Genomic DNA, 220,385 nt, shown 5'->3' on the forward strand with positions numbered 1-220,385 from the left:
TCAGTATATAAATGCGCTGAAGACTTTGGCTTAATCTTTCAAAAAGCCCTCCTAGGTTGGAATGGGTTGTTCTGTTGTTTCACTGGCATGCAATTGAAAAAGACTATTTCTAAGGTTCGGGCTCCTTTTGATATATTCATTTGGGAAAATCTTTGAAACCCAATTTATTGGGCACAAGTTTGGAGTTCAACAGTATATTAAATAACAGTAGCAAAGTGCTTGTATTTTTAAGCATCTAGAGTTGGCATAAAGTGTTCAGACATTAAGAGGAAGGGAAGATTGTTTTGTGCCAATGGTTGTTTGAGTTTGACAAGCAAATGACTTTCTCATTTTGTCACAAGATTTCAGTTGTCATTACTTTTAGAGTTTATATTATTTTTTTAGATTCTATGATTAAAAATCCTATTTGATTTCTTGCTTGGCTACTCTCATTCTATTCCCTTTAATACAGGTATTAAATTGTCTCTTAAATTTTAGTTTCCAAGCCAACTAACTTCCTTGAGTTCTTAATATTTTCACTTTTTTTCTTTAGACAACTTGTTTCAATTTAAAATTTTAAAATAATTCCTTTGTCTCAAAATCATTGAGTCTGAGTCATCGTCACTGGAAATTGATGGTTTACTTTTTAGCTCTGGGCATTGTAAAAAGGGATTTCTCTTCTTTGAACTAGATGGTACTTTATTTAAAAGTAGGCTAGGTATTTGAAATGATAAAATGAGTTTTTTTTATTTACCTACCAAGGTCATCCTTTTTACTGATGACTGGAGATCAAGCAGTTGTTTTTCAACCACCATCATCAGATTATGGAATTGATAAAACCATGTATGTGGGTGTATATGATGACACATCAACTATTACAGACACACGGAAATAAGCTCCATCTGTAAACCATTCAAAAAAGGAAGTATCTAAAGGGTCAAAGAAAAGGGGCAGATATCCTTAAATACACCCTTCCTCATCATACACTTATTAATCAACATAAAATTCAGATAAGTAGGAACCAGCACCACATCAATAGGAACAGTAAAACAATAAAAAACCCATTTAGAAATAATCAAACAATACAGATAGTTCTTAACTTACAACAGTTCTTTTAGTGACCATTCAAAGTTACAATGGAACTGAAAAAAGTGACTTATGAACACTTTTCACATTTATGACTCTTGCAGAATCCCTGTGGTCACATGATAAAAATTTAGATGCTTGGCAACTGACTTGTATTTATGACAATTACAGTGTCCCGGGGTCATGTGATCACCTTTGCAACCTAACAAGCAAAGTCAATGGGGAAACCAGCTTCACTTAACAACCATGTTACTAACTTAACAACTGCAATTGTTCACTTAACCATTGTGTCAAGAAAGGTTGTAAAATGGGGTAAAACTCACTTAACAAATGTTTCACTTAGCAACAGAAATTTTGGCCTCAGTTGTGGTCATAAGTCAAGGACTATCTGTACATCAATTATGTTAATTTCCCAGGTCCACCTTGTCATACCAGTCAGGTAGAATTGCTTGGAAAAAGCTGAAAAGATCACTACTTTACATTCCATTATTGGGGGGGGAGGGAACCTTGCTATGAGAATAATGTGAACTTTTAAAATTATATGCCTGAAAGTTGAGTATAAATATAAGATGGGGAATACCTCATTGTCACTTCTGCAAAGATAGTAAAGCAGAAAAGAATTAAATTCCACTGTGATATAATCACATGGATATATATATTAAAGATACACATGGCAGTAATGCAAAAAATATTAATAGAAAAATGATTCTTTTAAGGAATGAACCATAAAAAGCTTATCAATAGCAATAAATATAATTCCCAAAATAGCAAAAAGAGGAATCTTTACAGTGCTTAGTTAAGGGATATCAAACTTTGACACTCCTTACATATCTGAGCCAGTATTTTATTAGAATATATGTTTCTAGTACAACGATAAGAATTTTGGTTCATACCTACCGGCAAAGTACACAAAATGTGTTCATCCAAAATAAGAACAAACTTGAAATAGGTACACACATCCAAGAATCTGATCATCTGCTTTTCAGTTCTAACCACAAATGTGTGATAAGATGAGGAGGTATTTCTTCTGGTTCAGATAAAGGGAAGGAGTGTGTGGATTACATATGTTGTGTGCAGAAGAGGACTAACTGGTGACATGGAGTAGAATAAACAAATGTGAAACTACTAATATTTTGACAACAACATTGCCTGCATACACTGTCTTCCTACAGAAAACAAGGTGTTAAGAATATTGGCTAATACTGTGCTCAAATCTGGCTAATTTTCATCCCTTCAATAAGCTTTTGTTGTTAGGATGCGTTCTCCATTTCATTGGAGTTTTGCGTTTGTTTGCCCTTCCATTACATGTCTATCTATTACCTAGCAGCTTCCCTGGTTGCCCCTCTCCTTGATTAAAAAATCAGCCCCAAAGGAGGAATTTATTTTTCAATTTCAACCCTCCAGTCCAAGGCATTCCAAACAAACAGTTGTTCAATCTTTCCTTGAAAACCTCCAATGATGAACCACCCGTAACTCTAGGAGGCAAACTGTTCCATTGATTAATCTTTCTTACTGTCAGGAAATACCTTCTTATTTCCAGGTCAAATCTCCCCCTGAAGAGCTTCCACCTATTGCTTCTTGTTTTGCCCTTAAGTCATTGGTGAAATCCAGGTTTTTTTTACTACTAGTTCTGTGGGCATGGCTTGGTGGATGTGGCATGGCTTGGTTGACGTGGCAGGGAAAGGATACTGCAAAATCTCCATTCCTACCCCACTCTGGGCCAGCCAGAGGTGGTATTTGCCGGTTCTCTGAACTACTCAAAATTTCTGCTACCAGTTCTTCAGAACCTGCTGGATTTCACCCCTGCCTTAAGTGCTATAGAGAATAAATTGAGGCCTTCTTCCCTGTGACAGCCCTTCAAGTATTGGAAAATGTAAAGAATTAGCTGATCAAATCTAGTGTATCAGTCGATTATTATTTTTATACAGTAGTTTTATAATATTATATAACTGCATTTTAACTTTTTTTTACTTCCAAGTTTCCAAGCTGGCAATTCCAAGTCTCATCCCACAAGGGAGTCGTATCTATTGTAGGTTATCACTAGCCACTTCTATACATATAAACTGTTTATCTTTCCATGCCTACATTACATTATTTGTTTAGAGCCTGTTCTGATTATTGTTTTCTGGATTCATTCTTTAATTTCTTTTTTTAATGCAACTAGTTCATAAATGACTTTCATGATTGAATAAGACCAGTTTTTCAAGAAAATAATTTTGCTGCAAAAAAATGCCAAAATTCATCTATAAATCTAAATTCATTTAACGTTTTAAAGGACTTAATTAACTACAAAATTCAGAAATAATGTTCTGCTTTATTAGATTTTATCTTTGGTTTCATTCAATTTCTGTTAATTTAGATAGATAGTTGCACTGAGCCATCTACTAGGCAACTTATGTAATGGGTCAAAAGTGTACCTCAGTAATTCCTTCCAGAAATTTTTGACATATTTTCAAGATTGGGTTTTTAATTATTCTCAATTGAAAGATTCTGGTGGCCATGAAGAGCTCATAATGAAATTTGTATCAAGAAGATGGGGATAAAGAATAGTGAAGACAGCTTTATGTAACAGTGTTGTAGAAATATTAAGGCACCTAAGGAATACCAAAGATGTCATAAGCAGTAAAACTATAAGCAGTAGTGCTTAAAGCAGTGATGGCTAACCCTTTTGCCATCATGTGTCAAAAGTGTGGGGGGGTCATGCATGCACATACTCACACACATAATTCTATGTGCCCCACCCCTGCGCATGCGCATGTGACACCACCACACCATGCTCCCCCCCTCCCGCTTTTGGCACACGATGGCACTGTGGGCCCGATAGGCCCATTTTTTTGCTTTCCCCAGGCTCCAGAGCCTTTCTAGGAGCCTTGGGAGGACGAAAACGGCCTTTCCCACCCCCCCACCCCCAGAGGCCAGAAATGGCCCATTTGCCAATTTCCAGTGGGACTGGAAGGCCCAGTTTTTGCTCTCCCCAGGCTCCAGAGCCATTCTAGGAGCCCGGGGAGGGTGAAAACAGCCTTCCACACCCCACCCCCGGAGGCTCTCCGGAGGCCGAAAATGGCCTATTTGCCAACTTCCGGTGGGATTCATTTTTATTGTTTAATTAACCATTTATTGTTATTCATTAAATTTTTAAGGCTGCCTAATTCTGGGCAGTCTCTGGGCAGCTTACAATATATCAAATGCATGAAGTTAAAAAAACACATATACAGTAAATCATACAACTGCCAGGTTTATAAAAAGGCTCCCCCAACATTCAGAAAAAATAACAGAGCTAGATCTTAAGGACTTCTAAAACACGAGGAGAATGGGAGCCATATATATCTCCGGGGGGGGGGGATACTGTTTCAAAGGGCAGGGTCTGCCACAAGAGCCCAGAAGATATCAACAATTAATTCATGTCTATGGAGAGTCTCAGTCATCCAGGTTATAGTTGTCCCAAAGGTGATTTTTCAAGAGGCAGCTGGGCTTTCTTTTTTTCTTTGAAGACCTTTCGCTTCAAGAAGAAAAACAAGGAAGTCCAGTTGCTTCTTGAAAAAGCACCTCTGGAACAATTATTAATTTAGTTGGAGTGCACTTCTCTGTCTGAGTGCACTGGTTGGGAAGAAACAACTAAACTGACAATCCCTCATATAGCTACGTTCTATGCCAAGAAGAGCTTTAAAGATAATGATCAGCCTCTTGAATTGCACCTGAAAGCCACCTGGTAACCAATGCAACTCACATTAACAGCCATACCACATGGGCATAACAAATATTATGTGACATTGCATTTTGAACCAGCTGTAGCTTTCGAATGATCTTTAAGGGCAAGCCCATGTGGAACTTGTTCCATTAGATCAATTGTGAAATGAATAAGGTGTGACCTCCTCGTCACAGAAAGGAACTCCTGGTTGAGCAAAGGACACATTAGTGTATAAGATAAACTTATGCAAATGCCTTCCTGGCTACAGCTGCCACCTCCTGTTAATAGGTCTGCCTTCCTTGACCCTATGCAAAGTAGCTTTTTCCCGAAGCTGTTCTTCCTGGATTCTGTAAAGGCTTTTGGGGCCGCCTTGAGAAGCATGTGCATGATTTGGGGATGGGACTCTGTGATTTGGAGAATGGCATACACAGCCTTCTCACAAGGCTTGGAAGGTCTCGGAAGCTTTCCAAAGCATCATAAGAACATAGTGTGCAAATTAGACAATGGCTATGGTACTGGGGTGGCTGGCCACAGTGTGGAGCTTGAGGTTGTACTCACTGGTGGTGGTGGGGCAACTGAAGTAAAAGCACGGGGTGATGGCTGCAGAGATTGCTAAAGGCCTCAAGACTCTACTTCTGTCCCAATATTGCTGGCATTGCCATTGCTGCCAAAAAACGCCATTGTGCAGGGCAGCCAGAACAGAAGAGATGGTTACAGAGGTTCTGGGCTGGAAGGGACCAATTTGGGAATGGTTTAAATTAGGACAGGTCCTTGCCTGTGTCCTCTCTCAGGATATGCAGCAACAAACACAGAGAGAGGTGGTTGCAAAACGTACTGGGAAGGTTGTGAAGCAAAGAATTTATCCTCCATTGAAAAAAATGTGCTTAGAATTTATCATATCATTAAACCAAGCTATAATAAAACATGTGGAGAAGGTAGATTTTTTTAAAACCACAATTTGAAACCATGGTGAGCAGTCATCGAGTAGTCATCTAATTCATGAAACCACGGTCAGCAGGCATCTCAAGTAATCTCAAACCAAAATGAGAAATTATTTTATTTTTATTTATTTATTTTATTTGATTTTTATACCGCCCTTCTCCCGAAGGACTCAGGGCGGTGTACAGGCATAATAAAACCGACAATACAATATACAAGTTTAAAATACGATTTAAAAAACTTATTTAAATTAGCCCAGTGATTAAAATTTACCATACTAAAAAACCCCGTTTAAAATTAATAAATTTAACATTAAAATCCCAATTTAAGCCAGCCCCGCGCGGATAAAAAGATGGGTCTTGAGTTCGCGACGAAATGTCCGAAGGTCAGGTATTTGGCGTAAACCCGGGGGAAGCTCGTTCCAGAGTGTGGGAGCCCCCACAGAGGAGGCCCTTCCCCTGGGGGCCGCCAGCCGACATTGTTTGGCGGACGGCACCCTGAGAAGTCCCTCTCTATGGGAGCGTACGGGTCTGTGGGAGGCGTGTGGTAACAGCAGGCGGTCCCGTAAGTACCCAGGTCCTAAGCCATGGAGCGCTTTAAAGGTCATAACCAACACCTTAAAGTGCACCCGGAAGGCCACAGGCAGCCAGTGCAGGCTGCGCAGGAGCGGTGTTACATGAGAGCTACGCGTAGCTCCCTCTATAACCCGCGCAGCTGCATTCTGGACTAACTGAAGCCTCCGAGCGCACTTCAAGGGGAGCCCCATGTAGAGAGCATTACAGTAATCCAAGCGAGAGGTAACGAGCGCATGAGTGACTGTGCATAAGGCATCCCGATCAAGGAAGGGGCGCAACTGCCGAACCAGGCGAACCTGGTGGAAGGCCCTCCTGGAGACGGCTGTCAAATGATCTTCAAACGACAGCCGATCATCCAGGAGGACACCCAAGTTGCGCACCCTATCCTTTGGGGCCAGTAACTCGCCTCCAACAGCCAGCCGCGGCTGCAGCTGACTGAACCGGGGTGCCGGCATCCACAGCCACTCCGTCTTGGAGGGATTAAGCTTGAGCCTGTTTCTCCCCATCCAGACCCGTACAGCCTCCAAACACCGGGACAGCACTTCAACAACTTCATTGGGGTGGTCCGGGGTGGAAAAGTACAGCTGGGTGTCGTCAGCGTACTGCTGGTATCTCACCCCGAAACCACTGATGATCTCACCCAACGGCTTCATATAGATGTTGAACAGCAGGGGCGAGAGAATCGACCCCTGCGGGACCCCACAAGTGAGGCCCCTCGCGGTCGACCTCTGCCCCCCTGTCAACACCGTCTGCGACCGGTCGGAGAGATAGGAGGAGAGCCACCGATATACGGTGCCTCCCACTCCCAATCCCCCCAACCAGCGCAGCAGGATACCATGGTCGATGGTATCGAACGCCGCTGAGAGGTCTAATAGGACCAGGGCAGAGGAACATCCCCTGTCCCTGTCCCTCCAGAGATCATCCACCAATGCGACCAAAGCTGTCTCCGTGCTGTATCCGGGTCGGAAGCTGGACTGGAACGGGTCTAGATAGACATCTTCATCCAGGTGTTGGGGCAGCTGTCGCGCCACGGCACTCTCTACAACCTTCGCAACAAAACGAAGGTTGGAGACTGGACGATAATTACCCAAAATAGCTGGGTCCAAAGAGGGCTTCTTAAGGAGGGGTCTCACCACCGCCTCTTTCAAGGCGGCAGGGAAAACCCCGTCCAACAAGGAAGCGTTGATAATCCTCTGGAGCCAGCCTCGTGTCACCGCCTGAGTGGCCAGTACCAGCCAGGAAGGGCACGGGTCCAGTAAACATGTCGTGCCGTGAAGCCTCCCCAACAACCTGTCCACGTCCTCGGGAGCCACAGGGTCAAACTCATCCCAAATGTGCTCAACAAGACGTGCCTCCTCTCCCTCGCTTGGATCATCCCAAATTCGGTCCAGACCGTCCCTCAGCTGAACAATTTTATCGTATAGATAACCACTAAACTCCTCGGCTCGTCCCTGCAAAGGGTCATCCCGCACCTCCTGATGTAGGAGAGAGCGGGTCACCCGAAACAGGGCGGCCGGGCGGTTATCTGCCGACGCAATGAGGGTGGAGGCGTAGGAGCGCCTCGCTTCCCTCATTGCCACTAGGTAGGTCCTAGTATAGGTCCTAACTAGTGTCCGATCAGCTTCGGAGCGACTGGACCTCCAGGTGCTCTCTAGGCGTCTTCTCCGGCGTTTCATCTCCCTCAGCCCCTCGGAGAACCAAGGGGCCGGACGAGATCTACGCCGGGTCAGAGGCCGCAAAGGCACGACACGGTCCAGGGCCCCGGCCTGCTCCCAGGCCACGACCAGTTCCTCAGTCGTGCCGTGGGCCAGATCCTCAGGGAATGGCCCAAGCTCCGTCTGGAACCTCTCCGGGTCCATCAGGCGCCTGGGACGGAACCACCGTATAGGTTCCGTCTCCCTGCGGTGGTGAATGGCGGTTCGGAAGTCTAGGCGAAGGAGCAAATGATCCGACCATGACATTGGTTCTGTTACTAAATCATCTAATACCAGATCATTTAACCACTGTCCAGAGATATAAATCAGATCCAGCATGCCTCCCCCCGTGTGCGTAGGGCCATCATTTACTCGAATCAGGTCCAAGGCCGTCATGGAAGCCTGGAACTCCCGAGCTGCTGTCGATGACAAGCCGGCTGATGGCAAGTTGAAATCCCCCATGACTATAAGTCTGGGGGTCTCAACTGCCACAGCGGCAAGTACCTCCAACAGCTCAGGCAGGGCTGTGGTCACGCAGCAAGGAGCCAGGTACGCGATCAACAAGCCCAACTGATTCCTATGGCCCCACCGCACATAGAGGGATTCACAGCCGGCAATCTGAGAAACAGTGGCCTCCCTCGGCTCTAGATCTTCCTTAATGACAACCGCCACCCCCCCACCCCTACCTTGGGCCCTCGGCTGATGAAATGCTCGGAAGCCTGGAGGGCACATCTCAACAAGGGGGACCCCCCCCTCAGGGCCCAACCAGGTCTCCGTAATGCCCATGAGGTCCGCGGACCCCCCCTGAATAAGATAACAAATCAGGGGAGCCTTATTAACCACGGACCGGGCATTACATAACATCAGCCGAAGATCCAAGCCAATAGACAAGTCCACCTTCTCATCTCCTGACATAAATCTGGCTAGAGAAGGAGCTTTGGTCTGTTTTACTCTTCTTCTTTCTTCTATGAGAAAGAGGTGATTTAGAACTAAAGAGCCCGAGGGAATAATTAATGTAATGTAATGTAATTAATGTAATGTAATGTAAAGGTGGCTCAGTGGCTAAGTCGCTGAGCTTGTCAATCGAAAGGTCAGCAGTTCAGCAGTTCAAATCCCTAGTGCCGCATAATGGGGTGAGCTCCTGTTACTTGTCCTAGCTTCTGCCAACCTAGCAGTTCGAAAGCACATAAAAAATGCAAATTGAAAAATAGGGACCACCTTTGGTGGGAAGGTAACAGCGTTCTGTGTGCCACTGGTGTTTAGTCATGCCGGTCACATGACCATGGAGATGTCTTCAGACAGCACTGGCTCTTCAGCTTTGAAACGGAGATGAGCACCGCCCCCTAGAGTCGGGAATGACTAGCACATATGTGCGAGGAGAACCTTTAATGTAATGGAATGGAATAGAATAGAATTTTTATTGGCCAAGTGTGATTGGACACACAAGGAATTTGTCTTAGGTGCATATGCTCTCAGAGTACATAAAAGAAAAGATAGGTTCATCAAGAATTCTAAGGTACAACACTTAATGATAGTCATAGGGTACAAATAAGCAATCAGGAAACAATATCAATATACGTTGTAAGGATACAAGCAAAAAAGTTACAGTCATACAGTCATAAGTGGAAGGAGATGGGTGATGGAAACGATGAGAAGATTAATAGTAGTGCAGATTTACCAAATAGTTTGATAGTGTTGAGGGAATTATTTGTTTAGCAGAGTGATGGCGTTCGGGAAGAAACTGTTCTGGTTGTTCTGGTATGCAGTGCTCTGTAGCATCGTTTTGAGGGTAGGAGTTGAAACAGTTTATGTCCAGGATGTGAGGGGTCTGTAAATATTTTCACAATCCTTTTTTTGACTCATACAGTATACAAGTCCTCAATGGAAGGCAGGTTAGTAGCCATTGCTTTTTCTGCAGTTCTAATTATCCTTGAAGTCTGTGTCTGTCTTGTTGGGTTGCAGAATCAAACCAGACAGTTATAAAGGTACAGATGACGGACTCAATAATTCCTCTGTAGAACTGTATCAGCAGCTCCTTGGGCGCAGAAAGAACATTCTTTGTTGTGCTTTTTTGATGGCGTTTTTGATGTTAGCTGTCCATTTTAGATCTTCTGATATGGTAGAACGTAAAAATTTGAAGGTCTCTACTGTTGATACTGTGTTGTCTAGTATTGTAAGAGGTGGAAATATGGAAAGGTTTCTCCTAAAGTCTACCACCATTTCTACGGTTTTGAGTGTGTTCAGTTCCAGATTGTTCCGATCACCCCACAAGGTTAGTTGTTCAACTTCCCATCTGTATGCGGATTCATCATTGTCTCGAATGAGACCGATCACTGTTGTGTCATATGTGAACTTCAGTAGTTTTAACAGATGGGTCATTAGAGATGCAGTTATTGATATACAGAGAGAAGAGAAGTGGGGAGAGCACACAGCCTTGGGGGCCCCCTGTGCTAATTGTACAGGTATCTGATGTGATCCTGCTTAGCTTCACCTGCTGCTTCCTGTTTGTTAGGAAGCTTGTGATCCACTTACAAGTCTGTTCAGGTACCTGTACCTGGTTTAGCTTAGTCAGAAGAGTGGCTGGGATGATGGTATGAATGCTGAACTAAAGTCTACAAAAAGGACCCTTGCATAGGTCTTTGGAGACTCAAGATGTTGTAGGATGTAGTGCAGAGCCATATTAACAGCATCATCTGTTGATCTATTTGCTCGGTACGCAAATTGCAAGGGGTCTAACAGCAGATCCGTGATGTTTTTCAAGTGGGACAGTACTAACCTTTCAAAGGTTTTCATGTTAGAGCAACTGGTCTGTAGTCATTCAGTTCCTTGATGGTGGGCTTCTTCAGCACTGGGATGATAGTAGAGCATTTGAAGCAAGAAGGAACATAGCACATCTCTAGTAATTTATTGAAGATATGGGTGAAGATGGGGGCCAATTGGTCAGCACAGACTTTTAAGCAAGAAGAAGTTATCTCATCTGGGCCTGGAGCTTAATGTAATGTATATAGCTACTTATACCTAATATATATGCACCAAGACAAATTCCTTGTGTGTCCAATCACACTTGGCCAATAAAAATTCTATTCTATTCTATTCTATTCTATTCTATTCTATTCTATTCTATTCTATTCTATTCTACCTATCTCAAACCAGTAGTTTTGGACAGTGAACAATCATACAAACAATTAAAACAGTTAAAACAAAAACCAAAATTAAATATAAGTCGATGCCAAAGGAATCAGTTAGTTTCCTTCTATCCTGCTTCTTCTGCTTTTTATTCTGAGTGGCCCATTATTCATCAGCCTTTCAACATTTTTTCTATAAAGGAAAAAAAACCGGTAAGTTATCAGCTGTATCATCTGGCTTACGGTAAGGTTGTTGTGTAAACACATCTAAAGATTCTGTAATTTTTCCTGGTATGTGTATGTACATGTTTTGAAAGGAGTGGAATTTAGAGAACAAATTTAACCTTTGTTTGGAATTGTTCAGATTTGTCCCTGTGTGGCCTCCTTCATGTGGGAAACCTTAAGAGTAAAACAAGCTAAGGATTTTTTTTTTAGTATTATCTCTTGCTACATAATTAGTGGCTTTTTCATGTGGAGTGTGGTTGTTTTTCTTTGCTGGAATTTGGGTTCTGACAGTGTCTAACTGCCCCACTCTAGGTTAAGATCTCTTTAATGCTGATATTAAAATTGAACACATTAATAAAGCATATAATTTAAAAATAGTATTCACCTAGCTTTTCAAGAGTTATCTGACAAACAGCCCCCAGTATTATCCTTTGCTGCAGAAGTCGCCATTATGAGTAATTGCTCATAACAAAGGCTTGAAAATTATTTTACCTACAGGAGAAATAGTTATTGATCATAATAGTAAGAGTAATGCATTATTCTGTTTGCAACTCAGTTATTGTTTCTAGCCAACCTGGAAGATATATATCAAGTAAACAACTGTTTTGAAAAGTAAAATATTTCATAAGCCTTATATTAAGATAGAGTTTGTGAAGATAGGTTTCATTCCAAAATGAAAATACATTTCATGACCCGAAGCAGCCTTCTCTCCAGATGAGATTGGGGGAATTGTGTTGCAATACTAACACATCTGGAAGGGATCATTTGTAGGAAAATTAGCCAAAAAGGGAACTCTTCAACAGCTGTACCATACTGCACTAAGCAAAAAATGGAAGGGATGAGTGGGAGGAGAATGATAATGAAAAGAAATCTTTGATAAAAAGGTGTTTTAACTTTCTTGCTGGTGCTCCCTTGATGATACTAAAAAGGAAGACAGTTACTCAATTTTTCCTCAGGAACAAAGAGGCATTAATAGCATTGTGACTGAAGAAACGATAAAGTAAAATCTCCATTAAGCTAAACTTGAACTCCTGGTAACTTCATAGACAACTCTACGTTCCTGGGGTCATGGGATCAGAAAGCTAGCTTTGTATGTCTCAGAACAAGAGACCACTTTTAATTTTATTTTTTTCTAGCTTCTGCACAAGCCAGAATCCCAGTGACATGTTGCTTGATACTCATAAACAGTCATAAGAAAGGCAGAAAGCAATGGGTACAATGCTTGATAAGTAAGCTGTATGCACAACCCGTTGAGCTATTATTTTTCTAAAAATGGCTCTGTGGGTTTCACCAGAGGCTCTAGGAGTCTGCAGCCTTAAACATATATATATTTGTGTGTGTGTGTGTGTGTGTGTGTGTGTGTGTGTGTCTTGGCATTTTCGGGTCTTTTCCCGTGTAAGGTTGAGAGTATCTTGGCAACATTTCGATATACTCTCAACGTTACATGGGAAAAGACCCGAAAATGCCAAGACCTACATACCTATACCCATGAAAACCTACGAAAACATACATACATACATACATACATGCTAGACCAATTCTCGATTACAGCTCATCTGTCTGGAACCCACACTTCATTTCAGACATTAATACAATTGAGCGTGTCCAGAAATATTTTACAAGAGTTCTCCACTCCTCTGATCACAACAAAATACCTTATGCCACCAGACTTGAAATCCTGGGTTTAGAAAATTTAGAACTCCACCGCCTTCAACATGACCTGAGTTTAACTCATAGAATCATCTGTTACAATGTCCTTCCTGTTGAAGACTACTTCAGCTTCAACCACAACAATACACAAGCACACAATAGATTTAAAGTGAACTGCTTCAATTTTGATTGTAGAAAATATGACTTCAATAACAGAATTGTTAATACCTGGAATGCACTACCTGACTCCGTGGTCTCATCCCAAAATCCCCAAAGCTTTAACCAAAGACTATCTACTGTTGACCTCACCCCATTCCTAAGAGGTCTATAAGGGGCGTGCATAAGCGCACCAGCGTGCCTACCATTCCTGTCCTAATGTTCCCTTTGGTTGTATTCAATTTGTATGGTTATTTCATGCTTATACTTATATATATTGTTGTGTTTGACAAAATAAATAAATAAATATATAAAATCACTCCCACCCAGTCATATGACCCCCCAGCCACACCTACCCAGGTTTTGTGGCTCCCAGTGTCTTCTGTGTGAAATGGGTTTCTCTCTCTCTCCCTCCCTCCCTCCCTCTCATTTCTGTTTTTCTCTCTTTGTCCTCTCCCTCTCTCTTTTGCTTTCTTTCTTTTCTTTCTCTCCCCTCACTCTCTCATATGTTTCCCTCTCTTTTCCCTCTCTCTCATTCTCTCCCTCCAGCTCTCTCTCATTTCTCTCTCCCTCTCTCTTTCTCTCAATTGTTTCTCTCCCTTTTTCCTCTCTTTCATTCTCTCCCTCCATCATTTTCTCATTTCTCTCTCTCTTTCTATTTTTCCTCCCCTCTGTTTGTCTCTGTGTCTTTCAATCTTTATTGGAAAGCGGAGGCTGGGCTGGGCGAGCTCTACTTGGGGCTCTTCATTACTCCTTTTCTTTCTTCTTGACAACTTTTTGGAAATCCGGACTGGCTGAGAAACAAGCATGGGCCACAGCGGCAGCTTTGCCGATGATGACTCTCCTCCTCCTCCTCATGCGAACCCCTGGCTAGCTGTTGCAGGGCCTGGAGGGCACGCATGAGCGGGTATACCCTACTCAAGCGAGTGGAGCAGCGCCACCAGTGACGTTGATTGAAAAGCGTCCTCTGGGTGGCTTTAAATCTCACATGGGGGACTTTCACTGCCTTGATGCTTTTCAATCAACTCCACTGGAGGAGTAAAGAAGCTCAGGGAAAAGGGGGCTGGCCCCGCCAAACCTCGCATGCCCAACCTGGGGATCAGGCTCAGAGAAAGCCGGAGTAGCCTCACCAAAGATGGTCACCTATCAGCTGGTCATCCCGCCTGGTCCACACACCTTCACTGCACTTTGGCCGAGCCCACTGAGAAGGGTATCGCTGTTCATGCGCACACTCCCAGCTCCACAACAGCTGCTCAGGGGGACGCATAAGAAGGAAGAGGAGGGTTGTCTTTGGCAAAGCCGCTGTGGCAGCTCATACTCCTCAGCTGTGGACCTGTTCCCCTTTCCATCATACCCTCCTCCCGGATCTCATTCCCACCCTGCCAGTTCTCATGTTAATGAGATTGGCATCGGCCATGGCCAGGTTAGGCCGGTGACTCAGGGTAGAGAGCAGGTCGCATGATCAAGTCATCAGGAATCCACAGTAGAGGGGTCAAAGAGCCGCATGCGCCTCAGGAGCTGTGGGTTGCTGACACCTGCACCAGACTCTTAAAGGGATCCGTGGCATAGAAACATTAAGAAAACCTGGCTTATCATAATAAACTGACAAATTTATTATATTCAGTGAACCAGATGTTAGCTTAGTGTGTTGTATTAATCAGAAAAATGATTCAATGAGATTAAAATACTGTTCACTTCACTGAACCAAGAAACTAGAAGAAGAATATTGCTTTGTTTTTGAGTTTTACAGTATTTCCATCATGCCAGTTTCCCTGGTTGTATATGAGAATATTTAATCCATAACTCTATAATTAGGACCTTTTTGATTTCAAGTTTGTATCCTAAAGATGTGAACATATTCAGGTTCTACAATCTAAAATGCAGTATGCAGTACATTAGTGCTCTAGAGATATGAACAATGTATTTGTCTTAATTACAAAGCAAGCATTCCAATATATGATACCCATATTTCCAACATTTCATTCTTTTTTAACTTTGAAGTAACCAACAGGATTTAATCCTGGTTTATCCATTAGTTGAGAAACTCTTATATACACTCTTGTAAAGAAATAAAGAACACGAAAGGATGGTGCGTATTCTGCTGGTCTTAATTCTGGAAATCATTTTGACCATTCAAAATGACTATTTGCATATACAAGTGGTGACCAGTAAAATATTCAGGAGCTGTATATGCAAATCATACTTAGAATTGATTCTGAGACCAATGGAGCTTATTTTCAGAAGCGTAGATACAAGATTATGCTATATGAATTTAGCTAAGAATACCCTACTGAAATTTTATGGGATCCAACTTTGATAGAGATATATAGGATTGTCCTGTTAAACACATAGGCCCTCAACAACTGTGACCTCAAGGCCAGTTATTTCCTGGCAGATATTATTGACCATTTGAAATGGCTGCATTTGCCTTGGATGTTGATTCCAGCATTAGCTGCCAGGAAATTCTTTTCCTATGGGTCACCCTGCCTTTAGCAAACAATATGGAGAAAAGAGACTCAATCTGGAAATACTAAGCCATCATCTATTTTCTAATGCAAAGTTGTTCTTTTTCTAAAATCCTGGCAACAGGTCCCCTTGAGCACTAGCACATGGGCAGGCAGGCAGTTATAAACATCAGATTCACTGGATGTTTGTTGGCTATGTCATTAGGATTGGCACTGAGTATGGATTCTAAGTTACAACAGCTGGCCTGGCTGTCATCACCAAGGGACTACATACTGCCTGAGAATTAGTGTGAATAAGGCTATTAGATCAGCTACAGTTTGAAAACTGATTTCTCTAGATATGTGCCGATTCTGAAATGCAGATGTGTGTTAAATCATTATATAACATGTTTACTATATATTTAATTGCTTAAACAGCATTGCTATCTACGCATCATTTCAGGCACCTGAAATTAACAAATCCACTTAGAAAAAATTAGTTCTTCTATAAATGTGTAAATTTTATGGCCACTATTTGCAAACAAGTCTCTTTATTGCAATAGTTCTGGATTGTTCTGGATTGCAAACAAGTATCTTTATTGCAATAGTTTTGGATTGTAAAACAGCTTTACAGTTAAAGTAAGGTGCTAAGTTCGGGCAATGAAGAGGCAGGAGACGATACAAGTGACAACAGCTCTTTGGTTTATTGTGATCCCAGCAAAAGCCAACAGGCAAAAACCCCTCTTTAAATAGTATTTTGGCTGAGGCATCAGCCAATCAGCAACGTGCATTTTCCCGCCCAAATTTCCTTCCTAAAATTCAAATACATTACATAAGGCATGAATAATAACTTCATTTACACTTCTAAGTACTTTAGGGGGGGCAGTTCCCCAATATACAGATAAAGGGAACTTGAATCTAGCTCAGTGTTTGAAATTAGTTAAATTTATTTCACTGTTTTGCTTCTGGATCATTCAGTGTTTGAAACACCACTATTAGCCCTTTGAATTAACCTAGGGACTAAATAAAATACTACTTTGGATTAAGTAAAAATTTCTGAACCATTTTCAAAAGGAGCAGAACTGATAAAACTTTTAATATAGTAGTTGATGTCATCTGGACCTCCAGTGACAATGTAAAGGTTTCCCTGTCAGTTGTGTCTAATTTAGGGCATGGTGCTGATCTCTGTTTCTTGGCTGAGAGAGCCAGTGTGGTCCAAAGACAATTTCTGTGGTCATATATGGCCAGCATGGCTATATGCCAAAGATGCATAGAATGTTGTTGACTTCCCTCCAAAGTGACACCTATTAATCAACTTGCATTTGCATGTTTTCGAACTGCTACATGTGCAGGAGCTGGGGCAAGTAATGGGAACTCACCCCATTGCGTAGAGCTCAGATCTCAAACCCAGGCCATCAAATCTCCAGTTGACAAGCTCAATTTCTTTAACCATCAATCATACTTAGCCATCACGCCCTCTCCAGTGATGATGATGAAAACCCAAATTAAGCCCTTAATAGAGAATGCAATGCCCTCCAGGGAAGGTTTATTTCCATTTAGATAACCAAATTTATTACCCGAGTTAGCTTAATAGTGTGATAGGAAGTGATATAATGCAGTGCAATCAGACTGAGGAAAGCTACATAGAACTACAGCTATCATATCTCTAACACTAAAATTATCATATATCTGTAGTCCCTTGACAAGCTTCACAAATGTACCTACCCCATCTTGTGGCAAACTGTAATACTGCTTCTTAAAAATTAGGGTCCAAAGAAACATTAGCATTGTGTTATACACAGCTTGTAGAAAGGAAAATAGTTAATTGCTATTTATACTTGACTGATACTATATAATAGTAGTATTATAATTAATGGGCAATCTGGCACATTCATTCCCACTCTCATTATTTCCTTATAGACATACATTATTTATGTTTATATGTCACATTTATATTTCCCTGCAATTGTATAGACATTTAGAAGCATACAACATGAGAAACATTAATAACTAAAATATAAAAATCTATATTCAAAAATGGGCCAACCTACATCTTGGATAGAATCTGGTGAATCTAGATGCTGCTTTTGAACAGAATATGGTCCTACATCTAGAAGGATGAAATAGTATGTTTCTTTTTTTTATTAGTAATAAAAAATAGTGAATTTTCAGGTTTCAATGTAAGTGATGCTAAGTAATATCTTTCAACTGTATAATCATTTGATTCCATCATCCAACCAGAAAGTAAGTAAAACTAAACTATCTGTACTCACATCTTTATGTCTCAAATCTCAAATTCAATGCAAATAGTGGAGTTGACCTGGGCATGAAATAACTTGATTTTGATAGCTTTGGCTATGGACGACATTTTTAGACAACACTACCCCTTGAAATTATATTTCAATTACTTAACAATAAAATGTGTTTAGTCTATAAATTCTTGTAAACATTTAAACAATAATGATCCAGCTATTTAATATATTGAATATATCCTTTGGGACAGCCCTATGAATGTCTATTTTAGCATATGGGGGGGGGGCAATTTAAGATTTTTGTTATTTGTTTTAAATTGCATTATTTTTGTAGTTGTTGTTCTGAAATTGTGAGATAATACTGAATAATTTATTTTTATATCTTTTCTATGTACACACACACACACACACACACACTTAAGATTATTAAGGCCCAGAAGCTAATGTTGGCTGATTGATTGATTTATTGAGGAGGGAGTGTAAAAATTATGACAATTCATTAATATCTATATCCTCAATTCTGTTTTTTTGTGAATGGCAGTATGAAAAATGTGGTGTCCATGATTTTTAGATTCAATTGTCTCAGATTTTTACAGAGAGGATGGGTGATCCTCCGGTAAAAAATAGATCAAATTCAAGAACTGTGTTTGATTTTATCTCTATGGGCATGAATAGAGCCTTTTTTCTTTGCTTATTTGTTTGCTTATTTGTTTATTTGTTGTTCCTGTTGCCCAGTCATGTGTCCCACACACACACACACCTGCTTTCTCTTTCTGCCATTGTTATCTTAGCCCCAAAATTTATCATTATCCAGGCATACATTAAGCACAATTGTTATTTCTTCCTTTTCATTCTATACGGAAGAAAAAAATAAAGGTGGGTGGCAATTCCAAACCTGACTCAAAAGCTAAGCAAATTCTGCTAGTCTTATTTGGGTAGGAGATCATTAAGAATATCAAGGTTGTATATTAATTTGAGGAGTAAATTTTTTTTCTGAAAACAGGCAGTAGCAAATCATTTCTTGCAAATTTTCATGCAAAGAAAATTGCATGAATGTAATCTCCATGGAATCCCCAGCAATGGAGCTCAACTCAAGGGCAACATTACATTTACTGTAGTTGACAAGTTGACATTAGGGTATAGAATCATTTTATGCAAATGTTGACAATGATTAGTTGTAGCAGCTGTCCAATTCCTTTTAATCTTTTCAACCTATTTCAACTACCCATATTTGCTTGACATTGTAATTATATAAGTAAGGGCTTTCATGATTGAATATGTCTAAAATATCAATTATGTTTTTTTCAGCAGAATTTCTTGAATACTGCTTAACCTGTTATCCTTGAGGAGCAATGGAGAAGCTTTTATGAAACTGATCAGAAGCAGCCTTGGGCTATATTGTTAGATAAATCTAACAATATAGATGCCGTTGGCATCCCTCGCCAAAATGGTCAGCTGAAAGAATTGCAATTTATTAGTACACTACTAGGGTTTAGTAAAGTCATCTCAAATAAAGCAATGTGTTCTGCAAATACTTATCCAAGGATTATACTGAACTGGAAATAGGGGAAAGTGAGGCATATAAAGTAAGAAAGTAAGGCAAATAGACAGATTTAATTTTATGGTTAATAGTGCTAAGGAAATCTTCAGAACACTAAAAAATGATGGGAAGAGTTCAAGAATTAAATAGGGACTGGATTAGTATAAACATTTTCTCTTATTTCTGTTTAAATATACTTCAGGAGTTCAGGAAAATTCTTTGTTTTCATTTTCTTTTGTTCACTTCCCCCCTTAACATGTATTGGTATAAAATTGATGAACTGCAAAATGCTGTTTTCATCATTCACTTTTCCATCACTATAATTCAGAACTGATAGTTCTGAGGAAGTGCTGGGTAAAATGATGCAGTGAAAAATTCTGACATTTCCTTTTGATATCTTTGAGCTCATGTCAGTCATAACAATTTCAAGATTATCCCACTTTCGTTTTGCAGTTTCATTAGCACATTGGTGGTAAGCTTTACCTGGTTTCTATATTGGCCAGTCAATCAATCTGATGATCCTCCTCCCCAGCCTTCCATTCCTTCATCCATGGAAGCAGAAAGCCAGCAATATTGAGCAGAATACCTGAAAGGAGTGAGCAGAGAATCTGCTTTCCTTTTTCCTTCTTTCCGACAATCCTTTCCAGATTGCCATTTAACCACTGCTATTAGCAACAAATGTCAACTATCAGTTGTCTGGTTGAACAAACAGTCTTTGGCTGTCAGAAAAATTAATTGCTCAATGCTGTCTGGTATGTAAAACATGCCCTTTGCTGGGCTAGAGGTAAAGGTTGGGAATGGCAAAAGCACAATTATATCACACAGACCTCAGAACTATTACATGGGAATCAAAAGCCAAGTATGAAGGTTAGTCTGCATGGTCAGGTTGCCCCAGGACAAGCACTGGGGCCATTATTGATTGATTGATTGGTGGCTCAGACTGTTAAAACAGTCTGTTATTAACACAGCTGCCTGCAATTACTGCAGGTTCAAGTCCCACCAGGCCCAAGGTTGACTCAGCCTTCCATCCTTTATAAGGTAGGTAAAATGAGGACCCAGATTGTTGGGGGCAATAAGTTGACTTTGTATATAATATACAAATGGATGAAGACTATTGCTTAACATAGTGTAAGCCGCCCTGAGTCTTCGGAGAAGGGCGGGGTATAAATGCAAAAAAAAAAAAATATTGCCGCCTATTCGTCCATGGAGATTCAAGGTGGCTTACAGAATATAAGACCACATTTAAAACAATAAAAACTAACAAAAAGAATCAAATAAATTAATATAGCACATTATAACAAAATCACCCCCTAACTCCCAACCCCTGCCCTGATGACAGCAGATCAGACAAGCCATTTAATGGGCTTGTTGCAGATGGAACTCTGGGTTCCCCAAATCTGCTGGCAGAACCAGGTCTTCAGCACCTTCTAGAAGAGTATTAGATTGGGGCCATTCTAATCTACGGGGGAATGTTCCAGAGAGAGGGAGCAACCACAGAGAAGGCCCGTCTTCTTGGTCCCACCAGGTATATCTCCCTTGGGGATGGGACCCGCAACATTCCCTGCCTCCCAGCTCTGATGGGTCAGGTAGATGTGTCCGGCAAAAGATGGTCCCTCAGATAACCTGGTCCCAAGCCATGAAGGGTTTTAAAGGTGACAACCAGCACCTTGAATTGCACCCAGAAGCAAATCGGCAACCAATGTAGATCCCGCAGGAGAGGTGATACATGTATGTACACACTGGGGTCTGCACAAAACCATGTGGGATACTGCATTTTGCACCAAATGGAGCTTCCGGATGCTCTTCAAGGGCAGCCCCATGTAGAGTATATTGCAATAGTGAAGATGGGAAGTAACTAGGGCATGAGTAGGGACTGTTGGTCCAGGAAAGGGCGTAACTGGTGCAAAGGCCCTCCTGGCCACGACTGCCACCTGTTCTTTGAGCAGGAGTCATGAGTCCAGAAAAACCCCTTACGCACAGGATCTGTTTGGGGCAGTGCCTTCCCATCCAAGACCAAAGGTGGGAATTCTCCCTGAACCAACGAACCCGAAAGCCAGAGCCACTAGGTAAGGGTTTAGTTTCACTAGCCATTTCTCAAAGGCAGGGATGCATTATATCCTTTGCTCATACTTAGCTTACTGGGAAGAGACCTACCAAAATCTTTTCCAGCTATATATCAAAAGTTATGTTGTCAAATTCCAGGTACAAGATATATAATTCAAATGAATGTTATCTTCTGAAAATTTTAGTTTTTGCTGCACAGTTTTGTTTATATGATCCACTATTTTCTCCCAAAATTTAGCAAACATAGCACGTTGTAAAAACATGTTTTAAAGAAGCATTGTCCTTATATCTCCAACAAAATGTTGTCCTAGACCTAGACAATCATTTTCTATGTATAATGTAACTGAGTTCAATACATTCAATATTCTATTTTTTGTTGTATAAGTCATAGGCATTGGCACTCTTGCATACAAGTTAAAATGTTCTCCCATTCTCTAGAAATATTATTAACAGACTACCTTGAAAGTGAGCTATCTCTATGACCATATTTCTTTCCAAATAAGTATGTTTTGTTTCAAAACTTCAGACATTATCAATGAAAAATGACAACCTATTTCTCTAGCTATATACTGTAACTAAGACTCAGTTGGAGTCCATTTATCCTATAATGAATAAGATTGGTCAGATACCTTAGCCTAATTCACTATTAAAGGAAGTGTCTCCTGAAACTTAGAAGCAACTGTGTAATCAGAGTGAGATCTCTGGTTAATTTAAATGTTTATTGAGGTGTTTTGTTCAACATCTTTCTTATTAAGTAGCTCTATCATGGTTACTCAAGAATGGGTGTTGAAAAGATACATTCAATATGTGCATTAAGAGATTCAATTCTTTCTAAATTTCCAAAATAATTATATTTCAATCAATCAATCAAAATAGAGCTGGAAGGGACCTTGGAGGTCTTCTAGTCCAACCCCCTGCTCAAGCAGGAGACCCTACCATTTCATTTAATTATAGCCTTTCAATAAGGTACATCAAATATCTTGCTATTTAACCTAAAATAATTGCTTTTATTGATACCTCCTGCATGGAAACTTTTCAGTATTAATTAGTGTTCTGGCATCAATTTCTTCAGCATTTTGGAACATGTTATTTTGTTCAGAGATGGAAAATTGTTTTCAGCCTTTTAATAGTCTCAAATAAACATTTACTGAAATCCCCATGTCTGAAATTTAGCATCCCCCCACCCACTTGAAAAGCACATATGTGGAATATGTGTGAACGTTCTGTTATTGCTGGACAATCATCTCTCAAATAGTATGTAGTTTCTCTGGTTTCCCATGCTTAAATGTTCTCCAAGAGAAAGAAATCATAAGAGAATTCCATGCTTGCAGCTATTTCGGAAAAAGTCTCTCCACAGAAACTGCAGAATGAATTAGAGTCTTGTCATCAAGGTACAAACACTAATACTTGCTATCGGCTTCAACAATAAAGTCAAAAACAAATTTTAAAGAAATTCTAATGGATCCTGAAAATAACACTTTTAGTATATATCACTAAAAGGCTAAGTAAGAATTGCATATTTACGAAGAAGTCATATACCTCACTTAGTAATGAAATGAATCTGTGCACATTTAAATGCTAATATGGATGGAAGCTTGTTCCAACAAGGTCAGTTACAAATCAAATGGATAATATCATTTTACAAGCACCTCTAAACAATATACACATATCTAAATGGCAAGCAGAGCTGCTAATGTGTGTCCATGGACTAAAATCAATTTAGCTTATGGATACCGTACTCACCGGTTAGAAAAATAGTGTTTGACTCTTAATAAACTCTGATCAGAATTAGTATTATACAAGGATTGAAATATAGCTAGCATCACATTTATGTGTTCATGCTGCAATGGTTGCATTAGAAAATATATCTTGCAATGCTGCTGAGACTTTTAAAATTAATTTATGGCAAACCATAAAAACACAAGGAAATTCAAAGAGAACTTTTAGAAGATGTCTGAAAAATCCCATAGTTAAGGGATTTTAAGCTGGCATGCAGAATTTTAAAAATGGTAACTAATTTCTGCTATTCACAACACAGAAATTCCAAGTATCTTTATACTAATTGTGAAAATACTTTGAATGAAATAGTGAGGCTGCTTAACTAAAGCAGTCACATTGAGTCATTTGAAATGATAGGTGAGGAATATCTGATTGCAGTAATTCCACCAGAATTCCACAGGGTGCTTTTGAGCTTCCCACAAGCCTGTAGTTGGCCACAGTATAAAACAGGATGTAATTTTAGGTCTTTACTCCCAATATCACCTCTTGCAACCATCTTACATTTTCAGTTTTTGCTTAACACCTAATCGGTGCACAGTATCTTCATTCTAATATGAAATTGTAATCATAATTTGCATTAATTCAATTTTCTAGAATAAAAATAATCTCTTGATAATAATAATACATTATTCAGTGTGATATGTACTACACGTATCTCAGCTTTCTTCAAGTGACTTTGTGAATTCATCAGACAGGCCACCAAGTAAACAGGGAAATAGGCAGGCTGCCATTCAATGCCTGCACATGTTCCCTTATTGGTTCATTCAGAACATGAAGAGAACATTGATTGCACCTTTCTGCATTAGGCCAAAGATGCATTTTTTAATATCAATATTTAGTAGTGCATTTTAATGTGCATTTTGAATAAATATGCTATCCTTCACATTTAATATTACTGTTTTTTTCCCTAACTTATTAGCTTTCTTTGTGCTGGCAATTGATACTCTAAAGCAGGGGGGTCAAACTCATGTCAACATGTCATCATCACGTGACGTATCCGGACTTTTTCCCCCTTCGCTAAACCGGGGGTGGGCATGACCAGCACATGATGCATCCGGCCCACAGGCCGTGAGTTTGACACCCTTGCTCTAAAGCTCTGTTTCTCAAGCCTGGCAACTTTGAAATCTATAGACTTCAACTCACAGAATTCTTCAGCTAACCATGAATTGAAGTCCACACATTTGGACAGTGGTCATTTTTTGTTCCTCTTAACCTACTCCGAAGAAAGATGAAACAAGGATGACGACAAAGAGGATTGAGCTTTGGGAACAGGCTTCATTTGATGCCTTGCAACTCAGCTGTGAAAGTCTGGAACAGAGATGGATCTAATCCCTAGACCAGACTTCCCCTTGCCCACATTGTAATATGTCTACTTAATTACTAGCAGGTAGGAAGGGTAACCTGACATTTGCAGGGTAACATTTTTAAAACCAGGTGTCTATTTAATTATCTTTGAAAAGAAGCATTGCTTGATTTTTATTTGTTTGGTTTATTCTTTCAAATTATTTTAATGGAAAAATGTTTTGATTGTTGTAGTATAGTACTTGAATTATGAAGGCACTAGTAGCACATCCAGATCTTTTCAAAACATCTTGTTGCATCCTACTGGCATTTCTTTTGTGCACATCTCTATTTGCCTAGGGTCAATAGTTACTGTGCAAGCTCAGGAAAAGATAAAGCTTCTTGCTCCTATCCTCTCTGGAGCACCTTTTTGGCTTTGGATATGTAGCACAGCATAGCCGTATTCTTTCAATACTTCTTTTTCTGCTCTAGAAAAAGTTAATAAAATGAACTTTTCCCCACTGCACTTAACAGTATATATTATTGCAATTTGTGCCACAAGAGAGTTCTTTGATTTATGAGCTTTCTGTCTTTGTGATAAAAGTTTCAACAAGTTCATAGAAAACTACAAATTAGCATATTAAAGCAGAACACTATTTGCTATGTGCTCTGTTGAGTAGGCAATTATAAATGTACCAACTAAACAGTAGAAACCATGATGGCCAGCATTTTGTATGCAGCATGAAGATCTTTGATCCCTGTTGGTTATAGACATCTGGATATTAACATTTCTATTATGCCGGTAGCTGCAATGTTAAAACAAAATCACACTTGCAAAGTCATATTTTTCATTATTCCCTTCAGGAACACTTCATTAACACAACTTTGTCTAATTAGACTATATACCAGGGGACTAAATCCTGTTCTGCTCAGTACATTTGCCCAGAAGAAATTGTAGTTTCAATCTGTCACAGGTTTCATGCTGGCATCTCCTGGGGTTTTAAAAAATACAGCCATTTAAAACCTGGTCTGTTCTATATGCCCAAAAGCCTCTCAGCAGTGCTAAAATCGAGTCTAATTAACCTCCTGCTAAACCTAAAATGTCAGGAAGGAATACCACCAAATTTGAAAGTTGGAATAAAAAAATAGCTTAGACAGGCATGGAATTAATTATTCAAGATTTAAGTATGTATTCATAACACCTAGCACAATGTTTATCTTTTACATTAATATGTTTTCTGTCATTACCAAATCTTGCAAATATATTGTCAGGCAAAAATAGAAAGTCTAATGCCATGTGTGTTTCCTTGGAAGTAGAACTGAACTCATAGAACTGAATAGGACAAGTGCTTAGGAAAATCTCTCAGTATTGTTCCTAAAGAAGTTTGCTCATTACTGTTCAAAACTGATCATACTGTGCTTCTGTAAATACTTTTATACTTAATGTTTCTAGTGTCATCTTGGAAATCCTAGGAAACCTCAGACTAATCAGCATGGCATGAATACATAGTAAAATCCTAGAAAAGATAATCAAGTAGTGGTTTAGAAAAAAGCAGTGTGTTTATTAGAAGCCAGTTTGGAATGGTTAAAAACAGGTTATGTCTGACAAATCGTATTGCCTTTTTTGACAATGTTAGACATGTGCATCTAGGGAATACTGTGGTTATAGTGTATTTAGATTTCAAATACTAGTTACCCACATTTAAATAAAGGTTAACAGCGTGTTTTCTCTTATTTTTCCCATAATCATAGGAATTAGACAAGGATGTCTAAAATTAGGTTACCCCATTCATTTAAGGAATATCAATTCCATATTTGCACCAAATCTATTAAATATTTAGTGCAATGGGATGTGCACCTGAAGAAGCAGTGGAGGAGATTTTTGACATTACAGAGCTTTTCCAGAAATAGATTTGGATTATGAGACTGCACTATCTTGAACTGGATGGTGGGGTGGGTGGAGAGATACAGGATAGCCACACCCTAGAATCTCTCAGGATAAATCTAGTAAGTTAGAACATTATAGCTTTAGTTTGGGAAAATTCTGTACTATAGATATAAGCAAGTAAAGAATTGAATGCAACTGGATTTCACTGTGTTGCTTCTAGATTGGGCTTGACATATAGTTATGTCTATGCCAAAGATATAACTCAGTTAGCAAAATGTAATATAAATAAAACAGAGAGAGATTTCTTCAGATATGGGTAGATGAGAATCACTAAATGTCATCCTCTGAGGAAAGGTGGGTGCTCTCAAAATGAATATTATTCCCAGAATAATTTATATGCTGAGAGCAATTCCCATTTATATTTCTGGAAAATATTTTCAGAAAATAGATCCTTTGTTTAGAAAATTTCTATGGGGTTCTTTGATTCTGAAAATATCATTACAGGAAGTGTAATTTACTAGAACCAAGGAAAAAATTCCTAACAGTGGAACAATAAACCCAGTGGAACAGCTTGCCTTCAGAAGTGATTGGTGTTCCATCATTGGAGACTTTCAAGAAGAGGTTGGACAGCGATTTGTCCAGAATGGTATAGGGCCGTAATGGCGAATCTATGGCACATGTGCCAGAAGTGGCATGCAGAGCCATTTCTCTGGGCACGCAGAGCCATCGCCCATTACTGTTCTGGGTTCTGACATGCCATCCAGCTAGTCGTCACGCACACTGGATCACCAGAAACCAAAAGAGCAGTTGTCCCATGCACATGTGCATGCCAGAAAGATGATCTTCCGGTTTCCAGAGTGCGCATGCGCATGTACATGCTGGCCACCTGGTCGTCTGGTTTTTGGCACGCAGGCACATGCAAAGAAGATGGCGGGCGAGCAGGGGGAGGTGATTCTCCTCCAGAATCCCAGCCACAAGCAGCAGGGTGAGAACCGTTGCGTAACCCCAGGCAAGCAGGAGGGGCATCTCTGCTTGTTCTTGGTGGCAGGTGAGGGGGGGCAGCGATTCTCCTCCAGAATCCCAGCCACAAGCAGCAGGGTGAGAACCGCTGCACAGTCCAGGAAAATAGCAGGGGCATTGCTGCTTGTTCTCAGTGGCGGGGGAGGGGGTGGTTCTTACAACAAATAAATAAAAATGATACATTGATATTCATGCAGATAGTATGGATCTGATCATAAGGTTGATAAAATGCTCCAGGAATATGTTATGAAGTTTCCAAATTCAGACAGATCAAAATCTAGACCATAACATGCTGGACATCACCAAAGTTGAAGTTTAACTCATAGATTTGACAATGATAATAGAGTAGCTCAAAAAGAACTGGAAAAGATTTTAAAATATCATGATTAACAACTGAAATAAAAAAGATTTGAAATAAACTGGCAAATGCCTTCCCCATAATTATTAAGTGTGGATGATAACAATGGGATTGTCCAAACAGATGGAAAAAATTGAATTATTTGACTGAATTGAATTATTTAGCTTATTAAAAACAGTGTTTTTAGAATCAGACATATATTGTGGTACTGTGGTGAGCCACAGTACCATGGTGGCTCAGTGGTTAGTGGTGGCGCAGTGGTTAGAATGCAGTACTGCAGGCTACTTCTGCTGACTACCAGCAGTTTGGCAGTTCGAGTCTCACCAGCTCAAGGTTGACTTAGCCTGCCAGTCTTCCGAGATCAGTAAAATGAGGACCCAGATTGTTGGGAGCAATATGCTGACTCTGTAAACCACTTAGAGAGGGCTGTAAAGCACTGTGAAGCAGTACATAAATCCAAGTGCCATTGCTACTATTTTGATAATTCTTCCCTTTGGGATAAAACTTAAATTGATCTAAATTACCAGCTTTTGCTGAGTTTTCATCAGAAAAAAAAATAAACAATAACAATAACAATAATAGTAATGTTGCTCATAGTTCCATTCTCCCTTTTAAGTAAATACAATAAAAACATTTTAGACATATCTAACTCATTTTCAGTATCAAATGTTTTTATTTAAGAGACAGATGCAGACAATTACTGCCTCTTGCATAAATATTTTATGTATGTGTAAAGTCTGTAACTGTAAAAAATTAGCAAGAAAAATCTAAGATGTTTATTAAAGAAGTAACCGTAGTTGTAGGAAATATTTAGCAAAGAGGAATGATTTACTTACAATATGCAAACAATTATCTATAGGATATGTAGTTCAGTTTTTTTTCATTTGTCCTTCTAGCTTTTGACAAATGAAGTCTATTTTTATAGCAGCTATCTCCAACCATTTTTGACTTGTGGGCACATCCGGAATGTTGTGTATATTTTATGGACATTCTGACTAAAAGGTTGTCATTGCAGATCACAAAACACTCACATACCAGATAACAAAGTCCTTGGCTGCAGTTACACCAATTTAATTTTCTACGCAATGTTCTTTGGATTTATGTGGAACCCAGAAACACTGTTGGTTTAATTCAACAAAGCAAAACTTGCTTTGCTTTGCTGCATGCCAGTTTCCAATTTATCTTTTAAAATTAAAATAATCTAAAAAACAAAATAAGATTAGGTAAGGCTTGAATCTTGATGAGGATCAAGAAATACATTGGCAAACCCACTATTGCCTCAGTGTTTAAAATTTCCCAGTATTCTACAATATTACATGTATTCGTGTTTCACCCAGTAGTTAACTGACCCAAGAGGAAGTGTGTGACACTATAATTAATCAATTGAGAACCAGGATAAGGTTTAACCCCAAACAATCATTGGTTTATTTTAGTAAACTATTCTTACTGATGGCTATCATAACATAGTAAAAACGGGGAGCTCTCCAAATCTTATACTTTACTTAATTTCAGAGAAGCACCATGAAGATAAATCTAGGCACATAATATATATAAACAAGACATGTCTTTAGAACTTCTGGCCCTTTTTCAATTTCTGATCAAGCTTTTGTGCTCCAAATTAGGTAGAAAAATATTCTAGATGACCCTTTAGGATCCTTATGTTCATTGACCTTAAGTTGCTTTTATCTTTGATTCTCTATGAATTGTTATGGTGAATTGTTATTGTCATCCCCACTAGGCAGACTAAACCAGAAACCCAACTCTGTAAGAAGACCAGAGCAATACTTTATTTAGAAAGGCTATAATAACATAATCTTGCATGTTTCATTGTGCTATTCCTCCCTTCCTTATTTTTTTTTATATTTTAGTAAATTAGGGAGGCATTTGCTTGAGCCACTTTTGAATATTATCTTAATTTCTAGCACTTAGTGTAATTAAATTTGCCTACATAACGGTTCTTACATATTTCTGTAATAGTTATCCCCTTACTTCTCTACACTGATTGACACTTACTGGGCTCATGATGATACTTGATGCAAGTTAAATATGATGCCAAATGGAGGGTCTCATATTTGTAATCTCCATACAAAAGTTTTTATCAAGAATATATCCTTGCTCATATTTTAGTTTCTGTATCAATGGACTTATGCAAGTCCTATATAGGTGAAAATTTTAGGATTCTTTTAAAACATCATTTAAATTTCATGCTGCTTTATTTAACAACAAAGCTCTACTCTCTTTATCACAAGTAGGCTTTTAAAGGTTCTGCCAGCTCCCAAATTTTCTCTAAAGTCTGGAATACATTCTTAAGATAGATAATATACCTCCCAAATGACTTAGAATGTATACTTCACAAGGTGAACTTCTCACATTTACTATTTATGTTATGTCAAGTTTGGATGCTTGAGGCACCAGGTTTGAGCAAGACTTATCTGCAAAGTTAAAGACTCTCCTGTGGGAAGCCTACTTCTCCTTGTTTCTTCTGCCTAGAAGGAACTGTGCTGAGAGTTGATCTTTAAAAACTTATAGAAGTAATAAAGGTGGCCAAACAACTTTCATATGCAGGAGCATTTTTGGAATAAATTATTGTCCAAAGTTAAGAAGATTCCTTTTCTGGAACAAGAGGTTTGCATGCCAAACCATTTTCTCAGATCAACAGATAGCTGATTATATCTTAACGGGCTTCTCAGAGATTTATTTATGTCCTTTCCGTCTAGTGAAGTTTTTATTGGAGTTAAGTTCAATTTGCTAAGACACTAACATAGAGATGTTGTAGTGTGTTACCAATTACTGACCACTGGGTTTAATGTTACAAGAGAGGAGTGACATTCTTCTAACTCTTTTTTTTGTCAGTATGGTTTATTTTTCCCCTCTTTATTAGAAGTGTCCTTTATGTTATGGTTGCTAGTGTTGTTGTGCACTGTAGCAAGAAATACTTTTAAAAGATCGTTTACTTTCTATTTTTGAAGATAGTTATTATATGAGCTGTTAGCAAATGCTGCTTAAGTTGGGTTCTCAACTGATGATAAGCTTTATTTATTGTGCCATAGGTTCCAAATGATTTTTTTCAGTGCTAACTTTGTTAGTGCTTTCCTCAGAGAGTGATGGACATTAATAAGGAAAGTATATATATCCCTGGTTATTATTTTTTAAATTTATGAATCTCAGAAAGGAGAAACAGCATTCTGAAACCTTGTCAATTTCAGACTGTCAAATAGACTTCCCAGTTGCCTTTTAAGGAGTAAAAATATGTCATTTCTTCTTATGTGCTCTCAATTCAAGTGTAAATATTTACAGTAGAGTCTTATATTTACTTTGGGAGGAAGGGTTTTTCTAATGGCTTTTGATTACTATTGCTGTTTCTTGATACATGTTTTGGTGTGTATTCTATTGTGGTCCTTGTATCCAAATGCAAATAAATATATCTTTTGGGAGCTAGTATGGTATATGATTAGTCCTGGTGTTATATTCCTGCCTCTTGTGCTATTTCTTTAAGGGAACAAGCTGGCAAGGTAGGAAGCAGGCTAAAGAGAACTGCTATGTTAAGTGCCTCCAGTATCATTAAAGGTACCATCAAGTGCGTCCAGTACCATCAAGGGTATTCAAGCTCCTATTTCATTGTAAAGGCAGAAATTAAAACCCTGGAGCAGGGACACATCAGATTTTTATGTTCTGCATTGGACAAATTTTCTATATTCACACAACTTCAGAATCTGATCTGCCCTTCAATTGATTTTTCTCACAAATGATTAAATGTCCATAAAGAAATAAATGTGTTCTGCCTGGATTGTAAAGAATAATTAATGCCTTTATTTACAGAACAGAATGAATTTTTAAATAGCTTAATACTTTTAGTTGATTTGAGAGTTCCAATCCATTATTAGTTATGCAGAAATTTAATTTGCTACTCAAATTAAAGCAATAACAAATTAAACTTCTCTCAGCAACAGATTTTTTAAAAAATTGTTAAAATTCCTAACACAGCTTTCAGTTTATCTGAAACAATGCTACCATCTAGTGACAAAGCAAATAAATTCCAATTTGTGATTTTGTATTCTGTAGCTGACTTTCCCAATTTTACCAGAAGTGCAGGGTATCATGTTGACCCATTAGAAAAAAAATAAAAATAAAAAGATCAATAGTATACAATCAATCTTGATTGTAGATAATGCCTGGAATGCACTACCTGACTCTGTGGTCTCTTCTCAAAATCCCCAAAGCTTTAACCAAAGACTATCTACTATTGACCTCACCCCATTCCTAAGAGGTCTGTAAGGGGCGTGCATAAGAGCACCAGCGTGCCTACCGTTTCTATCCTAATGTTCCCCTTGATTGTATCCAATTTGTATGGTTATTTCACGCTTATACTTTATATACCGTTGTGTTTGACAAAATAAATAAATAAAATAAAAATAAATAAATAAATAAAGTATAATTATTATTATCAGGCTCGGTTACAAGGAGGCAGGTAAGCGAACAATGATTTTAGTTCATGAAAATTTTTTAATAAGACTATGGTCATTAAAGGGGCTAGGAACAAAAGGATAGTGATTATACAAATTGTAAAAAAATCCTGCAAATGGTAAAAAATGTAACATTTCCTTTTTCCTGGTAGAAAAAGATATTGTCACCTAAAAGAGACAACCAAAATGGAACATTAAAAAAACTCATCAAGCTGAACTCAGACATTTGAGAAAATAGCTCTACTCTCAAGTATTTAATTTCAGATTATTAAAAGAACTGACCAATATACAATATATACACTCTAGGGACAAGGCTATACTTAGCTTCTGATTCCCACATTAGAACCACAGTAGTCTTGCCTATCTTCAATGTATAGATAGATCTTGAAAATAAGAAATGTGCAGTAATTTAAAAGCCTCTGTTCTTTAAAATAATTTTCAGATCACGATAAATTATGATAGTGGAATTGGTGTACAATTATCTTCAAATATATACTGTATTTTTTATTTCCATAAACATAAAATGCAGGAATTTTAAAATATCTACAGCCATTGGCCATGATGACTGGGATACAGAATTTATAATCTATGATATAAAATCTACAACTCTACTTCCTATTATTTAGAGTGATATTATGATGTTCCCCTCTAAAGAAATCTGCATATCAAATGGGAAAGACTACCCTTTTAAGTGTAAGAGTAAAATCAAATTTATCAGAAAGAAGTGAGAGAGTACAGTGCTTAAAAACGATTAAGGGCTGCATTGGGAACAATTGGCTGAAACTGAACCCTGACAAGATGGAATGGCTCTAGATTTGGAGTTCTTTGATCTATGGAGAATTGCCACATTTCATCTGGATGGATTGGCACTGCCCCAGGCAGACCGTATATGTAATCTGGGAGTTGTCCTAAACTCACAACTCCTGCTCAAGGAACAGGTGGCAGTCGTGGCCAGGAGGCCTTTTGCATAACTACAACTTGGGTACCAGCTATGCTCTTTTCTGGACCAACAATCCCTACTCAGTCATCTACAGCCTAGTTAACCCCTGTCTTGACTATTGTGAAGCGCTCTACATAGGGCTGCCCTTAAAAAAATATCCATAAGCTTTGATTGGTTCAAAATGCAGCAGCCTGCATGGTTTTATGCAGGCCCAAATGTGTACATATCTTTTCTCCTGCGGGAGCTGCATTGCTGAGTTGCTTCCAGATCCAATTCTAGGTGCTAGGTGTCACCTTCAAAGACCTACATGGCTTGGAAATAGGTTACTTGAAAGAGCGTATTTTCCTGGTGACATCTACCAGGGTGGGGAAGCAGGGAATGCAATGGGTCCACTCTCCTCTAAGGAGGTCCATCTAGCAGGACCAAAAAGAAGGATCCATGATGGGTCCCTCCATGCAGAACATAATCCAAACAGAGGTAAGATTGGCCCCCACTTTGACAATTTTTCACAAGGCCCTGAAGAACTGGTTGTGTCAACAAGCCTGGGGATCCCAGAACAGGATGTACCCCATCAAATGGCTTGTTTGTTGTTGCCAGGGCAGGGTGTTGTTGTTTTTATATTCTGATTTTTTGTTGTTGTAAGCCACACAGGCTCATTGAGAGCAAGTTGGGTGGCCATATAAATTTGTTTAAATAAATAAATTATAACATAAAGGTGTTGAGCGGAGGAGGGAAAAAATAATCTGGGGTCAATTATTATCAGTTTATGGTTTGGCTAATACATGTGAATTTAGATGTAGTAGACACTATACCTTGGCCAATGGATCTCAATGGAAGGTGATACAAAAAAGGAAATTGAATGGCGTGTTAAATGTGATTGGCAGGCATTTGGCAAGTTAAGCATAATTTTCGAGAACCACCTCCCCCTGTGCCTAAAGAGAAAAAATTTCTATCGTTGTGTGCTACCAGTTCTACCTATGCCAGTGAAACATTGGCACTAATCCAGGGGTGAAATCCAGCAGGTTCTGGAGAACTGGTAGCAGAACTTTTTAATAGTTCGGAGCACCCGTAAATATCATCAGCCTGGCCCTAGAGTTGGGCTGGCCCTAGAGTTGGGTGGGAATGGAGATTTTGCAATATCCTTCCTCCAGGAATGGGGATGGAATGGGGATTTTGCAGTATCCTTCCCCTGGAGTGGGGTGGGAATGGAGATTTTGCAGTATCCTTCCCCTGCCATACCCACCAAGCCATACCACACCATGCCCACAGAACCAGTAGTAAAAAAAAATTGGATTTCACCACTGCACTAACCTCACAATTAATACAAAAGCTACAAGTGGCTCAAAAAGCCATGGCAAGTTGCATACTTCATATCATAGGACAAGATAGAAAGACCTGCACATGGATTAGAGAACAAACGAAAGTATACGATGCCATCAAAAGTAAAAGAATTAAAATGGAAATGGGCTGGTCACAAACCAAGAACAACTGATGGTAACTGGAGTAAGGCAGTCATAGAATGGATCTACTTGATAAAAGTGGCCACAAAACAGACATAAAACAAGATGGAGTGATGACATCAGCAAATATTGCAGACTCAGCTGGTAAAGAAAAACTCAAGACTGTATTGGTTGAAAATATGTGGAAGAGGCCTTCATCCTGCAGTGGATAGACCATGCCTAGAATGATGATGATGTGAATTTAACTAATATTAGAATCCCAATGTATTTTATTGCATTAGTTTCTGTTTCTTTTATGGTTAAATGTTCCCTTTCCAAACTTTGTTTTTATTCCATTTATGGCATTTTAAAACTTTTTTTCATTTACCATTAACAGTATTTGAAAAGTGCTATTTTTTACATAAAGTTGACGCAATATTTTTGTAGTAGCCTTGCCAAGATTCATTTTTTTTCTCCTAATCATCACTGTTAAAATATGTGAAGAACTGGAGGACTCTGAACAAATGTTAGTTTTTACATTTGAGTATCTTAGAATTCAGTTTTTATAGCTGTCTGAAAACATTTAAAATTTAATTAACAATGCTTTCCCTGATTACAAGGAACAAATCATTGGTATTTCTTTGAATGCTGATATGCAAACAATAACCTTTCTAGAATTAAATCCAAGAGGGGAAAAAAAAGAATGTCAGTAACATTCAAAAGCATTACGAAAATAATTATGAGGGCTGAGAAAATGTTCCCATTTCCAGAGAGCGCATATTTTGTAGCTACTAAGGTAGTGTTAGGGTTAGGATCTTTATCTCATTTGAATTGGGAGAGAGGCGAAATTAACAAGGGAAGACACTCTCGCATCTTGTCACCGCTTCCTTATTCTGTCAATGAAAATACAAATAAAATAAAATAAAATACATCCTAATGTTCTATTCCAAAATTCTGCAACGCATTGAAGTCTGTTTTAAACGAATAATTAAAATACTGCCGCCTTCCCTTTCTTTTTAATTCGATTTAATATGACTTGGGCGAAGGCAGAAAGGGAAACCTTTAAGAATGACTCCTTTCTAGCCCCCACCCCCACCCCCGCAGAGCCGGCGTTTTTCGGGCGTTTAAACTTCAGCACGTGCCCCCATCACGTGGGGGAGATTCTAAGCGGAACCGGAAGTGAGGGCTTCCATGGAGTCCCTGGTTTGTTGTGGTTATATTTAGAACGCTAATTTGGGGCGGATCAGGGAGGCGGAAGTCTTGGCCATTTCCTTCCACGTCCCGGAAGCTGAGGCGTTGTGTTTGCCGGCCCCGGCGAGAGTAAAGGAACGGGCGCTGGGAGCCATGTCGTGAGACTCGCTGAGCTGCGCTGAACGCCGCTCAGAAAAGGCCCTGCCGAGCAGGGGTGGCGGTGGCTCGGCTTCCTATATGGGCCATATTATTTCGAGGAAAGGCACTAGTCAGAAGGCGGAGAAAAATCACCTCCGCGCCCCCCTGAGGGGGAAGGTCCCTCCGCCGCCACGGACCCGGACCTGCTTCCTCCGGGGGCCCTGCATGCTGTGTTTCCTGGTCCACAGCGCCAGCCCACCCGCCGCGAAGGAGCAGCAGTCGCCCGCCTTCCTCTGCACGGCTGCGAAGCCCCCCGGCGACCGCCACGCTCGACGCCTCCTGCGCTGGCCTCCCGCGTCGGTTTGGAGAGAGCGAGGTCGCCGCTGCCGCCGTTTCCTCTTCTCCAGCCTGCTCATTTCGACGCCGCCGCCGCCGCCGCCAGCGCGCCGGGGCTTCTTCGGGTCTGCGCTGGAGAGCAGCGAGGCTCCCGTGGAGATGGTCTGCAAGCGCAAAGGGATCGGGCTGCGCGCCTATCCGCCGCGGAAACAGCCCCGGTGCGCTATCCTCCGGGGAAATGCGGCGGGTACCGGCGCCCCTTCGCCGCCCTCGACCGATCCCGCCGAATGCCAACAGGTGCTCTTGCCCGAGCAGCACCTCTGCCCTCTGCCCCGCGCCGTAGACGTTGCCAGGGAAGCTTCGCCTAAAGACTCCGTCGCCGAGGATGGGAAGGAGATAATCCCGAGCAGCTCTCCTTCGCACCTGCCGGAGCTCGATGGGAGAGAGAAGCCCGAGTCGGGCGAACCTTACTGTGAAGAACCCCCCGAAAACCCGGAGGACTGTTGCCAAGACTCGCAGCCACCCTTGCTGGATATTAACCAGCTGCCTCCCTCCATCCTTCTCAAGGTGGGTTTGGTGGGCATGGACTGTGTCAAGGGTGGTGCTGTCACATATGATACGCAGACTTCCAAGGTATGCTGTGGTTATCTTGTTGTTGTTTTCTTTTAAAAAGAGATAAGTTTTCTTCCTTCCTCCTGATCTTCAAGAACTGCGCTTCCCGGATATCTTAGATACCTGTGTTGTATCTAAAAGGTGGGTTTGGTGGACATGGACTGTCAAGAGTGTGCTATGATACACAGACGTCCAATGTGTGCTGTTATCTTGTTTTTTCCTTAAAGAAAAAAAAAACCCTGTCATTTAAGTGTCCTTCCTTTCTCCTGATCTTCAAGAACTGCTCTTCACCGATGTCTTAGAAACCTGTGGGTTGCATTCTGCTTTGGCTATCTCGCTCCTACTTGTTTCTCATTCAGACATGTGTTGAAAACAATTGACAGCAGGGTTGCAAATCTCTCATTAGATTGCTTTGCCATAGAGATGGGGATGAAGACTTTGTGTTCAGGTCTGTGCCCTTTTGTAATCCATTTTAAAGCATTGAGCTACAGGTTTATTGAAAGCAGTGCTGACAGGGAGTCTTAACTGAAGTTGAATCCCTCTTGAGAGGATGATGAATGCTTTTAGGAGATAATTTTTATATTTTCATAAGGTAATACTCAGTTATTCAGAACTGTTCAGTTTGATGTGGAAAATTCCTCTTCCTGCTCTATTTATAAACAAAAATATATATCAATAAATAAATAAATGTATTCCATATGAACAAGTGATATTTAAAATTAATTATTTGCTATAGCTTTGATAATTGCAGCTTTCATTTCTGTTATACCGGAATTGCAGGAAGAAGTAAGTCTGAAATTGGAAGCTGCTCACCTGCTTCTTACATTGAAGGATTTTATTTGGCTTCTTTTTAATTTTAACCTGATAGTCCTGGACTTTTAATACCAGATGATTCACAGATATCATTTCCCAAAACATAAGCCTATTTTTTGGCATTTATAATATATATTTGAAAGTTTTAGATTATTTTATTTTGGCGCTCTGCTACCTTGAGAATGGTCTGAGAAGAATCAAGCAGGATAAAGTATTATGTAAAATGCATAGGTGGCATTCAGAAACTGTATACCAAAATGACATACATCTCTCTTTACATGGAAACCAGGGAGTATTGTAAAGATCCAATCTAAGGACCCTTATGTGGTCAGTACCTAGTGGTGAAATATAATTTTTTTGATATTTTATAAAACTGCTTTATTTGTTTCCTTATCCCACATTATTGCAGTTACTTCAGTTCTTCTTGAAATAGATGAACAAAACGCCCTTAAATGACCTTACAAAGAATTCTGCCTAAACTTGTAACTATCTATAACAGAATTTATGATAACTTATTTAATAGAGATATGTGTTCCAATCTTTTAAAACAGCAACTTGTTAACAGTTATTAGCCAAATGTATCTAACAAATGTCATATATTCAAGTTAGTTCAGGTTAAATGCTTGTTACTGTGGGTAACTTGCAGTGAAATAGTTAAAACAATATTCCAAGAAATAGGCTACCAAAGTAATAGTTGTACATTCTAAACATTTCTTCACTGACAGTTTATTTTTACTTATTTTTATTTGCATAGCACTACATTATCCTTTTGGGGACACGGTGGTTCAGTGGCTAAGATGCTGAGCTTGTAGATTAGAAGGTCGGCAGTTCAGCAGTTCGAATCCCTAGCGTCGCGTAACAGGGTGAGCTCCCGTTACTTGTCCCAGCTTCTGCCAACCTAGCAGTTCGAAAGCACATAAAAATGCAAGTAGAAAAATAGGGACCACTTTGGTAGGAAGGTAACAGCGCTCCGTGTGTCTTCGGCGTTGAGTCATGCCGGCCACATGAACATGGAGACGTCTTCAGATAGTGCTGGCTCTTCAGCTTAGAAACAGAAATGAACACTGCTCTAGAGCTGGAAACGATTAGCACGCATGTGCGGGGGAACCTTTACCTTTACATTATCCTTTAACGATGGCAGAAAATAAAGACATTGGCTTTACTTTGAACTGTACTACAGGTAGTCCTTGACTTACAACAGTTCATTTAGGACTGACTTTCAACAGCTGCCAAAAAAACAATTCTAGGCTGCATTAACAGAGGGATAGAATCAAAATCACATGAAGTGTTAATACCACTTTATAATGCCTTGGTAAGGCCATACTTGGAATACTGCATCCAGTTTTGGTCACCACAATGTAAAAAAGATGTTGAGACTCTAGACCAAGGGTGTCAAACTCGCAACGACATGACGTCAAGTGACGTATCACAGCTTTTCCCCCTTCGCTAAAATAAGGGTGGGCACACCAGCGCATGATGGATTCAGCCTGCAGGCCACGAGTTTGAGACCCTTACTCTAGACAGATTGCAGAGATGAGCAACAAAGATGATTAAGGGACTGGACACTAAAACATATAAAGAACAATTGCTGGAATTGGGTATGTTTAGTTTAATGAAAAGGAAGACTAGGGGATGACATGATAGCAGTGTTCCAATATCTCAGGGGTTGCCGCAAAGAAGAGGGAGTCAAACTATTCTCCAAAGCACCTGAAGGCAGGAGAAGAAGCAAGGGATGGAAACTAATCAAAGAGAGAAGCAACCTAGAACTAAGGAGAAATTTTCTGACAGAACAATTAATCACGGGAACAACTTGCCTCCGGAAGGTGTATATGCTCTAACACTGGAATTTGTTTAGGAAAAATTGGATAACTATTTGTTTGAAATGGTACAGAGTTGAATAGAGGGTTGGACTAGAAGACCTTCAAGGTTCCTTCCAACTCTGTCATTCTATTCTGTTCCATTTAGTGACAATTCAAAGTTACAATGGCATTGAAAAAAGTGACTTATGACTGTTTTTCACATGACCATTGTAGCATCCCTGAGGTTATGTGATCAGAATTTGGACACTTGGCAATGATTTATGTTTATCTCGATTGCAGGTCATGTGATCACCTTTCTGACGACAAAGTCAATGAGAAAGTCAGATTCACTTAACTCTGTCACTAACTTAACAATTGCAAGGATTCATTTAACAACTGGGGCAAGAAGGATTGTGAAATGGAGCAAAATTCTCATAACAAATGTCTGAACAACAGAAATTTTGGGCTCAATTGTACTCATAAGTCAAGGACTACCTGTATTTAAGTCTACTGTGTTGTTTCAACACTAGGTGTTTGTACCCATTTTTTACTCATATGAAGCTCAAACGATGCATTATCTATAAGGCTTTGCAAACATAGACATTTCCCATTAATTTTTGTTCTCTTTTCCAGCAAGGCTGTGTATTTTGGCTCTTAATGGAAATCGTGTGGAATCTGTATTTGCAAAAATGGGGGAGAAAGCAAATCAAATACTTGTGGATTTTTTCAAGCATCCTGATAGACAAATCCTATTGTAACTTAACATTATTTCTGTTGTACCACTCCATCTCAGATTTTCATGCACTGCAAAGAAACTTTCTCTTTCCATTTAATAATGTAATTGCTATAGATACAATTTTTATCTATAATCCTCAACCCCCCCCCCTTTAGCCTAATGGCTTAAAGACAGAAGCTTGCAACTATTATAAAAAAATTGATGGCCTAATAAACATATTGAATGTGTGCAAGTTTTAATTTTTAATGATTTTTCATAGCCAGATAGCAACCATTGGAGTGGATGTTGCATATTAATGAGTAGCTATGAAAGATGTACAGCTAGGATTAATTTTTTCTTTGAAAAAGATGATGCTTGCATTGAAAAACTGTTAAAATACTACCATTGGCATGTTGTTAAAGGGAACTTTGGAGGCATATGACTTTCTTTTTTTATTTTCATAGATATTTTCCAATTTATCCTTGAATGAGCGATGTCTTTCAGCATCATTGGTTTGTAAATACTGGCGTGACCTCTGTTTAGATTTCCAGTTTTGGAAACAATTGGACCTCAGTAGTCGTCAGCAGGTATGGAGTAGGCAATATTAAAATATGAATGTCTTTTTCTTCAGATAAAAAGTGGTGCTTGAAAGATGAACATATGAAACATATGCTATGTCAGATAATTGTAAACAATTTGAGTATCAAATACAATTTATAGTTATGTTCGTATGTAAAACTAAGCACAGGTTAATTATGCTATGTGCTATAGTATGTACTTTGAGAAAACTGTGAGCCACTAGCAGCAAATTTTACAGATGCTGCTCTTTAGGCAACATTCCAACCATTAGGATTGTATGTAAAATTCAAATAGATGTTTAGCTTGAATGAAAATGTGAGTGAAGCCATATGGTCCTGTCACTTCTAAAAGTGAACAAATATTTTATTTATTAGATTTTTGACTCTTGTTTTCCTTTGCTGACTTTGTAACATTTTCTCAGTGGTTTGTGACACTTGGAAAAGCAAAAAGAGGTTTTTGCACATGCATAACAGTTGCACTCTTCTATCCTTTTCACATTTTCCTGGAGAAAGTTGGGAGTCTCCTACAAGCCACTTTCTGAAACACAAGAACTGGAGATGCATGTTACTGGAAAAGATTTAGAGGACACTGTCTTCATTCTTAGCAATATTCATCAGTGCCAGAATCTTTTTAGTGGTTTTCAAAGGTGCTAATTTTTTACAAGTAGCTATAGTAAGAAACACACCGAAGCTTCAAAGAGACATGAAGTATTTTGCTACTGAGACAAAATATGTGGAGTCCTTGGTACTCTCTAATCTTGGTGGTTTGCTTGTAGATGTTTCATTACCTGATTAGATAATATCAGTGATGATTAATTGGGTAATGAAACATCTGAAAGTACAATCAAGCTCAGAGGATGCTGACTGCACAGTTCATCCCTGAGCTACGTATATTCTCTTCCGTTGGATACATAATATGTTGCCCCTTTCCTGAAAAGGTAGCCATGTCATGCACATAGTGCAAAATAATCTTTGCACAAGTCTTTGCTGTAGTTGGATGTCACTTCTATTTTTGTGTGTGTGTTTGTTTTGTTTGATAGCAGTACAGAAGTACAGCGGCTCAATTGGGGATAAAGGGATTGTCCATGATTGCAGGGATATCTGCTTTAATATAAACTCATTGTTTATAAATTGAGCATCCAGTCCAATAATTTATTACATAATTTATATATTATGGTGTTTCAAATTGCTCCAGGTAGTGATTGAAGATATTGGAAAAACAAATGGAGCAATGGAGTCATTGCTGCATGAACAGTTCTGGTATTTGTTAGACAGGTATCTCTGTTCAAGCCAAAACATAAAGAGCCATGGCATGGTTTTATATTATGGTCGAGATTTTCTATAGACATAGTCTGCTGAACCACAATATGGCTTAACATCGATAAAATAGCTGAATGATAATGATGTAAATAAAATGTTTTATGCAATCCAGATACCTAAGATCATTCTTTGTGATTTTTCTCTAAAGTGTATTGGGACAACATGAACTTTTTCTATTGTTCAGACAAACAATTAGATCCTGGTTACTTGAATGTTAGAATAGCACAAGGAATTGTTCTAGTGCAAAACTATTATTTCTTAATGCAAATACTAGATTTAGAAGTATTCAGTCTTTGAAATCTGTGTTGAGAACTAGAATTTTTGAGGGGTTCGTGAATGTTAGACATAGATTATAGGTAGTTGGAAATGTTTCTAAGTAGAATGTTACATAATAGCCATTTTAATTCTCCATGTCAAAACTAAGAATAGCAAACTAATAATATAGAATCTTGCTGTAAAAGGATTAAATACAGCTTATCTAAAAACTGCCTTTTCCTACATAATAGAGGAATTTATAGTGAAGTACCAACTATCTAAACTGAGCAGTCTGTTCTAAAGTCAGAAATTATATATTGACATTATCACGTGGTTTTGTTTGTATAATTTTGATAAAGAAAAATGTAATGTTATATATTGGCTATTATTTAACAGGTCACTGATGAATTACTGGAAAGAATTGCATCACGAAGCCAGAATATAACTGAAATCAACATTTCTGATTGTCGTAATGTGACAGACACTGGTGTATGTATGCTAGCATCTAAGTGTCATGGACTTCTAAAATATACTGCCTATAGGTGTAAACAGCTGTCTGATACATCACTGTCTGCTGTTGCCTCACAATGTCCTCAGCTTCAGAAAGTTCATGTTGGCAACCAAGATCGTCTTACTGATGAAGGACTTAAGCAGGTAAGCCTTTTCATACTAGTTAAATTCCGTTGTATGTGCCTTTAAATAATTCTAAATATATTGTATTTAGAATTCAGCCATTGACTGTTTTATATAGGACCATCAAAGTTCTATTAAACTTTGTATATATTTAATGTAATTAATTTAGTGCTTTCATGCTATTTTTTTTAAATACGTCATTTTGGAAACTTGAAATAAATTGTTGAAATAAATTTCTTGCAGGTTCTCGCAGTATTCTGAATATTGAATAAATATAACTTTTCTGCCCCCTGCATCATGAATGATTACATAATTTTTAATATACATAGTATGATTTATATCAAGGATACTTGTTCCAGAAGGCATTCTGAAAGTAAATTTACTGTACTAGATAAGGCAGAGTGTGAGACACTGCTGTGGACAATTGTTTTAAAGTTTGTAGATAAACTATAAAATTCTGTAACTAATTTTATTTCTTTAATATGAAAGTCTGTCATTCTTCCTGGTTGCACTATATATTGGAATAGGTAAACAATACTATTAGTAATAGTTTTCAGAGCTGTGTTCATCTCAATTTAAAAGTTTATGGAAAACCTTTTCAATTGCTAAATTCAAATGTATTTCCAATTACAACATAAATGACCCAAATCTAGACGAATGGTCTTGAATTATTCAGGTATGTAAGTCAGATGTTTTCAAGATAAATTTAATTTGGGAATTAATTTATATTTTACACAATATTTCAATTTTTATAACTTTCTACTGTTTTAAAACAAATATATAAGCAAATTAGAGAGTTTTTTTTGGGCAGAATCATTCATCAAGATTTTATTTACATAAATTATAATTAACTATTGAGAAAGTTAGAAATTATTTTAATTTAAATTAATTAAAATAAATGCCCAGAACCTGGTAGAGATTCTGCATAATGGAGTGGAAGGATAAAATCCTAGGGCTTGGAAATTATACTTAAATTAATGCAGCCTAAAAATTGTGTTTATTCATTTTGCTGCCATATCACATCTTATTTCCTCCAATTACTAATCAGTTATAATTCCAAGATATTCACAGCGTGCCAGATACGTTCCATGATACATCTGTGCTTTTGATTTTAGCAATAGCACTAACAATAGCAGTTAGACTTATACACTGCCCAATAGTGCTTTAGAGCAGTATCTGGATGGTTTCGGCATATTGCCTCCAACAATCTGGGTCCTTCCACCTTGGAAGGATGGAAGTCTGAGTCAACCTTGAGCCTGTCAGGATTAAATTAGGCTGTGGGCAGAATTAGCCTGCTATACTGCATTCTAATCACTGGCACCAATTTTATTCTTAAGAGCATAATTTTGCATTTTTATCTATTTATTTATTTATTTATTTTATTATTATTTATTTATTAATCAAATTTCTAGACCGCCCTTCTCCCGAAGGACTCAGGGCGGTGTACAGCCATATTAAAATACATAAATAGACAATGAATTTAAAATAATTTTAAAATGAAATATTTAACCGGCCAATTGAACTAAAAATAACAAAACCAATTAAAATCAGTATAAAGTTTAAAATTTAAAATTTAAAAGCTAAAAAATCTAATCCAGTCCTGCGCACCTGAATAAGTGTGTTTTAAGTTCACGACGGAAGGTTCTAAGGTCCGAGAGTTGGCGAAGTCCTGGGGGGAGCTCGTTCCAGAGGGCGGGAGCCCCAGAAGGCCCTTCCTGGGTGTCGCCAGGCGACACTGCCTAGCTGGCGGCACCCTGAGAGTCCCTCTCTGTGAGGCGCGGGTCGGTGAGAGGTATTCGGTAGCAGAAGGCGGTCCCGTAAATAGCCCGGCCCTATGCCATGGGCGCTTTAAAGGTGATCACCAACACCTTGAGCGCACCGGAAACCACAGGTAGCCAGTGCAGTCTGCGCAGGATAGGTGTCACCGGGAGCCACGAGGCTCCTTCTATCACCAGCGCAGCCGCATTCTGGACTAACTGCAGTCTCGGATGCCCTTCAAGGGAGCCCATGTAGAAACATTGCAGTAATCTAGGCGAGGCGTCACGAGGCGTGGTGACCGTGCATAGGGCATCCCGGTCTAGAAAGGCGCAACTGGCGCACCAGGCGAACCTGGTAAAAAGCTCTCCTGGAGACGGCCGCCAAATGATCTTCAAAGGACAGCCGTTCATCCAGGAGGACGCCCAAGTTGCGCACCCTCTCCATTGGGGCCAATGACTCGCCCCCAACAGTCAACCGCGGCTGCAGCTGACTGTACCGGGATGCCGGCATCCACAGCCACTCTGTCTTGGAGGGATTGAGCCTGAGCCTGTTTCTCCCCATCCAGACCCGTACGGCTTCCAGACACCGGGACAGCACTTCGATAGCTTCATTGGGGTGGCCTGGTGTGGAAAAGTACAGCTGGGTGTCATCAGCGTACAGCTGGTACCTCACACCGAAGCCACTGATGATCTCACCCAGCGGCTTCATATAGATGTTGAACACATTCTATTAAATTCAAATCAATATAAGAGATATGAGTGGGGCAAAGAGCCATGGAAAGATAGATGCTTGGCATCACAAGACAAGATAGAAAGACCTGCATATGGATTAGAGAACAATGAAAAGTGTCCAATATCATCAAGAGAATAAAAGAATGGAAATGGAAATGGGCTGGTCACATAGCAAGAAGAACTAATGGCAGGTGGACTAAGGCAGTTATAGAATGGATTCTACTTGATAAAAAACATCCACAAAATAGACCTAAAACAAGATGGATCGATGACATCAGCAAGTATTGCAAGCCCAATTGGCAAAAGAAAGTATTTGTTGGAAACATGCAGAAGCCTTTACTCTGTGGTGGATAGACAATGGCTAGAATTATGAGAATAATGATGAAGATCTATTAAATAGCAGTTTCATCCCATTTTTAAAAAATCTTATCATGGTTATATTGTGGGAGGAGGAAGCTGTGTTGGAATATGTTTAATTCCTTAAGTTATTTGTAAAAATAAAGACAGGGTACAAATAAATGATCAAATGAGATAAGATTAATTGATAACATTTGGTCTTGTCAATTCCATACTGATTTCTGGTATTTATAAATCAATCAATTTGCAGTAGAATATTTCAAGTATTTATTTAACTCACATTGGTTGATCTGTAATTCTGCCCAAACATGCTTTTGAAAATAGTGACATCATTTGTCCAGTTCTAGTCATATGGCACTTTTAACACTTCACTGGGGTCCATAGTTTCTGAAAAGTAACAGATTTGAGCAGACTATCAGTATTTTCCTTCCCATCATGCAAGAGGCATTGTATTTGGAAATTTAATCTCATTCACATAAAATGAGTATTCTCTGACCATGTTTCTTTCAAACACAGTCTTCAAACTGCTATTTCATCCTGCTCTTTATAATTTCCCTGTCTTTTGGGAGAAGACAGCGACAAGATACAAGTTGAATAGCTTTAGCTTTGTTTTGTGATTTGCTACCATTTTACTAGTGTAAAATGGGAATTATTTTGAGTGAACTGAATAAAATGACTCTTAGTATGAAAACAAAATTTACATTTCAAATTTCCCTTTTCCTAAAAGCACCCAGAGTAATGCATCATATTATAATAGAAGTTGTCTGTGTACACGTACAGCTTTTTCTGAATAGAAAATGCATTTGAGCTCTGCAGTATTCGTTAAATTTAGGCTTGCAGTAAGCTACATGTTATATTTCTTACATGCCTTCAATATTCCCAACTTTCATTTCACTGCTTGGTTGCCTTAATGCTATTATTTAACTCACTGATGACGTATCTCTACCTTATGAAAGGTAACTGCATTCAGTTCTGGATGCATGTATAAATAGGCTTTTGAAATTTAACCTACTAAATCCTAAAACACTGAAATTGTACTGGTTGAAAAATTTACTTCTATGGAGAGTAATATATAGTTAGTTTTGAATGGAATTCTATTTTATCTGAAGGAATAAAATACACAGTAATTTATTTCTATCGAGGTAATATTTTTGCCAGTTCCAGTTGTAAAAAACGTATTATTATTAACTTAGGAAGAAACATTACTATTTACCTTCTAGAAAGGTTAATGCAAAAACGTTAGCACTGTGAATTCTTAATGGAAGCTGAAACATCTGTATATGCAACATTAGTATTATATTTATAGTTTTATATACTGTATTGTGCTGATTATCAGTAAGTTGGTAGAACTGATGGCTTTATCAAATGGCTTTAAATGTTGTATGAAGAACTTATTATTAGGAATTAAGATTTGCTTCAGACAACATTCTTGAGAGTAATCTCGAAGACAATTTCTAAAGATATTAAATGTATAGTAAATCTAATAAGCCCGTCTCTTTTATGATTGTAGAAAATCAGAGGTACATAATTACTGTGAACTGCTGAAACACTGCAGTGAATACTGCAATAGAAGATAATGTTTTGAGACCAATATGCTGTTAAAACATTGCTAAAATCTCATTATCTAACCATTTAATGTGCATAAGCATATAGGCAAAACATAGAGGTTGCTAACTGCCTGTTATATTTTCAATGGAATTCTTTTTCTTGCTGGATGTTTCCTATCTTTATAAATTGTTTTGGTAGTTCTATGGTAATAAGTAGAATACAAATGGTTTCAAGTATGTTATTAATGCAGATTTTAACTTCATTTATAGTTGGGCTCAGAATGCAAAGAATTGAAAGACATTCACTTTGGGCAATGTTACAAGATCTCAGATGAAGGAATGACTATTATAGCTAAAGGTTGCCTGAAGTTACGGAGAATATACATGCAGGAAAACAAATTAGTAAGTATTTTCTGCTATAACTTTAAATTGAAATTGTCCATACATTCTTTCGGTGTTCTCACCCCAACCTATACAAGGATTTGTAAGTTATATTAGGTTGATTCTCAATAAATTCTTTGGCTAGAAGATTCTGAAAATATCAGTGGATTGTGTCAGCAGTAATTTCTTGCAGGAACTTATTCCACCAGTAAAGGAATTTGAAATATCTCCCTTTTGAAAAATGATCCAATAGTTTGCTATATTCTCCGATTTTCCTCCCCAAATTTCCATATTGCAGTGTAGTGAAGTAAACTTGTAAACATGTTCTGTTATTTAGAACTTTTTTTAGGATAGCAAGATGTTGTGTTGGTCATTATATTTAAATTTTTAAGTAGAGTTTAAAATAAGGCTTTTACTCTTCTAGTTTTGTTACAACTCTTTTCAGAAAAGCCTAGCCTGGTTCTCTTCTCATGTGATTGACCTGTTAACACAACTGTAAAAATAAGATGTATTGAAAATCTGTAATGGGTTTCTTATTCTGATGTGAAATTTTGTAAATAGACCCCTAAATAGTACTGCTATGGAAAAATAGTACTGCTTTTCCTTCCAATGTACAGGTAAAATTGAATATGCTTTCATGAGAAATTGAGGTTGACAAGGGAAAATGCATTTTGTATTTGTGAGTTAATGAACAAGTTAAATGAAAAATATATGTAAAAGGAGAAAAAAGATTGATCCTGGAATTCTATTGTAAATTCTAAATTGTATTTACTTCTGAGTGTTTATCATAGTAAACTAATATAAAGTACATAGTAGATGCTGTAGAGAATTGGGTGGCTTAATTAGCTTTGAACTTGCCATGTTGGAGAGACTGCCCTATTCTATTAAACCATTTTGTTTCTAAAAATTAAATATCACTGTAACTATGAAAATGCAGGCTTTGTTCCATTAATGAGCTACACTAGTGCACTTCTTAAAGTCATATTGATTAGTTCAGTTTTTAGTGGATGGAGGAACAAACTTTCAGATTTCGATTGTAGAATTCATACTATCTTTACAAATAATCCTGTTTTCTGCATTCCCAGGACATTTTGGAGAGCTGCTGCATGTCAATATACTGGCATAATACCAGTATATATCATAATACCAAATTAGATGGACAGATAATATAACCATATAACAAACTTTTGTACATGCTCTGTCTCATTGAATGTAATGTGGAAAGGAGCCAACAAAAATGTGCCATATGTTTTGTTTGTCTACCCAACCTTCATCAAAATAAGATAGAAATAACAAAGTAGAACTACTGAAAGTACATGTTTAGGAGTAACATTTCAAAGTGTCTGTAAGGAGATTGGCAATGACTAAGGTTAAGAACTATGAAAAAATACGAGATTGAAAAAATACAGAAAAAGTAGAAAAAGAAAGATTATATAAAGGAGAAAGAAAAAGTGAGGAATAGCAAAAAGAAAAATGATATCTAAAGTTATTTCCAGTCTTCATTGCAGCACTTACATAACAATTATCATCTCCACCTTCTCATATTGCATATCATAGTTCTCTTCTTCTGATAAACAAATCTCTTTAATCTATAAATCCCATGAAGGGATTAGCATAGTAACCTAGACATGTGGTTGCATTCTAAACATTTAAGGCATTATATTCAAGCTTCATAAATTCAGAATGGTAAAAACAATAGATTTGTTTTAATATTTAAACTCAAAGCTTTTACTTATATTCATACACTATGGAAGAAATACTAGTCCCAGGAGACATGCCTTCTCTGCCGCAGCACGGTTATAGAACATTCTTCCCTCTGAAATTAGACTAGCTACATCCCTTTGGTATTCCAAAATCGCCTCAAGTCTTGGCGATGTTGTCAGGCTTCCAGGGAGCGAGGACCTGCTAAGTTGACTCCATTGTTGAAACACTACATTGCTTTTCCTCCCTGTCCTGAATTATATTTCTGCTTTAATGATATTCAGTAATGCGGTTGTAATACTGTATTTATTAAATATTATGTTCTCATCTCACTGATTTAGTGAGCCAGGATGACTTACAACATAATCAAAAGTAAAAAAAGGTAATACAGGACAATTAAAATTAGGTCAGTTTAATAGAAAAGTTAAACGAAAGAAAGCAAATATACATGTCCCAGGATAATGTTGCAGGAACCAATCTGGGTCAGTCACTGGGACCAGAGGTTTAATCTTCCGATTAAAGTCACATGCAATTAGGCACCACATAAATACTACATATAGAATAGCCCAAAGCATACATTCTGGTAGAGAGAAATTACCCGAGGATGGGCACAAATCTGAAAGCTCGGAAGATAAACCTCTAATTCCAATGACTGATCCAGATTAGATCCTGTGGAAAAGTTAAAAACCAAGATGATGGCAATCTGCAGGTGGGTATTTTCTCTATCCCATTAGACATCCCAATGTAGCTGGCCGCTGTTGGGGCCGTAGGAAGGTGGCAGAGCCAAAATTTAAAACTTTTTCTGTGGGGTGGACCTCATCAACAGTGGAAAAGTTAGTAAGGTCCCACACAGGAGAAAAAGCTCTTTTCCTGGATCCTGCCAGTTAAAATTCTTTGGCAGATGGTATCCAAAGTAGGCTTTTTTAATGAGTGAGTTGGGCTAATCCCATCAGGATTAGATGGCTCCTTAGATATCTTTTTTGTTTTTATTTATTCTTACTGATATTTATTAGTTGCCCAGAGTCACCTTTGGTGAGATGGGTAGCTGTATCAATTTGACAAATAGATGAAGGGATGAATGAATGAATGATGCATGGATGGATGGATAGATAGATTGATTCATTGCCATTTTAATTGCCTATCACTTAACCAGTTCTATTTTTTTGTGGGAATTGTTTTCTGCAACAAGAATTTTAATTTCATTGAAAAACCAAACTTGGAAATTATCCTATATGAACCAGATTTGTATGTAAAATATAAGTATCCATATTTCATAATTGAACATTTAATCAGAAACTCATTACCTTGACAAGTATAAAAAGCATAGCTATTGTATATGAAGTTTGTTTCTGGTAGTTTGTTCTCTTGCACTGAAATTATGCTTATGCTAATAGATAATAAATAGAATAGAATAGAATAGAATAGAATAGAATAGAATAGAATAGAATAGAATAGAATTTTTATTGGCCAAGTGTGATTGGACACACAAGGGATTTGTCTTGGTGAATATGCTCTCAGTGTACATAAGGAGAATGATTGGACTAAATAAACCATCATATAATTTGAGTGGGCAGTCCATGAGATCCCAGAAGTGTTTAGCTATAATTTGTCTGCCCTCGGAGATTTCTGAAATAATGTTAAAGCTGCCATTTTAAAATACAGTAATTTTTCACCTCCATAAAGACACCAAGTGTCTTTTAAGTATCTATAGCAGGGGTCCTCAAAGTACAGCCTGCAGGCAGGATATGGCCCATGGGGGACCACAAGGCTGCCTCGCCCACATCGCCCCACCGGCCCCCACCCACCTTCTGGAAGCCGAAGAGGCCAAAAATGAGACATGCGGAGGCCTCCGGAGGCCAAAAATAGACCTGTTTTTGGGCGGCAGAGCAGTATTCCCCAGCCTCCAGAGAGAGAGAGAGAGAGAGAGAGAGAGAGAGAGAGAGAGAGAGAGAGAGACAAATAAGTCCCTCACACAAACCCCAAGTCAGCCACATCCCTACACTAACCTACTTTCCACCCCCAGGAGTGTAACAAATTAAAGTGTAATTTGTGTATATTGTTTAATAGACTGCTAAATTGGCCACGCCCACCCAATCACATGACCACCTAGCCACGCCCACCCAGCCGGTCCGGCCCACCAACAGTCTGAGGGAACTTGAACTGTGGCCCCCTGTTTAAAAAGTTTGAAGACACCTGATCTATAGTATTCCCACTTTAACTAAAGTGCCACCAGATAAATAAAGCAACATCTTTTGAAATTTTTAGGCCCATGTCTTTGTGTTTCTTAAGAACTGACACCTACAAGTATCTCTAGCTCCTTACATAACTAATCAAAATTGAAATAAATCAATATCAAGCCATAACAAAGAAGTTATGCTTTATTGAAAAATAAACTTAGAAATCTTCCTCTCAACTCATCTCCAAGAAAGGGAAGACAAAGTGTTTGAACCATGAGGCTTATTCTCATGACAGCATACCTTGGATTATTACATCTGAAGTAAACCATTGCATAATGGCTATGGACAACATTAGCTATGTTGTCATTTCTGTTTCTGATTCAAGGAAAGTCATTGCATTTCTGGTTCAGTATTTCCTACTATGTTGACAAGGAATTGTAATGCTGTCCTAAGTCTGATTATTGTTTTACGTATTACAGATGCCTCAATGTTTTTTTTTATCACCTTGTGAGATTGGTATGCTTTCTGGAGTTTATCATTCTTCACATTGAAGTAGTTGCTGTTGCATACTGTTTTCATATGACATTTACTTTTTCATTTTCATGCTATGCTTGTAGCATAGAAAAGCATGGGCAATTAAAATACAATGCTTAGTGAACACATTTCATGAAGACACTAAGGTGTTTCAGCTGAATATTGTTAAGGTATCATGGTCTGAAAGCATGTCTAGCTACACGGAAGGTATCCGGCATTGGCAATGATATATCCAGTTGTTTTGGGCCTTAAAAAAATTCTACTTCTGCAATATCTCCCAGCTGAGTCACTGTGCAATTTAGCTTTGGAGGAGTGCTGAGTAGTCTCAGACGATTAAAAAAAAAAAGATGATCTAAGCGTAGAAAGTTTCTGAGGAGTTGGATTTTCATTCTTTTTCTCCCAAGAGTAGCAATAAAAACAATTATACTAATACGAAAATATTAAAAGTTTATTTAAATGTTGCATATGGCTGCCCAACTCACTTTTATGGGGAAAAACTATTGTTTACATGATATTGATTCTTGCATGATATTGATCTTTTTAGATATAGACATATCCCATTTTTCCATTGTTTCACTACTAAGTGCTTTCTGCACTTTATTTCTTGACTACTGATTCCTTTATATTGATAGTCCTAAAAGGTCTATCCTCTCAATATCTCCATTGTCAGTTTTAAGGTTAATTGCTGTAGCAGTATCATTTGCTTCACTATTCTGCTTGTATTCCACCATTATATTTACTCTTACCCTCTTTATATATAATCTTAATAATAAATGCTCCTTGACACTTTTTAGAGCTTGCATATCATTAGCATTTTCAGCTATCAAACAGTGTAGTTGTTGATCAGCATACCACAAATTAATAATGTTTCTTCCTCCAATTTCAAAGCCATGTTTGTTTGTTTATTTAAAACATTTATTAGGCCACCCATATTCTAACCAACTGAAAGGGTCCCAGTGCTTATTTGTCTTCTAATTCATTTTATCTTGGTATATATTAAGCATGTTGAACAAATAAGGAGAAAGTATACAGTCTCGCCTCAATCCTTTGACAATGTGAAGTTTGTTTCACCACGTTTTGTCTATATTGTGTGTTCTTGTCTGTGTATAGTTTAACATGAGGACAATGGGGTGTTCTAGGATTCCCATTTTCTTAAGAACATTCGTTATAGAAGAATCCTGTAATTCCAACCATGTGTGAATCCTAAAATCCACACGTACTTGGAAAAAAATGATAAAAAAGCATATAGACTTTAAACCAGAGGTTTTTTTATTGGGGATTATACCTGAAACATATAATAGAAATTTGAGATATATGATTGTGAATGTAGTAACAGCGGCTAGAATTGTGTTTGCTAAAAATCGGAAAAATGAGAAAATACCAACACAGGATGAAGTTATCAAGAAAATAATGGAATGTGCTGAAATGAGTAAACTGACATTTGAAATTAGAGAACAGGAAGATAAACAATATTATAAGATATGGGACTTATTTTATCAATGGCTAGACAAAAAAACATGGTAATGAAGCTTGGTAGAGGTTTTTATAATACAAAAATTGTAGAAATATACAAAATACAACGTATATATTATTATGGGATTGATTCAGGATGATGAAATGAATGATACAATATAAGTTAACTTAAATTTTAGAACATTTTGTATGAAGTGAAGGAAGAAATAGCCATAGTTAAGTAAATGATCAATGAGTATAAAAATATTTGGGTATATACTAGATTGATAAAATATGAAATTAGGTAAACTACTGTTCAAACTATGAATATGGTGAAAATGCACAAAAGATTTGTAACCAACCGACACACTGTTTGTATCTGTAATTGAAGATGGTGTTACGTTTTTATGTATGTATTCTAAAAATTAACAAAAAAACAAAAAAAAATCCTGTAATGGAAATAATGAGGAAAATGTAGTATGGTGTAGGAAACAGAAATTAATTCAAATATGGGTTTTACACTTTTGTCTAGGTTTAACATGAGGACAATGAGATGTTCTAGGAGTCTCATTTTCCCAAGGACATTCCCTACCTTAACATGTATTAATTTCTTTTTGGTATTCTTTTGCTTTCTCAAATATCAAGTGTGCATCTGCAAAAATGTATCTTATTTTTCAGCTTATCTAAAAACTCTTGAATATCTGACATAAGTATTTCTTAGGTTTTTGTAAGTAGGAAATATCTTTGCTAGTACGGGTATCCTCAACTTACAATAGTTCATTTAGTGACTGTTCAAAGTTACAGCAGCACTGAAAAAAATGACCATTTTTCACAGTTACAACCTTTGAAGCATCCCCATGACCATATGATCAAAGTTCAGATGGTTGGCAACTGGCTCATACTTATACCCAGGTCATGGGATCCCCTTTTGCAACCTTCTCACAAACAAAGTCATCAGGGAAGCTAAATTCACTTAACAACCAGGTTACTAACTTATCAGCTGTAGAAATTCACTTAACAACTGTGGCACGAAAGGTCATAAAATGGGGCAAAACTCACTTAACAAATGTCTCACTTAACAGAAATGTTGGGCTCAGTTGTGGTTGTAAGTTGAGGACTATCTATGTATTGGATGTTAATCTCTCTTGTTTACTGCTTATTGTCTCTTCTGACAGCTCTGAAATCTTCGTTAAGTTCCTTTTAGAGATCTTTCTCAGAGGACTTTTCTTTTTTAATTTGGCTTCTCCTCTGTTTTTGGTAATTTGCACCATTTGTTCTAAGATCCAGTTTGCTTTCTTTGATTTCTTGGTCAGTGGAGTGTTTTTTCACATTCATCTTTGACATCTTTGATTTATTTTCTCATTGCTTCTAGATCCTTATCAGCACGGTTCTTGATTTGAAAGCAATTCCTGATATTCTCCTTGTAAATGACGGTTATACGCTCAAGGTTATATTGCGAAATTTGATTGTCTTTGTATTTCCACTTAAGCTTAGCTTTCAACTCTCACATGTGAAATTTGCCATCTGTTCTAGAATTAGCCCCTTGGCCATATCTTTGTTGTTATTGAGCTCTTCCACTTCCTTGTGCTAATAATATAATCCTTTTGATTTCTGAAATGTATTTGAATATAAGTAGCTCAGGTTGGTAGTTGGTCTGTTGGTCTGAGCTCCGAGCTTGGCAATAGGCACCCCGCTACACAACAACAACAACAAATCACAACCCATCATCTCACAAGAAATCAGGCCACTTCTCAGTAACAACAACCAGCCATTCAAACAGACCGAAACCAGACCATGACTCAGCAGTATCCGGACAAGCAAACACTAATTTACATCACACAGACGGTGGTACTTAAAACCAAAGAACATACCTTGGTAACAACAGCCAGCTATGTCAGACCATGACTTAAACAAACAACATCCACACTAATTTGCATCACATAAAAAGGTATTTAAAGAACAGTGCTCTGACAGATGTGCACATTCAAAGCGCATTGACGATGTCTCCTCTAATGGTAACAAAATGTTTGCAACCAATTGCCGAGCTCAGAGCTCAGACCAACAGCCCAATTTGATTTCTCTCTGTTCTGTCTAATAAAGCCCATTGTTTTGGTTATTTGAAGAATGTGTTAGAAATGAAGAAATAATTGGCTGGTAGAACCTGATAAGTCATTTTTCCCTTCATTTATGTTTCCTTGGCCATGCTATATTTTCTTCATTATTTCCAACCTTGATGTTACAAGGTTCCATCATAAACAGCATATTTCGCTCAGGCGTTCTGTTAATTTCAGATTGAACCTTCTGATAAAATATGTCAATTTTCTCTTCTGCAGTAGTTGGCATAAGATGGAGGATCGTAATGGTAAATGATTGTAATGGTAAATGATATCAATTAGACTTCACATTGTATCCAAATACTATATTTGCTGTATCTTTCTATTTATGAAAGTAGCAGCATTCTTTCTTTATTTTCCATGTGTGGAATACCAAATAGTATAATCTTAAGTGTTTGGTTTGTTTCCATTCGCTGCTGCTTTAGATGATGGTTTGTAAACAATTCATTTAAACTTTCACTATGTGGAGTTTTCCAATGTACATTTTATTTCCCTTAAGCCCCATATTCCCACAGTAATTCTGGTGTGACCCCTTTGGGTTTTCTTTTCATGTGTGGTAACATCAACCAGAAGATATCTCACAGACTGAGCCACATTTTCTTGTCAAATGCGAGATTTAGCATTGCTTTCTCCTCCTCTATATGAAATGATGCCTTTGCCATTGACACTCTTATGATCATCTGCCTCCAGCATTTTCCTGTGTGGCGACTGACCTATAAAGATACCTACTTGTTTTAGTTATGCAGTTGGGATGGCATTCAAATAGTAAGTGTGTGTAAAAAATGAGTTTTACTCATTTTACACATACACACACACTCACACACACTGAGATAGCATAGTAGAAGATGCAGGAGGGATGTGTTGTTGGATCAAAATACCTAGGTTTCCTATTAAATCAACTACCTGTTTGACCATTTTTTATTGCAGGTGGATTGTGTTTCTACATATGTGAGAATATACAAACAAGCCAGTTGCACTGTACATTGTAATATATTATTATGCATGCAATTTGTAAAGCAATCTTCATCTATTTCAGTGTTTCTGTTAAACCCTGAAGTAACTGATATTCCATGATAGCTATTTTTAGAATGATGATTTTGCTTGAATGCATTATTTCCTCTTTTAAAATTCTTTTCATTCTTTAAGTAAATTTCTTTACCAGTAAATTTCTCAGAAGAAATACTATGAACGCACACATAAAGTTCCTTAAAATGCTGTGGGTGAGGTATTATCTGCAAATAAATAGGAAAAAATAATTTCACTTGACCTTTAGGTGGCAGTATGACTTTAGAGATGCTTATATATGCCTTTATGTCCTTGGTGGATAATGGAAATGCCAGAAATGGTAGATTTTGATTAGATTGTGTTATTATGTGGCCATAATTTACAGAGTATAGCATATATTTTTATTTTACCTTATATACTAGTTTAATAGTCTTAGTTATAACAATAAAACTATGTGGCTGAAAAATTACATCTTTTTAATATATAACTAATATTGAACTAACACTATTCGATGCATATCAGTTTAACCTTTGGAGTAAAAAACTTCAATAATCAGGTACAATTTTATTTATGTCAGACATTTAAAATAGTACTTTTATATTAAAGAACTTAAAGTGGATAGTTTCAGGTTTCCAATTATAACCAGTTTGCAATTGGAATTACAACTATAGTGTACATTTATAATTAACTTTTCTTTCTATGAATTGATTTGCCTCCTATCATGTTAAAACACTATTCTACAATAGCAGTTATAGTATATTTCAGAGATTTGAGATTAAATTCAACTGCACCTATATAAATTCTCTCCATTTTTTGTAAAGCACACAATAAAGGTTGTTACTTTGAATTATTTAGATTCTGTTGGAAATATGTACTGGCTAAACTAGCTTTGACTAGTTCAGTAATGATAGTGAGGGAATTGTGAATTTAAGATAACTAATAGCGTGATATTATACATTATATATGAATATATATAATATATATTATATATATGAATATACAAACAACATTTACATAGGTAAATTTAATAAAAATTAGAATAAATCACAGTAATATTCTCATCCAAAGTTCCCAAGTGAAATCATGTGTGAATGGTTTTATTAGTATGTACCATAAATGTTTGAAATCTTGCTAATTTATCTTTGTAAGGATTGCTAGTTAACTACCGTTATTACATAAACTTATATACTGTTTTCCATGATTACGAGAACTTAAAATTACAAAACCAAATATGAAGAATACAAATACTAATACTAAAATATTTAAAAGTATTTAAAATCCAAGTAAAGATAGAAAGCTCATTTTTACAAAGCAGCTAGTAAACGAAAAATAAATGCTCAAATATTAGTTGATTCTATTTGTTTCATAGAAGTTATACTTTAGCAAGTTTAGGAAAAAAATACTTCTGAAAAGATGAAGTGTTCCAGATGTAAGAGAACTAGGTATAGGTTCTTTTATGATCAATATCATAAAAATTTGACTTTTCGGTTCCCATCTGCTAAAATTGTATCACGTCACTATCATTTTGTATATGTTTGCCGTTCATTTTCAGGCAAAATATTCTTTGGGCTTGGGAAAAATTTTTTCACTAATCTCTAGGTGTACCATATCCATAGTGCAATGAATTTTTTTTTTTTTTGGTAATATTACAGGTAGTCCTTGTTTAGCAACTACTTCGCACAGCAACATTTTGCAGTTAAAATAGTGATGAAAAGTAACTTTGTCATTAATCCTCACATTTATGACCGATGCAGTCTATAAAACAAAAGAAAGCTGAAGTAAGCACAGTTGTGATTTCACTTAGTACCATTTCACTAATAACTGAGTTGCTAATGCAATTATGGTCACTAAAAGATGATCCTCCTTAATACCTTCTTTGTGCAGGGAGAAATTATTTGGTGGCTTGGATGGCAGAGGTTTATGTAGGAGAGCCATTCTCAAATGGACCCCAAGTTTCAGCAACAAGATACTAGGATTTTGGAAAACAAACATAACTTAGTTTTTAAAAAACAAGCATAATTTTTAAGCATGGCTCTCTCATACCTGAAAATTAATTCAGGAGTTGCTGCATAGTAACAGGTTGAGAAAGACTACTCTGGGTATAGGAGATTGAGATCAAATATTTGATGTTTAAAATATTAACAGTTCATTCTGAATATCTGATTGGAACACTGTTTCAAATTTGAAATGGGTTGTTCTGTCTTATAGAAAGATATTTTAATAACAAATTTGATTTTATTGGAAGAGTTGCATCTTAAAACAAATTTTGAGCTCAAAACACTTCTAGTGAGATTGGAACATTTATTGTAAGGTCAGAATTTTATGAATTAATAAATTATGTAAGAATAGAATAGAATAGAATTCTTTATTGGCCAAGTGTGATTGGACACATAAGGAATTTGTCTTAGGTGTATGTGCTCTCAGTGTACATAAGGAGAATGATTGGACTAGAATGGAGTCACTGGTTCAGATTCATTCTTAACTACTGAAAGAGGTTGGTTTCTAAGGTCCAAGTTAATTTTGAGAAATTTATAGTAATATCTGGACCTCTGGTTTGACAAGCCATCTCACTGGGGAAAATAGAAGTGCATATATTTGCGTTGTTAACATACATGTAACTAAATAAGAGTATCTTGCTCATAAGAGTATGAGCAAGTTACTTGCTCATATGAACATTTTAATAGTAGGAAACAAGTAAGTAGGAAACATATGAGCACAAGTAAGTTTTGAAGTAATATAAAATACTTAGGTGAAGTATTTCAGAAATACTAAATATTTTGGTATCCAGCTCTTTTGTATAATTTAATTTTTGTATAATTCAACATTGTATTCCAAGTATAACACCTGCTGTGCTTTATCACACTGTCATTTTTTTTAACGTGGATTTTTGAACTTTTTATGTTTGAGTTCTGGCAATGGCTTTTATATTTGTCAACTGTATTTACATCTGTGACACTTTTCTCACATTTTATGCATATGTTATTCTGTCAAAATTCACTATTTTTTCTCTTGTAATGCACACACAATAGCTTGCTTATATCTTGTGTTCATTGTTGATCTTGTATACTTTGTATTTCTTCTTTATGTGTTAAGTTATACAAATCACATATACTGTGTGATATGTTAATGAGTTTAGAGATGAATAGCATATAGTTATTCATCAGTTTTCAGCCTGACTGTTGAGAAACAGCTGGGGATTTGGCTAAGGCTTTGTATAGCTTAATGTGTAGATATTAAGACTAAATGAAAAAGATACTTTTACTTGATCTGTTTTTTTAATTTCATATTTCATTGAAATGATTTCATATAATTTACTTTCTACATATAATAGTAGCTGCCTTGCAAGTGTTTGCCTTGCAAGTGTTTTGCAGTTGTACATTTTTTATCAATTTTAGTATGCGTTTTGATAAAGAATTCAGACATTTTTCTGAAAGTGTTGGCATATTTTATATTCTTATGATATTTCAAATGTTTACTATTTTATGCTAGTAAATTAAATGCATATTTGAATTAGTTTTTAAAAGCTTAAAATATTTTCCTCCTGTAATGCTTCATGGTGATATTTTGTTTAAAATAATTCTATGCACCCAAATAAAGGACAGTTGAACATAGATCTAATTCTTACATATATTAAAGCTGGGATATTTTTTTTAATGTTGCTTAAATGAGCTGTGTTTATCTTGTTCAATCCTAAACCATACTGTTATGTGTGAATTCACAAATCATGTTTCTCCAAAAGAAAGCAATAAGGTGTAGCATGATGAGACCATTAGCCAATGCAGATAAAAGCCATTATTGGTGCCTTATGTTTGCCAACCATATTATGGCTTAATTATTGGCATATTTACTCAGGAATGCTATTTGAAATAATATCTGTACTTTTATGTTTTCTCCATGAAGTTAAAATAAACTATTGAATAGTTTAAAAAGTGGTATATAAAAAGTAGTATATAATACTTTTAAAACTTATTCCATCTCTGAAAATTACAGCAGTTTCGGGGAATATTAGAATCTCTATGTTTATTAAATGAAATGTGAGATGCTTTTTTCAATGTAATTTAATTTTTTTCTTGTAGTCAAAGTGCAAAGGTTATCTTTTTCCTTAATTGCTCTTAATGCAATATTTGCAGCAGTGAAAAGAGAACCTTTGTTATTTATTTATAGGAGATAAGAATCTAAAGAATATAAGTAGTTTTTTATTTGATTTGATCTGCCCAAATTTTGTTACATCTAATTTTAATTTTTTAAACTGTTATCAGCGATTAATATTTTACTTTTTGTTATGTTTGTCTGAAAGCAAAGTGATGAGTTGAAGTACAAATTTGAGCATCAAAACAGGAGGTTTAAATGGTTTTATTCATTAAAATATATTTTATTTACTTGTAATTAAAAAGTACATGTGTTAAATCTGGATTTTTATTTAATGATGTTCTTAAATCAATCTTTTCAGTCAACTTTGCCAGCTGGTTTCCAGTGCCCTGTTTGAAATCTTTTTAAAAAGCTCTGTTCAGGATATTCACTATCTGAAAGATTTAAACAGTCTTTCCATAACAGCATTTGTAGACTGTGTTTCATAGTAACTACCATAACATTCACAGCGTTTAAGAGGACAGAGAAGCTGACATGAAAAGATAGTAATTCATGAAGACTTGGCTTCACAGTGTGTGTATAATCCTTCATGCTCTCAATGGTACCATAACCCCTGTGCCCACCAGAACAAAAGAAACTGAATTGGAAATTGTGGGAGCTGGGGAATGTTCCATTGCCAGTGCAACGCATGGCCCATAGGCCTTGTCAGGACTTAGTTTGAGGTCCTTTATTCTTTCTGACAGATGTGAGGTAAGTTCTATGAGGTGGAAGTCATTACTCGAGTGAGGGCAATGTCAGATCAAAAGTAACCAGTGATCAAACAAGGTAAAGGGTCTGTGGAAAATAGGCTTGCTTTCTGGCTTTGACACCTGCCTGATCAGGGGTGAAAATGTGTCTCGTGTGTCAGGTGAAGTAGATTTTCTTTGATGTACAGTGAATGGGAAAAGATGGAAAGTGAATTGGAGACAGGAAGATTCTGATTTCCTTTTTCTTCTGCAGCTATTAAGTCTGCTTTTGTTACATGATTCTGATATTGGCTGTGCTTTTGTTGTAAGGTTTGTGAATAACCCCTCAATAAATTGTGAGATGTTCATGCTTGGGCAGCATACCTAAAGTGCTTTGGAAATGCTAACTAAAATTATACACACTCTTCTTATTGTTGCTGAAAATAAGGTATATAAACTTTTAAGAAAATAATAATTGATATCTTTGTGCTATGGGGAAGGGACAGTGTTGTGGAATTAACGTGTAAAACTACATTTTGGGGAAATCTTAGGCAAGTTTGTGTTAGAGGTTATGCTTTACATCTAAGTAATCATGCAAAATATTATACTGTAAAATACATGAAAGTCACTAAAGCCAGAAAATTTAGTGAATTAAAAACCCTATAATCTGATGGAAATATTTTCTGATGCAAATTTTAATGGAAAAATCCAGTAAACTAACTTTTCTATCTGGTCCTTTCCCTACTATTCTCCAGAAATTAGGAATTGGAAAACCATATATACAACTTTTCATTCGGGCAAGGAAATTTAAATAAAGGATCCATTTATATGTGATTCTTCTTCCTAATTTACAGGAATTATTTTCTTTCCATTGAGCTGTTATGCTACTCCCTATTCTACTCCCATTCAGATTGTAAGTGAATGGTTTTCTAGCCCTCTATTGGCCAGTAGACCTTAAGGGAAAGGAAAATCAGTTTCCACTTTCTCCTATTAAAGGACAAGAAGTTTGGTCCAATCCCACATTTTAGGATAATAAGCCAAATATCTCATCTTTTTATGTCATTAGTGCATTTTATTGCATAAGCTTATTCTGTTGGAAATAAACATTTAGGTGTTTGAAGATAAGTATCATCTTTAATTGGGCTTAGGAGCAAAAAAAGCTCCTTCAGTGCAATGTTGTTCACCTTGTTATTACCAATTAAAGTCCTTCTGTTCCTGCTTTGCCATCACTTTAGTTTCTGGGTTTCCTTTATAAGCAGTTCCAAATTTAAGGTATTCTAATTATCTAATCAGGAGCTTATTAAGACATGAAATATTGTTGGCAGGGTATTCCTATTCAGAAATAGTTGTAACTAGTGAACCAGCTGGTAAAAGAACTTCAGGTGATAAAGCAGAATCAAAGAATACTAGCATGCTATGAGCCAGTGTTATAAAAGTACTGACATTATAATTGAAAAGAATCTGTATTTTAAATATATTTTACACTTCTTTCCTGTGTTCTGTGTTACACAGGCATAACACAGGAGTAAAAATGGTGATCCAGTAATATTGCCAACTTTTCCTTATTGTTGTAGAATCCTGCTGCTTTATTTTAAGGGTCATCTTGACAAGAAGGATCTGTTTTTGTGAGTAGATATCTTTACCATTCACCTACCTGTAGCTTTTCCTTGACACTATCCCCGAAGGGAAGAACTTGGAAGATTTCTAAACAATCAATTGCATACAAACCCAAGGCGATTGCTATAAATCACTATAAGATAACATAATAAAAATGACATAATAGAGAAATGTGATGCTTTTAATTGGATTTTAATTGTAAGCAGAGTATAAATGCAATCACTATTTTACATAATGATGGTAGTTTCCAAGCAACTAAGAATGAAAAGCTATGATATACAGAGGTAGAGGCTAATAAATATTCATGGCTATCAGAGATGCTTAAGGAGAAAGTAATGCAGATGTTCTTTGTTCAATTTAGCCGTCTTTAAGAATCCCACAAAATTAATTTTTGAAAGTAACAAATGCAACAAAAATGCTTCACTCCCTTTTCTCTAATTTTCCTGTATTGTCAGAGAAGATTTAAGGTGGGGAACAACACTCAGATGTTCTTACACTATCCTTATGGATCTTTCCTGTCAGCATAAGGAGGTGAGAAGCTGAGAGAAAGGACCCCATGGTCTTCAGAATCAAAATACTTCTGTCTGCAAGAGAATAAAAAACAATAATTGCTTGCTTATTTGTCTAAGGGAACTAGGTTAATAATTAGGTTAGGGAGGAGTTCCTGCATCTGGAGTGCTTATGTTACCTAGTGTTGTAGAAACACTATAGAGACCTTGAAGAGACATTAGCATTACTGTGTAATATCAGCATGATATACTATTTCTATCCAAAGTAGAAGAAAACAACAGTTTTTTTTAAAAAAATGCATGAATACAACAACATATGATGAACTGATAGTCATCATTAGTTAATTGTCCTAAAAAGAAAATGCTACTGTGAAAAAAGCAGCAATCTAGAATGATTTTTCAGTTTGGATCATTGCTTCAGAAGGCATCAAATCAACAATATGTTTCCAAAGAATTTATCTTATGTAATTTTTGTGACACATTTTTCCTCAGAAATAATATTTCCAATATGAGAAACCTTATTTTATTGTAGTGCTTGTAATAGCTTTATTACTTTTATAGTTAGGGAAATTAACTTGGATCTATTACACTCAAATTAGCACTGTGACTATGTTCAATATTGTAGTATAATAGGGGACTGAAGCAATTGCAGTATTACAGTACTTGTCTAATTTCTTGTTATGGCACTGTTCATAATAAGATATGTGGATATGAGCGGCCTAATTTCTAGTGTAAAGGAAAAGTTAACTCTTTTAAAAAATTAAGTAATTAAGAATTACCTAGCAGTTAAAACTCACTTTTACAACAATAATGAATAGCATATAGTTTTGTTGGCAGTTATTGAAGTACATAGGAAAACTGCTAGAATGTATACAGTACTGTAGCCCATGGTGAAAGAAACATATCTTACACAAAATAGTGAAAGAAAATTATGAAAATATTCAGTTTTCTACTGAAGTACTACCCTGTTTTCCCCAAAATGAGACATCCCCTGATAATTAACCCAATCGAGCTTTTGAGCACATGGCAATAAGATCAAGCACTTATTTCAGGGTTCAAAAAAATATAAGACAGGGCCTTATTTTCAGGGAAACATGGTATGTTTTCATCTCACTTTAGAAGGCCTTGTTATTTAAGTATAAACGTTTGGATCTGTTTCAAGAATGTTTATGTGTTTCAGAAGTGATTGTTGCTGCTTTTTTGGTAAGCTACAGCTTTTTTCACTACCCAATTAGGTAATACACCATTCTTTCATGAGATTTAGTATTTTAGTGACTTCATATTCATGTAGGGAATTTGAAAATGAAAAAGCTTAAAAAAAGAAAACATAAATAAATATAAAAGTAATTTAGGATAACAAGGATAACCAAGATTTCTTATATAGAGATAGAAGTTTACAAAAATAATTGTTTACACAAATAATTGTGACAAACATATTACCTATATAGTATGCCAAGTGACTAAGAAAATACAATATTGAGCAAATATTTCTCATTAATAAAGCCAAACGTGAAATCTAAAATAAAATAAAACAGGATTTTTCACTATGTTCAGTGAAATAGGCTTGCCGTAATAATCTTTTGTCTTCATTTCCATATTCTATAAAACCTAAAAATGATTATATTCCAGAAATTGAAAACCATTATTTGTTGTATTTTATTTACAGTTATATTTGATATATACAATACTCTCAATTATTATTAGTAAATGATGTGTTTAGCTTATACATTTTTCAACTTTTTAATTACAGATAAGAATAGCACAGAGACAGTTGCTTCACTTTAGCACTTTTCAGAGTATTTTATTCAAGTTTTAAACTAATTGTCTTCAGTATTATTTTATTTTAAGGAGCTTTTGATAGATTTAGTTTTAACTGAAAGGAATGAAGCTCCTTGACTCTTCTCTGTTGCCATAATTGTACTGGTGCACAGTAGAAAACTCTTGCTGAATTTATTTTATCTTGCAGAATCAAAGTAGCTGCAATATGGAGAAGTAATGTCAGAGCACACAACGGAAAGAGGAGAATATCAGTTTAAAGTTCACTCATAGCTACTCACTGGTGAAGAGAGGAGACAGATTCAGTAAAAAGTAGATATGTCAGTAAATTGAGAAAATAGATTGTGATGTGTTTGTGTAAGACAGCAGTTAGGGCACAGCTGATTTCCTGAAGACTGTAAATCATCTTCAGCATTCTATTGTTTTGCCCTTAAAATGCAGTTTTCCATTCCCAAGAGAATGTAAGATGGACATTTAATATATTTAAAAAATTATACCGAAGAAGGGTGCTGCTTCTATTTTAGTTTTACTTTTTCATTAAAAAACATAGTTTCTCATATGGTGTTGGTGTTTTTAGATATGCAAGCTCCTATAATATGAAATAATTTGTCCTGTTTTAATAAATAAATAATTAATACTTAATTCCAATAAATAAGCGTAACTTATGTTTTATAACAAAAAATAGAAAACCATATAGAAAATATTGTCAAACAGATCTACAAATGGTCAAATTGTATTAAAATGTTATTGAACAGTTTAATTTTAGAATTATTTTTTTTTTAGTACACTGGCATTATATGTTTTCTCTTGCCATGACAGATTTTTGTTTCTTATAGAAACAGTATTATACAAGAAAAAGTATTTTGTTAGAATAAATTACAGAGTTATGTCTGGAGTTCCAAATTTCAAGTATATTTATGTGCTTTCAGTTGTAATTATATTAATGGTTCAGAATAATAGTCTCAGCTTCATATTTGAATAAAGGCGATAACTTTAAATTATGTTTAAAGTTGATTTTTCTGCCTTAATACATTTCCCAGGAAAATGAAGACATTAAGAAATATGCTCTTTTTTCTATTGTGTTAACAGAATCGGAGGATTGTAGGAAGCCTTGGTTAGCATTATGCGAAATTATTTTTACAGAAAACAAACTTAATGTTCTTGTCATTAATATTATTGATAGATAATATTTTAATATTTTGATACATAGTTTTAAAAAAAATTAGCAATGTCGTAGGATTTTTGTGCCTAAGACTTTGGAGGTGTATGCGGCATACAATATAGGTTTTTTTGTGTGTTTATTCAAAGTAAAATGTTTGTTTTATTCTCCATTTTTCTAATCCTGGCAGTATATGTCAGCCTTTTATTACAAAAATTATAAATGGATAGACATCTCGATGGAACATCCAACATTTAATGTATATACTACATAATATCAAACATTTGCTGAAATGTTGAAAGGTTTTATTTCATATGTTGAAATAACATAGGTTTGAAATATGTTTATTTCAGATGTTAAAAAATTCACTTCTGGTGAAGATATTGTTTATGATATATATAATGTTTAAAAATGAATATAGATTTTTTTTAGACTATTTCCTTACAATATTGCGATAAAAGGAAAAGTTATTGTACAACTCAAAGAAATAGCATGGTAGTAAGGAAGATAGAACCGATTATAATTTTTCTCCTGATATTAATTTACACCTTGTTCCATTTCAGATATAGCATAGCGATAATAAATTTTTTTTATTAGGCTCTCTATATTTTCATTCCATTGACTTATTTTTGTTTAAATATAAAGCAATTGGTATCTAGTGAAACTAGTTTAGTGTTTCCTTCACGTATTTTAATAAGCAGTCTATTTTATCATAGCAATTTTATAGTGCTATTGTAATTTTAAAATTAACAATAATTAATGATGATCACTATACATGATTATTTTTTTTCATTTTTTCCCGTAATGAAAACAAAAAACAGACAGCACACTTTCTTTAAATTAATTTTTTTAAAGTAGCATCAAAATAATTGTCTGATGAATTTATATTTTATTACTAGAATGCCACTTAGAGGACTTTTGGAATCTTGGAGTTGAAACCCAGAGATCCTAGCATTTAAACATTAGCTACATATATTCTTCATTTAGGAGATTACTAATGGCTATTTAAGAACTTTTGTATATGATGATGATGATGATGATGATATATTTTTGAATTCCTGGCTATGCCTTTCTGTTTATTTTGTGGCTTTCGCTTGACATTGTTCAAAATTTGTGCAATTTTGTGTTCTTGAGAGAAATGTCTCTCTTGGTACTAAATCATATTCAACTATTTTTAAAAAATCTTGAGACATTTCAGAGTTAAGTGAGCAAATACCTAAACCACATTTCATTCTGCATATAGTTCTGCATGTTGCAAAACTCAGACAATTTTGATATGTAGTTGCATCTTCTGGGACAAAACCTTGACTATTTTATGGGCTTTAGCTAAGCATGTTGGCATTGCTTCCAACAATAATTTATAGTTTTATCAGCTAGAACTTTTTCTATCAAAATATGACTATGTTTGTTATAAAATAGAACAAATTTCTAATTCTATCACTGTGCATAAAATAAATTGTATGTGCTCAGAAACTGCATTTTTATATGAAGTTTCTCAATCTGTTTAATCTTTTACATAAGAACACAGAAGATTTTCCTGGATACGAAGATTTCAAGTAGCTACTACAATAAAGCTGTCCTACTTTATGCTTTCCATTCTCTAGTAAATGATATAGAGTGTGGTAGATACACATTACACACCCACATGCACATTCTGGGTAAGTTGGTAAAAATAGTTTCTGTATGCACGCAGTTGGGCAGCAGTACAACTTATTTCTTATAGTTTTTTAATAGTTTTAATTAACTTTTTTCTGTTCAATAAAATTTCATCACAAGAAAACTTGTCTTCAAAGTATAAAAAATTATGCTGTTACATGTCCTCATAGTTAATAGTTTTGTGCTTGCAAATATGTCTGCATGCGTGCACATATTTATACTTATGTCAGTGTACAGGCACAGACAACAGGTTGGATTGGATGTAGGTGAATATTCTAATACATACAGAAAGATTAAATACTAACAGAAGTGGAATTCCTCAAGTCATCTTCCTATTGTTGTCAACAATCTATCCTAGGATTTGTAGCCTGTGATCTCCACCTGTGGAGGAAAGGCTTTCTGTTGGGGCTTAGAAACTACAGTGACACAAGAGGAAGGGAGAATTCAACCACTTAGTGCATTTATTTTTGTTCAAATATATATAATTATTACTACAGTAATCATTATTTCTAAAGTAAATGCTGTCTAAACAATATGCTAGTTTATTTACTCTTAGATGGTTTAGTCTTCATTAGATTTTTAATTAATTTTAAATTTATGGATAATTGTAAACATCAGGTTTATTAATGTTTGTTTATATTTAATGCTAAATTGTAGGTGTCTTAATGCTGTAAGTAGTTTTGAATGGTTCATAGAAAATAAGAATTTTAATAGATAAAATAAACAGAAAACTGCTAAAAGTAAATATGGACACTTTCAAATACTAATGAACAGTTCATACATTTAAAAAAGTATTACTAGTTATAATAATGTAAATAATGGCACTTTGCATAATATATTGAGTGTTACATCAAAACTACTATAAAATATTGTTAAAAATCAATTATAGGTTTTCAAAAATTTTCCAGTAGGGAAAGTAAAGCTAAGAAAAACAATATTTGTCTATATCTAGTGTCTTTAATTAACTACTGTGTTTCTCCAAAAATAAGACCCTGTCTTATATTTTTTTGAACCCTTAAATAATTTGAACCCTTAAATAAGCGCTTGGCCTTATTGCCATGCGCTGAAAAGCCCGATTGGGCTCATTATCAGGGGATGTCTTATTTTGGGGGAAAATAAGTAGTAGGGTAGTAGATGCCACTTTATTCTGATGTTAATTTAAAATATAGGTTCTTAATATTTTTGTGCCATGGACCTCTTAAAGCGTCTAGTGAAATCTATGAAACTGTCTCAGAAAAATGTGTTCAAATGGATAAAACAAAATAGTGAAAAGTTCTATATATTCTATTCAAATTCATCCCATCCCTGCGAAATCCTAACCCTAACCCTAACCCTATCAATGATAGGTTAAGAAGATTGTCTATCAGGTTAAGAAGCTCTTATTTAGAGTTTGTGAATTTATTTAAAATGTTTATAAACTATTATCCCTGTAGATTTTGGGCAACATAAACTATTTTATGCCTGATATGTTATAATACATAAAAGCAAAACAATTTTAACATAAATTCAAAACATTTTTGTATGGTTTTCTTAACATGACAACGCCAATAAAACAGGTTTGTACTATCAATTTTAATCAGTATTTTTTTCAAGAGGGATTTATAACTAGTTAGCCAACTCCATTCTCCATCTTGCCTACCTGCTTGAGTATAAGACAGCAGAGAAAGCAACAGGGAAATAATGAACCAAAAGCTTGAGTTATTCTCTACTCAAAAGCATTATGAAATAGGGGATCTCTACTGTGTATGTAAAACCTTTTGCTTCTGGCAAAGCCTCTCTCATTATATGTGTAGACATGTCAGCTAACTATATAATCATGGTACTTCCATTTTCTCCCCTAGCTTCCTACTTAGGTTTAAGAAAGGGTTAATTATGGTGACTGATTTTCTTCCTCTAAAATTGGCGGTTGTTTTCTTCCAGGTACCCTTTTTTTTCAATAGTCTTTGGACTCCTACTCATCACTACTTCTAAGAATTTCATCCTGAGCTCACCTGGAAACTACAAATCTTCAACAGCCTATGCTTAGAGTCATCTTGGTTTGCCATCCATTCCACCTCCATAAACTCTCTTTGTTTCCCCAAATTTCTTCTTTCCACAAGTCCCTTTTCTAATATTCTACCTCCTTACTGGGTCAGAGTAGCCTTTCTGTCATCTGTGGGAAATTCTGTTCATGAAACTTCTAAAAGAACTTTGTTCTATCTCCTATGCTTGGGTTGCACTTCTCAGCTAACAAAAATGAGGTATCTGGATGTCTGAATTTCTCTGTGACAAACTCCCAGAGAGAAATGGACTCCTACATGCTGTAGCAAACTGATTTTTTTTTATTTGAATGTAGAAGTAATGTAAAAAGTTAGTGATATCCACTGTGGCCTTTTAATCTAAATTTTCTACAGAGAAGTACAAACACTTTTATCAGCAGCAACAGCTGATAAAATAAGTGCCTTATCTTTGCCAGACTTTTTAATACTTCCACTGCAAAAGAGAACTTTAGTTTTGATTGAATCCTAGTCCTTTTTTTCCTTTAGAAGTTTTTTTAATCTCTTTTTGAAGTTCTTTTGTTGAAAGAAGACAATTTTCAGATCAGCAGTGGAGTGTTTGCACAGATGTTCTAACAACATCTAACATAATTGTTTTAAAGTTAGGGTTATGTTCCTCATGCTTTCATACAGAGGTACCTCATTAAAAAGTCACTGTTGGCAAGATATAAGGATGAAAGCAGGCAAAATCAGAAATGATGTAGTGATTTCATTTTGGTTTGCAATCTTTTTGATGCAGATTTCTAATTCAGAAATTTGATCCTATTACATAGGATTTCTCAGAACTGCATGCAAATGAAGCATCAGAACTCACTTGCTGATTCAGTTCAGAAGCTCATTTGATAATCCTTGACTTTAAATACTGCTATATGTAATCACAATGTTTGATTCACTTGTTCTATTTCCTTAGTTCCTTTTAGGTTGCAAAATATAGCCTTTACTTTAAACATTTTAAAAAGAGGAATAACAGTTGTGTACATGTCAGGCTGCGAACTTTCTCACCATACTAATACAACTATATATCATTTTAAAAGATGTTCTTTCTGAATATAAATGCTTATGTGAATGTCATTTTTTTGTCTAAGATATAAATTATTAATTTTCCAATATTCTTTTTTTTTTCATTTTACTTGCATGAACATCTCTACAAGTAAATGCATGAAGTATATGATAAACGAGGGCTATTTGGGTACCATTTACAGATATTTTACCAAATTAATTTAATAACGTCTGATGTCCATCTGTACTTTGAGCTGATTTGAGTGAAATTTAAACTTTTTTATTTTTTACATTAAACAAATATCTCTGTATTGCCGATTAGGTAGTTAATGCCTTCTAAGTATTGACATACTACTTTTTAAAGTAGTAACATGTTTACTATTTTATTATATCTTGAAGCAGCTGTAATTCTATGTGAATCTCTTACCTCTATTTTAAATGTTTCTAACACTATTGAATAATTATTTCCTTTCTTTCATTAAGCTTCTGGTAATATATTTCTTAGCCCCTTCCCTACTTTTTTGCTCCTAATTCTGCCAGTTTGAATGCCACAGCTCATAAACAGGGAATTCTAGCCATTCACTGGAAATTAAAAAATAATTTTTCTCTATATAAGTATTTTTATATATTTAGGTACAATTATGGTATTCATATTTTTGTGAGTTTGGGGAATATATATATCTTGGGATTCTACCAAGGGCTTTAAATTGTAGCATCAAACACTTGAATTCTCAATCTGCATGGCAACATGTTATTTTTAAGTCAGCAAGTGATGAATTAAATTAGAAAATAACCATTAGAGAATATTTCATATTTTGAACATATTGTATGGTTTGACTATGTAAGCAAAACTAGAACTTAGAATACTTAAAACAAGTATGAACTTTTTAATATAACTACACAGAGTGTTTGTGTTAACTGAGGCATTCACTTTACAGGTATTGTGTCCCTCAACTCCATGGTGAATAAATCATATACCTTGCCTGCAAGTCTCTGCAGATCATTTTGAACACAGGGCTGCCAGCCACCTGCAATTTAATTTTAAAACAATTTTTCTACCATCTCAAAAGTTAGCAGGTTTCCATATAATTGTACTCTAAGGGAACTTTACATATTATGCTTTTCAAGCAGTATTTTAACAATCTATAATAAACAATATTTGGCACAAAAGCAATATAATAATTTAAATAAGAGGTTATATTATGTATCTTCATAATGTGTAACAAGGTAATATAAGAATATATAATTGAATGCAACATACTGACTTTTTAATTATTATTAATTTAATGTTAAAACTAGTTTAGATATATCACTGCCTTTCTGATATTGCATTAATCATGTCAGCCAAAATTATCCAATATATTTAAAAAATTTCTGATGAATAAAATTAAGGCATCATCATTGTCATCTGAACAAAGAAAATTTGTTTTAAATGACTGCATTTCCTTATTTACATTTGAGGGAAGATATTATAATGTTGGCTGATATCTGAAGGACACAATCAGGGATTTTATTGCTTTAAGCAATGCACGAATGTCTTTTAAACACGTCCTCCTTCCAGGTTGTGCAAATGTGTGACTGCTATGAAGTGGCAAAGTACATATTTTCTTTTTTAATGTAAATAATAATTTTGAAACTTGCTGAAATCCTATGACATTGCCAAAATCATGCAAAATTTGGGGTGATTGACAAGGCATATGAGTCATTGCAAAAACAACAGGAAGCGGAACCCCAGGGCTAAAACACATCCAAGATTCTTTTTCAACTTGCAGATCTTGACTTGTAGGACTGCATCATTAACCATGAATTAGATAAGGTTTATTTGAGGATGACTTCCCTAAAAAGTTTGAAGTAGAACATTGTATAAGCAAGGTATCACATAATCTCTTTGAAGAAACTGCCAATTTACTTTTGGAACATAGCAGGATGGTTTGCCTGTTTTAAAGATCATCTGTTTTTCAAGTATCTATTTGATTTTCATCTTCTTCTGCAAGTGACTTGACTATTAACCATTGTAGACATCTCAGAAAAGACATCTGAAGGGGGTATAGCTATTCTAATTAGCAATGAGTAAAAAAAAATTGCATATCCCTTCTGCCCTTGGAATTCTTGGTAGAAACTTCTTTGCTATATCTCAAAGAGATGCAAATTATTATGTTTAATATCTATGCCTCTCCATTTAGAATGCAGACCACAGTGTTCTGGAAATAACATGGCTGGTCTTTGGTTTAAAGTTACCAGACCCCTGTCATGGTCAGATCCGGAGCTCCTACGCTCTGGAACGAACTTCCCCCTGGATTACGTCAAGTGCCTGATCTTCGGACCTTTCGCCGTGAGCTGAAAACACACTTTTTATTCAAGCGGGACTGGCCTAATATTTTTAAATTTTCAACTGGGGTTTTATCATCATTTTAGGGTTTGAAATTTGAAATTTGAAATTTTTAATATTGGCCATTTTTTTCTAATTTGCTCGGTTTTAAATTGTTGTTTTAATTGTATATTTTTTATATTTTTTATCTTTTGGTTGTACACCGCCCTGAGTCCCTCGGGAGAAGGGCGGTATAAAAATTTAATAAATAAATAAATAAATAAATTCTCTCCTTTAGCTGGACTTTCAAACCGTTGACCCCCGCCGCAGGGAGATGGAACCGATTCATTGGTTCCGTCCCAGGCGCCTGATGGACCCTGAGAGGTTCCAGATGGAGCTTGGGCCATTCCCTGAGGATTTAGCCCACGACTCGGCTGGGGATCTAGTCGTCGCCTGGGATCGGGCGGCGGCTGGTGATCTAGATCGAGTTGTGCCTTTGCGGCCTCTGACTCAGTGCCGATCTCGATTAGCCCCTTGGTATTCCGAGGGGCTGAGGGAGATGAAGCGCCGGAGAAGATACCTAGAGAGTATCTGGAGGGCCAGCCACTCCGAATCTGACCGGACACTAGTTAGGTCTCATATTCGGACCTATCTAGTGGCGATGAGGGTGGCAAAACGGGAATATTTTTCCACTCTCATTGCACCAGCAGATAACCGCCCAGCCGCCCTGTTTAGGGTGACCCGCTCGCTCCTTCACCAGGGAGCGGTGGAGGATCCCTTACAGGGTCGAGCTGAGGAGTTTGGACAGTATCTGTTTGATAAAATCGCTTAGATTCGGGAAGGGTTGGACACAGATTGGGTATATCTGGGCGGGATGGGAGAGGCAGGTCTTGGGGTTACTATCTGGGATGAATTTGATGTGGACAGGATACTGGGGGGACTGAATGCGACCACATGTTTACTGGACCCGTGTCCCTCCTGGCTGGTACTGGCCACCCGGGAGGTGACACGAGGCTGGCTCCAGGGAATTGTGAATGCTTCTTTGATGGAGGGTGTCTTCCCTACCGCCTTGAAACAGGCGGTGGTGCGGCCCTTCCTCAAGAAGCCTTCCCTGGATCCAGCTATTTTAGCAAATTACTGTCCTGTCTCCAACCTTTGTTTTGTGGCAAAGGTTGTTGAGAGTATGGTTGCACGACAGTTGCCCCAGTACCTGGATGAAACTGTCTATCTAGATCCGTTCCAGTCTGGTTTCCGGCCTGATTACAGCATGGAAACAGCCTTGGTCACGTTGGTTGATGATCTCTGGAGGGCTCAGGACAGAGGTTGTTCCTCTGTCCTGGTCCTGTTAGATCTCTCAGCGGCTTTCGATACCATTGACCATGGTATCCTGCTGCGCTGGCTCGGGGGACTTGGAGTGGGAGGCACCGTTCATCGGTGGTTCTCCTCCTACCTCTCCGACCGGTCGCAGACGGTGTTGATAGGAGGGCAGAGATCGGCCCCGAGGCGCCTCTTATGTGGGGTACCGCAAGGGTCAGTTCTCTCTCCTCTTCTGTTCAACATTTACATGAAGCCGCTGGGTGAGATCATCCGTGGTTTTGGGGTGAGTTGTCATCTATACGCTGACGATAGTCAGCTGTATATCTCCACCCCTAACCACCCCAACGAGGCTGTTGAAGTGATGTCCCAGTGCCTGGAGGCCGTACGGGTCTGGATGGGGAGAAACAGACTCAGACTCAATCCCACCAAGACCGAGTGGCTGTGGATGCCAGTGGCCCAGTACAGTCAGCTAATTCCATCGCTGACTGTCGGGGGCGAGTTGTTGGCTCCCACGAAAAGGGCTCGCAATCTGGGGATCCTCCTGGATGCACGGCTGTCTTTAGAAGAACATATGACGGCCGTCGCCAGGGGAGCTTTTTATCAGGTTCGCCTGATATGCCAGTTGCGCCCCTTTCTGGATCGGGCTTCCTTATGCACAGTCACTCATGCCCTTGTTACAACCCGCCTGGACTACTGCAACGCTCTCTACATGAGGCTCCCCTTGAAGGGTACCCGGAGGCTTCAACTGATCCAGAATGCAGCTGCACGGGTGATAGAGGGAGCACCTCGTGGCTCCCGTGTGACACCGCTCCTGCGCAGTCTGCACTGGCTCCCAGTGATCTTCCGGGTCCAATTCAAGGTGCTTGTTATCACCTTCAAAGCGCTCCATGGCTTAGGATCGGGGTATTTACGGGACCACCTACTGCCACCAGTAGCCTCACACCGACCAGTGCACTCTCACAGAGAGGGCCTCAGGATACCTTCAGCCAAACAATGTTGGCTGGCAACCTCCGGGAAAGGGCCTTTTCTGTGGGGGCTCCCGCCCTCTGGAACGAGCTGCCTCTGGGGCTTCGTCAACTCCCCGACCTCCGGACCTTTCGCCACGAGCTGAAGATGCTGTTGTTTCAACGTGCAGGACTAGCTTGAACATAGTTTTAAACCGGGGTTTTGAATTAGGGGTTTTAAATGGGGTTTTAATTGTATTTAAAAAATGTTAGGCCATTAATCGAATCAGTTTTTTATATAGTTTTTAATTTGTATTATATGTATTTTGTCTTTTATTGGCTGTGAACCGCCCTGAGTCCTTTGGGAGAAGGGCGGTATACAAATATAATAAATAAATAAATAAATAAAATAAAGAAGCTGCTCTTTCTTTGGATTCATGTATATTAAATGGCTCCCTTGCTGCACGGCTGAATATAACTTCTGGGAAAAGGTCAGACAATCACTGTTGTCTATGTATTCCCATAACACAACATCTTTACTGTTCAATTTGGAGGTGAAGCCATGCTTGAAAAATGACTACTTTCCACTAATGACATTGAGTAAAATGCCAACCAGATCTACCAAATAGTATTACTCCTGAATAATATTTCCCATGGGTCAAAAGTGCACACATTGGGCAGTTTAAAATGCTCTGCTGATTGGAAGACCTCTATACACTTTCAAATTTCTCCATTCTAATGTGGTCTAGGAAATGGATTAGATGACCCAGTGTCCCCAGCTCCATGCGAGGCTATGAGCGTAAATTCCTACAACTCCCAATGCTCTATTATCAAGATACCTACAGAGTTCCTGCAGATATTATATGATCCTGTGTGTTTCCTTGTGAGAAGCTGCTTTCTGGAGCTAAAGTGGGTAATCTCGTCATTGTTTGGAGAAGCTCTGTTCTGCCACCTGGCTGCCAATTTTGCCTCAATACATCCCAATGCTTAGAAACTTAGAAACTAGACAATCATGTTTTCCACCCAGAAATCCCACTGGATTGTTTTGCTCTATTTTCTTCCTCTCCACCCACTAACTATTCTGTATATGGCCTCCTCCTATCTTGATATCCTGAGCTGCAGAGATCTTCAAAAAATAACTGAAGAGAAGTAGATGGGAAGCAGGCCCAAGTCCTGCAGAGAGTCTGAGGAGTGGGAAAAAGAGCACAGGTTTTCTCAAGAGGTGCAGGAGGCCTGGGCAGGTGGACCTAAGTCTTTGTTAGACCTCCCAGGGCCTCTCCCACTCTTTGAGGCACCTTACGCTCTGTTAACCCTAACCTGTGAGGTTATTTAATGATTGCTTCTGTTATTAGAGGTAATTGTTATGCTCAATAATAGTTTTATTATAACATACATGTAGATCACCTAGAGTCCAGATGCAATGAAATAAAATAAATGAACAGACCACTTAACTATAGTTTATATTGAGTGGGGGCGTGGCCCATGTCACGGCAGGACGGCAGTCCCCGGGGCTGTGGAGGAAACGCCGATATCCCAGCCGTTTGGGGGTTCTTTATGGACCATAGCTGTCTTGTAGAGACAGCGAAGAAGGGAGGCACGGATCGGCGTGAACAAGAAAGTGGCAAATTCCCTGGAGCGCTGACATTAGCCTTCGACTCAATGGCACAGAAAGACAGCCATTAGAACTGTCAAAAGCTGCGGTGGCCACACAAAGAGATTTGAGCAGGAGCGGTGATTAAATGGAGTATTAGTACCGGGTGAGTGATTGGCCAACTCATAGGTAAGAAGAAAATTTATTAAAGATTAAAAGGAGTTTTCAACTTGAAATTAGCGGCTAATTGGCATGTGGAAATATAAAGAGAAGAAAGCAAAAAGCAAAGCGGAACTTTGTGATTAAAGCTCCAAAAAGGAAACTTTCCATCTGAATTTAAAACTGGCTCTGGAAGAAACCAAAAATAATAAAAGGAAAAAAAATTGAAGGAAAACATCGTTCGCTAACAAAAGGATTGAGACAGGAAGTAATTAACTTTGTGGATTAATAAGTGACATTTTGTTGTTGAAATATTTGTGAATTGGAGAGAGACATCTGCTGGAGGAAAAAAAGTATCGCATCATTTAGACCAATGTGGGAAAGTCAGAAAGAGGCTTTGTTTATACAGCTGCAGCGAGATTGTAAAAAAAGAGAGTGGAATCGACAAAGACTTCAATTGGAATAGCTTAAAGGAACATTTGAATTGGACATTTTCAGAAACAAAGAAGAAAAGAAGAAAAGGGATATTATTATATGGACTCGAATTTGGATTATATATAAGTCAAAGTAACAAATTTGAAAATTCTTTCTCCTTAAATTGAGAACATGGAGAGTTGGGAGGATGAGTATGAGGAATTAAGGGACACCTAGGGAAAAAAAAAACATTTGAATTGGCTTCCATTTGGAAATAGAAAAAAAGGGGGAGAGAGAGACAATATTTTGGACTTGAATTTGGACTGTATGTAAGTTAAGATAAATAAATCTAAAAAGTTTTTCTCCTCATATCGAAAACATGAAGAATTGGGAAGAATTATGAGAGATGGTTCAAATGGTGCGAGAGTCTATTAATGGGAACAAACAAGCAGAATTATGGCTTAAAAATAAAAAAAAAATGACGAGAAAATTATGAGGAAACAAGAACAAAAATATAATGTTAAAAAAGAAATGAGTGACGATAATATAGATGATCATATTGGGATTGATAGTGAAAAAATAAAAATAGAGAGAGGGAAAGATATTTAAAAAAAGAAAGGGAAAAAAAAGATTGAGGGGAAAAAATAAAAGAATGAAAAGAATAGATGATTACACTGGGATTAGCAGTGACAGAATAAAGAGAAGAGGAGGAAATAGAGAAACATTGAGGGGGGAAATTAAAAGAGTAAAAGTCAGAGAAAGGTGGAAAAGAGGATGCAAGAAAGGGAGAAAGAAGAAGATGAAAGAACGGGAGAAAGGGAGAAAAATATTAAGAGATGAGATCTGGGAGAGACTGAAAAAATGGTAAAAAGGAGAAAAATGAATAGTAGAAAATAAAATAAAATGGTAGAAACTTATTTTTTTCTTTCTGAAATAATGTAAATTAGAAGAAATATATGGATTATTGTAAAAAGGTAGTAAAAAAGGTTGAAATGAATGAAGGAAATTAAAAAAAAGAGAAGGAGGAGAAGTAAATTAAATGTGGAATATATATTGGGATATGTGTTTTCTTTTTCTGTTTGTGACTGAGAATGCATGGGATGAGAGAGAATTAAAGTTGATGGTAAGGAAATAAATTTTAAACATATAAAAGAATGGAAAATCCAGCAGATGAAATGTGAAAGATAGCATGGTTTATAAGTGAAAATGATTGAAATTAAGATGTAAAAGGGAATAAAATTGAAATGTTAGTAAATGATGTATACTATTGGAAGAAAATAATAAGTATTAAATTGTGAACAAAAACATTAAGAAAATAAGAGGTGGAAAGTTGCATTAATTGATTGTATCTGGAATAAATGGAATAAGATGAAGACAATGTTAATAACTAAAATATAGGAGAGGAGGGTTGAGAAATATGCATAATAAATGAGAAAATCGGGGTTGTCAGGACACCAGAAATATTGAAAATAAATACAGCAATGGAGAGAGATAAGAAGAAGGAGAGAGCTGGAAAGGGAGAAGGAGGAGAGAAAGAAGAAAGGGAAAAGGAGAGGAGGAAAGGTAGGGGAAATAAGAGTAGGAGAGAAGGTTAGATAGGGAGGAAGTAGGGTGGAGGAGGAGAAAGGAAGGGGAAGTAGAGAAGGAGTAGGAGAGGAGAGAAGAAAGGAGGTAGGAAGAAAGGAGGGAGGGAAAAGAGTGAGAGGAGAAGAAAGGACTGCTGTGAAAAGGAAATGGAAGAAAGACAACCCCGAATATATTTGAATATATTAGGATAAAAATTGAAGTAGTTAAAAAAACAAAGAATGAAAGGGAATGAATATGAATAAAAATGGAGAAATTAGAACTTGAGGGCGAAATAAAATGTGACTTAATAAAATGAGCAAGGAAATATTAGGAAATGAATAAAAAAAGAATATTTTGGCAAAAACTGTAAATAAGTAAAATATATTTGAATATATTGAATTGTATAAGATATGATATGGCCAATACTCTGTTCATAAATTATGTATGTGTGTAGGGGGAAAACTAAAAAATTAGTAAAAACTTGTTCTAAAAAAACCCAAAAAACTATAGTTTATATCATTTGAGACATTTCTGGATTTATTTCTTGCTATGATTGAAGGCTGTTACCAATGGACAGATGCTTGGAAATGTTGGAGAATTTATAGGCAAATTTTTATCTGTATATAAAAATATTTTAGCTGTATATTTGTTTCTTAGAATTGAGCTGTATCATTGGGTATACATATGAAAGAACAAAAATAATTTTAAATCATATAAAGTAATATGCACTCTTAATTTCAACTTGCATGCTCATTGTTAGAAAGCACATTTGCACATAGCTTTATTTTACGTCAAAGATAGCAATGCTTTTTATTTTTTAAAACAATTATCTAGTTCTCCACTTAAAATTCATCTGATTGTTGCCTGGCAAAAAGAAATTTTGCTTGAACAGAAAATTAGAAACAACTGCTTAAATATGCAACTTCTAGAAAGCAATGAAACTGTTATTTTGTGAAGTCACCAGCTGCCTATATCAAGATAACAAGTAAATATTTTCAAATGCCAAAGACTGGAAAGATAGTGAAACCAGTAGAATAAAAAGTTTGTAGCCAAATTTTAAAAGAATTACTCCAGCCTTAAGCCCAATAGTCTCAATCCTTGCAGAGAGTTACCAATTTTCTTTCATAACAGTCTCCCTTCATTAAAAAAATTTGAAGTTTTAAAAATTACATTGTCAGTTGGAAGTTTCCAAATTACATTTAGGAGATAAAAAGATGATACATTGGAAATCTAGTAAATCCCCTGGTATTTTACTTGAGAGTACAGAGTTAAAATATCCATTGCTATATGAGGTACTTGGGCTGTGAAAATACATTAATTTTTTATATTAAAGTTGTGAGAAATGCTGACATGGAGACTGCAAGTGCTGACTTAGGAGACTTTTAGACTATTTTTCTTTACTGAAGGAACTAATATTTACAGTTTATAGCTTTATTTCTGGCTAGTCCGGAAAAAATTACCCCAAGACCCCCAATTGTACAAAACTATATTTGATATTAGTAGGAGGCTATGAAAAGCTGAAATTTCTACCATGTTTAATTAGGAAAATATACAATATTATTGTATTAATATTGTAAGCCATCCAAGTAGCTTACCTTATATAGCCGTGATCAATGGTGGGATTCAAATAATTTAACAACCTGTTCCTTGCCCTAATGATTTCTTCCAACAACCAGTTCACCAAATTGCTGAGAAAGTTAACAACCGGTTCTCCCGAAGTGGTACGAACTGGCTGAATCCCACTACTCGCTGTGATGGCGAATCTATGGCACAGGTGCCAGAGATGGCACGCAGGGCCCTCTCTGTTAGCAGGCGTGCCATTGCCAGCTTTTCTGTTTTTTGGCGCACACTTGCGTGCCAGCCAGGTGGTCTTCGCTGGCACCGGAACACTTGCTGCTGGTCAATACTGAAGATAGTATTTTGGGATAATTGTGATATAACTGAAAAAAGATGGGCAATTAAGTAAATACAATTTTATTTTATTTTTCAATATGTATTGAAAGTGAAAAGTCTAGATTAATTTATCCTATGATCCAGTTGTTCATTTTCTTGACTATCCGCATCATTTTCAAGAATCCCATCTAATACCAAAGTTCAAAAAGTATCAATACTGTTTTTTTCTTCATTTTCAAAATCCAATTTCCATTTCTATAGAATATCATAGGGAAAACTTCTCTACCCAGTGACGATCTTTATAGGTATGAAAACTTTGTGTCATTAAATATCTCTTTGAAGAACTTCAATACTATCCACCAAGTGAATAAAGGAAGTTTTGAATCCTGCCTGACTGTTGCAGCTGTTCCCCCCAGGCCTCTACTTCAGTCCTATCTCTTCTGTTGCCACTCACAAATAATGCCTTGCACTGTTCTTCAAGGCATATGAACGTTGGGGAACGGTATAGTTGCCCTACCACACATAAAGCTCCTGAGAATTTACCATGCACTGCATTTCTTCAGATGTTTTTCTTCTGTTGTGCAGAGACCTATGCAACTGGTCCAAGGCAGCTCCCAGACAAAGTCCAAGGCTTTATTTCCTGAAGCGTGTTTGTGTGGGGCTTCTGCAGCTTTTGGGATCTCTTCAAGAGTTTGCCCGGAGCCTCTGAAGGTTTCTCAAGTCATGCAGGGCTTTCAAAGCCTTCTTAAGTTTGGAAACCTAACATGATTTGGAAAGGCTTGGAAGCCCAGCACAATTGAAGTGCTAGAATTGTGATTATTAAGCAAAGCAGTAATATGGGTGCCTTGACATGTGTTCACAATGACTTATTATCAAATTGTGGACCCAACTGTGGTTAAAAGCCAAGGACTATCTATATTGGGATTCTGGGTTGTGTGTCAATTCTGAGTCATCTCCAAAGGTAACCATGGGTACAGCACAATACAGTAGTCCAATCAGATGGTGATCAGAGCTTCATTATAAATACCAGGGCATCCTGCTCTATGTAGAATCATAATTCTCATTACTACTTTTGGAGATGTAAATACTGAAGAACTGCTGGCATAATGTGTTTACTGAGTACTAGCAACATTGTCTTGTAATCAATTACTCTGAACCTGATGTGTCCCTCCGTTAATCACAATTGCAGCCATTAATTTTGCAGCATCTCCAGTTAGTCATAGGGTGATAATGTATAACAATTGCAAACTGCTAGATTATGTTTCATGAATAATTCATGTATATGTAAAAAGCATGGGACAGAATACTGAACCAGTGAGACCCCTTCCACTGGAATTTCCATGGACTCATGTGCTCCCCTCACATGACCACTGATTATAACAGCAACTCCAGCTCAAAATTTTTTAAGGGAGTCCAGAATGATACCATGGTCATAATAACGAATACTGAGAAATTAAAAGAACAAGAGAGTCATACTCCCCTGAGGTCCTAACAAAAATAATCTACCAGACTAACAAACACTAAATACTAAAATCCTGGCTGACAATTAGAATATATTGTTTTTTTCTAAAAATGACACATTAGACATTAAAAACATTTTCAAAAAAGGATTAGGTTCAGAAAAGGCTTGACAAAGGAGAGGTTGTACAACTGTCTCTTTCAGAGCAGGCAGAAACATTAATAATTTCCCTGATCCAGCTATTTACACTGTGCCTGCTCACCCAAAGGAGCAAGGAATTGCATGGATCAAGCTGTAGAGAATCTTCTATACTTTCACCAACTCAAAAGAATCCCTAATTTTATACAAGATACTACCAAAAGAGTTTACCACCAAAGATACATCCAAAAGCGAGCAAATTCATCTAGTTTGTCTGCAAGAGCTTTGACTGCTTAAAGGTAAATGCCAAAGGCGCACGGAATGCTGTTACCTTCCCACCAAAGGTGGTCCCTATTTTTCTACTTGCATTTTTTACGTGCTTTCAAACTGCTAGGTTGGCAGAAGCTGGGCCAAGTAACGGAAGCTCACCCTGTTACGCAGCACTAGGGATTCGAACTGCTGAACTGCCAACCTTTCAATCGACAAGCTCAGTGTCTTAGCCACTGAGCCATCGCATCCCTATTTTGACTGCTTATCCTTTCTCAAAATTAACTGTGAAGATGTATGTGTATTGCCTTCAGTATATTTTGGATTCTAAAAAAATTGAATGTTTAGGTATTTTAAGGGTGTTCTAGTGTTCTGCCAGCTTTGAAAGAGACTAGTAATTTCTGGTTACTAGTTTAGGCTTTAATAAAATTGGAGAATTGATTTTTATTTTATTATCCTTACAAGTACAACCAATTTTTCTATTTTGATTCTGTGTATTTTACTGATATTTATTGGAAAGGAAATTTTTTTAATCTTATTCTTCGTTACCCAAATGTCTTTAAGGTCCATTTTTAATGATGTTATAGTAAAAAAAAAAGACCCTGCAAACCATCAAGCATTTCTTTAGAATGTTTTCTTGAACTTTGATTATTTAAGAATTCAGAATACTGTAAACTTTTTTCTCTTTATTTAGGTAACTGATCAGTCTGTTAAAGCATTTGCTGAACATTGTCCTGAGTTGCAGTATGTTGGATTTATGGGCTGTTCTGTTACATCTAAAGGGGTGATACATCTTACCAATGTAAGTATATTAACTAGGTTATTTACTGATATTTCTAAACAGGCAAACTCTTGCTAGATGCATTAACATTGATTAAATTACATATTAAGGAATAGGGATCAGTTTTGTGATGGATGGAAGCTCTTGCAAGAATGCTTAAAACCATGGTGGATGGCTATAATTCAAACAAAGAACACATATACGCTATAGAATCCTTCCCATAGCAAGATCTTGGAAGCAAATTTCTTTTCATAGCCTTTTCTATTTAGTACTGAAGCTTGTTTTATTCATGGCTTTTTCAAATAAACATATTCCTTCTTTAGAGCTCCCTTTCCTTGTCAATTCACATCAGCTTAGACAATAATAATAGTAATATATATGTGTATATATATGTATATGTATATATATGTGTGTGTGTATATATGTTTATATATGTGTGTATACACACACACACACACGATAAATCTCACCTAACATCAAAAACGTCATCAAAAAAGCTCAACAAATAATGTTTTTTCTGTGCAAACTCAGAAAGCTCAAAATGCCCAAAGAGCTGCTGATCCAGTTCTACAGAGGAATTATTGAGTCTGTCATCTGCACCTCTATAACTGTCTGGTTTGGCTCTGCAACCAAACAAGACAAACTTCAACGGATAATTAGAACTGCAGAAAAAACAATCGTTACCAACCTGCCTTCCATTGAGAATCTGTATACTGCACAAGTCAAAAAGAGGGCTGTGAAAATATCTACAGACCCCTGACATCCTGGTCATAAATTGTTTCAACTTCTATCTTCAAAAAGAAGCTATAGGGCACTGCACACCAAAACAACTAGACAAAAGGACAGTTTTTTCCTGAATGCCATCACTGCTTAACAACTAATTCCCACAACACTGTCAAATAATTTACTAAGACTGTATTACTATTATTCTTCTCTTCCTTACTAGTATCTATTTCTTCCCACTTATTATAACCATGTTGCTTATATCTTTCAATTATATTGTTTCCTAGTACAATTTGATAGCTTATTAGTGACCTTGGCTATCACTAAGTGTTGTATCTTTTTATTCTAGATGAATGTATTTTATTCTTCTTATATACACTAAGAGCATATACACCGAAGACAAATTCCTTGTGTGTCCAATCCCACTTGGCCAATAAAGAATTCTATTCTATATTAAATTTATATGCTGATTCCCAGCAGAGACATCAGCGTATTATGTTGTTAGTGAGGTATGTTCATTACAAGTAGTCTTCAACTTACAACTCTAATGGAGTCTGGAATTTCCATTCTAAGCTAAAATGGTCATAAGCCAAAGTGCTCACGTCGCCAGATTCAATTTTAGGATTTTTTTTGTGCCAGTCTTTAAGTAAATGCCATAGTCATTAAGCAGATGCCAGGGTCATTTATGTAATCCTATGGTTGTTTTTTGGCTAGAAAAATGTAAAGTTGAGCCAATTGCCAGGCACCCAAAATGCGATCATGTGACTGTGGGATGTGTGCAGCTGTGGGAAACCAAAACTGGGTCATTAGTAGCTTTGGGGGGGGGTTGTTGCATCATAACTTTGACCAGCATAAGTGACTGGTTTTAAGTCAAGGCCTACTTGTGATTAATGTTTGTAATGAATCAGATCTACCACTTTCATTCTTTTACATCTGTCTGTGGATTACTGTTAAACCTTTTGCTTTGCTTTTTCCCCTTCTATCAACTTTAAAAGAAATAATTTGATATAATTAGGAAACTTCACCTCAAGATCTAGGTTTTTCATCCATAATTTTTAATGAATGTTTCTGATACTTATCTTTGCAGGGTTTCATTGTTTACCTCCCTTCATTATGAGAACTTTCTCTTTGTTCCCATTCTCTTCTTTTTCAGCCCAGTATAATTCTTATAGGGTTAAAATGAGGAAGAATGTCATCCTGAGCTCCAGACAAAAGGTGAAATATAAATGTAATTAGTGAATAAATCTTGTTTCCACTAATACAGAGCAGAGATAATACCAGTTGTAATTTCCCTGATTCACTTTTTATTTTGAGTAGTTACATTATATTGGCCATTTGCTAATCCTCTAATACAGAGGCTAATGTTAAAAGATGTATTACAAGAGGAACATTTTCATTTCTGTCTTCTTTAAGAACAGATGAAAAATGTTGTACTTTCTTTTTGGTTGATCAGTTTGGAGCTTAAGATATGTCACCAGTTTGCCTCAGCTCTTCAGAATTGCTTCCTAAACCATCCACTAAGGCATAGGATCTGTTATGTATTTTCTATTATATCAGAAAAGGAAGTGTTAGCCCTTGTATAGTATTATAATTTCATAATGTTGTAGGCTTTATTCTATAACTGCATTTTTTTCTACACACTTCTGACCATTTTTGCAACAGGGAAGGGGTCAGAGATCTCCTCTTTTACCATCACTCAGTGCCACAAACCAAACAGTAACAAGTTAACAGAAAAATAATGAATTTCTAATCAGCTGCTTCTATGATCAAATGAGGAACAGAGGGTGGCATTGGGTGAGGGAATGGCTCTAGCAGTGTCAGTCAACAGAGAGAGTTAATCCAATACAGGAAGAACAGAACACTGTTTATGAACAGAAAGTGGAAAACAAACTGGCAATGCTTTAGGTTGCTGCTATACAAACAAAGATCAGCCCTTGTCTGTAATCATTTATAAGTAGAAGGTAAGAAAAATCAGGCTGTGTAGGAGTAGAACTATCCCGTATTTTGCTAAAAATAAAAACCTTTCAGTTCATGTTCAGCTTGGTCATCAAAATAAACTTAAAATTAGAACTTTCCTGTTCAAAATTCCGACAACTCTGACAAGGGAAGCATAGTATAAAATTATTCAGAATAATAAATGAGCTTTATTACATCATTATATTACCTTTTAAGCTAGTGCAATATTATAATTTTATGGGGGCCAAATGAGCAGTTTTAATCTTGGTGTTTAGCTCCATTTTTACTTGTTTCCATGAACTAGTTCTTTGGGTTTTGCTAATAATGTGATTTTGAAACGTGAATATTGATTATAGCCGTAATGGCGAACCTATGGCATGCATGCCACAGGTGGCACACGGAGCCATATCTGTGGGCATGCAAATGTTATTCTAGCTCAGCTCCAGCGCGCATGCGCGTGCCGGCCAGCTAATTTTCAGGCCTTCTGGGCCCATCAAAAGTTGGGAAATGGGCTGTTTCTGGCCTTTGGAGGCCTCTGGGGGGGGAAAGGCCGTTTTCGCATTCCCTACACTCCTAGAAAGCCTCTGGAGCCTGGGGAGAGTGAAAAACGGGCCTTCTGGTTCCACTGGAAGTCAGGAAATGGTCTGTTTCCAACCTCCATGGGGTGAGGAGGGCTGTTTTCTCTCTCCCCAGGCTCCAAGAAAGCTTCTGGGGAGGGAAAAAAATGGGCCCACCGGGCCCACTGTGTCATTACGTGCCAAAAGCAGGGGGCAGGGCACATTGAATTATGGGTGTAGGCACGCGTGCGACTCCCCCCCCCCCGTGCCCCCCGTGCTTTTGATATGCTACAGCAAAAATGTTAGCCATCACTAGACTAGCATAGCAGTACTAGGCAACCTGAATGAATAATACTAAAAGTCCTAGATAGAATTTAAATTATACGGACAAGGTTGTAAGTGAAAAGTAGGCAAAGCTGAATCAAAGGCAGAGCATCATTTACTAGAATTGAAGTGTCCATCTCTTATAAAAGTGGTAAAATCTTTATATTCTATTAATAGGCATAGACAATTAAGAGTTGAAACAATCTATAAATTAAATATGGTTCCAATAGGTAGCTCAGAACTGAACTGCAAGTCCTTAGTGGTCTTCGAAAGCATGATTAAACATATTAACTTTCAAATTCATTTCTATTCAACAAAATTTAAATAACTTTAATGTATTTTAAAACCAATGAAAGTATTTTGTTGTTCTGGGAATATTATATTATATATAATATTCCCAGAACAACAGTTATATTATATTCTTCATGCCTAATTTGATTATGTTTGTTTTTTTTTAAATTTGAATTTATATCCCGCCCTTCTCCGAAGACTCAGGGCGGCTTACAATGTGTTAAGCAATAGTCTTCATCCATTTGTATATTATATACAAAGTCAACTTAATTGCCCCCAACAATCTGGGTCCTCATTTTACCTACCTTATAAAGGATGGAAGGCTGAGTCAACCTTGGGCCTGGTGGGACTTGAACTTGCAGTAATTGCAAGCAGTAATTGCAATTTATTTAGTTCAGATATTTAAAAGGACATCATTTCACCAAAATAATCTGTCAATAGCTGCCTTTTAAATTTTTTATAGGTTTATGCTTATAAATATTAGTATCTATTTTATTTCTTTATTTATTTTTCACATTTTTGAACTGCCCATCTCTGTCAGACAGGTCAAGGTACAAAAAAGGTTACAATATAAAAACAACATACAAGAATTGAAAAATTTAGAATTTAAAAGGAGGCAAAGTTGATTGAACTACATTAAAAGTTAGTCAAAGCACAAAGGGCAAAAGTTCAGGGCATCAATGAACCCCATGGCTGCATTACCTTTCTTGACTTCCCACAGAAGTCTGTAGAGCCATGTTTAACTCCTTTTCAGAAGGCCATGGGAGTTGAGACCTATTTCGTCTCCAGAGGGAGAATATTCCACAGAGCACTAATGATGACAGAGAAGGTTTTCTTTCTAGACCCTGCCAAACAAAAGTCTGTAAAAGTCTATAACATACTTTCACTGCCTGATTGGGTGGAATGGATTGATGTATTAGGATGAAGATGGTTCTGTAGGTAGCCAGGCCCCATGCTATGTAGCTCTATTGTTTTCTCTTGAAAGTTATTTATTTTTCCAAGCATCAAGATCTCCTCTAGTGATTCTTTGCTTCACATTGTATATCCAAAATATCTGAGGTTTAGATTACTTATTAGCATCACAGTTCAAAGACATAATTTTTTCTTCATTCAGCCTTTTTGATCGTCTACCCTTTTTATACTGCAAGTGGGAAAACTGACCTTGACTTTACATAATCATAGTTTTTTTAAAAAATTGGAATAGCAGATTGGCCTTTGATTCTCTTCTTTTGCCTTCAAAAAGAATTTCCTTAATTCTTCCGCTTTCAGATAAAGTGGCATCATCACCATAACTGAGGTTGTTGATGTTTTTCTCAGCAATTTTAATTCTAATTTCTATTACTTCTAATTTATTGTTAGAAGTTTGACATTTCCTCCCATTGAAAATCCATGCTATATCAGAGATTTTCCACAGACTCAACCTTTCATCCTTGAGAGATAAATACGGAAAAAAATATTGTTTTAAAAAATCAAGATGTTATACAATAGTGGCCAAAATTGTGGAAACCTTTTGGGAAAAGTGTATTTTGGAGCTTTAATGGCTAATAACACCACTTTTTTTTTTTGGAGTTTCAAGATAATCATATTCCACTGCTGGAATAGCCTGGGAATAGCCCATACCTTAACCCAATTGAAAATCTTTGGAGCCGACTAAAGAAACTTGTTAGTCAGAAGCGACCCAGTAATAAAACCTAGTTAATAGAAGCAACATTCAATCTTGGTTTCACATTATAACAGCTGCAGAACTAAAATACTTGGTTCACTCCATGGGAAGACATTGTATGGCCGTAATTCATGCTAAAGGTTACCCAACTAAGTATTAACTAACGTGATAATTTTTGTATATCTCGTTTTTTCTATGGTAATATTTGTATATCTCATTTTTTTATGTGTTTCACTTTTCTTCTTTATACTGGAACTGCTATTCTAATAGCAAATCTTTCATAAAAGTCATTGCATTACAGTCTTGATTAAATTATCTTTCCATTGATATATAATTTTATGGTATTACTAAAAAAAGTGGTGTTATTAGCTAGTTTTAGAAAATACACTTTTCCCAAAAGATTTCTACAAGTTTGGCCACTACTGTGTAATTAGTGATTGTTCTACTGTTACTATAGAGTATAACATATTATACCATATATTCTTAGAGTCGGGAATGACTAGCATATATCTGCGATGGGAACTTTTATCTTTATACTGTTAATATTTGCATATTTGCAATTCAGCCATAATTATTGGCAGACAAGAACTTTAGAATTGTTTACAATACAAGTACAAAATAATTTTATCTTTGGTTGGAATGACATTTCTTGAACTTGGAATTATTCTCAAAAAAAGATAAAAATATAATGGGAGGCAGAACATTGCATATAAGTATATGAATAATTAAGTATGTTTATGTTTTACTTTCTGTTTTATTTATCTTAATAGCTAAGAAACCTTTCCAGCTTGGATTTACGTCATATCACAGAACTGGATAATGAAACTGTGATGGAGATAGTAAAAAAATGCAGAAACCTTGCCTCTCTCAATCTGTGTCTGAATTGGATCATAAATGACAGGTAAGTAACTTTTTTATAGAAAAGCAAAGTGAATCCACAATATTAATTATTACTAATAATTGATAATTTACAGAAGATAGAGATAATTGAACAATATGTAGTTTTCAACTTACGACTTGTTCAGTGATTGTTCACAATTACAATGGGGCTGAAAAAGACAGTGACTAAAGCTATGTTTGGGAACTGTTTTACTGCTTGAAGGCCTCCGTTTTATACACAGCAACTAGGAGAAAAAACAGCTGGGCAAGCTATGTGTTTCTGGGATTGCTTGCTGCCTACAAGGTGTAATGCAGGGCAGCCCAAAGGACATAGATGAGGGGTGGGGGGACATACATAGGTTAGGAAGCAGTTGGAGACAGTCTTTTATCTTACTGAGGTTTGGAGATGGGAGGGATGAATCCCATAATGGCTTGGATTTGAGGGGGTACTTGTTAATGACCCACAATTCTCAGTTAACAATTGCAATGAGAAGTGTTGGTCCAGTCCAGGGGTGAAATGCTCCCAGTTCGGACCAGATTGGCTGAACTGGTAGCAATGGCGGCAGGTGATTTGGAGAACTGGTAGCAAAAATCCTCCGCCCCCCCATGCCCAGCTAAGGTGCGCAATCATCAGAGGTTTTTTTTTTAATACTTTTAAAAGCATTTTTTCTTTGGCCGAAAAAATGCTTTTAAAAGTAAAAAAAAGGCTCTGATGATCGCGCAGCTCAGATGGGATCATCAGAACCCTTTAAAAGCATTTTTTCTACAACCTCTTCAGGCGAAGAGATTGTAGAAAAAATGCTTTAAAAGGCTCCTCTGGCGATCCCAGCTGAGTTGCCTGATCATCAGAGGCTTTTAAAAGCATTCTTTACAACCTCTTCAGCCGAAGAGATTGTAGAAAAAATGCTTTTAAAAGTAAAAAAAAAAAAAGTTGGCCATGCCCACCCAGTCACATTACCTCCCTCACCAAGCCACGCTCACAGAATTGGTAGTAACAAATTTTACATTTCACCCCAGTCCAGTCATGTGATGTTTCATGACAGCAGCAATTTATGACAGATATTATAATCCAAATTTTCATAGGTTGAGGTCTACCTATAAAAGATTATTGAAGGATTTCTTAGTTTAGTGTGGCTATTTTAAGTATATTTTAGGGTTTTTTTTAAATTACATGCTTGCCTAAAATATAATGTATATATACTGTAGTATATATTCTACATTTATGTGTTCAATATGCCCACTTTTAAAAAAGAGATTCTTTTCCATTTATTTACTTATTTTACCAAATTAAAAAATAAAAAGTAATGTATCTTTTCCCTTGACATATTTTGCAAACATTTTTTATATTCAATGCTAAGTATAATTATTGTGGTAAACACACATATACTAGAAAGAAATTTTCAGCTATTTCTTTTTTCATAAATTGTTTTTCCATTCATAGAGGCAACTAATTATATGGAAAAGTATGTTATTAGAAGCTTCAGGAAGAAGTGAGAATAGAACATTACTATCTCACTCCTTCCTCTAGTATTAGTGAATTTTCCCAACACTCGTATTAAGATTCAATATTGTTGAAATTGAAGTTTTGAGGTGATAAACATATATGTCATATTTGCATGCCAAAAGGAATACATTATATTTTTCCTTTTGCACAGAGAGAGCAATTTGTGGATATTACAGGGAAAAGAAGAATATTTTAGAAAAAAAATATAATTATATATTCTGGTGAGGAAACTAACCAGGTTGTGAGAACATAAAGCTAAAAACAGTGCAGAAAAGAGCATATATTTTGTACTTGGTAAGTGAAGGGAAGACATCTACTTTAAGGGCCAATACCAATTGTAAGGGGTATCTTCAAATACAGTTTTCTTTTCTGGAACTACAACTTGATAAATAATACTAATTATTCTGTAACTATATTTGAGCGTCATATTAGATTTTAGTCTGAACCTAGTAAGTTTAACAACCTTGAGCTCTTTGCTAAAGAAAAAAAGATTCTCTGGTGGCTCAACAGACTAATTAAGTCTGTTATTAACACAGCTGCTTGCAATTACAAGTCCCACCAGGCCCAGGTTGACTCAGCCTTCCATCCTTTATAAGATAGGTAAAATGAGGACCCAGATTGTTGGGGGCAATAAAAGTTGACTTTGTATATAATATACAAGGGATGAAGACTATTGCTTAACACGGTGTAAGCCGCCCTGAGTCTTCGGAGAAGGGCGGGATATAAATTCAAATAAATAAAAAATAAATTAAATAAATAAATAAAAAATAATACCATACTAAAAACAAATTTTAATTGGATTGAATAAAATGGAATAAACATCAGAGTAAAAGTGCGCAGTGCTCTATAGTAGGTCTTTGCAGAGACCTTCTAGTTTCAAAGCCCCAAATATGGACACCTGTGTACTATCATTTGGAATCACTTTAAAATAGTTGCATCTTGGGGAAGTTGCAGGGGTGCTTTCTTTGGCTTAGACGTGATTTTGGAAAAACTTGCATTTGGTTAAAGGTATTCTGATAGGTATTACTGGTAGTCGTTGCTTAACAACCGGTTGAAATTAAGTTGGTCTCAAAAACATTAGTTATGACCTGCCCTCAAAGTTACGACTGCCACACATATACACACACACGTGATCTCAGTTCAAGCATTTATTATTGCAAACCACCTAGAATAGCCCCATGGCGAGATAAGTGGTAATAAATTTAACATTAATTAATTAATTAATTAATTAAACAATTAATTAAATAAATAAATTTAACAAATAAAAATAAATAAATAAATGTTTTTACCATTTTTCATCAGAAAATGCCAAAAAAAAATCCCATTGGATGTGCTGGATTCGTTCAACAACCATGTGGTTTGCTTAATGACCATGTGATTTATTTAATGACCATTGCTTGATGACCATCATAAAAATGGTTGTAAAATTGAGTCAGGTCACATGATGACCACAATGAATTATGATAAAAATTTCAAGCTCAGTCAAACTTATTACATACATATGTAGTCATACATATGTAGAGGACTATCTGTACATGAATGTCCTTTCTTGTATCCTGAGTTACATATTGCCCTTTGAATCAGAATGATGGTACTGCATATTAAAAGTGCATTTGTAGTAGCTTGCAGAAATATTTTTAAAAGGTCAGTAATTCAAGATACAAAAGTAGAAGATTAAGAATTTATATTTAGTCTGAGAATATTCAAACATAAATAAAACAAGGAACAATTTTTTATTTGATCTGCTGAAAATTAGCAAGAACAGTGGGATTAGCCTATTGAATATTGGATAGAAAAATGTCTAATTATAATTGTAATGGCCTAGGAGACCATGAAATCCTTCCTCTCTGGGAGTTTTAATGCACAGGTAACATTGTTGCTTAGTAACTTGTTTTAAGATTAACAGAAGACTGGCTATATTTTTTCCTCTTTGATTCTATATGACCACTTTCTAAAAGATGTTTTGTTAGCTCAAATTATGAAAATAAAATGGTAAAAGATTTTTCTGCTTTAAAGTAGAAAATTGCCTTGACTTAAGTATGTTGGTTTAGCAATTTTCTGGTTTTGACATGGCCCTTGTTACCCATGATTTATTATACAGTTTTGTACATACAGTTCAGACCTTGTTATTTGCAATGAAGGTTTTCATATATCCAAAGGCCCTTACCTTGTTTTTTATTACCTTATGGATGCACAGTGCAATAACACTGATCCATCTGAGATACAAATATCTGTACTTACAGTGAAATTTCTGTAGTTTTGTCTCTTTGTGAAGCACTAAAGTTACAAATAGACCAAGAGTTTATATCCATTATCTATGAAATTAGAATTTATGATGCAGTATAATTATCCGGGTAATTAGAAACATATGGCTTTCAAAGGTATTAAACAGGTTCATGAATTATAATATTAAAGCATTATACTGATTCACTGGGTAATAATAACAAGGTATTAAAATGGCTCGTGAAAAGAAACATGGAATATGCATTTTGGCAACAGAGCTTAGGCATCAGAATAGAGTAACATTGTACAGAAGTGGATCACAAGGAATTGTTTTGAAGATCAAACATGGCCTTGGTGACATTTGTTTTAAATGAGCTGAGGTAGCGCAGTGGTTAGAGTGCAGTACTGCAGGCTACTTCAGTTAACTGCTAGTTGTAGTTCGGCAGTTCAAGTCTCACCGGCTCAAGGTTCACTCAACCTTCCATCTTCCGAGGTGGGTAAAATGAGGACCCAGATTGTTGGGGGCAATATGCTGACTCTTTAAACCATTTAGAGAGGGCTGTAAAGCACTGTGAAGTGATATATTAGTCTAAGTGCTATTGCTATTAAATTTCTTGGGATTTTAGATAAGGAATCAAGAAAGACAAAAGGGTTCCAGATTTAGTAGAGTTCCAAACAAAAATTCAAAGGAAAATTCTGCCTGCTATACGTACATTAACTTTATGTTGACGCTCATTATATGAGAGTATAATAAACTCATTTGAAGTTTATTGACTTTAATTATTGTAGGGATAATTATAGGAAACAAATGTTTGGTTGAAGTTTCCAGTGGGAATGGTGTAATTAATGAGAGGAAACAAAACTATGCAATGCTTTGTAGCCATTAACAAGTGTAGCATTATGCTATATCAAAACAACAAACAAATTACACTATGGGTTACTGTGATATATGAAATATTGATTTATTCAGAATGAAGTGCTGGATAATCTAGATCAAGTTACTAATACTGTATAAACCAACTCAAAAGGTACTTCATGAAGCACCCTTAGCACAACTTAGAGAAGTTGCTTCTCTGAGTCTCAAAGCATACATGTTTATTAAGCATACGTTTACTGGCCTCTTTATTTTTTAACATTTGTATTAACTCCACAGTCAAGTACTTGTTCAATGTGGCTTTCATTCACTTGTATTATTTTATATAAATGATCTTGTGATTCTGTTAGAGACACCAATCACCCCCAGGGAAACACTGAAGATTTTTTTCTCAGTACTGTATTGATAGCCATCTTCTGATTAAATACAGAAGAAAAACATTGGTCATATTTTCTGAAAACTGAGTAATTGGAACTTGAGCATGCTAAGTGCTTTATGTTTCATATCTTGCGCAAAAAATGATTCCAAGCTGCACTTTTCCCTCTACAAAACAAGACTTTTTCCCCCTACAGGCGTCAAACAATTTAAGGCTAAGTTATGCTAAGTTAAGGTTCAACTTTTAAAATTGAGCTTACCGACAATTATATATTTTTTTATTAATTAATCTCTGTGCCACCTGACTCCCAGCGATTCTAGATGGCTTACAAAATGTTTAAACTAAAATAAAAAGTAGAAAAGGGGGTTTCAGTCATGCTTGCCATAGGCTTGGGTGAATTATATTCACATGTAGAAATGGTGCATTTTCAATTCCTGCATTTTAGTATGTTCCTAACACTGCCTTGTATCTGAATGGTGGGTTTGTCCCAGGCGGAGATGTTTGTTTGACTTAACTTTTGCCCAGGGATTTCACTCTTAAAAACAATTCTAGATCAATTTCACTTGGCTTGAAATATGATTCTGATTAAATAAGCTACTTGTCAATGTCTGAGATAGCGCACCGCTCAAAGCGGCCACAGTGCACCGTTTTGGAGTTGCCACACATGCATAGGGGGAGGTGGATGCATGGGACCGCAGATGGGTGCCGGGTGATGGGACTCATGCTGGGAGAGGAGCCAGGAAGGCAAGCCAGCTGCGGTTGGTTCAGAAACCATCCAGGCCTGAAGAGTATTTGCTGGAGCCAGCTAGAAATCAACTGGACTCAAGGAGTGTTTGCTGGAGCAAACACCATGTGCCAGAAAAGTACTTGCTGGAGCCGGCCAGGAGCAACCAGGAACAGAAGGGTAGAGTGTGCTGAGTCCATATAGCCAGCTGGCTAGCAGAAGCCAAAAATGCTGTCTAGAAACCCTTTTGCTCTATTGTTCACCATGTGCCAAGCTGAGATTCCATAAAGAGACCTGTTCTACTCACAGTGTGGCCTCTTCCTTTGCTGGTTTGGTTTGGAACTGTGACACTACTGACCTATGGCCTAGAATCTTTGCTGTTTTTGGTTCTCAATAAAGTTAGGATGCTTTTTAAAAATAATAAACTAGACAACCCTTGGTTCAACATTTCAGAGATATTTCATTACCAGATTCCTCAATGCCTTGAACAATGGCAGAGCTGCTAATGTACTGCTTTCACTGGAAAAGCTCTTAAATTCAGGGAGATATTCAGATATATTTGTCTTGAAAGTAAGTTCATGCTGAACTGTGCAATATGGTCAAACATTGGCATTTGATCATAGGAAATGTTTTATCGTATTTTGTATTTATGCTTTATGATCATTTTTATGTTGCTCTGTTCAGAACACAATTATATGAATGATTTTATACATAGGTATGAGACTATGTAATTCCTATAATAAAGTGATAAAATATTTAATAGGTGATTTTTTTTTCATTCTCATCCTAAATTCATCTATAACTAGATTGGCTTTTAAATGTTAAAGATTTAAACTTGTTCTAACATAACAGCAAATAACTTTGCTTCAATGTTCTGTACATTTTTTATAACACAGCATTTTATTGCATGCTGCGGTATAATTTTTAAATAGCTGCTGACCTCTAAAGGGTTCTAAGCTGTTTTATGTGTGTTTGCATTTTGCTGTTGTGACTCTTAAGTAATTCTCCTTAATAAAAGTGCTATTCATAAGACTTCATCTTTCTTTAAGAAGCTTTGTTTTAAAACATCTGTGACTTCAAGGCAAATGTTGGAAAGTGAAAATTAATTTATTTTTATCGAGAGCTAAAACATGTCCATGCTAGAAAGCTTTGAATTATTTTTAATAGGTGAGGAGTACTAGTTTTTCATCAGGATGAGCAAACATGTTTCACAGATGTTGAGCAATAAGCATCCTTAATGTAGTTATTTGAAAAAAATTTACTAAGGCAGCCATACTTATACTGGCTGTATTTTTTCTAAATATTAAGAAAGAATATGCATAATTGGGGTAAAGAAATAGCAAAAATTTACTGAATTACATCTAAAGACAATGGAAAATGTGAATTTGATATTGACTTCAGAATACAGTAGTGATGACAAATGTTCGTACATTCTCTTTTGTTTTCTCTCGGAATTGTGGTTGCATTTTTGGCACAGTGTAAAATTGCTGTAAGAATTTCATAGGATTCCTTCAGTTATTTGGTAAACAGTTCATAGTTAATCCATGGCAGATGTGCTAATATTTGATTGTGTAAGCAATTTGGGGTTGAGATCAGCATGATATGGTTTGTAGGTATGTTTGCTTTATTCTTCTAAAGCAAAGCAGTGGTTATATGCAAGAATGCTTGCATATGGCAAAATAATGAAAATAAAACAGTTGTCAGTGTTCCAGAAAATCCCCAACACCAAGTTAAAAACTCTGAAGGAAGCATTTTTCAAAGTTCTATTTACTAGAATAGATAAACTGGCACATCTGGGAAAATCTGAATCTGAGAGGTCCGAGTTAATTAAAATTAAAATCCCCAAAACCATCCCCTCACTCTCAGTCGATCACATGCTCCAATTGCCATCCGTCCCATCTCAAGACAGCACTCCGATTACTCCTTCTCCAGATGCAGGATTGGCCTGACTTTGACCAACAGGAAGAATGCTATTATATCTAAAGACAATCTCTCTACTAAATTCCCCCTCCTACTTTCCCCACACATGAGAAGGTGGCAGCATGGAAACTTCCAGCCTTATATGGCTTCCAAAGCTGACAATACCATGTTTCCCGGAAAATAGGACATGTGCCAAAAATAAGGCCAAGCCTGATTCTTGGGGTGGGCATAAATATACGCCCTCCCCCGAAAATAAGCCCTAGTAAAGGGGTGGATGTGGCCAGCACAGAAGGTGTCGTGTCCTACTCCTCTGCTGATGGCCGGGTCGGGGAAGTCCGTATCAGGCGTGCCTCTGCAGCTCTGCCAAAGTCCTAGCAAAGTTCTCAAGGCAGGCAGGAGACCAGGAAGTGACTTCAGCAATCCAAGGTAGACTTTGCCTGACTCAGAGAATGCCAGAAAGCAGATCCTTTATATAGGCCATGGGGTGTGGCTCCATGACTCAGCACTTATCCAGGCCTGCCCCTCCCTTCCTTTTGCTGACACCACCTAACAATTCTCCTGAAGCGAGGATCTCTCCAGGCTCCAGCTGTTGGTAATTCACATTCCTCAGGCTCACATGCTGTGGGGGAGGGGGAGGGGTCTAGTTGCTCCATTTGCCTGGGCATGGAGCCAGGGCTGGGGGCTGGAGGCATGTCAGGCCCTTCGTCTTGTTCGGCCTGTCTGGGCATGGTACCAGGGCTGGGGCCTGGAGGCATGCCAGGACATTCCTCAGCGTTTGGCAGGAGATAAGAGGGACCCGGCTGCGGGGAAAGCGAGCGAGACACAACAGGAGGCAGCCCTTCCCTTCCTCGTCACCTCCTGGAGGTTCAGGTCCATAATTTCTGCCCACTGATCATCTGAGCTAGCGAGGGCTGTGCAATTCGGCCCAGATCTCCAGAGCACCTCCCCAGCTGCTGGCCTCCTACCCTTTTTTCTGCCAATCATTCTTTTCTTGGGATTGCAGCACAGACACACATCCCAAAAATGCTCCTTCCAAAGCCTTTGGCCTTGTAATTCTGGAAGGGGCATCTGTGCTGCTATCCCAAAGAAAGAACGGTGTGTGTGTTTGTGTATGTGAGAGAGAAAGGGAGAGGTCCGATCCAATCTCAGAGAGTTATCCAGGGCTGGCAGCAACGTTCTCTCCGCCTTCCCCCACACACACATAGAGGTCCCTCACCCCCCACCCCAAACCTCCCAATCAGCTACATCCCTTGACTAACCTGCTTTCCAGCTCCGTTCTCCACCATCACATGCAGGACAAGAAAAGTAGTCTGTGGGATTATGGTAAAAACACCTTCCAACTTCATGAGATTTTTTTCTTCATGAGGTTGGAATGTCTGAACTACTGGTATTTTTCCAACAGACTACTTTTCTTGTGCTGAACGTGCAGCAGAGAACGGAGCTAGAAAGCAGGTTAGTAAAGGCATGTTGCAGGTAATTCTTGTTACTGTGAGAGGCTGCACGTTGCTTCTGGGCAGTGTGCAGTGTTGCATCTTCTGTAACATTGACAAATGCAGGCCAGGGATGTGTGGGGAGGGGGCCACCCATTAGAGCCCTGAAGGCAGAACCAGGGGTATAGGGCTCCTGGTCTGCGCCATTTGTTGGCGAGGCTGTTTGGAGATTAGCTGTGTCCAAAGGCCATTTGGTAAAGGAGCCTCAAAGCCTGAAGTTGCATTTAAAAAACCTGAACTGGGAGGCAAGGGGCCTGACAAAAGTAGAACCCATGCTTTAAAGACCAAGCAAGGACTTCTTTAGGTTTGTATATATACAGCCTAAAAGTTGGAGAAATAGTGCCACATTGTAACTGCTGTGACATTTCTCCAAAGCAATGACTGGCCAGAAAAGGGCACGTCCTCCCTAAGCAAATGGGTGCGCTGCAGGAGCCTCAGTCCAGGGAGGCAGCGACCGAAAGCGGCGAGGCTGTGGGCAGTTTCGGCTCAATTCTGTGAGCGAATTTGTGCGTGCTTCTTGGCCAGTTTATCTCGAGGGGCTGGGAGGCTGGGCAATTGGAGCACTTGGAGAGGGATGGCTGAAGGGGAGCGCAGGTGGGCTAGGGGAAGCGCTACGCTGGGCCTTTAAGTGGGGCGGGCCTTCAGAGAGGAGGAGGGGGAAGATGCCACTCCGTCTGCCAAGGACAGCTTTCCTGCTTGGAAGTGGGGGGCAGGGAGTGCCCGGTGTCCAGCGACCAGGAAAGGCTCGCACTCGGGAAGCCCCAGCCAGCTGTGCAATGTAGGTTCAGCCGCCCCTGCACTTCCACCCAGTGCTTCACTCATAGCAGGTGATGGCCACCGCCCTCACCGCCCGGCATCTCGTCTACCCGATATTCCTGGGAAGGAAAGGCTTGGTCCTCTTACCCGGTTCCCCTCCAGCGTTTCTATTTTTCTCCTGCCGGGCATGGCAGGGCTTCTGTCCCTTGCTTCTCCCCATCCCCATCACTCCCCACCTGCCACCCCCAAATTGTGCCCCAAAATAATAAGACCCTGCCGAAAATAAGACCAAGCCCCTATTTCGGGGTTCAAAAAAATATAAGACAGGGTCTTACTTTCAGGGAAACACGGTAGTAATAAAATAAATATTAATTTATTAGTTTCTTGATTGCTTTATTAATATTAATTTATTAGTTTCTTGATTGCTTGAATTAAAAATTACCTAATGTTTCAAATTGAGAACAATGTAACTACCTTCTTCCAAAATGAAATACCAGAAATAGCATTGCTTGTATTCCTGCATGAATGAAAAACAAACACTATTGCTTTCATGCTTCAAACTGGGAAAACATCTCTTAAACATAGAATAGAATAGAATAGAATATTTTAATTTGTATACCGCCCTTCTCCCGAAGGACTCAGGGCGGTGAACAGGCAGATAAAATACAAACACATACAATAGTAAAAACACCCTTAAAAAACTGATTTAACTTTGCCCAAATAATTAAAATAACATAAACCCCCATAAAATTACAGAAATTTAAATTCTAAAAAACCCTCAAAAATCAATTTAAAATTTAAAGATAAAAATCAGGCTAGTCCAGCCATACGAAATAAATAGGTTTTAAGTTCGCGGCGAAAGGTCCTAAGGTCTGGTAGTTGTCGAAGTCCGGGGGGAAGTTCGTTCCACAGGGTCGGAGCCCCCACAGAGAAGGCCCTCCCCCTGGGGGCCGCCAGTCGACACTGTTTGGCTGACGGCACCCTGAGGAGTCCCTCTCTGTGGGAGCGCACCGGGTGATGGGAGATCAAGGCCGGCAGTAGACGGTCCCGTAGGTAACCCGGTCCTAAGCCATGGAGCGCTTTAAAGGTGGTAACCAATACCTTGAAGCGCACCCGGAAAACAACAGGTAGCCAGTGCAGTCTGCGCAAGATAGGTGTTACGTGGGAGCTCCGAACCGCTCCCTCAATAACCCGCGCAGCCGCATTCTGGACTAGCTGAAGTCTCCGGGTGCTCTTCAAGGGGAGCCCCATGTAGAGAGCATTGCAGTAGGCGAGCAGGCGAGAGGTAACGAGAGCATGAGTGACAGTGCATAAGGCATCCCGGTCCAGGAAGGGACGCAACTGGCGGATCAGGCAAACCTGATAAAAAGCTCTCCTGGAGACGGTCGCCAAATGATCTTCAAAGGACAACCGACCATCCAGGAGCACGCCCAAGTTGCGAACCTTCTCCATCGGGGCCAATGACTCATCCCCGACAGACAGCCGCATCTGCAGCTGACTGTACCGAGATGCCGGCATCCACAGCCACTCCGTCTTGGAGGGATTAAGTTTGAGCCTGTTCCTCCCCATCCAGACCCGTACGGCTTCCAAACACCGGGACAGCACTTCGACAGCTTCACTGGGGTGGCCCGGGGTGGAAAAGTACAGCTGGGTGTCATCAGCGTACAGTTGGTATCTCACCCCGAAGCCATTGATGATCTCACCCAGCGGCTTCATATAGATATTGAACAGGAGGGGTGAGAGAATCGACCCCTGTGGCACCCCACACATGAGGCACCTTGGAGTTGATCTCTGCCCCCCTGTCAACACCGTCTGCGTCCGGTCAGAGAGGTAGGAGGAGAACCACCGATAAACGGTGCCTCCCACTCCCAACCCCTCCAACCGGCGCAGCAGGATACCATGGTCGATGGTATCAAAAGCCGCTGAGAGGTCTAATAGGACCAGGGCAGAGGAGTAACCCTTGTCCCTGGCCCTCCAGAGATCATCCACCAGTGCGACCAAAGCTGTCTCCGTACTGTATCCGGGCCGGAAGCCGGACTGGAACGGGTCTAGATAGACAGCTTCATCCAGGTGCTGGGGTAGCTGACATGCCACCACACTCTCTACAACCTTCGCCGTGAAGCGAAGATTGGAGACTGGCCGGTAATTCCCTAAAACAGCTGGGTCCAGGGAAGGCTTCTTGAGGAGGGGTCTCACCACCGCCTCTTTCAAGGCAGCGGGAAAGATCCCCTCCCGCAATGAAGCATTTGTAATCCCCCGGAGCCAGCCTCGTGTCACCTCCTGAGTAGCCAGTACTAACCAGGAGGGGCACGGATCCAGTAAACATGTAGTGGCATTCAGCCTACCCAGCAACCTGTCCATGTCCTCGGGAGTCACCGGATCAAAGTCATCCCAAACCACCTCAACAAGACGGGTCTCGGAACCCTCGCCTGGATCTACCCAATTTTGATCCAATCCGTCCCGAAGCTGAACGATTTTATCATATAGATAACCGTTAAACTCCTCGGCATGCCCTTGTAGGGGGTCCTCCCGCCCCTCCTGATGAAGGAGAGAGCGGGTAACCCGAAACAGGGCGGCCGGGCGGTTATCTGCCGATGCAATGAGGGAGGAAACGTAGGAACGTTTCGCATCCCTCAGTGCCACTAGGTAGGTCCTACTATAGGACCTAACTAGTGTCCGGTCAGCCCCAGAATGGCTGGATCTCCAGATACTCTCTAGGCGTCTTCTCCGGCGCTTCATCTCCCTCAGCTCCTTTGTCCTAAGGCATATCTTCAGTATCATGCTACTTAAAGGACAATAGTTACTTCCTAGTTCCAAAAGAGGATGTAACTTTATAGTAGTAAGAGCTTTATTTTTTTCTAAGCAGTCAAAACTTGTTCAGTTCTGCTTCCAGTTTGCATCAGGACTTCCTAACTCTGTTGTTGATTCTAGAATATTGTTGGAACAGCCAGTGAGGGGGCACTTTCTAAAAGACAAGAAGTTGCTGCAGCATGATGGAAGGCCTGTCCCTTTGTGTACACACTTAACTAATGATAACACAGATACAGAAGGGGTAGGGCTTGGATTGCATGCTACTATCACCATCTTCCACCCTTCCTTTACAGATGTCATTAGGAATTTATAATTACCAGATGCTGAGAACCACTTTCTATATTTTAATTATCCCTTAGTTGGCTGTCTTTTGTACCTGAACATCTGCAACCTGTTAAAGACTTTTAGCATGCTAGATTTCTTTGCTCCTATGGTTTACAGCCATTAATAGATATTCATAGTTAGTTTACTTTTAAAAATTGATTAGCATCATACTGATCAGCAGATGCTCCAACTTCATATTCCTACTTGGTTTTTACATGTTTTCTCTTATTATCCCAGTCTGTTGCTGAGATTTAAATTTGTCCCTGACTCTAAAATTGCATCAGTAGCTAAGTGCTTCAGTTGTAAGATACATTATCTCAATTAATAGTTATCAATTTTATAGTGTTTGACTAAGAATAATACTTTATTCATTTTCTCCAGATTTCTGTTTTCCTTCCAACAGGGACAAGTTTCAGTGTGTTCCTGTGTATAACAGAGAATCCATTTTTACAGGTAGTCTTCGATTTACGACTATAATTGGGACCAGAGTTTGGTGGTAACTCATGATAGCCATAAGACAATACACCCATATGACTGGACTCTAGCTTGCAACTAGAGTTTACTTTTTAAAGTGGTCATTAAGTGAATCATGTTATAAGAATGACCCATTCTTCCATATGGACATTTTTTTTGCCAAAAACTGGCAAAAAGCACCAGAAACCAGCAAAAAAAAATTGCAAATCATGATCACATGATCACAGAATGCTACAAATAGTTGGAAATGGAAGCGGGTTACCAAGAGCCTGAAATGTGATCATGTCACTAGGTCCGGGGAGCAACATTTTAAATGGTTGTAAGCGCTTTTGTTCTGTCCTCCTTCGTCTCCGTCCGAGTGATGGCTTAATTAGCCGGCACTATCAGCTCTGGCAGCAGAATAGCAAACGTCTGCCAAGTTCTCTGATATTTCCCTTGACGCTGGTGAGTCACTTCAGCTCTTAGTTAATCAGTTGATTTGCCAGCTACGAAGAGACACAGCAGTGCTCACTGCCTTTATATCCTGTGGGGTGTGGCTCCATGACTCAGCACTTCCTAGGCCAGCCCCACCTCTGCTTCTGTTGTTCCCTCCTCTCCTGATTGCCTAGGATCCAACCAAGCCTGATTGCTATCAGCTGGGTCTGAAGGCATGGCCTGTGGGGTGGGAAGAGTCAGGGGACGGAGGCCTCGTTATCTCTTCCACCAGGCCTGCTTCTGGCTCCTGGAGCTGAGCCAGGGAAGCCGGTGCTCCCGAGGTAAGTCCTGACGGCCCTTCCCTCTCACTGTCCAAGTCACTTTCTGGCAGCAGGCCCGGCTCCAAGTCACTTTCTGGCAGGAGGCCCAGCTCCAAGTCACTTTCTGACAGGAGGCTCAGCTCCAAGTCACTTTCTGGCAGCAGGCCCGGCTCGGGGCGCGCAGACACAACAGCTTTATGTGCTGTAAAGTTCCATTTCCAAGGCCTTCATAACTGTAAAGGTTTGTTAAATGACCAGTTGTAAGTCAAAGACTACCTGTAATAGTATGCGTTTGTGATAGATCCAAAGGTGCTTTCTTGTTTTTTTCTTTGAAAATATTTCATTTCTCATCCAAGAAGCTTCTTCAGTTCCTTCTTTGCGACAGAATTGTGAATACTGTGAATAATGTTGATAACTCTACATGTCCTTCCAGGTTGGCCTTAAAAGTGGTCAGAGATCTAAACGGTGGCAGAGAGCAAATTTTAAGTTAACTAGAAAAAAAACCTATGTTAATTGCTGTTATAAATAATTAAATGAACCTTAAGGCCATAATTAATTGGAACGAACAATATAAATATTATGAGTTATATTTAAAAAATAAACAATTACGTTCAGAGGGGGAATTGATGATTGCTGAGTGGAAGGAGCCGCCTACCAGTCAGTGGCAGCAGCAGAGGAAGGTATCTGTGATGGTTAATGTGTATGAATGAATGCATTGTATGTGAGTTGTTGTAATGAATGGGAGATAATGGCTGGGTACCCTGATGATAGCAGGCAAATCACCCTGCCAACAAAACTGCATATAGTCAAGGCTATGATTTTCCCAGTTGCAATGTATGGCTGTGAAAGTAGGACCATAAGAAAGGGTGAGCACCAAAGAATTGTGGCTTTTGAACTATGTGCGAGTCCCTTGGACTGCAAGGTGATCAAACCGGTCAGTCCTAGAGGAGATCAACCCTGACTGCTCTTTAGAAGGCCAGATCCTGAAAATGAAACTCAAATATTTTGGCCACCTAATGAGAAGAAAGGGACGTAGTGGCTCAGGGGCTAGGACATTGAGCTTGTCGATCGAAAGGTCGGCAGCTCAGCGGTTTGAATCCCTAGTGCTGCCGTGTAACGGGGTGAGCTCCTGTTACTTGTCCCAGATTCTGCCAACCTAGCAGTTTCGAAAGCACATAAAAATGCAAGTAAAAAAAGTAGGGACCACCTTTGGTGGGAAGAGCACTGGCTCTTCGGCTTTGAAATGGAGATGAGCACCGCCCCGTAGAGTCGGCAGCGACTAGCACGTATGTGCGAGGGGAACCTTTACCTTTACCTTTAATGAGAAGGAAGGACTCACCAGACAAGAGCCTAATGCTGAGAAAGATTGAAGGCAAAAGAAGAAGGAAACGACAGAGAATGAGGTGGCTGGATGGAGTCACTGAAGCAGTAGGCATAAGCTTAAATGGACTCCAGAGGATGGTAGGGGACAGGAGGGCCTGGAGGAACATTGTCCATGGTGTTGCAATGGATCGGACACGACCTAGCAACCAACAACAACCCTGATGATGCTGAGAGCTACTGAAGCTAAAGTGCCTTGGTTGCCCAGTTTACTCTTCCAGGGATGATTGGAGAGGACAGTGGGAAGATCCCAGTCTTGAGCCTAGGGCTCATAGATTGGGAATAGGATTGCTGTTGGGAGATGGAGAAGAGCCATAATAATATGGGCATGGAGAGAAATGATGAGAGATGGAGACGATTACTGTCGGATAACATGGTTCCATTGTTGTATACTGGTTTTGTATTCCAATTCCTTGGTCTCAGCCCTTGTACCCTGTCAGCAGATCTTCAGCAACTCTGACTTTCCGCTATTGCTACTGAATTTCAAGTCAGACTGCAATAAGACATGTCTTATCAATGAGTTAACTATTGATAAAAAGCACAACCTAGTATGTATTTCTGAAAACAGCCTGGAAAGACAGGTAGCCATTTTGGAAATATGCTCAGATGGGTTTTGAATATGCTATCAGCCAAGATCTGCATTAGGGATGGGCAGTGCGATGATTGTCATCTGGAAATCTCTTATAACTTTCATGGACACTGCACCACAGATCACCAGATGTGAAACCCTGTTCATTATGTTGGGCCCTGCTGTGTAGCACCCTCTTTGCCTGAACTCTGTGATTCCATTCTGGGTTGGCAGTGGAATTCCTCAGACTTCTGGGGGACTCCAGTCTGCTTTCTCTAAGAATGGGGTTTGAGGTGACTCAGGAATTGTCGTGCCCCTGTTGGAGCTTGAATTTGCAGAGGAAGATGAGTCGGAACTGGAGCCGATGGAGATCAAGGGGATGGCTTCATTGGTTTCCGAGGAAAATGGGGAAGAGCAGACCCAGTTAGGTCAGGGCTTTTCAGGATTGGGACAGCTTGTAGGCAAGGAGGAAGTGGGGCAGGATGACCAAGAGAGACTAAGCAGTGAATGTGAGCGACAGAGCTCAAGTGATGAGCAAGGACCACTCCCTCCTGATCCTGGAGCACAAAGATTGGAGAGAAAGTGGGGAACAGCACAGACTGAGTCGACTACTTGGGAGGAGAGCGCCCCACCCCTCTTCACAAGACACCCCTGGGAACTGAGTCTTAAGAAGATGCTGTGGGGAGGGGCTGAATTCCTGGAGCGTTGAGTGCCAACGTTTGAACTTTCCTGGATTCCTTGCATTCTTACTCGATTTCTGGATTACTTGCCACACTCCCTTTTTTTCCTGGACTCTTCAACTTGCCCTGCTGGATTTCTTGCTGTGCAGCCATGATGTCACAGTGTTGGGCTGGACTATTTGCAGCCAGAGGCTGCCTGAGTGTGTGTGTGTGTGTGTGTGTGTGTGTGTGTGTGATTACTTTTCTCTGGGACTTGCCAGAAACGTGGGACCATTTGGGGAAATTTGGAGCAATAAAGGGGTGTGTTCTGTTTCCCTCCCCCAATACTCCCAACAAAGAGTCAGTCAAAGGCCTCCTTTTCTAATTTATTTACATAGATAAATGTTCTGGCCACATCTACCCACGGGCCTGCCAAGTCTCTGGAGATAACTAGGAAATTATAGATAAGGCCAGAATTACTCACGAATATATTCTTCCCTCCATTGATACAGTTTGCCCGCGCAAATTTACTGCTTTGTCCAAGGTAAAAAGCCAGGAAGTTCCACCTCCTTATATAGCCTCTGCAGATGTCACTGCATGACTCATCATTCTTTGGCTTTGTCCCAACACTTCCTCTGCTGCGCGCGCTGGTCACGTCTACGCAGTCTTGCATCACTCCAAAACTGTTCTTGGGGCGTTGCCAAATCAGAAGAAGGCCTGGGAGAATCAGGCCTTGCCGGCCCCTCCTCCTCCCTTTGGGTGGGTGCCAGGGAGGGAGAGGGCCCAGGAGAAGCAGGCCTTGCCAGTTCTTCTCCCTCACTTTCTGAATCATCTGAGTCCAGAAGTCTGAGTCCAGGAACCTGGGTCACAACAGGATGGTTTGAACTGCCAGCTGCCTAAGTTATGTCTGTACCATGCCCCAGGTAATCACAGGAATTCATAGTAACCATGACAACCATGGACATATCCCAGATTGTCCAGATCCTGACATGGAATAGTGTTCATACATCAGATCTTGTATTTCAGTTGGAATAGTGTCTGTATGATCTGAAATTGGAGGAGCTCTTGGTATTTTTATTTATTTATTTATTTATTTTTGTCACAACAATATATGTAAGTATCATACAGAAAGGTTATATAGTATATAACGGTATAAGCATATATATATATATGCTTATATATGTATATATGCTCAGATATGTAGACGACACCTTCATAATCTGGCCACATGGGAAAGAAAAACTTGACAACTTCCTCACACACCTCAATAGCCTACACCCCAAAATACAGTTCACCATGGAAACAGAAGTTAATAACCAACTTCCCTTCCTGGATGTCTTAGTCTACAGAAAACCCAATGGCTCCCTAGGACACACCATCTACCAGAAGAAAACACACACAAACCGCTATCTGCACGCACTCTCACACCACCACCCAGCACAGATCAACTCCGTAGCCAAGACACTCATCTCCAGAACAAAATGCTTAGCTGATGAACAACACCTAAAACCCGAACTAGACACTCTCACTAACGTACTAACATCCAATGGATTCCAAACAAATAAGATTACCAAGCTAATCCAAAAAGAACCCCCCACTAAAATCCAAGACAGAGAACAAGAAAACGGCACAGCCCTCCTCCCATATATAAAAGGCACCACAGACAGAATCAGCAAGATCCTCCACAAACACAACATCAAGACAGCATTCTGCACAAACAGAAAAATATCCACCATCCTAAGAAACCCCAAAGACAAAATTGAGTTAGAAAATCAAGGAGTATATGAAATCCCATGCACCGCCTGCCCCACCACATACATTGGACAAACCAACAGAAGAATAAGTGCACGATTGAAGAACACAAGAACTCATTCAAAAAGAGGAACCAACTTCTTCCCTGGTCCAACACTTTAAAGTCACAGGACATGATATTGACTTTAAAAGACCAGAACTATCGCCAAAACTGAACACTTTAACAACAGAATAATCAGAGAAGCCATTGAGATAGAAAACGCCCACACAGCATGAACAAACGAGATGACACCTCCGCCTACCAGCCATTTGGAAACCCGCCTTATTGACAAACGAGTCCCTAACACGAGGAATGACACCAGACCCACACTCACGAGGTCCACACAGGATGTCACCACCGCACATCCATCCAGAAAGCAGACCCAAACCCACACTGATCATGAAGCACGACCAAGGACCAGAAGCCAGACCGCAGCTGCAACATTAGCCATTTCAAACCCCTCCAATCCATACATGCAGCAGACTGACACCCACTATGAAGATGTAGCACGACCACAAAGCCAAACAACAGCTATGCAGCTCACCAGCTCAAATCCCCCTGAAACACAGACTAAACTGAGCACAACCAAGCCCCCACTAACACAGGACACACCCCCAGCCAATCAGAGCACAAAAAAAAACCCATCCAATCAGAGCACAGCCAAGCTCCCACCCAATCAGTTCAAACCCCCACTAGCAGTTAAAAGGAAGAAACAGCTGCGATCACACATTGCTCCCAGAAGCACGAAGCTGAAGCCTGAAGATGACGAATGAGACTTCATCGAAACGTCGGCAAGACACTTCCAATTTTACACGGGAGAAAACCCGAACAACCAAAGACCTATATAGGCACGTTTGTGCGCTTATGCACGCCCCTTATGGTCCTCTTAGGAATGGGGTGAGATCAATAGTAGAAAGTTTTTGGATAAAACTTTTAGGATTATGGGAAGAGACCACAGAGTCAAGTAAAGTATTCCAAGCACTGATGATTCTGTTACAGAAGTCATATTTTCTGCAATCTAGATTAAAGCGGTTGACATTAAGTTTAAATCTATTGGTTGCTCTTGTATTAATGCAATTAAAGCTGAAGTAGTCTTTGACAGGAAGGACATTACAATAGATGATTCTATGAGTTAAACTTAGGTCTTGTCGACGGAGTTCCAAGTTTTCCAAGCCCAGGATTTCAAGTCTAGTGGGATAAGGTATTTTGTTGTTTACAGAGGAATGGAGAACTCTTCTTGTAAAATATTTCTGGACACGTTCAATTGTATTGATGTCAGAGATATGGTGAGGGTTCCAAACAGGTGAGCTGTATTCTAGAATTGGTCTAGCAAATGTTTTATATGCTCTGGTTAGTAGTGTAGTGTTTTTTGAAAAGAAGCTATGCAAGATTAGGTTTACAACTCTTAGAGCCTTTTTTGCTATGTATTTGCAGTGGGCTTTGGCACTTAGATCATTTGACATGAAAACTCCAAGGTCTTTAACGGGATGGGGGTCATCTGTAAGGTAATGTCCATCAAGCGAGTACTTAGTGTTTGGGTTCTTTTTTCCTATATGTAAGACTGAGCATTTGCTGGTTGAGATTTGAGTTGCCAAGTTTTAGACCAAGCGTTAGATGATCAAGGTCTTTTTGAATGATAGATGTATTATCAGTGGTGTTAAATAGTTTGACATCGTCAGCAAAGAGAACACAATTACTTGAGATATGGTCACAAAGATCATTAATGTATAGTATGAAGAGTGTTGGTCCAAGGACGCTGCCTTGAGGAACGCCACTCTTGACAGGAACAGGATTTGATAGAGCATTGCCAATTTTGACCACTTGTTGTCTGTTAGACAGAAAAGCAGATATCCATTTGTGAAGGGATCCTGAAATGCCATAGGATTTTAGTTTTAGGAGAAGTTTATCATGTACTACTGAGTCAAAAGCTTTGCAGAAGTCTATGTAGATTGCATCTATTGTTTTGCCTTGATCAAGATTTGTAGTCCATATGTTTTTACAGTGGAGAAGTTGTAAGTTGCATGATAATTTTTTCCTGAAACCAAATTGTTTATTGGAGAGTAGGTTGTTTGCTTCTAAGTGTGAGGTAATGGATTGGTTGATTATTGATTCCATGACTTTGCAGGTGACGCAGCATAGAGAGATTGGTCTGTAATTTTCGACTAAGCTGGGGTCTCCTTTTTTGAAGATAGGGATGACTGTGGCCATTGACCAAAGTTTGGGAAGGGAACTGGTAGTGAAAGCTTTATCAAAGATTATGCTTAGGGGTTCTGCTAATTTAGTGGAAAGTTTTTTTAAGAAGTAGGCACATAGTCCATCGGGTCCAATAGATAGTGATGGTTTTATGTTATGAAGAGCTTTTCCAACATTTTCTTCTGGGAAGTCTATATGAGTTAAGTCATCATGTTCATTGCTGGTACATTTGTGGAATGTCGGATATGTGTCATCGCTGTTAACAAAAACTGAGCCAAAGAATATGTTGAAGAGGTTGGCTTTAACTGTTTCGTCATTGCATTCTTTGTTGTTAGAATCTTTTAGTGGTGGGATGGATCTTGTTTCTTTAAGTTTATTGTTAACAAAATTATAAAAGGCACGATTGGAATTTGTGCGCAGAAGGTCCTCTTCTTGTTTGATGTGGTAATTTGTGCATTCAGTTTTTATTTGGTTGCCTATATTTCTGTAGCGGTTTTTGAAATTTGCTACAAAGCCTTTTTTGTTTCTTTTCCAGAGGGATTTTTTTTTGATTGAAGCTTTTTTATTGATATGGGTAGTTTGCTTTTCCTGATCATGGTTGTCATTTGTGGTACATATAGTTTAATGACTCTATTGATTTCAAGTAGGAAAACTCTGTAGTGGTATCTTCCTTGTCATGTTAGAACATGATTTCCATGGGATTCTCTAGTGCCACTATCCATTGCAGGGAGGCTACACCTATTGTATTTGTCCACCTCCAGTGACTGAATGGACCTGGATGGTTTCTGAGGGAGCTGGTGATTGTTCCTGGTAGTTTGTTCCTGAAGCCTTGGATGCTGCTTGGAATAAGGGAGTGGCAGAAATATTTGATCAGATTGCATTCATGCAGTCTTTCCTCTCTCGGGGATTGAGTTGCTCCCTATCATACATGGAGGAGTTGAAGAAGATGAAACAAATCACTATCCAGTCATTTCTTAAAAACCATAGGTGATGAAGCACTCACAACTTCTGAAGACAAGCAGTTCCACTGGTTAATTGTTCTCACTGTTAGGAAGTTTCTCCTTAATTCCAGGTGGCTTTTCTGTTTGATTAATTTCCATCCATTGTTTCTTGTTTCGCCTTCTGGTGCTTTGGAAAATAAGTTAACCCCCTCTTCTTTGTGGTAGCCCCTCAAATACTGGAATGCTGCTATCATGTCACCACTACTACTTCTTTTCTCTAAACTAGCCATACCCAGTTCCTGCAACCATCTTCATATGTTTTAGTCTCCAGGTCTTTAATCATCCTAGTTGCTCTTCTCTGCAATTTAATTAATTTTTCCATCTGTTTTGTAATGTGGTGACAAAAACTGGATGCTGTATTCCAGGTGTGCTGTTACTAAGGTTTTATAAAGCAATACTAATAGTTCATGTGATTTTGATTGTATGCCTGTGTTTATACAACCAAGGATTGCATTCACTTTTTTGGCTGCTGCTGCACACTGCACTCCCAAGTGACTAGCACTCCGAAGTCCCTCTCACAGTTACTGATTATGAACCATGTTTCATTTAATCTGTAAATGAAACATGAAAAAAAAAATGAAAATGAAAAAACCTTTGGTTTTTTCCTGCCTAGGTGTAAAATCTTGCTTTTCTCCACATTAAATTTCCTTTTGTTGGATAGGGCCTATTCATTGTTCAAGTCTATCAAGGTCTTTTTTGGATCCAGAGGTTGTCTTCTGGGGTATTGGCTACTCCTGCTAGCTTAGTGTCATCTCCAGATTTTATGAATTCCCCTTCTTTTCCCTCATCTAAGTCATTTATGAAGATATTGAAGAGTACTGGGCCTAAGATGGAACCTTGTACCCCACTGCTTATTTCCCTCCATGTAGATGTAGTGCCATTAAGAACTACTTGTTGAATATGGTGTGTAAGCCATAGTACAAATCCATCTGGTAGTAATGCTGTCTATCCTACATTTTACTCTCTTATCAAGAACTAGGTTGTGGTCTACTTTGTTGAATGCCTTACTGAAATCTAAGTATACTCTATCCACAGCATTTCGCTGATCTACTACAATCCGTTCTCATTTTAGGACCACATCAATTAGTAACAGAAATTCCATTCCTAATTGTGATCATAAGTTGAGAACTACATGTATATATTAGAATTGTAAATATATACATGCTGGATAAACACACAGATTCATGAGCAGTAACTGATTTGCTTCACTAAAGTGTATAATTATAGTTCCAGTAAAGCTTATCCGTACTTATTTTCCCAGAATTTCCTAGAATATTATCTGGCATATTTACCCAGAACATGACTTTGTTATAAAGTGTTATTTTTCTACTGTGAACTATATCAGCTATCAATCAGTGAAATTTAATGATGAACTTGTTGATAATTAAGTGAAGGATTGGCAAGCAGGGTTTATTGGTATCTCTTTGAGTCTTTATATACATGCTATAAAATTTTGTGTGAGACAGAGAAATTACTTTGTTTTATTGATTGTCATGAATATTTGAATTAGATTTCCTTGCATCTCTTTCTCATAGGCTTTGTGTTGCTTTTTTCAGAAATTTGAGCCCTTTGTAAGCAATGTTGAGATAAAATATTCATATATTTAAATTATTGTCAATTTATTATAATATTTTGACCAACTGTTGAATGACATCTAGGTTTTAGTTCAAAATGATGGTGTTCTGAAATTGAATATATTGAAAATAAGTCCTTTGGGACAGTAGAACATGAATTAGCACAAAACAAGTTAATCCACAGTAGATTATGTTGCATAATGTTCTTCCACCAGAGAGAGATCTTTGAGGTGACCCACCCATGTCTTTCATGCCTGGTATATATTATAAAATTAGGAGCATTTACAACAAGGCTCTTCAACCTTGACAACTTTAAGATTTGTGGACTTCAACTCCCATGCTGGCTGGGGAATTCTGGGAGCTGAAGTTTACAAATTGCTGAAGTTGCAATGGTTGGAGAACCATGGTATATAACATATATAGAGATTCTAGAATAAAAAGAAACACCCATTGCATTAACAAGGTAATAATTAAATAAAATAATAAAACTATTAGCTAGAAAAATACATTGTAATGAGCACAATTTAATAAAATTCACATAGCGCTAAAAGTTCAAAAGTTAATTGGAGTATGGAAGGAAATTGGAATGAACATCATGTTGCGGCTTGCCACTAAGAATAACCAGGTATGCTTGAAGTGTAAGTCCAGGAAACATTTTGGTATGGGGCATGAGCCTAAATACTTTAATTTTAAAATCTGTAGCTACAAACTCTAAGGAACAAAGAAAATGAGTTTTTATAGATGCCTGAATCTAAATCACAATATTGTAGTATTACAATATGTGAACTCATGTTCAAAGAGGCCAAAGCAGTTTTGGAACTGGCATAGGTGCCCTCATACCTGTTGGCTGCCTACCCCAAATCAGAAGTACTCCCGTTCCCTTGGGTCTATGACAGCTCTCTGTGACTAACTAACTACAACCAGTTTGCCGCTGCCAACTGATCACAGGATAGCTTGAGATGGCTAACTCATTGGGGAAACAATTTGCCATGGGAGCCGAGCAAGCGAGCAGTGGACAGAGCATGGGGTGTGGTGAATGGGTGGGTTGGCAGAGCTCATGGTGAGAGAGTGAACTGTGCAGGTAGCCAGAGGGAGAGCCGGGTGGGTGATGAAGCAGTGGACAGAGTGCGCAGGGCTGCAATGGGCAAATGAGTGGATGGGTGAGCAGAACACATGGCAAGAGGATGGACCACACGGACAGTTGGAGGGAGAGCCAGGTGGCAGGCGAATGAGTGGTGGGCAGAGCGCATGGGATGCAGCAAGAGCTGCCAGCAGCAACAGTAGCTAGAGCCACAGAGCACATGCACCAGCAGCCACAGCAGCCTGCCTGCCTACCCACTGGCTAGTTGGTGCTCAGCACAAGTTGGTGTCAGTCACAGCAGGTCATTGTCCAGAATGCCCTCATCCTACCTAGTGCATCTTATGAGCCTGTGGTGATACCAACATGTTCATCCTCGTGTAAGGTTGAGAGTATCTTGGCGACGTTTCGATGAAGTCTCACTCATCATCTTCAGGCTGGTGCTTTCGGCTTTATGCTTGTGCGAGCAAAGTGTGGTCGGAGCTGCCGTCTGTTGTGACTTGTCCTCCCTCCTCTCCTCAGCCGGTCCCCTCCTGTCTCCACCCGGGCCTGTTATCAGACTCCGAGTCTGATAATGAAGATGAACGGCCTGTCATGCTGCCAGCCCCCGGCCCTGGCCCCATGCCCGGAGAGGATGTCAGGAGTGAACAGACAAGCCCGATAACCTTCACTCCTACAGTGTGTGAGCAGGAAGCCAGCCACGTGCTGGAATTACTGACAGCAGATCTCAGTTGAAGAGAATTCAAAGTGGGAGGATCCTCGCTTCCGGAGATCTGAGAGGCGACGCCAGCAGAAGGAAGGGAGGGGCAGGCCTGGATAAATGCTGAGTCATGGAGCCATACCCCACAGCCTATATAAAGGACTTGCTTTTGGCATTCCAACCTTGAGTCAAGCAAAGTCTCATCTAGTTTGCTGATATCGGACTCTATCGCGGAAGTCACAACTTGGACTCCTGCCTGCCCTGAGAAACCGCGAAGGAATTTGGCAAGCTGCAGAGGCTTCGTTGCCACGTTTGATACGGACTTCCTTGACCTGGTCGTCGGAGGGGGAGGGGGACACGACACCGTCTCTCTATAAATACTGGTGGGGAGGTGGGGAGTGTTGCTGTAAGCGGGTTGGTTGGCTGTGTGGTTGCATCGTGATTGGTAGATGGAGTGGGTGTTTGCAGATTAGTCGGCTGTTTCATAACATCCTGTGTGGAAACTCAGGATGTTTCCACACAGCCCATTAATTAGGTTGTTACAACACAAAAGACTAATGGGCACACAACTAGGACCACACCCACACAGGATGCTACGAAACAGACTAATCTGCAAATACCCATTCCATTTACCAATCAAGATGCAACCACACAGCCAACCAACCCGCTTACAGCAACATTCCCCCCCACCTCACTAGTATTTATAGAGAGATGGCAGCTCCCACCATGCTTTGCTCGCACAAGCATAAAGCCGAAAGCACCAGCCTGAAGATGATGAGTGAGACCTCATTGAAACGTCGCCAAGATACTCTCAACCTTACACGGGAAAAGACCCGAATATGCCAAGACCTATATATATATGTATATGTATATGTATATGTATATGTATATGTATATGTATATGTATGGAGAAAAACTAATGTAGTAGACCACTACATATACTTTGGCCAATAGATCTCGATGGAAGGTGATGCAATAAAGAAAATTATTTCTTTATATTTTGGGGAAGTGCTGAACAGATATATTCAGGAGACAAATATTTGAGAAGGAATCTGTATAGAAGAAATGAATCATTATGCAAAAATGATTAATGAAAACAATGTAATTTCCTATCTCTTCCTGTCCTCTATGTGTATTTAACTGTTAACAAATACCAGCTTAGAATAATTAAAAAAGAAAATAAAACCACTTCCATCTGATCTAGCAGTTGAGAGCTAGAACGGTTTCCTGAGGCCTGTAATGAACAGAATATTTAAAATAGTTAATAGGAAACCAATTTCTGAAGCAGTTAGCTAGGTTTCTGTACTGTCAGCGAAGATAATATTGTTTTCAGTTTGTTGTACTTTAAATACTGTTTAGGGAGCTATGTAAGTTATAATTAATACATAAAGAAGAGAATCAGAATTTTATACTCACATAAATTGGCACTCTTGTAGAAACTAAAAGGATTATATTGGCAAACTATTTACCCATATGCATGGCCAAAAGGATCATCAAACTATATACATTTACCCCTCCTTCCCAGAAATCACTAAGCCAAAAAACTAGCAATATAATACACTTCTAGTTATAGTAGACCTAGAATAAACTTTTGTAACATAGGAATACATTTGTACTAATTAAATATATAGTATACTGTTTGTAAATACCCCATTTGTTATAAAACTTCATTCACATGATATTTCTTTTAATTTATTACAACTTACAGCTATGAACCAATAGGACAGTTACTGGCTACTATAAATTATGTTAATAGATACAGAGCAATAAATGCTGCTGCTTTCAGGTTGAAAAGATTGGACAATGATATCACTGTTGCCTAGGGAAGGGATCTGCAAACTTGGCCTCTTTTAAGACTTGTGGACTTCAGTTCCCAGAGTTGAAGTCCACAAGTCTTAAAAAAGCCAAGTTTACAGACCCCTGGCCTAGGAGATGCCTAGTTGGGGGCGTCCTTTCATATCCCTGTTGATTGCTCACTGAAATGGTACTTATTTATCTACTCACAATCACTCACTTTCAAACTGCTAGGTGGGCAGGAATTGAAGCGAATGATGGTAGCTCACCCCATCACACAGCGGCACTCAGGTCTTGAACACAAGCTTGCTGATTGTTGGCTTAGTTTTCTAAACACGTGAGCCATCACACTTCATCAGAGCAATGGATGACAATGAGGTAACGTAATTTAAAATTGAGCTTATTCTGTTGCTGTGCCTGCCCTCTGGATTGAGATTTTCCCAATATCCATGTATCTTCTACCCTGGTGGCTTTTCAGAAAGCCTTAAGTATTTGCTCTTCTCTCAGGATTTGGGTTAAGCAGGGGTCCCCAACCTTTTGGACCTCAGGGACCACTAAATTCATAATTTTAAATCCCACAGACCACTAATATGAATTTTTTTAAAAAGATAAATACTATTTAGTGCAATATAAAAAGTGCAAATAATTTTTCTGTAGACCACCAAAATTTTCCACCGGTTGGTGACCACAGAGTTAGAGTGATTGGGATCCCCGCTAGATTGTGTGTGGATGGGGTTGACTGGCTATCATGGATTCTGTTTATTGTTTTATTCATGTTTCTATTCTGTTTTTATGCTGTTGTTTTTATTGAACACCATCCAGGATCAGTTGGAATTGGGCAGTTCCTAAATCAAATAAATTGAGGCCATCTGTTGGCTGCTATAAAGAATATAATAGGCATCTTCTGGTTTGATTATCTTGGAGTAGTTTGTTCCTGCAGCTCCTAATGAGATGGGCAGATCCTCATGATTAAACTAACTACCAGTTTGTCAAATACTTCTCTCTTCTGCCTTGTGGAAGTGTTAGTGGTCATGATAGGTGGCTGGGGCCATGCAGTACTTCATTCTCAATTTTGACAATAGGTAAATCATCTTCAGTGGCAAAATCTTCAACCATTTGCATTTCCTGACTGTTCATTTGTTGTGGTGGCATTTTATATTTTGAACTAAACAAAATTATCTTCTTTTTTCGTATTTAAATGTAAAACAGAGCATATTGTTTTCCTTTTAGTGTAGAATAGTATATACAAAATGGCATTAAAAGGCTTTTGAATTCATTTTTATAATATTCTACCATAATAATTAATGGAAATAAAATATCACGAATAACAATAATTCCAGTTAATTAAAAATGTCCTTCTTTAAATAAAGTGGAATTAACTGGAAACATTTCTATAGTAACAGCCTGCCAAAGGCTGAAAATCACATAAAAATCACTTCATATTTTTCTTGAACTCCACTGATTGAGTGTAATATTCATCTTATCCTGAATGAACTCTGTCTCAAACTTTATAGGAAATGAAGAATATTGGCATCTGTTCTAATGAATAGTGGCCCTGCAAAAAACACAAGTGAGTTGGCCCAAGAACTGTCTCAGTATGACGAGCTAAACACAGGCATTGTTCAGTGAGCAGCCTCTGTGTCATTTTGGAAATTAAATCTTGGCTAGCTAACATTAGGTCTGTATACACACATTGAGTTTCTTTGTCTGTTTACTGTAGTATCCTTTCATAATTAAACATTTCATACAAAGTTCTAAAGAGGTCCTTGAATTCCTCCGCCATTAAAAATGCCCTGAAACAAGTATTTGATATAAGGATGACATAGCCCTTCTCTCTTTATTTGATAACATTCCTCTGTTCACACATCAAAAGGTTTAAGAATAAATTCTCATACTAGCTTTGCTATAACCAGAAAGCAGGAAAGGAATTTTTAGCTACTGGCCGTTAGTGTTATAGTTGTAAAAAGGAATTTTACAATAATATTCAAGTTTTGTGATATAGCTATGTTTCCATTGTCACCTCCATTTACAGTAGTGCTTCTGTTTTGTTTTTTTTCTTTCCCAAGATAGATTACGTCCATCTGTCCCTTTGATCGGCTTACTTGAAAGCTGGAGCTTTTTTTTAAATACAGAAAAAAGTCCTAAAACATTAGTCAATTCACTGCTGACATCATCATCATTATTATTATTATTATTATTATTATTATTATTATTATTATTATTATTATTATTATTATTATTATTATTATTATTATAGTTAGTCATTTGTGACTTAACAGTAATTCCTGAGCTATTGCATACATTTAAATAATGGATAAGACACTGAAGAAAATTGGAAATCAATCAGCAATCCCTGCCAAAGTCACAGGGTCTTGTTTCACCTCTCCTATATCCTATAACAAAAGATCAAAGAGTAATAGCAGTTCTTTATTTCCCTTTCAAATAGGTCCCCTTTCTATAGAGTAACAAAATGTCAGGTGAAGAACCACAATTCAAATTAGATGATATAATGAAATACAGTGCAAAGTACAGCTGCAAACAGAAAATAGAGTAGAATTCTATTTGCATAGTGTTTAGTTCTGCTTGGCTGTGATTCATTGTTTTACCAACAACCCCCCACCCCACATCCCCCAATACAAACTAACTAAAAGCCATCCAGGAAACTTAAAAAGTCCTGGCTGTCTACTTTGGTATATGCATTGTAAATGCTCAGCAACACAGAACATCAACAAAAGAGGCTGTGCACATTCAGAAGAATTCATGAAAAATCAACAGGACAAACAAGAATGAGAACAAACAACCAGCAAGTTAAAACATTGTCCTTGTAGCAAATTGTACTGTGGACTGTCATATTATATGAGTAAAATGTGTTTATGGACACCAAATATTATCAAGCAAAAACAATAAAGAGTCTGCATTTTCAAATTTACAATTTCCACATAGGGCATGGGGATGTAGAATTCAATAAACATTAGAATTTTTTCACACTAATGAAATTGATAACATTCTGGCTTTTTAAAAATGCATTCAGAGTTAAGAATTCCAAAAAGGGCTTTGCTCAAGTAGATCAAACCATAAAGCATAAAAAAGACTGTGTGTTCCTAGTTTGCTGATTTCATGCATAGATGTAGACTATGGGTATACTCTTTTGTCCATTGATTGTGACGCTGCCGGCATCCTTGAAGATCAAAGGCATCCTGAGTCAACATCAACATAGACTGAAAAGCATGACACAGTAAATTCATATCTGATTTCCAGAATCCATATTCTATATTTATTCATCTTGGGGGATTTGCTTGCCATTTGATGAAGTGAACTACAACTTGCAAAGATTAATGCCTTTTATCGAAATTTGTTAGTTGAAAAAGTGCTATCAGATGCCTTTTTTTATCACCATAAATTAATACATTTCTCCTCCTAGAATGATCCTTGGATCAAATCCATGAACCAAAAAAGCCCTTGTGGCATGTACTCTAAAGTAAACTTCCAATAATGTCCTAGGTTGGAATTACACTCTAAAATTCTACAGTAGAATAGAATAGAATAGAATTTTTTATTGGCCAAGTGTGATTGGACACACAAGGAATTTGTCTTGGTGCATATGCTCTCAGTGTACATAAAAGAAAAGATACGTTCATCAAGGTACAACATTTACAACACAATTGATGATCAATATATCAATATAAATCATAAGGATTGCCAGCAACAAGTTATAGTCATACAGTCATAAGTGGAAAGAGATTGGCGATGGGAACTATGAAACGATTAATAGTAGTGCAGATTCAGTAAATAGTCTGACAGTGTTGAGGGAATTATTTGTTTAGCAGAGTGATGGCCTTCGGGAAAAAACTGTTCTTGTGTCTAGTTGTTCTGGTGTGCAGTGCTCTATAGCGTCGTTTTGAGGGTAGGAGTTGAAACAGTTTATGTCCAGGATGCGAGGGATCTGCAAATATTTTCACGGCCCTCTTCTTGATTCGTGCAGTATACAGGTCCTCAATGGAAGGCAAGTTGGTAGCAATTATTTTTTCTGCAGTTCTAATTATCCTCTGAAGTCTGTGTTTTTCTTGTTGGGTTGCAGAACCGAACCAGACAGTTATAGAGGTGCAAATGACAGACTCAATAATTCCTCTGTAGAATTGGATCAGCAGCTCCTTGGGCAGTTTGAGCTTACTGAGTTGGCGCAGAAAGAACATTCTTTGTTGTCCTTTTTTAATGATGTTTTTGATGTTAGCTGTCCATTTGAGATCTTGCGATATGATAGAACCCAGAAATTTGAAGGTTTCTACTGTTGATACTGTGTTGTCAAGTATTGTGAGAGGTGGAAGTATGGAAGGGTTTTTCCTAAAGTCTACCACCATTTCTACGGTTTTGAGTGTGTTCAGTTTCAGATTGTTTTGGTTGCACCACAAGGCTAGTCGTTTGAGTATATCGAGTATATCGAGTACAGTCGTTATAGTATATAAGCTATACAGTGACAAATGTACAACTTTGAGGATTTGCAGTTAATTTTTCCTTAATAAACCAGTGAGGCTGAATGTTGAAAATATGGTCTCAGTTATACAGGGAAAAAATTGATACGTTAACTTTAAGAATTGCTCTCCATATTTGGGAAAGAAATCACACATTTATTTTATAGTTGAAAAATTGTATATGTAGATTTGAAAAATGATCTAAATTCAGTATTCACACATGCATTTGTTAAATGTATGGGATTACAAGCTCTCTCACATTTATATATACAGTTTTGGGTTTTTAGTTTTAATTAAATCAGCTCTTCTGAGATTAAGCCCTTTTACTATTTTAGGCCTTCTGAAATCTGAGATAAAAAGCAAATGTTATTTCGTAACATTATTTACATGATTTTAATTAATTATTATAATCTCCATGGTCACTTTTTGCAAAAGGGTATTTAATTGCTTAAACGTTTTTCATTGTTTGCATTTTGCAAAAACACTTGGGCCTTGAAGTATTATATCATACAGTTGTTACCCCCTCAAACTCATTTCCTATTACAACACCTGTCTTTCGTGCAGACTGAACCAGTAGATAGAGAAATAAAGCTTGCTTCCTTGTGCCAAGATATAACATAGCTCCTGGCAAAGTTATATTTCAAAATAGTGTTTCATGTGGGTTCAATTCAAGTAGCATTGTTATTGCCAGATCATCTGACTAATGAAGGACCAAAATGATAGTGTTTTTTTTTTCTTTGCTTGAGGCGTGATCATGTAGCATTTCTTTTGTGGGAAAAAAAGGAATGTGGTATTTCAAACAAAGTAGAAAGCTTAACCTCAGGAAGGTCAATGTTTTACTGGTAACCTGGGAGAGAAAGCAACTTCATAAACAAAATAAAAAATTAATTTTGTGATTGCAAGTAACTGAAATAAATAGTAATTGTAAATGGCTTGTTTTCAGAATATACGTCCTATTTTTGAACATTATCAGTTTGAACTATGAAATATAAAATCTTTATATACTTTTTAAAAGATACTTTGTGTTTACTTTATAAGGCCCAAGAACACTAACAAAATACTTTTTGTTTGATATTGGAGTATCAACTGCAACATTTGTAAAAACAACTATTTATTAACTTTAGGGATATGCTCATAATGAATTGTTTGTTAAAAACAGTGCAAATCTTTTAATAATCATAAAATGGAGGCAACTTTAATTAATTTGATCCTTTTTTATCAATTACACCAGAATTCAATCAAATATTGTACTTTATTAATATTAAGATGGATATAGAAAATACTTGTCTCTCAATGATTATTCCTCACTGAAGTTGAATATAAAGAAACTTATCAGAAGTAGAAGGGATTCTATTCTGATAATGCTGCCTAGGTTAAGCTTGGATCTCTCAGATGGACACAATTTACATCTTCAGGCATTTCAGCTATTGAGTTGAACTCTCAACTTCATTTCTTATGTCCACACTGGATTTGTACTGCACTAGTTTTATATTTTATAAATTAAAAATCCTTTCCTTTCACTGAATATTATGATTGTACTAAAGTTTAGGGTTGTACTAAAGATTTGTTTATAAATGCTGGTCAACTGTAGCATTGGATAGAATGAAAGAGCTGTCCAGAATGTAAGAGTCTGATGAAATGGGGACATTGTAGGTAGAGGGTGTATTCAGTTGGTTTGGACTGATTTGGGAGAACCGGTAGCAAAAATTTTGAATAGTTGGCCCTGCCCACTCGCCGGCTCTCCCCGCCCCACCCTATATATCTTGCCTTCATTAATGGCCCAGCTAATCTCTGTGCCTCACCTCCATGTGTCACCCACTCTGCCCACCAAAGGTAAGCATGCCATCCATTCATCGTTTGCCTCGGGTCAGGGCCCAGGAATGGGCCATTCCCTGGCCCCAGCCTTGCCCCAGAGCCTCCGCCTGCTCGCCGCCTGCCTCAGCTGGATCAGGGAACATGCCATTCCCCGCTCTGACCTTGTCCTGGGCCTCTGCCTGCATGCCATCTTCCCCCTCTGGCCTCAAAGTGCACCTCCCCAGGCCGAAGCAATTTATTCAGCCTGTGCCTGCTGCATTAGGTCAGAGGGCTGCGTGGGGGACAGCATGGGCACGGGAGAGTTGAAGCGGTTTGGGAATGGACCGGACACTTCTTCTTACCTGTAAGAATTCCCATCCAGAGGGGGCGTGGCCAGCATCGCGATGAGACGGTCGCAAACCCAGGAGCTCCGGGGGAGCGCCAATATCCCCATCGTTATGGGGGTCCATAATGGACCATAGGTGTCCTGCAGGGACAGCGAAGACAGAAGGAGCCGCCTTTAGCCTTCGACCCAGAGATGAGGACTTGCAGCCATTACAAGCTGCCAAAGTCGGGATGGCCACATAAGACTGTGCTGGAGTGTGGAAGTGGTGAATTGGACAAATATTGAATACCGGATGAGTGAAAACTAACTCACGGAAGATTATTTTACAATTAACATTTGCCAAAAATTTCTAAAAACTCTGGAATAGCAGCTAAATTGACCAGGACTGTTAATATTAGAACAAAAGAAATGGAAGCAATGCCCAAAGACCTGACAGAAATTTGATTTTTGATATTGAAGTACAGATCCCTCAAACAAAAGGGGGGGGGGAAGTGGAACCTTTAATTAAAGCTGGGAATTTGGATGAATCCAGAAGCCTTTAAATTGACTAAAGATCACAAAAACGAAAAAAGGGAAAATTGAGAACTTAAAACTGCAACTTGGTGAAATATCTTGGATTTTCTTTCTCCTCAATGGACTGGAATTAAACAAATTTTAAACTTAAATTGATTGGACTTTAAATGGGACTGGAAAAGATAAAAAATAAAAATAAAGGGAAACAGGGTGCGGCTCCAAGTAAAAGAAACAAAACGGACACTTTTGCTAATTTTGGATTAGAATTGTGGCTTGTAAAGTGACATCTAAAGGTGTAAAGAGGAAACTATAAAAACTTTGGCCATTTGTTGAAAATCTTTTTAGAGCGGTGATAAGACTGGTGAGAATTATAAGGGAGGACTTTGTTAACAAGCAGTTCGACCTTGACAAGAATAAGAGCTACAGCCTCAAAGAATAAAGCAGAGAACAACTGAAATGAAGAGAAACACACACACACACACACACACACACACACGATCTTTAAACAAGAAATAAAAGAAACAATTCTAAGACTGGATGGAAAAGAAGACTAAGAAAAAAATAAGAGCTACACCAGAACTGACAGCGAACAAAGAATTTATGATGTTAAAATATAAATTTAAAAGAATTAGAGTATATAGGGGATAATAGTGAGAAATAAAATATGGGGGAAGAGGGAAGAAGAAGAATCAATAGAAATATAGAATAAACAAAGAAAGCATGGAATTTCAGGGAAAATAAAAATGGAATTGAAATAGATTAAGGAAGAAATATTAAGGAGATGAGAATATATAAGCATGAGATACTTTGAAATAAGAGAAAATCTTGCTTTTTTATTTTATTTTTTTACACGATTAACAATTCTAAAATATTCACTAATATGTAAAGAGTTGATTTATAATGATGTTATGGAGATTGATAGGACTGATAGATATATGAGAAAAGCAAAGAAAGCAAGGAATCTTAAGAAAAAATAAAAAGGCAATTAATACAGATTAAGAGTGAAATACAAAAGAGATGAGAGTATACAAAGAAGAGAATTTCTGAAATAATCATAGCTTGTTTTCTACTTTTTTTATAAGATTAAGAATAATAACTTTAAAAAATATTTATTGAAATGTAAAGAGATGATTGACGTTGATGTTATTAAGATGGAAAAGGAAGAAATTTGTAAATGGGAATATAGGGTTTTAACATATATGGGAAGATATAAAAGAGGGGAAATAAAAAAAAGGGATAGATTTGATTAAAGAGTTAAATTCGGGACGGAGGATTAGATCAGAATTTCAGTAACTGCTTCTCTCCACTTCTGCTCTTGCTGGAAGAACATCTTGTGCAATTTAACAGCTGTTAGCCTCCGTTTTCCTTTTTAAGTCCCATCTTGAAAGCACTGCGGCTGACAGAAACAAAATGCTGTTTCTCTCAGCCGCAGTGCTTTCTGGATGGGACTTAGAGGAAAGCGACGACTCACAGCTGCTAAACTGCACAAGGCACTCTTCCAGCAGTGCAGAGAGAAGCAGCCATTGCCCCAAAAAGCAGAGATGGAGGGGAGCAGGCCCTGAAAGGTTGCTTGGTTGATCATGGCCGCATGGTGGAAGCTGCACATGTGTGGAAGCCGTGCTCACATACATGCACAGAAGTTGTGTGCGCATTCTTGCGCAGAAGCCATGCACACACGCATGCGCACAGTCACATTTTCAGCAAACCAGTGGAGGAATTATTTGATTCTCACCACTGATTGTAGATGAGCGATTTCCAGTGAAAATTAGAGACATGCCACTTGTTTGGTTCATACTTCACCTGAAAGAAAGAATAATTTGGGGATTCTTTAGAATTAAATATTGTTCCTGAATAGAAGAAGATAGCATGGCTATTGTAAGTTAGGTATTGGTAACATAAAGATTGGATTGCTATATTTCTCTTTATACATAGTAGCCCTTCAGAATACTCCATAGTAGGTTGTTCATTAATGAAAAAGCCGCACACCCAAAATTTTGTCACATCACTCTGAGTTGGCTGCATTCTAGTCAAGAGTCAGCAACACTTCTTCCATTTATCCTAAGGTCTGGTTGAATTTACTTATATCAAATGATAATACCATTGTTCCCACAGGAGAAAGAGGCATTTACACATACTGTATGTCATTTTCTTGCATCCTTCATCATTCTGTCCCATTCCGTTAGGCCTCCCAATCATGCCTAATTTTGGAGTGGCATACAGCTCTGCATAACTTAATCCTTTAAGATTTAAGTAATCCTAAATTTACATGGGGGGAGAAACTTTAAGGCAATCCTTTTCTTTCCCCATTTATTTCATTTTTTTTCTTACAATAAGCATTCCAAATCAGTGGTAACTTTTTGTAGGATTTTAATGGTGATGCTAGAGATTTGGGGAAAGGGAGGCTTCTATTCTTCCAATCACATTTGTATATTTTTTAGGTTTCACCACATACATTACTGCTAGTAGAAGAGCTTGGTTCCCTTCCCATATGGATTAACTCTAGCATATTCTTCTTTGCAAGATATCTAGCTATTGTACTTATTTCAAAGGTATTCAGTATAAATTGGGTCATCATAAAAAGCATTTAAACAAGTTGTATTCAAACTGAAGGTATGCAGTAATTTCTGTGCAATATGAAGCATTGCATTAACAGCATGAATATTGGAAAATAAGCATTCAGTTCCTAATTATTTGTGAATGTGATTTATCATCCTTGCTGATCACAACTTTGTAAATACCGGGGCATATAATCAGAACACATTCTCAGTCACTAGATTTCAAAGATATTCAAAGCAAATTGGAATGTGTGGTGCTCATACACAACAAGAGAAAATGCTGTATAATGCAGAAATTCATTTTTAAATGTCTGCATCCCTATATTGCTATGTTAATTGGCTTCATGCTCTAGGGGACATTAATGCTGAAGTGAACAATATATATGTATTACATTACATTCCTTTAGCCAAGTCAATTAATCTCTATTTTTCAAAATAGGTTTTCTTTGGAAGTTGTTGTGCAAATTAGACTAATTGTAATAAACAAGGAAGTGTTTGATAATTCACAAACTCCAATGCACTAATCTGTAAAACTTCAGTGCTTATGTATATGAAATAACTCTAGAATGACTTGTAAGTGTGCATTTACATTTTTGTGTTTCTAATTAGTTTTCAATACAATGTATATATTCTTGTTTATTTTGGCAAGGAGCTAACCAATTCTTTTTTGTAATCAAGAAAGCAAGATGTTGTTCCTGCTAAGGCTTCAGTTATTAAGTAAACCAAAAATACTATGTCAGTTCTTCTCATTTAAACTAAGGATAGATTTAAGGACTTACTGGATAGATACATGAACATGAGTGGCCCTTCTGTAATAACTTCTTTTTTAAAAAATGACGCATTATAATTTAAAAAGCCATGCCAAATAAAATTAACACAAGAATATAAGCCAGAACAAAGAAAAGGGGAGAGTTGTCAAGCCCCAAGGGCTGCCAAAACCAAACAATAAAGAGCAACAGTTTTCATGGAGGTATATTTAATGCTAATCCAGGGTAATATACAGAAAGAATGTTGCAAACCACGAAAGTAAATTCTCAGTTTCAGTTATAGTGAGTTAAGACAGACTCTTTGAAACTCCTTCCATAACCCAAACAACTTGTCCCTTGCTTTCCCATAATTACTCACAGAAGGCCTAGAAAGTTATGTCATGTACAGATGGTTTGATTTCAGTCATTTGTCAGGAAAATGTAATTCAAATGTTAATATATGACCAATTCATTGTTACAAATGAGGTGTATATTTTTCCTTTTTTTTTTTTTTTTTACATTTATATCCCGCCCTTCTCCGAAGACTCAGGGCGGCTTACAGTGTATAAGGCAATAGTCTCATTTTATTTGTATATTTACAAAGTCAACTTATTGCCCCCCCAACAATCTGGGTCCTCATTTTACCTACCTTATAAAGGATGGAAGGCTGAGTCAACCTTGGGCCGGGCTTGAACCTGCAGTAATTGCAGGCTGCTGTGTTCTAATAACAGGCTTCTAACAGCCTGAGCTATCACGGCCCTTTTTGTTGCTTAATTTTTATTTTGACCATTTTCCATACATGAAAGATCCATAGTTCTTGATTTCTTGATAGACCCCATATTATTCCTATGAGGCCTTCATAAATGAAACAGGTTAAACACCAAAGCTACTCCATTAACTTGCTAGAGTGGAACCTATGAAGATGTGATGCTGATTCTTTAGCTTGGATTTCAGTCAGATTTAAGAAACTATTTAGGGTTTTTAAAGTTTATTTGGAGAGTTCTATAAGGAAGCCACAGACATTTTTTTCAATTTGACTAGTACAGTGATATTGTCACAGCTGGAAGTAGGCTATTGCCACAACTCAAAAGTAGATTATTCCTGGGTGACCTACCTGAGATCCATTTGAAACTTGTTTACTGTAATCTAGACACATTGACAGGCCTTGAAAATAAATATTCTCAAATTGACTGAGAATGTTAGTTTTGCCTTCTTTTCACTGATACATTATGGCAAATATTTGCTGCTTTTTGTTGCAACTGACAGAGTAGCAGCACAGAAATTAAAATATAGCCATGGGGAGATGGTTTAGGAATCCTTAAGGGAAAACTTTTCTCAAACAATTTGAATCTAAAACATAAAGTTGTTTCTCCCAAAGGTAAGTGTCAAATGTCACATTATGATTATCTAAGTATTCCAAATTCAGTATATATGAATTAGAAGCTGGATCAGCATATTATACTTGCTTGATTGATTGAGGATGCAGTCTTAAGCACATTTTCCTATAAATGCAACACTTTCCTATGAATGCTTTACTTTTGCTAATGATATTTTGATTTGTAGTATAAACAGTGGTCAGTTTAAGTTTCTTTTTGTAATTTGAAAAACAGATGTCATACCTTTCATTCATATGCCTCTGCACATATGGAGAGAAGTTAGCTTCCCTTCAAAGACATGACTTTTTATAGATAAGTTGACCATGAGTTAGCCAGGGCAAATTGGCCATAGCAAGACAGCTGGGGTGAGTCAGCTACTATTATGACCCAGGTCGCATAGGCAAATTAGATGCTCTAATTAAAGGCCACAACAATGGCTTGTAAAGCTCTACCCCACACTACCTTGAAGGGAGCCACCCTCAGTCTCCCAAAGAAAAGCAGTAAACAATAAAGTCCGAAGAGAATGAGCAAGCTTGTAGGGCAAGGTCCAAGAGCGGGGTACAAAGGGCAAGTCCACAACGCAAAAGGCAGTCTACAAGGTAAAGACAAGGCACAGGCAGGAGCAGGAATGTAAGCCAAAACAAATAATTATTCCTGAGGAAGACACCCCCCACCCCATTTCTCCTTAAGTCAGCCCACACCAAGTGTTCCTTGTGAGGAGGGGTGGGACAACCTTCTCCAAGTAGCTTCACAGCCCTCCTTTGAACTTGCCTACATTATACTCTCTGTGCTGTTGGAGAAGTGAGGGAGGCAGCTGTTCCAAATCAGAAGGGATCTGCTGCCTATCAGAACCACTGCCTGTCTGCAACCAATCCTCCCCTGTGTCTTTGAGGGTAGGCAGCTCTCTGTCCAGTTGACTACTTTCCCCAATTCCTGAGGGGCCTGGGGCAGCATTGTCCTCAACTCCAGGCCTCTACAAACATTCCAAAGGAGATGTACCATCCCCGTCGGATGGTCCTGGTTCCAAATCCTCCTACAAATTAGGCTCTGATAAGGTCATGATATCTATGGCGAGTTGTCCTAGATCCCATAGCACTGGCTATTAGACTAAGGTGATACATTAGAGGAGCAGAAATTGAACTTTACTGGAAAAACACGTGAAAGAAAAAGAAGACACATAATACCAGTGCAAAGTGGCTGCATAACCTAAGAGCAATCTCTGAGGACATGAACCAGTCACCATCATAATAGCAGACATCCAACAATAGATCTGATTTAGATCAAGAATACCAAGAGTTGGATAACACCTGGCCCAAATATGATCCAACTTACTGGCTAAAGAAACTAACAGCAGTGCATTAATGCCTAGCAGGTGAAGCAGCTGCTAGCATCAGTCTCCTACCCAGATAGTTTAACATAAAGAAAGAAATTCAGTTCAGTTTCTGCTATTGGTGGCACTACTGTTCCTGTGTTTTTGCACTGCAGTTAGGAGTGCATTTTGGATGGCTTTTGGGAGAATAGGATATTTATCTTCTTGGCCTCTGCTTCCCACCTTAGTCTGGTAGCCAAATGCTGTGAGACTTTTAGCAGTCTCTAGGGCTTCAGATGGAGTCGGGCTCTTGGATGAGAAGCGAAACATCTTCAAGGAAAAACGAAGCCCAGTTGCTCTCTTGAAAAAGCACCTTTGAGCCAACTTCATTTAATTTCAGAAAACCAGTAATGATTAGCAATTGTAAATTACCAGTAAATTATTACATCAAAGAAATATTACGATGAGGTGTGATATGCACATATATTCTGCTCAGAATATCTATGTTTTCTTGTGTTAGGACATAAAGCATCTTTAGAGTTAAATATTTTCCAGTTAATCTTTTATGTTTTCTTGTTTATATCTTAAATAAAGTTTTTTCCACCTTAGAAAAATATAGTTCCTGTAAAAGTAACAGTGATCAGAGGACTGTTTTCAGCTATTCATTCCAAGTCTCATCAGGTTCTATTTCTAATTGTGTCATTTCCTTTCATACTCTTAAGGTGATTGAAACTCCATTTTTTAAAAAAGTGAAATATTCTGAACCAAAGTCTGGCAGCTTTTATTAGCTGAAATGCATCACAAACAGTAACAAGGTCTCCAAGGACCACTTTTCTTGGAAGCTCTGTAGTCATATTTCCTCATTAGTTCATTTCAGTTGTCACTAATGCCATGTTCCAGGCTTTTGCAAGATAGTCCAAAACGTAAAAGCTATGTATGCATATAGAATAGACAATTATTTCCCATAATTCAAACTCCTTTTGACTCAATTTGATAACATGTATTTTACAGTTTTGTTAACATATATTTTATCCAATAGTAAACACTGAGCATTTGGAAGACTTCTCAAAATAATGTACAAATTGTAATGAAAAATGGATCCCTTTTAAATTATTTTTAAATACATATTTAGCATTTAAATTTTGCATACATATCAAAAAGCCATGTATTTTAAGACATTTCAGTATGCTTTAGATTAAAATATGTTGAGTGTTGAGAATATTTTGTGACTATATAGCAGTATTCTGTTTTAACTTTTTTTAAGGCTTGTTGTATATATGCCATACTTTAATACATTGACGAGATACCAGTTGATATCAGTAAGGTGAGAAGTACAGGTAAAAAGCAATGCAGTTCACATTATATATAGTATTGATAATTTGTTCTCTTTACATTGAATAGTACGTTTCAGTCTCAAATTTTTATGAAGGTCTTACAGTAGACAATATAATTTGGTTTATAATTTAACATTGTTGCCGTTTCCTCTACCTATACCCATTTAATAATAGAAAAACAATTCTGTGTTACTGGTATGATTTTCAGGATAATAAGTGTATAGAGAAATATAGAAGACAATACTAGTTAATGAAAATGGTTGTCTGTTTTGGATTAAACTAACTACTTTAGCAGTAAAATAATTGTTTACTATGAAAAGAAACTATTCAAATTTCTAAAATTGCTTAAATGTATAGTTTTGTTTATTTGTCTCATATATTTGAACAAAATAATATAACATTCAGATTTATATCATTCTTCTAGTAATCAACAAGAGAATTAAAACCAAAATATTATTTCCAATTAATATATTCTTCTACAAATAAACATATTTCAGCCCTAACGTTTGCTGACATCAGTAAAACTGACTCAGGCATACAAAAAAAAATTGAGTGTCCAAATTTACAGTGGTAGCTACTGCAAGATAATCTCATTAAATGTTTAAATTAAAATATAATATTATTTCAAAATGAAAACAATTTTGAATGTCATTTTTTTAAAAAATTGAAGTGTAGATAGTAAGATATTATTAAACATTTTGTTGCTAATTTGGAACGATTTCTTTAATATCTTGTAATTAAGAATAAAATGAGATAGAAAACATAATGCTATTGAATATTTTAAAATATGTTAACTTTTTTGAATTAATTTAGACTGAAAAATAGAGAAGTTATATATTTTGAAATTTATTAGAATGTATTCACATTAAAGTTTTACCTAATTTCATCCATTAGTCAATGACATTCGAAAGTCTAGTAGCCACTGGATTTTCAGTCATATAAAATCTATACAAATGTTGCTTAATCTAGATTTGTATGTATTGCAGATGTGTGGAGGTCATTGCTAAAGAAGGACAGAATTTGAAAGAACTTTATTTGGTATCATGTAAGATCACAGATTATGGTATGTAATATTTTTTCCCTTCTTACTTTTTTCCCTGGATATATAGAATAAATAAAGACTTTGGTGGATGCAGGTCATGGGGCAAATGACATCATATAGGATGCACTAGAGGTAACGATGCTCCATTTTAAATGTTGTCTCCTTCTGTAGACTAGAAGCGAACTTATTCATTCAGTTAATGCTTTAAATGCCCCAATTAGATGTTAAGGTAGAGTAGCAGGCAACCTGATGAACAACCAGAGGAGATTTGAGACTTTTTAGATGTTTCCTGTACTGTGGCTCTTTTAGAACCTGGAAGTACTTCTGAAAATTAATCTGGACAACCCATGTTTTTTGGGTCATTTTTCCAGAGACTTTCTCTTAAAAGAGAAACAAATGACCAACAGTGGGCAAAAAGGGAGTGGGGACAGTGACTTCCTGGTAGCTTTCCCTTAATGTTTCCTTATGGGAATCTGGCAAGGAGTATTGAAAATCTTCTGCCCTGCCCTGCCCTGCCCTGTCTCGGAAGCTGCTAGGTCAGGGAAGGAGGGAGGAATTGTGAGACTTACTGGGAAATTATCACAATATGTTGAAAATGAAGATCACATGATTGCAGCAGTAATAGCCAGAAGCACTGAAGCAGCCACAAGTTCCCCAAATTTCATTCCTCTGTGTGTCATTCCCAGAGTTTGGATACCTTTTTGTATATTGGCCCATTTGAGGCACCTTGGTTCAAAAATTGTTATCCTATAATGCTCCTTTTGCCCAGTTAAAAGCCATGACAAAGGAAGTTTTAATAGTATTGATAAATACAATCAACTTATTGAAAAGTTCTGTATGATTTATTAAAATTAAAATAGTTTTAAAATTTTGATAATTTAAATAATATTAAATATCAAAATGTCAATGTTTTTCTTTTCAAACATGGAATATATAATTTCAAAGGAAAAAAATGAGCATATAGGCAATAAGTTTGAGCTTCCAAGTGAATAGGCAAATTATGATTTGAAGCTGCATGGCTCATTATAGTTTCCTTCATTTTAGTACTGATTTGTCAATTTAAATCTCATGCTTTATTATTATAACACTCATTTAATGATCATGTAATCTCATGCTTTATTATTATAAAACTTAATGATCATGTGATGATGTGGCTAAATGTGAACCATTCTTCCAATGAAACAGATTCCACAATCTAGTAAATATTAGGTGTTCTTATTTTGGTAGCTTCCAGCATCACATAGCAATTTTCAAAAGAAAGTAGACCAGGATGCCATTTTAGATTTGTGTTTATTTATAAAAATAAATAATATTATGATATACTCAGTTTCCAAATACTAAGCGATAGGAGAATAGAGATTAAAGCTGTTACATGGTTTTCTGATTTGTAATATTACATATAGTTTATATAAGTAATTGATATGAAGAAAAGTAATGTGAAATGTGGGACTTTACAGATAGGCCTAAGGCAAAGAATTTCATAAATAATGAGGCTTCTCAAAACAAAAAACAAAAATCTGCGGACATGTATCTGAGGACTTGGCAAAATTAGGATGACTTTAAAAATGCTTTATCACAAAAAATAAGCGCACTTCAGTTCCTCTTAGGTGCTTTATTATATTTCCAGAACAATTTCATTTTCAATAATATCCAAAAACTAAAAATGAGCATGATTTCCAAACAAGGGCCTATTATGTAAGGCTATTCTGTCACTGTGAGCCTCAGTGCCTATGAGTCTCAGCATTATGTACATTGCAGAACACCTGCATTTCTCCTGGGATGCTTGGTCCAGATAGATTAACCACCCAGGTACCTGGGAGTGGGTAGCATTATAAATTTATGTATAACTTTATATAATAACTTTTATTATTTTTGACCCCACAGTTAGCCAGATGTTTAGACTGGATTTGGCATTTTTATCCACCTGCTGAGTCCTTCCCAAAGACCTTGGATAGGCCAATGTTGATGTTTGATAGTGTTAAGAGTATCATCACAGACTTAAGCCGTTCTACGGCACCTTTTTCAAATGATGGTGAATTCATCAATGCCAGTGTTCAAATGATGTTACAGAATAGAATAGAATAGAATAGAATTTTATTGGCCAAGTGTGATTGGACACACAAGGAATTTGTCTTGGTGCATATGCTCTCAGTGTACATAAAAGAAAAGATACGTTCATCAAGGTACAACATTTACAACACAATTGATGATCAATATATCAATATAAATCATAAGGATTGCCAGCAACAAGTTATAGTCATACAGTCATAAGTGGAAAGAGATTGGTGATGGGAACTATGAAACGATTAATAGTAGTGCAGATTCAGTAAATAGTCTGACAGTGTTGAGGGAATTATTTGTTTAGCAGAGTGATGGCCTTCGGGAAAAAACTGTTCTTGTGTCTAGTTGTTCTGGTGTGCAGTGCTCTATAGCTGCTTTGAGGGTAGGAGTTGAAACAGTTTATGTCCAGGATGCGAGGGATCTGCAAATATTTTCACGGCCTCTTCTTGATTCGTGCAGTATACAGGTCCTCAATGGAAGGCAAGTTGGTAGCAATTATTTTTCTGCAGTTCTAATTATCCTCTGAAGTCTGTGTTTTTCTTGTTGGGTTGCAGAACCGAACCAGATAGTTATAGAGGTGCAAATGACAGACTCAATAATTCCTCTGTAGAATTGGATCAGCAGCTCCTTGGGCAGTTTGAGCTTACTGAGTTGGCGCAGAAAGAACATTCTTTGTTGTCCTTTTTTAATGATGTTTTTGATGTTAGCTGTCCATTTGAGATCTTGCGATATGATAGAACCCAGAAATTTGAAGGTTTCTACTGTTGATACTGTGTTGTCAAGTATTGTGAGAGGTGGAAGTATGGAAGGGTTTTTCCTAAAATCTACCACCATTTCTACGGTTTTGAGTGTGTTCAGATTGTTTTGGTTGCACCACAAGGCTAGTCGTTCGACCTCTCGTCTATATGCGGATTCGTCATTGTCTCGAATGAGACCAATCACTGTTGTGTCATCTGCGAACTTCAGTAGCTTAACAAATGGATCATTGGAGATGCAGTCATTGGTATACAGAGAGAAGAGAAGTGGGGAGAGCACACAGCCTTGGGGGGCCCCTGTGCTAATTGTACAGGTATTTGATGTGATCTTGCTTAGCTTCACCTGCTGCTTCCTGTTTGTTAGGAAGCTTGTGATCCACTTACAAGTCTGTTCCGGTACCTGTAGCTGGTTTAGCTTAGTTAGAAGAATGTCTGGAATGATGGTATTGAATGCTGAACTAAAGTCTACAAAAAGCACCCTTGCATAGGTCTTTGGAGACTCAAGATGTTGTAGGATGTAGTGCAGAGCCATATTAACAGCATCATCTGTTGATCTATTTGCTCGGTATGCAAATTGCAAGGGGTCTAAAAGCGGATTCGTGATGGTTTTCAGGTAGGAAAGCACTAGCCTTTCAAAGGTTTTCATGACTACAGATGTTAGAGCAACTGGTCTGTAGTCATTCAGTTCCTTGATGGTGGGCTTCTTCGGCACTGGGATGATGGTAGAGCGTTTGAAGCAAGAAGGAACATAGCACATCTCTAGTGATTTATTGAAAATATGGGTGAAGATGGGGCCAATTGGTCAGCACAGACTTTTAAGCAAGAAGGAGTTATCTTGTCTGGGCCTGGAGCTTTTCCTGGCTTTTGTCTGTGAAATAGGTCCTGCACTTCCTTTTCTGTGATCACTAGGGGTTGTGAACCCAATGAAATGGGGTCAGTTGTAGGAGGCTTGGCTGTTGTTGGTGTGTCTGAGATGGGGTTGTGGAGATAGGTGGCTGTAGTTTCCTTTCAAACCTGCAGTAAAACTCATTCAGGTCATCTGCCAGTTGTTGATTACCTTCAGCCTGGGAAGGAGGTTTGCCATAGCGGTGATATTTTTAAGAGTTTTCCACATGTTTGCTGGTTCATTTGCTGAAAATTGATTCTTTAGCTTTTCAGAGTAGCTTCTTTTGCTGCTCTTATCTCCTTGTTAGTGCATTTCTGGCCTGATTGTACAGCATTTTATCACCTTTTCTGTAGGCTTCCTCTTTGGAATGTCGAGCTGCTTAAGTTTAGGTGTAAACCAAGGTTTGTTATTACTGTGTATTCGCAAGTTCCTTGTAGGTACACATAGGTCTTCACAGAAGCTGACATATGATGTTACAGTATCTGTGAGTTCATCCAGGTCTGCAGAGGTATCTTTAAAAATATTCCAATCAGTGCAGTCAAAACATGCCTGTAGCTTTAATTCTGATTCCTCCGTCCAGGTTTTCACTGATTTAATTATTGGTTTTATGGCTTTAAGTCTTTGCCTGTAAGCAGGTACAAGGTGAATCATGCAATGATCAGAGTGTCCTACAGCTGCACGTGGTAAAGACCGATAGGCATCTTTTAGTGTTGTGTAGCAGTGGTCTAGAGTATTCTTGCCTCTGGTGGGACAATTGACATGCTGAAAGTATTTTGGTAGTTCTTTCCTTAAGTTTGCCTTGTTTAGATCTCCCAAAACAATGGCCAGTGAATCAGGGTGTTTGGCTTCAGCCTCCATGATTTGGTCAGCTAGAGTTCGTAATGCCTCGTTTACACAGGCTTGTGGTGGGACATAAACAGCAATTAGAAGAAATGAGGAAAATTCACGAATAGTAAGGTTTGCAATTGATAATTAGAGTCTCTAAATTGTTGTCACAGAATTTGTAAATTATGTTAAAATCTTGACACCAGGTTGAATTAATATATAGGCATAAGCCTCCTCCTTTCTTTTTACCAGATGTTTCTGGGAGCCCGCCTGATCCCTCAATTTGAAATCCTGGAATGTTCAGGCTGCTATTTTCAATGGATTCATTTAACCAGGTTTCAGAGAAGCATAGGACTGCTGAATTGCGAAAATCAGAATAGTATTTGTTTAAGAGGAGTATTTCATCCATCTTATTTGCAAGTGAGCGTATATTTGTTAGGAAAATTGAAGGCAGAGGAGTTTTAATGCGAGTTCTTAGCTTGATTAAGATCCCAGATCGTTTACCTCGTTTCCTTCGTTTCCGTCGTTTGGTTTTTTTAGTAATCCATGGCTCCGTGGGAATTGCCTCCTCCTGTGTTAGAATCTCCTCCGTGTTTGTAAAGACAGGCGGGGGTGAGATTAAAGAAAGCTGCTCCTTAAAGAAATGTTCCTTAATTTTTAGCAGATGGTCTCGTGAGTAGGAAATCCGTAGTGAGTCACAGAGAACAATTAGAAATAAAGAAACAATTAGAGAGCATTTCACCGAGGCAGCCTTCGTCGGCGCCATCTTAGGTATAAGTGTTTTGTACAGGTACAGGTGTTTTGGAACTGCACCCACAGTGCCTATTAGTGTTGGTACTATTTTTGCTTTCTTTTGCCACAGTCTTTGGGACTGTCTATTTGCAGATTTTTATATTTTGTCATTTTTCTCCAGTTCTTTCTGTTTTTTCTGCTGTCTCCAGGTATTGCAATGTATATTATCCATACTTTGATTTCTTTCTTATCAACAGTTGTTAAGTCTGGGATGTGACAGGTGCTTGGCTCTTTGAATTCTAGTATTCTTTGAGCACTTTAGCTTCTATTACTCTGTTGGGTGGTCCCACCAGTTCTCGCTTGTAGAGTTACTTCTTGTAGATATTCCAGTGCACCATTGTTGTTACTTCATCATGCTTTTATTTGAAATCAGTCTGCAATCTTCTTGCAAAAACTGAATAGGTGTACACTATATCTTCAGCCTCTTTACAGAGACAGCATTTGCTGTCTGGTGTTGCCTTCTCAATTTTGGTTTCATATTTGTTTGTCTTTTAAGGCTTAGTCTTGTGCAGCCAGAATCAGCCCCTCTAGCTCTTCCAACAATTTTCCTGCTCTTAGTCATTGCCAGGGCTTGTTGTCATTGCCAGGGCTTGTTGCTTTGCCTGCTAGCTTTATTATTTGTTTGTTTGTTATACTGGCCAGGTAATACTTTGCCTTGCTATATCTCTTTTCTGCTCTTCATTTGGTCTTTCTTAAAGGCCAATTTGGCCTCATGGTATTTAGTAAATCGTAATGGTATATGAGTGACGTGGTGTCTCAGTGGCTAAAACGCTGAGCTTGTCAATTGAAAGGCCAGCAGTTCAGCGGTTTGAATCCCTAGGGCCATATAACGGGGTGAGCTCCCATTACTTGTCCCAGCTTCTGCCAACCTAGCAGTTCGAAAGCATGTAAAAAATGCAGGTAGAAAAATAGGGACCACCTTTGGTGAGAAAGTAACAGCATTCTGTGTACCTTTGGCATTTAGTCATGCCGGCCACATGACCATTGAGACATCTTCGGACAGCGCTGGCTCTTCAGCTTTGAAACAGAGTTGAGCACCGCCCCCTAGAGTCCGGAACCACTAGCACATATGTGCGAGGGGAACCTTTACCTTTATCTAATGGTATACTAATTTCAGTGCATCTTCTTCACTGTCCTACAGATATTCTTCCAATGCCTTTTTTTTCTTCTTCATCTGCTATACTTGCAACATTTCATACCCATTTATGTTCCTTAGTAAATAAAGTCTGTCAAAGTTGCTGCAGAGATGAATGGCATGAACTATTTTCATTATTATTTTGAACTATTTTCATTATTTTTCTGGGCCTTCTATCCTGGGCTTTTACTTTTACTTGAGTGCGGTCCACTATTCCAGTTGTGTATCTAATGACAAATTATCCAGGCATTAATCACTTTGATGATATTTCAGTCACTGAGTTTTGACTTTTAAAATCTTCATTCTTCTGATGTATTCACTGCTAACCTTCTTCTTGACTTCAGTGTATTTGATGTCAACTTGAAGGATACCCAGGAAGTTGTAGTGATCTTCTTCATCCAGACTCCAGATTTCCAAAGGCCATCTTGATTCCTTCAATTTTATTTTTATTAAAAAAAATAATATTTATCTTTATTTTTCCTCTTGTTGATGATAAAGATGGCACATTTGTCCAGGCCAAATTCATTTACAATATCTTGGTTATATATTTGGAAAGTGTTGAGCAGTGATTATGTTTCAAATGGTATTTTTCATAAAGCTTAAAATCACATTCATATAAAGGCAATAGGGATAGCCTAGCAAATGTTTTGGATGTTTGATAGCCATGACGTGATTTATTTAGTACTTTTGACAGAGGAATCAATGCAGTGACAAACAGACAGTGAGTATCCTTGAAATATTCCTCTCTTGATATTAATCTCTCCCAGTCTGTCACCATGAACCATCAACTGTGTCTTCCATTGTGTCATCGATTTTTCCCCAAAGTTTCTGATGTTTCACCTGACTTTTATTATTTCTGTGCACTTGATTATCCAATTATGTGGCAGAGAGTCCAATGCCTTCTTGTAATCAATCCAAATTAAGTTGGAGTTGGCCTTCCTTCCTTCTCTTACAGTTTTCCAAAATCAAAATCCAAACTTTTCAATTAGGAACTGATCTTTTGTTTGTCTACTGAAAGAGTGGTTTCGTTTCTGCTCAGATGGAAAAAACTTGTTTTCAACTAGAAGCTGCATCAGCTACCAAATCAGCAATTGTTGATAAGCAGGTAACTGATCTATAGTTGCCTGTTGTTGCCTCTTTTGTTAGATCTTTCATTATCAGGTAGATTTTGCCAGATGTTAACCAGTTTTCAATTGGTGTATTCTTTTTAGATATCCTGTTCTTATTGGATTTGATTTGTAATAGCAAATCATTATTTCTTTGTTTCCACTCTTTGTATATTTCCAATGGGTAAACCTTTTTTCTTCCAATAGTCCTGCATTTGCTGGTGCTGGTTTTTCAGGTACCAGTCCTGAGTCATGTGGTCCACTGGTCACCAGATGTCCAGGAATTCCAATACCAAGCCCAGTACTAGTTGACCTTGATGATAACTGCTTTGGTATAGATTTCTGCAAGTTATGTCCCATCATATTGTTTATGGTAGAGATACTCTTCATCTGACTCCTCTAATGAGTTCTGTCATTAATATTCAGTTTAGGATCCTAAAATAAACAACCCTGCTTGTTTCTGTGTGCGAGAAAAAAGCGAATAAGTTCTTTACTATCCAGTTACTGTTATCTAGAAATCATTTCTCTCAAATGTTAAACATTATCCATGAATTAACATTTCAAATTGCTTAGAAGGCAAAGAGCAATGCAGAGTATAGTTAAAAATGTTTCCAAAACAATTTAAATGTATATATTACAGTTCTTCCAAAATCAATTGGAAAGATTGTAGTTTTTGAAATGTCAGGATCTTTCTGACCTAGCTAAGTTAATGGCCTAGTTTATTTGTAATTCTCTTTCATCAATTGCTCTATTCATGCTTACTTATTAAGTGTACATACTAAAACATTGCATCTAATTAGAAAATGCTAAGAGTGCATATAAAATGCTTCTATAAATATATAACTACTCGGTTTAGCAATGAAAAAGATTTTAAGTAAAAGATCTGAACAAATTTCAATAATACATAGGTCCTGAAATTCAACATTGTATTGTAAGGAAAAGCTGTTTGGAAAAACAAATGTAAACCATTTAAAAAAAAACTACCTGGGAGATATTTTTGAATGCATTTAATATATGTCTTATAGTTGAATAAAAATTAATGTCGTATTATAAGCTTTTATTCATATATCCCATTTTATAATTGCTGAATAATTTTGGACTAGTTTAATTTAGGTCCCTACATTGTTTTTATTATGCAATATTATGTTTAATAATGTTATAATAAATAAATAAATGTTTAGAAATAACATTTTAAAAATAAATCAATAATGTTTAATTAATTTAAAACATCAGTGTCAAAATTATTAGCAGACATTCATCCTAAGTATACCCAAGTAGAAATAGCAATAGCAGTTAGACTTATATACCGCTTTACAATGATTTACAGCCCTCTCTAAGCGGTTTACAGAGTCAGCATATTGCCCCCAACAATTTGGGTTCTCATTTTACCCACTTCAGAAGGATGGAAGACTGAGTCAACCTTGAGCCTGGTGAGATTTGAACTGCCAAATTGCAGGCAGCCGGCAGTCAGCAGAAGTAGCCTGCAGTACTGCACTCTAACCACTGCACCACCATGGTTTTTGGAGAATAAGCTGTTGCATTTGAGGTACCAAACATAAGTGGGTGCTGGAAATGCAAAAACTATTAAAAACATAAACACAGTGGTAAATGAGAAACATTATTGGACTTCATATTCAGTATTATCCAGAATAAAAAATAATAATATTCCAAAAATATATGTTCATATCAGTTATCTGTGATATCTGTCTAAACAATAAGCAATAATCCCTCATTCAAGCAATTATATCTAATTCTACTAGCTATTTATTAAAGATTCAGTAGCAGTAGAATTGGAGGTAAACTAGATATATAAGCAGATTATATATTTTCTAATTATATATCAAAGATGTCATAATCATGAAAGCATTAGGAATACTATAAGGGACATTCTAAAATTATTCAGAAAATTTGCAATTTTCAACATGATAAAAGAATTAACTATACAGGAAATAACAATATTAACAGTGTTTAATTACTTGGATTAAAATTACAGTATCTTTGGCTCCATTCACTTGTTTAGACTATGGCTCCCAGCATACTGTTTAAAGGCCAAATGCAGTCCCCCCCCCAAAATTATGATGTCCTACTACATGTTATATTAGAAATATTTAAGAGGTATTGATCTGTCATCTTTAGACTTTCTGCATTTCAATGACAAAATAATGCTGGTAACTTCTGGCCATTTACCTGAAGGAAAAAAATCTTTTGAAGCATTGTGATGTTACTTAACAGAATTTAAAAAAGAACCCCCTTCTACATTTGCAGTTATTAAAGTCCTGAATACCCTCTTTCAAGGATGCTGAGTATAAGTAATGATTGCCTCAAATCCATTATTAATCTGGATTTTCAGCCTGCCAAATATTGAGTCTGAATATTTTGATTTATTTTGTTAGTGTTACCATTTTCATTTTTTCACTTTTACATATGTCTTCCTGGTGTTCCATAAAACAAAATAATTTTAATTTGCTTGGCTTATGTTTTGGTATTTAAAAATATACCATTTAAATAATATTTAGCTATATTTTTTCAAACTTGTAAAGAAATAATCAAATTTTCAGGTCATGTTCCTTCTGGTTTATTTAGAATTATTTCAGCAGCTTATTCTTAAGCAGGCATAGCCAATGTGAATTTTCCAGAATTTCTGCATGGCAAATACTCATTAATTCCAGACGCCAAAATTATAGTGGAATGAAGGGAAATATAAATTCAACTGTTTAAACACCAGATTGCCAAAGCCTTTTCTAGAACAGAAACCAGTGGAATTTATTGTCATATGGCATAGTGATTGCCACTAACTTTGATAGAGTTAAATGGATACACTCAATAAAAAGAGGCAAACTAGAAGTAACATACCTCAAAACATCTTAGGGTGAACAATGGTGATAAAAGTGTATATCTGCTTGCATGCATCCCAAAGGTGTCTGGTTGGCCACTGTCAAAAACAAAAAGTTAGGCTAAGATGGACCTGGCCTTGATTCACTAGGATAGCAATAGCACTTAGTGCTTAGACCAGGGGTCAGCAACCCACGGCTCTGGAGGCACATGTGGCTCTTTCATCCCTCTGCTGCTCCCAGTCGCTGGACAGCACCACAATTTTGAGAGGAGCTTCCAGTTTTGGGGGGGGGAGGAAGCATGGTCTGCCAAGAGACTCTGTGGCAAGGGGCGGGTTTTCCAGTGGGCTCCACAATTAATAGGGCTTTTGATTAGGACAGGTGAAGGAAAAAGGACACCGCACTAGGAGGAAATACTATGGTGGGGGAATCGGACTTCCGGTTGGCTCCAGAATTGACCGGGGGGCTTCTGGTTAGGATCTTTGTGGCTCTTTGAGAGTTTAAGGTTGCCGACCCCTGGCTTAGACTTGTATACCACTTCACAGTACTTTACAGCCTGTTCTGAATAGCTTACAGAGTCAGCATATTGCTCCCAACATTCTGGGACCTCATTTTACTGACCTTGGACAGATGGAAGGCTGAATTAACCTCAAACTCTTGCAATACTGCATTCTAACCACTGCACCACCATGGCTCTTTCCTATTTTCTTAATGTGTTTTAAAATATACTAGACTAGGAGCAGGGGGACACAGGTTTTAGCCATTCTATAAGCAGAGCTGATTGAGTGACTTCGAGCCACTCCCTCCCTCTCAACTCTAACGAGTGGGCTCTGCAACAAACTGGCTCATAAAACCTTCCATCCTATCTTGCATTGATAACTTTATTGCAAGAACCAAAGGAGAAGAATGCACGAACAAGCAGCCCTTGCAAATTCTAAGAATTCATATAAGCAAGAATTCATTAATTCAGCAAACAGTTGCTGTATTCAGAACCTCATTAACGCCACAAAGGCAAGCACAGATTTTTTTTAAGCCCATGATCAGTCAAGCGTCCTTCAATGAAGTATATAGTAATGCTATAAACTGAGCAGAATCCATAAGAGGTAGGTCAGTAATTTGTCAGCAAGTCCTCCTTCGGTCTAGCCTCCTCCTCATTTCCATAATAATAATGATTGATTTGATTCTGATTGTTGGATACTAAAATGAAATGTGTGACAATGTATTTGAAGCAGCTTGAGAATGTGCACAATAATTTCATTTTATAAATCATCCTTATTCTTTTCTATGCTGGCTGAGAATTTTGAAAGCTGTTATTCAACTCACCTGAAGAACAACAATTAGAGGAAGAATACTTTAAACAGATACAATTAGGAAAGCAGTATTGCACTAGTCCACTAGGCTGTGATTCAAATATGAATAGGAAATAAATCTGGAAAAGGGGGTTTCGGGATTGTGGAGATTCCAAAAGCATACTGTGTTGTAAAGAAGCCATGAAAGCAATTTTTCAAGCTTTAATGATGGGAAAAGCCACGGAGCAACAATGATGGTTTTCTATATTCCTTTGACCCAATAGTAAGTCTCTGTGAAATCATTTTTAAGACACAATAGTTTTAGTGGTGATGCATGCAAAGGATCTCTGCATTAGACTTTTCAGTTAGCTGAGCTGACCTGCAGAGAAGCTAACCTAGAAAGAAGAATGGATACAACTTGTAACACACACCAAGCAGAACAGTTAGGACAAATGATTTTGATAGAGTTTATTAGTTAAAGAGAAATGGTCCGTAAGTACAGAGATTGCAAAATGAGGAAAAAGCTTCAGGGGAAAAAATCAGATAGATGGTAAAGCTCTGGAATGGCAGTGAGGGATGGGCTCTAAATTCTTTAAAGAAAATAGCTTCTTGGAGTTTTGACTTACCGTAAATCATAGTTGAGGTTATATACAGAGTTTTCAGAAATGTTGAAATACAAAGCAATCCCTGATTTAGGATTTTTAAAAAATTAAGAGTTGGGACAAAACAACTTGGAAGGAAATAATATAAGGAAAATAATCCAAAAGTTAATTTCAACTCATTTCTCTGAAGTAAAATTTCAGTTTCATTTCAACTGAGAATGAAAGTTTTAATGTGATTGTGTGTTATCAAATAAGTAATCTACAATTACTATTGAATTGCAAAAGCCTAAAATAGCTGTAGAATGGTATCTGAAATCCCAGTACTTGGTTTATGGCTTGAAATTGCATTATAAAATGTTATGTAACCTTTTTGGTATGAAAAAATATATTTACTTCTAGATAGTATATTTATTAACAATGAATTGCCCAATTAACTAATGCGATGTTAATTGGTTATGGTTCGCTTGGTTAAAATACACTGGTCTCTATTGTCTCTTGTGCAATTGCTAACAGAATAATGTGCTAACCCCTCAAAGTAGGCCAGATCCGGAAACAGGCAACACAAAATGAATAAGAATTTTATTGATAGACGATAACAGGAGAATCATGAAAAGCTAACACTTCCTTTCCCTTCCTCTTATACCAAAGAGCACCACAACATGGCAATCTTAGTTTCTTTTTTATGCTTTCTTTTTCTCCCAAATTCATGTTTTGCTAATGGTCATTGTGTATTTCTCCAAGGTTACCTCTCTGCACGATGTCACATCTTGTACATCTTTCTCTGCATGATCTCATATCTTGTACTTTTACCATTAGCCACAAATGATAATATACATTCCTATAGTTATTATTTGTTGAGGCTTTATTTTGTATTTTCTAATTTACATTTAGAAAAGAATGTCCCAGTGGATCATATTATCTCTGCTGATTTAGATTGAGAAGGCTACCCATGCAGAAGGATCCTTAATCCTTCTCAGTTAGTGTAATCTTTACCAAAATTTATGCACTTACAAATTTGTATGAAATTGATTAAACCTGAAGTAGTTGCCTCATGATCATCTGTTCTTTCATTTCATGATCATAACTGTTCTTTCATTTCATGACCAATTCTAATAATAGATGAATAATGAAAAATACATGGTGTTCATAGAACAAAAGAAGCCAAAAAATTCCATATAGTTTACCTTCAAAATAATCTTTACAGCTGCTTGTTTATTGTAACCTCTGAACTATTCCATTGGAAACTAATCAAATTCATCTAAAGTTCTTTCTTTTCTAAAATATCATTTCTTTACAAGCTTTCTAACAATTTTAGAAACGTGTTTCTTCATATTGTAATTGAACATACTTAGCACTGAGAAAAGACATTTTAGGAATGGGTGTGTGTGTTAAGAAATACCAAGAGCATACGTATTATTAAATCCATATTTTATCTATATTCTATTCAGTTTTTAACCTTTTCTGTAGAAAATTATCCTTTTAAATCAGTAGTCTCCAACCTTTTTGACACTAGGGATCCAGTTCATGGAAGACAATTTTTCCATGGACTGGAGTAGGATAGGAGGAGTGCACAATGTAGATCTCCGTATGCGTAATTTATGGTTGGAGTTTGTGCTTCTATGAGAATCTAATGCCTCCTGATTTGAGATGGAACTGAGTTGGTGATGCTAAAATTGGGGAGCAACTGCAACTACAGATGAAGTTTCTCTCGTTCTGCCCATCTGCTTAGCTCCAGCCATGTGGACTTATTCCTAACTGGGCATGGACCAGTAAAGGGTACTGGGGACCTCCTGTTTTAAATAAAACTGATATTTAGAATAAATTCAGCCAGTGCCAAGCTTCATGAATCACTCTGTATTAAATTTTTACACCTTGATTTCATTTTAATTTAACTGGGTTTTTTTAAACTCTTGCAGCTTGTGGTTAATTTAACATTTGGTAAAACTTTATTATATACAGAGAAAAGGGAGACTATTCCTGTGGATGTTCCATTGTCCATTTTGCATCTTCAAACCTGAGATTAATTAAATTTACTTCATAGCAAATTATATAGCATCTTTATCAGATCAATTTATTTTATGATGTTGAGGCTAGAACAGCTAGGGCTTCAAGAGGATTTAATGAAGGTAGCCTTTATTCAAAATGTTGTATGATATAGTTATACTAAAGATTAATTGTGCTCATATAACACACACACACACACACACACACACACACACACACATATATATATATTACTATTAAATTTGTATGCCACCCTACTCTGAGCAATTCTGGTAGTTTACAAGAAAAATATTTTAAAATTATAAAAAATAAAATAAAGTAAAATGACAGAAATAAGAAAGAAAGAAAGAAAGAAAGAAAGAAAGAAAGAAAGAAAGAAAGAAAGAAAGAAAGATAGATAGATAGATAGATAGATAGATAGATAGATAGATAGATAGATAGATAGATAGATAGAAAGAAAGAATTTTTTATTGGCCAAGTGTGATTGGACACACAAGGAATTTGTCTTGGTGCATTTGCTCTCAGTGTACATAAAAGAAAAGATACCTTCATCAAGGTACAACACTTACAACACTTAATGATAGTCATAGGATACAAATTTAACACTTAATGATACAACACTTAATGATAGTCATAGGCTGCAAATAAGCAATCAGGAAACAATCAATATCAGTATAAATTGTAAGCATACCAGCAACAAAATTATAGTCATAAGTGGAAGGAGATGGGTGATGGGAACGATGAGAAGATTAATAGTAGTGCAGATTTAGTAAATAGTTTGACAGTGTTGAGGGAATTATTTATTTAGCAGAGTGATGGTGTTAGGGAAAAAACTGTTCTTGTGTCTAGTTGTTCTGGTGTGCAGTGCTCTATAGCATCGTTTTGAGGGTAGGAGTTGAAACTGTTTATGTCCAGGATGTGAGAGATCTGTAAATATTTTCACAGCCCTCTTTTTGATTTGAGCAGTATACAGGTCTCCAGTGGAAGGCAAGTTGGTAGCAATTGTTTTTTCTGCAGTTCTAATTATCCTCTGAAGTCTCTGAAGAAATTGTACTGGAATAGAAAAAAAGAATCCAAGGCAGCTTTACTTACCTTCACTAAAGGCCTAGGAGTAGAATATTTATATTATTTGATTTAATATAGGTTATATGATATAGCAATTTTCTTTAGGAACTAAGGATTTATTTACAAGCATTCTCATTTTCTTCACAATAATCTTTAATAATCTCCAGTCTTTCCCAATAATCTTTGATAATTTGGGTTGAGAGGCAACCATTTACTCAAATCCCAAATTATTATCCAGTAAATTTCTATATCTGAAGCTGGATTGAATCTGGGTCTCTCTGTTCTTAGGGCACCCATCATAACTATCACACTATCACACTCTTGAATAAGCAGGGCTCTGTCACAGAACATGAGATCATCATGTGACATGCTCCATTAATGATTAAGATAGGAACTGTGGATTATACATATTTAAGCATAAAATCTGCTTACTATTATCTCATTCATTGCTTTTGGAGTATATCATTTATTCTGTTTATCACTATACTTGCATATTGAAAGTAGCATATGGCTTGAAACAATTTAAGATAAAGTAATATTGGATATATTGAGTTACTGAATTAGATCCTGAATTTCTCTAATTGTCTCCAAAGGGGTTCAAAATTCAAAATATATCAACTTTTTTAATCAGAGAAAAATGAGACAGAAACAGCATACTTATTTCACTGAATACATAAAGCTTTGACACCCAGTTAAATACTTTTACAATTATTTATAATTTCACAGAGGAGTTACATCTATCTGCAGCGACCGAGTGGCTATCATTTTCCTATGATATTTGAAATCAAAAGGCAATTTACTTTCTTGGTTCCTTTTGAATTAGGGGAGAATAATGGTCACTTTAGGATGTACTTTATCTGAACTTTTAAGGCTTTATTGGAATTAAGTACTTAAACAATTTACCCATGAGAGAAACATGGGTCTTAATTAGAAAAAATTGAGGTCTTATTGCATTTCTAATTAGTTTATGATATAGTGGATAAAAACCTGAGATACCAATTCAGCAAGATGCTGGTTTCTAACATGTAATCAAGAAATGACAGACTTTTAGCAGAAAAGTCAGAGTATTCTCTGAGGTACTTTTGGAATTGCTTCACTGTCTGTACTACTTGCACTAAACATTTTAAGATATTTGGCAAGATGCCACATTGTCAGCCTGATGCCAGAAGTAAAAGAATTAATCATTTTTATGCACAGACTGTCATAAAACTTCATCTCATCCTTTCATGAACTAAACTACATGTCACATGTGTTAGATATTTACTACTGATGCAAGTAAGGTTCAACTGACATATTGTTTTATTTCAATAATTATTGTCAGTTCTATTAAATATTGATTATGAAATGGAGGACAAAAGCCTAGGGTAAGTTTCCAACTAAGTTGGTTGACTTTTAACATTCACATTAAAATAAAATAAAAGTGAAACAGTTATGCCTGGAGTAACTTATCCTGATTTTTTTTGTGAAATTACAGAATAGCAATCAACTTACCATACTTTGGAGAATGTATTCAGGTTTTGAAAGCTTCTTCTAAGACCAAAAGAATGTTAGCTTGCAGTTTCCTAAATGGTCTCATGTCATTCCATAGGATCACTTCATTCTTTAGAATTATTTTTTTATTTTTTCAAGGATGATTGTAAGGAAGAAAGCTAATATTCAAACTATGATCAAACTCATAAGGCATCTCTGAATTAAAGTGCAGTTTATTTATAGCCCACAAATATAGGATATCAATATTTGATAATAACTTCTAATGAAATAGAAGTTTAGGAAACATAGTTTGTGATAGCCACTTTGTGATGATTTGCGCATGTCCAAGATGGCGTCGCGCCGCTGATTGAGAAATGCGGCAGCGAGCCTTCCTGGACGTTTTTGGACGAGGGGGGACCCTTTTGAGACCTTGGGTCCCCCAGTCCGGGTGGATTTATTTATTTATTTATTTATTTATCAAATTTTTATACTGCCCTTCTCCCGAAGGACTCAGGGCGGTGTACAGCCTAAATAAAACACAATATATATACAATTAAAATCAAAATTTAAAATAAAACATATTACAAAAAGGCCAATGTTTAAAAATTTAAATTTTAAATTTTAAAAATTTAAAACCCCACAACAATAAAACCCAATTAAACTGTTAAAAAACCATTATGCCAGTCCAGCTTGAATAAATAAGTATGTTTTTAGCTCACGACGGAAGGTCCGAAGATCAGGCACTTGGCGTAGGCCAGGGGGAAGTTCATTCCAGAGCGTCGCTGCTCCCACAGAGAAGGCTCTACTCCTGGGGGCCGCCAGCCGACATTGTTTGGCGGACGGCACCCTGAGGAGACCTTCTCTGTGAGAGCGTACCGGTTGGTGGGAGGCATAAGGTAACAGCAGGCGGTCTCGTAAGTACCCGGGTCCTAAGCCATGGAGCGCTTTAAAGGTGGTAACCAAAATCTTGAAGCGCACCCGAAAGACCACAGGAAGCCAGTGCAGACTGCGGAGCAGTGATGTTACATGGGAGCCACGAGCGGCTCCCGTTACTACTCGCGCAGCCGCATTCTGGACTAACTGTAGCCTCCGGGTGCACCTCAAGGGCAGCCCCATGTAGAGAGCATTGCAATAATCCAACCGAGACGTGACCAGAGCGTGAGTAACTGTGCATAAGGCATCCCGGTCAAGGAAGGGACGCAACTGGCGGACCAAGCAAACTTGGTAAAAAGCCCTCCTGGAGATGGCCGCCAAATGTTCATCAAAGGACAGCCGTCCATCCAAGAGGACGCCCAAGTTGCGAACCACCTCCTTTGGGGCCACTAACTTGCCCCCAACAGTCAGCTGCGGGTGCAGCTGACTGTACCGGGGTGCCGGCATCCACAGCCACTCCGTCTTGGAGGGATTGAGCTTGAGCCTGTTTCTCCCCATCCAGACCTGTACGGCTTCCAGGCACCGGGACAGCACTTCGATAGCTTCATTGGGGTGGTCCGGGGTGGAAAAGTACAGCTGATGAACGTCTCCTCAGCCCGGGGATGTTGAGGTGGGTGTTGGGCGGCCCGGGGAGGCCCAGGGTGATCTCCCACAGCGGCGGCGGCGTTCTATTTCCGCCGGCGGCGGCCTGATCCGGCCTTGTCCAGCCTGGTCGGCCTGATGCGGCCTGGTCCGGCCTGGCCTGGCCCAGCCTGATCCGGCAGCTTGGCAGTCGGGGGAGCAGTCGGAGGAGTGATGCCGGCGCTGATGGCGTTGTGGCCGGCGGCGGCAGCGTTGTGGCCGGCGGCGGCGGCAGGCAGCAGGCCTCTTTAGGCCGGCTCGGGGGACCCTTTGGAGATCTTGGGTCCCCCGCCTGGGCCTCGGGGAGCGTGACCAGAGTGTTTCTCTGGTGGCGTTTTCTCCGGCGGCGCTTCTTTTCAGCGGCGGTAGCGGCCTGGCCTGGCAGTGGCCTGGCCTGGTTCGGTGGCCGGCATCGGCGTTGGTGGCTTGAGCCGGGGGTGGGGACCCTGTGGAGATCTTGGGTCCCCCCCCACCTTGGGTGAGTGCGCCCCCCCAGCCTGGAGAGTAAGGAGGGCTCTGGACGACCAGCGTTTCTCTTCCGGCGGTGCCCTGGCTTGGTTAGGTGGCGCCGGCGTTGGCGGCCCTGACATCGGTTGTCGATGAAGATGACGCCCGGACGTTGGCAGCGGAGTTTCCCCCAGGTGGAGCCGAGATGGAGCCCATGGAGTCCGTGAAATTGGAGGACTCGCCCTTTCCTCCCCCCCCCTCGACCACCCTTGGATTGTCCATAGAACATCATCGAGCCTCAGTTTGTTGCCATCGGCAGCCAAATTAGGCTGCAATTTTTGAGACTCGATGGGGACGGGGGTGATCCGTTGCGGTGCTGAGTGACTGTATAAGGCGGTGACTATTTCATCTACCGCCCGAGACTGAGACTGAGACTGAGACTGAGATGGATTTCCATCAACTTTTCCCACCCGGAGATATCCTGACCGTCCAGGATGGGTCTGCTTGCCGTGTTTTTTTATCATGCGGACATTTTCAGCGGCTGACCTTCTTGCCCTACGAGATTTCCCTCTCTCGTGGGTTTGTCCCTCTACGTTATCGAGGGCCCACCTTGAGGAACAGTTTTGGAACCCCGAGAGATGGCATGCCAAGAATAGGAGATTTAGGGGACTTTTAATTAATTGTTTTAACCATTTTTTAAAGGGGAGGGTGGAAATTGACGGGCTTGGGTTGGGGGGGAGGGAGGGTGGGTGTTGGGGGAAACCCGTCGGGGAGGGTATGTCCAGTCCCAGCGCGTGCTCACGACACTATTTCAGTTGGTCCGAAGACGGGGGGAGGGGTTTGTACAGAGCAGAGAGTGTTATTCCATTTGTACGGTAAGTGGGAGGTGCAGATATGGCGGAGGCAGGGGGCTGTATCTTCCTTTGGGAGCACGTGGTCGATGTTTAAAAGTGATCACGTGCTCCGGCCCCCCAGTCCTCACTCGTTCCCCGGATGGTCAAGACCCTCAGAGCTTGGGTCTTCGGCTGATGCTCTGCAATGCCCGGTCCGTGGTCAACAAGGCTCCCCTGATTTGTGACCTTATTCAGAGGGAGTCCGCGGACTTTATGGGCATTATGGAGACCTGGTTGGGCGCAGAAGGGGGTATACCCCTGGTTGAACTGTGCCCTCCGGGTTTCCGTGCATTCCATCAGCCGAGGGCCCAAGGTAGGGGTGGGGGGGTGGCGGTTGTGATCAAAGAAAGTCTGGAGCCGAGGGAGTCCACTGTTCCTCAGATAGCTGGCTGTGAATCCCTCATTGTGAAGTGGGGCCATCGGAATCAGATGGGGCTGTTGATCACGTACCTGGCTCCTTGCTGCGTGACTACAGCCCTACCTGAGCTACTAGAGGTGCTTGCTGGCGTGGCGGTTAAGATTCCCAGACTTCTAGTCTTGGGGGATTTCAACTTGCCATCGGCCGGCTTGTCATCAACGGTGGTTCAGGAGTTCCAGGCCTCCATGACGGCCTTGGACCTGATTCAAGTAACTGATGGCCCTACACACATTGGGGGAGGCACGCTAGACTTGATTTTTATCTCTGGTCAGTGGGTTAATGATCTGGATTTAGGAGATGTAGTGAAAGAACCGGTGTCATGGTCAGATCATTTTCTTCTTCGCCTAGACTTTCGGACCGCCGCTCACCACCGTAGGGAGACGGAGCCAACACGTTGGTTCCGTCCCAGGCGCCTGATGGACCCGGAGAGGTTCCTGACGGAGCTTGGGCCGTTCCCTGAGGATCTTGCCCACAGCACGACTGAAGAACTGGTTGCGGCTTGGGAACAGGCCGCGGCTGGGGCTTTGGACCATGTCATGCCTTTGCGGCCTCTGACCCGGCGTAGATCTCAATTGGCTCCCTGGTTCTCCGAGGAGCTAAGAGAGATGAAACGCCGGAGAAGACGCCTAGAGAGTACCTGGAGGTCCAGCCGTTCCGAGGCTGATCGGACACTAGTGAGGTCTTTTACTAAGACCTACCTAGTGGCAATGAGGGAGGCGAAACGTTCCTACGTTTCCACCCTCATTGCATCGGCAGATAACCGCCCGGCCGCCCTGTTTCGGGTGACCCGTTCCCTCCTTCATCAGGAGGGACGGGATGACCCCCTACAGGGACGGGCTGAGGAGTTTAACGGTTATCTATACGATAAAATCGTTCAGCTTCGGGATAGCTTGGACCAAGATTGCGATGATCCAACCGAGATGGCGGAGACACGTCTTGTTGAGGTTATTTGGGATGAGTTTGATTCTGTGGCTCTCGAGGACGTGGACAGGTTGCTGGGGAGGTTGCATGCAACTACATGTTTACTGGACCCGTGTCCTTCCTGGCTAGTGCTGGCTGCTCAGGAAGTGACACGAGGCTGGCTCCAGGGGATTATAAACGCTTCTTTGGTTGAAGGGGTTTTCCCCGCCGCCTTGAAAGAGGCGGTGGTGAGACCTCTCCTGAAGAAGCCTTCCCTGGACCCAGCTATTTTGGGAAACTACCGTCCAGTCTCCAACCTTCGCTTTGTGGCGAAGGTTGTAGAGAGTGTGGTTGCGTGGCAGCTCCCCCGGCACCTGGAGGAAGCTGTCTATCTAGACCCGTTCCAGTCCGGCTTCCGACCCGGTTACAGCACGGAGACGGCTTTGGTCGCGTTGGTGGGTGACCTCTGGAGGGCCAGGGACAGGGGTTGTTCCTCTGCCTTGGTCCTATTAGATCTCTCAGCGGCTTTTGATACCATCGACCATGGTATCTTGCTGCGCCGGTTGGAGAGATTGGGAGTGGGAGGCACCATTTATCGGTGGTTCTCCTCCTATCTCTCTGACCGGTCGCAGATGGTGTTGACAGGGGAGCAGAGGTCGTCCGCGAGGCGCCTCACTTGTGGGGTGCCCCAGGGTCGATTCTCTTGTCTACCCTGTTCAACATCTATATGAAGCCGCTGGGTAAGGTCATCAGTGGTTTCGGGGTGAGTTATCATCTGTACGCTGATGATACTCAGCTGTACTTTTCCACCCCGGACCACCCCAACAAAGCGGTCGAAGTGCTGTCCCGGTGCCTGGAAGCTGTACGGGTCTGGATGGGGAGAAACAGACTCAAGCTCAATCCCTCCAAGACGGAGTGGCTGTGGATGCCGGCACCCCGGTACAGTCAGCTGCATCCGCAGGTTACTGTTGGGGGCGAGTTAGTGGCCCCAAAGGAGGTGGTTCGCAACTTGGGCGTCCTCCTGGATGGACGGCTGTCCTTTGATGAACATCTGTCGGCCGTCTCCAGGAGGGCCTTTTACCAAGTCCGCTTGGTCCGCCAGTTGCGTCCTTTCCTTGACCGGGATGCCTTATGCATAGTCACTCACGCTCTGGTTACGTCTCGTTTGGATTACTGCAATGCTCTCTACATGGGGCTGCCCTTGAGGTGCACCCGGAGGCTGCAGTTAGTCCAGAATGCGGCTGCGCGAGTAGTAATGGGAGCCGCTCGTGGCTCCCACGTAACACCACTGCTCCGTAGTCTGCACTGGCTTCCTGTGGTCTTTCGGGTGTGCTTCAAGATTTTGGTTACCACCTTTAAAGCGCTCCATGGCTGTCGTGTCCCACTCCTCCGCTGACAGCCGAGTCAGGGAAATCCGAATCAGGCTTGCCTCTGCAGCTCTGCCCAAAGTCCTAGCAAAGTCCTCAGAGAAGGCAGGAGACCAGTAAGTGACTTCAGCAAGATAAGTTCGACTTTTGCCTGACTCAGAGACTGCCAGAAAGTAGATCCTTTATATAGGCCATGGGGTGTGGCTCCATGACTCAGCACTCATTAAGGCCTGCCCCTCCCTTCCCTCTGTTGCCTCCGCCTATCCAATCTTCTGATGCGAGGATTACTCCAATCAGCTGTTGGGAATAAACCCTCCTCAGGCTCACATGCTGTAGAGGAGGGGGAGGGGTCTAGCTGCTCCGTTTGCCTGGGCCTGGAGTCAGGGCTGGGGCCGGGAGATTCTCCTTCTTCTGCAGTTTGTGTGGGCATGGAGCCAGGACTTGGGCCGGGAGGCATACATTCCTCAGTGTTCGGGAGCAGGTAAGAAGGCCCCGGCTGCTCTGAGGGCGGGCAAGACACAACAATGGCTTAGGACCCGGGTACTTATGAGACCGCCTGCTGTTACCCTATGCCTCCCACCGACCCGTACGCTCTCATAGAGAGGGTCTCCTCAGGGTGCCGTCCGCCAAACAGTGTCGGCTGGCGGCCCCCAGGAGTAGGGCCTTCTCTGTGGGAGCATCGATGCTCTGGAATGAACTCCCCCCTGGCCTACGTCAAGTGCCTGATCTTCGGACCTTCCGTCGTGAGCTAAAAACATACTTATTTATTCAAGCGGGACTGGCATAGTTTGAATTTAAATTGGGGTTTTATTAATATTCTTAAATATTTTAAATTTAATTTTAATTATTAGCCGTTTTTGTAATTTTGCTATGTTTTAATTTGTTTTAATTGTACATATTCTGTATTTTATCTCCGGCTGTACACCGCCCTGAGTCCTTCGGGAGAAGGGCGGTATAAAAATTCAATAAATAATAATAATAATAATAATAGTTCTCATAGTGCTAGATTGAAGGTAGTCCTCGATTTACAACAACGATTCAAAGTTATAGCAGATTTCTTACCCTGAGTTGAGGAGGCACATCTAATAATGAGTGTCATAGAATCAAGATTAAAATCCAAAATAGATATTAAAATATAAGATTTAATAATTTAATGATTAAAAATACATGTACACACATTTTGAGTTATAGTAGCTGTATTGGAAATATGCGACCAAATGTAAGATGAACGAAAAGGAATATAGTTAACCAAGAAAGTGCCACTCCGACTGGAATGCTAATTTAACTGGTTAAATTGTATGACTTCTGAGATACTGTCCTTCATATCATTTTCATTTCAGATGTTATACAGGGATCTCCTTCTTTGGTCTGAAGCCAGTGGTGGGCTGCTGCATGGTCGCAAGGGTTCGGGTGGAACTCTTAGCTCTGATCGCTGGCTGGGCCCGCTCATTCGCCTCTGTTCTATGCTATCCATTTACTTACTTTCTGGCTCGTTGGCTGGCCCAGTTGCATTTCGCACTGCCCCTGCTGTTCTCACTGGAGCTGCCTGACCCGATTAGGAATCTGTTTGACACTCCATTTCTCTCCCAAAGGGGCGTGTGCGAGTGAAGCAAGTGTGCATGTGTGCACACTCATAACCAGTGAACCCTTTATTAAAGAAAGTGCAGCCCACTTCTGTCTGAAGGATGCATATTATATATAAACCAAGTTCTGAATATGGCTGAATCGTATATTATTGAATACTTAGGGATAATTACTGTCAGATATTATTGTCATTAATTATATTTCAATTAATTATTATTTTATTTTTTCTTCATATTCCCATCTATTTTTTTAGTTCTGCCTGAAGCTCATCATTCCAATAAGTATAGACTTTAACTTAAAGATATGTATACTTTAAATGAAAATTCTACTTTATATTACTTTCAAAATACAAAATAAATCATGCACAATAATTAATTTTTGCTTGATCTCTCCCTTCAGCCATACTATTGTTAAAATGCTGCTTTAACTGTTTTTACTGGCATATGAATTTCATTATTTAAATGTAGAATTTAAAGTGGCAAGACAACTGCTAATTCAAAACACAAATGTTTCGCTAAGAGGATTCAGATTATAAATTCTAACATTAGAAAACAGACATAGCAAAAAGAAGATAAATATTAAGGCCTGTGCAAATGCTTCCTATTTGAAGACAAAAAGTGATTCAGAGTATTGTCTGTAACTCTTTAAACCAAACATAAGGTAAAGGTAAAGGTTCCCCTCGCACATATGTGATTATTCCCGACACTAGGGGGTGGTGCTCATCTCCATTTCAAAGCCGAAGAGCCAACGCTGTCCAAAGACGTCTCCATGGTCATGTGGCCGGCATGACTAAATAACAAAAGCGGACAGAATGCTGTTACCTTCCCATCAAAGGTGGTCCCTATTTTTCTACCTGCATTTTTATGTGCTTTCGAACTGCTAGGTTGGCAGAAGCTGGGATGAGTAATGGGAGCTCACTCCATTACGTGGCACTAGGGATTCGAACTGCTGAACTGCCAACCTTTTGATCATCAAACTCAGCATCTTAACCACTGAGCCACTGCATCCAAACATAGGACTGCAAACATAGTCCAAACATAGGACTGCAATAAGAGGAGCTGTAGACACTTGCTGTGTTCCTTGTCCTTCTGATATGTTCCATAGCATCTTTTCACCTTCACATCTGTAGTGCAGTATAACCCTATTAAGTACAAGATGAAGGCAAGCCTTGCTCTACATTTTTGCATGAAGACCTGAGTACATGAGCAATAGGGAGCAGTCATTTCCCTCTGTAAGGTTACATATATGAGCAATAAATAATTAGTGGTTCAACAATTGCAATGTGATTGTCTGCAGTCAAAAACATTCATATATAATAGAAAGCTTCCAAGTGAGCTGGAATTTTACATTTTACAGGTTTGGAAGAAAAGTTCTATCACACACTTTCATTCAGCCTCTCACTTTTCTTTTAGCTAACTAGTTTATTAGGTATTATTCTCTGCATCCCTCAGGAATCTATGTTTTTTTTGTTTTGTTTTGTTTTTTGTTTTACATTTATACCCCGCCCTTCTCCGAAGACTCAGGGCGGCTTACAGTGTATAAGGCAATAGTCTCATTCTATTTGTATATATATATTTTTTTTTACAAAGTCAACTTATTGCCCCCCCAACAATCTGGGTCCTCATTTTACCTACCTTATAAAGGATGGAAGGCTGAGTCAACCTTGGGCCGGGCTTGAACCTGCAATAATTGCAGGCTTCTGTGTTCTTAATAACAGGCTATTACCAGCCTGAGCTATCCGGCCCTTTTTAAGTTTCTAAGTACTGAACTTGTGAGTATTTATACCCCAGGAATTAATCTTATTCCTGAAGAGGAAAGTATTTCCCTCACAACAATAGAAAACACCAAGCCTGACCAGGTTGATTATACTAGTATTAACCATTGTGATGTGACTACCATCCTCCAAACAAAATAACCATTCCTGCTATAACAAAACAGTAGTAACCTATTACCTTATTCTGAGAAATATCTTTCTGGTGTCCTTTGAAAGTTTGGGATGGTGCTTTGGGAAATACATTAGTTGACTGACATATTCCTTCTCTTATTTGAAATAATTGTCACCTGGATTACTGGAGATTTCTAAAAAAAAAAAGCAAATCACAAACTACTGAATTTTCCAATGCTGCTTTAAGCTGCTTTCACATACCGTATTTTTTGAACTATAAGATGTACTGGAGTATAAGATATACCTAGATTTCGAAGAGGAAAACAAGAAAAAAATTAGTTCTGGCCTCTGCGTGTCCGGTTTTTGTCCTTCCCAGCCTCCAGGAACACTGTGCAGGCCTCCCAAACCTTCTGCATGGGGGGTTTCAGGAGGCCAAAAACAGGGCCTTATATAAGACGCACCTACATTTCCACCCACTCTTTTTGGGGGAGAAAGTATGTCTTATAGTCTGAAAAATAGGGTATTTTAGTTTAGTAGTGTTATACTTCCATTTTGTCAAGTAGTATGGGATCATATATCCTAGGATAATTATCATACATCCTCAAGCTGGAGTTTGAACTCTTGTGAATTTTCTCAAGGCGCCTAATTATTTCACTTTAAAACTCTTACAGAACTCATTTTGGAACTGGATTCATAACAGAAATCATACTTTATGAAATTATAATTCATATTCACAAAATAAATAGTAGAAACAGTACAGGATAGCCTGTCAGTCTGGGACTTAAAATTCGAATCATCTGCAACATCTCAGAATGATAACTACGGATCATCCTTTTTAAAAAAAAAAAAAAAATCAAAACATTGGCTAAAATACTGTGAGATAGCCAAAAGAAAAATTGTAAACTTTATTGGCATCACACTTAGAAGCCCTTATGCATTTCCTAGCTGGAATTTTGTACAATTTTAGCATTTTCCCTTATATTTATATATACCAATAAAGTTTGCAACTCTTCTTTAAAAGTAGTCAAATTAAAGTTAAAGTATTTATCTGTACTTTTTCTCTTTTCCCTATCACTTGTGCCAGTTTCTGTATTACATAAATAATAAATCTCTTAATACATTTTCAATATCTATCCATGTTACACAAATAGTAGTATAAAAATTCCTATCTCAAAATGAATATTAGTTCACACAAAAATTTAGTCACAAGCAAAAATCCAAAATAAAGTTTAAGTTGTTTTTATTCAATATTCTTAATTTTCAATATCTGGCAACCAGACAAGACTGTTTTTACAAAAGTAAATTTACACTTTATTAATGACATGTTAAATTGTTTAAAAATCGAATCACTTATATGATAACTTTGAGTTATAGGATAATTTTAATTAGTTGTTCATTCTAGATAAGGATGCCTTTCTTTTCTGCATAACTAAATGGTTCAATCAGCCTGAAACTAGAAATGGCTACAAGCTACAGAGAAAATGATGGATTTTCATCAGTGAGGTTGTGTATCTCTGTGTATCTTTAAAATTTGCCCTTTAGAATATAATATAATAGACTTTATTGGCCAAGTGTGATTGGACACACAAGGAATTTGTCTTGGTGCATATGCTCTCAGTGTACATAAAAGAAAAGATACCTTCATCAAGGTACAACACTTACAACACTTAATGATAGTCATAGGTTACAAATTTAACACTTAATGATACAACATTTAATGATAGTCATAGGGTACAAATAAACAATCAGGAAACAATATCAGTATAAATTGTAAGCATACCAGCAACAAAGTTACAGTCATAAGTAGAAGGAGATGGGTGATTGAAACGATGAGAAGATTAATACAATTTACCATTAAAAGAGATATTTAGAGTACATGACTACAGCCTAAAAACTATGAGATGTTATTAATGTAAAAGAGTTATAATCTGAAATAAATGGTAATCATAGGTCTTCAGTAAAATGCCTGCAGACCTTTTTCTCTTGCTCTAGCGAAACGGAAACCGGTGTTTAAAGAAAGCTTCATGGTACCCACTAATTAATTTAAAAAGCATTGCTTCAACTTTTCCTTTGAGATTTCCAAGAATTTTAATAAAACTTAGTTTCCCCACACACAAATGCAAAGGTAGGAACTGAAGTACTATTTAGGAAGACAAACATAAAACAGGTCTTCATTTTTGTGTGCACCAATCTCTCTAGATTTTGAACAGTGCTGTCTCAACTTCTATAAATTATAACTCTGGCCTTTGTCTTAGTCAATAAATCAAGAATTACATAAATTTCTTAATGAACCATGATGTTCCTATTTTCCATTGATATACCAAGTTTTTTAATACAAAGAGGTATACTGGATTGATTCCAGTTTAAATAAAGTAAATATATTAAAATGTATTGGTAAAACATAATTATTTTAACCTACATCAAATATTCAGGTGCTTAAAAGATAATTAATTTGATGATTGAATGAGTCATCCATTAGTTTGACTAAAGATTGATGTAAGTAAAATTATGTTTTAATGGCCTTTTATTTTCTGCACTAAAGTTGATGGCAAAACTCCAATTGACGTCAGTTGCTTCAGGATTAGTCCCTAATTGGGAAACAATTGACATAGGCTATATGCAAAACTAGCATTATGTGATGGACCTAATCTCCTATAATCTCCTATAATAGATTCATATAGACTCCTCTGTTGTGGGAACTCCACAGTCTCCACAGGCACTCCATAGACTAATCTCCATAGATTACACAGAGACTCCACAACTAATATCTGACTCTAAGACTTTTATTCCATTGTATCACACTTAGTTTCTACCTGTATGACTGTTTTTCAGCCTTAAACTTAATATTAGTTTTACCAGCAATAATATGCTTCCATACATTTGTGTTATTAAATCAATGGTAAAAACATTATATAACAAGCTTCAGATGAATATGTTTCATTATGGAATCCTTGCAGATTTAAATAGATCAAATTTTGGAAATAAGAACTATGTATCAGGGTTCCAATAAAAGAGAATATCTGTAATTCGGAGTTGAAATGAGGGTTCCTTTGTGGTCTTTGAGCTTGGTTGTTTACTTGCAGGCATTTCATTACTCAACTAGGTAACATCGTCAGTGCTAGTGAGTCTTAGGTTTGCTTCCCTTTTATATGCAGTATCTGGCCCTGTCAGCACAGGTGAGGGTATGGTTTTCTCCTTGATAGTTCCTCCTAAATCTCCTATTTATCATGGCTCTTTGCTTTATTTAAAAAGGTAAAGATTTCCCTGTCCAGTCGTGTTCTACTCTAGAGCATAGTGCTCATCTCCATTTCTTGGCCAAGGGAGAAAGCGTTGCCAGACATTTTAGCTATGCAGTATTTAGCAAATCTAAACACTGATAAATATATATTCAAATGTATATTTCTTCCTATGAAATACGTTGGAACTTTCCAAATTTAAAGAGGAAAATGTTAGCGGAGCTACAGAAAACATGATAAAATGCTTTTGGAATAGTTTTTAGGTATGTAAAATATACATAAGATAGTCTTAATTTATGTTAAAAGTTGTAATGATATACAGAAGAGTATCTGATTCCTTGAATAAATTACAGATTGTTTAGAAAGACATTAAACAAAAAGCTTAGTGGTAGTTCTCTCTATATTCATTGTAGACAAAACTTGGAATGCATCTTTACAATACTAGTATAATTTTAAATAAACCAGGGCTAATTGCTACCTCACTGAAAAAGCCAGGATTGCATATTGAGTTGATGTGTGTGTGTATTTTTGGGAGATTTCATTTATATAATATATACCGTATATACTCGAATATAAGCCGATCCAAGTATAAGCCGAGGTCCCCAATTTTACCCAAAAAAACTGGGGTAAACTGGGGACTCGAGTATAAGCCGAGGGTGGGAAATGAGGCAGCTACCGGTCGGGGAAACCCTCCCTCCCTCAGCCGAGAAGGCTGGCGGCTCCCCCGCCCCGCCCTCTCACTGCACCGGCAGGGCTTCCCCGCGCTAATGCAAAAGCCCGCCAAGTTTGCGCCATCCGGTATAATGTGAAAAAAAGAAGAAAAAAAAACTCGAGTATAAGCCGTATATACTCGAGTATAAGCCGAGGGGACGTTTTTCAGCACAAAAAACGTGCTGAAAAACTCGGCTTATACTCGAGTATATACGGTACTTAAATAGACTAAAACATAAAAGTTATTATCCAATGTTTTTAATTAGAAGGATAAAGGTATTTTTTAAAAAGTAGAAGCATAACATCTTTCCTAATGTATCAGTCAAGATAATAAATCATTGGAAATACCTTAGGCCTTGTTTCCCAACACTACAAATACTGGCCATTAAAAGGGCAAAAGTAATTCTAATCTGAGTTTTATCAAGTCTATAGGATTTGTCTTTCTGTGCATGGATAAATACACAGACGGTAACCCCTTGGAATATATCTGGCCTTCCTCTGAAGAATTCCAATTTGCAGTAGCTGTAACCAAGCTCTTAAAAATAGCAACTAAACATTGATGAGAAGAAAATAACCTGTAAGCAAAGACATGATTGTAAACAATCTGTTTGTTTTGCTATAATAGGTGTTAGAAGAAATATCTGTTCTGTGCCCAGGTAAATGAGCACAGGAACACCTGATTGAAGTGGATGTAGAGTTTTATCCAATAGCCAAGTAAACATACAATTCAACTGTCAAAGGTGAAAACAAAATCAGAATGTCGAGATTAGTAACATTTATAATAATTATGAGGTGCATTAGGTGTGTAAAGTGCTGTTGCCCTGCAGATGTGTGAAGTCCGGAGATGAAAGTAACTTTCTTGCTCTGTGGGTATGTTGGATCTTAGATATGTAAATCTTTTCCTAAGTATGGAATTTTATGAGGGGTCTGGCATCAGGGTTTTGGATGAGAGGTCTGGTGCTAGGAAGCAGTATTGTGAGAAAAGATTTCCCTTATCTTGAGGGGATTTTGTTTCATGATTGTTTTGCTGGCTGACTTCCTGAAAAGAATTACTTCATTAACTGCAGCCAAAGTGTCAATGCAGGAAGAAAAGTTTAAGCAGTTTCTTTAAATTTTTATTTGGAAGTTGCCAGTGGATCAGAGATGGTTGACATTTATGTGTGAGTTGGCTAGCAGAAGTGTGGTGAAGGATTTTACCTTCCAATAAAGGAAAAACTGATTAAGACAAAGTATGAAATTCCTATTTTTCTTAAGTAACATTTCTGAAGAAGGAAAATATAGGTAGATACTCTGAAAAAATCAAAAAAGGAGATGTTAGTCAGAACTAGTAACAGACCCTCCCAAAACAGGTACAGTGGACAGTATTGGGCCAGAAGTATCAACTTTATTTTCAAGAATCTAACAATTTCTAGATTATGGAAGATTAATTTAGCCCAAAAAGCTTATAAATCTACTTTGTCCTATTACACATCTTTTTATTCACCTTCTCTTGTGTGCATTTTGTACGTGTTTTTCAAATCTGAGGAAAAAGGCTTTTTCAAAATTGTTCTAAATAGCACAGAGTAGGGACAAAAAAGGTTAAAATGATGCAAACAAATGAATAAATATAGCACAAAAATAATGCTAGCTGTAATAGTAAAATCCCAAATTCATTTTGCGCATAGACACCAGAAACAAGTTGCTTCCTTTTCTAATTTTAATTCCTCCTCCAAACAGATACCAAGTTGCAACGTTTAGGATATTAACAGACCATTTGGGGGAAATTTAAGTGGAAAGGGATGGAAACAGATTATCTTCGGCATACCTCCTCTTTCCATGTTAAAAATATGTTTATTTTTGTTTTGTTTTTTACTATTTGTTGAAAGTTTGAAGGATAAAAATGGGAGGGACTTCATGCCTACAGGTTTACTGCTCCCATTACCACTCTTTGTAAATAAGATCGCTCTACCAAAATTTAGCATCCAGCTCTTGAAGTATTTTGGAGAGCATGTTCTTAGGCTGAGGATGTTTCACCCATAACCATTTGCAGAAAATACAGATTCCTTTGAGACTGTAGAAAGAGGTTAGAATATGGTAAATTGAAAGGATTGAGAATTGTAGAAGTCAATTGTGAAATGGGATCAGCTGAAGATATAGTAATAATGCTAAGGATTTTATGCTCTGTGATTTAAGCATATAATTTTATATTAAGTTTCAATCATTTTTATCTATAGATTCATGAAATCAATTAAGAAAGTTCTATAGGAAGTAATTTAAGAATAAACAGATGTATATTGCTTGAGTTAATTTTTCTTTCATGTTATTCAAATAATGAATTTGATACTGGTTAAACTACTCAAATTGCTTCATTCTACTTCAATATCTTCTTTTATAGTGGATTTAACGATGAATAGCATAATTTAAGTTATATATAATTAGCAAATACAATATAGACAAAATAGAATACTGCTCTAGGGTCATTATGTCAAATGCTGCAAACATTCCATTTGTGGCAGGTCAGATTTCAAGCATACAATTAATGCTAATCATGGAATACAGGGTAAAAACAATAAAAACAGCAGCTTTAGAAAAGGGACATTTTTCATTGCAAGATCAAAGTCATATCTTTGCAGAATAGCAAAGCTCTTCCATTTAATTGCACTGAAGTGCTAATTGGATAGGGATGTGCTTTCATGTGTTCCCCAATTACTCAGCCATCCTTGACCAAATCTATATAAGGAGAGATTATGGGGGTTTTAAAAAGCTTTTATCTGTTCCGTTTTTATAGGCTTACCTGAGCAAAGGCAGTGGTTTCTTCTTTTTATGTAAAATTAAATCTCAGAAAGCTGTTTGAAAGAATACTTATTAGGGAAACATTTCAAAGATGTAATATGTTTCAAAGTGTTACATTTGATGAAGGAAGTAGATACTGAGTATTGTGAAAAAAGTATCATATAGGTTATGTAAGGTGAGTTAAACACTACATCAAGAAATTATAAATGAAGGTAAAGAGCTCTTAAGATAAAAAGTTGTAAGATACAGAAAAAGGTGGAAGAGTTTTTAAGGTCTTTAATACAGCTGGTTTTCATTTTAAATTAAAAATTAAGTCAACTGTGCATGCTCTTTTAAAAGTTCCTTTTAACCCAACTGAACTTGTTTCTTGAGTTGTGCCTCCTTTATTTATTTTTCATTTAAAGCAATTTATAAAGCACTTCCCAATACCCTCAAGAATATGTTTTTGAATCTGTCTTAAGAGTTAAAACAGCATTTTAATTATTTAATGGACCACGAAACTAAATTATTCTCTTTTTAATTAAGATAATTTAATAATAATAATAACAACAGAGTTGGAAGGGACCTTGGAGGCCTTCTAGTCCAACCCCCTGCCCAGGCAGGAAACCCTACACCATCTCAGACAGATGGTTATCCAACATTTTCTTAAAAATTTCCAATGTTGGAGCATTCACAACTTCTGCAGGCAAGTCGTTCCACTTATTAATTGTTCGAACTGTCAGGAAATTTTTCCTTAGTTCTAAGTTGCTTCTTTCCTTAATCAGTTTCCACCCATTGCTCCTTGTTTTACCCTCGGGTGCTTTGGAGAATAGTTTGACTCCCTCTTCTTTGTGGCAGCCCCTGAGATATTGGAACACTGCTATCATGTCTCCCCTAGTCCTTTTTATTAAACGAGACATACCCAGTTCCTGCAACCATTCTTCATGTTTTAGCCTCCAGTCTCCTAATCATCTTTGTTGCTCTTCTCTGCACTCTTTCTAGAGTCTCAGCATCTTTTTTACATTGTGGCGAACAAAACTGAATGCAGTATTCCAAGTGTGGCCTTACCAAGGCATTATAAAGTGGCACTAACACTTCACATGATCTTGATTCTATCCCTCTGTTTATGCAGCCTAGAACTGTGTTGGCTTTTTTAGCAGCTGCTGCACACTTCTGGCTCATATCTAAATGGTTATCCACTAGGACTCCAATATTTCTTTCACAGGTACTACTATTGAGCAAGGTACCACATATACGGTACCTGTGCATTTTGGTTTTTTTGCCTAAATGTAGAACCTTACTTTTTTCACTGTTGAATTTCATTTTGTTAGATAGAGCCCAATGTTCAAGTCTGTCAAGATCCTTCTTTAACTTGAGCCTATCTTCTGGAGTGTTGGCTATTCCTTCCAGCTTGGTGTCATCTGCAAATTTGATGAGTTCCCCATCTATCCCCTTGTCCAAGTCATTGATGAAGATGTTGAAGAGTACTGGGCCTAAAACAGAGCCTTGGGTTATTCCATTGCATACTTCCCTCCATGTGGATATAGTTCCATTGAGGACTACATGTTGAGTGCGGTTGGTCAGCCAGTAAATTCAATTTTTATGAATAGATTGTAAACTAACATTTCATGTTACTTTGTTGCGTTGAGGTTTTAAAGCAAGAAGGGTAGATGTTCATTGGCATGTGTTAACTTTATAGATTTTAGCAGACAATGTATGCTTACAGCTATAATCCCTACTGTAGATTGCAAATTTTTAATTTTTTAGTTTTTAATAGAAAAACCAAAACAATTTAAATTGCTTGCCTAATGATTCTAGGATTACATTATGAAGAAAAAATACTGATTTTTCAAAGGAGCTTAAGATTTATTACAAGAACTATTGAGGGGCATACATTACATTTAGTGGTATATGCTTATAATATTTCATAAAATAGGTTCATAATACTTTCTCCCTACTGCAGGTAGAAGGCTGAGCTTGAAGGTGAATTATCCTGTTACATTTCATGAGAACATGGCAGAATTATAATGGGTCCAAGGATTTTAAGATTAAAATTTAGTCTTCTTGATATGTCAAAAGAAGCATAGAAATGTTTGCTATATATTTAGTAGACAAAAAGGACTGATGATTGGTGAAGCAATTTATACTATTTGGGGTCAGCTATCCAGCACTTGTAATACTACTATTCCAGCGGATGCATTGGTTTCCTGCAAGTTTGTGGGTGCAGTTCAAAGTGCTAGTAGCCACAGTTAAAATCCTTCATGACTTCTGAAGGTTACCTGAGAAATCATTTTCTCCCTGTTGTTTGTTCCTGTTCAATCCGGTCCAGCAGGATAGGTGTGCTTCGGGTTCTGCCAGTCAAGGAATGTCAGCTGGCAGGCAAGAGGAGACATGCCTTCTTTGCTGTAGCTCAGGAATTTCCCTCCAGAGATTAAAATGGTCCTGACCCTGTTGGCCTTTCAGAAAGCATTGAGGACTATATTATATGTCCCAAGCATGTGAATGACCTGTTTCCTTGTTATATCAGTACTAACAGACTATAATATAGTTTGGCTGTTATTTGTATTTAATTTCTTTTTATATTGTTTAACTGTTTTAATTGTGTGTTGTTGTTTTTTACTGTTTGTTGCCCAGTCTCTTGTTTGACATGGGTAGATATGCAAATTCAATAAATAAATAAACAAAACTTCATTCAATATTCAGCAAAAATTCATTGTACACATCAAGGACTGGATTATGCTCATATAGTTGGGAAAAATGAACTGTTAAAAAAATGACCCTGCTGATATTGGATTGTATCTGTGTCATTGACTATTAATAGATGTTTCCTTAATATGGTGCTGAGAATCTTGAAATAGACTATAATCGAATTGCAAACCTGTAGAGAAAGATTTATTCTAACCTCAGGCACTTGTCTTCTAAAACTTTTTTTAAAAATCTGAAAACAATAAAGAAATCATTCTTCAAGGTTAACTAGGTCAGCCTGCCTGCTCAAATAGAATATTTTCCTTCTTTTTTAATTATATATCTTTTCTTCAATTAGTAATCATGCTGCTGTCCATCTTTAAAAATACAAGTAAATATGCACTGAATGCAAGATAGTATATCTATAAGCCTTAATGGGGATATATGTCTTCACCTCTTCTAACAGACCTGGAGATTTTATAGCCTGTGAGTAGTCCCAATACAGCCCCTGGCATCAGTGGAAGGATCAGGGCATCAGCAGGGCTGGGGTGGAAGCAGGACCAGAGCGGCCACATGATCAAGAGGGCAGTGGCCCTCCACAACAGTCTCATGTGGCCTTTTAGAAAATTAATTGTCCATCTCTGCCCTATAATGTTAGAAACAAATACATGTTTCTCTCTTAACCCTTCTCTTATCCATATGCAGATTAGAATAGAATAGAATAGAATATTTTAATTTGTATACCGCCCTTCTCCCGAAGGACTCAGGGCGGTGAACAGGCAGATAAAATACAAACATACACAATAGTAAAAACAACCCTTAAAAAACTGATTCAAATTTGCCCAAATATTAAAATAACATACACCCCCATAAAATTACAAAAGTTTAAGTTTTAAAAACCCATCAAAAGTCAATTAAAATTTAAAGATAAAAAATCAAGCTAGTCCAGCCATACGAAATAAATAGGTTTTAAGTTCGCGGCGAAAGGTCCTAAGGTCTGGTAGTTGTCGAAGTCCGAGGGGAAGTTCGTTCCACAGGGTCGGAGCCCCCACAGAGAAGGCCCTCCCCCTGGGGGCCGCCAGTCGACACTGTTTGGCTGACGGCACCCTGAGGAGTCCCTCTCTGTGGGAGCGCACCGGGCGATGGGAGATCGAGGCCGGCAGTAGACGGTCCCGTAAATAACCCGGTCCTAAGCCATGGAGCGCTTTAAAGGTGGTAACCAATACCTTGAAGCGCACCCGGAAAACAACAGGTAGCCAGTGCAGTCTGCGCAGGATAGGTGTTACGTGGGAGCTCCGAACCATAGATTCATAAATCATCAGCTTTTCCATCCTGGTGTGAAGAAAAAGACTGTAAAGTGTTGAAGAACTTTAAAGATATTTTAATTTTGGTGAAACAAGCCAACTTTATATTCCTTTTTATTTCTAACAATCTTGATATTGAATTCATTCAAATGCTTTAGGATTTGATATTTTTTTCCAAAAGTTTTTCTTTTCCAATCTCCAAGGCTTCTTCAAGTCCTTAGTAAAATTCTTTTTTATATTCAGTAGTAAGTCCTTATCCAGGTCATTACATTTCTTGTCATTTGTGTTTCACTTCTACTGGCTTTTCTATTTTATAATCCAAGTTTTATTATATTCCAGTATTTCTGGTTCTAATATTTCTACTCAGAATTTGTTTCAACTCTTTCGTCTGTAAATCTCTCAAAATAGTCTCTTTTACACCTTTCATTCCTTTGTTAAGGAATATTTTAGACATGGTCTATTCATAGAAGCAGACATCATTGCTGACATAGATGCTAGTTTCTAAACCCATTCTTCAAAATCTCCTGGCATACATCAAACGTCACAACATTTTGTGTCATGTAAATTCCAGTACTAACAAAAAAGAAAGGGCAAGCTTTAACTTTTTTCTTTTCCTTTTTTGTCTGGATACTTTAGTCTCCCTTGGTATCCAATTTCTGACACTATATCATCTCAAATTTCTGTTGTGTCTTAGGATAGACAAAACAATGTAGTACCAACAAAAGGCTATTTAGGTTTGTAATTACTTTAGTATTATAGTAAAAATCCTAATATTCCAAATTTGTCTGGTCCTTTAATTTGTTTATAAATTTTTGATCAGAATCATATTCAGCTTTTTGCCATTTGTTTCCACTTTTTTCAATTATAAAACTTATAGTTAATTTTCTTTTATTCAAGGATGGTTGGGGACTGGGCATCAGTATCATTCAGTCAGGATCACCATAGGTTAGAATAGTAGCTGAACAAATGGTCATAATTTAGCTGATTTTCTAACCAAGCACAATCTTACTGATTGAAATCACTAGTTTATAAAGTAAGGTCCTGAAAGAAAGAAAAATTAAAAAAGAAAAAGAATTAGTATCTATTCTCCCTCCTCCTCCAAAATCCTGGCTATGTGTTATATTCTTATAGTTTGTTTGTAAACATGACCTACTTATTCCTCTCTGAAATTACTGGGCAGCAGTTAGGCAGTGATGGTCCAATATATTATCTGAAATAAATGCCTCCTCTCCCATTCTAAAAACTACAATTCTATATTACATGTTCTCTATCTCCATATTATTAATATTGTACTAGTGAATCCTAACAAATGTCTTAAATAAAGTGTTACTTTGGAAACTAAAAAGGTGACATTCTCTAAAGACATCATTTTTAAGTCTAACAGTTCTTTTTTTTTAAACAAAACTTGGAAATTATGTAAATAACTAATAAATGTAGAATGTCTTATAGGCACAACTGAAAACTGCTCAGAAATTAAATGTTTTTATTGCATGTGCTAAATACGTAGATTCACGAACAATCCTATTGCAGTATAGTAATATAATAGCAATAGCCCTTAGACTAATATATCACATCACAGTGCTTTACAGCCTTCTCTAAGTGGTTTACAGAGTCAGCATATCGCTCACAACAATCTGGGTCCTCATTTTACCAACCTTGGAAGGATGGAAGGCTGAGTCAACCTTGAGCTGGTGAGACTCAAACTGCCAAATTGCTGGCAGCAATCAGCAGAAGTGGCCTGCAGTACTGCATTCTAACCATTGCACCACCACAGCTCTGTTAATATAATAACTATATTAATATATGTTTTACATAAATTTTATTATTTAGGGAACAAATTGGTGTATATTACTCTATTCCTTTTACTTATTTTCTTCTCCAAGTATGTCTTTTATAACAGAGTTTATACTTTGTTTTTATGACCACAGAAACAATAGTTTTTATAGATCTTTCTATTTATAATTTCCTTAATTTTGACAACAGATTTCTGAAGGGCTGTTTCACAATTCTAAATTATTTTCATTTGCTTCTATAAAACAGCCAATGTTTTACAGAAGCAAATGAAAATAATTTAGCATTGTGAAACAGCCCTTCAGAAATCTGTTTAGTACTGAATAATTATATCCTTTAGTGCTATATGATTATATTTATATAATGTCATTAGGAAGTGCATAATTCATAGTTATGTTTAACATAACATAACATAACATCAGAGTTGGAAGGGACCTTGGAGGCCTTCTAGTCCAACCCCCTGCCCAGGCAGGAAACCCTACACCATCTCAGTCAGATGGTTATCCAACATTTTCTTAAAAATTTCCAGTGTTGGAGCATTCACAACTTCTGAAGGCAAGTCGTTCCACTTATTAATTGTTCTAACTGTCAGGAAATTTCTCCTTAGTTCTAAGTTGCTTCTTTCCTTGATCAGTTTCCACCCATTGCTTCTTGTTCTACCCTCAGGTGCTCTGGAGAACAGCCCAACTCCCACTTCTCTGTGGCAGCCCCTGAGATATTGGAACACTGCTATCATGTCTCCCCTAGTCCTTCTTTTGTTAAACTAGACATACCCAGTTCCTGCAACCGTTCTTCATATGTTTTATCCTCCAGTCCCTAATCATCTTTGTTGCTCTTCTCTGCACTCTTTCTAGAGTCTCAACATCTTTTTTACATCGTGGCGACCAAAACTGGATGCAATATTCCAAGTGTGGCCTTACCAAGGCATTATAAAGTGGTACTAGCACTTCACGTGATCTTGATTCTATCCTCTGTTTATGCAGCCCAGAACTGTGTTGGCTTTTTAACAGCTGCTGCACACTGCTGGCTCATATCTAGATGGTTATCCACTAGGACTCCAAGATCCCTCTCACAGGTACTACTATTGAGCAAGGTACCACATATACGGTACTGGTGCATTTTGTTTTTGGCCTAAATGTAGAACCTTACTTTTTCACTGTTGAATTTCATTTTGTTAGATAGCGCCCAATGTTCAAGTCTGTCAAGATCTTTCTGTAACTTGAGCCTATCTTCTGGAGTGTTGGCTATTCCTGCCAGCTTGGTGTCATCTGCAAATTTGATGAGTTCCCCATCTATCCCCTCGTCCAAGTCATTGATGAAGATGTTGAAGAGTACTGGGCCTAAAACAGAGCCTTGGGGTACTCCACTGCATACTTCCCTCCATGTGGATGTAGTTCCGTTGAGGATTACACGTTGAGTGCGGTTGGTCAGCCAGTTACGAATCCATCTGGTGGTGGTGCTGTCTAACCCACATTTTTCTACTTTATCTAGTAGTAGGTTATGGTCTACTTTATCAAATGCTTTACTGAAGTCCAAGTAAATTATATCGACAGCATTCCTCTGGTCTACTAATTTTGTCATTTTGTCAAAGTATGCGATAAGATTAGTCTGGCATGATCTGTTTTTAACAAACCCATGTTGGCTTTTGGTTATTACTTTGCTTCTAGGTGTTCGGTGATTCGTTGCTTGATTATCTTTTCCAGAATCTTCCCCGGTATTGAGGTCAGACTGATAGGTCTGTAGTTTCCTGGATCTGTTTTTTTTCCTTTTTTGAAGATGGGAACTACATCAGCTCTTTTCCAGTCCTCTGGCAGCTCCCCTGTGCTCCAGGATCTTTGAAAGATATAGTTCAGTGGTTCTGAGATCACGTCTGCCAGTTCCTTCAGAACCTTGGGGTGTAATCCATCCGGTCCTGGTGATTTGAACTCGTCTAGGGTAGACAGGTGTTCACTTACCATTTTCTTCCCTATTTTAACTTGTGTTTCTAATCTGTTTTTGTAGTGCTGTTTTTGATAGGTTGGATTGTTTTTTCCTTTTGTGTAAAGACAGATGCAAAATATGAGTTAAGTAGATCTGCTTTCTCCCTGTTGCTTGTCATCTTCTTGCCACTTTCTCCCAGCAATGGGCCAATTGTTTCCTTGACTTTTTTCTTGTTTTTAACATGTTGGAAGAAGCTTTTTTTATTATTTTTTACTTTTGTCGCTAGCCTTTGTTCATTGTGAGCCTTAGCTTTCCTCACTTCATCTTTACAGGCTCGGGCTATTTGCTGATATTCTGCCTTAGTTATTTGCCCCTCTTTCCACTTTTTATATTTGTCCTTTTTGTCTTTCAATTTGTCAAATAGTTCTTTATGCATCCATGCTGGTTTCTTTTGTGATCTACTATTTTTCTTCTTCATTTAAACTCTAGAAAATAGTTGTGAATTTGAAAGGGATGAAAAAATGCTATAATTTTTGCTATGTTGACCTGGGTTAGCTTATAAATTTGCATTGTATTGAAAGCAAGCATAGAAGAAAACTAAATCATAAAGTATATCAATCCAGGAAATTATGGAATTTGGGCATAATATCTGGAAACCAAATGTAATCTTATATACATACATACATACATACATATACATTTAAGAAAAATAGTATTTTTAGAGCATCATAAAACTGCAGTTAAGCATATTTGTAATAATCTGAGAGGTTAATGAATGATTTTGCTTTCAATATTTTTGATTTCATTTGGTCAATTTAATCTCTTTTTTGCAATGTGATCTTAAATGCATGGGGATCTATATATATATATAAAAGTGAAAACTACTCATGCATTAATCATGAAATCTCCAGAACCATAAAGCCTACAAACTTGAAATTTGCCACGAATGTTCCTCTTGGCTTCTAGGTGCTCACTAAGAAAGTATTTTTTGAAATTACCATCAGAGCATTAGTATTTCTTATATTATTATAACACGTTCTGATGTTAATTAGTTAGATGTTCTACTCTCCCTCCCAACTTGAAAATAACTCTGGAGAGAATGGGATAGCATAGGACAGGCTTCTGTGGGGCAAGCCTCATTGAGAGAAGGGGCTAGAAAGCCTGAGGGAGAGAAGGGGATAGGATAGGAGACTTTCTGTGGGGCAAGACTGAGGGAGAGAAGGGGAGAAGAGAGGCTTTTGTGGGCCCAGCCTGAGGGAGAGAAGGGGAGAGGAAAGGATCTATGGGGCCAGCCTGAGGGACAGAAGGGGATAGGAGAGGATCTATGCGGTCAGCCTGAGGAAGAGAAGGGGAGAGGAGAGGCTTTTGTGGAGCCAGCCTGAGGGAGAAAAGGGGGTAGGAGAGGATCTATGGGACCAGCCTGAGGGACAGAAGGAGATAGGAGAGGATCTATGGGGCCAGCCTGAGGGAGAGAAGGGGAAGGCTTCTGTAGAGCCAGCCTGAGGGAGAGGAGAGGCTTTTGTAGGGCCAGCCTCAGGAAGGGGAGAAGAGAGGATCTATGGGGCCAGCCTGAGGGAGAGAAGGGGAGAGGAGAGGTTTCTGTGGGGCTAGCTTGAGGGAGAGAAGGAGAGGAGAGGCCAATTGTGTCTAATGATTAATTTTCAAACTCTTTAAGTGTCGATTTATCGACACAAGTGGCTCAGCAGACTAAGTCTGTCTGTTATTAACACAGCTGCTTGCAATTACTGCAAGTTAAAGTCCCACCAGGCCCAAGGTTGACTCAGCCTTCCATCCTTTATAAGGTAGGTAAAATGAGGACCCAGATTGTTGGGGGCAATAAAAGTTGACTTTGTATATAATATACAAATGGATGAAGAGTATTGCTTAACACAGTGTAAGCCGCCCTGAGTCTTCGGAAAAGAGCGGGATATAAATTCAAAAAAAAAAAAAAGCCCGATCATATGGTTTCATAGCGCTGGTATTCAGCTAGTTAAGAATAAAAGAGTTTAGTTTTTAGCAGTTTTTTAAAATGGTATATCATACATTTCTTCTATCTTGAGGGAGATACTATTAGTATATTGTCCAAAGATTAAAATTTTCTGCATTTTAGAATTTACAGCGATGAGTAAAATCAATAATAAAAGCAAAACAGACCCTTGTTTAGATTTGTTGGGAATATTTGTTGAAAATTATAAAGAAATAAAATATAAAGAGCTGCTGATTGATATACAATCAATAATGGCAACAATGGTGATAACAAAAAAATGGTAGTAGAAAATTTCATCTGTAGAATAGTCATATACTGTGTGTTGGCATAATGACAGCAAAAGAATTAACCTATTTGTCATGCCTTCAAACAGAGTAATATAATGTGCTGCTTTTTTGAAAAAATTACAAGATTTTATACTTTTCATCAATCAAAGAAAGTAAAAAGCTGCCTGCTTGTTTTACTTAGATGAGGAAAAATACTATGTAAATTGGAGAGTCTGTAAATGTTTTGGAGTAGAAATATTTATAAATAGGCTTAGGGGTGGGCTGCTGCCGGTTGTAACAACTGGTTCACAAATGTAAGCACACTGTTGTTTGATTGTTATATTGACAGATCCCCAAAGTGGCAAGAAAGTTGTTTAAAGAACACATTTTCCTGAGATAGTATGCATCAGGAATATATATATATATATATATATATATATATATATATATATATATATATATATATATATATATATATATATATATATTTGTTTTCTGAGGTTTTCGCGGGTGTTTGTATGTAGATCTTTGGTTATTGGGTTTTCCCACGTAAAATTCCAATTAAAATCCCAATCCCAATTTTACGTGGGAGAAAACCCGAATAACCAAAGATCTACACACACACACACACACACACACACACACACACACACACACACACACACACACATATATATATATATATATATATATATATATATATATATATAGGTCTTTGGTTGTTCGGGTTTTCTCCCGTGTAAAATTGGAAGTGTCTTGGCGACGTTTCGACGAAGTCAAACCAAATTAACCAACCTACTCCAAGACCCTGCATACAAGCCCCTAAACACAGACCCCACCACCTACCTAGAAAAAACCACTAGATCCAAAATAAAAGCCTCCCCCATCAGCGAAGAAATCCAACAAAGAATCATTCCCAGAGAGAAATCATCCAGATGCCCTAAGCTCTATGGCCTCCCCAAGATACACAAAGAAGGAACCCCACTCAGACCCATAGTCAGCTCCATAGGCTCACCTCTACAAAACCTAGCCAAATTTCTCGCCAAACAACTACAGCCCTATGCAGAATCCATCACCTCACACGTAAAAAACTCATTCCAGTTCATAGAGATCATAAAGAAACAAAACTTACAGCCCAGCGACCTACTCGTGAGCTTTGATGTCATATCCTCTTCACCCAAGTGCCAATCAAAGAAGCCTTGACAGCTATCCAAAACAAATATAACCCCCAAGCACATCCTAGATCTGACCAACCACTGCCTATCCAACACATACTTCATCTATAATGGACAAAATACAAACAAGTAGAAGGAGCACCCATGGGATCACCCCTCTCACCTGTCATTGCCAATCTCTACATGGAACACTTTGAAACCCAAGCTCTAGAAAAATCTGATCACAAACCCAAACTCTGGCTCAGATATGTAGACGATACCTTCATAATCTGGGCACACGGAAAGAAAAACTTGACAACTTCCTCACACACCTCAATAGCCTACACCCCAAAATACAGTTCACCATGGAAACAGAAGTTAATAACCAACTTCCTTCCTGGATGTCTTAGTCTACAGAAACCCAATGGCTCCCTAGGACACACCATCTACCAGAAGAAAACACACACAAACCGCTATCTGCACTCTCACACCACCACCCAGCACAGATCAACTCCGTAGCCAAGACACTCATCTCCAGAACAAAATGCTTAGCTGATGAACAACACCTAAAACCCGAACTGGACACTCTCACTAACGTACTAACATCCAATGGATTCCAAACAAATAAGATTACCAAGCTAATCCAAAAAGAACCCCCCACTAAAATCCAAGACAGAGAACAAGAAAACGGCACAGCCCTCCTCCCATATATAAAAGGCACCACAGACAGAATCAGCAAGATCCTCCACAAACACAACATCAAGACAGCATTCTGCACAAACAGAAAAATATCCACCATCCTAAGAAACCCCAAAGACAAAATTGAGTTAGAAAATCAAGGAGTATATGAAATCCCATGCACCGCCTGCCCCACCACATACATTGGACAAACCAACAGAAGAATAAGTGCACGATTGAAGAACACAAGAACTCATTCAAAAAGAGGAACCAACTTCTTCCCTGGTCCAACACTTTAAAGTCACAGGACATGATATTGACTTTAAAAGACCAGAACTATCGCCAAAACTGAACACTTTAACAACAGAATAATCAGAGAAGCCATTGAGATAGAAAAACGCCCACACAGCATGAACAAACGAGATGACACCTCCCGCCTACCAGCCATTTGGAAACCCGCCCTTACTGACAAACGAGTCCCTAACACGAGGAATGACACCAGACCCACACTCACAAGGTCCACACAGGATGTCACCACCGGACATCCACCCAGAAAGCAGACCCAAACCCACACTGATCATGAAGCACGACCAAGGACCAGAAGCCAGACCGCAGCTGCAACATTAGCCATTTCAAACCCCTCCAATCCATTCATGCAGCAGACTGACACCCACTATGAAGATGTAGCACCACCACAAAGCCAAACAACAGCTATGCAGCTCACCAGCTCAAATCCCCCTGCAGCACAGACTAGACTGAGCACAACCAAGCCCCCACCAACACAGGACACACCCCCATCCAATCAGAGCACAGAAAAAACCCCATCCAATCAGAGCACAGCCAAGCTCCCACCCAATCAGTTCAAACCCCACTAGCAGTTAAAAGGAAGAAACAGCTGCGATCACACATTGCTCCCAGAAGCACGAAGCTGAAGCCTGAAGATGACGAATGAGACTTCGTCGAACGTCGCCAAGACACTTCCAATTTTACACGGAGAAACCCCGAACAACCAAAGACCTATATACAAACCCCCGTGAAAACCTCAGAAAACAAATATATATATATATATATTTTTTTTCTGAGGTTTTCACGGTGTTTGTATGTAGGTCTTTATTGCTCGGGTTACACGGAGAAAACCCGAACAACCAAAGACCTACATATAAATATATATATATATATATATATATATATATATATATATATATATATATATATATATATATATATATATATATATATATATATATATATATATATATATATATATAATTTATATAAAACATGTTATTTTTGTAAACATTTATAGATAAATACAGTGCAGAGATTTATGACCAGAGAGAGAGATTGTAAGTCTTCAGGGAAGTTTGATGGTTTATTTCAAAAACTCCATAGTATGTCTGGTAACTTTTAAGCGAAGGACTTAAATAAAAAAAGAAATATTGAGAAAATAGGGCTGCTCCCTTTTAGTAAATTTATAGAAGGGAAGAAGAGAATTTAACATATGTGGATTTGGAACTATTGTATTAACAGCTGAAATTCGTTTCTATGGGAGCTGGGATTTGTAAGAGGATTGTCCCTCTGGTTAAAAAGAAAAAAATTTAAAGGCTTATACCCCAAATTAAGATTTAGAAGTCCACACCCAGGTTTTTTATCTGGAATATTACTGTTCAGAGCAATATTTGTCTTATAAATATCACAAAGTTACAAAGTAAGCTGTGTTATCTAATGACTATTGTCTACCTAGCTAAGTTTTAATTCTTTTTACACATTTTCAGTACATCAACTCTATATTTAGACTTACTGCTGAGTAGTAAAGGTTCATGTAAAATATCTTAGGCACATTATATTTTTAATTCCTAGCATGATTTATTTTTCAAATGCAGATTGCAGTGAAAAATTGATCCTCATGTTGCCTCACAATTTAAGACGCTTCTCTAGCTTTCAAGCTACTAGCATTTTCAGTGAATATGTTACTGTGAATATGTCCTAATCCCTGGAGCAACATTTTGCAAACTGCTGAAGAGATAAAAAGGGTGATTCGTCTAAAGTTCTCACCTAAATTTATAGGCTGTATAAAATATATTGTCAGGAGGAAAACAGGAAAGTGTGTGAAATGAATGCTGGAATGTAATGGAAACAAAACTCTTACCACAGCTATGTAAAAATTTCTGTGCTTCCAAAGTCACTGACAAAAGTTTCCACAGAGACCTTTTAAAACTCATATTTTGTGAACATTAAATTTTATATTTTTAACAGGTTTTATAGCTTAATCATTTGCTTCAGAAGATTTCACACTAGAAAAACTTTCAAATACACTTTAAAATCTTTGATGTGTGGAATAATTACAATCTAAAATATTATTTAACTTTCCAATCAGGTTGATACATAGTAAAGCTTCTAAATGTATATCACTCTCATTTTGCTTAAACTATTTTAGCATACACAATACAACACATTTAGCAAAAAGAAATACTAAAATAAAATATGTAAATCTATAAATAATAAAATTAAAAAAGACATAAATTACAATAAAACTACATGAAATAAATACATTTTATTTATTAGGCTGAATATGAAGGAGAATAATCTGGTCAAAGGCCAACTTGTTCATCTACCATAACGTTTCATCCTTGGCAAACATTTTAATTCATAATTCATTAATAGTTTAATATTGCTGTGTTTCATACAACTTGAAAATATCTAACAGATTAATAAATCTGTAATTTGGGTGCACTTTTCTCCTTTTTTATATATATTATAATTATTATTGCTATCCCAAATCTTCAGTGACCCACACATGGTCTGTTCAATGAAAGAGAAAAGAAAAGTCAGAATTGAATGTGTCATCCCACCCCCCTTGTTCTTGATTGCCTCTTGTATCATATCCAGGGTTTTTACCAGGCTTAAACTGCTTTACTGATAAATCTTACTTAAGAGCAGATTATCAGTCGTCCTCACTAAAGAAGAAGATTAATGTGACAATATCTTTTTATCCCTCTTGCATAATGTCCACCAATGCTCCTCCCATACTGTTCTTATATATGATATTATGCAGGATATCTGGAAGAAATATTTAAATTCATTACTTAAACCTCCATTGAGGGTTTTAGGAAGAAATTATTTATGTATTGTATTGTATTACATATGTGAGCCCTGATATTTGTGTGTATGTGTCTGTATGTGTATGTTGCAAAGTATCATTTATATGTTAGCTTCATTTGGGAGTAGTTGATTGATTAATAGATCCCACCTTCTCTCCGTCTCATCATATTTCCTCTTCCCATCTTTTTAGCTAAGTCGATTTTGTAGTATTGTATTTATACTACTATAAATTATACAGTTTTATTTTTTAATATTGTAAACCCCCCAAAGTTATTGTGTGCCAAGATGGGCAGCTAATATATTTTACAAACAAACAAACAAACAAACAAACAAACAAATAAATAGCTATTAAGGCGGGACCTCATACTTTATCAATGTAATCACATGGATTTTGATAAGCTAATTGTATTTATTTTATGAAAAGTATTCTAGTTGAGAATTATTTGTATTAATTGATTGGCTAAAAACCATAACAGAATCTCCATTAAGTCATTTAGTACATTGGGTGAAGCAGCAAACAGTGTGTCAACTTCAAACTGAACCTGGCAGCAGCCATTTTTTTGTTCCTCAGTTGCCATACAGAGGGGAAAGGGGGGAAGGAGGTTGGAATGTCTCACTAGACACAACAGAGAGTTTTCTTGTGAGAACAAAGGTAATCTCTACAGGCAATGGATAAGGTCGGGGAAGGAGTGCCTGGAGAGCCTGTCAATTAACCCAATTGGCCAACGTGACACTTGGGGATGCGGTTATTTCCTATTTTAATTATACTGAAACCATGGGAAAGGTTTAGAGTTGGTTTTCCTTTGAAGTAGTGCCAATATGATGTACTCAAAAAAGAAGATCTTTGAGGAGGATCCTAGTCTCAAAGTTCTGATTTGCTTGGGTTCATTAATCGGAATCTTGACACTGTAATTTTAATTATTTATTATACCACAGAGGGCTGTATGATTGGTTTTCTTAGATTCCTCTGTTTAGTGCATAAAAATAAATGTTTGATCAAATATATGATGTTACACCAATAACTAAATCACATTCTCTTAGCAACCTTTCTTTTATAGCAGCTTTGGGATAGATCTCAAATAAATAATTGAGATTAAAATCTAAATTTTTTTAGAGTGAAATTACTGTCAACACACTTTAAGTCAATTTATATACACACACAGTTTTTAAAAAAAATAAATGACTATGTGAACAACTATGCTGTCTTATCTCTGGCTATAATCTACAATTCTTCCAAGGGCATTGCATTATCTCTGACACTGTCCATCGTATTTTTTTTGTTTTGTTTTAATGCATTTGTACTTCAAATATATTACTTTTTATTTATTGACTTTTTATTATGTATTTAAAAAAATGTGCAATCAGCTTAAAATACTGTTGGAAAACAATGTGTTAGAAAAAGGGCAGATAATGCTAGTTTTACACTTATTGCTATCGTCTTTGAAAAATGGAATCTTGTGCCAAATGGATGATTGGTATGACTTAGTGGGATTGGTCTGTGTTCTTATCTAAAATTGTTTTCTTTGAAAAACAAGAAAGAAAAACTAGAGTTCCTAATGTGTTTGAGTTCCATTGTATTGTTAGTTAATGGATTTTCCAGAATGAAATATTTTAAGTTATCAAATAATAACAGCATGCTGCAACATCGGTAAAGACAGAATGTAGCATCACAATATTGTTTTAAATCAACAGATGTGTAAAGGTTTTGAAAAAGGTTTTCATTTCTAAGAAAGGAAATAAGACATGCAGCAATATAGAGAAAGCCCAGCTGAGATTTAATGATATAATTCCAATTAAAACTGTACTTAAAAGAAATGACTAGAATGCGAGCAAGGTTCATAATCGAGAAAAACAAATATTGATCTATTCCAAGGATCATATTGATTTTTTATACCACATGTACAAAGGTGCACTTAATATTGAAAATTATCTGAATTAATACAGTTGCCATTTTGGCAAAGTTGACTGTAAATAGGGTAGAATGGCCCAAGTGTGCCATCCATTTTTACATTGTTGCCATCACCATCCACAATCACATTGTTGCACTGCAAGTTGTGTGTTGGGGAAAAAAAGTGACTACATAGTTGATAAGGAAGGAAATTATTAAATAAAAGGTTTATTAGTTTTCAAAAATGAAAGTTTCTCTTTAAAAAAATGATCAGAGAATTTAATGAAAAGAATGCATATCGAACGTAATGAAAAGAATCACAGAGAACTGGGTGAGCCTCTGATCTTGCACATTTTAGATTTCTATGCCTGTTTTTAGTCGATCAATAAGAATAGAGCTGGAAGGCATCTTGGAGGTGTTCTAGTCCAGCCCCCTGCAGGAGACCCTATACCCGTGATGGCAAACCTATGGCACGCGTGCCAGAGGTGGCATGCAGAGTCCTCTCTATGGACACATGCGCCATCACCAGCTGCTCTTCCAGGTTCCATCACACGCATGTGCTCTGGCCAGCTGCTCTCTTCCGGGTTCTGGCGCTCCAGCACGCGTGCTCCACTTTTGCTACTGGGTGTCGAAAAGCTTAACCATCACTGCCTATACCATTCCAGACAAGTGGCTGTCCAGTCTCTTCTTAATAACTTTCAGTGATGAAGCGCCACAACTTCTGAAGGCAAGCTTTCCACTGATTAATTGTCCTCATTGTTAGAAAGTTTCTCCACAATTCCAGGTTGCTTCTCTCCTTGATTAGTTTCCATCCATTGTTTCTTTTCCTGCCCTCTGGTGCTTTGGAAAATAAAGTGACCTCCTCCACTTTGTGGCAGCCTCTCAAATACTGGAATACTGCTATCATGTCCCCCCAGTTCTTCTTTTTTCTAGACTAGCCAAATCCAAATTCTGCAACTGTTCTTCATTGTTTTAGTCTCCAGGCCTTTAATCATATTAGTTGCTGTTTTTCCTAATTCTACTTTTTCCTTTAAAGCAGTGGGGAAATCCAATTTTTTTTACTACCGGTTCTGTGGGCATGGCTTGGTGGGCGTGGTGTGGCTTGGTAGGCATGGCTTGGTAGGCATAGCAGGGCTGAAGAATATTGCAAAATCCCCATTCCCACCCCACTCTGGGGTCAGTCAGTGGTGGTATTTGCCAGTTCTCCGAACTACTCAAAATTTCCACTACTGGTTCTCCAGAACCTGTCAGAAGCTGCTGGATTTCACCCCTGCTTTAAAGACAAAATATAAAAATTTGCAAAAATTTCTAAACATTTATTTGGAATATCCCCATATAAATTAGTTAAATATCCCATATAAATTCTGTAGCTGACATATGTAGACACTGATTTAACTATGAACAATAGGAAGAAAGTTCTCTGCACAAGGCTTGTCAGCTTGAAATAGAAGTACAAGTGTTCTTACTTGTAATTAGGTATATACTTAATAGTATCCTGCAAAACTGGGGGGGGGGGGTCTGCTTAAATTTTATAAGAATTTTTTCTCTTCTTGCTTAGTTGGTCAATTAAAAATACCAATGAATTTCATTAAAGAATTCTCCATGCACATCAGAGGTATGTTGAAATTTTAAGATTACAGGTACTCTTATACTGACAGAGAACAGTTGGGAACAGATCAAATTACATAGAGTTACGATTTTATCACACACATTTTATAGGAAAGATTACTTGTAAATAGTTCATAAGCAACAGAAACAATTAAATTCCCAACAATTTTTTTAGAATTTGCTAAACCAAACATCTTCCTGATGTGTATTTTTGTAACAGTTAATAGTTTAAAATCGATCATTTGTTTGGGAAATTGCTCTTCCCATTCCCTAATATACATTGTTGTTTGTCTCATTCTCTCTGTATACAGATGCAGCAACTAGTTGCAGTAGATCATAATGTACATATTTGAATTACATGCTGTAATTGTTTATTTTTAACTGAGTAAATTGTAACAGATGGAGAAACAATGCCTGCTTGTCTAGCCTGGTTTATTTCAAGGCTTCCAGAACAGCTTACAAAATTCAGTATAATTCCTATCATCCATATAATAAATAGATGCATTTGGGGCATGACGCTAGTAATGCAGGCAGGAGGAAAGTCCTGTGGCACATGTTAGTCTCTGTTCACATAATATTGGCTATATCCCAGCCTTTCGTCAGATATTTATACTACTGTATAAAATATGCAAAGAACACTTTTATTGTATTTCATTTTAAAGAAAAAGGCCCACATAGAAATGCATCTGTGCATTTTCCCCTGGTATGCTTCTTATTGGTGAATATTTTGAAAGGTAAATTATGCTGCTAAATGTGAAGAGTTCTGAAAACTACTTGAGGAGAAAGTAGTCTTTTTCAAACCCTTAGGACTGTACATTTTTATTTGCATTTCCATCACTTTAATTACTGTTTAAAGAGTTCCCGGGATGATTACATTCAACTATGTTCAAGACATTTCATCCCATTCTTTATATAGAGGAGTGCTAATTAATGTTAGGAGCTTTATTATTCTGCAGTAGTTGCAATTAAGGTGCAGCTGGCCAGCGACATCTTATCTTGGGATATGAGTTGCAGCTGTCATTATCTGAAAGCATTTTGATGAGTCGACAGAAGAAATTATGGTGTAAATGTTTATTTGTCTGTTTCAGATATCATGGACTCGGTTAACTTCTGAGTTAACTAGGGGTGGAAAACCCTAAAAGTTCTAACAAATAAGAACCTCTGTAAGGGATTCTGGAACCAGTAGATTATCTCCCAAATTATGCCATTTCAATTTTGGCTTGTAAAGTGGGTAAAAGAGAAGTGCAATATAATGTAGGAATGCACATGATTATGCTGTTATCAATATACTTCGCCTTTATGACCATGTGTATTTATATAAATTATTTATATTTTTAATATTTCCATGCTAACTTATTTATGGAAATTAACTACTTGCCTTACTGGTTGAGAAATTTGCTATCTAGCATGCTGGTGAAATCAAAATATCTATTAACATAGAAGACACTTGCTGAAGCCCTCAAAAAAAGCAAACTTGCTGTTCATGCTGCAACTCAGTCCATTTTTTTCAGCTACTTCAGGTTATAATATTAAACCGATTTCTAGCCTTTCCTTGAGATTTTCTGCATGTTATTGACTTAAAAATACTAACTACACATACGATATATAGATTTTTTTTTAAATGGTTGGTTTTTTCATCTTTTTCAAAGAATAGACAGTCAGTCAGTCAGTCAGTCAGTCATTTTTGGTAATTTGTAGTGGTTTTTGGTTTTTTGCTAGCTCTGGAAGAATATATTTTAAGGAATTCCAGAAATAAGTTATGTAGAAAATAAGTTATTTGTTACATCTTAAATTTATTTGCCTAAAATTAATCCTGATATTTTTAATAAGGTCTATTGGATTTTTAGATTTAGATTTTTAGAGGGACACGGTGGCTCAGGGGCTAGGATGTTGAGCTTGTTGATCGAAAGGTCAGCAGCTCAGCGGTTCGAATCCCTAGTGCTGCTGTGTAACGGGGTGAGCTCCTGTTATTTGTCCCAGCTTCTGCCAACCTAGCAGTTTTGAAAGCAGGTAAAAATGCAAGTAGAAAAAATAGGGACCACCTTTGGTGGGAAGGTTCCGTGCGCCTTTGGCGTTGAGTCATGCCGGCCACATGACCACGGAGATGTCTTCGGACAGCACTGGCTCTTTGGCTTTGAAACGGAGATGAGCACCGCTCCCTAGAGTCGGCAATGATAGCACGTATGTGCGAGGGGAATCTTTACCTTTACCTTGTTATTGGATTTTTATAGATTGTATTTGAATGATGAGATTTGAGGAATTTTCTGAAGAGATCTGATTAAGACTAATATAATTAGAATTGCAGAAAAAACAATTGCTACCAACCTGCCTTCCATTGAGGACCTGTATCCTGCACGAGTCAAAAAGAGGGCTGTGAAAATATTTACAGACCCCTCACATCCTGGACATAAATTGTTTCAACTCCTACCCTCAAAACGACACTATAGAGCACTGCACATCAGAGCAACTAGACACAAGAACAGTTTCTTCCCGAACGCCATCACTCTGTTAAACAAATAATTCCCTCAATACTGTCAAACTATTTGCTAAATCTTTACTACTATTAATCTTCTCATCGCTCTCATCACCCATCTCCTTCCACTTATGACTGTAACTTTGTTGCTTGTATCCTTATGATTTATATTGATATTGTTTCCTGATTGCTTATTTGTACCCTATGATTATCATTAAGTGTTGTAACTTAGAATTCTGGATGAAGTTATCTTTTCTTGTATGTACACTGAGAGCATATGCATCAAGACAAATTCCATGTGTGTCCCATCACACTTGGCCAATAAAAAAAATCTATTCTATTCTATATTTCTCCCTTTGTAAGTTATACTGGATTTTTACTGATTGTATTTGAAAAAAAAATTGAAAGTATTTTAAGCGGTATAAATTTATAAAAGCTATATTGTTATGTCTGGTAAACCGTAATGAATTTTTGCTAGTTAGAATGGAGGATGTTTTAAAGATTCGTTTGTTATTAGGGATCAAGAATGATTTGTTATATTTTAAGAGGTGGTGATAAGTTTATGTTTGCTGGACAGGAAAGTTTCCTTTTCTTCTCTTTTTTCTTGTTCTTTATTTGTTATAGCTTACATTAGTTTTATTTGCATTTTGTAATTTCCAATAAAGTTATTAGTAAAAAAAATAAATTAATATACTAGCAAAATATACAAGAACCTGGACTAGATAGCATGTATAAACAAACAGTAAACAAAAGGAGATAGATGTTTTGGTGGAAGATAAAATCTTCTCTCAAATCATTTTTGCCAATCAAAGATATTACAGACATGATAAAAAGTATCTAGAGTACTAGCAAATAAAAAAATCTAAATAAAAAGGTATTAATGCAATTAAAAACAGTGTCCAAATAGTGACTAAAAATATAAGTAAAGCATTCAATTTTTTTCAATAATTATATTTCCCAAGTAATCCATCACTAATAACAATCAGTGTTTAAATAGATTAATATTCCCAGATTTAGCTTCAGAGGCTATACAATTTATGGAATCTCCTTTCTCTATTTCAGAAACCTCTGAAACTTGATAAATTATTTCAAGAGTTCATCAAAGCTAAAAAGGTTGAGAAACTTTGCTCCTCTAGCTTAAGGCTGTTTATATAGTAATTTCTCCTTAAATCCTGTGAAATTAGTTGGTCTGAGAGATAATGGCTATAACTTCTGTGTCTGAGTGTGGATCTTCCCTGTTCTAATCCAGTCCATTAACCAAGGTTGTCAATGACAAGTCAGGATTTCATAGAAAAGATACAGATATCATATGAGGAGGCAAGTTCCACTTCTTGTATACTTGTGTGCAACATTCCAATGCATGTTGGGAAAGGGCACAATTTTTGTTGCAAAACACTTTTATGGATTCAACCCTCCACCTTTATTCTAAGTTATAACTATGTCAATAATTGCCAAGACAGTGAAATCATAAAATAAGTGGTGGAAATGCCGTGAGATAGAAAGAACATGGTGGTCGACATGAAAAATAACTCAAAAATACCAGAAATACATAGATAGTCCTATTAAGAAAACATTAGAAATCGTATTAGAAATGAAGCCACAATTCTTCTTTCTAGGGATAACTCTAAAGCATTTTAACAAAAAAAAATCACAATTATTTACAGAAACATATGTTCACGGCTGCGAGGATGAACTTAGCATAACATTGGAAACGAGGAACTTTCCAAAGATAGCAGACTGGAAACTAAAACTAGAATAATGGCAAAATTAAGAGCATATATTTATAACAGAAGTTTAACCAAATGTAACCACTACACATTATGCAGCAAGGCAAATATAAGTATTTTACAGTATGGTTTTTAAGGAGAAAAGGAATTGTGTAAAGTTCTTTGTTTATAAATAAACTTATAAATATTATAGATCAATCAAAGTACAAAAAACAGGAAGTTCAGAAACAGATACTTATAACGTTTGATATAATAATATTTCTGTATGTATTTATAAAATAAATGCTTGTCTGATTTATGTTTCATTTCTGGTTCTGGCTAATCTTATGTTTTACAGCCCTGATAGCCATTGGAAGATACAGTATGACAATAGAGACAGTTGATGTGGGATGGTGCAAAGAAATCACAGATCAGGGAGCCACCCAGATTGCTCAGACTAGTAAATCACTCCGATACTTGGGACTGATGAGATGTGATAAGGTAAGAAACATTGAAACCAATATCCCATGTGTTTTACAAGCCACATTCTTAAATCTATTCAAGCAAGGCAGTAAATGCAAGTTCTGTATGTGATCTTTTGGTCCTATCTGGTTTTTTAATATTGATGTTATGATGCTAACATAATTTTATATAGTTTCATTTTCTGAATTTCCTAATTTTTGACTGATTATTATATATAATTCAGTACTAGTTTTCACTTACCTTTGCTACTGGTTTGGAACTGTGAGCGTGCATGCATGCTTGTTTCGCTCGCGCATGGTGCTTCTGCGCATGCACAGAACTTTCTGTGCATACGCAGAGTGTCTGTGATGACGTCCGGGTGGGTGGGCGGAGCCTCACGCCGCCGCTACCAGTTCACCTGAACTGGGGCGAACCAGTAGAAACCCACCACTGATATAATTCATTAGCATAATAATCTGTCTCGCTTTAAAATAAAAATCTTAAAATATCCTGTCCCCCAAAAAGACTAAAACATATGACTTTGTAAAAGTCATAATTTTGCCTTACATTTCTTATTCATAACTCATCATTTTAAAAACAAGCATAATATATTTACTTAATTACAATTTAACCATTATATATTATTAAATTTTCCATACATTATGACTGGTTCTTGCTTATTCAAAAACATATTAAAATAATTCTCAGTTTTATATATTTTTTTACTCTTAAAAACAAATTGTAGGGATAAAACTTTTAAAAAATCTCTAAGCTAAATAAACAACTATTTTGTTACTATGATTTGTATACAGAGCCTACTACTTTGTACCTGAATATTTTGTGAGGGGCAAGACAAGCAAAGTACAGGTAGTCCTTGATTCAGCAGCCACAATTAAAACCAGCAACTTGGTTATTAAGGAAAGCTGTCATTAAGTGAAAATGTGACTGTGCTTAGGCTCTTACATCTGTGTTCCTTTGCTTCATGGACCTGCAAAGATCATAAATGCAAAGATTGGTTGCAAAATTATTATTTTTTATCACTGTATTGCAAGTGGTCACTATACGAGTCAGTTGTTAAATAAAGACTGCCATTATCTGAGTCTTATTTGAGGAATAGTGCTAAAAATATCTGCTTAATTCCTTGGCTTTAAGTTAGGTCTTCAATTATCTGATCAATTTTACATATTTTTTGTGGGTATAATTAAACTTGATTGTACAATAAAAGAAGCTTTAAAAATAGTCTATATCTTCCCTTGAAGTACTAAAATTTCAGTGGCCTTGGTGTTCTAAACAGATTTTAGTATGCTATCACTTAAACCATGTATAATCTATATACAGTATTGTCTGTATTCTTTTAATTGCTTGCTTATGTTTTCCCGACTTGCTACAAGAAGAACTGCATGCTGTGAAGGGAGACAACTTAGCTAACAATAAGAATCTGTGAGAGTGCTACAGAGCAAGTAGGGAAAACTGTTCTTGATTAATGGGGAAATATATATTGGCTATCTTGATGAGAATGCTGTAAAGTGTGGCATAAGAGACACCATTGGGGGTCATTTAACTTGCTTGTTAAACCTCTGTGTGCAAGAGAAAGCTGAATAATAGCCATAAAAAGAACAAAATTCAGAAGCTGCATCCTGAATTTAAAATGTTTTAGATGCAATGTTGGCAGCTTAAGAGCTTCATTCCTCTTTCATGGTCAGAAAATAGAGAACTTTTCATCCTTAACTTTTCATATTTCATGCAGAATTCATTTATTTTTCCAGCTAAAGCTTTTAGAACATCATTACAGTAATATTTGGCAAGTAGGAAAGGTTATTAAATGCCATTGTGACAAAAAGATGTTCAACCATGCACTTGGATGCACTTGGGTTCAATTTTTCACCTCTTAACCTTTTCCAAAATATTGAATAATGTTGCTATACCTGATAGACACTTCCCTTTATGTGCTGCTAATAGGTGTGGAAGAAAAACTCATCAACACAATGACTATAAGCAATATGTAGCAAAAGATTCCAATATTCTCCCCAAAACATTATTTTATGACATAATCTCCTTGAAGTCTCTTTCATGTGTACTTCATATAAATTTAGAATTACTAAATCCTAACTAGTCCAGAGACTCTGCAGAGCTGGCTATTTAAACCAGCCTCTGCTTAATTCCATTGATTATATAACTGGTTCTAGGCCACAGATTCCACTAGTGGCTATTGCTATTGATCCACTGTATGAAAATAATCAGATTAATTGCTTTTTCATCAAGTTCTATTAGTGTAGTTCTTTTGATTTTCATAGAGTTGAAGCAACAACTTTAAGGAACAAAATGGTTTGATAATAATATTAAGTAAAATATTGTTTTATTGTCCTTCCACTAAAGGAGAATAGAAATGTTAATCAAGAAAGGTGGATCTACTGTCTCAATGAGTAAGGTTTTTAGGATGAAAATATTGTATGACTCCAGCCTAGTTGAGAGTAGTACTCTTCTAGAAGAAAATCATTAAATAGAAATGTTTTTTTTTTAAAAGAAGAACAAAAGGCTGGTTCTGTTAATGGAATAAGTGGAACTTTCCATGTACCCTCAAAGTATCCATTTTGGGACAGCTTTTGAGAGTATGTGGAGAAAGAGAAGAAAATAACATTTTGTTTCTGAAAAATTCCATTTGAATATGGGATTTGGAGATTGTTGAATGCTGGGCTAGGCTCCCACTACTTGTAATGTCTTCAATCTTGCTAGATGTCAAATTTTCTAAGATTTCACTGATCTTATCCTAAAAATGCGGGATTACCATGAAGTCTGTATTTATCATTTAATCAAAATGAATGTAATTACATGTGTTTATTCAAAAGTAAAACATTTATAGATTTTTAATTATTTAAAACGTTCAAAAGAGAGTACAAAATTGTGAGTAGCAAGTTGTAAATGGCAATATAACCAAACATATAATGAACCATACTTATATATGAATCATACTTATATCTTCATTTCAAAATAGGAAACAGTTCAGAATTTTCACAAGAACATGACACAAATATTGTTAAATTTATTGTTTTCCATTAGTGGACACACATTCACTGCCTAACACAGCTATGTTAAATATATAGTTATTTTAAACCTTAAAAATAGAAAAGTGGAATTGTCCCAAACAAAGCACCAGCTTGCAGCTTCCTTAAATAAATAATTCTAGTAGCTTCTATGAGCCCAAATATAGCTTCTATGAGCCCAAATACTTTTATAGAAAATATTAATTGAATAATGTTTACATTTGTCCCAATGTCCCAATGTAATCTAATTAGGCTTGGTTTAGATCAGGGATGTCAAACTTGTGGCCTATGGGCAGGATATGTCATGCACTGGCCCCGCCCAAACCCAGGTTAGTGAAGGGGAGAAAGTTGTGATACATCACACGATGATGCTGTGATGATGCAAGTTTGATACCCCTGTTTTATTTTTCCCAGCTGCATTAAAATATACATACAGTCTGCACATGGAGAAGGCTTAAATTTTTCTGTAAAATGAACCTGAGGGACATCCCATTTGTCTGAACATGTTTATGATACTCTGACATATTCTGTAATATTACTAAAAGGCGTAAAGAATTATTATGAAACAGTAAATATTAAATAATTATTGTGAAGTAATTAAGAATTGTAGTGTAGGTAACGTAAAATGTTTCTTCCTATTATGTCAAATAAAAATGGTTTTCCCAATATTTTTGGCTTAAAAATTGAAATGATAACTTTTGGTTTTTAAGAAAATATGTTTTCTTAGGTATGTAGAATTTATTCCCACACGCACATTCATATGAATAGCTATAATTTGCAGAAATTAAATAACTAAGGGCCGGTTTAGCTCTGCCTGGTAAGGCCTGTTATTAAGAACACAAAGCCTGCAATTACTGCAGGTTCGAGCCCGGCCCAAGGTTGACTCAGCCTTCCATCCTTTATAAGGTAGGTAAAATGAGGACCCAGATTGTTGGGGGGGCAATAAGTTGACTTTGTAAATATATACAAATAGAATGAGACTATTGCCCTATACATTGTAAGCCGCCCTGAGTCTTCGGAGAAGGGTGGGGTATAAATGTAAACCAAAAAAAAAAAAAAAACTTCATAATTGATTCCCTGGATTTTTGAAATTTTATATGTAATTGGCTATCTGATACTCAAAACTCAAAACTATTAGAAGGCAATTTATATCAATGCTTTCATCCACTTTAATCTTCTCCATCATGCTGCTTTATTTTAAATTTAGATCTGCAACATTAGCTTTTTAAAAAATACAATAAAAGATTTTTAAGATAAATGTGAAACTCTCTAAAGGTAGACAGTTAACTAAATTAAATTAACTAATTAATCCCCATATTATTAATAAAAATCATAAAGAGTAAGAACTTTTTAGTACATATTTAACTGAGTTTAATGCAGCATTAAAAGTTTTGTACAAGTGGTTTATAAAGTCTGATGTAGGAGTCCAAATAATGTTTGTATGTAGGTCTTTGGTTATTCGGGTAAATTTTACGCGGGAGAAAACCCGAATAACCAAAGACACACACACACACATATATATCTATATCTATATCTATCTATCTATCTATCTATCTATCTATCTATCTATCTATCTATCTATCTATCTATATAATTTTACTCTACTGGGGCAGTTAGTTACATGTGCAGGTTGTATTAGTAATGTTCTATTAGTAACTTTTTCCAATTTATTAGATTAATACCACTATAGTATTTCTAGTTTAACATTTCACCCTTACTCAATTTTGTAATATGGGAGCTATACTAGATACTCTTTTCAAACAACAGGGTGCCATATGGATCAGGTGATTGAGCTAGCCACTTGGGAACGAGTTAAGCTATGAGAGAAACAACCCCTTCGTTTATTATTTTGCATACAGACTTCAGTGGTGTTTATCGCAGAACATGGAAATTATGATCTACTTCACAAGAATAATATATAAGAAATGGGTCTGAGTCAATTCACTTTGACAAAAGTAATGCATCAGTATTCAGGTAGTTGCTAGACTTGCAAGGTGCCGTCATTTAGTCCACTTTTGTTGTTTTTAATCCATAATTCAGACTGAAGCACATTGTCTGCTTTAACACTTAGAAAATCCAGGATGCCGATGTTTTTCTCTGACTGTATTATTCAACTATCCCTAAGCCCTCAGCACTGAGGTAATCACTGAAACTCTGTGGAACATCTCAGCTGAATAGATCAAGTGCCTAGCACTTCACACAGAATGATTTCACAAACCTTTTATTATGTTGTAGCTACAGGCAGGAATTATAATTAGGCCACCTGAGAATGTTATTCATTCAACTATTAAGTTAAAAAATATACTTAAAAATAATTGAGAAAATAATACTCAGAATATAGTACACATAAACTTGTTAAAACCATGGAAAAGAAAGGAGATGAACGTAAGAAATGTTTCTAAACAGTGGAAATCTGAATAGTGGATATAGTGAATTTGATATTTTAAGCGTATAAATAGTTCACCATGATTATTTGCTTGTTTGTCAAACTTGTATAGCTGACCATCTCCATACCAGACTCCGGGAGAAGCCAATCCAAAAAATAAAAGTAGCAAAAACAATGTAACGCCTTATAAAATCATAAAACAAAATTGATATATTGTAATATTAGATATTACAATCAGGTTCTGGAATAAGAATATGGTTTTGCTTTGTCTGTGAATTGTGAATAATTACCTGTGAATAATTACCACCAGTGCTTTTATCTGATATACATGGCCAATTTTGGGCCAAGTTCATAAAATAGTTTATTTTGGTCTTTATGTTATCCATTGCTGTCTGTTGCCGCAAGTCCCATAAATTCAAGTTTCTGTATTAGTTCCAAGAAAATAAGATATTCATTATTATCCATCAGGTTGGAGGATGGGATAGAGCCAAATCTTAAAGCTCGCAGTTATGAACCATACACATGACATGCTAATTGATACATTTGCTCTTTGATACTGGATATACAGTCTAGACAAATTTGATATCCAAAATTTCCAACATTAAATTCTCCCAATAAAGTTTTATTTAGTGTGTTACTGCTTCTTGTTGCAACTAGTATTTGGTTTGGTCTTTCGTAGGAGATTCTAGACAAATACGATAACCAGAATTTCCAACATTAAATTCTCCCAATAAAGTTTTATTTAGTGTGTTACAACTAGTTGTTGCAACTAGTATTTGGTTTGGTCTTTTGCTATGAAAGAACATCCAAGGAAGACAACATTCATTCATCCTCTGCGCTAACTACTATAATTGCTTCATATTGGCGGTGGGAGCTGGGGATGGAAATACATATGCATTACATTATTCTAAGAAGGAGTGGGGCAATCCGTTTTATGTAAAGCACAGAAAATGTTAAAAAAATGAGTTTAAAAAAGGAAATGCAATTAAATCTAGTTCACCGAAAGTATTCACTATACTTATATCTTTCTATCCTTAAAAACTATCCTTGATTCCATCACTTCTGTCCTTATAGCCACATAGATGAAGCATCACTTCATATATAAAAGATATATTGTCTTTTATTGTTTACAAATTTCGTTGATTTTTGAAGTTTTCACCATTTAACTATGATTTTTTTTCAGTCTTACCTTTGCCCTCTTCCTTAATATATTTTTCCTTATTTTGTCATTTACTCATCCTATATTACCAAATCACCTTAATGTACTACTTTTGTACTTGTCATTCACTTTTGCATTCAATCGACATTTATTCAATACCTATTCATATTTATTTCTGCTTTATTAGACACACACTTTCTAAGTAGACTATTCCCACTGCATTCAACTTTTATTTATCTCCTGACATACAAAGTACACAGAACAATGTGCTTGTATATACCTATTTTTGCTTCTTTTGAGAAACATTCCTTGCAATAGACCAATTACCATTCTGCCAACATTTTTATTTTCATCACAAGCACTCTTCATTCTTTCTGCCTCTTTTAATTTAACATTCTTTGTTGTTCTGACCATGTTCTCAACTTGAGGGGACATTTTTTCTTTAGAACTGAGAACAAATGATCACATTCCAGTTCTGCTGAACTCTTATGTGAAAAGAAAGCCTGCAATAAAATTGTAAGGGATCCTGGATAATTTTATTCATCAAGTAGGGCAAGGTTGATATGTATCACCTTTCTAATCCCTTCAACAATTCCCAGCATGGCATATGCCATCACCAGCTTACTCTTCTGGCCACTTAGGGCCTTCCTTTTCTCCCTTGCCCTCACCAATTCAAATGATTGATGTGCTAGTCCATGTCCTCTTCCCTACTAAAATATCAACAATATGTCAGTCCAACATAGCACATCCCACTGGGCTATCCAATTACTAGTGCATGCCGTCCCTCTCTTCAGCTATTGGTATATTTGGATTTTTGCCTCAGCTACACCCCACTCCCAAAACTCTCTTTAGCTCAGAACTTTAATTTCATCTTGTATAAAGAATAAAACATCCAAAATAAGTGTCTGGGTTCATGCAAAATAGATTGTTCAATGTATATAATAGTTCATGTCTATAACATTTTGAAAATCCTTATTTGCAGCTATCTTTTTTTTTATTCTCATCCATCTCTATACATAAAAGCGAAAACCACTCACACATTAATCACGAAAGCTCCAGAACCATAAAGCTTACAAACTTGAAATTTGCCACATACGTTCCTCTTGGCTTCTAGGTACTCACTAAAAAAATATTTTTTTGAAATGACTATCAGAGCATTAGTATTTCCTATATTATTATTAACACGCTCTGATGCCAAGGAGTTCTATTCCCCCTCTCCACCTGAAAAGAAATCTGTTCCAAATGCAAAACACAAGCAGAGGAGTTTCACTCTCAGTTTTACTTTCACAGCAGGAAGCAGCTTTAATACAGAACAGTTGAGTTAAGCCACGCCCAGGCTCCTTCTTGTCTCCTTCTTGCTCACACAGCAAATACTGTTTCACTTCCCAAACAGCCCTCTAATGCTAAGGAGTTCTACTCCCCCTCCCCACCTCAAAAGAAATCTGTTCCACACTCTGATGCTAAGGAATTATATTCTCCCTCCCCACCTCAAAACAAATCTGTTCCAAATGCAAAACACAAGCAGAGGAGAGGAGTTTCACTCTCAGTTTTACTTTCACAGCAGCAAGCAGCTTTACTACAGAACAGTTGACCTAAGCCATGCCCAGACTCCTTCCTGTCTCCTTCTTGCTCACACAGCAAATGCTGTTTGAGTTTCCAAACACCCCTCAACTCCCTCACACACTGACAGGATTATAGCCAGATGATTACCGATGGATACTGCGGGCTGGGACATTCTGCTCCCACTCCCCCTCTGTTCCAACTGCCAGTTGCATTATATTAACATACTCTGATGCTACAGAGTTACATATTCTATATTAAGTTTCAGGCTGTAAGTGTCAATTTATCAAGCCTGAGCACATAGTTTCATAGCGAAGCACAGGCATCCAGCTAGTATTTTTACAACAGGATGCTTGCTATCTCTTAAGTTTGGGAGCATTTTGGCCAATGTTTCACACACTCAATCTAAACCCAATTTTATCTAAAATATGTTCACATATTCTATGAAAGTTAAGGTCTCTAATTTAGAGACTACTTTGTAAACCAGGAGATCATTGCACATATCCTATCAACCAGTAGGTACTGTACACACAATGTTGTGATACTTACTCAGGATGATTATATAGTACGGAGGTCTATCTAATTAATATCTCTTCTGCCTTTTCAACTATTAAGTATGATAGGGTGTGCACGCATATATATCCAGGTAGGTAATGTAGATGTTAAAATACTGCTCAGTGTAAAAAAGTATCATGTTTTCATAGAAGTCTGGGAGTTGCAGCCTCAACATCTGGAAGATGCCAACATTGGCAAAGGCTAATATAAGCCTTATGTGATCATCCACATATTGCAGAAACATTTCTGGTCAGTTTTAAAATGTGATTTACTGATATGTCTGAGCTTCCATAGAGCTTGTACCACTACAGATTTCATTCTGATTGATTAAAAAGTGCTTCCTGTTTTTTAGACACATTCAGTGTTGCTATAATGTAGTTGTTTACAAAAGTGTTTAGAGCGTGCAGGGTCTCTGTGTACTTGAAATAGAAGTTAAACCAATTTTCTATCCAAGTTGCTCTTCAGTTGACAAATCTCCCAATGAAGATTGAATGTTTCTATTATCAAAGCAGAAGAACTGTAGATTAAACCCGTCATTTATCCCTGTCATAAAATGCAATCACTGTTCATTCTCTGCACTGCCTAGCACAATTGCTTCAGTTTGGTGTTTGCCCAGGGCAGTGCGACTGGAGTGGGGTGGGGGTGGGGAACGACGACAGGAGAGGAAATAACAATAGTAAAGAGATATTCGAAGAGCTTCTGTTGTTCTTTAACATGCCCTCGCCCAAGGATTTTAAGACAATTAAATAGATATATTTATGGTAAGAATGGAAAATGCCTTAGTTATGTAAATTTATTTTAGTTCAACACTGGACTCAATAATGAGAATACTATGCACTCAATACATAGTGAACAATTGTAACAGAGGAGCCTGTTAAAGAGTATTTAAATTAAATATTGATGTATTTTAAAATTCAATAAAAAATTCTAAGGAAAGTTACCTAGAAGTCATGTTCTTAGGTTAATCTTGTTTTTTTAATCTGAAGAATGATGGAAGCTGTCTGGCTGTGTGATATGAACTACAATCAGCTTAAAAATAATTGACAAATTAATCCCTTCACAGCACCGCAGTTGTAGAGATGTTAAGTTTAATTAGGCCTTATTGATTGCTTTGTATGATCGAGGAATAAAGGTAATATCTCTGGTTAAGGTCTAGCACAGATATTTCTGACCTTCTAAGCTGTACATTTTAATTATTGATTGTGACGATTGCAGTTATTACAGAGGGAAGACTTTAATTCTTTCGCAATGAGAAATGTGGAAGAGGGGCAAAATTGCCCACCCTTCCCATGAAGATATGGGTTTTTCATTGAAAGCTAAAAATATATGATTCAGATTCATATATTCAGATTCATAATTACCTTTTGCTTGAATGTTGTAACAATACAGCCTGTCTAGACAATATTACAATCGCTGTGAAGGATAAGATTTAGATTTTAAAGACATTTTTCCCCCAGTATTGCTGCTGGAAGTCCAAGTGGCTGCTATATTACCCATTTTCATGTTGTTGTGTCCCTTTCTGGAGACATTAGTTATGATTACAGTGGATCAAAATGTTATTGCAATGAGTTTTACCCGAAGATGCAGTTAAAGAATGTTCAGAAACCCCAACACATCTAAGATGTAGTGGACAAATTGTCTTTTAATACGATTATACTACATCAACCTTGTTCCAAATCCATTGACTTCAGCTGGGAGCACAATTCAAGATTCTTGTTCTTGTGGTCCAATATGTGTTCCTTCATAATTGTGAACCTATTACGCTCATGTTCTTTCTAAGGGGCCCATTTTCGCTGAGCAGCCCACTCCCAGCCTCTCACCATACCTATTGATGCCCATACTTATTCATACTTTGGAGCTTATTTGCTTGGGATGATAGACTTTTTTTACTTTTGTTTCATTTTAAGCAAATTATTAATGCTTTGAAGGATATTGCTCCAAAAGATTTTCTGATAATTTTAAATATGTATTTGGAAGATAGCCATTCTCTTGTTCTTGTTTAGATTAAAAGACAACATGTAGTATTTGTAATAAATAATACATAAAATTATTTCTTTTACTTGTAGGTAAGTGAAGTTACTGTGGAGCAACTGGTACAGCAACACCCACATATCACCTTCAGTACAGTGCTACAAGATTGCAAGCGGACCTTGGAACGGGCATACCAGATGGGTTGGATACCCAGTATGTCCAGTGCCTCTTAACTCATGCTATGGCATTAAAAAAAGAGATTTAAACTGAACAATTGAAAATGGTTAAGGATTTTTAATTCATATTTTTTGGTTTTTATTAAATATATGTTTGGTGTATGCATATGCAAGAGAGAGAGCATGAGTGTATGGCAAATGTCTATTCAGTCTTCTAATGGAAATATCAGAAGAAAAATATAGTCAGATATATTTAATTTTTCTGAAATGTTTATTTGTCAATTTAAAATCTGCAAATCAATAAGATTTTGCAGAGAGCTTGCCCTTTTTTTGTAAATTGAATGTTTACATAAACTAGACTACTGTTTGGATGTTTTTTCAAGGTATATGTTCATGATAGAAACAATTCTTCAGAGATGCATTATAAGATTTTTTTGTCTGTTGTTTAAGAGCTTTAGGTTTTAACTTCTCAAATGGGTTTCTTCTAGTTCTAAAGTTAGTTTCAACAGTGTAATATGTTGTTATGTCTTTTTATTTCATGCTATTTCTTTATTATTAATAGCTCATAGTTATTTTTAAATTGTAAGTTGCAACTCCTTTTTCTTAAATTCGAAGTAATAGATAATCTTAGATTATCAAAATATTGCTAACCTCTTGTGCATTTTTGAAATGCACATTTATGAAAGCTACAAAGGTACAAAAATATAACATTTTTATGATAAATTTTATTTTGAGTGGAATCTTTAATAAATGCTGGACATAAGCATAATGGCAATTTAAGCAGACTATCTGACTGGTCTCTATTGGTTCTACTAAAATGATATTTTTCAGTTGCTTGTAAATGTATGTATTTTAAGTGGATATTCCTTGATTACATTTCTACATCTTTCACACTTTCTAGTTTTGTACATCTTCATTTTAATTTTCAGCACTTTTTATTATTTAGATCTGTGAAAAGTAGTGTATCTAAGGATTCAGGATTTCTCAGCGTGTAAAGAAACCTCAGACTTGCATTTCCTGTATGCTTCTGCAGCATCTCAGGGGAGAAGGAAAGAAACATCTGCCTCCACTTATAACTTCCTGTTATATCTAAATCTGCAGGATTTGTAGTTAATTGAAAGTACGGTTAAGTCAAACAAGTAAGAATCAAACTATAGTATCTGTTTCTGGCCTATTTCTTTATATATAATTTAAACAAATTAGTTTGGAGATGTATTTCTCCAAAAAATGTTCATAATTTATTTCAAACTAGAAATGAATTGTTTTGCTCTCTTTCTATGATGCCCAACTGCTCTGTGATTCAGATCTGATGTTCAAATGCATTTTTCTCCTCCATGCCAATATGGTAACTTTTTCAAAATACATGGAAACTCTTGTAGGAAGTATGCAAGTCTATTCATGGGTCTTGGATTTGAGTAAAAATGTTTGCATGTGTTAACTACTTATCAAAACAAATTAGGCCATGCTCATAAATACCTTTATGCTGTCATTCACTCAGGTTTACAACTATAATGATAAGTTATAATGAGATATGTAATCTCAGATGGAATCTTAACAACTTTAAAAAACGACAGCATATAAAACCACTTGCTCAAAATAATCTTTGTATGACCATGTATCTGCATTCATGTTCACCATAAAGCACCATACTGATGTAAATCATCCCTAAGTAAGAAGTTTATTATCCCACCATGTTATATAATCCTAGGAATAAATTTTATGGAATCAATCTGGCCAAATGTGTATAGAATGACATTGTTATTCTTCATTCAACATAGAATATCAAATGCTGCAGTAAGGTAAAGAGAAGATTTTGGTAACATTAAATACTTGATACTGACTGTTGTAAAAGCTTTTTTGATGAGAAACTTTTATACAGAATGAGAGTTTCATTTTAGTGAGGCATACTAGTTATTTATTTATCTATCAAATTTCTACACCGTTCATTTCACATAAGTAACTCTTGATGATTTACAAACAACTTAATAAAACAATAGAAAATATGACTAACAGCAAAGTTAAAAACACAGTTAAAGCCAAAGTTAAAATGTATAAGTTAAAAGTGAATTTAAAGTTTAAAAATTCACAAGGCTAAAAGGACGAACCCTCAAGCCTCCAGCCATTCCCAGGGTGCATAACTATCTTAAATCCTCATGCTAAATGGCACAGCCAAGAAAACCAGATCAGTAAGGTCTCGCCTTACCTTTGGGCTAAAATGTTCCAGGAGGCAGGTGAAACAGCAAAAAAGGTCATCTTCCTAGATCTTGCCAGTCAAAATTCTTTTAACTGACAGGATTCACAGCATCCCCTCCCTGTTTCACCAGGTAGGATAGGTTGATGTAATTGTGACAAGAAGGTACCTTAGATACCCTTGTCCCATGCCATGACAGATTTTAAAGGTGATAAGCATACTTTGAATTGGACCCAGAAGCCAACTGGCATTCAGTGCAGCTTACATAGCAGAGATATTACATGTGCCACACTAGCCCAGAAGAGCTCACACCACTCCATTCTGCACCAGTTGCAGCTTCCAGATAGTCTTCAAGGGTAGCCTCATGTAGAACGCATTGCAGCAGTCCATATGGGAGATAACCAGGGCATGAGTGATTGAAGGGCTTCCCAGTCCAGAAAAGGGAATTAATTGGGTGCACACCCAAACTTTAGCAAAGGCTTTCCATTCTCGACTGCTGTAACTACTAAGGAATCAAATGCTTCCCTATCATTTATAATCAAATTGGATATTTTTTCATATTTTATTGCATCCGATAGTATCAGTATTCTTTTATTATTATGTGAATTCCTCTGACCAAATTGATTAACTGAAGATAGAAAGAAAATCACTATACTATATACCTAGAAAGGTTATTTTTATGTATATTAGACTATTATGAAAGGTTACATTTCAGGATAATTGACAAAGACACACTGAAAATCAGAATAGTACATAACCTTTAGAATGTAACAAATTAATAAAGGATTTTTTTAGATCTAACACTGAATTTTTTTTTAAAGGTTAGCACATTTGAATCCATAATATCAAATATTCAAAACTGAACTGAAAGTTGTCATTTTTCTCAAAATGTCTGGCTAAACCAGAAGACTTCAGGCAAAATAATTTAGAAAATAGCATTTATATTTCTGGTCTTGTTTCTTTTTTAGAGACTCTGAATTGTGATAAATCTCACTAATACATTTTTTTCAAGGAAAATATTCTGTTTTCCTTCCTTCAAGCGAGTACTAAAAGGGGATAAAAATAGTGACTTAAGTATTATAATGTTCATTTTGAAAATTACTCAATGGTAAGTAATAAGTAATTTTATAAGATCTTACCCAATACAATATATGTAGAAAAGGTTTAACGATTATATATTTCAGTAGCAATTGTACAAGAGGTCCCTGAAGTTGAAATAAATTGTGAATGTGTCTATACAGTGACCTGTACAAGCTTTCAACAAACACTTATCAAAGTGGAATCATGATGAAAGTGAGATTTTTACCAACTGTAGAAGCTTTGCACCAGCAATGACTAATGATAAAATATGCTAGTGTAACTTTAGCTTTATAACAGATTCTGAAATAAAAATTGTGCCCTAATAGAAATATTTATATGCAAATTTTACATAGTAGGTATGATTAGTGGAAAGGAACATGTACTTAACTCTAAATGTCTGTCAGAATTAAGGCTTTTATTTAAACCTATAATCTTCCGTACTGTAATAATCATCTACTCCTATATCATTTCTCTATAGCAGAGTTTCACACTGAGAATTGGCATGGGGCTAACAACTAGGTGCAGACTGAGTAAGAAACAGAGTTTTATGTGCACACATGGATCAATAAATCCTCCATATTCTTACCATTCATTCAAAACAGTATCAGAATACCATCTAATGACTAATCCAGCTTTGACTGATGCTTTGGAATAATAGCTTCAGTTGAATATGTTCATAGCCAGCAATGTCACTTATGTTGAACAATTTGAGTGCAATCCAAATAACATCTATAATCTCCAAACTCGCACACCATATGTCTGCTCTTGTGGAATAGGATAAACTTAGACACGATTTTTGTTAAAAAAAATCAGGACAATGATGTTGGAGTGGTTTGATACTGGAATCTTGAACTGAAAAATTGCTGTCATGTTTAGAATTAAACTGGAAAAATAAATCATTGGTAGAGCAATATAGTGCAAAATATTCTGTAACCATCTACAGTATGTATTAAAAGAGTATCTTTAAAGAGTGTAGTAAAGGCCAAAAACAACAACAACAACAACAACAACACCAAAACTATTTTGTATGAAGTACTCAAGCATAAATTCAAAAAGCTAATTTTAAAAAATAACAAAGAAATTAATATTTAATATATGGTTCAACACTGTTTTATATATACAATATTGAGAGAGAGAAATCCCTTTTGTATTGCTTTTTACATGACCATTGGATTTATTCATTTATATTCAGAGGCCAAAAAATAGTGTACAAGAAGATGCAAGTTATAGAAGTCAATTGATGCTAATGCTATGATAGTTCTTTATAAAAAAATAGAATAAAATAATAAATGCAAATAGAATAAAAATGCAAATAAAAGTTACTTAGATAGTTATATGGACCTTTAACCAGGACAACAATCAATCCAAGAGCTTCTAATAGCAATTGCAATCAAGCAAAATTTTGCTATGTTCTTGTAAATTTCAATGAAGCCAACAGGTGAAAATGGGGGTGGTTATAAACTCTGCATGAGAAGTGCAATCGAAAGAGTAAAAGGAACTTCTTTTGTATATTCTATAGTCATGCTCTCTTTAGCTCATAAATAAATGCAGCCCTGATGCAGCACTGCCCGCTTTGGGACCTTCCCACTGCAGGTTACTAGGCTGGTTTAGGCATTCTGAAAGTCCCAAAATTAATTTATAAGTAATCAAACATTATATTAATGTTTCAGACATGATACAAAGACATCAAGCACTAAGCAATTAATAAAGAGGTAATATGCAAAGCAACAGTTTATCTAATGTAATGTGCTAAATGCGTACATTGCTATTTCTTAATAGTAAAGTAGGCATTTTGTACATTATATTAGATACACAGTTCTAAAAAATCCCCCCAAAAATCAGATTTTTTTTTTCAGAATTCAAATTTTCATCAAATGTCCTATTTGAGACTTTCAATGGGTCCTGACATGTTTAAGTAAACCAACTTGATATCTATTTTTTTGGTTCATTTTAATAATAACATTTGATGTTGAAAATGTGAATATTTCAATTAGATAACCAAATATATGTGCACTGTGTGTATTCATGAGTTTATAGGTCTAAGATTCCTCAGATGGCATTAACAAGCTCAGGAGTGATTGATTGACTGATTTGGTATTAAAGCAAAGGAAAGCACATGTAACTGTATAGTAAAGTCTGCCAAGTAATTTCAAAGTAACATAAGGAATGAGACCATTGTTCCCTGCAACCTTCTGATATTATTTATTTATTCCAACAAGGGGATGCAATAAAATAAGAAAAAGTCAAGCAGGAGTTATTTTATATGTCAATATATACAAAACTTCAGCAAAACACTAAAACTTTCTTCTTCTATGATTTTCCTGTCATGGATCAGACCAGACCAAAGGGAAATACTTGGTGACTCAGCAGTTGTTTATGAAGATTGATATCAACCTTGCAGTGACATTTTATTTATGTTTAAAAATTATGTAGGCTGAAAGCAAAGAATATCAATTTGAAGGGAACTGTAAAAATATGAGATATTCAACATATTAGATTTGTAAATGCCACAGCATATTTATTCAAAAATATGAAAAATGTCTGACTATATGATGTCATAAATATTGGTCAGTAAAGTAACAGCTGCCTGCTGTCTCTTGAGATGAGTTGAGATAAATCTCAAGTAGTTTCTGCAGTATTAGAAATATATTTACTGTAGCAAACTAGAAAACATAATTTGAAAGATTTTGCAAAATCATCCATAGTATTCTGGATGTATTTAATGAGGTATCTGTAAAACAGATTTTTTTTTTAGGCATTGATGTGTTGTTAATGTTGAACACTAGGACTGTCTGCAATAAGACCACATCCATTCATAACTACGACTTCAGGCTACTCCAGTCAAGTTTCCAAGGCATGATCTTGTTTGGATACAGGGAGAGGTTTGATTATAGAACTCTTGATAAAGCAGTCATTCAAACTGGTCCTGTTAATCCAGCTACCTGTTTGTTAGATTCATGTTCCTCCTGATTTGTGAAGTCTATTCAGAAACTAACATGCAACTCAGCCCATGTAATGATGCTGGTCTCTGCCAGTTCTGAAGGGGGCAGTGGATCCAACTGTCCTGAACAACTTTCATCCAATACTTTCTCTTTTTTTTTTTTAAAGGATAATTGTTGAGAAGATAGTTTGGCTGCAGTTGCAAAAGATCTTGGAAGAAATGAATTATCTGGATTCTTTTCAATTGGGTTTCAAACCTGGACACAATACAGAGATGATTATGGTGAAGCTGAGATTGGGTCAAGCAGAGCCTGGCTCTTTAATCTTTCAAGAGTGTTTGATACCATCAACATTTTTCTGGACCAGCTGTGAGGAGTCAGAATAGGAAATATGGTGTAATGATAGCTGCCCTATTTCTTCTATGACTAATTCCAGTCAGTGTTGGTAGGAGTAAAGAGGATAAACCTAAAGCACCTCATCTACAGGATGCCTCAGGGCTCGACACTATCTTCCTTTTTGTTTAGCATTTACATAAGACTGCTGGGGAAAGCCATAATCAGTATGCTGATGACGCTCGTAAGGCTTGTCAAATTTTCCAACTTTCAATTTTCAACAATTAGGGGTCCTCAAAAGTCTTGGAGATTGTAAAGATATTTTGGTCATTTTAATATAATGTAGATGTGGTTGGTAAATAACTACATAAACATCATAACTTTTCAGACCATCAATTCCCCAGCAAACAATTCAGGCCAACAATTCCCCAGTACCACCAAAAAAAGAACATTATTCTGTGTGCAGTGAGCCAGGTGGAAGATATCTTTATCATTTCACTCCAGAGAAAGGCTCAAAAACAGGAAAACCTGCTCGAGTGATTGCAGATAATCTGGTGTATTTCATGAAGAAGAAAAACATTGACAAAAGCTTGAAGGCTATTGGAGGTGATTCTACGAAGGTTCATACTGGCTATGATGGTGGTGCCATGCACTGGGTAGAGGTCAAGCCAGAGCATCCACTTGCTGGAACAGATTGACTGGTCTGAAGGTGTATATGAGCCACCTTTGACGTGCAATAAAGTGGAAATAAAGAAGTTCATTGACGAACCAATGCAAGTACCACACTGGCCCTGTCATGCCCAATCAATATAGAGATGTGTAAAACAGGTCACAGAGGCAGCAAGCAGAGTGTATACACATGAGAAACGTGACAGTTATATCGGAGGCCAAGAGTCAGCAGCTGATGTCAAAGAATGAATCAAAACAAGACTAGATGAAACTTGCTTAAACATTTTTGTAACTCAGATAATTGCTTTCTGATGTTAGTTTAGGATTGCATGGATTATTTTTTGCTTAGCTAAATAAGATTCATGCAGAAAAAAAACTTTAATTTTTGTAGCACAAGGTGTAATTCTGAGAAGATAAAGTTAACAGTATATGATCAGACATGGATTTACCATACCAAGCTAAACGTTATGCAACTGCAAAAATAATAGCAGATTTGAATTCTTGGTGTAAAAACACATATTTTTATTACCCCTCACTGAAAACATTGCAAAAATTTATTTTCACCCCATTAAATGACACACCCTAATGCTCAGTTGTACATCTTATCCCCTTTCTGACTAAATTATGCTCTCAAGGTCTTGTCCCAAAGCCTGAAAATTATAAAAACCTGGGTAGAGATGAACAGTCTTGGGGTCAACCCTAGCAACACATAGTGGCTGGAGATCATCAGGTTTTGGCCCTTAACAAAGTGTACATTTTGGATCAAGAAGCATTTCTGTCACTCATGACTTGCTCATCTTGGTTTTGGACAATTGCAGTGCTTTATATATGGTTCTATCCTTAAAGATCATATGGAAGCTATAGTTGATCCTGAATGTGGCAGCACAAGCGGTGATGGGAAAGACTCACATATAACAGGCTGTTATTAGAACCTCACTTGTTATCAGTTGGATTCTGAAGACAATTCAAGGTGCTAGGTTTTATAAAGCCATCCATGGCACAGGATCTCGCTCTTTGGGAAACTATCCATCTGCCATAATGTGTGCTGTGACAAAGTTGGCTTGCTTTCAGTGCCAACTGTTAATTTGTACAGTCTCGTGTTCATTGAAGCAGGGCCATGAAGTTATGATGGCAGGTTTTTTTTAAAAAACCTAGTACTGGCCTTTAAATGAAATGTTGCTGCACAGAACCTAACATTGGGTACTGTGGAACCTTCTACCCTTGGAGAATCTCTATGGAGCTGCTCTTTGCAGCTTATAAGAGATTTAGTTATCCAAATCATGTTACAGTATATATGTTTTTTCTGTTATACTTTTAAATGTGTTTGCTTGAGTTAATAATAAAACTTAAAATCTCATTATTCACTCAAATGCTCATTGTCTATGAAGCCAAAAGAACCAATTGCCTGGGCATCTGATCATTTTCCTAGTTTAATCTTTTTTTTATAACTTCAGAAACTTCCTGTATTGTTATAGCTCCATTTATATTTTGTCTCTGTTCTGCTGTAATCCTCAGTAATTTTTGTTTCTTTAGATATTCATCTATTTTCTCTAGAGGAATGTCACTTCCTTTATACAAAATAGAGTAATATTGATGAAATACATTTTGTATGGCTGCATTGTCCATTAATACAGCATTTCCCTCTTGTAATTTCAATATCATTTCTTTTCCCTTTATTTTCATAATTTATATGCTAGCCACTTCCCTGATAAATTTGAAACTCTTTTTTTTTGCTTTACATAATTCATTTTTATTTCATTTATCTTACTGTTAACATACTATAGATAATTGCCATTGCAGAAGTTTAATTTGTTGAGAGATACTTGTCATCTCTGGATAATTCTTTAATTCCAGGTCTTATTTTCTCTTTATTTCATTCAAAACACTTCTTTTTAAATCCATTGTTGTATTGTATAAAGTGACCTCAAATGAAAGATTTACTTACATCCCAAACCATTCTTAAGTCAGAGCCTTTACCTAAACTATTAAACTATTTTCAAAAATTCTTTTAGCTTTGTTTCCTTCACAATCCTTCACTACTGTTGCTTTCCGTAGCAAGAGTTTGTTAGTCTTCATCTAAATGAATTAGATTTTCTTTTATAAATCAAAGTCATAGGACTACGAGCTGAACATAATCTTTGTAATATCTCTACTTTAAAATTTTAGCGGCCAAATTATTGAAGTCCAAAGTATATATATTCTTGAAAAGATTATGCCCTTCAGAAAGGTAAGCAGTTTAACATTCTTAAATTGACATTTTTTGTCTTGATGTATGAACCATCAAGGCATTAATGTAATGGACAATCTAAATGGTCTATCAGATTAAAAAAACCCTGTTGATCATTTGCCTTGATAATAATTGTCAGACCTGGAAGCCATCTTTCTACTTTTGTGCCTTCAGGCTTCAGGCTTGCCACAAATTTTACTGTGGGAAATTGGGAGGGGGAGTTGCATAGAGGGAAGAAGATATGTAGTCACAATAAAATTCCTTATAGAAAGTCAAAGCCACGGTGCCCTGCAGCTGTGCTGAGAGGAATGAGGAGATATCTTCTGTTCTGGACCGTACTTGATTGGATGTATGGTGGACATGTGGGAGAGGGACAAGATCTTGAACTTTCTTTTGGGTGTGGAAAACCTGGAAGCTCTCAGATTTGGGTTTTCCCAGATGTGCCAATATGACATAAAAGTTAGCTTTGAGGAACTTCAAGCCTTGGAGTTTGATTTCGTTGGGCGTGTTACCTGGAACCCTGACATTAAAATTTTGTTCAGAGTTTCTATTCAGTTGAGGGGAGATCACATCATTCCAATTCCCCATCAAACCACCAATTTTCATAAGAAAAAAATATTAATCTGTCCATAACTTGTTTAAAAAACCCCGCTTTGTCCTCATTTGGAGCATAAATTCCCAGTATCAAAGTCTTAACCTCACACAAATTAATTTCCACACCAACAAATCTACTGTACTCATCAGTCAATACTTCTGGTTTAAGTTGGGAATTTATGCACAAAATTACACACACACACACACATTTGTTTATTTCCTTTTTTTTGCTACAGAAAAGAATTCTTCACCAAATTTTTATCAATCAAACATTTTATGTCCTTCTAATAGTTACATTTTCCAATTAAATATAGTTTCCTTTGTCGTCCTCCTTCACCCAGACTTTCTGATGCCTTGAATTCCCTTTTAAATAAACATGATGAAAATCACAAAAAGATTGATTGCCATATAGTCTTGTGAATCCTAATGAGATCCTTGACAGGCAACTACAGGCAGGGTTTGTCTGCCTTTCGTAATTTACTGACTTGCCCTTGGTCATCATTGAAATCTTGCCACTTGTTATCAAGGCTGTCCTCAGAAAGACTTCCATGGCTGACTTCTTAGCATTATTATCACAGATGCTAAGGAGTGCACTATTTCCCTACTCCCGGTGTAAAATATTCCATTTAAATGGTTAAATCTAACCATGGTGCAAGAGTGAAGTACTTAGTTTGATAGTTGGGCAAATAATGAATGGCACTTTTCTTTCTTCTTTTCCTTCTTAGCCATCCTCTTGCACATATTCTCTGAACAAATTACAGAGCAGTTATTCTCCACTGCTAGCCAACAACAGCTTTTCCAAATAATCAGTTGAAATAAATCTTATTTTTACTTCCTGACCAGTGGTGGGATTCAAAATTTTTTACTATCTGTTCTGTGGGCGTGGCTTGGTGGGCATGGCAGGATACTGTAAAATCTCCATTCCCACCCCACTTCAGGAGAAGGTTACTGCAAAATCCCCATTTCCTCCCAATCAGATGGGACTCGGGAGGCAGAGAATAGATGGGGGCGGGGCCAGTCAGAGGTGGTATTTACCAGTTCTCTGAACTGGTCAGAACCTGATGGAATACCATCTCTGTTCCTGACATTTTCAATACAAGTATATATGTGAACTAGAGGTGGTTAGAACTATGCTTCCATTCTTACAAACTGCTTAAAGGCACACTTCACCATCATCAGTTAAATATGAGAAATGGGGAATTCAACAGTGAGCCTTCCTCTCCCACATGCTTCCTTTCCTCCTTTTTCCCTTTCTCCTTTCCTTCCATAGCTCAAATATTTTTTGGGAAAGAAGCCTAATCCATGTTGTGAAATAACTTCAGAACTTCAGAAACACCTTGATCATGACTTTATGGACCATTTTTGGGAAGCATAAACCCACATCACTTCTCTAAAAGAAACAACTATTCTACAATGGTGCCTGCTTTTAGCATGTCACCATAGGCAGCATATTTTAAAGTTCATGGGGCCTGAGATGCCAGATTTGCTTCTGTCCAAACATCACAGCCACTGTAAACTCTACACATTTCCCAGGCACTTCTCTTTGGAATCCAGTTCAAAGTTTCATTGTCTTTGAAACAAAGAAAAGCCCCTTAGTAATGGGATAACATTTAACTATCCCAGTCACGTAGAAAGAGCCAAGTGTATGGACTCCTAGCAGATTTCAAGGAATACTTTCGGTGATTATCACTTTTGTGAGAAAGTCCGATCTACCATTTTTGCTATAGCAAACTTTAGTTGCTATAATGCTACAAGTAGGCTGCAGTGTGAATAATGATCCAACCCCCAGGTCTTACGAACACTGATTGTTTTTTGAACTTTCCGCTAGTTTCCTTCTTCAGTCACCACCATCAGCCCTTTGATGGAATACTTTGATTAGGACTCTGTGCAGTCAATTGTAAGATCATTTCAAAGTGGCAGAACCGCGCTCTTGCTCATGAAATACATGTAGGATGTATGGCTCACATATCTCCCAAAGCAGTACAGTGGATTGTTTGTTTTGGGCTTCGCATGTTTATCCATCTACAGTAGTTTGTAAATCATTGTTTCCTGTGGTGCATTCATATATCACATGAAACTAAAAATAAGCAAACCAAGTTAGCGTGATTTGTGAAGCATCGGAGGGCAATTTCAGACTTCCTTCGCTTCTTCTGTAACAAAGCTGCATCAAGTATGATACCTGATCCATTGCTCCATTTGTCTGAAATTTAGCATCGGCTTCACATAAAAGTGGGTAGTTGAAAATGAAGCGTATTTCAGAAAAGAAGTTTAAACTATGAGGCCTACTGAAATAATTCACTCATTTAAACCTGTCATCGCAATGACAGATATTACATATGGCATCTTGTAAATAATCTGATTGACTTTTCTAAATCAGCATAAATGGCTTTTCTAATCTATATTGGTGAGCTTCTCCCTCTCATACTCTGGTATCTCCAAGATTTCTTAAGATACTGTTTAGATTCTTTTGTATTATTTTGATTCGAGCTAAAATTTTGATTCGAGCTAAACCAACTGACTGAGATGGTGTAGGGTTTCCTGCCTGGGCAGGGGGTTGGACTAGAAGGCCTCCAAGGTCCCTTCCAACTCTGTTGTTATGTTATGTTATGTTATGTAAAATAATTGATTGAAAGTAGGGATTCATATGTTATATCATCACACAACTCTGTCTCGTTGTTAAACTGTTCTTAGTAACATGTTAGCAGAAACAGCACTAAGATATTGCTTCATAATGCTTTAGAGCACTCTAAGCAGTTTACAGAATCAACATATTACCTCCAACAATCTAGATCATCATTTTACTGACCTTGAAAGCACGGAAGGCTGAATCAACCTTGATCCCATCAGGATCGAGCTCCTGGCAGAGGACAAAGTCAGGCTGCGATACTGCATTCTAACCATTGTGCCATGACTCTCTGGCTTAAAGCTTTGGATAAACAAATTTGGAACTTCCAAACTGAATATGACATAAGTATAGGGTATTCTGCAGCACTAGATTATCATCTTCTTCTGCATGACGTATAAAAAGTCAACATTGCTTGAGTACAGCTGACTTTTCACTAAACAGAGCTGCAGTGTCCTGGGATATAAACGTAGGCCTTTTTGATGTAGCTTTCTTGAGTACCTAACTTTGCATGCATCTCCAGGGATAATCAATATAAAGTGGTTTGCAAAAAAGCTATTTTCCTGGCATGAGAACAATCTGCCCCTGAGCCTTTGGGTGTTGCTAAGTATTATTCTATGTGCTCATCTGCTGAACTGATCTCGAAGGATTGTGACAAAATTTGGAATAAACTGATAATTATCATTTATTTAGGAATAGCAATAAGGCAACTCTTCTAAAATAAATGCTAATATATAATCTCTAAAATATATATATGTGTACATTATATATTATATATATATAATGTGTACATTATATATTTAATAATATAAACTTAAAATTTGCATTTGAATAATAAACTTGCTTAGCTTTATGGTTTAAAGTATTTGGATGGATACAAAGATTTTACTATCAGAATATAGAATAACAGAGTTGGAAGGGACCTTTGAGGTCTTCTAATCCAACCCCTGCTCAAGCAGGAGCCCATTCCAGATAAATCTCTGTCCAATCTCTTTTTAAAAACCTCCAGTAGTGGAGCACCCACAACTTCTGGAGGCAAGCCATTCCGTGTTTAATTTAATTTAATTATTAAATAATATGTTTACTTGTTGTGGCTTAATTTACATTTGTGGTTCTTTTTAGAGCCTTACTTAATTTTCTAATATAGGTGTTCTCTGGCTCTGTGGATCCAGATCCTGATTTTATTTTAACAGCTTTTTCTTTAAAGAAAGTTTTAACATTTGAACATCTGATATAGTCTGAAGTCCAGAAATGTTCACTGAGGAGTCATACTGAGTTCATTAGACTGGATTCAAAGTAAGTTCATTTAGGACTACAAATCTAATTTCATAACTTCAGTTGTCTTGTTTCATGTCATGTGGAAAATGAGGTAAAAGTATTTAGAAATAACAGATTGTAGCCTCAATTTTTTCCTTCCTGGACAAACATTTCTATCGGGTTGATTTTTTTTTTTTGCATATTTGTCAACGAACATTTTATTTATTCATATTGAACGAGCAGTGTAAATTGCAGGTATATTTCTATTCTTGAATATAAGGTGTATGAAAAAGAATAAGAGTTAGATTACCACTACACTTCTAATGCAACAGAGTACTGAGATTCCTGTCCTGTTGATTAGTCTCATTGATGCATCTCAGTTTAATAAAAAAAAATGAAATCAATCTTCCTCAAATTTTTCATTGACATGCAATTGGGTTTTTTAAATATTTTATTAGAGATACTGGGGAGGCATTAGTTTAGAAGGAAGAGAAGACTGAAAGCTTAAAACACAAAGGAGAAAAAGTTAATTTAAAGTGATGTTTGGTAAAAATTCCCCTTTGAGATCCTGTTGTGTAATTGAACAGATTAAGATAACTGACAGTAACTTCACAGTGTGTCTAAGTGGAGGTCTCTATGGGTCAGCTCTCGGATCCTGTGCCGACACGTTAAACAAGTTTGTCAATTTTCCATCAGATTGATTTTTCTCACAGGTCTGGAAGGCTTGTTTCATTTCATCTTATTTCCACCGGGGTTCTTAACATTGCAAACTGGCATTTACTTTTTCTCAAAGTGTGAAGAATGATTTTTATCTTAGGGTAGCAATCAAGGCACCGAGGTCCTCTGTTTCCTGCATTGCCCATTTTATTCATTGGAGGCTATTTGCGGGGGTGGTGGTGGTCTGAAGTGTTCCCCCCTAAAGAGGATTTAAATTTGTGGAGTAGATTAGTAATACTTGTACTCCCATTGTACTTTGGGAAACAATTTATATTGTAATTTTTAAGGTGGTGCTTTATGAAACGAAAAGCTAGTGCTCTTTTCCCACTTCAATCTTGTTGAAGAATTGCATGACAAACTACGGTGCCCCTAAAGGTCACATAAAGCCATATTAAATCTATTTTCATGTCATGGTGAAATGACCCCAGTCCTCCAAGAATTGTCAAAGAAAATTATATGCATGGATAAATGGGGAAAAAAAGTACCTTTTAATGATCAAACATTATAGGCATCAGAAGAGGTATATCAATTGTGTGGCAGCTAGCAGAGCTTACCTGAAAGATATGTCTGTCAAGCACCTAACCCAAATTCTTCTTAGCCTGGCAATCATAAAAAGATGAGGGATAACCGTAACATTTATAAAAGTGTAAGTTTTGGTGAACTACTTTGGAAAGGATTGGTGACAAGTGAATGACATAATAAATAATTGATTAAACATTTACAATTATATTAGGTGCTGTGCAGAGATTAGAAACCAAGTTAGCTTCTGCTTACATGCAAAATATTGAAAAGAATGTGAATTATAAAAATGCAGATTTTGGCCCACATACATTTTGAAAAAAACAACATATATTTATGGATTTATTTTATTTTTAAATGATTTTTAAATAGTTAATGAAGTAGCTCTATTTTTCCTGTTCCACATTGCTTTCTGACCTGTTGCTTAGTTAGAACTGTGCAACTGAAAAAAATAAACTAAAGCTTACATTTAAAAACAATGAAGAACTAAAAAAATAAACATATTTCCCATGTGTTTATGTGTAAAATCAGATCAATGTTACATTTATACATATTTTATATTAATGCAAGCCTCCTTTGAAATGTGTACTAAGGTAGAAAGGAAAATTTGTTGCTGTATAAAAGATCTAAAAAGTACAATGGTTATGAACATAACTTAATTCTTACAAATAGCATATTATTAACATAGATGGTTGCATCTACATTCTTGCATTTGAGCTTCTGAAGCCAGCAAACTCATAAAATAATGCTTTTGAAGTAAAAATTGCATTAGCCAAAACATATATTTTCAAGACCACAAATTAGGTTATTACTTAGTACAAGGAAATGGAAATTGGAAATCAGTTAAATGGTTGAGTGGAAATTGAATTTTAATCTCTTAACAGGATTTTTCCCATTACAATGTACTTCTTTCTCAGTAATGACTATTGTTTATTCTGCTACAATATTTACTAGCATTTGAAAAACTTAAAACCATCTATAAGGACATAGCATGGACTATGTAATGTAGTCTGATTAAAAGAAGTGTTTCAGACACTTATTGTTTTTCCTCTTTATTTTGCTGAATTCCTTACAACCTCATGTTTGGAATCAAAACTATTTCCTAAACTTCTCTCCAGTCTTCAGCTTGGTCCAGTCATGGGACTGGATTCTGGTAGAGTGATAGATTTGGATTTGAAAACTGAAGAAAGTATTTCAGCACTATGTGAAAAATAAGAGCATACTAAAACTTCACATATCAGCTGGCATATCCTGAATAGTCAGCTGCCAGTGAAAATTATAAGAAGTCTTTAGCATAAGAATGAATAAAATGCTCTGAGTTCAAAACAAGTTGTTCTAGAGCCATGATGGCAAATCTGTGGCACGTGGAGCCATATCTGTGGGCACACGAGCGTTGCCCTAGCTCAGCTCCATCACACATGCACGTGCCAGCCAGTTGATTTTTAGGCCTTCCAGCCTCCAGAGGGCTTCAGGGGGGTGGGAGAGGCTGTTTTTGCCTTCCCCAGGCTCCAAGAAAGCTTCTGGAGCCTGGGAAGGGCGAAAAATGGGCCTACTGGGCCCACCGGTAACCTTTTTGCCGTCACATACCAAAAGCGGGGGGAGCACAGGAGGGGCGCGGGGGTGGGAGGGGGCACGGAGGGGCGCTGAATTATGTGTATGGGCACACACGCGCGCGACCCCCCTGCATTCTCCGCTTTTGGCACGCGATGGCAAAAAGGTTATCCATCACTGTTCTAGAGAATTCTCAAGTCTGAAACATCTTTAATTCAAGCTCAGAAAGAGTACAGTACAGTTTTTCAAACATGATTATGTTTGGAATATTACCGCAATAATTAGAACAACCCGTTTCATACTCAAAACAGCTGCTTGGAACTTGAAATGGAACCTTTCAGAATGAATCCAATTTTGAATTCAAAGCTACCTTCCACTGGGCAGTGTCTGCTGAACCTTTTTTTTAATTGCTGCTTTCTCTGACCAGCTGCAGCCTGATAAAACCTCCTGCTTGACCCCTGAAAGCAAAGAGAAGCCTTATGATGCATTCTGTCCAGCCCAAGCCCACAATCCAATCAAAGACCATTCCCCAGCAGACCAAGAGTTCAGTGGCCTATCATTAAGACCAATGACTGGCAATGGAACAGCTCTCCCACCCCTCACTGACTGACCTTTTGCAGCTTCTCCAACATCAGATTTCCTGACCACAAGGAAAGCAACCCATTTCAGCTGTTGAACTAAAGGCCACATGATAATGTTTTCATGATTTATTTTACATTTCTGGCTTGAATATACTGTACAGTACAATACAAAGAAGCATAAACCGACCACATGAGCTGGATAGAATTTTTCTGGCTAGTTTGTGGCTTAAAGTATCATGTCACAAAGATACAATGGAAGTAAAATTTCTGGTACAGAGTTAAAAGTTATCTGAAGAAAGTCTTGCCTCTTGGCTCAGACATGTTCCTGATGCTTACAAATGCTAAAGCTAGTCTAACATTGGAATAAAATCCTAATATTAATGATAAATGGGAATTTCTTCCACCTTAAAGGGGAACATCTTCCCAGGGCAAACAGCAGCTGGAAAAAAAGGAATAGTCACCTGGACTATTGTACTATAGGGCAACAGAGCTAAACTTTTCCAGCCAATAACCTTAGGTGAGTGAGAAGGTACAGTGCACTGGATATGAATTAAATAAAACCAATAAAGTAATCTTATGAGCTTGAGAAAGCAGCCTTCAGGATTAAGAAATCCCAGAAAAGAGGTTTACTCAGCAGAGGATTGGAGGCAGTTGACAAACAAAGTTCAGCTTGAACTCCCATTACCTCCAACCTGTTAAAACCCAGCAACAGAACTGAGGTGGACAATCTGCAATTCCTGGTCTACTTTGGCACTTTATTTGTAGTTCCTAAATGGCCAAATTTATGTCATTAAAATTCTGGAGAAAAATGGCTGATTTCCATTGTGCAATTTCTATTTGGCTGTAGGGTGACTTTAATAATAGAAAGGGGCATTTTGCCTCAGAATGACCTTCTGCTCCTATTCCTATCTTTAAACAATCCCAGCACTAAAAATCAGGTGAAATTGAACCAAACACCCCCTTTCCAGTGACATCACATAATGTCATTGCTGGCACCTTTCAACTTTCACCTCTTTTAAAAGCTCAGAGATTCATGATTTTTGGTAAAAGAATAGAATAGGATGTTGACGTATTGTCAAAGATCTCTATGTGAAATAAGGCAGTTATTATCCCAGGGGCGTCAAACTCAAGGCCTGGGGGCTGGGGCTGACCCACAGAGTGCTTAGTTCTGGCCCCCAAGGCTGCCCTGGAAACAGTGAAGGAGCAGTCCATGGTGCCTCTGCCAGTAAAAATGGAGCTCGAGAGCCCATTTTCGCTGACATACCACTCAGGCCACTATAGGCGCCCCTGCCACAAGTGACGTTGAGCTGGCCACGCCCCCCCGCCCCCCCCAAGGTCAAACACAACCCTGATGAGGCCATCAATTAAATCGAGTTTGACACTCCTGCATTGTCCCATCTAAATCACTGATGTTGGTGTTTACAAAAAAGTGTCTGAAAATGAGCAATTAAATCATTTGAATTCCTAGATTTAATGCAAAATTATGGTAGGAGAGATGTATATAGGCAGCAACAGTTGTGAAAGCCAAAAATAGCATTACCTCATTTCCTCCACCCTTTGTATTTACATCCACTTTTACATTCCAGATATGTACCCTGTTTCCCTGAAAATAAGACATCCCCTGATAATAAGCCCAATCAGGCTTTTGAGCGCATGTGCTAAAATAAGCCTCCCCCCAAAAATAAGCCCTCCCTGAAAATATTTAAATGCAGAGCTGGGAAATCAGGTAAGACGGCAAGAGGAACCCCATCTTCCTCCATGCACCCCAAAATAATAAGACCTCCACGAAAATAAGGCCAATAAGACAGGGTCTTATTTTTGGGAAAATACGGTAAAAATAAAGCAAACAAGCAAAAGAACTGTTCAGTAAGCTGACTTTGAGCATGTTTATTAACCTCAATCAAAACACTGTCTTAACTGGTGGGTTAGGTCTGTTTCTGCAGCTCTAATACTAAATTTATTTATATTGGAATAAGCAAATAAGCACAATACACTGTACTCATATTTAGGATTATTATATTCTAATAATTGCTTTTCAAAGACATTATGAGCATATTTTAAAGAATATCTGCTTTAGGCCTTGCTTTTTAAAGATTCACAAAATATGATACCACATTGTTTAGAGTAGGGGAGAAACAAAGGGTATTAGCCTTTCCTTAAGAAAACTCTTAATTTCTGAAAACTGATTCTATATTTCTGGACTTTTAATTTGACCTTACTATAGCCAAGGGAATGCCAAAGTGTAGAGAAATAAGAAGTACTTGCATTAATATTGCACCATTTGGCACATAATGGGTTTGGTTATTTTAATATGTCTAGTGTCAGCAGACTTTTGTCAACTTAATTCATAATATTAATATTATCCCGTTCCCCGTATAGTCTCTGAATGTGCTTTTTATTATTCTGCTTTTTATTATAACATAATAAACAGGTTGATTTGTGACAGGGTGTGGCTTCTCACTGAATATTGAAATGTTGTATTTGAACTGCAATAGTTCTCTCTCTCTCTCTCTCTCTCTCTCTCTCTCTCTCTCTCTCTCTCTCTCTCTCTCTCTCTCTCTCTCTCTCCCATGCACATGTGTGCATCCTTATATTAGATATGTATGGTTTAATTTTACAACCTTGTGAGGCATTTTCCATTTTTTGAACAGCTATGGATATTCCATTTGGACACTTCAACAAGAAGCTTAAATTACCTGCACTTCAAGAATTTTTCTAACTTCTTAAACAGATACATCTCTTATGCTGGGAGATACACATTTCAACCTAGGGAAAAAATATAAAGGATCAGTCTACAGATTGCAAAGACTTCAGGAAATGGTAAGACAAAGTCATTGTCTGCCAATCTTTAAAGAAAAAGGATGATCATTTTCTGTGCTATGTTGCTTTGTCACACAATCAACCTGAACTATAGTCCTCTGAAGATCTAATTATTAAAAGCCCAATGAAAAGTGAAGGCAGGATTGTCATTGTAGCTGGCATTTTTAAAAAATGACATTTTTATGAAAGAATGATAAATGTTCTAATTCAAAGCTGCCAATATAGTGTTACAGTAGAAATCATAATTCAGAATTAACTGTCTTAGACAACTTATACATCTTCCATTTTTCAAACTATAATTAGAATGCAGTACAGATTAATTTCATCTCACATGTGATTCTTATTGCTAAGTGACTTCAGAGAACAAGAATTGCAAGTGTAAACTGCTTTGTTCTTTGTCCAATTTTTGGTGTTCTTCCTTCCTTCGCTTTTTTTTCTTTTCAACAGTTTGTTACTTAAACGTGAATGTTTTATATTATTAAGTTATGAGTTCTTCCATGCTATGGATTTCTAGCTAATAGATTGTCCAATAAAGTGCTTTCCTTACGACTTAAATCTACTGTTTGTCAGTCTTTTTATATGGGCAGATATGACTGGATTTAATCAGTGAAGAAGTATTTCTTCCCTGGCTGACTGAAAAAAGTGGAGAAATTGTGCACCATTTGATTTTTTTTTAAATGAAAGGGAAGGAAAACATAGGAAGCTCAATTAAAAAAAAAGAAAGTAATTAAAATGTTCTTCCTGCACTTTAAATTAGCACTGTTATCTTTATTGGCAAGAGTTACAATCATTTTGCTACCATACCATTCATTATAAAAGTGGTCTAAAAAATCATTTTAAAATACTAGGGTAAGAATGGATTCTTTACAATTGGTTGTTTACCA

The 220,385-nt window shown here is 37.3% G+C and overlaps 1 protein-coding gene across 4 annotated transcripts; it reads left to right on the top strand.

The window, feature by feature from the left end:
* Positions 1–35,775: 35,775 nt before the first annotated feature.
* Positions 35,776–216,136, top strand: FBXL17 (F-box and leucine rich repeat protein 17). 4 transcript variants are annotated; one of them, XR_009153325.1, is made up of 10 exons: positions 35,776–36,883; positions 40,654–40,776; positions 42,739–42,996; positions 47,639–47,770; positions 84,049–84,156; positions 90,420–90,550; positions 132,906–132,982; positions 188,449–188,591; positions 199,320–200,539; positions 205,780–216,136. XR_009153325.1 is itself a non-coding variant. In XM_058168243.1 (9 exons), the coding sequence occupies exons 1-9, from the start codon at positions 36,014–36,016 to the stop codon at positions 199,455–199,457; spliced, it is 1,980 nt and encodes a 659-aa protein (XP_058024226.1). In that variant the 5' UTR covers positions 35,776–36,013; the 3' UTR covers positions 199,458–205,769. The 4 variants fall into 4 exon arrangements, 2 of the variants coding, with proteins under 2 accessions (XP_058024226.1, XP_058024227.1); XM_058168243.1 differs by lacking the exon at positions 205,780–216,136 and having other exon boundaries at positions 199,320–205,769; XM_058168244.1 differs by lacking the exon at positions 205,780–216,136 and having other exon boundaries at positions 35,777–36,817; positions 199,320–205,769.
* Positions 216,137–220,385: the final 4,249 nt, after the last annotated feature.

Source organism: Ahaetulla prasina, chromosome 2 (assembly GCF_028640845.1).
Source record: "Ahaetulla prasina isolate Xishuangbanna chromosome 2, ASM2864084v1, whole genome shotgun sequence".
Taxonomy (NCBI): Eukaryota; Metazoa; Chordata; class Lepidosauria; order Squamata; family Colubridae; genus Ahaetulla; species Ahaetulla prasina.

Bases quoted from the DNA above. Each gene is read 5' to 3' on its own strand.
- FBXL17 (XM_058168243.1), top strand. From the start codon at position 36,014: ATGGGCCATATTATTTCGAGGAAAGGCACTAGTCAGAAGGCGGAGAAA. The intron at 36,884-40,653 runs GTATGCTGTGGT...TTATTTTCATAG, and splicing joins ATGATACGCAGACTTCCAAG to ATATTTTCCAATTTATCCTT. The intron at 84,157-90,419 runs GTAAGTATATTA...TTATCTTAATAG, and splicing joins GGGTGATACATCTTACCAAT to CTAAGAAACCTTTCCAGCTT.